Source organism: Alligator mississippiensis, chromosome 7, assembly GCF_030867095.1.
Source record: "Alligator mississippiensis isolate rAllMis1 chromosome 7, rAllMis1, whole genome shotgun sequence".
Taxonomy (NCBI): domain Eukaryota; kingdom Metazoa; phylum Chordata; order Crocodylia; family Alligatoridae; genus Alligator; species Alligator mississippiensis.
This window is the reverse complement of record NC_081830.1, coordinates 2,048,966-2,298,666: the sequence shown is the minus strand read 5'-3', so window position 1 is coordinate 2,298,666 and position 249,701 is coordinate 2,048,966. Positions and strand designations below refer to the sequence as shown.

Here is a 249,701-nt window from a genome sequence, read left to right as displayed (position 1 = left end):
CAGCAGAAATAAGTGAACAATTTCAATAGATTCAGTTTCTATTGCAGAAGACTATTTCACAGCTAAGCGAGGGAGTCCACCGGTGTGTCCATGTGTCTGTTCTTTTGTATTGAACATCCAAAGTGAATTGCTAAAAAGAGAGGCCCACCGTTGCATGCAGTAGTCCCAGACACCCCTTTCTTAGACCGGAGAACTGAGATTAAGGCTGGTGATCTCTGACCACTGTAAACTTTCTCTTACGTAGGTTTTGGTTACGTTGCTTTATCCTGTACCCCAGACTTAATGCTTCTTTGTCTATCTGCATTCGGCTGCTCTCAGTGAGCATGGTGCAAATCCTATGGACTGTTCAGTAGTATGTGGTATAACAGTCCCAGTGCACGTGAGGGTGCATCACATGCTAGATTGATTTTCAGCGATGGATTAAAGTGAACAAGTGCTCTATCAGATGTCACCAGCCTTTTTGCTTCTAGGAAAGCTATCTGGTTCTCATGTGATCCAACCCATTCGCAGCACATGATTTAAAGGACTTAACCGCAGTTGCTAGGTTTGGTACAAATCTACCATAATAATTAATACATCCTAGAAAAGATCTAAAGTGTGTAATATTTTTTGGCTGTGGAGCTTTGAAAACTGCTTTAATCTTCTCTTGAGATTCATGTGGGCCTTGTGCATCAATAGCATGCTCACAATAAGCAATTGACTTTGAAAAATTTGCATTTCCCATGATTTGCTCACAGCCCATATTCTTCTAGATGTTCAAATGCTCTATTTCTCAGATTTTCTCTATCATTTCCACAAGCTACAATTATGTCATCCAAATTACACTGTTCTTGCAATGCCTTGTAACACTTGCTCCATTGGTTGCTGCCATATAGCAGGAACGGAGGCAATAGCAAACATTGATTATACTGGTATTGCCTTTTTGCACAGTTAGGGTAAGATAACCCTTTTAAGCCTCTACTTCCAGCAGCAAGTAAGAGGCTTGCTGTGCAGCAGCCTAATAACACTGTGCAGTAGCAAGCCAGGCACAACCTGTGCTAATATGCTACTGTACAGTCTTATTTTTAGGCTACTGCTCAGTAATCCTTGCTAACAACCCATACACTGGTGCTACTGCGCAGTAGTGCAGGTTACTGTGCATTGAGTTACTACTTAGTTATCTAAGCACTAAACTTAATGTGCAGTAACGATGGCATATTAATGAACATGTAGACATGCCCCTTGTGTGTGTGTTTAACACTGGGGTCTCCTTTACTTTCATTTTAAGTTGTTTTTATATTCAGAATATGAGAGAGGAGATGCTGCAGAGCCTGTATCCAACTCCATTTTAAGGGTTTTCCCACATGGATGATTTATCACCCTTGTTCACATGCTATAGGCCCAGGGTAGCTACTCCATTCTATCTGTATCACTATTACCCTATTACTGGGCATGTCTACACATGCAATTAATGTGAAGCAGTAAACTCTGAAGCTAATTGCTCTGGAATTGCCCCTGGGTGCACTGTTTGAACGTGTGCCCAGGACTGCAGCATGTGGAGCTGGGTCAGAGCAGCCAAGGCTGGCAAGGAGGCCCCAGGAGTCAGCCTGCCAGCCCAGGGCTGCTCCGACCTGACTCAACATGATGCAGGAGGACTGGCTGGGCCCCAAAAGCCCCCACACTGAAGCACCCTCATGCCCCACCCAGCCAGCTGGGGCAGCATTTACACATGTGTTGCTGGGGAGTAAAAAAACTCTGCAGTTTTTACTGCTGTGAGATAGTATTTGTATTTGCATGTACTATCCTGCTGCAGAGTTAATTAGTTTACTCCAGCCTAATAGGGGCACTCTAATTACTCTACTCTGCACTAAATGTCTCATGTAGATGCGCCCACTTATACCTTATTACCTTTTTTTATGTCTTATGGCACTTTCTCCTTTAATTCTCTTGGTACAGCCTACTGCCTGGATATGTCCTTTTTACTACAACTTCAGCAGTAGTAGATTCACAGATTCATAGATGTTAGGGTGAGAAGGGACCTCAATAGATCATCGAGTCCGACCCCCTGCATAGGCAGGAAAGAGTGCTGGGTCTAGATGACCCCAGGAGATGCCTATCTAACCTCCTCTTGAAGACCCCCAGGGTAGGGGAGAGCACCACCTCCTTTGGGAGCCCGTTCCAGACCTTGGCCACTCGAACTGTGAAGAAGTTCTTCCTAATGTCCAATCTAAATCTGCTCTCTGCTAGCTTGTGGCCATTGTTTCTTGTAACCCCCGGGGGCGCCTTGGTGAATAAATACTCACCAATTCCCTTCTGTGCCCCCGTGATGAACTTATAGGCAGCCACAAGGTCGCCTCTCACCCTTCTCTTGCGGAGGCTGAAAAGGTCCAGTATCTCTAGTCTCTCCTCGTAGGGCTTGGTCTGCAGGCCCTTGACCATACGCGTGGCCCTTCTCTGGACCCTCTCCAGGTTATCCGCATCCTTCTTGAAGTGTGGCGCCCAGAATTGCACGCAGTACTCCAACTGCGGTCTGACCAGCGCCCGATAGAGGGGAAGTATCACCTCCTTGGACCTATTCGTCATGCATCTGCTGATGCACGATAAAGTGCCATTGGCTTTTCTGATGGCTTCGTCACACTGCCGGCTCATGTTCATCTTGGAGTCCACTAGGACTCCAACATCCCTCTCCACCTCTGTGCCACCCAGCAGGTCATTCCCTAGGCTGTAGGTGTGCTGGACATTTTTCCTCCCTAGGTGCAGCACTTTGCATTTCTCCTTGTTGAACTGCATCCTGTTGTTTTCTGCCCACTTGTCCAACCTGTCCAGGTCTGCCTGCAGCTGTTCCCTGCCCTCCGGCATGTCCACTTAAACCAGCAAGGACTTGGGATGTGAGACCCTTTCCACACCAATGGCACACAGCAGACTGCTGCCTACTCTGGCTCTCCTATCCCAGCCTGCACTTTGTTGCTGTTCCTCGCCATGCCTTGGGACGCTCTTCCTGCACTTCTTCCCACACACCACTGGCAGGAGCTGCAGCCTCATGCCTGCGCTGCGCAGCCAGCGGAGCTGCACGTAAGGTATGATGCTGTTGCTGGGGTGGGCTAGTCTACTTCCCTTCCTTTTCTGCCTGGAAACCCTGCACTGATCGTGCTCGGGACTGCCTGTCTGCAAGCTGGGGACCTGGAGTGGTTCAAACTTCGCTGAGTGGTGAGACCCCAACTCTCTCTGTCTTTCTCTCTGAGTCCAGGAATCTGACTGTTACTCTCCTACTCCAGGCACAGCTTTCTAAACTGGACTTTGGTCATCAAACTTGAGCTGGACTTCAGGTAATTGAAATTATGTAATACTGTAACTGTTTTATTTGTCTCTCTTGTATGGCTATTGCTACTGGTATCATCATCAATTCATATACCTAGCAATAAATGACTTTTATGGTCAAGCTGGTTGCTATACTCTCTCTCTGAGCCTCACTTACTTGTCCTTCCCCTTGACCTCCCCATTTGCTCTGCACCAATGCTTTTTTTACCTAAACCAAAGATCCCTGTAATGCCCCGTAAATCAAGGGAGTTACTACTAGGAAGACAGATTGGGACGTGCTGAGTTTTGAGGTGCACGAGGGTATCAGCTGAAAGTGCTGATCGGACCCGGCCTGCTCACACGTACTCTGTTAGCATGTGCATGTGGCCCTAACAAATGAGCACACCCCAAAGTGACGGGCAAACCTGCTCACTTTAGACCCGCAGCCTCGTGGTGCTGCCAATGCCCTCTGCACCCCAATGCCCCTCACTCCCTACCCATAGCTACCTGCCCCTCCAATCCTACCAGAGGGACCCCAGCTGTTCCCATCCTGCCTGGGTCAGAGTGCTGTGACTCCAATTAATGCAGGTGGTGGGGGAGCATGTCTGGCCCCTGCATGGGCTGGAGAGAAGAGGAGAGGAGGTTTGTGGCACCCCTGTCCTGGGATAGGGCTGCAGTGCCCTGTGGGCAACCTGGCCACAGCCCCTTCCCTCTTCTTCCCCCCACCTGTCACCTCTGCCCCATTCCCACTGTTTGCACCACCAAGGCAATCCAGGAACAGCTCCTCCCACAGCCCCTCTGCATTGCCCCCCACCCCACACACCTGGGGAGCAACATGCAATGAATCCCACCCAAACTCTGCAAAATGGGATCTCGAGGGCCTGTTGCCACTTCCAGAACTGTTTCAAAGTCCTCTCCCCACCCCACAAATCCTGTCCTTTTGCTGTTGGCTTATGCAGTTGTTTCTCATCATGCATGACTCCCCTCCTTTCCTCACTTGGATAAGCCTATTCATCAGGAGTCTCATGCTCTGCTATCAGGGCATCCCATCTCCCTCCTGTGAACGAGGTTGGGTGTGCAGGCCCCCGCTCTTCACCCAGTGATGCAGCAAGAGATGCTGCCGTTATCCCGCAGCTCCTAGTGAATGTGCCAGAAGAGAAGAGCTCATCTCCGCGAACTTCCCTGACTTGAGCCATGCAAAATTGTCCCCAGGGAAACCCAACCCAGAGCCCTGAGTTTCTTTCCACAGTGCTGCCACTTCACCCAAGGAACAAACTGAGATCATCCTGGGTGGGATCCCTACCCCAGCAAGCCTCAAGTGGATCTAATGGGCCTGGCTTTACTAGTGACCCACTATAAAGTGAACAGGAAGCCACGTGATAGAGTTTCTGCTTTTCTTTTATTTATTTTTCCTAATACTATTGAAGAAATAGTACAGGTCCAAAGCTCCTCCGACACCACGTATAAAGGCAATCTGACTTGGCAAAGCAAAGGGCAGTGCTAGAATCTGGCTCACAAAACACACTAATACAGAGGAGGGTCTAGGCTCTACTGCATGTTGAAGGCCTCTTGGATGCTATCCATAGCTTGGCCTTTGGTGATTTTCAACCACTCTTTGGGGAGATCTGCTGGATTTGCACTGTACTCTTTGGCAAACCTGCGATTGAATGTGGCAAAGATGAACTTCCAGTAGTCAGAGGCAGCGATGCTGGGATCAGGCTGAATGCGCCAGTCAGGGTAGACCTCACGATACGCTTGGTAGGGGTGCCATTCATAGTTGGTGTCCCAGTTTTTGAAACTTGTTGTGGAAACCACATCAGAGGAACACAAAGAATACACCAGGCAGCTTGTGGTTTCAAATCGGTATCTCCCCAATCCTTTAGGCCGATGCACCGATGCAAAATGCTCCTTGTGGTCATTGCCTCCTGCTTCACAGGGGACCTTGCAGAATGGGCACTGCTTCCCACAGCCGAAGACTCGCTTGAAAATTTCATCCTGGGGCTTGAAGTGAAGGCGAGAGAGAGTCCCGTCCACCCTGACACCCTCCCACATGGAGAGCAGGCTCTCTTCAACCTGGGGGAGGAACATCTGTATGTCCCCAGAGAACTGCCCAACGGTGGCCGTGTTCTTGAAGAGGATCACGTCTAAACTGTCCTTTGAGAGGACTAACTCTTTGTCTAGCACTTGGCAGAAGCGGTCCAAGAACTGCGAGATCGTCTGGGGAGCTCGATGCTCAGAGCTTTGCAAAGCTTCCTGGACTTTTTTTATGATTCCATCTAAAATGTCTCTTTGCAGCTCCCCCAAGGCATCGCTCATTTGGTAGCGATTCACCAATTGTATCCAGATCCAGGTTTTGACAAAGCCTTCGTAGTCGCTAATGTACTTCACATAGTTGTCAAAGTTCATCTCCTCCAGGAGCTTCTTCTGCACAGTAAACTGGAAGAAACTCCGGCTGCTGTATTCCAGAGATTGCCCGCTGCTGAGAAAATCGTCCACTATTTCAATCCCAAGTCTTTTCCTCACGTATTCCTCCAAGGCAGGCCTCAGGCACTGGTTACAGAAATCAATGGCCTTTTTTCGACAGGCATCTTTTTCGTAGTAAAGGTCTCGGAAGGTGGAGAAGTACTGTGGCCTCAGCTTCTCCAGGCGATGCTGAGGGTCGTTTTTCTTAATGAAGTCTTCATGCATCTTCTGGAAGGCACCGGCTGCCTCCCCTAATATGTGCAGCTTCAAGTCAACTTCAAAGCTCAGAGTAGTCTTAAGTTTCCTAATGTCCTCTTCCTGCAGCCTTGAATTGATGATCCAAAGAAGCTCGCTGCAATAGTTTTCATCATAATCGCCCTGGGCCTGGACTTTCTGCCTGACATAGTCCCGGCACTCGTCCATCAAAGCCTTGGAGAAGTCTTCAGCTCTGTGCCAGCAATCATGCGTGAAAACCTCACACATGGCTTTGATAAAAGACAAGTCCAGGTGCTCCTTCTTCATCTGGAAGAGCTGGCCCTGGTAGGTGAGCAAGGTTTGGACTTTGTGCAACATCTGGTTGACCATGCTGCCTTTGTTCTGCAGGTCTCTCTGCAGCTGGAAATACATGTCCTCAAGAACGTGGCAGGGCCGTAAGCCCTCCAGAGGCAGCTCCGACAGCGTCGTCCGCCACATTCGCTTGAACTCCTCCTCCAGCTCTTTGGGTGTGAGCTCCCCCTCCCTCTCCTGGCACGCCCTCAAAAGCTTATCCACCTTCCCTTCAATGGTTTTCATGTAGCTGGCTTGCAAGAGATCTATCCTGCTCCTGCCTCTCTGAATGTGAATGGCTTCTTCATACTTCTGCATCGAGTACCTCTCCAGTTCAAGCCGAAGAAACTTGGCGCTCTGGAGAAAATCCTCTCTGTATTTTTCTATGAGATGCAGGCCCTCTGTGCCACTCTCAAAGTAGCCCTGGAGACTCTCCAGGGTCCTCTGCTCCCCTTCATACAGCAGCTGGTAGCCTTCTAAACGCAGCTTCTCCAAGGTGTCCGGACTGTGGTTGTCCAGTGACTGGTTCTGGATGGCTGTTTCTGCTTTCGACACCCAGAGATGGACCTCTTTGCGGAAACCCCACTCCCACTTGGCGTAGTGCACAGACAGATGGTTGTAAGCCTCGGCCACGAGGCTGTTTCTGAAGCTGAAGATGAAATTCTCGTGTTTCACTGCGTTCCACAGGCTCGCTACCCATTGGATGAACTGAGGGATGTCCTTGAGGTGCCCAGGGTGGGAATGGCACCTCAGGTACTCAAACAGGTATTTCTTCAACTCGTATACACTTTCGCTGTATCCCATGTTGACTGGAGCCATGGGAGGGACGCCGTGCCACAGCCCAGGGATGTACCAGTTGTGTTTCTCCGGGTCGTAATCCATGATGTCCGAAAATTTCATCTCCCGGCATTGGTTCTCCATCCTTGCTGCAGCTTTGGTCATCTCGTTCAGCTGCTCCAAGAGGTGTTTCCTGTCCCTCATGTTTTGGTCGTGGGCAGACACGTCGCTGACGTTTTGATGGACAAACTGGCAGTTGGGTTTGATCCCGATCTCCCCCATCCTGAGAAAGGCGTGGACCACGATTTGCAGGATGTCCTTCATCTCGGTGGCGTTCTCCATGGCCATGTTCACGATGGTGATGTCACTCAGCCCGATCACCAAGGTGGCCAGCTCGTTGTCATGTTCAAAGCTATCCTCCAGTTTGGCCAGTTCAGGGGCTTTCAAGCCTTCGGTGTCAATCACCAGGATAAAATCACAGCCCAGCTCCTGCCGGAAGGACTCTGCCACCTTGATGAGCGACATGAAGGCCCCTCGCGTGCATCGGCCGCTGCTCACGGCAAACTGCAGGCCAAACATGGTGTTGAGCAGGGTGGATTTCCCCGTGCTCTGCACCCCCAGCACCGTTAACACGAGCATCCGAGACTTTCCGCCCACCTTGGCCTGCAGCTGATTCAAGACGTCTGTCACCCACTGCAGCGGGATGTTGGAGGCATCTCCATCGATCAGCTCCATGGGGAATCCTTCCAGCATCAGGTCAGCTGCGATGCCAGGCAGATGGATGAACTGCCTTTGAGCAGGCTGCATGTTCCCTTCTTTGACCATCGTACATTCAGCCTCGTAGAACTGCCCCAGCTCCCGCATGAAGTGCTCCACCCCCAAGGAGCTGGCAGAGATTAGTTCATCCAGTTCGGCCAGCTCCCTTGCATCGATTCCCGACGTGCGACATTTCTCTTTGTACTTAGCCCTGAGTCCGGAGAGGTTCCCGCGGGCAATGCCATCCAGGCGAAACTTCAGCCATCTCAGGAAGTGATGCTTCTCCACCGGAGGCAGCTGCCCGATGACGTTGATGAACTTCACCATCCCTCCGGTGAGGTCGCATTGGTTCTGCTGCTCCCGGAGCTTCACCTGCTCGCCCCTCAGACGAGCACGGTAGTCTTCGGGTGGCACGTCCCTCTGCCCTTTCATCCGACACAACTCTTTTTCAACCTTGGCCAGGTTTTTCCACAGCTCCCCTTGCAGCTTCAGCATCTCCCTCTTGTACTCAGCCACGTCCCGTATTTCCACTGTGATCTCATCTACGGACTCCATGGCCCTCCGGCATTCGTAGCCATCCTCATCCACCTGGATCCCCAGCTCCCGGGCAGTCAAGGCTAGGCTCTGGATGCTTGTGATCTTCTGAAAGGAGTCCATGATGCGCGACAAGGTGCCTCCTAGCTTCTTCCCTAGCTCGGCGCTGTTTGTGCCCTTTTCTTTCACCAGAAGCTGTGCTTTGGTCATCTTCAATGCTGGGGCTAATTTATTAAGGAATCCTAGCATCTGTTTGGCTTTCCCACCCTCGTTGTTCAAAACGAAGTAATATTTCGTAGCTGATCCATGCAGAGAAGACAGCAGCTCATATTGGCTCTCATCAATGCTCTCCATCAGCATGAACACAGTGGAGGAGACCTCCGTCAAGAAGCTAAACTGTGGCCAGTGTGACTTAATGTCTCCGCGCAGGTTCATCACTGCGACGGGCTCAGGGAAAAGATCCGAATTCTCCCTTCCCTGCGGGAAATACCAGGAGATCTCAACCAGCCCATCTGCAATTACCCGAGGGATGTTCCCGGACTCCATGTCCCGGTGAACAAAGAAATCGTGGTGCTGCTGGGTGGGGCTGAGCACCTCGTTGAGGAGCTTGGACTTGGAGAGGCTGCAGGGCCCCAGCCGCACGAAGGAAATGACTGGCATCTGGGCAAGCACCAGGCTCTCCTCTCTGAACCCCCTGCTCTTGGCCAGCGAGTGCGGCCTCCACTTCTTCACAATACCCCGCATGGCCCACAACAGGAGGGTGCACTTGGGGGTGTCGAGGGGTGGGAGCAGCAGAGGGAGGGCAAACTGGCACATGGCCATTTTGGACAGGATCTCCTGTTGCAGGAAGCTGTCTGAGCAATGGAGGACGGCGCACAGCACGTCCAAGGGGTGCAGCGAATCTCCGGTGGTGGAGTCCAGCAGGGAAAATATGCCTTCCATGTCACCCTCCTCATCCTCGCTTGTGTCGTCCTCCGATGGATCACGTGCAAGGCTGGTGTTTCTGGCCGTCCCGTTCAGAGCCATGATGTTTCTGAGAAAATGCCACGGTAAATCTTCCAGCCTGTGAGGAGTCCAGTCCTTGAGACTTTCTGCCGTGATTTCCAGGATGTCGTTCAGCTGGAGCTTCTGCTTTTTCAGTTTCTTGAGCCTCAGCATAGACAGGACTCTTTTTAAGGCTCGTCTCCTCCCTGCAGAAGAAAAGCAAGATGTTACCACCTGGGCGATGGAGGTCCTATTCAGAGAGAGTTTAATTTTCACCCTGCCTGAGAGCAAGCCATCCAGGCGTGGTGTTCTCACGTCAGCAGGGTGGGATCTCATGCTTCCCTCTCTCTGTCTGGGACTGAGTTACTACCTACAGCCCCCTGCATTCGCTCAGCCAGCCCTAGGCTAAGATTTCTCTTTGGAAACCAGTGCTGGTTTATGAGTTTCCAAAAGCAACCTTTTTTTACTCCAATGTTTCCCATTTCATTTTCTTAATTCTCATCCGAAACACATCGTTCTCTGGGTCCATGAGTGTTGAACTTAATATGGTCAGAGGGTCAAAGGAATCCATTCCTACATTGCTCTATCAAGTAAATGATTCCCTCTGGGTGCGTCTACATGTGCACACAGTAACCGAAATAACTGTGCAGTACGGGTGCATGTCTACACATGCACGCCCATACTGCACAGTAAATACGGCGACTTACACTTGCCAATTTGAGTGTAAATTTGATACCTGCATTGTGCAGATAGCAAATTGTTCCCAATTAGTTACTGCACAGCAACACGTGTAGACACCTTACTGCGGAGTAACACCGTGTGTGTGGACTGACTTGGGACTAACCTCACAGGACATGTCTACATGTGCATTTATGCTGTCTAAAATTTACTGCGCAGTAAGGGGGAATAGGCCAGTGCCTACATGTGCGGACGTTAAAGTTCATTAATGCTGTGTGTGGATTGACTTGGGACTAACTTTATTCTTGGGACTAACTTTAGTCCCAAGTCAATCCACACACAGCATTAATGCACTTAACGCCCACAAGTGTAGGCACCGGCCTATTCCCTCTTACTGCGCAGTAAGTTTAAGACGGTATAAATGCACATGTAGACATGTCCTGTGAGGCACGTGGTCTCCTTTCTTTCCTATATTTCTGCTTCTATCAATTTAAACCTCTTTGGAATGACACCACAACCAACACAAGAGAACATGTCATTACAGGCGGGGAGGACAACAGCAGACCGTGGGAAACAGCGGTTCTGTCAGCATGCCTCACCAAATTGGGACTACATAGCAACAGTGTGCAACCAGTTCCACTGACATCTTGGGTAGGGGGGAATAAAAATAAATAAATAAATAAAATTTTAAAAAATTGTTTAAAAAATCACACAAATATGGCTGAAAAACTTCCTCTGTTTTATCTTTTTGGAGTGAAATATTTTTATTTTTCCCTTTCAAAACTATTTTTGGTCAATTTCTTTTAAACTGGGGCTTACGCATTCCTCTGCTTCTCGACAAAGTCAAGAAAGTTGACTTGGAAATGCTTCACCTGAGCTGAAATAAAAATCATTTGGTCCATCCAAAAATTTTTTTTTTCTTTCCCTCTGGAATGGCCTTTTGTAGACAATTTTCTATTGTTCAGGTTGCATGAGGACCTCAAGCCGGAAGTGACCTCTTGGGTCTTTGACACCAGTCCCATACTGCGCTCCAAAATGGACCAAGAGCAAATTTCAAATCCTGGAATCCTCTGTTAAAATGGGATTTCTGATCTCTTACCGACCCTACCTATAATTTGTAACGTATTCAGACACTAATACTGGATTTCTGATCTCTTCCCAACCCTACCTATAATTTGTAACGTGTATTCAGACACTAATACTGGATTTCTGATCTCTTACCGACCCTACCTATAATTTGTAACATGTATTCATACATTAATATTGGATTTCTGTTCTCTTACCAACCCCACCTATAATTTGTAACATGTATTCAGACACTAATTCTGGATTTCTGATCTCTTACCGACCCTACCTATAAGTTATAACATGTATTCAGACACTAATACTGGATTTCTGATCTCTTACCGACCCTACCTATAAGTTGTAACATGTATTCAGACACTAATTCTGGATTTCTGTTCTTACCGACCCTACCTGTAAGTTGTAACATGTATTCAGACACTAATACTGGATTTCTGATCTCTTACCGACCCTACCTATAAGTTATAACATGTATTCAGACACTAATGCTGGATTTCTGATCTCTTACCGACCCTACCTATTAGTTGTAACATGTATTCAGACACTAATACTGGATTTCTGATCTCTTACCGACCCTACCTGTAAGTTGTAGCATGTATTCAGACACTAATTCTGGATTTCTGATCTCTTACCGACCCTACCTATAAGTTGTAACATGTATTCAGACACTAATTCTGGATTTCTGTTCTTACCGACCCTACCTGTAAGTTGTAACATGTATTCAGACACTAATACTGGATTTCTGATCTCTTACCGACCCTACCTATAAGTTATAACATGTATTCAGACACTAATGCTGGATTTCTGATCTCTTACCGACCCTACCTATAAGTTGTAACATGTATTCAGACACTAATACTGGACTTCTGATCTCTTACCGACCCTACCTGTAAGTTGTAGCATGTATTCAGACACTAATTCTGGATTTCTGATCTCTTACCAACCCTACCTATAAGTTGTAACATGTATTCAGACACTAATACTGGATCCTCATGGTCCTCTGCAGATTAATGATATGGAAGGAATTGGCAATATGCTGGGAGCTGGAGGCATATGCAGCGTGGAGATCCAGCGACCATTTCCCCACAACCCTAGAGCTGGGGCATTTGGCTTGGAAGAGGAATTAAGAAAGCATTGCCTGGGCTTTACCTGCATTAAGCTTTGCAGAAGATGCTTCTGAAGTCTCTGACTCGGTTCCTTCCATTGATGCGTCATCTCCTGAAGTCTCTGCTCGCCTGGATACATCCGAGCCTGGAGACATAGCAGCTTGGCCCCCCGCTAAGAATCGAGAGGAAAAGAGCAAACTTACCCAGAAGGAGTATGTGATACCAGTGTCCCTGGCACATATCCCACAGCCCCACGTTAGAAGGTTTGAGATTGAGAAAGAAAGCACCAGCCCAAAAAAACCCATCGCAGGGGGTCTACACAACCAATCACTTCTATTGCTCTAACAACAGACAAAGCAGCTATTGCCAGGCCAAACCTGGACGAGCCAGGGCTGGATCTCTCCTAGGGATGCTCTCATTGAGACCCTCACGTCTCTCTTCCTAAACGTCTGTCTGTTCCCCAGCGCCCAGGCTCCTAGCCCTCCCTGCTCTAGCCCACTAGCTTTCATCCTGCTCCCAGCTCTGGGGATCGAACCCGGTGTCCTGGCTCAAAAGGCACCTTGTCTCTAACTCACTAGACCCCACTACTCTTACAGAGCTGAGACAGAGCCCAGGAAGGCTACACAACACAGATATCACACGCGAACCTATCACGGGGAAATCAGGGGGACTACGACAACCTGCTTCTCTAAGAGGTTAATAGGTGCATAAGAGATCTGCAAAGGAAAGCAACCCTCTCCCTCCCCACCAAGTCCATACCAGTCGGTCCATGGGGGAAAATTCCCTCCTAACCCCAATGCAGCATCAGTCTGACCCCGAGCAGACGGGCAAGACCCTCTAGACAGGAGAACTGGCACATTTCAGTCAAAATCCCCAGCAGCCAGCACCCGATGCCTCTGAGGAAGACTTAAAAAAATCAGATACATGTAGCAGAAAGTGGGGGGGAGACATATTCCCTCCCAGCATCATTTGGCAACCAGCAAAGCCCAGAAGCTTGGGTATTCCCCATAGGAATCTATGGCTAGGCCTAGATCATCCCCAACCAGTGCCTGCCCAGTCTCTTCTTGAACACCTCCAATGATGGACATCTTCCCTAGGTATCTATTCCTCTGCCAAAATGTTTGAACAATGTGGTAGCAGACTAGAAAAAGAAAAGTTTCTAACGTTTTCCAGATAGGCTTTGCAGAACCACCCAACTTTCCATGCTCTCATCCTTGCTTTCCTTACCTGGGCAGGATCTCTCTCCAGAACCTATGGACAACCAAAGGTGAAGTAGGTTAGTTTTTGCCCAGACATCCAACTGAAGAGCCCCTCGTCACACTGCCACGCAGCTGAAGTGGGTGTACTCGAGTACCTGATGGCCAGGAAAGGCTGCTTGCAACGCACCCCACTGACACCGAGCTCAGGGTGGTATTCCCTCTCAGCACCATGGCTCTTACTAGCACAGCAGAAATGCTTCCTACCAAGACTGGACACCAGCCAGCCCTCCTGCTTGTAGCCATCACCTATCTAGGCAAAGAACTGGACCTTTTTTTGCATTTAGCCCAATTTCACTGCATGGTAGGAAGTGTTGTGTACCTTCATCATCTCCTGTCTCCCAGGGCCCAGCATCTCCTCTCATCCCAGAGGACACGGCACCTTCTGGAGCCTCCAGGTGGGGTTTCATGGTGACTTTTTGATCCTCTGTATCTACCTTCATAGGAAAGGGACCTACTGGCTTCCCTATGTCATTTTTCTCAATGGACAGCATCCCTTCTGAAGCTGCTTCTTGACTTTTCTCCTCTGATTTCTCCTGCCGGTGTTTTCTCACAAGGACTTCAGTCTTCAAAGCATGGCCATTCCTGGGGGAGGCACCTTTTGGATGGTCGCTCTCATTTCTCTCAAGAGGCAAATCGCTTCCTGCTTCCTCTAGATCACGTCTCTTGGAGGTTAAGACATTTTCTGGGTCTTCCAAGGGAGTGTCCCCCATGGGCAAGGCATCTTCTGGCTTCTCCAGATCATTTCTCACTCCAGGTAGGGCTCCTTCTGGATGCTGGGGCTGCCCCTCCTCTGAGGAGGAGGCCCCAGCCAGATCTTGAGATTTGTCCCTGTGATGCGAGGACCCTACAAGAAAGAAATGTAGGAGATTTGTCCCTGTGATGTGTGCCCCACTAGGGCATTTGTTAAATGAAGGGGAAGGGTCTCCATGGACTTTTCTACCTCCATGGAGAGAGTTTACTATTGCTTGGGTTTAACAGAGGCTAGCAGCAAGAAAAAGAGCTAAAAACATAGGGGATGCTTTGCAGTGAAGAAGGCTACAGGCTGGGGTAAAGGGCTAGGTCCAAAGTCAGCCGGGAGAGAAAGGATGTAGTAGCAGGGTGGTGGGGGCACAAGTCTAGTGAGAGCCCAGGTGTCCTGGCTGTCCTGTTAGATGGGGACATCTCAGCTCTTGCTCTAGCCCACCAGCTCCCCTGCCCTTCCCTGTCCTGGACATCTGGGCTTACCGGGCTGCGGGGGCCAGAGATCAGGGGGCAGGTCTGGAAAAAGGCTTTGCAGGCAATCCAGGAACTGCTGGCAGCTGTCCTCCCCCTTCCTCTGCACCTTCACCAGCAAGCGCCGGACCTTCTCCCGGGGCTCGGCGCAGGTCTCTAGCGCCTCGTACTCCTCCTCCGTGATGATGCCCAGGGCGGCCACCTCATCCAGGAGCAGCTCACTTTCCACAGAGAGATGGGCCAGGAGGGTCGCTCGCCCGCGGTGGATGGCCTCGAAGGCCATGGCTGGGCTGAGCAATCGCAGGGGGGGGAGGCTGTGAGAGAGGGGGATCAAACTGGCCAAGGCCCCTTCTCTGCACCTGGCCCCACATCCACCCCTCACTGATCCCCCACCTCTGCTGTGCCTGGCAATGCCACATTCTCCCCCCTTCCCCCAACCCAGCCCCCATGCCCCCCGCTACATGCCCTCACAAATCCCCATGCCCCTTCCCCCGACAAACTCCTATGCCCTCATGCCCCCCACCACCCCTACACACATCACCCCTACACACTGCCCCATGCCCCCCATAAAGCCCCCCATGCTGCTTGCACCCCATGACCTGCACTAATTCCCCTACACACACTCTGCCCCATGCCCCCCACCAACCCCCCAGCCCCCACCCACCTCCATGCCCCTCCCGCCCCATGCCTCCCACTGTGCCTGCAACCCCCCACACCTCCCCTGTGCCCCCAACAACCCCTGTCCCCTCACCAATCCCCCACCCCCCTGCCACATGCCTCCCCCCATATCCCCAACCCCCCATACCTCCCTTGCTCCCCCATAATACCCCTGCCCTATGCCTCCCACTATATCCCCCAACCTCTCCATGCCCCCCCGCTATCCCACCAACCACCCCAGCCCCATGCCCCAACCCCCACTTCCTCGTGCCCTGCACTGCCCCATGCCTCCCAGCATGCCCCCAGACCCCCCACACCTCCCCTGCTCCCCCACTATGCCCCGCAACACCACACTACCATAAACCCCCCACGCCCCCTGCCCCCTGTCCCCGCACTATGCTCCTCACCCTGGGTCCCTTCTGGCTGCCGCTCCAGAGCTGGGATGAGGAAACGAAAATGAAACCAAAGTACAGGAGCGGCGGGCCCCAAGCCAAACCCTGAACCTTCCCAGGGAGCTGTGCAGGCAGGGGTCAGCTCTGATTTGACTCGCAGAATCCCCCCAACTGCCCAGAAAGGGGCATTTCAAGAGCAAGAATGTGTTCTGTGGGGCTTTGACCTGGGATACAAGTGCCCCTTGGCTACAGATAACACCCTGCTGTAGTTTGTTTCCCCGGTACGGGACCATTTATCCTCCCCTCCCTGCCATCCCCCCTGTACTCGTTCATGGGCAGCGCTCTAGACATGGGGAAAGAGATTCAAGGGGCACATCTACACATGCATTCATTTTAGTGCCTGTGTGATGACAGGTACTAACTTCATGTGCTGTAATCGGTGCTACTGTGCAGTAACATTATCGCTTGCCTGGCACCTGAGTGCCCAAGTACCTCCCCACTATTAACCTGCTGCATTCATCCCCCTTTTCTCTCCCCCTGCCCAGCCTGTCTCTCACCCACTGACTCCTCAATTTACATCTTCACTGTGCCTGTCTCACATGCAGCCCAGCCTCTGGCTCCTTAACTATTCATACCATCCAGGAAAAGCACACACCAACTGCAGAGACGTCCTCAGCCTGACGGAGGGTTTTTAAACCCGAAAGCTTGCTAATTTTTTTTTTTCCCCCAACTATTTAAGTTGGTCTGAAAAAAGATATCAGATTCACACAAATTATCTCCAGGGGTACCATGAAATACAAGAAGACATTGGCTATTTTGAGCTAACTTGCCTCTCGATGGTGGCAAATAGGTGAGAGACAAAGGGAAAGAGCTGTGATCCAACATCGCCAGAGTCTGTTTTTTCCTCCCAGGATTATTTGGCACATCTGCAATCCAACATGTGAGTCTTGGATCAGGTTCTTCAGTCACGTAAGGACTCATCTGTGACTTCCTTATGTACTAGAAGACTGTCATCCTCCTAGGGAGGGACTGCTGTTGACAAGGATGGAAAAGGCTGTAATTGGACTCAGTTAAATTCTGTCTGGGTTTGGGTGGGGAGGTGCACAGCCTGGGACCCAGTGGCAGGGAGTCAGCAGGTAGAGGTCTGCCTGGCTGGAAGGCTGAGAGCAGCTGTATCTAATGATTGCATTGGGGTAAAGCCACAATAAAGCCTTAAAAGCTCCTGGAGCAGAGCAGAAAGGGGAAAGAGTGGAGGCTGCTCAAAGCTGTAGCTCAGATGGTCTAGTTGCACCCCAGGAAATGCTGCCATCCTGAGTCTGCATAATTTTGCGTGTAAAATGTATGACTGCGCATAATTGCATAATATCCAGTAATTCCCCAGTGGGTAGCTGGTGAGTGGGGAGGGGAGCTCCTGCCTGCACAAGAGGGATGTGTGTGGCGGGGGTTTGTGGGTGGGTGTGGGCCCCCTGCCACACACCCCCTACCCCATGGTGCACAGCCCCCACTGCCAGCAGCAGCAGCCAGTGGCGGATCCTCGGGGTGCTGCTGTCCAGGGCAGGCAGAGCCCCCCACACTATGCCCCATGGTATAGGCAACTGGTGCCACCTCAGTCAGGGGGTGCACATGCACCCCTGAGCACCCAACGCGTCACCACCATCCCCACGGGCTCCAAGATGCTTGCCAGCAGGTCAAAATGGGCCGGCTCTGTGCCACCATGTGCAGCCCCCAGGATTCATGGGAGCCACACGCTGTGGGGGGCTCTGCTTGCTGTAGCCAGGAGCCCACAAGGGCCTGCCAGTGGCAGGGGCTGTGCGGGAAGTGGGGGTGTGGTAGGGGAGCCCACACCCACCCACAAACCCCTCACTCACACCCACCAGTGGCAGGGGCTATGCAGGGAGCAGGGGGTGTGGTAAGGGAGCCCACATCCACCCACAAACCCCGCACCCCCACTTCACAACCCCCTGCTCACAACCCTCCTACACCTCCACACCCCCCGACACCTTCACAAACCCGTGCCCACCCCCCCAACACCCACCCCCAACTGTACCCCACCCCCAAGTCCCTGCATAATTTCTAAAGAAGGTTCAAATAGTGTTATATTTAGTTTAATTTGTAAAAGACTAACCAAAATTGTCATGCATTGAGCATCATTCCAGATATTTGTGTGTGCATGTGCATAATTAGCCAGGGTATATCTACTTAGGGCTGGCCCTGCTTGGAGTAGGGTGTTGGACTGGGCTCCCTCACAGCCCCTGGAGCCTGTGCTTGCCAGGGGCAGTGCTGGTCCCGGGCTCAGCTCTTCTGGCCAGTGCTTTCCTCCCGGAGTGTGTCCACACCTCGAAGCCCCCATCCACGGTGCACGGAGGGCAGGGGCAGGTGCAGGACCCCCTGCTCTGGCTGCGGTCCCTGTGGCCCGTGCCCCCTCCCCGATGCCCCTGCAGCGGGCGGAGCTGAGCACAGGATGTGATGCCGCTTCCTGAGCCCGGAGCTCCCTCCCCAGCCTGGCTGCAGGAGGAGCGTAGCTGTGGAGCAGCCCCCGGGCTGCTGGTCAGGAGTGCGGGGCACCGGCAGGGCTCGGGCTGCCGGTCGGGAGTGCGGGGCACCAGCAGGGCTCGGGCTGCCGGTCGGGAGCCAGCAGGGTTGGATGAGAGGTGGAGGATGGGCAGGGGTGGGGGGTCTTGGGGAGAAGGACAGGGGTCAGGCGGGGTCTGCTTCTTCTGGGCAAGTGGTGCCAGGCTGCAGCACAGGATGCTGGTGCCTGTGAAGCTCCTGAAGGTGGGGGGGAAGCAGTGGGCTCATGGGGGGAAGGGGTTGGGTCCTGACTCATGATAACAGTTGTTGTCTCCTCCTCCCATCACTGCTGCAGCCTCTGGGGAGGATGGAGGAGCGGGACCCAGCTGGCCCTGAGCCCATGGCGGGAGCCGAGGTGGCAGGGCAAGCCCCTCATGCTGTGCAGGCAGGGATAGGCGGAGCGTCCCCAAGGTGGGCAGCACGACGGATCAAACAGGGGTGGCTGGAGGAGCCCGTCCGGCATTGGCAGGTAAGTGTGTCTGTGCTGAGGCTCTCTTGTCAAATGTAGCACTGGGGTCAGCCCACCTGGACCGGGGTGTCTGCGCCCAGGGGCTGCGGGAGGTTTGCAGTCACTTGCAGGAGCCCCAGCGCCGCAGCAAGGAGCAGATGCTGGAGCTGGTGGTGCTGGAGCAGTTCCTGGCCATCCTGCCCCAGGAGGTGCAGGGCTCGGAGTGGGGACATGGTGTGGAGACCTGCGCCGAGGCCACGGCCCTGGCTGAAGGGTTTTGGCTGAGGCAGCAGGGGGATGAGATGCTCCAGGATGAGAGCATTTTACCCTGGTCATCAATGCTGCCTCCCCATCTCCGCGTGTCTGGGGATGCTGTCTCCCAGCACCATTTCTTCCAGCTCCCAGTGATGTGGTTGTCTTGTCCCCAGGTCATAGCCTGCAGGCAGCTCAAGGACATGGCCTTGGACACGGATGGGCCTGGGGCATTGCGGGAACCTCTCTGCTCCTGGCTGGGGCAGCTGCAACCCTGCCCTGGGCACACGGTGCTGGAGGAGGCAAGTTGGGGTGAAACCCCAGGGTCCCAGGAGGAGCTGCTTTGTGTCCCCAAAGAGGAGCCCACACCCCGCCAGGAGCCAGGTAATGTGCCAGAGGTCTGGGTCCAGGTCCTGAGGAGCCCCTGGCACTCTTCAGCACCTGGAGTGAGGAGCTGGGAGCAGTGGGAAAATCCAGTATCTCTCTGGGTCTCATAATGCTACTGTGATAAATACTGATGGTTTGAGGCCCAGTTGCCCTTGTTACACCCTTTTTCATACTTCCCTATGAAACCACCGTGCCGAGAATGGGTCGGTGCATGCATCCAGGCAGCGGGGACATTTTTACACATCCAAGCTTCGCAGTGCCGGGCGCTTTGAAAATGAGGAAATGCCATTTAGTTAAAAAATGGCGAAATGCACATCAGCGCGCAGAAAATGGTAGCGGCGTGCTTTGGAACGAAAACACGTAGAGGGTGTTTTAGCTCCAAAGCGCACCACCACCATTTTCTCTGCAGCGATGTGCGTTTCGACGCTTATACAACTGCAAAGGAGGCAGCACAGTGCATGTCAGCTCGTGTGCAGAGCAGAGTCGATTAATCGAGTCTGCTTCGACGCCCTGCATCTCCAGCCCGTCCAGGCACGAAAAGGTATGTGTATAAATGCCCTGGGGTTTCCTGATGGCTTTGTGCTGGGTTGTTGACAGGTAACCCCATTCCTGTGTCCTCCTGCAGATTCCCCCGGCACAGAGGAGACCTGGGACTCATCGGCAGAGGAAAGGTCTTTGCGCTGGTTCCTCAGACACGGCCTTTTGCTAGAGGCAGGTAAGGAGGAGCAATTCTGCTCCACAACGTCAATCCTGATTCATCACCAGGGTCTCCCCCCACTATCCCAGGTTGCATCTCCTGCAGGGAGGGATGTCCACAGCTGCCACTTCAATCAAGGGCAGAGTCACTGAGACTCGCGTCCAGCTTCATGGCCATGGAGGTCTATTAGAAGACCTGCAGGACTTTAACTCTTCCACCGTTCTCCTGTCTCGCTCACAGAGGCCTGGGGCTGACTTAGGCCCACACCAGCTTTGGGGAGGAGCAGGGCTTTGCCTTTGCCAATGGCACAGGAGTGACCCTATATCTTCTCTTCCCCTCTCAGCAGGTGCAGGAACCCTGAGCACAGCCGAGGAGCAGCCTCCTGAGGCAGGGTCTGCCACCCTGGCGCTGCAGAAACCATCCTCAACAAGACCTGGGGAGAGAGGCTTCCTGACATCTAAGCCAAGCCAGATGCCCGAGAGGCAGGGCTGGTGCCCACAGCAGAGAGAGAGCATAGCCACGAGCAAGGTACAGGCTCCCATGGGGTATGAGAGCAGAGCCAGTGTGTGTGTGAGCATGTGCAAGAGCCCAAGTGTGGGTGTTTGGTGTGTGGGCTATTGTGGTGTGGTTTCACACCCCCTACCCCATCTTTTTTCTGACTCAAGTCAGCATTGCCTGATGAAGTTCGCCCCAGGGTACTGGAGCAACTGGCAGAGGAGATCTCAGAGCCCTTGGCAGTCATTTTCATGGTGTCATGAGAAAAGGGCCCGGTCCCGGAGAACTGGGAAAGGCCCAGTGTAGTTCCTCTCTACAGACCAGTTAGCCTCACCTCAATTTCTGGGAAGTTACTGGAGGTAATGGCCTAAGCCAGCATGGGGAGGAGGGAAGGCCGATCACAAGCAGCCGGCATGGCCTGACAAAGAACACATCATGATGAACAAACTTGATTTCCGTCTTTGATGGAGTGATGACTTGGGTGGATAAAGGGAGTCCTGTGGATATGGTGTGGCTGTACTTCAACAAGGCTTTTGACAAGGTCCCACGTGTCCTGCTCATAAACAAATGGAAGACATGTGGGCTAGATGCACCTACTATAAGGTAGACAGATAAGTGGCTCAATAGTCCCGAGCAAATAGGATGGCTAGGGATAGGGATGATCCTGTCTCAGGTAGGGATTTGGACTAGATGACCACTGGAGGTCCCATCAAGCCCAATTTCTCCAGGATTTATGAAGGGTTGGGGGTTAGAGACCTGGAAAGAAAACTTCACCAGCAAACCGCTGCTTCCAAACTGCGGTGGCAAGGAGGGGCTCAGGGGAAGCAGGACCCGATTGCAAGGTACAGATAGCCCCAGGGGCTGGGACTGGAAGCATTGGTCTTGGCAACTGTGGGCTCAGAGGTCCCTGCCTCTGGAAGTGCTGCCTCTAAAAGACAATATTTTAGGACTGTGGTTCCCAGGAAAGAGCTCCTCTGGGCACTCGGTGACACCCAGCCAATGCCAGGGAGCATGGGGTGAGAGTCTCCTCGGCTGACCCCACCTGATCCCTCCCTCTTGACATGCATGCAGGGGCTCTGCACCTAAGTCCAGCCGGGTCGCTCCATCCTTGCCAATGCCATGGTGGTATCATGAGCAGGCACTTTGCTAGGAGCGAGCAGGGCATTGGTTCCCCCGCTTTACCTGTTCAGGTGCTAACTGCTGGAGGAAAACCCGACATTGGATCAACCTGCAGAAAAAAGCTAAATTAACCCCAGTCTTTTGGCAACCAGTATTTGAGCAGGATAAAAGACAAATTCACAGAGTTGCTAATATCTGGAGGACTTCCCACCCCAAGCCCTCAGGTGTGATTTGTGCCCAAGGAAAATGAGCACTCTCACTTGGAGAGCTATAATAGTGTAGTCTCTATGCACGGAGTTGGGATACCACACTCCTCCCTTTCTCCTGCTTTCAGGCTGAGTTTGCCAGCTCTGCCCCATCCCAGACCACTGGGAATCCACATCCCCCTTTTCCGGCGTCACTCCTTTCCCTGTCCTTTGTTTCCACGCCATGGCTGGACACGGCTGGGATGCTGCCGCAGCACTAGATCGTATAGGACATTGGCAGGAGGGTCCCTGTGCAAATCTGGGAGCATTCACAGATCCCTGCCCCAGAGCCAAATGGGAAGGAAAAGGAGACTCCTAATACTAAGCTTCAGGGCCTCAGTGTTTCCTGGGGAGGTGCATGGTGGAGAAAGAGAAATTCGGGCTCCCTCAGCCCATGAGCAGGGCTCTCCCTGTGAGTCTGTGCCCTAAAAACAGCTTCCCCAAGGGAGACTCAGGGCACCTTCACTCTGCCGGTGTCATTAAGGTTGGGCAGCATGCCCAGGGTAAGCACAGCAGGTAATAACAGAGGGAAGAGCTGCACCAAGTACATGGCTGACATGAGCAGCTGTGTTAGTGGAGGCATAGGAAATTCGACAGAGCGAAGCTGGCAAATCTTTGCGGTGCAAAGTGGGAGCCGGGCCGTGGGGGGCTGGAGGAGGCTGGAGCAGCATGGATGATGGTGGGACGCTTGTGATTGCAGCTCTCGGAGGCCTTTGAGGACGTGGCTGTGTACTTCACCTGGAAGGAGTGGGCACTGCTGGAAGCTAGAGATAAGATGCTTTACCGGGACCAGATGCTGAAGAATTACCAAGCCTTGTTTTCCCTGGGTAAAGTTGTATTTCTTGCGTTTTCCCCAGAAACATTTCTCAGTGGGTGCATCTACATGAGATGCTAACTGCTCGGTAGCCTAATAGCACTGCACAGTAGCATGCTGGGCAAAACCAGTTGCAATATGCTACTGTGCAGTAGTATTAGGCTACTGCACCATTAGTGTCTGAAAAAACCCCGTGTGCTGGTGTTAGTGCGCAGGAGTGCCGGTTCCTGTGCATCGATTTAGGGCTTGCTTATGCACGTTTCAAACGTAATGCTCACTAACTGTGCCACATTAATGAATGTGTAGACGCATCCACCATGCATCCCATTTTTCTCCTGGTTTTCCTACAAGCTTATCCGCATGAATTTTGGCTGGTAATTTAAATCCACTTGCTACCCACGCTTCTGTCATTATTCACGCTTCTTCGTTTTGTATTCTCCTGTCCACCTCATTCGATCTAGTTGCTTTCACTGGGGTCTTCCCTCTGGTCCAACTCCTGTTGCTTCTGTATTCAGCAGCTTATTTTCAAGAGGATCTGTTTGCCCTCCTTGTGTGTTCATACCATTTCATTGTGCATAAATATTCTCTTTGGCAATTATTCTAGCCTCCTCGCTCTCTTTCCTATGATATCTGGTCCAAACACTTCACAATCCTAGCATGCACATTTCAGCACTATCGAAATCCTGTGTCTTCTCCTTTGGTTACTACCCAGCGTAAGTTAATGGAGGTCTTAGCAGCCTCACTGCTACAGCACATGGTTTTTCCATTTCCTCAACTTCTCCTCTAGTGACATGTGTCCATGTGGTGGGACACGGGGATATCTAAGGAGTCCCTGTAAGATTCTGCATACGTTCCCTTTAAACATCTTCATCTCCATGGACCACCATCTTCATCTGCATGGACCACAGAGTCCAGGTTCATCATATTTACCTTAAGACTCATGCTTTCAACCTCATTCTGCCATTCCCTAAAGTTGTCCTAAAATCTCTTTTCATAGCCAGCAGTCCCTTGCAAATATATGACCCATGGTGCAGATGGTTTAAGATCTTCTCTGGTAACACCTACCCCTGGAATAGGAAGAAATGAACTGCATGTAGAGCCCTGTTAAAAATTCATTCCCTAAGGAGCTTTATTATAGGTGCTGATCCTGACTTAGATGGTGTGCACATCTTTTGCTAGTCAGGTGCTTTCTTATTCCTCCTCAACCTCCAGCAAAGATACTCCTTAGGGACCTCAGTGGTGACAGAAAGCAGAACAAGGAGCAATGGTCTCAAGCTGCAGGAAGGGAAGTTTAGGTTAGATATTAGGACAAACTTTCTCACTAGGAGGGTGGTAACTGGTACAGGTTACCCAGAGAGGTGGTGGGCTCTCCATCCTTGGAGGTTTTTAAGACCCGGCTAGACAAAGCCTCGTCTGGGATGATGTAGTTGGGGCTGGTCCTGCTTGGAGCAGGGGTTGGCCTAGATGTGACCTCCTAAGGTCCCTTCCAGCCCTCATTTTCCATGATCCTGTGACCTGCTCAGATGCTTTCTTCCAGATCGATCAAGGCCATCTGTAACAACATATTGCTTTCTGTACTTTTCTTGTGCTTTCCCTTTCTAAAAACCAAACTGACTATCACTGATTTGCATGCTTCTGTTGAGTCTGGCTGTACTAACTAACTTTTCCATCAGTTTTGAATGAATGGCTAAGTCACTTGTATTTTCCTGTCACTGGGACTTTGGTAGTTACTCCCTTCTTGTTTAAAGAACAAAAGCATAGTGATATTATACTTAGTCACCATTAAAGTCTTTTATCCTGTGCAATTTCCTTTGTTAACTACAGAGCCCACCATTCCCCTGCATCTCCTAATACATCCACAGGTTGAGTATATTTAACATTTTTGTTTCTTGTTCACCTTTTTCAACGTGCTGACTGGTTTCCCGATTCTCTGTGCCCTGTGAGCTGGAATCTCCTTTGGATGTAATTCTAGGATCAACTTTTTTCTGGGAAGCTGGGTTGAATAATGCCACACTCTGGCCTTTTACATTGTGTAAAAATAAGTTGTCTTCTTCCTTCTTTTGGCCATATCCATAATGCAAACAGGCTATATCATAGATACATATGCATTTATGCAACCTATGTTGGTCTAAGGACATAGGCAGACAAGGAAGAGCACACACCAACTGCTGAAACTTCCTTAGCCTGATGAAGGGTTTTTGAACCCAAAAGCTTGCTTAATAACTATTCTCCAACTATTTGGGTTGGTCTCATAAAAGATATCAAATTCACCCAAGGAACCTTGTCTGTTTATGCAACCTATGCATTATCTCCTGTGACGATCCGCTCATTGAATGAAAAAGCTGCTATAGTTGCCTCTGCATTTGTTATCCTTTTCTATGCAGTGCCAAGCTGAATTACTCTTTCTCCCATATACAGATATTCATTGGCATCAGTCTATCATTGACTTGTCACTTCCAAGACGCATCACTGCAAATCTTGATTGAGAGTAAATCATGTCCATATTTTTTTTGTGCCTGGAATTACACTGCTAAGATAAGCTGTGTCCATCCACGAGTGTGTTCATGTTCTTTCTCTTCAATTCATTATCTTGAAAATATGTAAAAGCTTCCCCTGTCTTCTTTACAAATCGCTGCATCTCTGCACACTTTCCATGGTGCCACTGTGGGTTGGATGCCCTTTATGTACTTCTGCGAGATTGATGTTTTATATTTCATCGGACCATCTTGGATGATAGAGACCATCTTCTATTGAAGGTTTCTGCCTATAGTGGCTTCTCTTCTCTCCTAAATGTCTCCTTCCCTTTTCTTTTGAGTCCCTATTAGAAAGCTTGAGTCTTTTGATTCCTTTTTCCATGTCCCAGTTGGGTCCTGGATGGTGCAATAATCACCCTTTGCACGCTCCCCAATGCAGGATACCGAGGTCCCGCACCGGACTTGATCTGCCGCATCCAGCGAGGGGAGATGGAGCTCTGGGTCAGTGATTTGGAGGAAGCTGGAGAAAGCTCGTTGTCTGAAGACTCGTCCCTGGGTAAGCCTTGAAAATCCCTTCCCCGCTCCACCTGCACCTTGTCGCAGGACCCGGGGGGGGCTGGAAACCTCAACACTTGCCTTGAGCTGCTGCCATAACATAGCTTAGCCAAATGTATGTTGTCCAGGTAGGTGTGCGGGTTCAGCCAGGCCCTTGGTGGCAACGAGGAGGGGATGAGGGCACAAGTTACCTAAGTGTCAGGTCGGAGTCTGGGTCCATGGAGCAACGAGCGTAGGACCAGGCTCCAGGGGAGCTGAGAAGGGAGATCCAAGAGACATAGTCCAGGATATAAGCTGAAGTCATGGGCTAGGGGTCAGAAAATTGATGTGAGGACAGACCCCTTTTTCTTCCCCCAATTAGGGCTGGTTAGCCCTTCCCCGCTTATCACTCTCTTCCAGGGAGGCTGAGCCCAGGTTTCCTGGCAAGATGCTCTCTCATGAAAGGGCTGCCCACCCATAGGGAAGTCACAAAATGCGAGTGGCAAAGCTTAGGCTGCTGCTTTGATTTTAGGCACCGATCTGGCATCCCTGGGGTCCTGTAGGCTTGAATGTCCATCGTCCCTCAGCAATGTAAGAGTTGATACCCCCACCCAAGATGGCCATGCCTCTATAATACCCTTTGGTAGGGCATGATGGGGTTTGAATTGCCCCGTGGCAATTCTGGTCAGCAAGAGCTCTTGGTGGCTATAAAGGAGAGTGCCATAGGGAGGCTTTCACTCTACCCACCGTTGCTAGTCCTGTTGCTTAGTTTGAAGTGGATTTCCTCTCTGTAACAGTCAGGGGAATAAAAGCAGTGTTTTATCATTATCTCAGCTGTGTTAAATGGCTGCCAAGTGCAGGGGGGATTCAAAACTTGGATGCTTGGGGACATATAAACACCTCCTTGGCTGCTTGCAGACATGAAAAAAACCCCAAACAACATAAAGCATGCTTTATGGGAGAAGCAGCGTGTTATTTCAACCCAGCTCTGCAGCGTCTGTATAGATCAGGCGTTTCAGCAGGGCTTTTTGGTGCTTTTATCAAAAGCTGATTCAATCAGCCATCATATAAAAGTACCAAAAAAGCCCCACGAAAGCTCCTGATCTATACAGATGCTGCAGACCTGGGTCAAAGTCCTTCTTCTGGGCATGTGATGGGCTCCACGTGGGAGTGCACCAAATTTAAAGTAAAGCATGTTTTCGGGGGGTGGGAGGGGTTCACATCTGCAAGCAGTCCTTGTTTCCACCAATATTGCCCACCTTCTGCTCCATCTTTGGAGCACAAGTGTTACAAACTGTGAGGCCAGAGACCCACGGTCCATTGGGAATTGGACAACTAGTGCTCACAGAGGAGCCAAGGCCCATCCAGGGTTTGGGGACATCCCAGCACGGAGGAATAGCAGATCTTTCTCTTTGCCAGCTGGGCTGGGACTAATTTCTGGGCTCCTGTCTCCACCCAGCAGATGCTGAGACGCTGGGCAGAGCTGAGCAGCAGCTTTCCGAGGAAGGGCCTGCCACGCTGGAGCTGTTTCCAACCCAAACCCGGCGACTCGCCCAACTTGGACAGAGAACAGCCGAGACCCAAAGGAGCCCTGTGTGCAGGGAGGGACTTCAAGAGCAGGGAGACCGGCAGAGCCACGAGGGCAAGGTTCACCGTGGGCAGGGACTGTATATCTGTGGGGTGTGCGGCGAGAGCTTTGCGGGCAAAGTGGAGCTCAGGGCACACAGGGGAAACCATAGGAGGGAGAAAGCCTACCCCTGCACCGAGTGCGGGAAGAGCTTCCAGCGCAAACATCGTCTCATCAAGCACCAGAGGATACATGCAGGGGACCGTCCCCACCTCTGCCCCGAATGCGGGAAGAGCTTTGTCTCCCCAAGTGACGTCCGAGTCCACCAGCGCGTGCACACAGGGGAGAAGCCTTACTGCTGTGCCCAGTGCAGGAAGAGCTTCACCTGGCCCGTTCACCTCCAGAACCACATGCGCGTGCACACGGGGGAGAAGCCGTTCTCCTGCTCCCAGTGCGGGAAGAGCTTCAGCGACAGCTCCACGCTCACCAGGCACCTGCGCGTGCACACGGGGGAGAAGCCCTTCTCCTGCAGCCAGTGCGGGAAGAGCTTCACCGACAACTCGGCTCGCATAAGGCACCTGCGGGTGCACACGGGGGAGAAACCGTTCTCCTGCACCCAGTGCGGGAAGAGCTTCACTGAGAGCCCAACGCTCACCAAGCACCTGCGCGTGCACACGGGGGAGAAACCGTACTGCTGTGCCCAGTGCGAGAAGTGTTTCAACCAGAGGTGCGCCTTGATCAAGCATCAGCGAACCCACAGGGCAGGACCCTTGCACTGAATGGGAGGCAGCCTCTGCAAACTGGTACGTCATCCTCCCTTTCTTCCCTCCTTCAATGAGGCGTGTCCCGCTGCTCTGAAAACTTGTGGCTGCAGCTGAGACAGGGGAGACGACAGGGAAGAGCTAAGCCAAGGAGCCAAGTGGCAGAGGGGATAAAAGCTAGGGGATGCAAATTGAAAGTTCCCCTGAAAATCAACCTCCTTCCTCGAACCCCCCGGCCCCCAGCTACCACGTGTACAGACAGCAAGGTGACGTCTCCCTAGTCCTTTCTTTGGCATTTTAGGACTTGACTGTGCTCGGTTTTTACTTGCCATGACGATGCTGACTCCCGAGCTGCTCCTGGTGGCCTACCTGCTGGCCTGGCTGTCACACACCCTTGCAACTGGTGTGTCTGCAATGGGCCTTGCTGTAGCCCAGCCTGAGCAGGGCTTTAAGATATGAAGAGGTCATTTAAGGGTGTGTTTTGAGGGACAGAAGGGCTCATGGGGAGAGTGGGTCTTGGGAGGTCCCTTGCTGGAGGTATACCATTTCAGACCCTGGGGAGGGTCTGGGGTGTTGTGGGGCAAGGCGCTCCTGGAGGGTGTAACAGAGAGGAGAGGATCACAGGGAATGGGGGAGGTATGGGAATTAAGAAAAGATGTCCCTTCTTTCGCAACATCTACAGGATTTGCATCTTTGAGGCCCCCCATGCTGATTTTCTGGTCTGTGCCCTCCATCGGGCTTTTCCTGGCTCCAACCTATGAAAAAAACCTGTTCTCTGTACATATCCATTATTGCCTTGGGCAGCGTCAGGAGTTTTGCAGAGAAATCATTCAGTCTCAGTCCCAAACTCAAACTTGCCTGCATCATGAGGACAGTCCAGGTGGGATTCAGTCCTAGAGCTCGGGGTGGGACACCTCGAGATGGGGAACAGCAAAGGGCATCTTATTAAGAAACTGTTTTCCAAGACGTCTGATTACAGATGAGCAAGACATGGCAAATCTCTCTTGTGCAGCATTTTTATTCATTGCTTTTCCATATTCTGAGTTTCCTCTGATTCTGCCCTGACAAATACTGAAAAGGCAAGCGCTGATGTATAAACATATATTTTGTTGTTGTCTTGCTTAAAGAAGAGCCTTTGGGGAGGAGGGGGATGTCCAGAAAGAATAAGCTGCCCCCCCAAAATCTGAAAACTAAATTGAGGAACAAAAATGTGAATAAAAAATAGTAAAGAGGCTTTGATTTTTGTTTTGGTTTGAAAAAAAAATAAAGTCACCCAAGCTGGAGACCATACTGGCCCACTGTGCCTCAAGACAGGGTGGGGGATTAGTCTGGCACCCAAACCCCACCTCCATGGATCCATCCAGACCTTCGCCTCTGGGACGCTCCTGTTTTGGGGCTCCCCCACACCCTCCTCCAGCCTGCTGTGCAGGACCCCAAACTACTGCCAGGGCTCAACAGTGCCCAAAAAGGCGCTCGCCCCATACGGTGCTACAGTAGATCATCCCCACAGACTGCCAAATCCACAGCTGTCTGCACAGGACCCCACATCTCCTCACATGGCTCTGAGCCCACCTGGCCCCACACACGCCACAGTCCACAACCCCAGAGCCGCCCACCTGGGCCATAGCCTACTGCCTTTAGAGCCGTACAACCCCCCAAGGGCCCATATAGGGACTCAGCCCCACTTCCCCGCAGCTTATAACTCCCACATCGCTCCACCTCCCCTGCCCCATGCAAAATGGCACAGACGGCAGCTGTGCAACGTGTACCCCTACCGCAGCCTGGCACTGACCGGCATGGTGGACCTCTCGTACCTGGTGCATCCTCCTGCAAGCCTTCACATCAGCTCCAGCAAGCAGGTAGATCTCAGCCCTCATCCCTTCCTGATCCCCAGCCCTACCATCACCTGGCAGACACCTCCTATAGGACAGGTGTCCATCCCCCACCCACCGCCTGCATGCACGACGCTCCCAATACCCCTCCTGCCACCCAGCAGACGCTCGGCATCCTCCCCATGCCCTGCCCAGCCCTCCCCATCATCCTGGCCATCATTTTAGCTCCAGCCCTTAGCTCTGCTCTCCCCACTTGCCCCCCTGTCACATGTAGCCTTGCTCTAGCCTCAGCCCTGCAGATGCCCCACCTGGAGAGGGAGGGTCCCCATCCCTGGTCTGCCCCAATGCCAGGAGCAGAGCAGCAGTGCCTGTGGATGCTAAGATCTCCTGCTCCCAGCATCACCCCCAGCTTCAGGAGCAGGTCAGGATCTCTTCTGCACAAGAGAGATCTGCCTGCAAACCCACATCCCTCCCAACATGCTCCACCTGGCAGGCCGGTGCCCCTCACTCCTGATCTGCAGCCCCCTGCCCACCCAGCACTGTTGGTGCCCCTCACTCCCGACCCATGCCCCTCACTCCTGACCCAGTAGCCACCCTGGAAGAGGTGGGCTCTTATCCCAACTATGAGACAGTCTAGGTTATGCCCCAACCTGGATGGAGAGCATGCATGGAGCTAGTATAGCAAGCAGAGTTTGTTGAGGGGAGATGCAATAAAATCTTCAGAAATCATGTTGGAAGACGCTTGAAGGCTTGGGCACTAGCTCCACGCTGGAACTTGATGGGGTCAGAGTCTCCCTCCTCTCTAATGTGTTCAGCGTTGTGGGAGAAGCAACACCTGACGTGCCCCCTGTTCTCCTGTGCTATGGGATGGGGGAATGACTTCTGCATTCCTCTACAGCGTTGGGGCGGAGAATGGGAAGGCAACAGGGACAGGTGCTTAGGACCTCCCTGACCTCATCCTTCCCAATGATTGTCCTGCACTTGACTTGTATCCACCCCCATGTCACAAGAGTGTCCTTGGGGAATAGTCCCTGCTTGGAGCAGCCCAGAGTCACCTTCTGGCCCAGCAGATACAGCGCTGGCCCTTGCACCTCACAGACCAGCACAGTTCTTTACAATTTCTCTCATCATGGTGCATGCTTCAATTTTTCCAGCCTTGTTTGTAGGTTTTCCAGCCATGGGAAGGAATGGCATAACCTTCAGCCTGGATACAGGGTGGGGGGGATGTAGGTTGGCAGGGTCTGTTGGATAAGGTGGAGAATGGGCCTTCAGGCATTGAATTAGACCTGTTCTCCTCTGGAAGGTCATCTGTTGGGGCCACATTAGGAGCCCCAAAGACTATGGGTTGCTTTCAGGGATAGGAGCCACGGACACAAATATGGAAATTATAGGAAAAGAGACAGATGATTGGGACCCCGATGACAGGAATAACTTATACCACAAAGGGACTGAATTCCCTAGGCCTCACCTAATGATGTGTATACTGCCCAAGTCAGTGTAAGTCACTATAGTTACTGCCCAGCACAGGCGTGCACATGTAGATACACACCTGTACTGCATGCACAGTCATTTCCAGTTACTGCGCAGTAATCTAGATTACTGTGCAGTAAATGTGCACATGTAGACGCACCCAATGAGGGTCCACAATGATGGGTGCTGGGACCAACGCACCTGGTCTCAGAGTCCAAGGAGATACACCCTGATTAAAAATGAGATGGGGCTGGCTTCCAGGCTTCTCAGGAGACTTGGGTCAGAGCAAGCATAAGGGGCCTGAGATCCATCTGAGGGATATGTCTAGTCTTAGATTGGAGTCAAGTTCTAGGGTGTCTGAGTGCAATAAGGATTATTGTTACTCAGCAGTCTGTTGGCTGACCCACATATTACGAAAAGTTTGACTCTTCAAGTCTGCAACATGGAGGCTTGCTTTGGTGGTCAGACCTGTCTTGGAAATGTAGCAAGAGAAGTCACTAACAACCAGAAAAGACTGGGGAGTTGCCTAAAAGGATGAAGTAGTTAAGAACTATCATGTAGAAAAATATGCAAGAGGGAGAAAGAGTTAGCAGCAAATTCATTTTGTTTGCATGCATTAACCCGGTCAAGGAGTGATATTTGTTTTCAGGTCAAATTAAGGTGCGTGTCCCTGTCGTTTCCTCCCTCTCTAAGTTCACTTCCTCAGCTAAGTGAATAAGGTATCTTTGGGCCCTGCTATACCTTCAAATGAAAGCTGGATAAAAACCAGATATTGAGTTGTTACACATTTTCAAGCACTAACTTTATAGCTGGTTGGCTCTTTTTATAGCTGGATAGTCATTTGACCACGAGAGAATTACTTTGCACGTGTGGCCGGGCTAAATTTATTGCACGAAGTGTGACATTTACTTTGCACATGTGGATTAACCAGTTAATTGCATAATTGATACAATGCGTAGCAGAGGCCTTGGGTTCATACTCCCAACCCAACCTGCATCCGTGGGATTGGAAGACGTGTCCGAGAAAGTTGCAAAATAGGTAGCTGACCTGAGAGAAACCTGAGTCCGCTTGAACCCACTTGTCTCCTTGGTTTTAGCTGTAGCTCCTGAACCCCACCACAGCTTGTTAGGAGAGTCCTGAGAGAGCATGCCCATCCCCAAGGCCATGCAAACCCAGTGCCTGGTCAATGGGAGGTCAAGTGCTGTACCTTTTCCCTATCCCCATGCCTGTGGCTTCTCTGGTGAAGGGTAAGAGCAGAGCCATGGCGAAAGCTCTTGCCGCAGTCAGCGCAGCCGTAGGGCTTCTCCCCGGTGTGGATGCGCCGGTGGGCCATGAGCACCCCTTGCCAGCGGAAGCTTCTCCCGCAGTCCACGCAGCTGTAGGGCTTCTCCCCGGTGTGGATGCGCCGGTGCCGGGTGAGAGCGGAGGCATTAACAAAACTCTTCTCGCACTCAGTGCAGCGGAAGGGCTTCTCCCCCGTGTGCAGGCGCTGGTGGTCAGTGAGGGTCGAGCTCTCTCTGAAGCTCTTCCCGCAGTGAGCACAGAGGTAGGGCTTCTCCCCAGTGTGGACCCGCTGGTGGGCCTGGAGGTGCTGCTGCCGGGAGAAGCTCTTCCCACACTTGCCGCAGTGGTACGACTTCTCCCCGGTGTGGACGCGCTGGTGGGCTTGGAGGTTTTGCTGCCGGGTGAAGCTCTTCCCGCACTGAGCGCAGCCATAGGGCTTCTCCCCCGTGTGCACGCGCTGGTGGGTTTGCAGGTTCTGCTGCTGGGCGAAGCTTTTCCCGCAGTCCGCGCAGTGGAACGGCTTCTCGCCCGTGTGGCTCCTCTGGTGCACGGTGAGGGCAGAGCTGTGGGAGAAACACTTCCCGCAAGCCACGCAGCGATAGGGCTTCTCCCCGGTGTGCAAGCGGCGGTGGAAAGTGAGCCCCAAGGCGTGGCGGAAACTTCTCCCGCACTCCTCGCAGCGGTAAGGCTTCTCGCCGGTGTGGAGGCGCTGGTGGACGGTGAGCGCCCCTTGCTGCCGGAAGCTCCTCCCGCACTCCTCGCAGCGGTAGGGCTTCTCTCCCGTGTGGATGCGCCGGTGGGCGGCAAGCCCCCCGCGGTGGTAGAAGCTCTTCCCACACTCCAGGCAGCTGTACGGCCTCTCCCCCGTGTGGATGCGCTGGTGGGCCGTGAGCCCCCCGCCTTGCTGGAAGCTCTTCCCGCACTCCTGGCAGCAGTACGGCCTCTCTCCGGTGTGGATGCGCCGGTGGACTCGTAGGACGTGCAGGTGGACAAAGCTCTTCCCGCAGTCGGGGCAGAGATACGGGCGCTTCCCGGAGTGCGTTTTTTGGTGGTTGATGAGAGAGGATTGAAGGCAGAAGCTCTTCCCGCAGCTGGTGCAAGGGTGGGCTGTCTCCTGCTTGTGCGATGCCCCGCGTGCTCCCAGCTCTTGTTGGTCCCCGCAGGGCTCACCACACTCCCTGCATTGATACAGATCCTCTGGAGAGGTCTGTCTCTTGGATCCTGCGCTCCATACAGGGCTCTTTTCAGGTCCAGCTGTCCTCTGTCCCCAGTGGGCAGAAGGCTGGTTTATGGCCGGGATATGACACTTCTTTTGGAGTCTGCTGACCCACTGGTAAACCCCCCCTGGGTTGGGTCCCAGGGAGAGCCTGTCCCCTGACCTCCCTGGGGAAGTCCTCAGCAGCTCCAGGTTTGCAGGCCCTTCATTAGGATGAAGCTCCTCAGCTCCATTTAGGGTCCTGGCACCTGCTGGTTGGGGAGAGAAACCCAGAGTTTATATTCTGCTCTGCTGGCAAAGGGAAAATAGTGTTATTCTCCTGTGCTTGGATGAGCCTCAGGGAAAGGCTGGGCTTTGGGGGGAAAAAAAGCTCCTGCTCAGTGTGCCCTGCTAGATTTTCATAGACATTAGGGCTGGAAGGGACCTCGGAAGATCATTGAGTCCAGCCCCCTGCCCAAAGGGCAGGAAGTCAGCTGGGGTCATAGGATCGTTAGTGTCCTAGTGCTAGTGTCCCCTTGTCCGTGAAGTCCAGATCCAGTATCTGGCTCTGTCTCCCAACTCCAGGAGAAGATCTCCATTTCCTTCCCGCTGTAAGGGAAGAGAAGTTGAGTAACTCCACGCTCTAAAGAGCTGCGGGTGAGACCAGAGGCATCTGCTTAAAGGCAAAGACATGGCTTTTTAAGGACTGGTCCATGCCACACCAGTGATGGGGAAGGCAGTACTCATATTTTTCAATCACTCACATTTCCTTATGTGCCCTAGCCTCTGAAATAACCCAGTGGAGCAGTGCAGGGCTCATCTCCAGTGCTTGCTTTCAAGCTCTCAGCTTCTGTCATTTTTAAGAATAGCATCTAGGGATAAATCTGAAGCTGTCTGTCTGGTGAACACTTGGGTTTGGAGAAAATCATCACCATGGGAGTGATAGGATTTGCTAAATAACATCCTCCCAAGGAACCTCTTGCAGTTGGGGAATCAAGTTTATAGGCTGCTGGATTATAAAGAAATGCCAAATGGTTTCAGCCCTCACGCATACCAGCCAATGGCATGCTCTTGTTGCAAACAAAATCAGCAGCATTTTAAATTGTATTAAGAGGAGTGTTGCTTGCAAATCAAGGGAAGTGACTCTGCCACTCTGTTCAGCACAGGTGAGGCCTCACCTGGAGTGCTGTGTCCAATTTTAAGCCCCACAATTTGAGAAAAATGTGGGCAGTTTGGAAAGAATCCAGCACAGGGCAACAAAAATGATTAGGGGTCTGGAAGGCAAGATGTCTGAGGACCGGCTGAATGAACTAGGGTTATTGAGTCTGGAGAAGAGACGATGAAGGGAAGGGCGGGGTTTGATAACAGCCTTCACATATCTGAAGGGTGATTATAGAGAGGCTGGAGATAAGCCCTCTCTCCTGGAAAGAGCAGAGCTCTGCTGCCTACCTGCATGCAGGGAAGTAAGCATAAGGAGCTTCTGTTTGCCATGTGCCCCCACCCCATGGCAGGGGAATCTGCACCAGGATAAAGACCTTTTCCCTGGGCTGCATGCCTTGTTCCCCTTGTCCCCAGAAAACCTTTAGGATTCTGGGGCAAACCATAAGGTATTTATATCCCTTAGAGCATGAACATTGTCAAACCCCACCTGCATCTGGCAGCCAAATACAGCCTCAGATATGCATTGAACATCTCCATTATGCCCATGTTTGGTACAGAGGGTCATTTCACTTCAATTTAAGCAAATGGCACCGGCAGTGAAGGGTGGGAGCCCCAGATCCTCCTATATCCCAACCCTAATTGCTCCCCAGAGCTTCTGCTGACCGTGGCAACTGCCACGAGGGGCTACAAATCCCATCATGCCCAACCACAGGAGGTTAAAGAGCAGGGGTGGGCAAAATGTGGCCCACCAGGCCCGTGGGACCCTAAAAATTTAGAAAATTAATATCTAGTTGCCCCTGGCTGCCTGTCATGCGGCCCTCGGTGGCTTGCCAAACCTCAGTAAGTGGCCCTCTGCCTGAAATAATTGCCTACCCCATTATAGCACCATGGCCATTTTGTGATGGGTATCAACTCTTACATTGCTGAATAAAGATAGAAAGCCCAGGTCCGGGTATCACAAAATGTGCAGGTTCAGGCCTAAAATCTCCCTGGTGACTTCTGGTTCTGGAAAGTACCTGACTTACCTGGAGATGGGTCCTCAGACAATGGGTTTTCTTCAAAGTCCTCCTCATCACAGACCCAGAGCTCCACTTCTCCTCTCTGGATGCGGCAGATTAAGTCCGGGGTGAGACCTCGATGTCCTATTTGGTGAAATGCATTCAGGGTAGTTATGGCTGTTCACTCTCTTCCAATTGGGGTTTGTGAAAGGGATCCAGGAGGCTCAAATAGACTCCTGAAGAGGCTTTAAGGGGAATTAAAAGGTGGATCAAAGAGATGGCATGATAGCCAGAAGCCTTCAGTGGATGATGGCTCTTGTTGCCAAAGTGAAGTGGAAATAGAAATCATTGGAGGGATGCATAAAGGTATCAAACTCACTCACAGCAGTAGGACGGGACAAGGACAGAGGTTCAGAGAACTGCGATGTACTAGGAAAAAAAAAAAAAGACGACAAAAATATTTTGTGTGTTCAAGATACCAAAAAGAAAGGAGAAACAGTGAACCATTTGTGGACAGATACCATTTTTGGTGGTAGGATAATGTTTGTTCTAGACGCGGAAATGGACATAATAGGAGTAAAAGTCTAGAGCAATGATGTCGTTCGTACCATCAGGGCCACGGCTTTAGAAGGAGGCTGTAGTCAAACAGAAAAGTATGACTTGAAACCAATGGGAGATGCAACAGGAGTAGCTCTTCTATCCAATGAAAACATCATCCCAAGTGTGAAACACTAGTTTTTAAATACAGGAGAGGATAAGACACTGTCGCTGGAGGGGTATGCATATGGGGTGGGGGAGCAGGTATGTTCCTACAGCATACAAAAATCCATAGTGTGGTACTGAGCAACACACTATCCAGGAAAACACGATGAGCATCTCCAGAAGTGACGCTCATTCAATAAAACACATGTCATAACTGCTAGGAGTACAGAGGTTAATTGAAATGAAAGGTTGGAAGGTGACACCTTGTGAAAGCATCATGGACCAACACACCGTCCTGCTTGTTCACTTTAATGCTGACTGTCAGCATTAACATGGGGATGGGGTAACAGGGGATCCCTAACCCCTATTATTTCAGTAGTGCAGAGGGAAGTGACAAGCAGCACCATTAAATGAGTAGGAGGCCCAGCTTGCATGCTGCAGACAACAGGATAATTAGCTGTTGGTTAGGCTAATGAGCAGCACCTGGGAGCTGTTGGCAGAGAACCAAATGAGGTGACTGGAAAAGGAAGGGGCCAGGGGCTATATAAGCATAGCTGAGGGCTAGCAAAGACAGCTTGGACCTGATCCCTGCAGAGGAAGGGAGCTCTGCAGAAAGGGCTTTGGAGAGCTAAATGTTTTTTTTTTTCTGTTATGTTGGTTTGAGTTTGTGGTTGTGACTATACGGGTGGATTAGAGGCTATAGGGCATGCTTGGGAGGTAGTCTGCCTTGTGTCTTGTGAAGGCCAAAGGACTGAGACACTGAGGGAGCAGCCCTTTAAGGGCCAAGGGCCCAGAGAGGATGTAGCCCAGTGCTACACATGAGATAATGGGATGATGTCTGTGCAGATGAATGGAATAAGAGTAAGACCCATGAGGCATGGGGGAGGCTAGAAGCCACAACTGGCTCCCCTAAGGGTGATTAGGGCCCATAGGGCACAACTAAGGCCAACAGGGCCATGAACAAGATGCCCTAGAAAAGATGGTGTCATGGCAGGTGCAGTGGCTCACCCCACACATTTTGGGACTAATTCTTAAAGAAGGACTCAAAGATGGGTAGGTGCTTCAAAAGGCTGCCTCTCTGAGATGGGCAAAGATGAAGACCTTGAAAGGCAGAAAGAGCCCTACTCAGGTTAGGGTGCAAGGATTGACGATGAGCAACATGGAACAAAGCACCAAGTCATAGCTACAGTTCTCTCTAAAATATGTTAAACGTCAAGGTATGGTAGGTGAGGCCACTCTTACTGGGTGAGCCAGAGTAGGAGAACAAGCACAGGGTTGGCTGTGGCACCCTGATGGCTCCTTGGTGGAGCATAGCCCCTACAGATGGGGATTGGCACCAAACTGGGGCAACACTCTGCCGATTGTTGGACCCAGCCCTGAGTAGCTCAGGGTCTCCAACCCAGACTGTCTGTAGCTGGATTCAACCATCCTGGACCTGGGGTTGTCCAGGGCCAGGTCTGGCATAGGCTGATATTTAGACCCACCCCAGACAGCCCCCAGCAGGTTCCAGGTCTGGGACAAAATAATCTCCTGCCTGATGTGCAGGGGTGGGTTGGTAGCAGCTTCACAGGAGAGCGATTGGCATAGGGGTTTCATGCCCCAACCCAAACATTGCATCTCCTGCCGTGCACACCTGGAATGGCAGGAGGCACAACATTTGGGTTGTGGTGTAAAACTCCTTTAATCCTTATTACACCGTTGCTTTGGCATCTGCTAGATGCCCAAGGCTTTGCACTGCACCTACGTCTTTCTATCATGGGGATGGGGTAGAAGAATGCATGCTGTTTGCAGACACAGCCAAGCTATATAGATACTTTAGAAGAAGGCTAAGAAAACTTAATGAAAAAGCAGAGTAAACAGGAGGCCAAGAGTCTTTCAAAGTGAATACAGCAAGGGCAGAATCCATATTTTGTGCAGATAGAGATGTAATACTGGAAATTTGGGCCCATGTTCCTTTGAGTCCTTGTTAGGATAGAAACCAAACACTTCTAAGTGAAGAAATGTCATCAGGGGACGAATGGAGGAAATGGAAAAGCCATCACGATGAAGCCTCCTTTAACTCCACTGTCTTGGGCTGGGGAGTAACCAGAAGAGATGAAAGAGGCTTAGGCACCACTGAAATATTCATGCTGGGGTTGGTAAGTGTTTGGCCATGATACACTAAGAAAGAGAATGAGAAGAAACAGTTAATCACGAAATTGTTCTTAGTCAACACTTATGAATAGCAAATTTGGGGCGAGGGGGTGGGAATTCTGGAAAGTCTAAAGGTGATCATTTTGTGCAAAAAACGCTGGTGGTGGAAGGGCCAAGACTTGGACTGAGGGAGTGAGACAAAGATGGAAGTTGGAACAGATAATGAGGAATATGAAACGTAGCAGAGGCTACCATCAATGCCTGAGCAAGGTACAGAAAATGGAGTAAAACCACCAGCTAGCTCAGAAGGACAAAACAGGAGAAGACATTTCAGAGTTCACACAGCTGCACGGAGAAGCAAGGAAAGGAGCTTTACCTAATGAAACAACGGTTTGGTAATTCCTCAGCATCTGGTCCCGATAAAGCACCTTGTCTCCATCGTCCAGCAGTTCCCACTCCTTCTGGGTGAAATACAGAGCCACGTCCTCAAACACCAGCTGGAGCTGCAATCACAAGGCTTGCACACTTAGTCCCTGCAGTTACAGCCTTGTCCAGCCCCCACAACCTTGAGGCGTATGCTACCCTACAATATTTTGTCAGCATAGCTATCCTAGGTAGAAATGAAAACTTACACTTAACTGATACAACTTTTCCAGCACCATGTTTAGGTTGAACTCATCCCTACCAATGGAGGAGTGCATTTGTTGCCTTAGCCATGCCATTCTGGGACAATGTGCAGATAGGTAGTCCTTCTGTTCTCCTATATTAGCTCTACAATAGGGAGCTCTGCTAAGATGGCATAGCTACACCAATGAAGACTCTGTTGTGTAATCAGCTGGGGAAGTGGTTCTCAAAAACTCACAAAGGGTGCATCTACACATGCACTTTAATGCGCATCAGCTTATTTTGATGCACATTAAAGCATCACAAAAAGCAGTGCTCTTTAGTTAATGTGCATTAAAATAGGTTAATGCACATTTTTCTAGTACTTCACAAGGGAGGTACTAGATTTAATGTGAGTTACCTAAAGCACATTCATTGAATGTGTAGATGTACCCAAAAAGAACAGCCTACCCATGACAGATGGCCCAGGAGATTCATCCACCTTCACCCAGACACCTTCCTTTGACCCCAGGCTTTGGAGGGTGATGCCAGGAGTGTCCCTTTGCTTCACACATGGTCCTGGGCTGGGAACTATGAAGATCACAGAAACTCCAGGACTGGCTTCCCACACCCAGAGATCTCCCTATGGATATCTTACCTGAGCCACCATCTCTGCTGTGTTGAGCAGAAGATTGGAAACAAGGGCTGCGTGAAGGGAAGATGTGGATATGTAGTGGCCTAGGAGACTTGAAGAGAGGGTGGGTTCCTTGGAGGAGAGAGATGGGACACAACAACCTAGAAACACAAGAAAGAAGGCATTGTGGCATTCACAGAATCCATAGCTCTAGTCACTTTTTACGTAACAACGTGTCCAGGTTTTCTTTGCACAAGACACTTGCCAGCATTGAAGGGGTCTTCCAGATGCCATCAGGCCAGGGATTAGTTCCTGGATAAACATAAGCCTCCAGCATTGGAAAAAAATGCACAGGAATTGCATGAGATTGAAGTGCGTAGCTTCTTACAAAAGCGACAGTATACAACAAAGCTTGTACATTATCATCTCTGCTATCAAAGGCAGACCCTGGTGTTGAAGAAGTACAGAGCTCCCCAATCGGCCTGTTCCCTCCTCCTGCAACTGCCATGTTCATGCTGTGGCAAGCAGGGAAATACAGGGTGTGTCTACACGAGACACTTACTGCGCATTAATTTAGTACCACTGCACAGTAGCACGTCACAGCCCATACTGTGCTAATAGCTTAGTGCATAGCGTTATTAGGCTAATGTGCAGTAAGCGTCACTAAATAACCGTGCACCGATGCTACTGTGCAGTAACTCTAGTTACTGCACGTTTAGTTAGCACTTTATTTAGTGAGCACTAAACTAAATGCACAGTATCTAAGGCGTGTTCATGAATGTGTAGACGTGCCCACAGTGGTGCTAAGCTACCAATGCTGATGCAGAGGCTCCTGCTGAGCCAGGAGCAGCTTCTGCAACATTAACTTTTGCAGGGGGGCAGGAAAGAAAGAAACATGCAGGTTTGCCTTCTCTTTTCTCTGTCAAAGTTTTATGATGCAGAGGCTGCAATTACTGTATTTCTCCACTTAACAAGTGAACCCCAACTTCCAACAGCTAATGGTGGGGGCATGTGGTATTGAAGCAAACCACAGTACAGTTGCCGCAGTGAGGTTGTTCAATGTTTCTGAAGCAGGTCTAACATGCCCTGTTTGGGCAATACCTGTGCTGAGCTGCACACCGCTGCATGTCTGATACAGTCGAAGGAGGGATTCTTTATTTTTAACTAAAGTGGTTAAAGAGGCAGGGGCAGGACTACAGGAAAGCACAGTTTCATGCTTATCTAGGGATCTCAAAGTAGTCTGGATAAAGGGGTGGTCTCTAAGGTTTTTTGGCCTGATTGTTTCTGTTACCCAAACTATATTTGGAAAATCCATTTCCTTGCATCATTTGCAGTCTCTTACACTGCACAGCTTAGAGTGGGGGTTCACATACCATCTTTCAACTCAGCCGCATGGGAAGTACGTTGTTATATGGGAGGCTGCAAGGTCTCCTGTCTTAGAAGGCCTGTGTAACATGGATGAACTCATCTGTAGCCTTTGATCTTCCAGATGAAGCTTAGAAAAAGAGTTTACCAAAGCCTTTCAAGTGCTCTTTGCTGCACATTTAGGTAGACCAGTTTCCAACCCCCTCCCCATTCTTTGATTGGTGCTGTTGCCTTACTCCAGAGAGGTGAATAATTAGTATTAAAAGGGTCCTCATGTTTTTTGAGTTATCGCATTGAATTTTTAACTCAATTGAATGTATTAATTTTTTTTAATAATTTTTTTTAATAATTTTTTTTTCCAGCTGAAGTAGCTGAAAAAAACCAGCACTTAACATTTCTGATTTAGCATAATTAATTTTACATCCAGAAAGTGAGCCACCTCTACATGTATGGGATACTATTGCTTTTTGGAAAGAAAAGGAGACTTTTAACAAAGCGTACACATCACGTGCATATAAATCTATCTTATGTCTAGCTCCTGCTCCTTCCTTTATTTCTTTTATCCAGGAGTCCTGTTTTAATGTAATAGCCTGTGGGCACATCTACGCATTCATTAATGCCTCTTAGATACTGTGCATTTAGTTAACTACTTCTGTAATTAAGGACTAACTAAATGTGCAGTGCCTAAAGTTACTGTGCATTAGCACCAGCGCACAGTTATTTAGTGACGCTTACTGTGCATAAGCCTAATACCACTGTGCAATAGTATGTCACAGCAAAAACCATGCTAATAGCCTACTGCGCAGTGTTATTAGGCCAATGTGCAGTAAGCGTCTCGTGTAGACACACCCAGTGGTGCCATGACCAGAGTGGGCATCCATACCTAGTTTCTCTCATCAATTTAGACCCATATAAGAGTTCAATTCACTAGGACAGTAGCTCTAGGTCCTCATCTAAAGCAGAGATACAGACTCTAAACATCTCCAAAAGAAGGTTTTCTAGTGCTGTACCCACCTACGCATTTTTTCCGTCATCTATAGAAAGTAAAACATCGTGGGTGTTGTGTTTATTGCACATTACACCGCAAGTTAAGGCTTCTCTTAATATTATCTACAATTTACCTGGTTACAGTCAATCCTGAATGATGTTGGATAATGAAACGACATACCTCTAGCCTATTTGCCAAAGCTTTGGCAAACATTTGTGCATGAACATTTATTAATTAAATTGCTCCATAGGAGGAACAGTTAGATCAAGTCTTTAATGGACATCCTTGCTTCTTTCTATGAGGAAGGAATGCCTGCCTTCCACCTAACTTCGTTTCTTTGACTCTCAATGGTCTTGACCTATCAAGGGACCTCATTAAAATCCCCACCCAAAACACCCCTCCCTAAAGCTATTAAGAGCCCAAATAAAACTGGGAACAGAAAGAGAGCTGACTTTGCTAGAGGGCATACAATACAGGGTAGATATTGTTGCTAATTTTCCTCTTAATTGTCCCTTGCTGATTTTCCTCTGAAAGGCAGGGTAGATATGCATCTTTACAGACTAACTAAATAAGACAGAGAGAGAGAACACAAGCTTATTTTATCAGATGCTGAGAAAGGACATGCAAAAAGCAGAGGGGGAGAGGGAAATTAAAATACAAAAGACAAGGGGGTGGTGGAGAAGAGAGAGAGAGAAAGAGGAAGAATAGGAAGTTGGGGGGGAAGTGCCAGGCAGGCAGACAAGCTTCTTTGGGTAGATGTGATATCTTTTATTAGACCAACTGAGTAGCTGGAAAAAAGTTCTTTGCAAGCTTTCAGGCACAACCACCCTTCATCAGTCATGAGGAGTCTCTCCAAGGAATGAAAGAAGCTAAAACTGTGAAAGGATGCCAGTGAGAATGCAAATAGGTGGAAATTAGGAGAGAGAGAAACAAACATTAGACTTATAGGAACAGAGGTATTTGCTGCGCCCCGTCTAGAAATGAGTCTCTTGTAAGAGAACAATACCAGGCCTATCTTTTCTTATCGCTTAAAAAACCTTCTTCCTTTTCTTTCAGCACTTTAACAGACACATGGAAAGGATATTGTCTGCTCTTCTATGGCCGCATCTGCCCACAATGCTGACTGCACAGTAGCTTGTTATTACTGTGCAGTAGTGTTGCATGGCACGAACTGTGCTGCAACGCTAGTGCAAGGTAGTAACAAGCTACTGCGCACTCAGCATCTCCAAAAACCCCGCTCACTGCCTTTACCTCTAAGTTATTTTTTGGTTTCCTTAATAAAGTATATTACTAATTACTAAGTATTATACTAAGTATATTACCAAGTATGCTTTATTAATAAAGTACATTTACTTAGTTGGTTTCTGTGTATCCTTTTATACATTCCACTCTGAGGTCCCAGGGTGTTTTCCCATTAAGTTCAATGTCTCAAAGATTTTAAGACAGGTTTTTGGGGTAAATATGGGTGCATCTACATGTTCATTAATGTGGCATAGATACCACGCATTTAGTTCAGTGCTTGCTTAATAAAGTACTAACTAAATGCACGGTAACTTGGGTTACTGCGCAGTAGCACAGGTGCATGTTTTTTTTGACAGACAAGGTTCCTTGGGTGAATTTGATATCTTTTATTAGACCAACCCAAATGGTTGGAGAATAGTTATTAAGCAAGCTTTCGGGTTCAAAAACCCTTCGTCAGGCTAAGGACGCTGCAGCAGTTGCTGCGTGCTCTTCCTGGATGGAATGAAAAACATTTACTGCACTTTAGCCTAATAACACTGCAGCTATTAGCATGCTTTTTAGCCTCCGCGTTTCTGCGCAGTGTTATTAGGCTAATGCGCAGTAAGCTTCTCGTGCAGACACACCCAGTGATATATTTTATTAGACAAACTAATAAAAGATACCACATTTCCCCAAAGAACCTTGTTTGTATATGTCCTTAGACCGGCGGGGCTACAACCAACCCCGCTCCCCCCCAAATCAAAGATTTTAAGGCGTTGCTTTTCATCTTTTATCATGTACTGCTGTTCTTGAAGTGTGCAGGTAACTTGGAAAGAAAAGCCCGCTCTGTACCTTACAGTTGCTGCTCTGGGAGAGGCGCAATCGCACTCAAATCCTTCCTTTTTGTGAATGTAGCCTATAAAAAGTCTTGAAAACCTTTGGACTGGATAACCTCCCAGAGCAGGATCAAAGTCTCCTAGGCTGCTTCAGCATCTGCTGCTGTTTGTTCAAACCTGAGCAATCCTCTTATCAAGTCTTTGGGTTGGTTTGAGCTGGGGGGAGAAGGGGTGGGGTGTTGAGAGCTCTGTTTGCAGCTGTTGCCTGTTTCTAGCAGGGAGCGGAGTAAAGGGCTTGCTTTAAATACTCCGCTGCATCTCTCTGCTCCACACTTTCTGGCAGACCTCTTGTTCTTATATTTTCTCAGCAAGCTCTATTCTTTCCACCCCCACCCCCCCACTCCCTCAACATATCTGAATTATAATCAGCATTAATTCTGCAAAACATCAAGTCTGGCACCGTCTTGGTCCCCAGGTTTAAATCCTGCCTCCAAGTCCTTCTCTCTCTTTAAAGCCGGTGAAACCTTGCCTCCAAAGAGGATTGTAGAGATCAGATTGCTGAGATTAACACAGCAACATCCTCCTCCGGGGTCAAACTGTGCTGTTTTGTCTTTCTCCTCCCCTCCTGGGCCTGTTTGGTCCCCCTCCCCACTCCCCGCCGCAGCCATCTTCGGTTCTGCAAGCCCTATCCTCCCTGGGGATCTCCTAGCAAGTTTTTTTGCTATGAGAAGTAGGGAAGGCGCTTTCCACATGGGATCTGCTACATCAGCTCTATGCTCCCTGAATGGATGAATAAGGATTTGGGGGATGTTAAGGGAGGCATGCTGTTTGCATGGGGATGTGCTGCCTGGGAGCCCCAGTTGCACACCCCCAGCTTCTCCAGTGACCAAGGAGGCATGTCTCTTGTCCTGGTCACACATGAACACAAAGGAGCTAGGACTGGGATTCATGCCAGTGGGCTTTCCTTCCAGTTTCCAGGCGGGCTGCCTGCCCGGGAGGCTGTGGTGTGGCTGGCTGGGTTCAGCGGGTGCTGCTGGACAGGGCTCCCTGGCAAAGGCTGGGTCAGGAGCATGGGGCAGACCCCCACCCCATGCTCCCAGCTCTGGTGGGGGCTCTCTCCTATGCCAGCCCAACTCGATTGCATCTCCCGGGGTAGTGGGCTGCTCCTCTCTTTGAAAATCCCCCTTCCCCCAGTCCTCCCTCCACTCACCAGCCAGATGCGGGATGTCCTCCCTGCCCCTGCAGCTGAAGGCAGGGAGCGGTGCTGGGATCAGCTCAGAGCCCAGGGGGAAGTGGAGGCGGGCACAGGAAGCTATTGCATCTCCTCTCACTTCATTTCTCCATCTTCCTAGGACCCTCCTGGGTCCCAGGGGCTGGACTTTTCCTGCTCCCCGGGATGCAGCGGGTCCTGGCGCTGGGAGCTAAGGGAGTCTCGGATGACAAGTCCAGCAGCTGCTGTAGGAGCCAGAAGTGCCTGCCTGCTAGGAACAAAACCCATGTGCAGTGATCATAGAGTCCAGTTCCTCCGCATCCGGAAGAAAGGAGCAGGAGGAGATGCTGGGGGATCATAATAAAGATCGGACAGCCCTGGAATAGGATCAGGCTTCAAGCCACATCCCTGCTGCAGAGCTCTCCCCCTGCTCATGCTGCACCAATGGTGTCTGATGCAGCCCCATGTCCTCCTGGTTCATTATTCAGTGATGCTTTCTGTGCATGAGACTAATCACACTGCACAGTAGTATATTAGCATGATTTATGCTGTGAAAGTGCGCTGCGCTGCGGGTGAGAGGCGGCTCCTTGCTGACCACTCTCCGGTCCCGCCACGAACGCCTCTCCACACCTCTACACCTCCACGCTACTGGACAGTGTTATTAGGCTAATGCACAGTAAGCATCTTGCATACTGAATCATAGAAAATGAGGGCTGGCAGGGACACATGTAGTCCAACTCCCTGTTCAAAGCAGGGCAAGCCCCAGTTAGATCATCCCAGCCAAGGCTTTTTCCAGCCGGGCCTTAAAAACCTCCAAGGATGGAGATGCCACCATCTCGCTGGGTAACTTGTTCCAATGCTTCAATACCCTCTTAGTGCAAAAGTTTTTTCCTAATATCCAACCTAAATCTCCCTTGACCCAAGAAGCTAGTTGATGTGTCCCCAATAACCTCCCTTCTTAAGTGGGGGGCTTACAGAATTCATGATGGGCTGCAGCCCATGAGCTTTTATGGCATATCAAATAGGCCAGAGGGGTTTGCAAGGGTCCTGGGCTGCCAGCCCCTGCTCATCCCAGTCCCCTGGGAATCTCCATGGCCACCGTGCACCCCTCTCCCTTATCTGCAGTCCTGTGCCCTACAGGGTGGGGGTCTGCAACTGCCTGGGAGGGAAAATGTCAGGGAGAGGCCCCTTGTGTTGGCTGGGAGCAGTAAATCCTGGGACTGTAAGTCTGGGACAGCCTGTGGTTTGGTCAATCAGCTTTTAGGGGGGAAACATAACTTTTTTTTTACAATTGTGTTTTCTGCCTCAGTTTCCCCGGTGTTGTTGCACACCATGGTGAGCCTTGGGGAAGAATAGGTTAGTGTTGCCTTGAACTAGTCCTGGGCATGGGGAATTCACCTTCTCATTTGCTAGAGAAAAGGCTGTCAAAGACAAAATAGACCCTTTATATAAACGGATACCAAGAGCACTGCGCAACTCAGGCCCCTGAACCTGGAGTGTCCTGGCTGTCTCTGGCCTTTGGGTGCCCAACAGGGATGCCAAAGAAGCCCAAGCGTGAGATAATCTTGGTAGAAAGACTTCCAGAGAAAGGAAGGGAGAGACAAGCAGGACAAGGGGAGGCTGGGCATGTCTACATGAGACGCTTACTAAGCATTAGCCTAATAACACTGCGTAGTAGCGTGGCGGTTAAAAACTGTGCTAATAGCCCACTGCACAGTGTTTTAGGCTAATGTGCAGTAAGTGTCACAAAAAACCCGTGCGACAGCACTACTGTGCAGTAGCTCTAGTTAGTACTTCATTAAGCAAGTACTAAACTAAATGCACACTAACTAAGGCACATTAAATGAATGTGTAGATGCACCCACTGAGTCTCAAGAGGAGCCTGAGATTGAAGGGAAGTGCTATGCTCTCCAGGCCTGTTTCTTCCAGCCTGGTGCTGCAGCTTGAACTGGGAGTATAAAGCAAGGGGTCTTCATACGGTGTCATTTGGCTGACAGAGGGGATAAATGCCAGGGAAGCGAGTCCAAGCCCCCTTTGAACCATAGAAAATTAGGGTGGGGAAGCTCCAAGCAGGACCAGCCCTAACTAGCTCATGCCAGCCAAGGCTTTGTCTAGCCGGGTCTTAAAAACCTCCAAGGATAGGGAGCCCACAACCTCTCAGGGTAAGCTGTACCCTCCAAGTGAGAAAGTTTTTCCTAATATCCAACCTAAACCTCCCTTGCTGCATCTCAAGACCTTTGCTCCTTGTTCTGTCGTCTGCCCCCATTGAGAGTCTAGCTCTGAAAACAGACATCCTTCCTCATGTCATCCTAATGCAGGCACAAACACTTAGATTGCCCTCAACTATTTTTTCTTCGGACATTTCCGCTGTGATCTGGTTTCTACCTTCCTTGATTATCATGACAACTTCCAAGTCACCTCCGCTGATCAGGTCAGATTTGATTAGCTACTTCATGCAAAAAACTCCTGGGTGGTAACGAGAAAAGTCGTGAATGGAGGAGGATCAGGATTTGCCAGAGAGGATAAAGTAGGTACTCCTCCAATGTGTCTAAGTCACTCTGAACAGCAGCAACTCTGCATTTTCCTGTTCTTCCTTAGGGTTAGGCATTGAGGATCACCCTGGGGAGAAAATGCAATGGTCCCAGGATCAGTAACCGTGCTTGAGAGGAGCTGGCAGGTCTGCTGCATCAGGGGAAGGACAACCTGTGATGGATGGGCTGGGAGAGGTCCTCAGGTCCTTGTAGGGACAGCTGTTGACTGTGGGTAGTATATGGTTGTGCTGTACCTGCGTTGCTGGCTGGGAAGTTGGAAGTTGGAGTTAGGTCCTGGAGACAACCTTGCTGGAGTGACCCACAAAGCCTTGGATGTGAAGTCTCTGAAAAGAAATACATTGCCAACTGACCTTGATCCCCCCACACAAAGCAGCCTTCAAGGAGCAATGGGAGAAGGGGTAACAGGCTTTTGCACAGTCCAGTATCTGAATTCCCCAGTGAAGTTTCCTAACTGGTCACAATGATCCCCTCTCTGGTAGAGGAATGGGCTGAAGGAAGGAGGTGCAAATTGGAGGTGCACTTTTTTTTTTTTCTGGTAAAAATGCTTTTCGTCTTCTCAAAATATCTTTGGTAAAAGTGTGATTGTTCCCAGAAACTGTTACCCCACAGATTATGGAGTGACAATGACACTGGGCACGTCTACATGAGATGCTAACTGCACAGTAGCCTAATAATGCTGTGCAGCAGCATGCAGGGCAACACCCGTGCTAATATGTTACTGCGTACGTAGCATTACTAGGCTACTGCGCAGTAAGCATCACTGAACACCCGTGCACTAGTGCTACTGTGCAGTAGCATGAGTTACTGTGCATTAATTTAGTGTGTGTGTATATGTGTGTATATATATATATACATACACACACACACACACACACATGGATAAACCTAAAGGCAGTGCAATGAATCCCAGTCTCCTTGTATCACTGCTTGACCCGAACCAAACCTCCATCTCCACAGCTGATGTTGCCTGGATGATCCCTTTCCAAGTCTATATATATACATAAAGGCTGGCACGGTGGCTGCAGCTGTAATGGCAGAGGATGGGACATCTCAGGTGGAGGCCTGGACAGTAACCCAGTAGGAGAAACACCAGGGCATGAGCAGGGGATTCAGACTCCCAATAGCCTGGGCACTGCTCTCTTTGGATAATCAGCCTAGGAGCAGGAGAAAAATGGGACTGTGGCATGCACAGAAGTGGCACTCCATGCCATCCATCTCTGAGACCACCAAGGGTAGATCTGCTTGGCACACAGCTGCAAGCTTGCAGGGGGGGGTCATCCAGGCAGCATCAGCTGTGGGGAGGGATGTTTGGGCCCAGTCCAGCACTGATGCAGGGAGACTTGGGGTTTTGCAGGGCTGGATTAACCCTTTAGTGGGCCCTAGGCAAACAAACTTGTGAGCCTTTACTTAATACTGTATATTTAGGTGACCTTTTTCACTCATTAATTATAATTGCTGCTGCGGAGGTAGGTGAGTTTCTTTCGCTTCCCCCCTACCCTTAGCCTATGTGCAGGGTGGACCTGCCTGCACTATGCACAGGGTGGGCATCACTGCCAGGGGACGGCAGCTGCAGGAAAGGGGGCTGCATGCCTGCATGCACCGGCAGGGTGGGCAGGGTGCTGCAAGCACAGTGGGGTGCCCTTGGCTTGAGGCTGGAGCTGGAGGAGGCCCCAGAGAGCCAGAGCCCTGTAGAGCACAGGGCATGGCAGCTGGGGATGGGGATGGGGATGGGGGCTGGCAGGTGGTGGAAGGCGGCGTGGGCCTGGGCAGGGGGTGCAGGGCATGGGTCAGGGCAGGGTGTGCGAGGCCAGCCAAACTGGCTTGGGATGCCTCCAGGTTCACTCTCCTGACTCCTTTGTTCCTGGGGCCTCTGGGCTGGTTTGCCTGCCTGTGGCTTTTGCGTCCCAGCCTCTGCCTCCCTAAACAGCCGCCCCGCCCCCCCCACCTCCTTCTGCACCTTTGCTGGGGCCAGCTGTAGCCCATGGAAAAGCTTGTGCCAGAGCATCCTTTCTTTTGCTCTCTCCATCCCACCTTGATGGTTATCAGGTCTTACATTAGACTTAATCTAGTCATGTAGCAAAGGGAAGAGGGACTCTGGGTTTGTGATCATGAGGACCCTGGAAAAAGCTCATCATCTGGACTGCTTGCTCCCAGATTAGCCACGGCAACATCCCCTCCACCCTTTCTGCTCCTAGAAATGCTGTAAAGCCACAGTGACCGGGGTAGCTTGGCACCTGAAAGCTGCCCTGAGCTCCCACCCCAAGTTGCTGGCCTCGAACGACTTAGCCTGATCCATATTGCCCAAGCAGGTGAGTTTCCACTCTCTGCTATTCAGTGATATGGGGGCAGGTAGGTATTACCTTCTTTGTCCCCTAAACAGGGCTGCAGAGCCAAGAAATTCCCTTTTATCCCATCCACAAGGTCTCCTATCACCCCTCCTCTATGGAGATTGAGCCCCAGGCACCTTGGCAGGGGCCTGTACCCTGGAAGGGGAAACCTACCTGCAGGGAAATTATACAGGGCTGTAGCCAAAGCCAAGCCTGGTATCTCAATGAACGCACAAATCTGGTATCCCTGGGGTGGTGTTGGCTGGAAAATCCATCTTCACTCAGCCATGTAAGATTTTATAACCTTGCTGAAGGTGGCCGTAGTGCTACAAAGCCCTTGGTCATGGCATTTTGAGACCTGTAGTCCCCTGTGGTATTTGGCATAGTCAGCAGAAGCTCTGGGGAGCAATTCGGTTTGGACTATAGGGAGGTGGAGGCTCTCCTACCCGCTGCTGCTGGGTCTTTCTGCTTCATGCGACCTCTTAAGTCCCCTGCACAATGGACACAAGCATTCACTCAATTTGTCAGGCTGCTTGGAGGAGAGGGGGCCAGAATTCAAAGGTTTTTATGTTCCTGGCATTATAAATGCCTTGTGGTTTTCACTAGACTCTCCCTCTTTCTGGTAAATCGATGGGACTCTGAATGTACAAATCCTTTGCTGTGAACAGAGTCAATGCACAGGTTAATCCCAAGACCTTTGTTTTGCAAGAGGTTCCTCTGATGCAGGGACTTATCATCAGCAAAGGTTCATTCCTTTGTCCAGGTCCTTCTCTGCAAGGAGATATATATACTTTTTTTATATACCAAGTAGGGGAACATTAGCATGGCATATTAGCCTGCCCTTTCCACCCATCGCTCAGGGACTTGAAAGCTAGACCTCTTATTTCTGCTGAAGAAAAAAGTGCCAGGCTCTTCCCCTGCTCTAAGGTGCATCCCAGAACAGGGTAAAAGCTATATTTGTCCTTGACCAAAGGGACGGGGACTTATTTCTGGGCTCTCTTCCCTGCCCAACAGGTGCAGGGACACTGAGCGGAGCTGAGGAGCAGCCTCCGGAGGAAGGGCCCGCCAACCCGAAGCAGCTGAGGATGTCCCCAGGGAAAGCAGGAGAGGGGCTGGACTTGGGTGAGGGGCTGCACCCTCCCTGCTGTCATCCTTTCACAGGTATCAGACAACTGACTGGGCCCAAAGGCTGGGCGGTGAGGGTTGATGGGGGCAGAGATGGAGCTTCCCCTTTAGCTGGTATGCTGGAAGGAGTTAGCTCAGGATCTGGCTCTGCTCCTCATCACCTCTCAATTAGGCGAGTTTGGTCACCATGCAGTCCTCAGTGAACCCCTGCAGAGGCAGAGCCCAAGGACCCCCTGCTCCTCCTCCCCACATCACCCCTTGAGCTTAAACCCTCCCTATTACACTTGGAGAGTATCTGTATGGGGATGAGGTTCATTTTTTGACTTTGCACATAGCCTTTCATTGGAGGGGAAATTCAGAAAGTGATCTATAAATATGAAGCATAAATGATCAACTACAACTATGGCAAAGACATGATATATTTTGCTGCATCCTTTTACGTTTTACATTGCTGTTATCGCTGTGTAGATTGTATTCTCCGTATATATCTTTACGGCTTGGGATATGGTTTGGTGAAGGAAAGGTAGGCACTACTAAATCTCTCTTGCTGTTGTGACTCTTGGGCAAGAAGATTTACCACTCCCAGACAAAAGCAGGAGCTGGACCTTGAAGTTGACCTGCAGTGAGGAAAACAGGCTTCTGGAGCCACGGCATGTGAGTGGAACGGCTCAGACACATATACACCTCTGCACACCCCACCTGCACCATACCCCCCCACACACCCCACACCTCAGCTACACCCACACACACCCCACACCCATCCTACACACACTGCACCCCCACCATACTCACACCACGCCATCCCTCCACACACAATATACAAGCAAACCTCACCCCCAGAATGATGACTCCCTGGGCAAGGGGAGGGATTTCCATTGGCAAAAGGCAATGGGGAGAGACTTCCAGTAACAAGATGGCAACCAGGGGGCAGGGCACCTGTCAAGGAGTGGGGCTACCCTCGCAGCCCTCAACACCTCATCAAAACCCATGAAGAGGCCCTCCAGCTGAAATAATTGCCCGCCCCTGCCATAGCACAAATTCCCATTCCTCCCACTTTCTTTGTAGACGCCTCTGACCACATGACAACCCCTCCAACAAAAATCATGATGGGCTTCATGAGATTTATTTTCTTTTTCAAACTGTAACAGTGGCAATTAGGGATAGGAGGGGAAGGGAACTGCTTTCTAAATTGAACTGCTCCATAGGCGGATCTAGAATCTGGAAAAGGGGTGGGGAGCATGATCACCTATAACACAGCACACGTTCTTATCAAGTTAAAAAAACACAAAACTACAAGCTTTACAAATAAGCTACTGACCTAGGGCTGCATTATTCAATTTTAAATTGGAGCAAAAATATATATACATTTACTTCAGTGTGCATTGATTTGCTCTATCACACAAAAAACCATAACCAACCAGGAAAAAAGAATCAAAAGATGTTGTCTCATTTGTCTTGTGGTCATTAGAAAAAATGGATCTCTCTTTTTCAGATTCACAAAACAAACCTAGCCTTCTTGAGCATCTTGACCATGCATCCATTGCTTTGCTGAAAGTTATTTCCACACTCAAGTTCATGCTTTTAGTTACAATTAAAAACAGTGCAGGACTGAAATAGGAGCTACATGGCCAGGAGCAGCTAACAGGCTGCAAAATTGCAGAAGAAAGGCTAGCTTGATTAGCTGAACATCAAGGCCATTGAACAAAGGAAGGAGACTTGTTATGACCTATGGAATGAAGAGTTTAGGAGTCAGGTGGATAATAAAGTTTCATTTAGTCAATTGACTCCATCCTTGCTGCCTGAATAGAAATGCTACTACCACTTCCAGGCAGTTGGTTCTAAATTTTGGGTGGACCAAGAATCAAAGTTGGGGGCAGAGGGTGAGGGATATAAATGCACCAATGCACCCCCCTTCCCCACCCCAGATCCACTCCTGTTCTGTTCTGTTTAGGAAAGATGACAATCAAGAGACTCTCTTTTCCCACCCAGTACAGGTACCTGAGGATCAGATGATATGACAGTGAGGGAAGGGATGAAAAGAAAGAAAAGATCCTGCCTTGAGAAGGTTAATTAAAAATTACCTGATCCTGTTATACCTGCTTTGGGAAAAATGACTTTGGGACTAGCAGGAACCTGGATATTCACAGTGGGCAAGATTGCAAACATGTTGGAGGATACAAGAGCAATTCAGAAGGATCAGGACAGATTGGAAAGTTGAACTGAAGCAAACAGGGTAAAGTTCAGTACTGACAAATGCAAGGTGCTGCAACTTGGGAGGAATCATGGGCGACTGGTGCCACCTTAGTCAAGGGGGGCATGTGCCCCCCCAGCGACCAGGGCGAGGAGGGTCCCCCATGGCCAATCTTGCCAACCAGGAAGCAGCCGCAGCGCTCCTGGAAGTGGCCATGACACTCCCACTGCCCGGCTGGTGCTCATAGGGGGTGTTCCCTTGCCCACTGCCTAAGTGGGGAGCGCAGCCTGTCGGGGGGGCACCAACGCTTTCAGGGGGTCCACAGGCACCCCCATGCACCCTCTATGCATTGCCACTGGGAGGAATAATCAAAAGCACAAATATTTATATGGTGACACCTGGCTGGATGGCAGAACTATGGAAAAGATCACAGGCTCGATACGAATCTGCAGTGTGATGCAGCTGCAGAAAAGACAAACACGGTTTTGGGTTGCATCAATAGGAGCATTAGGTGCAAGACACAGGAGGTGATAGTACCTCTACTTTGTACTGGTTAGGCCTCATCTACAGCATTGGGTACAGTATTTGGGACTCCGTATTTTTAAAAGGATGTGGGGAAGTTAAAGAGGGTCTAGGGGTGGATGACAAACATGGTAATGGGCTTGGAAAACAAGCCACATGGTGAGAGGCTGAAGGAGCTAGGCACGTTCAGGTTGCAGAAAAGGCACTTAAGAGGGGGCAAGATTGCAGTCTGCAAATATCTGAAGGGCTGCCATGAAGGAGAGGGAAAGCACCTTTTCTCTCTTGCTGCAGACAGGAGGATGCAGAACAAGGGTTTGAAGTTGCAGCAAAGTAAATTTAGATTGGATATCCAGAAAAAACGTCTTCACTGTCAGAGCAGGGAGGCAGTGGAACAGATGCCTAGAGAAGTTGTGGACTCTCCGTCACTGGAGGTGTTTAAGAAGAGGTTGGATAAGCATTGATCAGGGGTGATCAAAACGTCGCTATGCCTATGCCCATGGGACAATGGGTATGGGACATATGGGTATGTCCCATGGGACAATGGGTATGGGACATATGGGTATGTCCCATGGGACATATGGTTATGGGACATATGGGTATGTCCCATGCCTCTAGGCTTTGCTGGCTGTCATATGGGGTCAGGAGGGAGTTTTCTCTTCTGCTTCTATATTCTCCTCAGACACTGGGTGTTGGGTGCTGGGGATTTTGACTGGGCTGTGCCAGTGCTCCTGCTGGGACTCAAACCTAGAGGGTCCTGCCCCTGGGCTCAGGGTCAGACCAATTTGGGGTCAGGAATGAATTTTACCCCCTGCTCAGAGTCCTCTGTAGCAGGGCCATGGCCTCTATTTGGGATTATTTAAAGCATATATTAACAACTTTTATAACAGCAGGACATTGGCTGCCATGGTCCCCTGCTTTCCTTGGGGCAGGTTTGGGTGGGATGTCTTGTGTTGGGGCAGGGCTGATTGTGCAGTTTTGCCAGGAGGTTGGAAAATGGGTTGGTCTGGGATGATTTGGATAGGGATGAGCCTGCCTCAGGCAGGGGGGTTGGACAAGACATGACCTCTGGAGGTCCCTTCCCACTCCACTTCTCTATAATGCTATGATTTCCAAAATGCTGAACTTCAGGGAAAAAAAGGCCATTCCACTTTCCACTCCTTTCCGTGAGGACCAGGACCTGCCACCAATTGTCACTCCTGAACCCCCACCCCACTCTAATGCAGCAGATGGGCTCCCGGGCCCTCTCTCCTGGGGTTCCCAGTGTAGGGTTCATCCTGCACACCAGTGCACACGAGTGATGCCCTGAGCGGTGACTGGCTCCTGGTCTCAACTGTTAGAAACAACCTCTAGAGGTTGGTGTTTCCAATGGCAGGGGAAGGGAAAGCAGCTGGGGAATCCCAGCTCTCTGGAAGTCCCCAGTTCTCTGGAAGAGCAGGTGCTGAGAAGGATAAAATCGTGGGCAGCTGCTAAAGAGCCACTAAAACCTGCTGCATGAGGCTCGGGAAACAAGGCCATATCTTGCAAACACCTGAGCACTTCTGAAAGAGAGGTTATTTAGGGAGAAGGACCAGAAGGTTCAGGGGGGACAACAGGGAGCACTGCCCTGCACATTAGTATCATTGCTGCCCAGCAGAAAATCCTGCAAACTGGGGTCCCAGGAACTACAGAGACCCAAACCCACTAGCCTGGTGCCACATTGGAGGATGGAGCCAGGAGGAGACATGAGACAGTCAGACCATGGCTGTGTCACAGGTGATTTTTTTCCCTGCCTTTGGCATGGTGAGGGTGAAGGAAGCCCTCAGAGCAGTCACAGCTATTTCTGCATGTGAGTGAGCTGGTGCTGGGTCAGGTGGGAGAGGCGGGCGAAGCTCTTCCCGCACTCCTTGCAGCCATGAGGCCTTTCCCCCGTGTGCAAGCGCTGGTGCCGGACCAGGTCCGAGCGGTACACAAAGCTCCTCCCGCACGCGCCACACTGGTGCGGACGCTCTCCCGTGTGCACGTGCTGGTGCGTGAGGAGCTCCGAGCGGCAATTGAAGCTCTTCCCGCATTCCCCGCAGCTATACGGCCTTTCCCCCGTGTGCACGCGCTGGTGCCGGATCAGATCAGAGCGGTACACGAAGCTCCTCTCGCAGTCCCCGCAGTGGTGTGGACGTTCCCCCGTGTGCACGCGCTGGTGCCAGAACAGGTCCGAGGGGTAAATGAAGCTCTTCCCGCAATCGGCACAGCTGTGGGGGCGCTCCCCGGAGTGGATCTTCCGGTGTCCGATGAGGCTCTCCAGGCTGCTGAAGCGCTTCCCGCACTCGGCGCACTGGTGCGGCTTTGTCCCCGAGTGGAGGTGCCGGTGCCGGTGCCTGGCCAGGTAGGAGGCTCGGGTGAACGTCTTCCCGCACTGGGTGCACTGGTGCGGTTTTTCCTCCGAGTGGACGAACTGGTGCCGAGCCAGCTGGTAGAGCTCGGCGAAGGCCTTCCCGCACTCAGCGCACTTGTGTGGCTTCACGCCAGCATGGAGGTGCCGGTGGCGGTGCCGGGCCAGGTAGGTGGGCTGGGTGAACGTCTTCCCGCAATCGGCACAGCGGTACACGGGCTCTGCCACCGTGTGCACACGCTGATGTCTGACCAGGTGCGAGTGGGTCACAAAGCGCTTCCCGCACTGGGCACAGTGGTGGGGACGCTCTCCCGAGTGGATCATGCGGTGGGTGACCAAGGACTGAATCCGGCTGAACCTCTTCCCGCACTCCGGGCACTGGTTTGGCTTCTCCTCGGTGCGCGCTGTCTCGGGCAAGGTTGGTGTCTCTGGGAACATCCTCAGCGGCTCCACATTTGCAGATAGTGCCTGATGGGGATGCTCCTCAGCTCTGCTGTCTGTCCCAGCACCCGCTGGGGTGGGAAGAAAACCCAGAATTTAGTCCCCGTTCCAGTAGCACAAGGCAAATGCAGCGGTGCCCCCGTGCTGGGATCGGTCTCAGAACTGGGCTGGACCTCTGCTGCCAGCGTCCTGCATGCTGGGGGTGGGGAGGGAGCAAGGTCAGTCTCCCTTGCTAATGTCCCCCAACTCAGTAGATTTCACATAGGGTTTCCCATGAGTGCTGTCCCTGCCAAGGCCTGTCAAAATGGGGGGAACCACTTTGCTTCCACTCCTCCCAGGGGAGACAAGTGGGGATGCGTCTGCTGGCATTGGATCCAAATGGGGCTGTGGGTGGCACCAGGGGTATCTGCTCCAAGCAAGAATGAGGGTTTCTAAATACCAGGCTTTGCCACAGCACTGGTGGGTGCAGGGGAAGACTGTGCTGAGCGCTCCCCATCAACCCAAGGGCTTTAATATGCTCCAGAGACAGACGCTCGCTCGCAAGGTGACTTGAGCCTCGTCCCAGGGGCTCGCTCTTGAGAGATCGATCTCATCTGCCCTGAGAGTGGTTTAGGGGGGCAAGTCTCAAGCAACCTCACTGGCCATCGGGGACTCGGAGCAGACAGGCCAGCCTGGGCCAAGGACCCCAGCAGCCATACCTGCAGTAAACCCTCAGCTAATGAATTCAGCCCCAATTTAGTAGCAGCAAGTGTCCTGGCTCAGACTGACTGATGCCTCTCTCTTCGGTACCGGCTGAGGCTGTGAGTTTCCAGGTCTGACTTAGTCCACCGTGATAAGCTTTTTGGCTCTCAAGCTCTCTTGTCTTCCTGGTTTCTGACTCTGGTTTTGGGGCTTCTCCTCAGACTTCAGCCCTGGATTTCCCTATAGATCTGTGTCCTGGATCTTGCCCCTTGGCTTCGTTTTGGGTTTCAATTTCGACCTGCGGATTTCCCCCCTGGACTTGGTACCTTAGCTTCTGACTTCCTCGATTCTGGCCCCTGTTTCATTACAGACCCTTCTCCAATTTCTCCCTCCGGATCCGGCAATTAGCCGCGGGGCCCTCAGAGACCCAGTTGCCACAACACACCACCCACGACCCAGTCCCCTAACAGTGGTGAACTTAATCTCGAGTACGTCAGTAAATGTAGGTGTGTGGGGTCTGTTTAGCATCATCCTACTCAGTGCCAGATGTTTTTGTGGTCCAAACATGGGAGAGAGCTTTGCTACCTACCTGTATCCGGAGATGGTTCGGGGCATGGGAGCGAGCCCTCAGAGCCTTCCTCTGCTGACGAGTCGGTCTCCTCCATGCCAGAGGAATCTGTGCCAGAAGAAAGGGGTAACATGCACATGTAGACAGCTTTTCAAGTCCCAAGACAGTCAAGGCTACCCAAAGCAGAGAGGCAGAGGTTCTGGTGCAACATGCTGGCTCTTTATATCCCTTAAGAGTAAGGAAGATTGTAAATCCCATCTGCATGTGGCACCCACCGAACTACTGGTAAAGCACTTCCCTTGGGCACCTGCGAATTATGGAGGAGAGTTCAAGCGCAGACCAAGTGGGAGGCATGGGGAGCGGTGACTGAAAGAGCCTCTTTACAGTATAACTTAATGTCTCCCCAGTGCAGTAGTGTAACTGGGGCCATGACTAGGGCAGCTGTCCCAGGGGCTAGCTGGGGAGGGCAGACGGGAGCTGGAAGACAAGCTATGGCTGTCCTCAGAGGCCAATGAGCTCTGGGTGCTCCACCTAGCTCTGCTCCTCCTCAGGCACAGCTCTCTACCCTGAGCATGACTCCTCTTCCTCTTGGCCCTGGGCCCTGTCTGGACTGGACCCATCACCCTGTACTGGGTTCAGCCCCATGAGCACCTGACTCTACAGGGCTGTTATCTTCAGCCTCCAACTGCTTGGCTTTAGCCCCATGCAGCCCACCCATTCCTATACACCTGCACACTTGGGCATTAGTCTCTTCTCCTGCAGATGCCTCCCAGGCTCCCCACCTATGACCTCCACACCACCGCTGTAGCCACTACCTGAATCTCTGGTAGTATGTCAGGTAATACTCAAATGCAAACCCTTCCTAGGCCTGCCTGGGTCCCAAACACCTCTGCCTCAGCTGCTGGCTCTATGCAGCTTCCCTGGGTACTTGTGTTGCTTGAGTTTCCCTTCTCTAGCAGCACAGGCAAGAAGGAGTTGTGCCTTCAGCCTAAGTCAGAGGCATACTGGGCTCTCTCCTTAAGGAGCCAGGCCTTTAGCATGCTGGGGGTCCACCTGGTCTCCACTACGCTCAGGGGTTGCTCGTCAGTCCCCTACTCAACCTGCTCCAATTCACTGCAGTCTGCCCTCACTCATTTCCATCCTGCCTACCTTTCTGCTGGTGGCCAGGCAGCTAGCTCCCAAGCAGCATCTCTGCTGCATATTAGCACTTGTCTCTGGTTTTCCCTGGCTGCTTATTTGCCTGTAGCTATTTCTACCTGATTGCAGCCCTCCACCGCTGCCTTTCCAGTCTCCGAATAGCAGGGGTTAGCGGACCCTGCAAAAATGCCCGCTCAGGACGGAGTATCAATTCTCATATTGCCCAGTGAAGGTGGAAACCCCAGTCCAAGATACCCCCCCCAGGATATAAAAATCTAACTTAAAATCCATACAGCTGGCAGGCCTTAGCCATGCAACTGCATACCGGCAACCTCCCAAGAGAGGTTCCCAAGGTTGCTAGGGCTCCATCTCCAGAGACAAGGGGAATAGGAGACATTGTTCAAGGGATAAAGTTATATCATGGCCAGAGCCCTTAGTTAGGGGGAGAAGAAGGGAAACATTTAATGTCATTACATCACTGACTGGTGAGGAGTAAAAGCACACACCTGCCTGCACATCATGCAACACGTGTTTGGGGTTGGGATCAGGGGGCAGCAAGTCAGGGGAGGTTGGTAGGTGTGTGGGTCTCCTTGTCATTCTGGGATGGGAGTGGTTCCTAGATTGGGGGGTGGGATGTTCTGATTTACCTGGGGTTGAGCCCATAGACCAGGAGCTTTCTCGAGCATCCTCATCACCACAGACCCAGAGCTCCAGCTCCCCTCTCTGGATGCGGCAGATTAAGTCTGGGGTGGGACCTCGATGTCCTAGTTCAGGAAATGCACAAAAGGACATGATGCTTGGTTAATCCCCACCCTGTGCCCCGTTGGAAGAACCCAAAGGCCTTCAATATCCTCACGGTGCCTGAGGAAAAGGGAAGGTGGGCATTTAGAAGGAAAGGGAAGGAGCCACAAGCAGAAAACTTCAGAAAAGCAGCCCTAGGAGCAGTCAGTGGGCTGAGGCTCAGCTGGTCCTGCTTAGGGGGTTGAGCGTTGCTGACCTAGCTACCTGGCTACAGTGCTATTCTTAAGGGCTGCTTCCAGACATCCTAGGACAAGGCTTGTTCAAAGGAGCCTGATGAAACTCCCTAATTAAGTCTGGTGCATGGACTGCCCCCATCAACCAGGCAATGAGATGGACGTTCACATGGAAACCACACAGAAACCATCACTCACCATAATGTATTTTGAGGGTACAAAACTCACAAACACCCTCCAAACACCCTCCAGCAGCTCATCTTTAGACGCACAATCACCATTTTCTTACTCTTCCTCCGTGTCTCTACTACGAGGATGTGGTCCCCTGTTATATACGACTCTTAGTCAATATTAACGAGATGGTGCGGATGCACTGGGGGAGACAATGGGAAGAGATATCGCTATCCAAAAAAAATTATTGAATGTGGCAGCCCCAGGAGCTGGACCAAGAGGAAGAGCCAAGAGAATGTGGCTCCATCTGAAAAAGGAGAATAGAAAAATTCAAAACCTCACAGAAGCCCTAATGGAGGAAACAGCAGAGGAGAGAAGACAGATTGAAAACACAAGCCAACTCTGTATAAAGACAAGAAGAAAGGAGAGACATCTCAGAGGCCACACAGCTCTGGGGAGAAGGAAGAAACAGAGCGTTACCTAGATTAACAAGGGCTTGGTAATTCCTCAGCATCTGGTCCCGGTAAAGCGCCTTATCTCCATCGTCCAGCAGCGCCCACTCCTTCCGGGTGAAGTACACGGCCACGTCATCAAAGGTCAGCCGGCGCTGCAAATACAACCGTTATACAATCAGCCCATTCTGCTACAGCCTCCCTGGACACCTGAGGCTACACTGCACGCCAAAGCTACCCCAAGTAGGGCTGAAACCTTCCCACCTCTTCTCTGACAGCTGTACCAGCAAAGGGCTTGGCATCAATGCAGCTCTGCTGATAGAGAAGCACGTGTCACCTTATGCCACAGCCTCGGAAAGGCAATGCAGCTCCTCCCGTCAGTGTACGGCATATGCAGATCCCGACACCTCGGATCTGGCATCGTGACCCCGGCAGAGACTCTGCAAAGTAGGTGCCGCGAGTCTGACCCAGGAAAACTGTTCCCACAGCTTTGATTCACTGCAGGGGGACTCTGGGAATTCACCCAAACACCCCTGCAGGGAACTACCTGTGCTGAGTAGTGTTAGGAACCTGCCTTTTCTTCCCATATGGCTCTAGGCTAGGGAGCTTTTAAAGACCAGCATCCTGGGGATTTAATGCCCCACACAAGGGATCTCCCTGCTGATGTCCTACCTGAGTCTGGGCCGCTGCAGCCATGCTTGCCATCTCAGGCACAGGACTGGACATGAAGACCAGCAAGGAACGGGCAAAGGAATTGGACCCTGGTGTACAAGGAGGGAATGCAAACTCCTGATGGCCTGGGCTGGCCGGGATCCTTGGAAGATCAACCTGGAAACAGGAGAAAGACAGGACTCTGTCATTCACGCTCCATCCACAGAAGCAACAGCACCGGTTAGGCAGATTCCCTTGGCACCAGTCGCAGCTGGAGGCTTGAAGAGGGGATCCTCCAGACAGCAGCAGTTCTGGGGATGGGGTCCTGTATCCCCTCAGACATGAGTCCTAGGAAACTGGGACTGGGATTCACATCACTTTGCTGTGGGCCGTGTGAACTGGCTTTGCCTCTAGTGGCCTGGCAGGTGCTCACCCCTAGCCTGTGTATGAGCCTGCCCTGGAGGGACCCGGCTGGGCTCAGTTGCAGAGCTCCCCGCCGCGTGCTCCCTGGTGTTGGCTGGGTGTCACAGAGTACCCCAGTGAGCTTGTTTTGGGCTCTTACAGACTTCAAATGCTCTGCCTGAGCACTCAGAGGTACCCGAGACAGGCCCCTGTTTCACTGACTCTAATCAGGACTTCTAGAGCTGGCATCCCCCACCATCTGCCCTGCCCGCTAGCTCAGCGAGGATATAGTCTCCATCATCAGTGGCTCTTCAGGTCTCTCTGCTTCCCCCGCTTTTTCCCTGTACCACTGGCTCTTGCTAGATTCTGCCCCAGCTGCACTCCCACCCCCAAGTGCAGCTGGTGCCTTGCTCACCTCAAGAGGCCGGTCCTGCCCCTTCTGCAGCTGGTCCAGCTCAGGTGTCAGGGAGCCCCTCTCCCCTAACACCTCTGGGGATGTCCTTTGCAACTCTGGGATTACAGGCCCTTCCTCATAAGGCTGCTCCTCAGCTTTGCTCGGGATCGCTGCATTCGCTGGGTAGGAAAGAGGTGTCACCTGTTAGACCTGGTATTGCTGGCACGGGGAAAGCCCTAATATTTCCCTCTGCCTGAAGCATCCCCAGGTCTCAGCATGTGGCACAAGGGGGAGAAGGAAGAGTCAAAGACCTCCACAGCCACCAGCCAGAGATGCGTCCCAAGATGCAGCCCTGCTCAGAGAGGTGATCACAGCATCATATCAGAACCAGCATAACCATCACTCCCCGGGGGAGAACAGGGGACCTCCCTGCTGTATCAGCATCCATCTTTTAAAGGGAAGGGAAATAAAAGGGTGATATGTTCCTGGGGACATGGGGGCTTCCAGGAGAGCAGGAAAAACTGACCAAGTTTTCTGCTGATGGGTGGTGCCTCATGTATAGAAAGGTCAAAAGCACTGCTCCTTACCTGCACCTGAGGAAGGGTCTTGTCTGGGGCATGAGGCCCAGGAGCTTTCATCTGCTAATGTGTCCCAGGGCTTCTCTGTCTCGGGGGGACCTGCAGCAGGACAGAGACCTGGGGTTCAGCGTGCAAGAACCAGCTGCAAAACACTGGGAAAACCTATCTCCTTCACATCAGCACCATCATATTCTTGGGCACAAAGGATGCACACAGCCATGAAAGAGGGGCCCCTGGAACACAATCCTTGCTTTTAATAAGAAGGCACTATAAGGCCCACGCAAATACTCGGTCTTTTTGCTGGGTGCTATACAGAGAGAGTAGAAAAGACCAGGCTTTCTCAAAGTGGGTGCTGTCCTGTAAAAGAGACCCCAGTCCTGCCCTTCCCCAGCTACGTGGTTGTAAAGACTGGGGCCCTGTCACAGGCCAGGGCAGTGACGTGAGCCTCTCACCCCAAATGCCGGGCAGCTATTAGGCACCGAGTCTCAAATGGTGCCATGCATCTGGCACGATACCTGACTCCGGCTGAAGTGGGGGCTCCTCTTTGGAGATATGAGGCAGCTTGTCTTGGGGCCCTGGAGTTTCACCCCATCCCATCTCCTGCTGCGGCATGTCTACAGGATGGGGCTGAGGCTGCTCGAGACAGGAGTCGAGAGGATCCCACAATGTCCCAGTGGGTGCCATCTTGGCCAAGGCCACATCCTCAACCTTCATGTGCACTGTGACCTGGGGACAAGATAGCCATGTCGCTGGGAGAGATGGGGCTAGGAGGGAAAATCCCCAAACAGACAAAGGTGGGGAGGCAGCATCGATACGGGGGCGAAGCGCTCTCACCTGGAGTGTCTCGTCCTCCGCCTGCCCCAGCTGAAAGCCATCGGCAAGGGTCACGGCCTCGGCGCAGGTCTCCACGCCGTGTCCCCACTCCCAGCTCTGCATCTCCCGGGGCAGGATGGCCAGGAACTGCTCCAGCACCACCAGCTCCAGCATCTGCTCCTTGCTGCGGCGCTGGGGCTCCAGCCAGCGCTGGCACAGCTCCTGCAAGCGGCTGCAAACCTCCTGTGGCCCTGCGGCCGCCTGGTAGTGCAAGCCGCGGAAGCGCCGGCGCCAGGTCTCTGGGGTGGGGACCTCGTCCCCCAGGGCCAGCTCTGGGGACACCATGGCTGGTGCTAGTGCTGGAAAAATGGGGCTCATTGCCGGCACTGGCCTTAGTTTGGCAGCCACGGTGTCTGCCAGGGGAGGCCTGTCCCAAGCTCTCACTCTCCTGCTGCTCATGCTTGGGGCCTGCCGGCCACGTCTTCTCTTTTGGGGCATCTGCAAGGAAAGGAAAGAGCCTGCACGTTATCATGTGATGAGGGAGCCAAGAGCACAACCCTCATTGAAGCCTCGGGGAAATGACAGTCCCCAAGCACCACTGGGGAATCCTAGGACCCATGTGGCTTTCCACCCTCCTCCCAGCAGCCCCGCTCCCACCTTCCTGCACGCGTGTGCAGCTGCCCCGTGCACTGCTATGTCCTGGCAGGACCCTCCATGGCTCTCAGCACCATAGGACCCCATCTAGCCCATCTCCTGAGCCCGCCGCTCCTTGTTCTGACATCCGCCACCGCTGAGAATAGTCCAGCTCCATCCTCTTTGAAACCACCCTGCAGATTTACAATCATAGACTCGGAAAATGAGGACTGGATGGCACCTCGGGAGGTCACCTAGCCTCGCCCCCCCCCCCCCCCCCGCTCCAAGCAGGATCACCCCAACTACATCATCCCAGCCAAGGCTTTGTCTGCCTGGGTTTTCAAAACCTCTGAGGATGGAGGATGGATGGAGGCTGGGGCAGCCTGTTCCAGCACTTGGCCATGATGCCCCTTTACAGGTCCGTGGTGCACCCAGGGCATGAATACTCTTGTTGTTGGTCCCCGCACCTCCAGAAGGACATAGGACAAGCAGAGGAAGCCCAGAGAAGGGCACCAAGGATGAGCGGCACTGCGGGGGGGGCTTCCGCATGAAGAGAGACTAAGGAGGCCGGGTCTGCTCAGCTGGGAAGAAACCCTTGAGCAGAAGGGGGTGCAGGAGAAGTGTTTCTAAAATGCTGAATGGGGAAGAGAAAGCCGGCAGGGATTCATTATTGGCAAGAACAAGGGGCCACAACACGACCCCCTCGGAAGCCACCACAAAGCACTTGTGTCTGCCCCGGCGCGGCGGCGTGAGAGCGGGGCACTCGTGGTCCACGCGGGGATCCAACACAGGCCCGGGGCCGGCGGGGAAAGGGGCATCGGCCTCCCTGGATGCTGGAGGCGGCGAGCCCAGGGCCCACCCGGCTCTGAGCCAGGCCGCGGCGGCTCTTGCCAAGGGCAGGGCAGGGCAGGGCAGCCCGGAGGGGAAGGCAGGAGGCAGCAGAGAGAGGGGTGCACCCCCGGCCCCGCGCGCCCGCCCCGGCACCCCGCACCCGCACCCCCTTCCCGCACACGCACCGGGGCCAGGGCCGGGCAGCACTGGGCGGCGAAAGGCTCGGCCCAGCCCCGCAGCAGCATCACATCCTGCCACAGCTCCGCCCGCAGCGCCCGGGGGACGGGCACGGGCATGCTGAGCACCGCACTGGGACCCCTATACCACGGGGGCAGGGGGTCACATCCAGCCCAGCCCCTGCTCCGAGCAGGACCAGCCGCAGCTGTACAGATGGAGATGCCACCACCATGTCTTGGGGTCGTGCATCACCCCCTCCTAGAGAGAAAGGGTTTCCCCCCTCTCCCCCTAATATCCAACCTACGCCTCCCTTTCTGTGTCCAGGCAATGCGTCCCTCTGCGCTGCCCCGTCCCAGCTGGGCTCAGCCGCGGGTGCTGCCTGGGTGTCACCCGACGGGCTCTTTCTTGCCCCGCCAGTCTTGAATGGGTCCATGGCCTTGCTCGTATAGTCGGGGAGCGCTCCCTGCCCTTGGCCCCGAGCTCCTGCTTCTCCCCAGTCTGGAGGCAGTGCTCTGCATGAAGTCTCTCCATGCTCTCTCCTCCTCTCCCAGCTTCTCCCGAGACTTCCCTGCACCCCAGGCTCCTTCAGGGCTCTGCTTTCACACCCACCTTTCTCACCACCTCGGCCTCCCTTTGCTTTGCGGGGCTGCCTTGGCCCTTCTGCGCTTGGCCCTGTTCAGCTCTCCCCTGATCTTCCTGGGACGTCCCCAGCAGCTCCAGGGTGACAAGCCCAGTCTCAGGGGGCCTGCCCACCCTGGGAAGGGGAAGGGAGTCCACAGCGTACCCCCTGTGCTGCTGGTGCAGGGAGAGCCTGAGGATATCCCCATGCTGGTGCTGCCTGCAGGAGCCTGGGCAGCTTTGTGGTGTGGGAGAAGAGGGGGAAGGAATAGACAAAGTCCTACAGATCTTGCTCACAGACCTCCTCAGCCAGAGCTGGAGGGGAGCCCCGCGTCCAGCACCCTGTCGGAGCTTGCACGGGCATCGCTCCCTGGGGGGAGAGACATGGGGATCCCAGTGCTGGGTCCCATTTCCCGGGGTGGCGGAGGGCACAGATAAGGGCCCTGTGCTCCAGGAGGCATGGGAGGCTTCTGGGGAGCTGCTGAGAGGACAGGAAACACTCAAGTGCTGGTGTATTGATCCCCAGGAAAACCCCATGGCAGGTGGGAGCTCACCCCTCTTGCTGCTGGAAAGGGCCGATCAGAGAGAGCTCGCAGAGGCACGAGAGGGGTGACCGGGCCTCAGTCATTGATTTTTACTCTCGTAGCATGATGAGGTCCAGCCCTGGTAAAGGATCTGGGGGCTTCTCTCCTACCAGAGATGCCCAGGCCAGGACCCGCCAGCCCAATTCTGCACCCCTCACCCAGCCCTGATGCACCCCATCCTCATCCACACAGAGAGGCCTCGTGATCATCCCGCCTGCCCCAACACAGGGCACCGAGAGCAGGCCAGCTTCCAAAATACCCCTCCAAGGGTCCAAGATGCAGCTCGGCAGATCCATCCCCCTGGCCACCCCCATTAAACCTCTCCTAACACAGCATCCCTGCACCCTTCCCTTCCATCGCTTCTGCACCCAGCATTCAGCCCCCTCCCAGCAAGCAGACAGTGCCCACTGTGTCCCCACCCTGCATCCCACCATGGATCGCAGTGTAGCCATCTCCTAGACAGGGCTCGGGGCTGGGGGCAGCCTTGCACCCCAGAGAGCTTCCCAGGGATCCAGACATAGGGGTGGGGTGCTAGGCTCCTGCCCCCATTGCACCCCTCCACACACAGGATGGGTTGTGGGAGAGAACAAAGGGCCATTATCAGGGATGCTGTGGCCCAGGTGAGTGGCAGGGGACTGCATTTGCAGGGCAGAGACCCCCATCCTACCTCTTTTTCAGCAGGATGTGCCCTCCTCATACCTGCCCTGGCCCCACTCAGCACTTGGGCAGTGGGACCCTAGGATCTGCATTTCCCAGGCCTGCCAATGCCCCTCACTTCTGACCTCCAGCTCCTTGCCATCTGGCCAGGCAGCAGCTCCCAACTTTGCACCCACAGCTCCATCTCTTCCCTGGGGCTGGGAAACACCTGGGGCCCTTGCAGACAGTCCTGCCTGCATCTGCCCCTTCCCTCCTGCTGGGGTTGAGCCTCTCATTCCCCTAGGCTTGCAACACGTGTGCTTCATATTGCATTTCACAGCTTCTCAAGACCCATCAGCTGAGGGCACAGGCAGGGTGACATCCTAGGTGGCATCTGGGTGGGTCACTCATCCCCCACCTGTGAGGATGGACAGCCCCAAAGCCAAGCTGCTTTTGCCCCAGGGATCGGTGGGAGAAGTGAACAAGGCAGCTGGCACCTGGAAGGATGCCCGAGTTAGCAGCAGTGGGGTAAGGAACTGTTGTCCCTGTTGAGAGGACACACTATGAATCAGCTGCTGTGCAATTTCTTGATCTGCTGTTTCTGGTATTTATGGAAAACATCACTTGGATCACGCATTTTGGAGGTGGTGGTCGAGGGTGGAGTGTTCCTCACAAAAATAAATGCAACCAAAAAACAAACACTTAAAAAAGTGTTTGTTTTTTCCCCTATTCATTTTAATGAAAATATTGTGGGAACTTTCTGTCAATGGGTTGCTGGTCGCTCAGGCTGCAAAGTCAAAGGAGGCTGCATGGGATGCCGACTGCATCGCTCCAACACCAGGAGACAGGGAGAGAGAAGGCTGTCCAGTCTGCCTGCAATCTGACTGAGGCAGCTATTTAGGTGCCAAGACTCAAACCCTGCCCTGCATCTGGCACATTACCCGACTCCAGCTGATGTGGGACATCAGGCAGCTCGTCCTGGGCCCCTGGGGTTTCACCCCATCCTGTCTGCTCCTGAGGAATGTCCATAGGATAGGGCTGAGGCTGCTCAGGCCAGGGGTCAAGAGCCTCCCACAATACCCCAATGGGCACCATCTTGTCTGAGGCCACGTCCTTGACCTTGGCATGCACTGTGACCTGGGGACAAGACAGCCACATTGCTGGGAGAGATGGGGCTGGGAGGGAACGTCCCCAAACACAGGGAGACGGACATAGCATCATTGTGGGGGTGAAATGCTCTCACCTGAAGCATCTCATTCTCCACCAGGCCCAGTCAAAACACCTCAGCCATGGCCACTGCCCTGCTGCAGGTCTCCATGCTGCACTCCCGCTCCCAGCCCTGCATCTTCTGGGGCAGGATGGCCAGGAACTGCCCCAGCACCACCAGCTCCAGCATCTGCTCCTTGGTGCTGCGCTAGGGCCCCAACCATCGCTGGCAGAGCTCCTGCAGGCGACTACAAACCTCCCATGGCCCCTCAGCCTCCTGGCAGCCCAATTCCTGGAAGCACTGGCGCCGCGTCTCCTGACAAGGGGTTGTCCCATGATGACGGTGACGGCGACGGCTCCAGCAGCCACGTGGGTCCTGGGGCTGGCACAGTCTTAGCAAGGGGACACGGGGCCTGGGTCTCCCGCCACCGCACCTCCCAGTGGTAAGCCAGCCCTTCTCATGGCTCCTGCTTGATCCTTTTGGGTGTCTAGCTGTTCCTAGTCTGGATGACATAAGGCTTGTCCCCTGTCCCTTCAGCTCCTGCCTCAGAATTGGGAGCTGCCAGGTCCTGATCTTCCATCTTCACTAGAGGGTGCACCCATGCTGGCCAGGGAAGGTCAACCACTGGTGCTGGCAGCTCAGCACCCATTTTCCCCACCCCAGGAGGCCTCACCCCAGCCTGGCCTCTCCCTCTGCTAGCGTATGGGGCCTGATGGCAGCATCCGATCTCCTGGGGAAAAGGAAGACATGGATTTTATAGTGTGATGACCACAGCGAAGACCATGTCCCTGCCACCCCACTTCTACTTCATCTCCTGTACGGCCTCTGGCACGTGGCCTTGCACCCCAGCTCATCCCATACCCCTTCCCAGGCCCCCTCAATGGCCACACAATCCCAGAGCCCTGCACCTCCATGTGGGCCACAGTTCACTGCCTCCACAGTCCCCTGCATGGTTCCACAACCATTGCCCCGCTGTGTGCACAGACGTGGTAGAAGCCAAGAGTTCAGCCAGATTTGCAAGGGACTAGGGACATGCTCGGAGGAAAGGGGCAGCGGTGGCTATTGAGTGTGTGAGTGAGGGGCACGGCTTCCGAATCAGAGCTTCCCAGACCTGAAATGCTGGAGGCTGCAAGTGGAGAGAGGAACAGGGGAAAACCCTGCTCGGAGCTAGGTCACTCTGTCTTCCAGCCTCCGCGCTTGACGGCAGCTTCCCTGCCCTGCTCCATGCACAAACCCGGGCCAACGAATTTGCAGCCTCCCCCATGGAAAGTGCAGCCTGCAGCAGCGCAGGTCTGGCGCTTGTGACAGCCTAGCACAACCGTGCCCTTCGGCTGCTCCTGCCCAGCCCAGGACCCTGCCTGTCCTCTCCCCGAACCATCACCTACACCCAACCCAGCTCATGGACCCCCTCCTCCACGCTTGCTGCACCACCAACCAACGCAGCCCCCTCCTTCCTCCCAACTTTCACCCACATCATCTGGAGGGTGACCCGCAACCCCTGCCCCACATTGCTGCCGGTGCCCCTCACTCCCGATCCACAGCCCCACATTGCTGCCAGTGCTCCTCACTCCCGATCCGCAGCCCCCTACTCTGCCGGTGCCCCCACAGTCCCTACCCGCTCCTCCCCTGGGCCTGGCCTGCAGCTGGGGGCACGGGGGTCTGGCCCGGTCCAGTGGGAGGCAGTGGCTCTGCCCTGACTCTTCCCCTGGGCAGAGCCCGCCCCGGGCATGCCAGGGAGGAGGGCTGGAAACCCACGGTCCCTTCCTGTCCCGCCCCTTCCTCCATCCTGGGCTTGGAGCCGATGCCAGCACCCGGTCCCAGCTGAGGCATCGCCCTGGCACAGCGGTGAGTGGGGCCGGGGGGAGGCAGGGGCAGAGCCGGGGCAGCGCAGATCCCCCACCCCCGCTAGCAGGCAGGGGGCTGGAGCTGCCCCAGGCATCCCAGCCGCTGAGCAGGGACAAAAGCCCCAGCCTGGAGCTGCTGCTGCCTGTAGCATCCCCCCCATGCCAGCCTGCAGCTGAGGCTGTGCCCAGGGGATGTGGATACTTTGTTTCACGTCAAAGGAAAGCTGGATACAAAGCAGCTGCAGAGGGCCACACTTGCCAAGCAGTCCCTTTGGGGCCGGCGGGCTCCTTTTGTAGCTGGCTGGCCATTTTTCCAGCGCTCCCGGTACTGGGCCTGTGTGGCCGCTCTGTGCTTATGGCACGATTCGTAATACGTGCAGGTGCCAAGGCAATCTGCGCACTTTGCCCTAGAGCCTGTGCTTCTGGGTGTGGAGGGCAGATGCCACCATGCCATCTTCTTCCTGCTCCCAGGTTGGTTTCCTAAAGCGGCTGCCTGGCCTGAGCTGGGAATCCACTGTCCCTCTTCCTGCCCTGGTGTTTCTCCTGCCAGGTGATTGTCCTGGAGATATCCTGGGTAGATGTGATATCTTGTATTAGACCAACTCAATAGTTGGAAAAAATTGTTCTTTGCCAGCTTTCGGGCACAAATGCCCTTCTGCAGGCATAGGCAGACAAGGTTCTTCAGGTATAGCACATTTGTGCCCAAAACTTGCACAGAACATTTTTTTTCCAACTACTTAGTTGGTTTAATAAAAGATATCACATCTAGCAAAGAATCTTGTCTGCCTACATCCTTAGACCAACACAACCACAACCAACAACTCTTGAGATATCCTGTCCCCTGTACCAGGCACGGGTACAGATAGCCTGTCCCCTGTACCAGACACCCATCAGCCTCCGTCCTCCAAGGCCGAAAGTCTCACCAACATCTTCTTATCCTGGGAGGCTGCCTCACATGCACCCTCCATGGGTGGTCCGAAATCTTCTGCCAGCATTCATTCAGGCCCATTTTTAATCCGTTGTTTGTGGGACTTGGGCCTGTTCTCAAACTCCTGCCACAACCTTGCAGACCCCAAAGGTTCCCTGCAAAGGTGCCTGGGTGACGGTGGATGGTTTCTTGGAGTCACCCCTGCCAGGCTGGCTGGTCTCACTGCCACTCAGTGGCATGGAAATGGTTGGGGTTTCTTTGTTCCACTGTGGGGATGTCCCAGGCTTCTGGGACATGCTGGTTGCCCCCTCCCTGCATTTCTGCTCTGTGTGTCAGGGTGTCTTTAAGCCTCCCTCAGAGGCATTGCGGTGTTATTAGGTTATCTCCAAGCTGGAGATGACAACCAGGCTGTGCCAATGCTCCTGCTGGGACCAAAGTCCTGGCTAGAGGGTCCTGCTAGCATCGGACCAACACCAGACTTGGGGTCAGGAAGGAATTTCCCCCCGTGATCAGACTGGTCCAGACTGGGCAGGTTTGGCCTTCCTCTGTAGCAGGGGCACAGCACCTCTTGAGTGTATATTAACAACCTTTTACAGCGGCAGGATGTTGGCTGTTGTGGTCCCCTGGCTTTACTTGTGGCCGGTACAGGTGTGATGTTTGGGCTGTGTCGGGGGTGACCGTTTCGTGCTGCTCAGAGGTCAGATAATGGGTTTGTCTGAGATAGAACCATAGAAAATAAGGTTGAAGGGAGCTCAGGAGGTCACATCTAGTCCAACCCCCTGCTCAAAGCTGGACCAGCCCCAACTCCATCATCCCAGGCAAGGCTTTGTCTGCCCGGGTCTTCAAAACCTCCAAGGCTGGAAGTTCGTAACCTCTCTAGGTAACCTGTTCCAATATTTTACTGCCCTCCCAGTGAGAAAGCTCTTCCTAACATCCAACCTAAACTTCCCTTGCTGCAACTTGAGCCCATTCATTGCTCCTTGTTCGGTCATCTGTCACCACTGAGAACAGCCCAGCTCCGTCCTCTTTCAAGCCCCCCTTTAGGGAGTTGAAGGCTGCTATTCAATCCCGTCTCAGTTTTCTCTTCCCCAGACTAAATAAGCCCAGTTCCTTAGGCTGTCCTAACAAGTCATGTGTCCCAGTCCCCAAACCCTTCTTGTTGCCATTCACTGGACTCTCTCCATCCTTTCTGTAGTAGGGGACCTAAAACTGGACACTGACCTCCAGATGTGGCCTCCTCAGTGCTGAATAGAGGGGAAGAAACACTGCCCTTGATGTGCTGGATGGCGTGGACAGGGCTGATCCTGCCTCAGGCTGTGTTGGACTAGACGTGACCTCTGCAGGTCCCCTCCAGTCCCCCTTCTCTGGGATTTCTATGACCATCTTGTGGGTATTGGCTAGAATTAGACTTGTCAACCAGAGCCCTTCCAGCACCTGTCTAGAGATGGCAGAGCCAGCAACCCCCAAGCCACAACCTTCTCACCAGACACCAGTAGCCTGTACTGTCCCAAGAGGCATTAACAGGACTGAGACCCTAAATTGTTCCCTCCTCCTCCTTCGGAGAAACTCAAGCTCCCTTACACCCTATGGGATCTTGCCCCATGCCCTCATATTCCCCATCCAGTCCTCACCCACAATCCTACTTGCTCTCAAATTACCTCCACAGCCTATTTGCCTTCCAATTGTCCCTATAGCCTCTCACAACCTCTTTCCAAGCCAGGCCATGCCCTGCTTCAGGAAATAGGGAATTGGGGGAGAAAGAGGGTTTTTTTGTGGGGGGAGAGGGGGCAGGGGTCTGCTGGGGGGCATGAGGTGCACATGGACCAGAGGCTGTGGGAAGGTCTGGTGGGTCTCAAATGATTTTTAAGGGCTCAGTCATGAGATTTTCAGGGACTAGGGTTGAGTCTTGGGGAGTCGGGGGTCACAGGGAAAGCAACCTGGGGAAATGGAGTAGGACTGCCCCTCCCCATAACAATGAACCCTCCAGGGAGATGCTCCTGCACCAGTGACCATTGCACTCAACTTCTCCCCGTCTCCCTAGTTTTAATGCCCCTGGAGATAGTGCACACAACGGGGGTCTTGCCCCACCACCCACAGTCCATGGCTGTATCCTGGTGTGCCATGGACTCTGGCTGGGACCAGAGGGGCTCCACAGAGTGAAGAGCCCCTCAGGTCCCAGCTTATGCCTCTCTGAGTTAGTCTCTAAGGTGCCACCCTTCTGCCTGACTTCAGAGGAACAGGGATAAAATTCTCTCTGGGTCCCAGGGCATGCAGGATCACAGCTTTAATTTGGATTTGAACAGGGGAACAAACTCCAGACCTTATGAAGAAGCAGTCCCTTGTCCCATGCTAAGTACCTGGGAAGTATTGGAATTAACACTTTGCCTAGGCAGAATCAGGGGTAATTGCCTTTAAGTGCCAACATCTGTCCCACCCCTGTTTTGATGCAAATCAAATCTCAGACTAATCAGCTCTGGCTGAAAACCCTCCTCTGTGAGGTCCTGGTTTGCTTTCCCCATAGGTGCTGAGCATCAGGTCCTGTCTGCAGCTCCAGAGACCAGAAGCGTATTGCTACAGCCTGGTGGGTGAGTGGGGGCAAGGGGTAGGAGGGGGGGTCTCTTGGAGAGGGAACCTAGCACCCTGGGGTGTCTGAATGTGTGCCACTGAGCCCAGCATGGCCCACCACCAAGCACAGCCAGTGCTGGGGCAGCCTCATCGTGACCGTGCTGTTTTCTAGGAGTAAGCAGGATGCCAGACTGATACAGGAAAAGTCCGTGCAAGAACAACCTACCTGGGTTTGAAATTCAGCCCAGCCCCAGTCCCTTTGTGCCAGGGTCTGACTGGGTTAAAACCCAGACTGCCCCCATGCTGGTACTGCCTGGGGGACTGCGCTGAGAGAGTCTGTGAAACCAGTGCAGAAGGTTTGAGCTCTTGCTCTTGTGCATGGAGTTTGAATGCCACAGTCTCCTCTTTTTTCCCCCTATCCAGATCAATTCAGCCCAATCTGCTTCCTCCATCCCCCGCTTCACAGGCCATGTAGGAGATCTCATTCCCTTTCCCATTCCCTCTTCAAGATGGCACAGATGGCTTCAGTGTCCAGTCTCGGCAGCCGAAGTCCCATGTATTTAGTGGCAGCAATAAATCCTTGTGAACTCTGGGCCTGTGACACAATCGCGTGATGTGTGACAATATTTCCTAGGTGCACATGGGAGGGTTGCAAACATGCCCCAGTTTCCCAGACCTCTTTTTACATATACTAGGTAAGAATGGGGTCAGCTTGCCCTGGCAAACCTGTGACTCAATTAGGGCAGTGTTTCTCAACCTCTTTTGTACCAGGATCCATTTGCAAACCTTCATGGCCAGGGCCCACTCAGTAAATAGTGTAAGTAGAAAACAGACCCCTGGCCCTGCCAGTGCCCTTCACTTCCAACCCGCTGCCACCAGACCCCAGCTGTCCAGTGTGTGGGGGGGTATAGGGAAGGGGGGGAGGAGTATGGGGCCCTTTGCAAGCTGGAAGTCTGCTAGCCTGCAAGGGGAAACCCATGGTTTCTCATGCCTCTTCTCCTTTAAAGGATATTCTATTTTTTGTTCATGACCCTCTCATATAGTCTTGCGACTCGCTTCTGGGTCGTGATCCATGGGTTGAGAAACTCCGAATTGGGGCTTGTTTTGAAGCTTCTGGGATCCCCTTCCAATGGACTAAAATGTGCATGCGAATAAATGAAGCACTACTGAATTCAGACCTTCCCAGGAGGCAACAGCCTGATGGAGGGACAACGAAAAACATCCTGCATTACCCCTTGCCCCAACTTCTGCCTGACTTCAGGTGGAGGTGCAGAGAGAAAGGCAGGACAAGGAGAGACTGAGGGTGCTTGCAGATGCTAGGCCTGGAGATGTGCTGCCCTGCAGGGCACTGATTCACGCTGTTTCACTTCATGTGCCTGGGGGTTTGATCCATCCCTGTGCCGAGATTTCATCCCACGCCAGAAGCTGAGCTGGAAGATGTTCCTAAGAGAGGGAGCACACGGAGAGGGGTTGGTTGGACCGAACTACTTGGTCTCAGAGTCCAAGTGGCCAGAGCTCAGTGGCTTTTAAAGTGGGGTGTTCAGAGAGCCCATGTTACATTTTGGGAGCTAAGAAAGAGCCCCTGCCACTAATCTCTGCCCCTCAGACTACCGAGGAGGTCTGTAGAGTAAAGCTGAGCAGACACTCCTGGCTCAACCGGGGATTTGACCACCTGTATCTGATTAGGATGAAACCTCAGAGCTGATTCCTATCTGGGGGATCCCCCTCCATGCCCTTGGGTGTGACTTGTGCCATGGGCATCCTGACACCAAAATATAATGAATGCTGTAGTTGCTGTGCATAGAGTTTGAATGCTGCAATCCTCTCTTTTTCCTGTATCCAGGTTGATTTCCCCCACCCCGTGAAGGAATTTGGACTGCTCCTGCCCATCACAGACCATTGGGAATCGGTGATCTCTTTGTCTTCCTTCCCCAGCACTTGATTTCCAATCCTCTGCTGAGATCGTGGAAGATGGCTGCAGCAGCCCTGGCTGAGGTAGGACAGCAGCAAGGACACGTTATCGTGTCAGGCAAGTCAATTCCTTGAAATCCTGGGCCCTTCAAAGCTCTCTGTCCTATAAAAAAAAAAAAAGCAAAGGAAGACCCTTGGGTCGACTTTGCAGGGCTCTGGGTTTCACAGAGGATGTGTCTGGCTGGAGACGCATACACTTCTAGAGCCATCCCTATAGGGAAGGTTGTTCTCCCTGTGAGACTGTTATGGAAACTGCTTCTCCGAGTGAGACTTGGGGCTCATTTGCACCACAGAACCTCTGCTGGTGTAGCAATGTTGGTTTGTCTGCGTTGGCACAGCCTCCTCGTGTAGACACAGCCTATGCCAACAGGAGGAGGAGTTGCACTCCTTCCCTAGATGAAGCCGTCAAAGGCACTTCGTGGTCACTGCATCCCCACCAAGGGCGTTGCTGGAACAGCTGTGGCAGCATAGGGGTAGAAACTTGCCACAAAAGGGGCTGAATATCCAACACTTGTGTCTGCAGCTCCAGAAAGCCTTTGAGGACGTGGCTGTGTACTTCACCCGGAAGGAGTGGGAGCTGCTGGAAGATGAAGACAAGCTGCTTTACCGGGACCAAATGCTGAGGAATTACCAAGCCCTTGTTTTTATGGGTAATACTCAGGGTTTTTTGCTTCTCTTTGGACCTTTGTGAAAAATGTCTCCTCTTCCTCCTCCTTTTCCCATCTTATTCTATGTGAGGTTGGCAGCCAGTTTCAATCTCTTTTCCATGCTGCTCTGTTGTTGCTCAGGGCCTTTGTTCTGTTTTATAATTCCATGTCATCCTTCATCTGATGTATCTTTCTTCTCTGGGCGCTACCTCTTCATCGAACTCCTGGTGCTTTCATAATCAGTAATTCCTTACCAAGATGTTCTCCTCTTTGTACGCTCAACACCTTCTTGTCATTTCTAATGGGTTGGGCATAAATCATCACCAAAGGCTGTTCCTTTGGGGGATGGTTCTCACTTCCTCCTCCTCTTTTCTATCGTAAGTTGTTGAAATATTTCACAATCCTAGCAGGAAGTTTTAGTAGTAGTCTTTAAGCCTTTTCCATCTCTTCTGGTTACTATGCAGCAGAAGTTAAAGAAAGTTTTACCAGCATCTTCTGTTTAAATGCATGGTGCTTCTGTTCCCTTGACTCATCCCCTAGGGACATTTCCTTATAAACAGCGTAGCCCAACTGCTTCTTTCCAAGAGTCAGTAGATGCTTTGGCTCATATTTCTTTATTGCATCCCCACAAACCATAGATTTTGTCTTTGCCACATTTACTTTTGGACCCCTCCCTCTATAGTGACACTGGTTGCTCTCTAAAGCTTCATAGTGCTGAGGTGATGTTGCCATGAAGGTCCAGGAGATATGCGAAAGGGAGGAATCCTTGTGGATGATACAGTTGGTCCAACACAAGGTATGGTTGGTATAAACATAGGCAAGAATTGGGTATCGCAGAAGCCTTCCTCAGGCCTCTGAGGCAGAAACAGATGCAGCTGAGCTAAATAGCAGATGGAACAAAACCTTGCTAAGAAGGGTCCTTATTAGCTGTGAAGTGCAAGGGATAGCCAGTATCAGGAAGATTATAATGGACCATAAAGTCGTTGTCTATGCTAAGTCATAGTATCATAGAAAAATCAGGGTTGGAAGGAACCTCAGAAGGTCACATGTAGTCCATCCCCTGACTCAAAGTAGGACTGTCCCCAACTACATCATCCAACCCAAGGCTTTGTCGAGCTGGGTCATAAACATTGAAGGATGGCAACTCCACAACCTTCCTGGGAAGCCTGTTTCAGTGTTTTACTACCCTCCTAGTGAGAAAAGTCTTCCTAATATCTAACCTTAACTTCCCTTGCTGCAACTTGGGACCATTGCTCCTTGTTCTGTCATCTGCCCCCACTGAGAACAGTCCAGCTCCATCCTCTTTTGAACCCTGCTTCAGGGAGTTGAAGGCTGCTATTAAATCCTCTCTCATTCTCCCCTTATTTCAGCTAAATAAGCCCGGTTTCCTCAGTCTTTCCTTATAATTCATGTCTCCCAGCCCCCTCCACTTGATACCGGCTGCCAACTAGACATAGAGCCATTGATTACTACCCTTGGAGCCCGATGCTCCAGCCATTTTTCTATCCACATTACAGTCCATTCATCCAGCCCGGACTTCCTTAGCTTGCCTGGGAGAATGCTGTTGAAGACCGTATCAAAAGCCTTGCTAAAATCAAGGTACACCGCATCCACGGAGCCAGTCACCTCATCATAGGAGCCAATCAAGTTGGTCAGACATGACTTGCCCCTGGTGAATCCATGCTGGCGGTTCCTAATCGCCCTTTTTCTCTGCCAAGTGCTTAGAAATGGATTTGTTGAGGACCTGCTTCATGATTTTTCCAGGGACTGAAGTGAGTCTGATTGGTCTGTAGTTCCCTGGATCCTCTCTTTTCCCTTTCCAAAATACTGGCACTTACGTTTGCCCTTTTCCAGTCATCCAGGACCTCTCCTGATCACCACGAGTCTTCAAAAATGATGGCCAATTGTCAGGCTGTTTCTCTGGGCAGAAGTTCTGGCCTTTGAAGAGTACAGATTTTTTCAGCACGAGATGGGAAGTGTTGTGATAAGCTCATGATGTTGGTGGTCTGGCTGCTGTTGTGTTGCTGGTACACTGCCTGTGAAGTATACCACTCTGCCTTTCTTCTCATACATCTCATACATCTTCATTTCCCCTGCTTCACTTCTCCCAAAATGCATTTACATCAAGCCTTTGTAACAACCTGGCAGGTTTACTTTACCACCGTAGCCCTAGGTGTCACGAAACAACTCCTGCTTTCCCTATTTCCTCTGTATTCCTTTTCTCTACTGTCTTTTTGGGGACTAGCCCAAAGTTACCAAGTAGGGCTTTGTCTTATGCTACTTTGCTCAAACATGGCAACCCCTTTCACACACTATTTTCCATTTTATCTTTAAACTTGGTCATTATAAAACCTCTGTGCATTGGATGACCATCACTTTTGGAGGAGCTCGCCCTTCGGGGAAACTGTTGACCAATGCCACACTAATAGACTTGCACATTTTCTAAGAACATGTGGTCTCCTCCTCTTGGTCCATCTCCATAACCCCCGTCTCTGGCCTGCATCATAATCTTTGCAGTACTTATCAACCTGCGGATTCATTCTTGCTCCTATGACAATCTTTCCGTTGGCAAGAATAGCTGGGATACTTACATCTATGGTTGATATCAAGTCATCCTTTCTCTGTGTGGCCATACCCTACCTGTGGACCCTGTATTTGGTGGTGGGGCTTACTTTATCAAGTTTGTCATCTATCAGTCGCTGACTACCTATCCAGTAGTATTCACTGAAAATCTTCCCCAAGAATAAAGCCTTTTTTTCTTTTCTATTTCTGTAACTGGAGCTTTCCTGGAACCATAAACTGTTCTTGTCCATATAAGCATTCACCATTTGGTCTCTTGAACATGCAGAAACTTTATCCTTTTCCCTTCTAGTGCAATCCAGATCTATGCATCCTTGCCTGTTTCATGGTGTCTCTCTGATATATTTTTTTTTAAACACCTACCTATACTTAGGAGTGATTTGATTTAGATTTCATACAGCTATCTGGGTGACCGGGTTTCTGCTGGATCCTAAATGTCCACCTTCCCTTTTCCTCAAGGCTCCATTAGGATAGTTGAGTCTATCGGAGCCTTTCCTTAAACCCCAGTTGGGTACTGGATGTTAAGTAACCAACTAAAATGTCCCTTTCTACATTTGCCGAAATAGGACATCGTGGTCCCACGCCAGACTTAATCAGCCGCATCCAGCAAGGGGACGTGGAGCTCTGGGTCTCTGACGGTGAGGATTCAGGAGAGAGCTCGTGGTCCGAGGGCCTATGCCTAGGTGAGTCTTAATGATGCTGCCTCCTTCCTGGTCCTGAGGATGGCTCGTACCCCACACTGACTTAACATGAGCTGTGACCCAAAGGTCCTGTCTTCAACTAGCTTAATCTGATCTGTGCTGTCCAAGCAGGTGCATGTTCCCATTCCCTTGCATCAATAATGTAGGCACAGGCAAATGTTCCCCCCTTTGTCCCCCTGTAACTTGGGATGCTGGGGCAGGAGATGTTGTCAAAGGCCACCTTGTGTCGCAGCACCTGGGTAGGACCTGCGTCACGGAGCATAACTGCTCTTTCCAGAGCATAACTACTCATTGCAGGCCTGGGTTTGCACCTGAAAACCCTCCCCTTCCAGAAGGTTTCCTTAAGGGATGAGGCTTGACGTAATTTGGCGTTTCTTTCCCAGCTTTTAGGGCACCCAATGTCAGAGCTCAGCCCTGTTCTGAGGCACATCCCAGCGCAGGGTCATAACTGGGCTTGCCCTGTTTTCCAGGAGGACAGGGACTGATTTCTACATTGCTTTCTCCATCTAGCAGGTGCTGGGATACCAAGCAGAGCGGAGCAGCGGGCTCCTGAAGAAGGGCTCGCAGCAGCCAAGCCCCAAACTCGCCCTGTGTGCGGGGAAGGACTCGAGGAGCAGAGAGCCCCGAGCAGGCAGGAGGATGGGGTTCGCAGTGGGGAGGCGCTGTATAAATGTGGAGCATGCGGTGAGAGCTTCAAGGACACTGAAGATCTCTGGGTGCACCGGAGGACCCACCGGAGGGAGGCTGCCCACCCCTGCCCCGAGTGCGAGAAGAGCTTCCAGTATAAATCGCTTCTCATCCGGCACCAGAGGACGCACTCAGGGGAGCGCCCCTACCTGTGCCCCGAGTGCGGGAAGAGCTTTGCCCAGCGGTCGCACATCCGCGTGCACCAGCGCCTCCACCGAGGGGAGAAGCCCTATGGCTGCCCCGAGTGTGGGAAGAGCTTCACCCAACAACATCACCTCCAGGACCACCAGCGCGTGCACACAGGGGAGAGGCCCTATCACTGCACAGAGTGTGGGAAGAGCTTCACCCAGCAGCATCACCTGCAAGTGCACCAGCACCTCCACACCGGGGAGAAGCCGTACCACTGCGGGGAATGCGGGAAAAGCTTCCCCCAGCAGCAGGCGCTCTGGATCCACCTGCGCCTGCACATGGGGGAGAAGCCATTCCCCTGCTCCCAGTGTGGGGAGAGCTTCTGCCACCGCTCGGGGCTCATCATCCACCAGAGCATCCACACCGGGGAGAAGCCGTTCCCGTGTGCCGAGTGTGGGAAAAGCTTCACGTGGCGCTCGGGACTGGCTGCCCACCAGCGCATCCACACCGGGGAGAAGCCGTTCCCCTGCCCGCAGTGTGGCAAGAGCTTTTGCAAGCGCTCTCAGCTCACCGTCCATCAGAGGATCCACACCGGGGAGAGACCCTACGGCTGCACCATGTGTGGGAAGTGTTTCTGCACGAGCTCTGCCCTGACCCGGCATCAGCGAACACACAGGGACTGGACCCTTGCAATGAATGAGGGGGAAATGCTGCTAGCCCATGCCTCGTCCTCTCTGAGCGCTGAGGGTGGGGATCCTGTACCTGGTCTCTAATGCATCTGCTCTTCAAAGAGGGGTTTCCTGACTGGGCTGTGGTTGGGCTGGAGGAGCCAACAGGGCTAAGTGATGCAGGTAACCGAGAGGGGGGCATGCCTCCAAAGTCCCCTTGCAAACAGCCATCCAGTCCCAGGTGCAGACACAAACATGCAGCCAGATGCTCCCTTTTTTCTTCCTTGCTCTCCTGGCCTTTTTAGGATATTATCACTCTGTCCTCTGCCTTCCTGGGGTATCTAAAACTGTGTCACTGAGGCAGGCCTTCCCTCACTGGGTCAACTCTGGATGAAGTGCTCACTATGGGGAATGTGCATACACGGGTTGGCAAGACATTCATATTTTTTTTTTTTCAGGCACATCCCTGTCCTCCTGGGATATTCACTCTTTTTTGCTGATTTTTATATTTTAGGACAGGTTTGATGTCAAACAACCCTTGTGGGGGTTGTTTTGTTTTGGGATGTTTGTTTGAAGGGGTGGGGGTGGGAGGGAGGAGTAGAGATTTATGAATTAACCCTTTTTCTACCATGCTAGGGAGGTCTTCCCAATTGCCTAATTGGACAAAGAGTATATGGAGCGACTGTTCCCTTTCCTGTGCAGAGTTGTCCTGGTTCCTAGCTTTGACGTGAGGAGGACTTCCGAACAGGCCCTGAGCCATGTGTCTAGCTCTCCCTGCTCCTAGATAGGAGAAGCATCAGGGGCCGTCGTAGCCTCTGCAGTGTGGCTCTTGCTCAGGTGCTGCAGCTTTGCCCCCGTCTCCTCAGCCCTTGCATCACCCAGCACCATGTGCAGTTTCTATGCTGGGTGAGACTCTCAGGAAATGATGACTTGTTCTTCTGCCCTCTCCCCTGAAGCGATCTTGCCTAAGAGTAGCTACTGCCCCTTCCCCGCTCAGGCTGAGCACCTCTGAGGCGGTGCATGGAGAAGAGGTACGAAATGAAGTAAGCTACTGCTGCAGGCTGGCCTAGGACACCTGCTCCGCTGACTGTCACACTGTGCAAGGATACGTGGACACCTCCGTAGCCCACCTGGGGCTGAGATGACACTGCCTCCCTTGAGTCTTCCATCCTCCGCCTCCCCTGCATTGCCCCACATCTCAGGAATTGGGTTGTTGAGCTACCTGGCTACAGCCATGGGTGCTGTGTGCCTCATTACTCAATGTGGCCATGAAGCAGGAGGGGGTGGCCCTGCCATAGGAGGTCCTGGACAGCACTCTGAGATGTGCAACAGCATGCACACAGACCTAGCCTGGTAGCAAATATGACTGTGGGCTGCTCCGGACGTGCAGACCTTGTGCTGTGATGTGCATTTCTGCTTTAATCTTTGGCTGTGTTTGAATTTCAAGGGGAAAAGGAACAGTGTTAGTGACTGCATACAGGATAAGTAGCATTGTGGGACAAAAGTCCCCTTTCCACCCCTGCTGTACTGCTGAGCACGTCAAGAAAAGTTTTGCAGAATGGCACCTCTGTGCTTTCCTGTCCTCCTTAGGTTTGGGAACTGAGCAAAATTAGAAAGGTCCCTGGACTGGAGATTGGGCTGGAGGGGGGCAGTGGCAGGTCTGTGGGGCCAAGGGAGGGACAGTCTGATGTGTGATTGGAAAGAAGCATGTTTTAATGACTGGTAAATGAGAGGTACGACTTCCAGAGGTCCTGGGGTGCCTAGAGGCACAGAGCCGAGGGTGTGCTGTGTCTCAGCTGTGTTGCTGGCCTTTCAGTGGGAAAGGAGCTGGGTGGAGTTAGTCGTATGAAGTGACCCAAAAGGATTTGGATGCGAATGCTCCGAAAAAAATGAGCTTGCAGACTGACCCGGTCGCTCCCAAGGTTTTGTACCTGTGCCAAACTCGAGCAAAGGGGCCACGGAGTGAATGACCTAAGAATGATTCAAATGCAACCAATTCACTCCCAGCTGCAACACCGATTCAGGCTTTTGCTTGCTATCGCGGTCAAATGGGCTAGTTTGTATTGTTCTCAGCACGGTCACACCTAAAAGCTAGAATGCAACAGCTGCTGCCCTTGTGCATCCGTTCTATTAAAATAGCTCCCAATGGCTACTTGTGCACACCCTCAAGAAGTGTTAACAGGCTCCAGCACACTCCACCATCAAAGGGTATCTTTACACATGCTCTGGGGAGGGGGGTTAATTACAGCAGCTCCTGAGAGACGCTCTTAATTAAAATGCTCACAGCATCTCGTGTAGTCAGCATCCCTGCGTTTCAAAATGGCAGCGGAGGTGCTTTAACTAAAGCTTGTTCAATGAGCTTTAGTGAAAGTGCCCCCAGTACTGCTTTGAAACACAGGGACACTGAATGCACATATGCAAAGGCTGCTGGAACCTTCTAATTAATCTAGTCTGCTAATTAGGAAGTGGGGATCCTGAACAGAAGGTGTCAGAGCATGCATCGGGCACATGCATAAGTGCCCTAAATGCCCAAGACAAGCTCCCTAAGGGGCCACGATGATTCCCTCTTGAGAGTGGGCATGGGGGATGGAAAGAGGTCTTGTGCAAAATCTTAGCAAGGGGTTGAGAAGTTAATGACTTCGAGTGCAAAATTATCCAAATTAAAAGATGTCTGCTGCAGTGCCCGCTATGCCTGCAGCCACTCTGAAACGAAGGGGAATCTCATGCCCCAGCTACTAGTGCTGTGTTCACAATCCAAGTCTCCCAGCCAGGATTAGCCTGGATGCTAGAGGATGCCTCCCCCCAGCAATAAATATCACACCTGAAAGCTTCAGCTCAACCCAATACTAAGTGGAGGAGCATCCCATTCTGGCAGCCCTATGAACTCGAAAAGGAAAGGAAAACTTGGGCGTGTCTACACATTCATTAATGCTCAGTAGCAAAAGTGCATTAAATGTTGTACCTCTAATGTAAGGTATTAAATAAATGCACATTAGGTTGTCCTAATGCACAGTAGTGAAAGCACACGCTTTTTTTAGTGATGCTTAATGTGCAGTAGCCAATTTTTTACTGTGCATTAGTGTATCAGCACATTTTTAATGCACAGTAGAATAAGCTACTATGCATTAAAGCACATGTGTAGACATGCTCACTGAAAAACAGTTTGCGGACACATTTAGGAGGCTATGACAGTGAATGCTCCTGGGACCCTGTTATTCCAAGTTTGAGGTTATTATTGGCTACTCTTTGGATTAGTTTGAAAAAGGGTGTTGGTAAGCAATGCTGGTAAGGTGAAAGTGGGGACCCTGAACAGTCTTTTTATTGATTGTGTTGCCTTGTATTTGTGGAATGAGATTTGTGGTTATGGCAGCATTGTTTTCTTTTTCCCCCCAAAAAACTATTTAAATATGTTTCCAAAAATATACATAACGATGATGAATGCATGCCTTTGACGATTATTTCTAAATTGCTGTGTTTCACAATACTATTTATAGGTCTTTGAACTCTAAAGTTTTAGAAAAAAATCATTTGGTTGGGTTTTCTTGTGTTCATAGTGTAAGGAACAGAAGCAACATGGGACAGCAACTTGTTTTAACTCTTCCAACTCACTTGCTTTTAAGGTTTTTTTTTGACTCCCAGAAATTATTTTGCTTTTAAAAACCATAAGTTGGCAGGTTTCAGCCTTGATTAAGCTTTGGAAAGAACAAGTTTTCTGTTTCTGACTCTCAAGCAGCTTTTCCTGTGACCTAACTTCACCTGATTTTTTTTCCATGGATCCCACAGTCGTATGCCAAGTCCTGGGGGGCAGCTTTCAGATGGGTTGAGGGGCAGAACCAGTAGCTATTAGAGAAGGTTATGGGCATGGGGGGATTTCAGGTCTGCAGTCTGCACCCCATCCTACTCTAGGAGACTCCCTGGGGAAGGAGGTGCCACTTTCCCTTCAAGGTTTAAAAGAAAGATGTTCCAAACTGTCTTCAGTGAAAGATTTTAGACTTCGGGATAAAAGTATATTTTTCCCCGCCCTTCAGAAAATATTCACTTAGGTCACATCTGTTTTGGCCGTCAGTGGGCACATCTACACGTGCACATTTACACTGCACTGTAACCAAAAATGACTGCACGGTACGGCTGCATCTACATGTGCGCACCCGTACTGCGCAGTAACTAAAGCGACTTATGCCGACTTGGGTGTAAACTTGATACCTGCAGGTATCAAATCTCCGCTTGATTAGTGACTGTGCAGTAATGCACGTGTAGATGCCTTACTGCACAGTAACACTGTGCGTGTGGACTGACTGGGGACTAACTCTTGTCTAGAAAGCTCAAAACTGCCGGTGTGTGGGAGGTGAAGTTCTCAGGGACTGGGGGGCTGCCCTCAGCCCCTGCTACAGCCCCTTGCTCTCCAGGGGCCTTGGAGGAGGCTCAGTTTGTCTCTGCATCGTTAGTTTGTCCCAGTAGGAAATTCAGCTCATCTATCTATCTATCTATGAAAGAGTTAAGTTTTTCATATTGCCAAAACTTAGACTTTAACACCAAAAATCATGAGAGTTGGCGACGCTGGACACAACTTCCCCCCCCCCCCCGCGTCCCCCCCCGCAGCCCCTCCTGCAATTCCCTGCACATACCCAGGACCCCACAGCCACATGGCTGCACCACCCAGGGCACACAGACCCCCCTGGGCACCGCCACCCCCAGCACTGCTGGTACCCCTCGTGCCCCCCAGCCCTGCTGGTGCCCCTCACTCCTGACCCACTGCCCACTGCAATGCCCGCCCCATCCCTGGAAGCACAGCTGCTGCAGAATCGGAGGCAGAGCAAGCCCCAGGGGCTGCAGAGGAGGCTCCAGGCCACGGGGACCCCGCACCACCCCTGCCTCTGTGCCCCCTGCCCTGCCGGGCTCGGGGCGGAGCAGGATGTGATGCTGCAGCCGGGGCGGGCCAGGTCCTGCGCTCCCATCCGCAGCCTGAGGTCAGTGAGATGCAGCCCGGAGACTGGCCCTTGCTCCCGCAGGGTGGGTATGTGGGTCAGGAGTGGGGGGGCACCGCTGGCCTGGGGGCAGAGGCTGCAGGTTGGGAGTGAGGGGCACCGCTGGTCTGGGGGCAGAGGCTGCGGGTTGGGAGCGAGGGGCACCGCTGGTCTGGGGGCAGAAGCCGCAGGTCGGTTGTGTTTGGGGCACCAGCAGGGCTGGGGGTCGGGAACGAGGGGCACTGGTTGGGGTGGGGGCTGCGGATGGGGAGTGAGGGTCCCCAGCAAAGCAGGTGCCAAGGCTGGGTTGGGGGCTGCAGAGCGGGCATCCTTCCATGTGCCAGGATAGGGGAGGTGATGGCTCCTAAGGACATCAGTGCCTTTGGGGGAGTTTCTTGGGCAGAGCAGGAGTGCAGCCAAGGCCTGTGTGGACAAACCAATTGGGGCTGACGGGAGGCCCTGGCCAGCTGCGAGCCACGTGGGTTCCCGCGAGGATGTGGCAGTGGACTTGAGGCTGCCCACGGAGCCGGGGGAGGGTGTGAGGGGTCTTCTGGAGAGTTGTGGGGCTGGCAGGACCAGCGCAAGGGCAGCTTCCTGCATCAGGGCTGGCCCATGAGTTGTGGTCCTGGCTCCCCAGTTGCCTGCTAACATCTGTGTTGCCTCCTTTCCCACCGGCCAGATGCTGCTGACAGCCCCCCGTGTGACAGCAGGGTAGTAGGAGCTGGGGCTGGGCCTCCCCTGGCAGAGGAAATGACTGCTGAGCTAATGCCAGCTCCAGATCTGGGAGCCCCCTGTCCAGCCCTGATGGACCCAGAGCTGCCCATGGGGGACGAGGTCCCCACCCCGGAGATGTGGCGCCAGCGCTTCCGGTGCTTCCGCTACCAGGAGGCCGTGGGACCGCGGGAGGTTCACAGCCGTCTGCGGGAGCTGTGTCGGGGCTGGCTGGAGCCCCAGCACCGCACCAAGGAGCAGATCCTGGAGCTGGTGGTGCTGGAGCAGTTCCTGGCCATCCTGCCCCAGGAGACGCGGAGCTGGGAGTGGGGACACGGCGTGCAGGCTGTGACCATGGCTGAGTGGTTTCAACTGGGGTCAGCGGAGGACGAGACCCTCCAGGTGAGAGCATTTCACCCTGCTCATCGATGCTGCCTCCCCGTCTCCACGTGCTGGAAGGGATGGCTGCATCTCCTTGTGTTTGGGGGAGCCTCAATCCCACCCCATCTCTCCCAAGGGACTTGTTTGTCTTGTCCCCAGGTCACAGTGTGCGTGAAGGTCAAGGACACGGCCTCAGACAAGATGGGAAGTGCTGGGGCACTGTGGGAACCTCTCGGCTCCCAGCCACAAGAGTCACAGCCGCCTCCTGAGCACCTGCTCCTGGAGAAGCCGGGATGCGGTGAAACTCCAGGGCCTGATGTCCCAAAAGACAAGCCCCCACCTGGGTGGGAATCAGGTGATGTGGCAGGGGCCTCGGTCTTGGTGCTCGAGTGGCTGCCCAGCACTCAGGCTGAATCTCTGTCCCTGCCCAAATCTGTATAACCACAGCCACGCTCTCTACTAGCGGGCAGCAGTCCGGATGAGGGACCCTGGCCATTTTTTATCACATGTCTGCTGCATCTAGCAGAAAAACCCTGCATCTTGTTTGCATTTGTATTGCCACCAAGAGAAGCGTCACGGGAGGGGGAAATGCCAGCCCGACCCCAGTGCAGCATCGGTCCGAGCGCGAGCAGAGGATTCAAGGTGGGGAAATAGGAGCTATGTGAGCAGGAGAGCTGCAGAAGAAAGGCTCGCTGGATGAGCTGAATGCTAAGACCTTTAAAAAGGTCCTTTAAAAAGGAGGCAGCCAGCGGTACCTGTGCCGGCTCTGACTTGATGCTCTGATCACCACTCTGAATCCCTGGGACTTGTCTCCAACTTTTTGGCTGGGGAGGTCTATTAAAAGCTGTGGGACTTGGACTCATCCTTCTTACTCTTCTTCCACACGTTGGGAGAAGGTGCTTGCCAGCATGGGAATAACAGCGGGTTTCCTTCCCCACCCAACAGGTGCAGCAACCCTAAGCAAGGTGGAGGAGCAATGTCCTGAGGAAGGGCCTGCAAACCTGGAGCTGCTGGCAGTGTCCCCAGGGAGACTGGGGGAGAGGGGATCCCTGACACCTGAGCCTGGCCAGCTGCAGAAGAGACAGGGCAGGCCTCCAAAACAGGAGGTGAGCCAGGCACTAGCTGCAGTTGGAGATGTGAGTGCAGCTGGGAGGAGACAGGAGTTTGCGGGCGTGGGGAGACTCGAAGATGCATTGGTGTCTGAGGCTGCATCCCCCCTGAGCCAGGCGTGAAGCCTCTGGCAGAGCAGGAGCTTGCTCCTAGGGTGCCTGGTCAGAGTCAGCAGAGCTAGGACTTCCTACTCCTAGAAACGCTGCCTCGAAAAACCGGTCCAACACAACATTGTCAGATTGTGCACAGCATGACAGCCCCTCTGGGTGCTCTGTGACCCCCAGGCAGCGCCAAAAGGCAATGGTTGGTGATCGCTGCAGCTGAGCCCAGCAAGTTCCCTCTGTGCATCCAGGGCTGGGAAGCACAAATGCCCTTGCTGAGGTAGAAATTCAGCAGAGAGGTATCCCGTGTTGCATGGGGACAGGCCATTCCAGCTTTCAGGGCTCCCCAAACTTGCCCTCATCATGACCCCACTTATGGCCCTATTTTCTCAGCATGACCCCTCATTCCCAACCCACAGCCCCCCATGGCTCCATCTGCTGCTGATGCAACCCCATTTGGGATCTTGACCCTCGGTTTAGGAATTGCTGCTCTAGGCCCTGCTTAGCTCCCGACTCCAGAAGCCACGTGGGAAGGAGAGGCAGATTTCCAGCCTCAGCATACAAGGCCCTGGAGTTTCCTAGGGAGGTGCCTGGTGGAGGAGGATCAATTCCTCCAGTCAGGGGGTTGTCCCTGTGAGTCACGGCTATGAGAAAAGCTTTTCCAGGGCAGACTCTGCATGCCCTGCATGACGGTCTCTCTGCTGGTGAAGCACCCTATGCCATGAGAGAGAGTAGCTGCCCCAAGGGCTAAAGCCCACCCATGAGCTCCTCTGCCTGCGGAGCAGAGCTGTGTCCCCCTTGCACGTCAGCTGTGCAATGGGAAATGTTGCATCCCACCCTGGCATGGGGAAGGGTGCCCATCTTTGTAGGACGGAGCATGGGTCAGGGCTGTGGGGGTCCGATGGTGTTACCCTTGTGTTTGCAGCTCCCGGAGGCCTTTGAGGACGTGGCCGTGCACTTCACCCGGGCGGAGTGGGAGCTGCTGGACGATGGAGACAAGGGGCTGTACTGGGACCAGATGCTGAGGAATTACCAAGCCCTCGTTTCCCTGGGTAAAGCTCTGGGTCTTGCTTCTCCCTGGTGTGGGTTGAGCTCAGATGTGTTGCAGCCTTCTCCCTTTTTTCCTCGCAGTTTTGTCCTTATCAACTTTTAGCTGGTTGTTTAAATCCACTTCCTCCCAACTGCTTTATCAGCACTCAGGCTTTTCCTGTTTCATATGGATATCTCCTTTACTGGATCCAGCTGCCTTTGCTTGGCCATGCCCATTTTTCCAGCTCCTGCTGTGGTGCTTCTGTATTCAGATATGTCTTTGCAAAATGATCTCCCTTTGCCTTCCCATCATGTTCATATCGTGCCTAATTCGTTGTGCACACAAATTCACCAATGGCTCTTGCCTATTGTGTCCTGGCCAAACATTTAACTAGTCCAGCTTCAGCATTTCAGTGCTTTCTCCTCCTCCAGCTATCAGCCAACTGAAGTGAATGGAGGTGTTGCCACAACCTGCTGCTGCTGCAATACCGAGCTTTTACATTTCCTCCGCTCATTCTCTCGTGTCGTGAGTCTCGGCCTTTTTAAATGCAAGGCACACCTTGGACAAGGCTCTCTCTTAGTTATCACCTGTTTTTTGACTGCAGAAAAATATTACAGCAATTCTCCTGCTGGAACGAACTCTGAAAGCAAGGGGCAATCGTAAAATAAAACGAATAGGTAGTGAGTGTAGAACTTCCTTCTTATTTTCTGTTGTTTTATTTTTCATGCAGCATGTAGTTAAAGGTGGAGCTCATTGCCGCAAGATGTTGCGGACACTGATACTTTAGCCAGATTCAACCAGGGAGTTGACTTGAAGGAAAAGGGCATCTGCAGCTATTGAGTAAGAGAGTAAGAGAGTGAATCCAAAGTTCCCGGACCTGAAATGCCAGAGGTTGCAATTGGGAGACAACCCTGGTCATTATATTTCAGTCTACCTTTCAGCATCCGCTCTGTGCCAGGATGCGACACAGGAGCCTGGGCAAGAAAGATCTATAGTTTGACCCAATACATTGCAGTTCTTACGCCCTGCCCTTCTCAGCGGAGAAACCATCCGCCAGCAGAAAGCTTTTCTTCTGCTGTAGAGAGCCCAGAAAGATCACAGCAGGGCCAAACATTGTTAACACCATGAATTCCCATTGAAAGATCGCTTGTGAATTATGCATACGCACCTAAGGGTGCTAAGACCCTGACTGAAAATCACTGCTGTGATGGCATGCACGCCTGCAATGGAGCCAAGGTACTTCTAACAAAGCATCATTGCACGTTTCGACCCATATTCCTCTCTCAAATCTCCTTCTCCCCAGCTTCTGGCTTCACTGTATTTATTTGGGACCCATGATCAAGCCCAGACAGCCATTCTTTAAAATTTTCTGGTCCTCCTAAAATCTCTCTGTGTGTCAGGAAGTCACCTGCAAACTTCATGAAACCCATAGCATTGGCCATGTACATTGGTGCCTGCCAACTCATAAAAAGAAGTCAGCTCAGTGCAGAGCCCTCATTGAAACCCAAAATTCACTTCCAAAGGACCTTTATTTCCCACGCTTGTTCTGACTGGTGTCATGACCCTGCTTAAACATTTTTTTCTGGATCTACAAAAAACAAGCATAGCGGCTTATTCTTCTTTAAAGTGGCTGAGGATTTCTTTCACGCTGCTTTCTGAACACCGAACTAATGATCGTTCATGTGTGCTCCTCTCCAGTGTGGTTGTAATGACATTTTCCTTCATTTTTGACTACTGGTTAAGTCATTTTTCTCCCTCATACAGGTTTTCCTTGTTGTCAACCTGTCATTGACTCTTTACTTCCAGGACGCAACCCTGTGAACCGTCAATGAGAATAAACCCATTTCCACTTGTCTGCGTGGAATTATGCATAGGATAAATGATGTCTGTTCAGGAGCGTGTTTGGTCTCTCTCTTTTCCATTAGGTATCCTGAACATATAGAAAAGCTTCCTCTTTCTTCTTCATTAGTACATCACAGACCACTGCATGTCTACACATGTTCTGTGATGCTACTACGACATGCATGTCCTGTGCATACTCCTGAATGATTCATGCCTTATTTCATGTGATCATTTTTTCACCGAGTTGGGTGACAGGAGCCATCATCTCCTGAAGGTCTTTTGGACCTTAAATGTTCACCTTACGTTCACCCTTGAGTTCCTATTAGGCTGGTTGAGTCTATTGGGTCTGCTCCCCAAATCCCACGCAGGGACTGGCTGGAGGGTCACCAAACTTCACCCTTTCCTCACTTCCCCCAACAGGATATCAAGGTGCCACCCCAGACTTGATCTGCCGCATCCAGCGAGGGGAGGTGGAGCTCTGGGTGGGTGAAGATGAGGAACCTGGAGAAACCTCATGGTCTGAAGGCCTGTCCCCAGGTGAGTCTTGGCGCTCCCCTGCCCCTCACAAACTCAATGCCACTCAGTCCCCACAGTGACAGAGAGAGCTGGAAACCTGAAAATCAGCCCTGACCTTCTTCCACAAGGTCTTGACCCCAAATGGCTCAGCCTGGTACAGCTGTGTGTCCCACTTTGCACCATCTGTGATGTGGGGACAAGCAACTGTTCTCTTCTCCCCTGATTAGGGCTCTTGGGACATGAAAACCCCCTTCATCCCTTCAGCAATGACTCCCCTCTCCTTTCTCTCTGAAGACTGAGCCCCAGACCCCTGGCTAAGGGGCTCTCATGCAGAAGAAAGGGAGTTGCACAATGCTTGGGCCAATTGTTTCAATTGTATGCACAAATCAGGTACTTGTAGGCTTCAATGTCCCTCTTCACTCAATGGTGTGAAAGCTGATCCTCCAGTGCAAGGTGGCTTTACCTCCACAATGCCGTCTGGTTGGAAATGCTACAAGGCAGCTATCCGAGCTGGCAGTCATGCCAGGTTGTAGGCAGCCAGGTCTGGGAGAAACTCGAGTCCTGGGGGGCAGCAGCTGGGGTCAGGAGGAGCGTACCCAGTCCAAATGTTGGGAAGCCCTGATGCCAGAAGACAGGAGATTCATCCAAAGGGCCAGTTTGGAGACCTGGAGGGCTGATCCGGGTGCAGAGGGATGAGCCTTGCGTCGAGTAGCCAAGAGGTCCGGCTGGGTGTCGGGTTGAAGAGGAGGCCAGGTTGGGAAGCTGAAAGATCAGGCAGACTGTGGGGTCTGAGGATGAGCCGAGGCAGGGAGCAGAGGCATCAATCAGAGACACGAGCCAGGGTCGCCTGGATACTTTCTTTTCCGAGTCAGGGGTTTATACTGGAAGCGGGGAAAGGCCAGTTGACTCTGGCCGGCCGCTGTGGTGGCATGGAGTGGGCAGGTGGCTAGGCCCAGATGGAGGGCACTGGCCACCTGCATCCAGCTGGTATGTTTAGCTGGGGAGGTGGCAGCCTGGGATGAGCACGCTGTGTTTGAGACCATGGTCTGACATCTGCAGAAGCGTTGGCTAGTGCAGGCAGGAGCTCTGCTGCCTGCTGATCTGCTCCTATTGCTGAGGTTAACTTCAAGCTCCCCTCCATAACTTTCAGGAGCATGAAGGCAGCACTTAAGACCTCACGTTGTAGGGACGGTCTTCCAGTTGTAGGGGTCATTCACAAGCTTTTGTGCTTGGCCGGGTGTAAACACCTCAGCGTGTCCCCCAGGACTCCTGCTTTCTGCTCCACCTTGCAGCACAAGCATTAAAAGCTATCCTGTGGCCCAGACTCCTCTTTCTCATAGAGTTACTAGGATCCAGCCATACACTTGGGAACAACCCAGGACAGGGAAATAGCACTGGTTTCTCTTTGCCAGTGGGACAGGGACTAATTTCTGCGCTCCCTTCTCCACTCAGCAGATCCTGGGACACTAAGCAGAGCTGAGCATCAGTCTCCTGCCAACCTGAAGCTGTTTCCAGCTAGAAACCAGCTCCCCACCCAACAGGGACAGATAACAGCGGAGACCCACAGGAGCCCTGCATGCACAGAAGGATTTGAAGGGCTGAGAGACCTGAAGAGCCCCAAGGGCAGGGTTCAGAGTGGGCATGGGTCCTATATATGCGGAGAGTGTGGCAAGAGCTTTGGGGACCTCCAGGAACTTGGAGCTCACAGGGGACCCCTGGGAAGGGAGAAGGACTACCCCTGCGCCGAGAGCTGGAGCAGCTTCCAAGAAAAAGACCATCTCATCCAGCAACAGAGAACAGAGCCAGGACAGAACTCCTGTCTCTTCCCCGAGTGCAGGCAGAGCTGCATCTCCCTGAGCGACCTCCAAATCCACCAGCGCATGCATGTGGGGGACAAGCCGTACCGCTGCAATGAATGCAGCAAGAGCTTCACCAGGCGGTATCATCTCCAGGTGCACACGCGCGTGCACACGGGGGAAAAGCCATTCTCGTGCCCCCAGTGTGGCAAGAGCTTCACCAAGAACTCCGCGCTGACAAAACACTGGCGCGTGCACACGGGGGAGAAGCCGTTCTCCTGCCGGCAGTGCGGGAAGAGCTTCAGCGACAACTCGACGCTCACGGGCCACCTGCGCGTGCACACGGGGGAGAAGCCCTTCTCCTGCTCCCAGTGCGGGAGGAGCTTCACCAAGAGCTCCACGCTCACAAGGCATCTCCTGGTGCACACGGGGGAGAAAAGGTTTTCCTGCAGCCAGTGCGGGAGGAGTTTCACCCACAACTCGACGCTTACCAAGCACCTGCGCATGCACACGGGGGAGAAGCCGTACGGCTGCGGGGAGTGCGGGAAGCGTTTCCGGCAGAGCGCCGGCTTGACGAAGCACCAGCGAACCCACCAAGACAAGACCAGGGGACAGCTTCTTCCATCCTCCCTTTGCAATGGAGAGGGGAGCCCCACACCTGGATGTTAATGCCCCCTATTCCTCCTCTTGTTCAATAAGGGGGTTTTCCCCACTGGTGGCTGTAGCTTGCACAGAGAAGACAACAGCACCAATGAAGACAAGGTGCATAGAAGATAAAAGCCTGAACTTAGATATCCTGCTTTGGATCCCAGTCCCAGGCTACCACACGTATGCACAGCAAGGTGACCCTTGCTACTCTTGTCTCTGGCATTAGGACATTACCATTGTGCTCTGTTCTGTACCTTCCTCGATTGTCTTATCAAGTTGCATATCAACAGAGCAGGGCTACTGGGTCTGGACCAGGTTGGACAAGACACTTGATACAGGACAAGGGGAATATCAATAAATCATAGATTCATAGAAAATAAGGATTGGATGGGACCTCCGGAGGTCATCGTTCAACTGGAATCTCCGTCCTTGGAAGTTTTTAAGACCCGACTAGACAAAGCCTTGGTTGGGATGACGTAGCTGGGGCTGGTCCTGCTTTGAGTAGGGGGTTGGACTAGATGTGACCTCCTGAGATCTAGTCCAAACCCCTGCTCAAAGCAGGACTATCCACAACTATCCGCTCTTCTTCATCACTTTGTCTCAAACAACTCCTGCCCACCACCGCCATCCTTGCTGTTGACTGCTTTGCTTGTTGCCTGCCAAGATAGCCCGTTCCTCCCCTGGGTCGAACAGCATATATGTGGATGTGAAAACCAGGAGGAATAAGCAAGATGAGCTGGAAGCTGCAGCCTGTGAAAGTAACTGTGATCATATTGGTATCACAAAGACCTGGTGGGACAGCTCTTGTGGCTGAAATGTCAGCAATGGGTTTCATCTACACGTTCATTAGTGCGCTTTAGGTACTTGTGCCCAAAATCTTGCAATTAAAGAATTTATTTTGCAGAAACCTGGTTGGTTTAATAAAAGATTTTGCCTCTACCACAAGTTCTGATTCCATAGATCCTGTGCATTTAGTTTAGTATTCGCTTAATAAAGTACTAACTAAATGCACAGTACCTAGAGTTCCTGCTCAGTAGTGCCGGCACAGCTATTTAGTGATGCTTATTGCACGTTAGCCTAATAACACTGCACAGTAGGCTATTAGCACGGTTTGAGCTGTGACATGCTACTGCACAGTGTTATTAGGCTAATTGTCTTGTGTAGACATGATGACTGAGAGTTAATGCTTTGTTTCAGAAGGATGGGGTTGGGAGAAGAGGTGGTGGAGTTGCCTTGCACATCGAAAGCACATCCAAGAAGACAGCAAAACAAAATACATATGGGTGGCGATGAAAGGGGAATGATGCAGCATTGATATAATGGGGGGGATTTATTCTAGGCCAGCAGGAGGAGGTGAATGAGGTACTCTTCAAACAGGTGACATAAGATGTATCCAAACCCTGCCTGTTAGACATTATATGCAGCCTTCTTCTTGTTGCTCACCCCAGAGCTGGCTGCATCTTCACTCCAGGGTAAGGGATGCAATGAAGCTGTAAGGAATCGTCAGCGAGCTCTGGTGGTTGGAGCAGGGTGAGCTGGGGACACCTGGCTTCTCTGGGAGGGGAGTGGGGAGTTGTGGGTGGGAGGGGGCTGGATACCTCAGGTCTCTGGTCCATCAGCTAATCCCCATCCTGCAATGTCCGGCCGTGTAATCGGTGGTGACCCTGGCAGGTCAGAGTCTGGCACAAGGACTGCCACATCTGTGGGGTCCCCCATCAGTGAGTCACAATGACTGCCCACTGCTGGGACATCTACCTACCGCTTTCACCTACATGCTAGGTACCGTATGGGCTAAGATTGGGGCTGCACCAGGTAGTGTACAGACCCCCCACTTGGTAACTTCTCTGATCACCATGCAGGAAAAAAACACAGCTTCCCCAGCATTTTAACCTGTCCCTCTGGACCTTGAATCACCCGGGCAGTGCTTCCACACTGAGCCCCCTGCCCAGAGGGCAGCGGAGCCTGCTCACCTTCCCTGTTTCCACCACTGCCCTGGAGAAGTTGCCTGTGATGACAGCTGCCCCCATCAATCAGGGAAAAGGCTAGAGGTGAAGGAAAGAAATGGGGTTAGGAGTATCATGAGGGTAAGGGTTTTGGTAGGGGTGGGGAGAGGATTAGAGATAGGGCTCGGTACAGGTAAGGATTATGTTCTGGTTGGGGGTATCATTGCCTATCCTTTATTAGGTTGCCTGCCCCCTCCTTGCAGAGGGGTCAGCTTGCTCTGGCCTCAGCCCTGCAGCATCCAGTCCTTCCTGCACAGCATTTTGGGCCCTGATCCTGATCTCTGAAGCCCCTTGCTCCCCCAAGCCATGCCAGTGCCCCTCACTCCCAAGCCACGGTCCCCTGCCCCCACCCAGCCCTTGCTGTGATACCCCTCACTCCTGACCCACACCCCTCTGCCCTCCCAGTCCTGTCCATGCCCCTCATCCTGACCCACAGACCCCCACCCCCCTGCCCTACCAGTGCCTCTCACTCCTGACCTACATCCCCTTGCCCCCAGCCCCCAGGGGCTGCTCCAGAAGACAAGTCCCCTGGCCCAGGTGCAGCATAACGTCATGTTTGCAACTTTGCCTTCTGCATCCCAGAAATGCCCTCAGCCTGCAGTGAGTCAGAGGGCCAGGGAGAATCACCAGGAGAAGGCGGCTTTAAGGCAGGGCAGGGAGCAGCAGCAAAGTATGACCTGGGCCAAGGGCATGCAGATGCTTTGTAACATCAAAAGTCTGCACTTACACTAAAGCTGGATGCAAACCAGCTACAAAGTTGTTACACATTTTCCCACAGGAACTTTGTAGCGGGTTGGCTGTTTTTGTACCTGGATGGCCATTTTTATGGCACGATCAAGACTTGTTACCTGCAGCCAAGCTACATTATGGAGCAATTCATCAGCCACCTGTGTAACCATTACTTTGCACTCATGGCTAGTCTTACCAGTACTCTGCATGTGTGGGCAGTCTAAATGTATTGCATGATTCAGCCGTCAAATGCAAAATATATGTAATGTGTAGAAGGGGCCAGAAACTGATGTGAGCTCATGGGCCAGTGAATGGAGTGCGAGTGCCAGAGTCCCCTCTTTCTCTTGCTTTCAGGTTAGTTTTCCAAGGAGCTGGAACAGCCCAGATACTCAAGGGTCTTCCCTTCCTCCTGGCCCCAGAGAGAGAGTTATAAGACTGAATGGTTTTTTAAATGCCCATGTTGTTCCAATTTAAAATATCAAAAGTGAAGTCCGGTGAAATGGTTAGAATAATTTATTTGGGGAAAAAAACTAGTTACGGGGTGCAGTCAAGCCACCCCCTGGAGCAATGCATGCATAAAGCAAAGATGATGCTTCAATAGGTTTTTTCCAAGCTTGTTGGGTTGCAGTGGGGATATAGCCTTGGAGGCTGTTTCAAGACCCAGCCTGTTCCCTGCACCATTTGAGGGTAGGCCTGGACAACCACGTGGCCCCTTTGTGTGGGTGAGCCTAGAGGGTGCAGCACTGGGGCAATGGGGTGCACTCCTGGATTTCCCCCCGCCCGTGATAAAAATCCACTATTGTCTCCTCTCCTGCAGGCGTGGGCACCATGCAGCCAACAAGTATGCAAAAGCAGGTATCAAATTTGGGCACAAATAGCTGAAGCACATTAATGCACGTGTCGATGCATTAAGGCACATTAATGCTGTGTATGGACTGACTTGGCACTAACTTGAGTCTCACATCAGTCTGCACACATGGCGTGAATGAGCTTTAAGGCATGCATGTGTAGACATGAGCCTAAATTGCATTAAGCTAATGCGCATTAAATTTAGGTGCGCCCAAATGCAGGTGTAGACACGCCCTGGGAATAAGGAACCGGGAATAATGAACCACCTTCAGGCTCATCCATAACACTCCTAAATAATTTCTCCTCTTCTCTCCCCTCCGAGAGCCCCCGCCCCCTTGCTCCAAAACCCCCCTTGTTACAAATGTAAGGAGCAGGGGAGGTGGCTGCGGCCATGCAGAGGGTTCAGGGGCTCCAGGCCAGGCCTGGGTGCTGCTTGGTCCATCTCGGAGGGGGGGTTGGGAGCAAGGGCTCAGGCTCTGTAGCACGGTGGCAGCGAGGCAGTTAATCTCTGCAATGCTGGGAGGAAGTGGTGGAGCAGGGGCGGAGGCACACAAGACCTTCCTGCGCCTTCCATGGCAGCAGGGCTGCTGGTAAGGAGCAGCCCAAGGTGGGACAGGGCTGCACCTGGCTGCAAGGAGCAAGTGCAGGGGCTGCAGGTTGGGAGCGCGGGGCACCGGCGGAGCTGGCGAGGCCGGGGACTGCGGGTTGGGAATGAGGGGCACCCCCTGGGCTGGGGAGCGTGGGTTGCTGCAGGCATAGCGGGGGGGTGTCTGGAGTTAGGGGTGCCCCTGGGGAGCCAGAGCCCTGTAGGATGCAGGAGGTCCTGCCTGCCTTGGGGGATGGGATGGGGATGGGGGCTGAGGCCAGACTGTGGGGCTGCAGGTGGTGGAAGGCGGTGTGGGTCTGGGGTAGCGGGGGTGCTGCATGGGGCAGGGTGTGCAGGGCTGGACAAGCCGGGGTCTCGGCAAGGACGCGGGATGCTGACTCCTTTGTTCCCTGGGCCTCTCGGCGGGTCAGGCAGAGCCTCCCTCCCCTTCCCCTTCCCCTTCCCCTTCCCCTTCCCCCTCTCCCTCCAGCCTTTGTGTCCCAGCCTCTGCCTCCCTATGCAGGCTCGCCACCTCCTTTCAGGCCTTTGCTGCAGCCAGCCCTAGCCCACTGATGAGCTTGTGCCACAGCATCCCTTTTGCATCCACCCACTCTCTCCATCCCACCCGCCACGGCCCGCATGTCCTCTGCTGCGGCCAGCTCCAGCTCAGGGAAGCTGACGCTACACTTCTGTCTGGTTTAGTCTGTAAGGTGGAAATGTGCCCTGCCTCAGGCTGGGCTGAGAGTCAGGAGGGGTCCGTGTGGATGGTAAGGGGGTCGTGGGGGCCCGTGTGGATGGTAAGGGGGTCATGGGGGTCTATGTGTCCTGGGTGGGAGCTTGGGGGAATGATGGGCTGTATTGCACAAGGGAATGGCATCAGCTCCTGAACCTGCTGTTAACAGACCCTGCCAAAGCTAGAGGACATAAAAGCATCTGGTTTCATATCAACAGAGGACAGAGTAGCAGAAAACCAGCGTGTCCTCGATGATGGCCACCTAAGGCAACAGAGCAATGGAAAGGGCAGCACTGGGCTAGACACTGTTACACCCAGATGTCTCTGGGGGCTTTGATTTTCTCCAGATAAGGACAAGAAAAGCCAAAGCAAGTTCCTCTGAGCCCGTTGATCGGGGTGTTATCCATCAGGCAATATTACCCAGAGCAGCAGAGAATACACAGACATACTCACTACCGGTGGTGAGGTCTCAGGCCTCTCAAAATACGTCCTCAGGGTCTGAGGCAAAACCCAGACTGCCACCTCTCTCCTTTTCTACAGCTCAGGTTCAGATTTATGTATCCCTGCTCCCTTTCCTTTGAGAGAAGGATCCCTTGGCCGGTTCTGCAGGGAGCTGGGAAATGCATCCTGGTCTGTGACCGCTCTTCTTTGCTTGCTTAGCATCGGGTGTGAACATGAGCATAAGTCTGCAAGCTTACAAACAACAGCTTTTTTGCAACGATTCAGTTGGTCTAATAAAAGATATCGCCTCCACCCAAAGAGTTCATCACCTTTAGCATTAGCCTGCCCTGGCCTAGGCATCTCAGGCCCCTTGAAACTGCCCTTACATGGCTTCTCTCACATGCTAAACCTGGTGATTCAGACTGAACGTCTTCTGAGATCAGAAGACCTGGGAGGAGGGAGGTAGTGACCCACCCAGCACAGCCAAAAGGAGTTGGGGGTGTTCAGGATTACCTGATAACAGCCATTTCTTCAGTGAGACGAAGCTCAAAAAGGACTCCTACAGAAAGTGGAAACGAGGGGCAAATAAAGAGTCGTGAGGACAGGCAGGGAGGAAGGCTGAGGCACAATTTGAGATGCAGCTGGCAAGGGACATAAAAGGCAGTAAAAAGGGATTCTGTTCGGCCTCTTGCGGTCTAGGAACAAGTGTAGGGAGTATCTGAAGTCCCCGATGACGGAGGATGCTTGCCTGTAGCATCTGGGGGCATCCGAACCCCAAGACCTTTGGGCTTGAGCCTGCACGTAGGATGCCTGCCAAAGGATTTAGGAGCATCTGAAGTCCCAGGGTGATGGGTCTGGGATGGAGGATGCTCGCCGGTTGTAGCGTCAGACGTGATGGTTGGAACAATTGAATTCTGCTTGCTCAAATGAGATGATTTTTGGCATGACTGAGTTCTGCTCAATTGATACGATTGGGAACTGATTTGGCTAATTCGATCTGGAAAACAAAATATATTAAGAAAACAAAAAAGGGAGGTGGGGGGGGGGGGTTCTGCAGGAATGGCAAGAAGAAGAGGAAGACCAAAGATGTCATAGGTCACTTGGGGAATGGGGACTGCAATCTAGTCACAGACAGTTCAAAGGCAAATTATAGCATTTAATACCTTTTATACTTCTTTTTGCACATCTAGGGGCAGAGGTAGAGGGCAGTAGGCAGCAGAGAGGAGACAAAGCCTAGAGTACTGGCTGCTGTTTGGAGGCACGGGGATGGGAGTGCTCCTGGCCGGCCTCCTGCCTGCTGTCAGGCCACTTGGGTCAGTCTGACCTCGGTATCTGGAAAGATTATGGAGTGATCCTGCCTGGCCTCCTGCCTGCTGTGGCTGTTGGGGTTCAGGCTGCTCAGGCCGGGTGCTCTCGGAGGCCGTTGCTTGCAACCAGACTCCTGGAGCTTAGGTGTGATGCAGAAAGATCCAAATCAAGTCAGCAGGCTCAGATGGGATGCACCCAAGGGTACTCGCTGGAAAGAATTGGCCGAGGGAATTTGAGAGCCATTGGCTATCATCTTTGACAACTCATTAAAGTTGGGTGAGGTCCCAAAGGATGGGAAAAGGGCAAATATATTGCTCATCTTTAAGAAAGGGAAGGAGGATCTGGGAAACTATAGACCAGTCAGCCTGACCTCAGTAACTGGAAAGATCATAGAGCACATCTTCAAGGAATCCACTGTGAAGCACCTAGAGGAGAACAAGGTGATCAGGGAAAGTCAACATTTATTCACTCAGACCCAGACACAGGCATGGATGAACTGGGTGCTGGACAGAAAGGGGACCTGAAAATGAAAAAAAAAAAATTAAAATTGCAAAAAAGAAGTTTTAATATTGCAGATATGTGGGAGTGGCAATGCTATCAATTGAGAATGAACTATTTAAAGACATTGATACCAAAGATAAAGATTCCTGCAAGAAAAAAATCATCTCTGGTAAAGGGGGGCCTGATACTAAAAGTTCACCCGAGGCCACCAGCGCTTTAGGTTCGGCACTATTCACCAAGAGCAAGTCATGCCTGACCCATCTGATTTCTTTTTATGACTGTGTCTGTGGGTGAGAGGAGAGCAGTGGACATGGTATGCCAGGACTTTAGCAAGACTTTTGCTGCTCTCTCCCACAATACTCTCTTTAGCAAGCTAAGAAAATACAAACTGGATGAAAGCATTGTAATGTCCATACAGAGCTGGTTGGATCATCATGCTCTTCAAGTAGGCCTCAATAGCTCCATGTCTAGCTGGAAGGAGGAATCAAATGGGATTCCCTGGGAGTCTATACTGGGTCAGGAATTGTTTAACATCTGCATTAATGATTCAGAGGATGGGTTCGAGTGCACGCTTTTCAAATTTGTAGGTGATTCCAAGTTGGGCAGAAGTGTGCACACTGTGGAGGGCAGGGCTAGGATCCAGAACGACCTGCACAGCCTGGATAAATGGTCTTCAATCAATCAGATGAGATTCAGTAATAATTGCATGCACAAATACAGACTGGGAAATGACTGGCTTGGTTGCAGTTGTGCAGAGAAGGACCTGGGAGTTATGGGGTATCGTAAGCATAAGATGAGCCGACAGTGCACTCTTGTTGCAAAAAAGCCAACAGCATCCTGGGTTGTATTAACTTGCAGATCAGAGGAAGTGATTCTCCCAGTCTATTCAGCATAGGCGAGGCTTCACCTGGAGTATTGCGTCCAGTTTTGGACACCACACTTCAAAATGGTCATGAACAGTTTGGAAACTGGCCAGTGCAGGGGAACCAAAATCATCAGGGGCCTGGGAAATGAGACTTATGAGGAACGGCTGAATAACTAGGGTGATTTAGCCAGGAGAAGAGAAGCCTTGGGTGGGATTTGATAACAGTCTTCAAATAACTGAAGGGTGATTATAGAGAAGCTGGAGATGGGCTTTTCCCTGTGAGTGTAAGGGCCAGGACGAGGAGCAATGACTTCAGGCTGCAGCAGGAGAAATTTAGGCTGGAGCTAGGAGGAACTTTCTGATGATGAGGGCGGTCAAGCACCGAAACAGGCTACCTGGAGAAGTGGTGGCATCTCCATCCTTGGAAGTTTTCAAGAGCAGGGTACACTTGGCCGGGATGGTTTAATCAGGGAAGATACTACCGTGAGCAAAGGGCTGGAGTAGATGCCTAGATACCTCCCAGCCCTACTTTCCTCCGATCCTCTGATCGTGTGACCTGGCACTGACTTGTGTGTGACCTGGCACTGACGTGTGTGTGTGTTGGGGAGGGGGCTTCATGTAACTCAGGCAGGGTGTTCATGGTAGAGCCCAAGGACCCTCACCGGGGCTGCTTCCCGTGACCAACAAAGCCGTGTTTTGGGATCCAGCCTCCTGCCAGTGCCGCATTGCAAGACAGGGAGGGACAATTGCAAAGCCATTTTTATGGGTGAGAAGCAGGTGGGCCATGATCCTGGCTCCTCCATCACACTTTAAAAGCCAAATCTCTGCTTTCCCACAGACGGCCCCAGAGACACGGTGCTGCCAACAGGCTCCGTGCACGAGCGGTGGGAGAGCGAGAGTCCAGGCCCCCGAGCTTCACCAGCACGCAGGATGGCAGCCAAGCTAGGTCCAGCACCGGCCCTGAGCCTCCTGTTGCCGGCACTGGTGCAGCCCTCGGTGAAGATGGAGGAACAGGACTCAGCAGGTCCACCAGAGCCTGTGGCAGGAGCTGAAGGGGCTGGGAACGTCCCTCGTGTCATTGAGGCTGGGACTGCTCAGGAGACCGTGAGCTGGGAGGAGCTGCAACAGGTCAAGCAAGAGCCACAGGAGGAACCAGCCCACCACGGGGAGGGACAGTGGCAGGAAGGGATGCAGCATCTTCCTGCCAAGGTTGGGATGGACACAGTGACCCTGCAGCTGCCAGAGCTGGCCCCCGGAAGCGAGGTCCCCACCCCGGAGATGTGGCGCCGGCGCTTCCGGGGCTTTTGCTACCAGGCGGCCGAGGGGCCGCGGGAGGCGTGCAGCCGCCTGCGGGAGCTGTGCCGGCGCTGGCTGGAGCCCCAGCGCTGCAGCAAGGAGCAGATGCTGGAGCTGGTGGTGCTGGAGCAGTTCCTGGCCATCCTGCCCCGGGAGATGCAGAGCTGGGAGTGGGGACTTGGTGTGGAGACCTGCGCCGAGGCGGTGGCCCTGGCCGAGGGGTTTCAGCTGGGGCACGCGGAGGATGAGAAGCTCCAGGTGAGAGCATTTTACCCCCCAGCATCAATACTGCTGCTCCCATCTCCAAACCGGGTGATGTTCAAATTCACCCCCATTTCTCCCGGTTCCAGCTCCCCAGTAACTTTCTTGCCTTGTCCCCAGGTCACAGTGTGTGTAAAGGTTGAAGACGTGTCCTCGGATAAGATGGCACCCACTGGGGCATTGTGGGAACCTCTTGATTCCTGGCCACAGCAGCCACAGCCCAATCCTGCTCACATGCCCCAGGAGGAGGCAGGATGGGGTGAAACCCCAGGGGTCCAGGATGAGCTGCCTCATGTCCCCAAAGAGGAGCCCCTGCCCCATGAGGAGTCAGGTAACGAGCTGGATTTTGGGCAGTATGTACCTAAAGGACCCATAGTAGCTTTGGGTAGAGCTACTATGGGGCCCTAACGTTGGTGCCCGTGCCTGTTGAGCACCAGGAGTGAGGGATTCACATCTCTCGCTGCGAGTTTGTGGGTTGACAGGGCCCTGATCTTGCATTGGGCATTTCTGGTGTGACAGAAGCAAGCACCTTCTTGCTTGCCTAAGCCCCTGTCCCTTGCTTGGCCTCATAGCGCTGCCAAAGTAAAAATCAATGATCGAGTCCTAGTTGCTCCTCTTATGCCCGCTGTGAGTTCTCTGTGCCCAAGACTTGGCCGATGCAAGTGTCATGGACATGGCTTTTCCCAGCCACTTTTGACTCGTTCATGTACCGTTAAGCCCAGGCCTGTCTCTTGCCGCAGGTTTCTCCAACACAGAGGAGACCTGGGACTCATCCGCAGATGAGAGCTCCATGGGTTGGTTCCCCAGACAAGACCCTTCCCCAGGAGCAGGTAAGAAGCAGCAGTTCTGACCTTTCCAGCAGCAGGAGGCATCGTACATCCACAGAAAACTCCCCCCGAGTGGGTGCGTCTACATGTGCTGTTCCACGTCTAAACTTAATGCACATTATGCTAATGTGCATTAAAGCAATTTAGGTGCGTGTCTACACATGCACGCACTAAGGTGCACTAAGATTAGTCCCAAGTCAACGGACATACCCCGCGTTAATGTGCATTAGCGCGTCTACATGTTCGCTGATGCTTTATGCAGGTATCAAATTTAAGCTCAAACAGCCTAAAATCACCCTTTTAAGGTGTATTAAAGGTGTGTACTTGCACCCTTAATGCACCTCAAATGGGCTAGTGCACATTAAATGTGCATGTGTAGATACACCTAGTGTTTTGTTAAGGAATGAGGCTCCAGCAGATTGGCTTTTCCTCTTCTCCTGATGACCCTCCTAGAAAACTTTTTATTGCCCTGGAGAGGTGGTTCTGGATTTTCTCTGCCCCCTCCCTTTAAAATGTGGAGCCTGACCCTGCGCCGGGGTCCCCTATTGGAATTTGATTGACAATGTCAGTAATTCAGCTAACGGGCCTTTATTAAACCCAAATGCCAAGAGCAGTTAAGCCGTTACTTTAAATGAATGCTCTAAAATACTATCTCTGTGTTAGATCACAGTGTTATAGCCTGACTTAATAACTGTGCCCACACAGTTACAAGTGCTTGATCAAAATATCCATAACTGGTTTCGCAAAAGAGTTTCTGGCTGCCCCATGCTGGCACCTAGCTCATCCTAGCAAAATACCTGTCTCTCCTACCTTCATTTCCTCCACCCCCTGAATCTCAGTACTTCATTTCTCATATAATATAGAGTCCTGTCTCTCTCTGCTTAAACCTTGGTTTTCTGGAAGATGGTTGTGCATGTACTTGGTGATAAAACATCCCATTACCTAATGCACAATATTGCTGTACTTCAGAATTTCTTGCACCTTCATTTCTTCCCATCAAGAGCGATGCTCTGCACTTGTAACATGATGTTGTACTCATTGAGGCTCATCTCTGACTTCATGGACAAGAAAAGAGCTGTGGGATTTGACTTGTCCTTCTCTCTCCTCTCTCACATGCTGTGGCCTGGGGCTGTTTTAGGTGCATGCCGTCACCTGAAAAGAGCAGTGCTTTCTCTTTATCCCCCATGCTATTCTCAAATCTGTGGATTCTCTTGCCCTTCCCCACACCCAGCAGGTGCTGGGGCCCTGAGTAAAGCCTGAAGAAGGGCCTGCAAGCCAGAGATGTTGAAGATGTCCCCAGAGAGATAAGGGCAGAGACCTGAGCAGGGCCAATTTGAAGGGAGGCCCAAAAAACAAAGGGAGAACATGCCAGTGAACAAGACAGTGGCTCTTGCTGGGTGTAGGGGTGCAGCTGGGGCAGTAGTCCAAGAGGAGCCAGGGGTGCAAGGAAGAATTAGAAGAGCTGAGAAACCTGAAGAGCAGCAAGACGAGTCTTCATTTGAGAGAGATGTGTTCAAATTGAGCTGGTGGAGAGGCCCTGGGAGTGGGGAATGGGGCAAGAAGCTCACCGCTGTAAACAAATAACCATGGAAGCCAAGCCTGTAAAGCCAAGGCTTCCCACCTCTCTAAGCAATGCCTTAGTTGCCTCTAAGGCATGCTCCTATACATGTTTTCAGACTGAGGGGCCCAAGAAAGATCCTTTCTGGGTACTCTATGACACGCAGCCAGCCCCAGGGAGCATGGGGCAGGGGTCTCTGCAGCTGAGCCCAGCCAGGTGGCCCCCGAAGCAGCTAGCTTTGGTGAGAACAGATGGTGTCTGTACCGAATCCCAGCAGGGCTCCTCCAACCCAGCCAGTGCTGGACAGCCTCATGGACAGGCAGTTTTCCAGGAGTGAGCAGCGTGCCTGACTGCTGGCGGATAAGCCTATGTAGGAACAACCCCCCAGCAAGTGAAACGCATCTTGGTCCTAGTCTCCTTTCACCGGCATCTACCCAAGACATCCCCAGGACTGATATGTTCTGGCCTGGAGGGTGCCCCTACATCCCCAGATGTGTAATCTGTGCTGAAGTGGATCACAGCACTTGGATTCATAGTGTTGTCTCTGTCAATGGACCATCAGCTCCTTTCTTTTCCTGTTTCCAGACTGATTTTTTGCACTGAATCCCACCTCATCCCAGGCCACTGGGAATCCACATTCCCCCTTCTTGCCCCACCTTTCATTTCTACTCCACTGGCAGATACATCAGGGATGGCTGCAGCAGCCCCTGCTCAGGTGGGACACCAGCAGAAAGGTTCCCATGTTGTCCTGGGGCGGTAAGTCCCCCTCCTTGACTCTAGGCCCTTCCGAGCTCCATGGGAAATAAAGGGAGACTCCTGACACCACCTTGCAAGGCCCTGGAGTTCCTAGGCATGTGTCTGGTGGAGAAGGATAATTCTTGGGGTGCCCTTTCCCAGGCAGGGGTCCTCCCTGTGAGTCACAGCCATGAAAACAGCTTCCCCAGGCTGCCTACACTACTCTGCTGGTGTAGTTATGATGGCAGCATCCTCATTGCAGATGCAGGTGAACATTTACTGCTCAGTAACCAAAATTACTGCACAGTATGGGTGGTATCTACACGTGCATGCCCGTACCATGCAGTAAATACGGCTACTTCTGCTGACTTGGTCATAAATGTGATAGCTGCATCACGCAGGTATCAAATTTACACCCAGTTAATTACTGCACAGTCCACACACAGCGTTAATGTGCTTTAATGCCTGCACGTGTAGAGACCATCCTATTCCTGATTACTGCGCTGTAATTTATTGTGCAGCAAATTTAAGCTGGCATCAATGCACCTGTAGTCCTGCCCAGAATATATGAGCAGGTGCAGCTGCCTGAGCTCTCAGCTGGCATGGCCTAAAGTGGGCAAACATCCTGTTCGCTCAGCAGAACGGTGTCCGTGCCACTCTCTTTGCTGGTCTTCTTCAGTCTTAGCTTCATGAACTTTTGGCTGGTGGTTTATATGCCCCTCCCAGTGTTTCTCACTGATCTGGCTCCTCAATTTTTAAAATTTGTACATCCTTTATTTCTTTCAGATGATTTCACTCAGGTCTTCCGCTTGGTCTGTCTCGTGGTGCTTCCAGATTCAGCATCAATAGTGCGATATTGCATGCAATATTGTGATATCTCTCTTTGCCCTGCCAGCATGTCCATACTCTCCCCCAGTGCCTTATTCATATTCACCAAGGGCGGTTGCGTAGCACATTCGTCTTATGCCTTGTTACCTTTTCAATCATTTTTTGTGAAGTGTTTGCACATTTCAGCACAGACTTTTCAATGCTAATGCCCTTTAATCGAAGACTTATCAGCATCTACTGTTTCAACCCATAGCTTTTCTAGTTCCTCAAGTCATCCTGTAATGACAGTTCAACACAGGATGGAAACCAGATACTAGTAGCTACATTTTTATCTCATCGTTTCCTATGCATTCTTGATAGGATGTGCTTTCTCTCCCGTGACAAAAGTTTGATTGCCCCCCATCTGTCATTGCTTCTCTTCACTTACAAAGTTTATCACTGCTAACTCTCATTGAGAATAAACCCATTTATCAGTATTTTGTCCTAATAATGATATTGATTGGTGTGTTCACAATCTATCTTTTCAATCTGATAGCTCGATATAATATATAAAAGATTTTTCTTCTTTCCGGTACATCACAGATCATTGTATCTCTGTCCACCTTCCACGGTGCTCCTGTTAATTTTATGCCTTTTTTATATCCCGGAGTGCTTGAGGCTTTTATATTTTATAGGAAGATCCTTCTACTTACCTGGTGTTGCAGGTGTCTGTCTCTAGGGCCTTCTGTTTCATCTTTGCTTCATCTTCCCTTTTCCTTCAAGGGCCCCGTAAAAGCTTGAGTCTATTGGCTCTGTTCACCCAAGTTCCAGCTGGGTATTGGATTGACAGTAAGCAAACCTAACCAGACTTTATGCAGTCCCCCAGAGTATCAAGGTGTCACACTAGGATGAATCTTTTTGCATATAGCAAGGGGAACTGGAGCTCTTGGTTTCTGATAAGGACCCAAGAGAAAACTCATGGTCTTGAGAACCGATTCCCAGATTAGCCATGGTAATGTCCTCTGTGCCCTCTCTCTCTTCTCAGAGATGTTCAAAAGCCATCCCATGTGCAAAGTCTCTTATTGTCCCGGAGATTAAACCCCAGGCACCTTGGCAGGGGTCCTCAGCCCTGGAGGGGGAAGCCTGCCTGCAGGGAAGTTATACAGTCTCCTGAATGTCACAAGCCATAGGATTTGAAAAGTCCATCTGAAGGTTAATACCAAGGACTTTATCACACTGTGGGTGCGTCTACATGTGAGCATTTACTGCGCAGTAACTGAAATGACTGTGCAATACATGTCCACATATGCACACCCATACTTCACAATAAATATGGTGATTTATGCTGAGTTGAGCATAAATTTGATACCTGCATCAAGCAGGTATCATATTTATGCCCAATTAGTTACTGCACAGTAATGCACATGTAGACACTCTAATGTGCAGTAACACTGTGTATGGACTGACTTGGGACCAACTTTAGTAGCATGGCACACTGGCCTGCCCCTTCCACCCATCACTCAGGGACTTGAAAGCTAGACCTCTTATTTCTGCTGAAGGAAAAAAGTGCCAGGCTCCTCTCCTGCTCTAAGGTGCATCCCAGAACAGGGCAAAAGCTGTATTTGTCCTTGACCAAAGGGACGGGGACTTATTTCTGGGCTCTCTTCCTTGCCCAGCAGGTGCAGGGACACTGAGCGGAGCTGAGGAGCAGCCTCCGGAGGAAGGGCCCGCCAACCCGAAGCAGCTGAAGACGTCCCCAGGGAAAGCAGGAGCGAAGGCCCTGCCTGGTGGAGCACGCGCCGGGGAGGAGCCGCACCTTTGCGCCGACTGCGGAAAGAGCTTCGCCTGCCTCTCAAAACTGGCCGCCCACCGCAAGATCCACTCCAGGGAGCGCCCCCACCACTGCCCCGACTGCGGGAAGAGCTTTGTGTTCCTCTCCATCCTGGCCAAGCACCGCACCGTGCACACGGGGGACCGGCCGCACCGCTGCGGAGAGTGCGGGAAGACCTTCAAACACTCTTCCAGCCTTTTCCTCCACCGGCGCGTGCACTCGGGAGTGCGGCCACACCAGTGCGGCGAATGCGGGAAGAGCTTCGCCCACTCCTGCAGCTTGGCCCGGCACCAGCACGTCCACTCGGGGGAGAAGCCACATCGGTGCGGAGAGTGCGGGAAGTGCTTTGCTCAACCCGGCCACCTCACCCAGCACCGGCACATCCACTCGGGGGAGAAGCCGCACAGCTGCGGGGAGTGCGGGAAGAGCTTCGTGCGCCGCGGAGACCTGGTCCAGCACCAGCGCGTGCACACGGGGGAGAAGCCGTACCTGTGCACCAAGTGCGGGAAGAGCTTCAGCAGCCTCGGGTACCTGGCTACCCACCGCAAGATCCACTCCGGGGAGCGTCCCCACCGCTGCGAGGAGTGCGGCAAGACCTTCGTGACCCGCTCCAACCTCACCACGCACCAGCGCGTGCACACCGGGGAGAGGCCCTACTGCTGCCCAGACTGCGGGAAAAGCTTCACCCTCTCCTACAACCTGGCCCAGCACCGGCGCATCCACACTGGGGAGAGGCCGTACCTGTGCACCCACTGCGGCAAGAGCTTCCAGCGCCAGGTGCATCTGACCCGGCACTGGCGCCTCCTCATGCAGGAGCAGTCGTAGTCATGTCCACGGTGCTGGAAGGGTTTGGGAGCACCTCCGTCAGCGGCTGGACTTGGGTGAAGGGCCAGTCCTCTCTACCAGGGGTGGGCAGAGATTCACCCTGCTCTCATCCATCAGCAGGCATCTCAGGACCCACTAGGCCCAAAGGCCAGACTGTGAGGTTTGATAGGGGCGGAAAGGGAGCTGATATGCTGGAGGGAGTTATATCAGGACCTGGCTCTACTACTCATCACCTCTCGAAAAAGGGAGCCCAGGGAGGCAGAGCTGTGGGGAACAGGTAGGACTTCAAAAAGAGGTCTAACACACAACACAGTGAGGTCTGATTGAACTCCCCAATGAACGCCACGGGTCTCCTGGCTCCATCCTCTGTGGCAGTACTGGGAGGATGAGCGTGTCCTTCTCGTAGGTCCCAGTGTCCCTACTGGGAAGCTCGTGAGGTACAGTGATATTTCTGGCCAGGAAAGTGTTACCTATCTTCTACCCTGAACCTTGCCAGCCTATATCCTATATTTATAAATGGCTTATTCTAATTTTCTAATAAATGTTTGCTGATTGGTTTTATTTACTTTTTGTTTTTCCACTGAAACTTTTGGGACTGGGCTGAACCGGATCGCTTGTGGCCCTGGAAAGGGCCAGTTACTTGGCATTTGTTTCCTTCGGAAAGCAGAAGCATCATGGGATGCTGCTTCCCACCAATCCTGTTGTCTCTTCACCTCCGCTTACGGTTTTTACTGAAAAGGCTGCTTTGATTTACAACTTGTTTCATAAACTGAACAAAAATATATATATATCCCGTATAGCAAAACTATGTCTAAAACAGTTTGTTTCTTTAATCATTACTATTCAGTACGTTTCAGCTGGAGCTATGATACAGTGTGTTTAGATGATCTGATTTAGCTATCTTCTTGCATATTATCTCCTTTCAAGCCTTGTTCTCTATTTAATTGGCTCGTACTGGTCTGGCTGGCATCTTGATTGCTGCTTTTATTTTGCTGGCCAAGCTGGTTGTCACATCTGCAAAGGTTGGGAGAACTCAGAAACAGGCTTTGGGGCCTTTTGCTTTAGCTGCTATTCTGCAGCTTGTCCTAGGCCTCTTGAAAATGGCCAGGGTCCCATTTCCAGCGGAGTGGACGGACAGCAGTCTTCAATAGCCAGGCTTTGAATTCAGGCCTTCTGGGGATACAGGTGAGCTTCCCTGGTCTGTCACCGTGCTCCCTGGCACCATCCTCCATGGTTAGGGTATCAGTTCCTTTGACAGGCGTTCACTACTGCACACACAACTCTGCCACTTGGAAATTCAGGGCACAACAGGCACTTTCCAAACATGCAGTGCACAGTTCCCATCCCTCTCCCTCCTTCTGTGGCCACCTCCAACTAGAAGGACAAGATCGCTCTCTGTTGCCAGCCTTGGCCATTTTCAAGAGGCCTAGGACAAGCTGCAGAATAGCAGCTAAAGCAAAAGGCCCCAAAGTACATTTTTATTTTTGTGCACATACATTGGATCTGTTTTGCAGTTGGACCCTTTCTCACCCCTTGTAGCTGTCCTGTGGCTCTCTTACCCTTTCCCAGAGTTGAGTTGCTTCTTCCAGGCCTTTCCCCTTAGGAGCATTGACTCCTTAGTCTTCAGACAAAGAGGATGCTATGTTTGAAAAGTAAATGTACCAATGTGTTTTTTCAGGGATTTGAGCAGGAGGGGAAAGCGGCACATATAGGCAGGCAAATCCACACAGATCCCTATTAGGTGGAAAAGAATCAGGCCCTGAGTGGTGGGCAGCTAGCATCACTTGCTCCAGATAGAAAGGGGAAATAGCTGCTTCTCTCCCCAAGCAGAACTGGAATCAGGTATTTTAATGCCTGGTGCAGGTCATGTGCAGAGCCCCCACCATGTGCTACTGAGTAACATAGTTTTTAATGTATTATTTGCGGGGGTTTTTTGTATGATATAATATGGGACTACCTTGAGTACAAAACGTGAGCAAAATGACACTACACCCAAACAGAACAAAGCTTGGTAAGTACTATTTCAAGATATCAAGAAAAGTGAAACATCACATGAAGAAACATGGTATCTGTCTATCATGTATGTCAGCACTGAGCAGGTACGGTGTGGCAGGGCACATGCAGTGCCTGCCACTTTAAGGTTTCTAGTTAGCAGTGGGGCAGCCCGCAGGTGGGTGCTAGCCTCATCAAGGCTAGCACATGACCCTAGGAGGACCCTGGGATTGGCTGAGGGGGTGGAGTCATCTGCCTTTTAACCAGGCCCTCAGCTGCAGAAGTAATAGTCTGAGTTCAGCTGGTAAGGAGGTAACATCTGGTTGAGCTGCTCCTGGAGCACCTTGGAGGTAAGGGTAGGATCTCTGGGGATGGTTTGGAGGCTCCTGGTCCTGTCTATGATTGGAAATTGCATCCTGCTGGGGAAGGGTTGGCTGGTGGGAGTCCCCAAGAGATACCAGGCCAGCTACCTCCCTGGTGAATGTAAGTGGCCCAGTTGAGGGTGACAAAGATGAGTGACCCTAGTGAGGAGCAGAATCACTGAGTTGTGATAATATGGATATGATAATAGGTAAAGACCAGATGTGACAATAGAGAATTGCTGGATGTGAGAATATAGATGCTAGGCCTAGAAACATCAGCAAGGCATGGGACATGGGTAGATCCAGAGATGGTAAGGGGCTGGAAGGGACTCTGCAGATCAGCAGGTCCAGCCCTTCCTCTTCTAGGTAGGAAGATGACTGGGGGTAGGTGACCCCAGCGAGACGACTGTCTAGTATCCTCTTGAAAACCTCCAGGGTAGGCCTGAGCCTGTTGAAATTAGCATTTTTGAAGTCCAGGACTTCAGTCCTGTTGGTTGATCTGTTTTAACCTTGAGGCAGACAGTGAACCTGGTTGAACTCATGGTTGAAGGTAGCCTGGGCGACAGCAGTGTTCAAGCCACGCACCAGGTCACTTCTGTTGGCCAAGTCTAGGAGAGCGGTACCTCTGGCTGGCCCTTGCACTGCCTGGGGCAGGAAGAGCTCCTTCTTCAGTGTTAAGAAGCTAAATGACCAGTCCGACCTAGCAGTGTGTTCCTCCCAGTCTGTCTGGGTAACTGAATTCACTCGGATCCAGCTCCTCCCCTTGGTGTGGTGGCTTGCAATAAATGCCCATGCTTACGTCCCTCTGGCTTGGCCCAGAGGATTTCAAGCAGCTTATCTTTGGAGCCAACATCAGCCTCCAGAGAGGTGTAGCTCTCTATGCGAGAGAGCAGTACCTCTCCGTAGCAAGAAATACAGGTGAAGTAAAAAATGAGGATATGGGGCTACACTGAAGTCTGGGTAGCCCAGCCTTCCCCACTTCCGGGTGCCGGAAAACTAGTCCCCTTCCTATTGAGCACTGGAGGATCCAAGGATTTGGAGCACCCCTGAGGAGGAGCTGCTTGTGGGGATGGTACCCATTCATGGGGTGACCTGTTGGAGGAGCAGAGATGCCTGGAGGGGAAGACTGAGTGGTGTCTGAGCCTGGCCATCTGCAAGTGGCTCTCTTTGCTGCCCAGCCAGTGCTCCTAGGCTTGCCACCTTCAGTAGCAAGGCGCTTCAGCCTGCCCCAGCCTCTAGCTAGCATAGCTCCTGTGGTGTGGCCTGTGTCTGGGGGCCGTTACCAGCTCCATCGCCTCCCTGTGCCCAGAGCTGCTGCAAAGATGTGAGAAAGAGACGCTGTGCATCCCACACAGCTGAACTGGGCTGGCTCCTGTAGCCAGATGGGGCAGGGCAAGGTCTCTAGGTTAGTCTGATGTATGGAAGGGGACAAAGGTGGCTGGTTACCTATCCCTTAAAGGTGCTTGCTGACCCACATCTTGAGTAGAGAAGCATCAGACAGGGGTGAGCCCAGGTCCCAGAGGAGGACCTAGGGTGGAGATGTACCATGTCTCCTTGCCATTGGCAAAGCTAGGCAAGAACAAACCAGCCCTTTGTCTCCCTGGAGCTCTGTGGTGGCAGGGCACCAGGCATGAGGCTAGGACAAAGTCTGCACAACTTCTACCTATGCTCGCCCACTGGGGAAAATTGGGTCAGTGGTGCTTTTCTTTCTTTCTTCCAGTAGCAGCTACATACTCCATGCCCTTGCACACTGCATACAGTCATGCACAGGGGGAGTGAAACTGGGTGTGCTACTTGTCAACATGATGCATTGAAAAGATGCCTGGTAAGAGACTTCCCTGTATGCAAAGCATCACAAACTTCCTACAACAGCTCTACATCAAACCAAGTCCCTGCCTTCTTGTTGTTTTAGGATTAAATTGGCAGGTTTGCTGTTGTGACAAAACGTTACTTCCATATGTGAGTATGGGCTTCTGGTGCCAGTGCACCATTTACACTGGCCTTGCCATGGTCCTAGTAAGTAACTGAGAATGTGGGAAAATCCAGCTTGGACCATGCTGGTAAGGCCAAATCCTCATTTTCACATGTGTTCACAGCCATGTCAGACTCCAGCTTAGAGGGGACTATTGCACTCGACCAGTAGCTGCTCCCTTTTAGTTTCTCAATTGCTTGAGACTCCCATTACCCAAAGATCTGCTGATCAAAGTGAACCTGAAGGATTTTACCCTTCAGAGGGCAGTGCCCCATAGCATCCCCAGTAACCCCAGCCCTGAACTGGAAGAAGTGGGGAGCTGAGCTGAGTGAAGCCACGATGGCTAGAGTAACAAGCACCAGGAGAGGGTCCATCATCTGAGGTGGAAAAGGTTATGAGGCAGCCTGTCTTGGGAGCTCCCTGCCAGTCCCAGCTGTGATGACACAAGGGACTTTTTTTGCTACTTCAGCTCCCACGTTGCAGTCAGGGCCATTTGTGTCCTGCTCCACCATCATCACCGAAGGCTGCAGCCGGTCTGGAAATGGGAGACCCCAAGCAGGCATTGACCTCAGCTCAGCAGCCATCTCCTCTGCCAGAGGACCCAGCTTGGGGCCCTATGCCAACTTGCTCCTGCATGAAACATAATGATTTTATCAGGGGATGGAAGAGCCGGGACTATACCACAGTGCCCCAGCTCCATGCCCAGAGGGGTGCTGCGGTTGTGTCCCACTCCCCTGCCTTGACATAACTATCCATCCCTTTTCTTCTACCCGCTGCCTACAGCACTTGCATGACCCCCCAGCCCAGCTCCCATAATGCTGCAGGAAGCAGGCCCCTGGGCTCAGCCCCAGCACAAGCGGGTGCAGCTCCTGCAGGGAGTGTCTGACCCAGAAGCAGGCAGGGGCATCGCCGCTAACATATGCATGTGCAGTGGGCACAGGCCCCCCTGTCCCCCAAGCCCTGCCAATGCCCGACCTGCATCCCGCTCGCTCCTCCTCCCGCCAGGCCTGGTGTGCAGCTAGGGGAGGGAGAACGGAAGGAACTGGCTGGATTTCGAGGCAGCATCACGTCCTGCTGCAGCTCCGCCCTGGCCCTGGCCCTGCCAGCCCCCCAAGAGGGAGACTGGCAGGGAAAGGTGGCTTCAGGCCAGGGGTAGCACAGCCCCCCTTTCCCCACGGCTGGCACCAGGGAGCCCCTCAGCTCCATCCTTTCCCAGGCCAAGTGGGGGGGAGATGCAGGCCACGCCGGACACAGGGGAGACCAGGGGCACTGGGGGCACCGGTCCTGGACAGACTCCAGCTGGTAGCCTCCTAGATGGGTTAGGTGGCCGAGCCATGCCTCACCTGTTTTTAGAAACAATGCAGCGCTGCAAAGCGTTGGCTCCAGCACCCCGCACCGCCGGGCATCTCTGGGTCTGCCGGGGCACATAGGGAGGGTCTCTGCTGCTAGCCCCCAGCCCAGGGCCGGTGGGGGAAGCAGTGCCAGCCCCACATCCCTGCCCTGGGGAGGGGAAAAGACGCCCCCCAGAGCTGAGCGCACAGCAGCCATCTGGAAGAGGCCTCCGCGGAGCAGGGTGGTGCCGGCGTCAGCCCCCTGCTCCTCCTCCAAGCGAGCCCGAGCATCCCCCACGCCGCGCCGCGCCGCGCCGCTCCTCCGGGGCTCCGGCCTCAGTTTCCCGTGCTGCAGCCGCAACCCATTGCCCCGCAGCCCCGCGGTGCCCGGGGGAGGAGCGAGGCAAGCGGCCGCGGCGCTTTTCCTGTCCCGCCTCTTCCTCCGCGGTGCAGCGCCCGCACCCGCAGCCGGGAAGGTAGGAGCGGGGCCGGGAGACGGGCTTTGCACGGGCTGGGGCTTCTCACCTAGCATGCTAGCTAGGACACCCGGGTGGGAAGGGACCGCACCAGGACCAGCCCCAGCGCAACCCCCCTCCTAGGGAGGAGCATTGTCCCTAATCCCCAAACTCAACCTCCCTTCTTGCAGCTTGAGCCCATTGCTCCGCGTTGTGCCGCTGAGAACAGCCCAGCTTCGTCCTCCTTGCAACCCCCGCTTCAGGTTGGGACTGGTAGACTTGCAAAAAAAATGAGAAAATCGTGCTTCATGATGCAAAGAAAGCCAGTAGGGGGTTGTTATTGAGGAGGGGATTGATACGAATGGCAAATGGGGGTTTATTATGCACCGGTTTCTGAATCCGGCCTTCCTAAACCTGAAATGTTGGAGAGGAGCAAGGCCCGCGGGGTGGGACCCAGGCCACTGTCCCTTCCAAGATAAGTGATGTGACACAGGCCCCTCGGGACAGCGGGCCAAACCCCGCCAAGTAAAGCTATAAAAGGGGGCAGTAAGGGCACATCACTGATCGCTTGGGGCAGCTACAAGACGAGCACCGAGACACTGGGCACTGGTGGTGCGACCCAGTCAATGGGTGCATCTCCATGAGACACTTACTAATAACACTGCAGTAACGTACAGGGCAAACCCCACGCAAATACGCTGCTGCGCAGTGGGGTTAGGCTACACCAAAAAACCATGCCCAGCAGCAAGCACAAATTCCCATGCATTGAATTAGTGCTTGGTTAAGCAAGCACTCGCCTTAATGCGCCGTAAGTAATGCTTATTAATGAACGTGTCGGTGCTCCCCGTGCCCCCGGATTATGTTCCCTTTGAGTTTCCAGGAAGAACCAAATGGGATGGTTCTGCCTTTAGCAACAGGTTGAGGTGAAACTTTTGGGTGCGACGCTGATTCTTTGGGGCTGTTTTCTAATGTCCGGTTTCAACCCCACCAGGGTACCTGGTACCCAGTCACGCTCTTTTTGGGAGGGGTGTAAAAGCATCAACTGGACGCACTGCTGCCATCAGCTTGGCAGGAGCCACCGCTGCCCTGTACGCAGTGGCTGTGTTTGCTGCTAAGCCACTGCTGAACACACACATTTGCTGCCAGGAACAATGAATGCAAATGCAATGGTAGGAGGGTTGTATTTGGGAGCTGTGTTGGTCTGAGACAAAATAAAATGCAAAACTCAAACTCTTGGTTCAGAGGTGATACCTTTTATTAGACCAACTAAGAAATCGCAAAAAAAATTGGTTTTTTTAATCTTTTCTTTGCAAGCTTTTGGGCGCACACATCCTTCTTCAGACTGAGGGCAAATTTAAAGATGGTAAAAGTCCCCATAGGTAGAAAATAATAGAAAATAGGTTGATTTTTCTATCTATGGGGACTTTTACAATTGTAGGAGGGTGGCATTTCATGCATCCCTTGCACACAGTAGAGAAGAGGCCTTCTCTGCCCTCATCCACAGTGAGCGCTGAGAAATTCAGAAGGCAGATGAGATTCTTTAGGTAAATGTGGTATCTTTTATAAAATAAACTAAATAATTGGAAAAAATTGTTCTTTGCAAGCTTTTGGGTACAAACCCCCTTCTTCAGACACAGGTGTTTGTGCCCAATAGCTTGCAAAGAACAATTTATTTTCCAACTATTTAGCTGGTCTCATAAAAGATACCACTTTTACCCAAAGAACCTTTTTCTGCCTATGCCCTTAGACCAGCTTCAACCAAGAACCCTAGAGAAATACAGAAAAAAAGTTAGAGAACGCAGAATCACTGGTTTCTATTGACTTGAAGTTTGTTGTAATAGCTTGGCAGATAATGCTGGCAGCGCATTAATGAAATAGCTTTTCCTCCCCTCCCGGCAGCATTTTAATGTCAAGTGAAGTCCCGATTTATTTTTCTTTAACAAAGCTGTTTAAACTGCTTCACAAAATGTGCAGATCACGATGAAATGACTTCTGCTAAATGTTCTTGATGAGCGTATCTAAATGGCTCCGCTTCCTAGTACTGGTGAGCGCTACTTAAATGGTAGCAGCAGGGTAATGATGGAGGCATGATGGTTCGAAAATTAGAGGTAAGGATTTCCTAGGGTGATCTCTATTAGCGGACCAGCTTTGTAGTTGGGATAAAGTTAGCCACGTTTTCGAATGCTTGACATGCTTCATCGGGTCATCAAAAGCTTGTCTAACTTTATCCCAAATATATAGCGGATCCAAAAATAAGACCTCGCCCTAAGAGACCTGGCAAAGAATGTCTTGCATTGGAAAAGCTTGTTTAACTTTATCCTAACTACAGAGTTGGTCCGATCAAAGGTAAACACTAAGAAATCCTCGCTATTTAAGTTAGTTTGAGCCCTGGGGGGGGTGAATCAATGTTTTTTCTTGTGTTTGTAGTCTGGGCAAATTTTCCCCACCACCCTTGCAGTCTAGGGCTGTATTTACCGCCTCTCCCATGCCCCAACTACGATGGTAAACAGCTATTTTTAAGATGTGCACTTGGCTTCAGAAAAGCTTGTGCTCTCTGTCTCTCTCTCTCTATACCACTACAAACAAGAGAAAGCAATGGTTCACTGCCCAGGGCTCAAATCTATTTATATAGCAAGGATTTCTTAGGGTTTTTTTCTTTGATTGGACCACCTCTGTAGTTGGGGTAAATTTAAACAAGCTTTCCAGTGCAAGGCATTCTTCATCAGGTCTCTTAGGGTGAGATGATTTTTGGGGGAGACTATATATTTGGGTTAGAGTTGGACACGCTTTTGATGACCCGATGAAGCATTCAAAAGCTCGTCTAACTTTATCCCAACTATGTAGTTGGCCCGGTAAAAAAGATCACCCTAAGACATCCTTGCCTACAATTTCTGGACCATCATGCCTACACCACATCATCATTTTTATGCTACCCTGTAAATATATATATGTATACATAGATACAGAGATATCTATCTATCTTTATCTCTCTCTATAGCTGTCTCTGTTTCTCTATCTCTCTATATATCTATCTATCTGCATTGATCTGTCTCTCTCTCTGCCACCTTGCTCTGGGGAAGAGGTGGGGAAGCAGTTGAAAAACAACTCCCATACTCAGGATCTTTAAATTTGCAGGCTTGAAAACAAGCCGGAAATGTGAGGGGCTGGGGTTTTATTTAATGTTTCTTTGGAAGATGGGTAAGGAGGTATCCCCTGCCAGGCGAGCTGCCCCACAAGCCCTTGTCCCAGCCAGTTCCATGTATTGCGGGGAGCAGGGGAGGATGAAATGGATAAAGCTCAAAATCGGATGATCTTTGAGGTCCTTTCCATTTTATCTTCAGCAGAAGAGATATTTTCACCAAGCTCCTTGCTGTGTGTGGGGATCATATCGAAACCCCCAAAATAGTTGCAGCATGGTAGTCACCCCCAACACTCCCCCACCAGCTAGAGCTTCACCCCATAAGGGGAAGAGGGCACAGCAGCCTTGGGCTCGGTCCTACTTTAATGCAAAGACACTCAACCCCAGGTAGGATCAACGGTTGCCAAACCCCAGTCGGACTCAACCCGCACGCCGTCGGTCAGATCTAGCCCCCGTCACTGTGTCATGGGACCCGAAAAAGGTTGAGCACCCCTGCTTTAATGCCTTGAGTCTGTGATGGGGCAGGTTGTTTCTCGGGTCTTTGGGGGAATTCTCTCTTGCTGGACCAACTACAGAATTGGGATCGAGTCAGACAAGCTTTCTAGCCCAAGACATCTCTCTTAGGGTGATCCTTTTTATTGGACCAACTAGATGGTTGGGATCAAGTCAGATGAGCTTTCCAGTGTAAGCGCTGCTTCCTCAGGTCTGGTAGGGTGAGACCTTTTGGGATCTTCATGGGGTCTCTGGTCACAAGAGCCAGACCCAGCGTGGAGAAAACACAGCAGAGGGGAAGGAGTGAGAGGAATTATCCGGGGGAGCAGAACACAATTTGCAGAAGAAAAGTAGCAGAGTATTGGGAAATCGAGGCCTAGACAAAGGGAGCTGGGTCATTCTCACCTTTCAGCAGAAAGACTCATGCATTCGATAAGCTGTGACGCGCCGTGAACCCGATACTGGTGTTTAGTCCTTATTTCTTCGCGTGCAGCCGGCTGATGAATTTTTGTTTCCGGAAACGGAGCAGTTGTTTCTGGGAGAAACGTGCTAATTGCACACTAGGACTAGGATATGGGATTTTCTTGTGGGTTGCTTAGCACACTGCTAGCAGACCTGATGGGCTCGTCTTCACGCAACTCCTCTGTTCCCCAGAGTTGGACTTTGGCTTGTCTCCTCAGGAGATCATCAAGTCCCAGAATCAAGAAGAGGGGTAAAGATACCCAGGGTCAGGTGAGGAGAGGGGTAAAAGCAGAAGCACTTTCCTGTCCCTTTTTTTTTAGGCTCTGAGTCAACTGCAAGCTCCAAGAAGGAGGACATCTCTCTGCCTGGTTGGTGAGTGGGGATGAAGGCTCGGGGAGCAGGAAATTTGCAGCAAGAGACTTCCATTTGGAGGGAGAGGTGGCAGAGAAGGCAGACAATTGCTGCCTGGATGGGAGACTAATTGGGGTGGTGCAGGAGAGAGATCCAGCCAGCACTGGGGAGCAAAAGGGGGTCTGTGCCTCTGATCTCATGAGGATCCCCCCAACCCAGCCAGGATCAGGACAGCCTCGTGAGCATTCATTTTACTTGGAGTAAGCGTATGCCTGACTCTCGACAGCCAGCGGGCAATAACCCACCATCCAGTGAACTATATCCCAGTTCCAGTCCCTTTGCACTGCCGTACGATCGAGATGAAAGACAAGTCCACGGGGATTGCTGCAGAAGCCGGTTGTGTGGAGCTAGAGCTTCAAGGGGAAAATGGTACAATCTGCAAGTATCACCAATCCATCTTCACCTCCAAAAAACACTTCCCCCACCTCTTTGTTGAGTGGGCTCCATCAGAAAAGCTGCTTTCACAAGGTCATCCATCTCGACAGCTCACTGGGGCTGCAGAAGTGAGGATTGCAAGTGGCAGGGAGGAGAGAAGGTAGAGGAAGGTGGGACTGGGGGGAGGGTTGAAAGCCAGATATAAAGACACAGTAAAACCCGCAATTGCTATAACTCTGCACAGAGGCGCACACATAAGTCAATGTGACTTGGAGGGGAAAAGGCAAAGCAAGCCTTCCCCTCCCTCCAACAGCTGGACACCAAAGCAGCAGCCCTTCCAGTCCTTTTCCTGCTGGACCTTCACAGCATCTGGCTAAGCAAGCTGTTTGCTCACAAAAGCGTAGGCATCTCTGCTTTAGTCGGTCTATGAGGTGCAGATCATCCCTGCCTTTTGGCTCCCTTCTGACTTGCATGGCTTAGTAGGCTGTTTTGACCTGTGATTTGCAACTGGGGTGCATCCAGATCCTTTGAAGGGTGTTGCAAAGTGCAAGGGGATAAGCAGACACCGTTCTTTGGGTAAATGTGGTATTTTTTATTAGACCAACTAAATATTTGGAGAAAAATCATTCTTTGCAAGCTTTTGGGCACAAGCACCTTTCTTCAGGCATGGGAAGATAATGTGAGCAGCTAAGGTAGGCTCAGGCTTGTCCCTGCCCAGACCCTGTGTAAGGGGGTCAGCACCGTATTATTATAAATTAGTTTTTGAAATTGGGATTCAGACATTAGTATAATATTATATAAATTAGTTTCAGAAACTTTCAATTCATGCAAGTTATGGAGGGGCCCCTTGCATGCCTGGAGGACTGCTTGTAGTCCAACACGGTAGAGAACCACTGTTATAGATAAAGCGCGCAGAGGCAGGCTCTATCTGGGCAGGCTCATAATTGCATCGTTTCTCAGGGTGTAACAAAGGTGTTCAAGGCTTGTCACAATCTACGTGAAGGAAAAGGAAGGTGGTTGCACATCTCTTGGAACTGCAGCTATAGGATACAAATGGGGGTTTCCTTTAAACATGCCTTCGCATGTCAACACCAGCCATACATGAGAGAAGAGTAAAAGCAAGACCTTAAAATACTTGAGCAACTGAACCGAGCAAAAAACTTGCTGGAACCTCTGGCTGAGCTGGATGCAGGCAGCGAGGAGCAACACTGTGCTGCCAAATGGCAAAGCATTAGTGGAGGATTTGAGCTGCACTGAAGACAACTCAGATGAGAGAGATGCAACGAAAAAGGAAAGGGATGTATTGCAGAAAAACAAGAAGAAGATAAAAATAGGAATGTGGGAACTCAGATGCTATGTAAAATTTGGCACAAAACAGCATGTTTTGAGGCTAAAAGTAAAAGGGCAGGGGATGGGGGGAGGAGTATAAATATAGCGTGTCATATTAGTGATCTGCACTGGTATAAAAATAGTGGAAAGAAGAAGGGAATTGGAAACCCTCAGGGAAGGATTTCACTGCTCAGGTTGGGAGGGGTTCACCATCCCCGTCCAGTTGAGGGTTAGGTTGAATCTCCACATTTTGAAAAAGGAGACAGCAGCAAAGGGTAGAAATGAAGCAACATTCAGGCATCCAGATATGAGTGAGAAATTAGTCTGGGTAAATAATAAGGGGTGGGGGGTGGGGAGGTTCATGAAGTTAATTTTAGAGCTCGTTTTAAATGAGCTCTAAAATGTCTATGAAATAAATGCATAAAAGGATACATGGGGACTGCAAATGCAACATAGGGATATCAAATATACCAAAGTTATAACCTAGATAGTCTTCCTTTTTGTTTTTTTAGTTTAAACTGTATTCAGTGTTTGCATGGGTGAGGGTACATTGCTTATGAGAGTATTGGCAGGGAGTGGGTGATGGAGTGGACTTGTAGCCTACCAAATGAATGAAAAGGATGCAAACTGCGAAGGAACAGGTGAGCTGAGCAAATAATTTCTCTAAACTTTGCAGACCTGAATGGCCCTGTTAAAAGGAGGAGAGTTTTTCATAAGAAGAGGTAGGCCTTGTGCTTTTACAAGAGACCCAGCTGCACACTGGGCACCTCGGGGCAGGATGGTTGCAACCACCACATTGTTCCCCAAGACGGTCAAATAGGAAAGAGGGGCATATTGTCTTAACCTTGAGGATGACAGATGGAGATGATGATCAGAGGACAGCTAAGAGAAAAATTAACCATGGTGCACCCCCAGCAGAGGATCTTTATGTATTCGTGGAGGGGAAAGTTATTTTGGGTAGCAGTCTCTCAAGGATTGTATGGCCCTCTTTTCTTCCCCTATAAAAGCAACTCCTGTTTTGTACGTGCAAAGGCATCTTTAAAAGGCAAACCTCTGCATTTGCTTTTCCGAGAGATGCTGTCCTTTCACGCCGTTCCTTCCTTCTTGTCAGTGACAAGTCCTGAAAGACCCTCTTTCCTCCTTAAAAAAATGTTTTCCAGGCCTGTAGCTTCAGCTTGATCATCAGGTATAATATGAATTGCGATATAGCAAATCTTAAGTCTTCTGAGGAACTGGAGCTGGAATGGGGAAAAAAAACCCCATATACTTTTACATTGCAGAAAAATTCAGTGCAGAGACCTGTCTCAGGATCTAAAATTAATTGTGATACATCAGAAATGGTAGGTATTTCTGAGAAACGTGAGCTGGAATATGAAAAACTTGAGTGTATAGAGTTTTCTACCTAAGGGGACTTTTACTATCTTTAATTTCCCCTCAACTTGAAGAAAGGTGTGTGTGCCCAAAAGCTTGAAAAGCAAGGGTTGTTGGTTGTTTTTTTTTTTTGCTGTTTTCTAGTTGGTCTGATAAAAGGTATCACCTTTGAACCAAGAATTTTAGTTTTGTCTTCCTCTAGTTGGCTAAAAATTCAGTGAGAGACCTGGGCATTAACTGAAGAGAAAAGCACAAGGGCCTCTTGAAGGTTAATTATTTATCTGTTGGGTCTACAATAGCAGTGTCCCTCCAAGGATGGGTGGAGCGTGGAGGACCAACATTGCTAGCATGGGCAGACCAAACCCTCATGACAATGAATGTACTCCCCAAGTTTTTCTTTTCATTCCAGCATTCATCTAAATGTGCACCAGGGAGTACTTGAAAGGCTTGGCCAGCTGTTCTCCTGCACTTCATCTGGAAAAATAAGATAAGGGTAAGTGCATCTCTATTACACAAGCCTGTTAAGATGGGAGGTCTTGCAGCATGCAGTATAATGGCCTATTTTCATGCAGCTCAGCTGGAGGATGTTATGAGCTGGTGGGTGAAACCTTATTCAAACCTGTAGATTGCTATACAAAGTGAATGGTTCAAGGGAATGGATGTAGAGTAAGAGACCAGTTTAGGCCAAAACCCCTTGAAGACCACCTTGGGATCATGAATCATTGCTTTCTTCCAGCCCCTGCTCCTGAGCAACTTGGTAAAAATACAGAGCTCCTCCCTAGAAGTTATTAGACATGCAGCTCTGTATAGGTCAGGGTGGGGATTACCCAGTTAGGGCAACTCTTTTTGGAGGGAGGATATAAGGTATCATCAAGCAATTTGTGATGACGGCTGCGGCAAGCGCGTCTTTTCTTCAGTACCTTCAAATTGCAAATGTTTTAATTACCCATAAAGGTTGAAAAGCTCGCATTACACCACCTACCCCTTCTGAATAACTGGCATATGCGAGCTCAAGAGTGAAAGGTTAATTTCTAAAATCTATGCCATTTAAATGGAGAAGGGGATGGAGAGGAAGACTTCTGGAGGGAAAGAGACCTGGGGAAGGAAAGTAACCTAGAACAATAGAAAGAAATAGGGGAGTGGGGTTATTCATCTGCCTTCTGTTTTCCCGAGGAAAACTTACAGATGACATGTTTCAACTATGATCCTCCGCTCATTTTTCGAGTAGTGATGCATCAGGTTGGAGAAGCTGCAGAGAAAAAGGCTGCTTTTTCCATATATGATGGTTGTGCCCAGAGTTTCAAATATTCTGGCGGGCAAGTAACCAGAAATATGACTTGTTGTAGGTGGTACTAACCCTTTGGATCGCCTGGTGGGCCTAAAGACTGCCTCGCGAAAGGAAGATTGCTTTGTGCAGAATGAAATCTGTCCTTCTTCCTGTTAGCCCCTAGACAACGTGTTGCTCAAATGTAGAAGGAATTGCTTTCCCCTCCTCTTCTTCCCATGCAAAAAATACAACATGCTAAAATCTAGTGGTTTTAGTGCAGCACCCTGGTGAACATCATCTTTCCCTTTCAAAGGATCTATATTACCGGTGGTTCTCCCAAGGTGTTTACAGGTTTGACGATACATGTCCTTTATTACTGTGATGCTAGAGAAACAGTCGCATCAGAGTAGTTTATTAGCAACCAACTGGGATAGATTTAGAAATGCAGCTTTAATCCCTGATCTACACAGAGGACAAAAGCTCACCAGCCAGTAAGCCAGTCTCCAGTTGCATTCTTTGATGAAGGGATATTATTGAATATTATTTTATATATATATATATATATGTATATATAAAAATCATCATATTGATTTTAGGTGATGTGATAAATTAGAGGCCGTGCTCTCTACTACCTCGGGGGGTCTTCAAGAGGGGGCTGGACAGATATTTGGCTGGGGTGATATGACCGCGGCACTCAATCCTGCCTGGAGCAGGGGATCGGACCTGGTGATGTTTCCGACCCTAAGCACTACGAAACTATAAGAATTGTAGAAAATGAGGGTTGGAAGGGACCTCAGGAGGTCATTTGGTCCAGCCCCCTGCTCAAAGCAGGACCATCCCCAAATATCCCCAATTATAAGAGCTGTTGTAAATGATGTCCCTTGTAAGCATCTAGTAACTTCAGCCTCGTGCCATTCCTGTATCTTCCCCTTGTTAGAGCTTTTTTTCTAGAGTTCCTGAACAAAAATAAATAAATTCATTAATCATGCCACGGTGATTATATCTGGAGGATCCCTTTCCTGCTTGCAAGTGCGAGTTGCGTAAAGGAAATGTGGACACTTCACTACACGACAGATTGAAGTTAAGAGTTACGGATTCTGCGAATGTAGTTTGAATGTCACAATCATTTCTTTCTCGTACGTCCAGGTTGATTTCTAGCAACTTGGGCTAAGCCACTGGGAATCCGCATTCCCTCTTTACCCAGCCCTTCGTTTCTAATCCTCTGGTCAACGCAGGAGAGATGGCAGCTAAGGTAGGACATCAGCAGGGAGATCTCCATGTGTTGTGTGAGCAAAGTGAGTGCCTGGGGATTCTGGACCAGCATGGTCCAGGGCTGTGTGCGGAGCTAAGGGAGCTTCTGGCACCACCCTACAAGGCCCTAGAGGTCAAGGGCAGGAGGTGGATGAATTCCCTGGATCACCCCTGCTAGACATATTGTTCTCCTTGTGACTTGCAGGTATGGAAACCACTTCCCAAAGTTTGGGACTGATTGCACAACTAAGTTTCCACTGATGTTGCTATGCTAGCTTGGTTGCCCTATGGGTGACATAGCATATGCCAACAGAAGGAGTAGCTTCATGGGTTTTTTTTCCCCAGGAGGACATGGCTAAGGCAACAAACGCACTCCTCTGTTGGCAGGGTTGAGTCCCTGCCAAAAGCTGTACTCGGATAGGGGTGACAGCAAAGGGGCAGGGAGTTTTGCATCCCAACCTAGAGTACTTGTGCTAGCAAAGTGCTGTAGGGTGGTGTAAGCCTCAAGGTTGTGGCTGGATGAGGCTGAGTGTGAACCCTTGTGATGGCAGCTCCAGGTGGTGTTTGAGGATGTGGCGCTGTACTTCACGCGGAAGGAGTGGGCGCTGCTGGAAGATGGAGACAAAGCGCTTTATCGGGAGCAGATGCTGAGGAATTACCAAGCCCTCGTTTCATTAGGTAAAGCTCCTTTCCCTGCTTCTCCCCCCCGGGCTGTGTGAACTCTGAAATGTCTCCTCCTAGCTTATCCTTCTGCAGAGTTGGCAGGTGGTTTAAATCCACTTTCTGTGTACTGCTCTGTCATTGATCTTGGTCTTCGTTACCAGTAATATTTTCCTAGCCTCCCTCTAACCTTCTCCAGCTGACTTCCTTGGCTTGTTTCTTGCTCCAAGTCCTGCATCTTCCACATATAGCATTTTCTTCCCAAGATGACCGACTGCCTTTGGTCTCCCAATCTATTGAGGTCTCTTCCGACCCTAACATCTATGAATCTATGAATGCCCACAGGATGCCAAACATGCCATTCATAATTGGTCGCTGGGAACTGTGACTTGTGACATTTGTTCTTACTTCATCTTGCCTCTTGTATCTTGTCCAAAGACTTACCAAACCCAGCATGCATGCTTCAGTGGCCTCTGATCCTTTCCCATCTCCTTTGATTACTCCTCAGCCCAAGTCAGTGGAGCTCTTATCAGACTCTCGTACTTCTTCACCTAGTTGTTCCAGTTCCTCCACTCATCCCCTAATGATATCCCTTTATGCAAGATGGAAACCAAATGTTTCTTATAAAGAGTCACTGACATTTTGGCTCTTGTTCTATTGTTATATCTCCAGCTGCACAAACTATGGATTCTGCCTTTGCTGCGTTGACTTTGAGACTCTTGGTATCCTGCTTACTCTTCTGTTCCATGACTTTCTTCTTCACTTATTTGAAGCCTGTTATAAGATCCCTCCTCAGTCTTCTCTTCTCCAGACTAAATAATACCAATTCTTTCATCTTTACGGCATAAGTTATCTTCCCAATGCTCTAATCATGTTGGTCCCTTTCTTATAGGACACTTTTCAATCTGTCCATACCTTTCTTGAAGCGTGGGACACAAAACTGGACACAATACTCCAGGTGAGGTCCTCGCAGTACTGAGTAGAGTGGAAGAATCGTAGAAAATTGGGGTGGAAAGGGACCTCAGGAGGTCAAATCTAGTCCAACCCCCTTCTCCAAGCAGGACCAGCCCCAATTAGATAATCCTAGCCAAGGCTTTGTCTAGCTGGATCTTAAAAACCTCCAAGGATGAAGAGTCCACCACCTCTCTGGGTGACCTGTTTCAGTGTTTTACTACACTTCCTAATATCTAACTTACGCTTCCCAGACTGCAACTCGAGACTGTTGCACCTTGTTCTGTCATCTCTCACCACTAAAAATGGTCCAGCTCCATCCTCTTTCGAACTCTCCTTCAGGGAGTTGAGGGCTGCTATTAAATCCCCTATCAGTCTCCTTGTCTCTAGACTAAATAAGCCCAGTTCCCTCAACCTGTCTTTATAAGTCATATGTACCCAGTCACTTCCCTTGATTTGCAAGTGACGCTCTGGTGAATACAACCCGGGATGCTGTTGGCTTGTTTGTCAACAGGAGCACACTGTTGGTGCATATTCAGCTTATGGTCTGCTGTAACACCCAGGTTCTTCTCTGCCGTACTGTGGCCTTGCCGGTTGTTCCTCAGTCTGTATTTGTGCATGTGGTTATTCTGCCCCAGGTGCGGGACTTTGCACTTGTCCCTGTTGAATCTCGTCTCACTGATTTGCAGACTATTTCTCCCATCAGTTCAGGTCGTTCTGAATCCTCCTGAGTGTCCACAGTTCCACCCAACTTGGTGTCCTCCACAAATGGAGCAATTGTGCACTTCGATCCCACTGTCCAATTCACTAATGAACAGATTAGACAATACCAGATCTGGGGCAAGACCCCTGGGGAACCCAGCTTGACCCCTGGGGAACCCAACTTGGTACCTCCTCCCAGCTAGACTTTAAGCCATTGATGACTACTCGTTGAGCACAATGATCCAACCAGTTATACATCCACCTTGCGGTTCTTGTGTCTAGTCTGCATTTCCTTAGCTTGCTGATGAGAATGTTGTGGGAAACAGTGTCCAAAGCATTGCTAAAATCAAGGTATATCACATCCATTGCTCTTCCCTCATCCACAAAGTCTGTCCCCCTACCATAGAAGGAAATCAAGAAGCAGGTCAAGCATGACTTGCTCTTAGTGAATCTGTGGTGATTGTTCTTGATCACCTTGTTCCCAAGATGTCTTGAAGACCAGGTCTGTGATCCTTCCAGGTGTTGAGGTGAGGCTGACTGTTTGCGGTTTCCTGGATCCTCCCTCTTCTCCGTCTTAAAGATGGGCACTATATCTGCCCTTTTCCGGTCATCCAGGACCTCACCCAATCTTCATGAGTTCTCAAAGAGGATTGCCCATGGCTCTGAGATGACCTCAGCCAATTCTTTCAGTATCCTAAGGTGCATCCAGTCTGTCCCTGCCAACATGAAAGCATCTAGCTTCTCTAAGTGATCTCTAACCTGATCTTCCACTACTCTGGGCTGTCTGTCTCCTTCCCTATCTTAGCTGCCATGATCTGGTAGCTGCCCCTATTTGGGAAAACCGAAGTGAAATGGGCATTAAATATTTCAGCCTCCTCTGCATCATCCATAACTAGATTGCCCCCTAAATTCTCTAAGAGACCTATTGTTTCTCTGGTCTTCCTCTTCCTTTTGATGGATGTAGAGAATCCCTTTTTATTGTTTTTAATGACGCTTGCCAGATGCATCTCCACTCACGCCTGGCCTTCCTAATCATCTCCCTGTGGGTTCATACAATATTATTATATTATAGGTCACCATTCATCTGGAAACATCTCTACTCTTTTCTAAGTCATGGGCAGTAACCATTGTTCACCATCCTCTCCTAATACTTAAGTCAGGCACATTGGCCTGTTCTGTTCCCATTTTTTCCATTTACCTGGTCCTACCCGGTGTCTGGCTCCCCACGATAAGGAGGGCAAAGGCAGTGGAGGGGACAGACAGAGTTTGTGGTGCCTGGGTCAGGACTGGAGCCAGAGTTGCAGCAACCACATACCCACCCAGCCTCGTACTTGGATCCAAGACAAGAAGCCTTCCTCTCCCCCCATATTGAACATGGGGGGAATCTCATCTTAGCTTCAAGTAAATATGTTATTATGAAATCTTACTTTATTAACCAGCCACCACTTTTGAGATGCTCATATCTTATTCTGGAACAGGACCGATGTCACGTGGATTTTTGCATGCTCCAAGAACATATTCCCTCCCTTTTCTTTTCTCTTTTGTCCATATAGACTAACACCCGTGGACTGTCACTCTGCAGGTGTCTCACACTGCAGAAGTTACCCACCTGTGTGTTCATATCCACTCTTATCCTGATCATTTAAATGAGTGGGAGAACTGTTGGAGTTGTATCTATTATTCTCATGATAGTCCCCTTTTCTTTTTGACCATAGCCTACTTCTGGAGCGTTTGCCATGACAATATGAATAATTTTCCTATGTACTCTAAAGTGTCACTGGGCACGTCTACACATTCATGAATGTGCCTTAGATATTTTGCATTTAGTTTAGTACTTCCTTAATAAAGCACTAACTAAATGCTCAGTACTTAGAGTTACTGCACAGTAGCGCCAGCGCATGGTTATTTAGTGACGCTTACTGCGCTTTAACCTAATAACACCGCGCAGCAGGCCAGGGGTGTTCAACCTTTTTTAATAAGTGTACCCCTGGTGACCCCCTTTTCCATAAGTGTACCCCCGGGGAGGGGAGAGTGGTGAGCGGCCAGACGTTGTGCGGTGGGGAAAGCAGTGGCAGTGCCACGTCTGTTGTGCGGCCTTGCTCTGGCCTTGTCCCAGCCCTGTTTCTGTAAGGCAGCAGCACAGGGTAGCAGCGCTCTGTCCCTGCCCACCCCCATGTACCCCCTGGGACCCTTCAGAGTACCCCCAAGAGTATGCATACCCCTGGTTGACCACCCCTGCAGTCGGCTAGTAGCATGTTTTTTGCCGTGACACGCTACTGCGTAGTGTTATTACTCCAATGCGCAGCAAGCGTTGCATGGCTCATGTAGACGTGCCCACTGTCACCTATCTGTTTCCCTCCAAGAGTCGTTATACTTTCCCTGACAATGAACCCATTTATTTTTCTGTAATTAATGTTATCCTGATGACCTAGAATATATCCATCCATAAACCTGTTTATTCTCTCTCTTTTCCATGTGGGATTTGAATACACAGTCTTTTTTGGGACATGACAGCTTTCTGAACCTTTGCCCATGTTTCATAGTGCCACTGTGAGTTTTTTTATAACCTTTATGTACTTCTTAGTGGTTGATGCTTTACCTTTTTATATGACCATCTTTCCATAGACTTGGGTGAAAAGGGCCATCGTCTTTCATCCTAAACAGACAGCTTTCCATTTTCCCTCAAAGGCCCATTAGAAAATTTCAGTCTATTGGAACGATTTCATAAATCTCAATTGGGCACCGGGCAGAGAATAAAGAGCCATAACTATCATTAATGCACTTTGCTGAATAGGACATCGAGGTCCCACGCCGGACTTAATCTGCCGCATCCAGCGAGGGGAAGTGGAGCTCAGTGTCCATGACCATGAGGACTCTGGAGAAAGTGCACTGTCTGAAGGCTCGTTCCCAGGTGAGTGGTATAACTACCCCGCACCCCCATCCCGCACCCCTCAGAAATGGCTGATCTGAGAGTGACAGGAAGAATTGCGAACCTCCAACCCTTCCCTGGGCTGCTGCCGCAAGGGACTGACCTTGCATGGCTCATGTTGATCTGAGATGGTCCTGCAAGTCTGTTTTCCCACAGTTCAATCATACATTCAATAGTTCCCTTCTCCCTACCTTGCATTTCATATCTCCCTTCTCTCTGGAGCTTCCTTCTTCCCCTTCCACGTCTATCTGCCATGTAGGGAAGTTTTCAGGGAAGTCTTAATCATTGTCAGGACTGTGATCTAGAAGTTAGACCTAAACCTACAGTTTTGGGAGTAATGGGGCCAGGGCTTTCTTCGCTGCCCTCGCTCAGCCTTGTAAAGTCGATGCCCAAGTTGAGGGTGGCCATACCACTCGAACCTCCTGTGGCAAAGCGCAATGGATTTACCATCCCTCGTGGCAGTTACCGGGGCTGGCAAACACTTTGGGGAACAATTAGTGTATCTGGACTGCTTGTATCCTCTGCTGCTGGTGGCTCGTACTTAGTGTGAATGTGATTAACCTCAGGCATAAAGGAACTGAAGCAAAAGGCAGCTAATGAGGAAAAAAAAAAAGCAACAGCTTTTCTGTAGCATCTGATGAATTAAGAAATGAAAGCTTTCGCAGCTCTGATATAGTTAGTCCAAACTTATCAGGCCCCATGTGGCTGCTGGAGTAGTACGGGGCCTGTCCCACATGGACACTACATCCAGCCGGTGGTGGACAGGCCAGGTGAAGAATACATACCAGACTTGGTCAGCACTGTGGTCTAGACAATAGGGCCACAGGCCATATTTTTCACCTCAGAGCTACCTTTCTTACTGCTTGACTTCAGACTGGCAAGGATTTCTTAGGGTGATCTCTTTTTATCAGACCATCTATGTAGTTGGGATAAAGTTAGACAGGTTTTCCAATGTAAGACCTTTCTTCTTCAGGAGGAAGGATGTCTTGCATTGGACAAGCACATCTAATTAAAGCGATCGCACTAAGAAATCCTTGCCGCGCGTCATTTCTGGACTGTCATGGTTACGACATCACTCTTAGACTACTGTGACTTTAGACTAACACCACTAACTGCCTCTCTCTGACCCAGGGAAGTGTTCAGTCAATAGACTCCCAGAGAAGTGGGGCTGGAAGGGACCTCCAGAGGTCACATCTAGTCCAAACCCCCTGCCTGGGGAAGGATCACCCCTATCCAAATACCTATCCATAGCCTAAACTTTTCGTACAACTCCCATTGATCCTGACACAGCACAAGACGTTGTACCCAAACCTTCCACAGATAAAGTCAGAGAGACGGCAGCATTTATTATTTTCCCTCAAATATTTCTGAAGCCTGTGCATAGTTCCTTTACCATTATGGGATCATAGAGAAGAGCTCTATTCCCTTTCTATAAGCATTGTTTGTTATTTTGAGTCCCTAATTGCTTAACACGGGGGTGGGCAACTATTTGGGCTGGAGGGCCACTTAGGGACCTTTGGTGAGCTGTTGTGGGCCAAGCCCATCCCATCCCCCAGCTGCATGCCAGGGATTCAGAGAAGCAGCCACAGGCCAGACAGAATCACAATGGACCATATTTTCAGCCCAGGGCCTGGATTTTACCTACCCCTGGCTTAACACCAGATACGTTGGTGGGTGATAGAAACATGGAAGGGTGGGGTAGATATGTTCCTTTCTCGACTAGCTAAATAACCTATATAAAGTTTCACTTTATCCTGTATAGCCTATATAAAGGTTCACCCAAAGTCACTTCATCAAATGCTGTGAAAGGACAGTGTAAAGCAGAGCATAAAGTGCAGCGAACGATTGGAGAACAGCGGGGTGCGTCTACACGAGACGCTTACTGCGCATTAACACTGCGCAGTAGCATAGCAGTTAAAAACCCTGCTAATAGCCTACTGCACAGTGTTATTAGGCTAATGTGCCGTAAGCGTCACTAAAAAAACCATGTGCCGGCGGTACTACACAATAACTAGTTACTGTGCATTTGATTAGTACTTCATTAAGAAAGTACTAAACTATATGTGCAGTATGTAAGGCATATTAATGAACATGTAGATGTGCCCAGTAGGTTGGAAAGCAGGATAACAAGGGGAAAGGGGGACGAGGGATGCTGTGAGAGGCATACGTAGGGGGGAGAAAACGGGTTCAGAAAAACTAATCCAAGTAATGAGGTATGAATCCCTATTCCCTGGGGAGTGTCCAGGGAGGCTGGAGACGGGCTTTTGTTTCTTTTTGCACCTGATGTCATTCAGTCTTGCACATAGACATTATCCTGTCTATCCAAGATAGACACCAGATGGACACGGTATGCAGGCGATGGCAAACGTGACGCTGGTAGAGCTGCTGGTGCATGAACCTCAGATATTGGATTCCTTGTTAGTAGGTCCAGCGATAATAAGGTAGTCTGTATTGATGTGGGGACATAGCAGGCATTTGGGCACTATTGCAAGGCCCAGTGCCTTGCTGAGGATGGGAGTTCATTAGTCTGTTGTTTGAGAGACGTTGTTTCAGGTCGGGGATCTGTCTGTAAGCTGGGGAGAAATGTGGATTTATAAAGCCTAAAGCATGTCGCATGGTACACAATGACAAGCCTAATCCCTGTGTTTTGGGTTCTGCAAGAAGTTTCCTAACCTTGCAGATACTTTGTGAAACTCCTTGCCCCTCTCGCCATGGCTCCAGGGAGCCGATTAGGGACTGCTTCGGGACTCTTGTTGCTCCAGCTGAGCCTCAAGCTAACCATGAGTGCTCACAGCCTCATGACCGAGCAAGCCAAGCCTCCTTTGTGCCCCACGCAGTGGTGAAGGGCTACCAAGGGAGACCTGCCCATGATCTGGAGCAAGAACCTGACCCAACACAGCCAGACATGACCTGACCCATGGCTGCACCAGTTCCTTCCTCTGCTGCTGCCTACAATGGGTCTACTAATGGGAGCCTGGAGGAGGTGACAGACCTCACTACACCATCATTTTTCCTCCATTTTTTTTCTGAATGCCTGTCTCCAGCTTCCAGCAAGAAAGCAAGGATAGTTCATGCTAGGATCTCACACCTGTCTATATCCTAAAACAGGGGGGAAATATTTCTTCCTGGTCCCACAGGGCAACCAGCAAAACTCAGAAAGAAGCATGGGAAAGGGGCTGCGGGGAGGGAAAGAAATGCTTCCCATTTTTCCATTACTTGGGGACAGCAAGCATCGCTCCATGCATTACACCCTCTCACGGGACAGCCAGCACTCCTCTTTCTGTATCCTCTCCCCTCCATGAAATGATCCCACCTGCTTTAATCTCATTGCATAACTAAGCTGGTTATAGAGCTTTCCTTCGCTCTCCTCTCCAATATCCACCTGCTCTGGGTTGCAGAGCTTTTCTCATGATCTCCCAGGGATCTGTTGGAGAGCTCCTGGGCTTCCAGCTGTTCTTTACGGAGACCTCCTGGCATTGTCTACTCCTAGATCATCCCTCACCAAGACTTACACCACCTCTTCTGGGAAACCTCCAGTGGTGGAGTGATGGGGAAGATGGACCGCTGGTCTGACCCAATCTGGCACTTCTGTTCTTATGACGCAGGTGCGATGTCAGAACCAGATCCTTCCATCTTCGCCACCTACAGCCGGGCTGCTAACTGGACCCACGAGGAGATGAAGGACCTTCTCACCATTTGGGGCCGGGAGGAGAACCAGCAGGCCCTCCGCAAGAGCCACCGCAACAAGGAGGTCTTCCAGCAGATTGCCGTGGAGATGACCGCCTGTGGCCACCACCGGGACTGGGAGCAGTGCCGCACCAAAACGAAGTGGATGAAGTCCTGCTATAAGAAGGTCCGGGACAAGAACCGGAGCTGCGGGGGCACCAGGTACACCATGTCCTTTTACAGGGAGCTGGCCCACATCCTCAAGGATGACTGTGGCGTGCATACCAGCAGCACCTTTGGCCCTCGGCCGTTAAAGAGGGTCAGAGAACAGAAGAGTCCCCCTGTAGATCAGGAGGGCCTGGGAGACCTTGCTACAGATGGGGCATGGTGGGTGCCAGAAGATGAATCGATGTCCCAAGAGCTGCTTGTAAGCCAGGTCCCAGACACAGAGGAACGGGACACAGGGGACACCATAACTGAGCCACAGGATGTGAACAACAGTGGCACGCCATCAAGGTGGCAGACATCTCTGGAAATGGTCTCTGTCCCCATGCCACCCTTGATCCCAGAAGACTGCAGTGACACTGCCGAACCAGTAACCCTCTTTCCCACGCGTGTGCCAAGGATGGCCCATGCGCCTATCTTGATGGGTGCCTCACAGCCTGTGCCACCAACCCAGCTCTCCACACCCAAACCTCCAAGTCCCAGTGGCAAGAGGGCTGTACCCAACTGCCAGGCCATGGCAGATGCTGGTAAGTCTTCACACTCTGCTGCGGGCACATGCCAGTGCCACGGGGTAGAGGAGCACCCACAGGCACATCATAGTCATAGAGTGATACAGAGCTAGGGCTGAAAAGGATCTCCAGAGGCCATCTAGTCTGACCCCTTACTCAGAGCAGGACCATCCCCAACTATCCAAACCATCCCATACGTGGGAGGGATGGGAGCCATCCCATTTCTAGACAAGCACTGTTTGCATCCCCTAACGCATTTCCTTCCACGTTTCCTGCTATTTTGTCCCCATGTAATTCCTAACTCACTTCTTGAACAGTGCAGAAGTTTCTGCTCCTGGCCCACCCCAGTTAGACTAGACCAGGTAATGTTGGCTGCTCCAGGCAGTAAGCTCCTGTCTTCCCTGCTACTTATCTCCCAACCCCAGAACCACGTCTCACTGCAAACCTTCCCTTGACCCTCACCCTCATCCCCACTCCCCAGCCACCTGAAGCCATGTCCCGCTGGGTCTGGGTGCAGTACCACTCCAGAGCAAAGCAGATAAAGTCCTGCTGTAAGAAGGTCCAGGACAAGAACCAGAGCTCTGGTGCCTACCATACCCCTTTACAGGGAGCTGGCCTGCATCCTCAAGGGTGACAGTGGTGTGAAGTCCACAAACACCTCTTCCCTGGAGCTGCCGGCAGCATACCACATGGTGTGCAGCACAACCGTGGTGTGCTAGGCGTGCATCACAACCTAGGGGAAAGTGGGGACAAGGAGAGGAAGGTGCCTTTGCTTTTATGTATCTTCTTCCCAGTCTGTAGACTTGGGGACTGAACCCTTAATGCTCCCCTGAGGGACTGGTCCCAGTTAGAGTCCAGTGCTGGGAAGCAGGGGGTGGTCTGTGAAGCTGTGCCAAGCAGGTCAGCTAAGAGTGAGCAGTGTGCCTGACTGCTAGAGGCAAAGGCAGTGTGGCAGCAACTCACAAGAAAGTGCAATCCTTTCCAGTCCCGGTCCCCTTGCACCGTGTCTGACTGAGACACGCTCAGTGCCGATGCTATCTGGAGGGTCCCCCTCCATGCTGTGCCCCAGGTACACTAGTGCAAGGCACCTCCCTGAACACACAGCGAGGTAGGAAGAATGCAGGAGACGGCTGACCCCGTTTCCAACCTCAGCTGCTTGTGTGCCCAGTCTTTCACCCCATCCAAATGCCCCTTCCCCAAGCTTTCTCCAGATCAAGGAGAGCCTTTCCTTCCTCCTCAGGGTTATGGACAGGCATAATGTTTCCATCAGGAAGACTGCTGCTCTTAGCAAGAGAAAGCATGAATGTATAGGCATTCATCTGATTGCTCATGGAGGAAACCTGGCACATGGTGGGAAAGTCTTGCCACTTCCAAGCAGCCAGCTCCCACCTCTGCAAGTCTTGCTTAGGGAAGAACAAATGCCGGTCCTCCAGCATCCCTTCTCCCCATCATCCCCACAACTCCAGGGAGCTGGCTTTTTACCCAGGCCTATCTTCAATACGCTGTCTAAGCATGCAGCTAACCAGGCCCCCCTTGCAGCCTGATAGCCAAGCAAGCCAGGCCCCCTCAGCTTCCCCACCCTGTGCTGAAAGACTGCACAGAGGGACAGTTTTGCAAGGCAGTAGTTTGCCTTGTGTCTCACCCATGGCACGAACCAAACCACCCACCAAGTGGCTAGGGAATTGTTATTCATCAAGCCCTAGACTACTACGACTAGGGAGCAGCCACTGATATTGCCAGGAGATAGCTTAAAATTGAAAAAAAAATGAAGTAATTACTCATGCAGCATCTTATTGACTCGTTGGACTCGCAGGAGAATAGCCAGGTTGGAAAAGGGACCGTATGGTTTCATTGGTGATGGATCAATGAATAAATGTTGTATAGAGCTGTTGGAGATGTATCTTCAGGCATTTCTCAGCCCATGATGGTGTATGTCAGGGAGGGGATAGATCACTTCAGTTATACCCAGTTCCCCTGCTGCCTCCTGAAAACATCCACTACTGTTGCTGAGGACCCTGCCACACATGCAAACTACAGCTGGATAGAAACCAGCTATAGAGATGTTACACATTTTTCAACCACTAATTTTGTAGATAGTTGGCTCTTTTTATAGGCGGCTAATCATATTTACGGTGTGATAATTACTTTGCATGTGTGGCTGGTCTAAAATGATGGTGCGATTAACGAGTTAATGGAGTGATAATTACTTTGCATGTGTGACCAGCTGAAATTTATTGCAAGATTGACAACTTAGTAACATAATATATGTAATGCGTGGCAGAGGATACTGGGCAATACGGGCCATTGGTCTGATCTGTATATGTTACTATGACACAGGCACAATGTTGGAACCAGCTCCTTCCCTCTCTACCACTTCCAGCCGGTCTGCTAACTGGACACATGAGGAGATGAAGGACCTTCTGGCCATCTGGGGCAAGGAGCAGAACCAGCAAGCTCTCCGCAAGACCCACCAAAACAAGGAGGTCTTCCAGTGGATCGCTGCAGAGATGACCGCCTGTGGCCACAACCGGGACTGGGTGCAATGCCGCTCCAAAACGAAGTGGATGAAGTCCTGCTATAAGAAGGTCCGGGACAAGAACCGGAGCTGCGGGGGCACCAGGTACACCATGTCCTTTTACAAGGAGCTGGCCCGCATCCTCAAGGATGATGGTGGTGTGCAGGCCACAAACACCTTTGATGCCAGTTGGGCAAGGACAGGCATAGAGAAGCATGTTCTCCTGCAAAAGCAGGAGCAGAAAGACTTCGGAGACCCTGCAGCATCTGGGGTGTGGCTGGAGCCGGAGGAAAAATCAACGTCCCAGGGACTGTCCATAAAGCCGGACCCCGACGAAGAGGAGGAGAACGCAGCGGGCAGCTCCGCTGACACCTTTGCCAAGCCGCAGGGCGTGGATGACGATGCCCCAGAGTCCATACCACAGATAGCCCTGGAAGTGGTCCCTACACCAGAGGACAGCGGCAAACCTGGAAGTCCAGACACATCCTTTCCCTCTTCTGTGCCAAGGGTGCTCTGGGCCTTTTCTTTGACAGACACCTCGCAGCCCACATCGCCAAGCCAGCTCCATGCACCCACACTTCCTGGCACTTGTGGTGAAGGGGGTGCATCCAACCCCCAAGTTGTTACTGATACTGGTAAGGTGATGCACCCTGGTGTGGGCTAAGGCTAGTGCCATGAGGGTGGAGGGGCACTCCCAGGCACGTGCTGCACGTGGGGGTCTCCTCCTCACAGGTTTCCTGGAAAAGTTTTGACTTGGAAGCAGAAATGTGTGGTAGGTTTTGCTAACAGGCAGCTCACAGTCTGCATTGCAAGAGGGTCAGTTCCCCACTGTGTTTCTCACTGAATCTCTTGCTATTTCTCCCATGCCTGCACAGACAGACTCATAGGTGTCTGTGCCACTGTGCCTACCTTATCCTCACCAAAACCACTGGCCCAGCACACTGTGCATCGTGCAAAACCACTGTCCCAGTGTACCCAATTGGGTTTCACCCAATTTAGAGGCACCTGCCCAAGGTATTAAGGTACTTCAGACCTCCCGATGGAGAGAAGCTAGTGCTGCCCTGGGTGAATGCACCTCCAAGGACAGCATCTCTTGTTTGAGGCTTCTCAAGCAAAATCTAAATCTCCCCTCACCTGCCAGCCTCCTCTCCCATCTCCCAGGCAAGAGGAATTGCAGGAATACCTGCACCCAAGGGCAAGAAATATCAAGGCTGCTAGCTCTTCCCCCATGCCGGCATTGCAGCCCCAGACTGAGAAAGTTTCAAGAGGGATCATAGAAAATGAGAGTTGAAGGGACCTCAGGAGGGCACATCTAGTCCAACCCCCTGCTCCAAACAGGACCAGCCCCAACTACATCATCCCAGCCAAGGCTTTGTCTAGCTGGGTCTTAAAAACTTAAAACCTCCAAGAATAGAGATGCCACCACCTGTCTGGGTAGCCTGTTCCAGGACTTTACTACCCTCTTCTTGGGAAGGTTTTCCTAATATTGAACCTAAACTTCCCTTGCTGCCACTTGAACCCATTGCTGCTTGTTGTGTCAGCTGTCATCCCTGAGAACAGCCCAGCTCCATCCTCTTTCAAACCCCACTTCAGGGAGTTGAAGGCTGCTATTAAATCCCCCTTCTCCCCGCAGTCTTCTCTTCTCCAGACTAAATAAGCCCAATTCCCGCAGTCGCTCCTCATCAGTCCTGTTTCCCAGGCTCCTCACCATTTGTGTTGCCGTCTGCTGGACTCTCTCCAATTTATCCACGTTCTTTCTGTAGTGAGGAGCCCAAAACTGGACGCGGTACTCCAGATGTGGCCTCACCAGTGCTGAACAGAGGGGAAGAATTGCTTCCCTTGATCTGCTGGCAATGCTCCTACCAGTTCAGCCCAGGATACTGTTAGCCTGCTTCATAACAAGGGCACACTGTTAGCTCACATTCAGCTTCTTTGTCCCCTGTCACCCCCAGGTCCTTTTCTGCAGAGCTGCTGCCCAGCTCGTCCGCCCCCAGCCTGCACCAGTGCATGGGATTGATCTGTCCTATATGCAGGACTTGGCACTTGTCTTAATTGAATCTTGTGAGATTTCTTTTGGTCCAGTCCTCCAATTTGGTTAGGAAGGCAGAGGAAAAGCAGAAGTCTGGTGCAGTCCCTGTCACTGCTGCTACCTCATTTGGTCCATCGCCAGGGATGGATCTAGGGTTTCTCAAGTAGAAACAGCAACTTGTGCTGCAGGGGTGGATGCACCCCTACCTCGCAGCCTCGACTGCCCCCTCAGCAGCCTCCAGGGACTTTTAAGGTAACTAAACCAAGTGAAAATCCCCCTCCTTCCCTTCTCCTCTCTCCTGTCCCACCTGCCACTGCTGCCTGGCCAGCTGTACGGGAAGCACCACAGCTATTCCTGCCTACCCTAGCCGGACTGTATGGTAGCTGGGCTCATCTGGGGGCTGGCCTTATCTGGGGACAGGAACAGCACAACAGCAGGGCAGGAGAGTAGCTCCCTCCCTTCCTCGAGGGAAACCAGACCATCCCCAGTGCCTCTTTCTGAGCCCACCACCATGCAGTCGGCTTGGGGCAGGCAGGAACAACTCTGGTGCTTGTCCGATCCCCGGGACAGTGGGGAAAGCCACGGTGGTGGGCAGGGGAGGGGGATTTTCACCTCCTTTAAAGGATTTTAAAAGTTCCTGGAGATTCCCATGGTGTGGTCCGATGCATGAAGAGGGTGCAGCTGTGCCACCGTCTCCACCCCCAGCTCCAGAGCCCATCACTCAACCATGGAAAATCCTTCCCTCTCTCTCCATCTTTTCACTTGTAAGAAGTCACAAGAAAAACCTTCCATACTGAGCATGTCTACATGTGTATTTAAGCATGCCTGAATTTAATGTGCATTATCTTAATGTGCATTAAATGAGTTTAGGCAGGCATCTACACATGCAGGCATTTAAAGTGCATTAATGCTGTGTGTGTGTAGACTGACTTGGGACTAAAGTTCATCCCAAGTCAGTCCACACACACAGTTAACAGACTCTAATGCATCTACACGTGCGTTAGTACAACTGCTGAAACCTCCTTAGCCTGACGAAGGGTTTTTGAACCCGAAAGCTTGCTTAATAACTATTCTCCAACCATTTGGGTTGGTCTAATAAAAGATATCAAATTCACCCAAGGAACCTTTTCTGCCTTAGTACACTTGAATTATTCTTTCCTAAAGTTGATACCTGCATTTTCAGGTATCAAATTTAGGTGTGATTAGCTCAAAAACGTTATTTTTAAAGTGCATTAAGAGCATGCACATGTAGGTGTGCGCCCTAATGCTCCTTAAATTTATGCTAATGCACCTTAAAGTGTCTCATGTAGATGTGTCCAGTGTGTGTAGGCAAGATTGTAGAATCACAGAAAAGTGGGCTTGGAAGGGACCTCCAGAGGTCACATCTAGTCCAGCCCCCTGTCCTGAGGCAGGATCAGCCCTATCCAAACTATCCTATAGTACAATGGACAATTGGACAGTGATGTCCATTGTCCAGCCTCTTAGCAAAACTACACAGTGAACCCTGACACAACACACGACATCACACCTGAAACTGCCCCAAGTAAAACAGGGGACCCTTTAAAAGTTAATTCCCAGCACAGTCCACCCACTCTCCCCAAGCTGGGCTGCAGCCAGCACCCAATGCCTCAGAGGGAGGTTTAAAAACACCCTGACACGTGGAGCACAGAGGGCAGAAGGGGGCAACCAGCAAAGCCCCAAAGCCTGGGAAAAATCCCCATAGTACAACATAGATATCACTATGTCTAGATCAGTGGTTTTCAACCTTTTTTCATTTGCCAAGCCCTTAAAGATTTTGAATGGAGGTGCAGACCCCCTTGGAAATGTCCAGTGGAGGTGCAGACCCCTTTGAACTGTAAGTGGGTATTCACATACTTTTGATTGATCATAGTCCTCTTTTGGGGACCCCTTAGACGTGGTCTGCAGACCCCCAAGGGTCTGTGGTCCACAGGTTGAAAATCATCAGCCTGCATCATCCCCAACCAGTGGCTGTCCAGCCTTTCTTGAACACCTCCGGGGATGGAGAGTCCGCAACTTCTCTGGGTGCCTATTCCACTGCCCCCCTGCTCTGAGAGTGAAGAAGTGTTTGGATATATCCAGTGTAAACTTGCTTTGCTTCATCCTCCTCTCTGCAGCAAGAGAGAAAAAGTGCTTCCCCTCTTCTTTATGGCAGCCTTTCAGGTATTTAAAACCTTCTCCAGCAGTCAGCAGGTGGCAGCTTGATGGGAGAGTGGGAAGGATGAGAAGAAAGCTTTGGGGTTGGTGGCACAGCTTAGCTCCGTGCTTGGCTGGAGCAGCAGAGCCCAACCTAAATGACCTAACTGGCTCTGTGGAGCCTTATTGGGTGGGCAAGAAGCAGTGCATTCTGGGAAGCTGGAGGCCAGCATGGCAGCTACTCACCTATAGGGAAAGTGTGTCTACACATGCATGTACTCCGGCTTAAATTTACTGTGCACTAAGCGGGAATAGGCCGACGCCTATATGTGCAGGTGTTAAAGCAGATTAATGCTGTGTGTGGACTGCGCAGTAAGGCGTCTACACATGCATTACTACACAGTAACTAATAGGGCAAAAATTTGATGCCTGCATAATGCAGGCATCAAATTTCCGCTCAAGTCAGTGTAAGTCGCTATATTTAGTGCACAGCATGGGCTTGCACGTGTGTGCTTGTACTGCACGTGAATTTTGGTTGCTGCACAGTAACTGCACATGTGTAGATGCACCCAGAAATAATCGGGCATTTGTTTTGCTCTGGAAAAACTTTTGAGCAAGTGAGACCTTCCTTTGCAGCCCAGAGCTAACTGTGCCTCTTCACAGCCTGCTGGCCAGGCAGGCCAAGCCCCCTGATCTTCCCCATCCTGCATTTCAAACTAAATCACTGACTAAGTGAATAGGGCACAGTTGTATGACAGAGGATAGATTGCTCTAGATATACCCTGTTCATATGCTCCCCCTCTAAAGCATCTACTGCTGCCACTATATGGAGAGGATAGTGGGAGAGAGGGACCATTGGTATGACCCAGTCTGATGCTTTTATGTTCTCACGACTCAGGTATGGTGTCCGAACCAGCTCCATCCCCCTCCACCACCTACATTCGGTCCTATAACTGGACACAGGCAGAGAGAAGGGACCTCCTGGCCATCTGGGGCAGAGAGGAGAACCAGCAGGCCCTCCGCAAGAGCCACCGCAACAAGAAGGTCTTCCAGAGGATCGCTGCGGAGATGACAGTCCGGGGCCACAACCGAGACTGGGAACAGTGTCGCTCCAAAACCAAGTGGATGAAGTCCTGCTATAAGAAGGTACAGGACAAGAACCGGAGCTGTGGGGGCACTGGGCACACCATGCCCTTTTACAGGGAGCTGGCCCGCATCCTCAAGGGTGATCAGTCTGGCAACACCTTTGGCCCCAGGTGCCCGAGGATGGGCACAGAACAGCCAGCTGCTTCCAAAGAGCAGGAAGCCCCAAGGCATCCTGCTGCAGCTGGGACGCCATTAAAGCTGGAGGAAGATTCAATCTCCCAGGAGCTGCTCATCAGCCAGGTTATTGATACCAAACAAGACGGCGGGAACAACTCCACTGACACGGTGGCTGAGGCACAGGATGTGGATGACAACTCCGCTTTGTCAAGGTCCTGGACAGCCCCAGGAATGGTCCCTGCCCCACCACTGCCCTCAAACCTGGAAGATGATAGCAAATCTGGTGACCCCAAGACCCCCTTTCCCATGTCCGTGCCTGGCGTGCTCTGCACTCCTTCCTCGACAGGTGCCTCGCAGGCTGTGCCACCGGGCTGGCTCCCCACACCCGCTTCCCCCAGCCCCGGGAGTGAGAGGATTGCGCCCGATTCGCAGGCCATGGTGGACACTGGTAAGTCTCCCTATTCTACTGCAGGCCTAATGCCACTGCCGTGGGGAGAGGGTCCTATTCCACAACTAGGCAGGCATTGCTTGGTGATAATACCGCACCTCCTTCCCACCTCACTCTGTGTCTTATCCCACAAGACTGTTCCAAACTATGATGTTTGGGTGGGAGGTGCAAATTAGCCATGCCTTTGGAGAATTGAAGGACATCGGCCATGGTGATCAGTGTTGTGCATTCACTGGTGCTCCCCTGCAACTTTCCAAGACAATTTAGAGCCGCTCCCCATCCATCTGCGGCCCCATCCCAGCTGCCTGGCTAATCTCAGCTGCCTAAGAGCCACTTAGGGAGTTTTGGTCAGCTGGTGTATGGTGGGGGTGCGTGCAACATCTCACCAAAACTTCCTGTGTGGCCTGTGGGCCCCAATAATTGTCCATCTCTGATTTAGAGGCACCTACCCCAGATAATGGGGAACTTCACTCATGAGTTATTGCTGTAAGGAAACGCACCTTCTAGGGAGGCATCCAATTATTGGCTTGCTCAAAGCAATCCTCCACACCCCGCAACCCATGTTCCTCCAGATGCCTCACCTGGGCAGCAGGAGTTGTGGGAATGATGGTGGTCAAAGGCAAGAGAAAGCAACACCATTACCTCCCCTCCACCCTGGGATGCCAGCCCCACATGCAGACGGTTACCTGGGGAAGTTGGAGAAGGAAGAGTCTGGAACAGGACCAGGCCATAGGTGTGCCGTAATATCTTCAGATGGCCGCGCGTCTCCTGCCCCACTCTGGTTCTTGTGGCTGCTCCATTCTCCATCTTGCCTACCATGCCGTGGTGGATCTTATAATACATAAGGAGGTTGCCCCAAAGTCCCAGAATGAGCCTCAGTCCTTCAACCATCTAGTGCTCCACATGCCCAGCTGGCACCAGTCTCACCCCTCCAGCACTAAATCGTGGCCCTATCTGCACCTTAGGGCACAAACTGCCTTAGGAGCAATAATCATGGCCGCCTGCCACCCCCATAGTCATGCCCATGCCTTGCAGGTGTCACTGGGCACATCTACCCAAGACACTACAGCACAGTGTTATTAGGCTACTGCCCAGGAAGCGACACAAAAAAACCTGTACCAGCGCTACTGCACAGTAATTGTAGTTATTGTACATTTAGTTAGTACTTAATTAAGCAACAACTACTTCATCTGCATAGTCATTAATGCACAATAACTACCGTACATTAAACACTGAAGTAGTTGCATGGTAGGAAACCAAACACGTATCCCTCCTACCAAAACCCAGTACCCCCACCACTGCAAATTACACTCACAAGCAAGAGAAACAGTTGCAGCAGGCTTTCAGGTGGGGTTAACAGCTGTTGCTAGAAGCCCAATGTGGATCTCTGTGATCTGTGGGTGGTTGGTCAGGTCCTCATCAGGCTGGGCCAGATCTGGTCCTTGCTCCAGTCAAAGGGTGTGTCTATGCATTTATTAATGCGCCTTAGATACTGAGCGTTTCATTTCATACTTGCTTAATAAAGTACTAACTAAATGTGCAATAACTAGAGTTAACTGTGCAGTAGCACCAATGCATGGTTATTTAGTGACGCTTACTGTGCATTAGCCTAATAACACTGAGCAGTAGGCTATTAGCCCCGTTTATGCTGTGACACATTACTGCGCAGTGTTATTCGGCTAATATGCAGTTAGCATCTCATGTAGATGTAATGAAAAGGCAGAGCAAACCACTTTGTGGAGAGCCTGTGCATGAGGCATGTAAAGGGCTTGGCTGGCCTGGCCATGAGATGTGGTGAGCTCTGGGTTTGGCTAGAGCATAAAGTCTGGCATAAGTTGGAGTCAAGGTAGGGGGTGTTTGGGGACTGTATGGTGACGTTTTATGCAAGGAGAGCTGCACGGGAGATTGTTCTGCCATGACAAACTCATGCAAATGAGATCTTCTGGTTTGAAAATGGATGATCTTTCCCATCCATCTGCCATTTTTCATCTGTGAGAGACTGCATGCATGCTCTCCATTTCTAGGGAGAGGTCAGAGATTTTCATGCCAGGAGTGTAAAACCTCTATCTTGGGGTGTAGGTTGTAGCCATGTTGGTCTAAGGACAAAGGCAGACAAGATTCTTTGGGTGAATCTGAGATCTTTAAATATTTAAGTTGGTCTAATAAAAGATATCAGATTCACCCGAGGAACCTTGCAAACCTCTATGTGCAAACCTCTCGACCCCAGCGAGAGGCAGAAAGGTTAACCAGACCAAAGAGAGCCTTCCCCTATCCTTTAAGGGGCTTGGGAACATTTCTAGCAGAAGAAATCCCACTCTACCAGGAGAAAATGTGAGGTGACAGGCCTTCACGGGATTTCTCATGGAGGAAGCATGGTGGATCTGTGAAAAAGCTCTATCACTTCAAATTGGGAACATCTCGCCTCTGTGAGAGTATCTCATGTCACAGTGAATGATTGTCATGTTGCTGCTTCTGTGCAGTCCTCCAGCATCCCAGTATGCCTTATCACCGCCCCCCCCGTTCTAGGAAGCGTATTTGTGACTCACCTGCAACTTGACTGCTCCATCAGAGCACAGAGCTACCGTGGCCCTGTCAAAGCTTGAGGGCCAGGCAAGCCAAGCCCCTCACCTTCCCACCCTGTCCTGGAAGGCTGCACGAAGAGAGGCAGCGATCTGCCCTTTGTCTCGCCCACAGCGGGAACAAACCATTGACCAAGTGAATTCAAGTCCCAGACTATTAGGACTAGGACTGTTAGCACCCAGTGGGCACGTCTACACGAGACGCTTACTACGCATTAGCCTAATATCATGGCACAGTAGCATGGTGGTTAAATACCATGCTAATAGCCGACTGTGCCACGTTATTAGGCAAATGCACAGTAAGCATCACTAAATAACTGTGTGCTGGCGCTGCACAGTAACTCGAGTTACTGTGCATTAAGTTAGTTCTTTATTAAGCAAGTACTAAAGTAAATGCGCAGTATCTAAGGCGCATTAATGAATGTGTAGACGTTCCCACTGATATTGCCAGGCAAAAGGTTTACATTGAAAAAGAGAAAGTAATCATTCATGTGACATGGTTTCGACTTAATGGACGTGGTGGTTCAGGAGACAGAGGCAGAGAGAATAGCCAGGGTGAAAAAGGGCCAAGACAAATTCCTGAGTGATTGATCTAGTATTGGCTTTTCAACACAATAGTCGGGGATGGATCCTCTGCCAGCTCAACCGATGATGATGGATGCTGGGGAGGGTATGAGAGGGGATGGATCACACTAGATGTACCTTCTTCATTTGCTGTCCCTCCACAGCATCAACTGCTACCAGTGGGGAAAGAGGATATTGGGGGAGAGGGATCATTGGTCTGACCCAATCAAGCACTTCTTTTATGACACAGGCACGATGTTGGAACTAGCTCCTTCGCCCTCCACCACCTACAGCCGGTCTGCCAACTGGACAGAGGCAGAGACAAAGGACCTCTTGGCCATCTGGGGCAAGGAGGAGCACCAGCAAGCCCTCCGCAAGAGCCACCGCAACAAGGAGGTCTTCCAGCAGATTGCTGCAGAGATGACCACGCGAGGCCATAACCGGGACTGGCAGCTGTGCCGCTCCAAAATAAAATGGATGCAGTGCTGCTATAAGAAGGTCTGGGACAAGAACCGGAGTGGCAGGGGCACCGAATGCACCATGCCCTTTTACAGGGAGTTGGCCCACATCCTCAAGGAGGATGGTGTGTGTTACAGAAACACCTTTGCCTCCAGAGGTGCGAGTTTGGGTGCTGAACAGCAAGCTGCCACTGAGGAAGAGGGAGGCCCAAAAGACTCTGGTGCAGCCAAGACGTGGCTGAAGCTGGAAGAGGAATCGATGCCCCAGAAACTCTTGGTGAACCAGGTCCAAGATGCAGAGGAACAGGATGGAGCTGGGATCTCCAACGACACCATAACTGAGGCGCAGGACGTGATGGATGAGACTGCACCATCAAAGTCACAGCTGATCTCAGAAATCGTCTGTTTCTCCCCACTGCCCTCAACCCCGAATGATCACGGTGATACTGCTGACCTGGAGACACCCTTTCCCATTTGTGCGCCAAAGATGCTCCGTTCTTCTTCCTCAAGGGACACTTCACAGCCCATGCAGACAAGCCAGCTCCCCGCACCCATGCCTCCTAGTCTCAGCGGCAAGAAGACTGCGCCCAATTCCCAGAGCACCACAGACACTGGTAAGTCTCCACCCTTTACTGCAGGCCCATGCCAGTGCCATAGCAATAAAACAATACCCACAAGGTTGCCCAGAGGATGTGGCCATAGCACTTCTAGGCAGGCAGTGCTTGGTCATAACACTGCAGCTCATGCTCCCCATCCCAAGGGCACCATGTCAGGCTTAACTGGGGTGTAGAAGAGTGGTAGCACAGGACCTGCTGTGTTGAGATGTCATGCGGTGACAACAAGATGGGTCCCTCAACACGTTTCCCATGACATCCCCTGCCATTTTTTTCTGTGGCTGTAGAGGCTGACTCGTGGATTCATCCGACCGTCCCTCTGTCCTGCATGTCCCCTCAAAACCCAAGTTCATTATGGGGTACACTGGTGGGTGCAAATGAAGCCATGCCTTTGGGGACAAAGTGTAGTGGCTGTGGTGATCATTGCTATGCACGAACTCCCTGGTGCTCCCCTGAAATTATCCAAGGTAGTTCAGCCCCAGATAGTGGCTCACGTCACACTTTCTCCCTGTGGGGCTCTAATATGTTGTTGCCCTGCATTCATGCACCTCTCAGGGGAGCATCTCCTGTTGCTGGCTTGCCAAAAACAAACCCCTGCTCCCCAATCCCACCCCACCGCCAGAATCCTTGCTCATCTGCAAGGCAGCAGGAGTTGTTGGGATGACCAAGGGCAATAGAAAACAATGACTTCACCTTCTTCCTCTAAAAACTTTCTGAGCTTGGGGTGGGAATCCCAGGGTCGGGAAGTTGGAAACAAAAAGTCAGGGGCATTCCTCTGCTGTACCTACTGTCAGGCAGGGGGTTGGACTGCGTGACCTCTGGAGGTCCATTCCAGCCCAGCTTCTCTATGACTCTACTACTTCATTCATTCAATACCAGGATCCAAATTGCCCCCCTACCTCAGAACCCGTCTGTCCCTTCCAGCACCAAAGCAAGTCCAGTACCACTCCACTCACTCCCTAATCCCTTTTGCTTGGTCTGGGGGCGCTGCTTCTGAAAGGTGATTCCTGGAGAAGATGAGAGGAAAGCATGGGTGGAAGCTCCTAGACATCCACCACTTAAGTGAAAATGCACACACCGTCCCCCTCGGCAGCCCAGCTCCTGCCCCCTGACACTGCAAAGCGCAGTCACGGGGAAGGGAAACAGTCACGGGGGCGAGGGGATTATGCAGTCTTTGCTAAAAGTCCTGGGGTGGGACTCTCTGGTGCACACTTGTTCAGCTGGCGGGTCTGGCCAGGTTGGGTTGGGATCTTCCCCAGGTCAGAGGTAGACCCTCGGCAAGTTTCTGGGCGTGCTGGTTGGATAGGGCTGACCCTGCCTCAGGCAGGGGGTTGGTCTAGATGGGACTCTGAAGGTCCCTTGCAGCCCCGCTTCTCTATGATCCTAGGATTGAACATGCCTTGTAAGAGGCTTGGCTTGCTCGGCCAGGACGGGTCATGGTTAACTCCATGCTGGCCTTAAGCAGTGGAACTGGGTGTGAGTCACTAACCAGACCCCTGCAGCCATTGGGAGGGCCAGGCACGGAGTAATGCATGCTGGGAAGTTGAAGGACTGTAGGGTGCCTTCTCATTCAAGGAAAACCATGCAGGTATGTGTTCTGCCATGCAAAACTCAGGCAAGTTAGATCTTCCAGCGTGGAACTGGGCCAGGGGACTTGTTCCCATTTTCACCCCTTAGAGAGTAAAATGAGACCTTACATATCTAGTGGGACAAATGCCCACCCATCAGGAGAAAATGCAGGGGTCTGGGCATTCATGGGGTCCCGCATAAAGGAACGTGGCACATCCATGAGAAAGGTCTCCCGATCAGGAAGCGCTCGCCTCCCCAGGAGTTTCTGATAGCACAATGTATGCCTGTACACTTCCTGCTCGTGTGGCTTTGTACAACATCCAGGTATGCTTGGTCTTCTCCCCATCATCCCCCTGGCTCCAGGGAGCCAGTTTATGAATAAATCCCCAATTCTGCATTTAAAAAAGTAGCCCAAAATCCACATTTTTCTATGCTGTTTCATTTTAATCATGGAAAAATGTGGATTTGGGGTTACTCTTTCAATCCCAAAATGCGGGGGGCATAAATCGGAGAAAACCAGGATCCCTGTTTATGACTCAGACCCATCTAGTGCTTCATTTGAGCACAGAGCTAAGCATGATGCCTCACAGCCTAGCCGCTGGTCAAGCCAAGCCCCTTCAACTTCCCCAGCCTATGCTGAAGGGCTGCACAGAGAGGGAGGTTTTTTTCCCCATGTCTTACCCAGAGCAGGAAGCAAACAACTGACTAAGTGACTAGGCAATGGTTATTCACCAAATCCCAGATGAGGAGACCCACAGTGCACCCACTGCACTTAGCAGGAGACAGGTTTAAAACAAAGATTAGCAAGTATTGGATTCAAGAGGTGGTGGAAGCTCCATCCTTGGAGGTTTTGAAGATCCAGCTAGACAAAGCCTTGGCTGGGATGATGTGGTGGGGGTTGGTCCTGCTTTGAGCAGGGGTTTGGACTAGATTCGACCTCCTGAGGTCCCTTCCAACCCTCCTTTTCTATGATTGTGTGATTTTTATTGTATTATGGAGTGCACCATTAACTTCTGGAGCTCCTTATGGCAGAGTGAATGGCTGCTTGCAAAAGGGGACGAGGCAGTTTCTAGGGGGATAGCTTTGAATCAGAACAGTCTGGGATGGATCCTTTGCCACCTCTCAACCAATGATGGTGGATGCTTGGGAGGGTACGAGAGGGGACAGAGCGCTCTAGATATACCCTGTTCATCTGCTCTTCCTCTAAAGCATCCACATTGGCCAAGAGAAAGGATCCTGGGGGAGATGGACTATTGATCTGACCCTCTCTGGCGCTTCTTATGTTCTTCTGACACAGGCTCAATATCAGAACCAGCTCCTTCCCCCTCTGCCACCTACAGCCGGTCTGCTAATTGGACTCATGAGGAAACGAAGGACCTCCTGGCCATCTGGGGCAAGGAGGAGAACCAGCAGGCCCTCTGCAAGAGCCACCGCAACAAGGAGGTCTTCCAGCGGATCGCCGCGGAGATGACCGTGCGGGGTCATCACCGGGACTGGGAGCAGTGCCGCACCAAAACGAAGTGGATGCAGCACTGCTATAAGAAGGTCCGGGACAGGAACCGGAGCTGTGGGGGCACCCGATATACCATGCCCTTTTACAAGGAGCTGGCCCGCATCCTCAAGGGTGTCCGTTCAGGGAAGACCTTTGACCCTTTTTGGTTGAGGGTGGGCACAGCTCTGGAAACTGCCCCTGAAGAGCATGCAGGGCAGGAGGGCTTGGGAGAGCCTGCTGCAGCCAGGACGTGGTGGGAGCTTGACGAGGAATCGCTGTCCCAGGAACTCTTTACAAACCAGGTGCAAGAAACGGGGGAAGAGGAGATGGAGGAGAGCTCCAGCGACAGCACAGTCAAGCCACCGGATGAGGGTGATGATGCTGCACCATCACAGTCACAGCTGACCTCAGAAATGGTTTCTTCCCCGACACTGCCCTCAACCCTGGATGATCCTAGTGAAATTGCTGATGTGGAGATGTCCTTTCCCATCCGTGGGCCTAAGATGCTCCATTCTCCTTCCTCAAGGGACACTTTGCAGCCCGTGCTACCAAGCCAGCTTCCCGCGCTCGCGACTCCTGGTCTCACCAGCAAGAGGAATGCGACCAGTTCCCAGACCACCGTGGACACTGGTAAGTCTCCATCTTCTACCGCAGGTACATGCCAGTCCCCTGGTGACTGAACAACACCCGTGAGGTTGCCCCAGGGCTGTGGCTGTAGCCGTTCCCTGAGGACTGCAGGGTTGAGTGATGATAAACGGGTCCACCGCCATGTTTCCTTGTGCCCCACTACTATTTCTCCTATGCCTATAAGGGTCATCTCATGCATGTCCACCCTGCCATTTCCCTGCCCCACACCTCCCCCAAAGATGGTTTCACAGCATAGTACGCTGGGTGGTGGCACACCATCAAGCCATGCCCTTGGGGATGAAGCGCAGTGGCCGTGGTGATACTGGCTGTGCATCTGCTCCCCAGTGCTCCTCTGGGTTTTCCAAGGCAGTTTACAGGCAGCTGCCCCAGATAGTGGTGCACGTCACATCTCCTCCCTATGGACCTCGAATGCTAGCTGCCTCCTCGGTTAATGCCACTGAGGGCCACATCGTCTTGCAAAAGAAAACTTCTGCCCCCCTAACCCCACCCCACCGCCAGACTCCTCACCCATCTGCAGTGCAACAGGAGTTGTGGGAATGACTGCAGCCAAGGACCTGAGACACCAGGGCCATTACCTCCTACCCTGACCCAGGGACTCCAGCCCAGAAAGTTTCTAGAGGAAAAAGTGTCAAGGGCATTACCCCGCAGCTGCTGTTGTGCCCGGTTTTCTACCCCATATCTTCTCCATTCCCCAACATGGGCCAGATGGCACAGATTATGACAGGAGGTGGTAGAGGCAGATTTGAACAGCCAGCTTCAAAAAGGGACAAATCTATTTCCTGAGTGATAGATCCATTAATAACTTTTTAAACAGCACAGGCAGGGATGTCAGCTCTGGATTAAGGGTGGATGCTGGGGAGGATACGAGAGGGGATAGACTGTTTTACATATACCATGTTCATCTGCTGTCAGAGAGGGGATACTGGGGAAGATGACCCAATCTGGCACTTCTTTTCTTCTTCTGACACAGGCACGCAGTCAGAGCCTGCTTCTTCCCCCTCCACCACCTACAGCCGGTCTGCTAATTGGACGCATGAGGAGACGAGGGACCTCCTGGCCATCTGGGGCAAGGAGGAGAACCAGCAGGCCCTCCGCAAGAGCCACCGCAACAAGGAGGTCTTCCAGCGGATCGCCGCAGAGATGACCGTGCATGGCCACCACCGGGACTGGGAGCAGTGCCGCACCAAAACGAAGTGGATGCAGCACTGCTATAAGAAGGTCCGGGACAAGAACCGGAGCGGCGGGGGCCCCCGATATACCATGCCCTTTTACGGGGAGTTGGTCCGCATCCTCAGTGGCGACCGCGGCGTGCATTCCAGCAACACCTTCGCCACTAGGTGCGTGAAGATGCACACAGGCCTGGAAGCTGCCCCCAAAGAGCAGGATGGCTTCGGGGACCCTGCTGCAGCCAGCACGTGGTGGGAGCCAGAGGAGGAATCGATGTCTCAGGAGCTGTTCGCCAGCCATTTCCTAGATTCGGAGGAGCAGGACAACTCTACCGATACCGTGGTAGAGACGCGAGATGTGGACAATGATGCTGCGCTGTCGAGGTCGTCGATGGCTTCGGGAATGGTCCCTGTCCCTCCGCTGCTGTCAACCCCAGAGGATCACAGCAAAGCTGGTGACCCAGGGTCCCCCTTTTCCCCATCTGTGACGAGGTTGCTTTGGGCTCCTTCACCTGGCACCGTGCAGCCCGTGTCACCAAGCCAGCTCTGCACACCCAGGGTCCCCTCACCACTGGGTCTAGGAGGCGTATCTGACCCCCTGGCCAGCACGGACACGGGTAAGGCTCCACGCTTATCTGCAGACACATTATCATGCCAGTGGGATAGAGGAATACCCATGGGCATGCCCATCTGAGCAGGGCCAATACCCCTGCTAGACGGGCACTGCTTGCTCCTGACACTGTAGCCCCATCTCCTCGGGACACCAGGCCTGGCTTCGACTTGAGTGCTGTTGAGTGGGGTGGGTGGCGCTAGCAGATGGCTGAAGTATCAGGTGGTGGCAACAGGTTGAGTCCTTCCTCACCCCTTCCACCAGATCCTCCTCCCCCCCATTTCTCCTGTACCTATAAGGTCCAACTCATGGGTGGCCATCCAACCTGCCCCTTCCCCCACACTGCCCCTAAGTCTTAATCCAGAAAACTGATCCAGAATATGCTGTCCTGATTGGGAGAGTGAATGAACCGTGTCCTCAAGGGAACAGAGTACAGCAGCCACGGTGAAGATTCCTGTGCATTTACTCCCTGGTGTTCCCCTGGCATCCAAGGACACATATAGGCATCTAATGGGGCACTTTGTAATAAATAAATGCCCTGCTAGAGTGGTATCCTCTAACTAGGTTGCTAAGAAGAAATCTCTGCTCCTTACAACCTCATCCCAATGCCAGACCCATCTGCCAGGCAACAGAAGTTGTGGGAAAGACTTTCACCAAGGGCAAGAGAAGGGGTGGGTTGGCTTCCTCAGTAGCATTGGGGTCGGCTGTAGCCAAAGCTAAAGATTTTGACTGGACTGTGCCAGTGCTCCTACTGAGACAAAAAGCTGGATGTCCCTGGATAGACACTCTGACCCCCTGGCCAGTGCAGACAGACAGGGAGGGTCAGGCAGCCACGCTTTTCAGGTGGCCGGGGCATGCTCACCACCACCACACACTTCCTTGGCAGTGGTGCAACCTGGGGCCCATGCAGCCCATTGCTGCCCACCCTCTTGACAGCGCATGTGCAGTTGGGCAAAAGCATTATGGACAGACAGACACAGACTCAGCCTTTTATTATATTAGAATTATATTTGGGAAGGGATTTTACCGCTGGTCAGATTGGTACAGACTGTGCAGGTCTGCTTTCCTCCATAGCTGGGAACATGGCCCTGCTCTTGGATCTCTTGGGTGTATTTTAATAGCCCGTGCAGCAGTAGGATGTTCACCACCATTGTTCCCCCTGCTTTCCCTGTGGCACCCTAGGGTGCTATGCTTGGTGGTTTGGTAATGGGCACCTGTGTAGTTTAGTAAGAAGTTAGAAAAGGACTTGCTCAAGATGTTTGAGAGAGGCATGATCCTGTCTCAGGCAGGGGAATGAACTATGTGACCTCCTACGGTCCCTTCCAGATATTTTTCTGTGATTCCAGGACCCAATCCAAGCACGGAGGTAACTACGCCCAGTGCAGTCCAAGGGCCAGCCAGGCCAAGCCCCCGGTGCTGAAGGGCTGTCTCCCTTTGTCACTTGCCTCATTTGCCTTCTGTTGCAAGACCTGCACAGCTAGGAAATCCTGCACTTACCTGATGCCGCATCAGGTGGATGACTGGATCTTAATATTTGTAAGGGAAGTCTGCTCTGCATCTCACCCACAGCAAGAACCAAACCGAACACTCGACAGCCTAAGTGAGCAGGGATCTGTTGTTCAGACTATGAGAACTAGGGGGCACCCACTGAAATGAGCAGGAAACCAGTATAAATTGAAAGGGAGGAAGTCATTATTCATGCAGCATGTAGTCGACATTTGGAGTCAATTATGATAGCAGGTGCCAGAGGCAGATTGAACGGCCGGTTCAAAAAGGGACGAGACAGTTTCCTGGCTGATGTATCCATTAATAGCTTTTTTAAACTGAACAGTCAAGGGATGTATCCTCTGCCACCTCCATGTTAATGATTGTCGGTGTCAGGGACCATAGGCGATGAGTTGGAGGGGCATGTGCCCCCCCCCCCAGATTTCTGCACCAACAGCGGGGCATGGGACCACAGCCTGGCCAGAGCTAGGGCCTGGCAGCAGTAGCACTGTGGTTTCTGCATCAACAGCAGGATATGGGGCTGCAGCCCAGCTCGACCAATGCCTGGCAGCAGAGTTGTGCCCTCCCCACTTTCAGCACTTACACCTCGCCTATGCCAGGGAGGGTATAAGTGGGGATAGATTGCTCTATACACTGTTGATCTGCTCTCCCTCCAAAGCATCCACTGCTGCCACTGTTGGAGAGAGGATACTGGGGGAGATGGACCGTTGATCTGACCCAGCCTGGCACTTTTCTTCTCATGACACAGGTACAATGTCAGAACCAGCTCCATCCCCCTCCACCACCTACAGCCGGTCTGCTAACTGGACGCATGAGGAGACAAAGGACCTCCTGGACATCTGGGGCCGGGAGGAGAACCAGCAAGCCCTGCGCAAGAGCCACCGCAACAAGGAGGTCTTCCAGCAGATCGCCGCGGAGATGACCGCCCGGGGCCACCACCGGGACTGGGAGCAGTGCCGCACCAAAACGAAGTGGATGCAGCACTGCTATAAGAAGGACTGCAGCGGTGGGGCCACCGGGCACACCATGCCCTTCCACAGGGAGCTGGCCGACATCCTCGGTGAGGACCGCGGCGTGCATTCCAGCAACACCTTTGCCACCAGGTGTCGGAAGACAGGCCCGGCGCTGGAAGCTGCCCCCAAAGAGCAGGATGGCCTAGGGGACCCCACTGCAGCCACTGCATGGTGGGAGCTAGAGGAGGAATCGATGTCCCATGATCTGCTCCTGAACCAGGTCCAAGACGCAGAAGAGCAGAGCCCTGGGGAGAACTCTAATGACACACTAGTTGAGCGACAAGACCTAGATGATGACGCTACACCATCCAAATCACAAATTTCTCCAAAAATGGCCCCTTTCCCCTCGCGACCCTCAACCCCGGAAGATCACAGCCTCGTTCCCAACCTGGAGACCTCCTTCCCCACATATGTACCAAAAATGCTGCATTCTCATTCCCTGATGGGCACCTCTCAGCCCATGCCACCAGGCCAGCTCCCCCCATCAATACTTCCTGGTCCTCGTGGTGAGAGGACTGCACCCAGCTCTCAGGCCACCACAGACATTGGTAAGCCTCCACATGCTAATGCAGGCTCATGCCAGCACCACAGCAATAAAACAACATGTGCAAATTGTCCTCTGGCACTTCTAGATCGGCACTGCATGGTCATATAATACTGATGCCCACCCCAGCAGGTTTTGACTCGGGGGTAGAGGGGTGGGAGGGGTGATGCTGTCAGGAGGATCAGGGCCTGCTGTGCTCACGGGTTGGGTGGTGACCATACAGTGGGTTCCCCAGCACATTGATGGACCCATCACCCAGGAATAGGTAGGGGGCAACTCACCTGTGTTCATCCAGCAGTGCCCTCACCCCACATCTCTGCTCTAAAGTTGGTTAAATAATATGGTGTGCTGCCTGGGGGCAGGATTAAGCCATGCTTTTGAGGACAAAGCCCAGGGGTCATGGTGACAATTGCTGTGCATTCACTCTCTGATGCTCCCCTAGCATTTTCCAGTCAAATTACAGGCACCAGCCCCAGGTAACGGAGCACTTCACACCTCCTCACGAAGTTCATGCCTCCCTTATCGCGTCTCTGAGGATGGCATCTTCTGTTACTGTCTTGCCAAGAACAAACCTCCCCCCATGGACCAGACTCCTCACCCATTTTGCAAGGCAACAGGAGTTGTAGGAATGATTGCAGCCAAGGGCATGAGAAACCAGGGCCATTACCTCCTACCCAGCCCCAAGCCCAGAAAGTTTCAAGAGGAAGTCAGGGGGGAAAATAAGTCGGGGCATTTCCCCCCACCCCCACAGCTGCTTTTATACCCTGTTTTCTCCCCCAAATTATCCAAATCCCCATTCCCCAACAGGAACCAGGCTGTTTCCCCAGTCCCAGGAGCCTTTCCCTTCCCTTCAGGGGGTAAGGGCAGGCATTATTCTTCTAGGGGAAGAAATGCCACTTTATCTGGCAATTCTGTCACTTTGAAACAGCAAGAGATCACTTGGGTTTGAGTTTTCCTTGGCAAAATGAATAGCTATACATTTCCTGCTTGTAGGCAGCCCTCTATTATCTCAGCCTGCTCTGCTGGCTGTACCCAATTTCCTGGGTGATGGATCCGTGGATAGCTGTTAAATGGATGTCTCTGGATTTTCTCAACCAACAATGATGGATGCTGGGGAGGGTATAATAGCTATACCCTATTCATCTGCTCTCCCTCTAAAGCATTCATGCTGCCACTGTCAGAGAGAGGATCCTGGGGGAGAGGGACCATTGATCTGACCCGCTCTGGCATTTCTTATGTTTTTATAACACAGGCACAATGTTGGAACCAGCTCCGTCCCCCTCCACCATTTACAGCCGGTCTGCTAACTGGACGCAGGTGGAGACGAGGGACCTCCTGGCCATCTGGGGCAGGGAGGAGAACCAACAAGCCCTGCGCAAGAGCCACCGCAACAAGGAGGTCTTCCAGCAGATTGCCCTGGAAATGACCGCCCGGGGCCACCACCGGGACTGGGAGCAGTGCCGCACCAAAACAAAGTGGATGCAGCACTGCTATAAGAAGGTCCGGGACAGGAACCGGAGCGGCGGGGGCTCCCGATATACCATGCCCTTTTACAGGGAGTTGGCCCGCATCCTCAGTGACAGCCGTGCTGTGCATACCAGCAATAACTTGGATGCCCGATGGGCGAGAACAGATGCAGAACAGCAGACTATGCCAAAGAGCAGGAGGAGCCGGAGAGCCTCAGGGACCCCACTGCTGCCGGGGCATTGCAGGAGCCGGAGGAGGAACCGATGTTCCAAACCTGTTCGTGAATCGGGTCCCAGACACTTCAGACCCCCTCACTGATGGGTTAGTTGTGCACCTTTCTTGGGCATCCCAACCTAGTTTCTGTGTGGCGTTCTGCAATCCCAGCACTCGATCGAGGTGGCCAGGTAGTGATGGCAGATGATCTAGTTGGGGATGGTCCTGCTTTGAGCAGTGGGTTGTACTAGATTACCTGAGGTCCCTTCCAACCTTCATTTTCTATGAGTTTATATTGCTGTTCCTGCTCCGGGTGGAAAGAGGATGTAGGATGGGAAGATCATCCAGTGTTCACCCACCAATGCAAGGCAAGTGTGGTGGTGGTGGAAGGTCACGGCATGGGTGTGCCCAAGGTTGGCGGGGGGATCCTACCACCAGGTCCCCACCAGGCAAGAGCCACGTTCATCAGCTCCAGGTCTTCAGGAACGAGGTGGCTGCACATGCAAGTTGAGGTAGCTTTTAAGCATTTGCCTCCCATTCAAAGGGATGCCTAGCTTCTCCCCCGACCCCTGTGAGCTGGTGATTCCCTTCCAAGACCCGCAGTCATCTTGCAGAAGCTAGAAGGTTGTTCTTGGATGCCCCTTGTCCATGTAGACAGCTCCTGCTGGCGATGCAGTGAGACTCCCGCAAGGAGAAGGAACAAGCTGGCAGTCCCTGTGTTCACCTGGGAGGAGATGGGTCATGGAGAAGTTCACGTCCATGCCCCGTTCTGTCAGGAGGCAGCCCTCCCTTGAAGGTAGCAGTGTCATGGGGAGTCTGAGGATGTTCCTAGGGGAACTGACCATGCAAAGAGCTGGGGGGGCACAACCTGGCTTGGTTCCTGGGCCATGGCAGGATCAGAGGGAGGTCCCAGACATACTCTTCCAAGCTCCTGATGGTGCAAGGAGAGTGTCAGGATGAAACTTGTGGGCTTATTCCCCATCTTATCAGGAAAGGTGGTTGCATTTCACAAAGGCTGCCTGTTTGCTTCCTTCTGCTTCTAGCCTGCACCCCTGTAGCTGGGAGGAGAGCCAGCTCTCGGCGTGACCGTCCTCCACGGCCAGGCCGGCAGGCTGCGGCACAGCTGGCATGCGAGAGGTGCTGAGGACAAGATGCCAAAGTAAAGAGGAGATGATGGAGTCTCTGGTACTCTTCCGTAAGCGCCACACACCTGGCACCCATTAGCAGAGGCCTCTGTTTTGGGAGCTGTGGTGAGGGGACACGGCCAATACAAGGAAGGTGGATGCTGCCTCAAGTTATCAACCCACTTTGGGGAGCCCGAGGCTGAAGATGCACTTATAACAGGGTGCCATGTAGCTTCTCGGGGGACAAGCTGAAAGCCCAGAGGGTCGTTGGTACCTTCCTCCAGGGCCACAGGATCTAACCCCACCATTTTCTTGAGACCTCCACCCCACTCTCCCAGGAGGCATGCACCTGGATCCAACCTCAGGCCAGCAACAGAGGGGTGGCAGGGTGGCTACCCAGCCTCCTGCAGAAAGGAATAAGGGCAGCCCATCAGTGCCGCTGGAGGCAGGAGGGGGCAGGATGGAGATCCCGATGCCATGACTGAGGGGCATGGAGTGGTGGCCAGCACAGGCGAGGGTTTTCTGGAGCCAGGCAACTGGGGACAAATGGAAAAGATGTGGTCCAGGGTGTATGTGGCCATGATCTCCCCTGAGGGCAGAGAACAACAGGGCTATTAAGACGGCAGTGCTCGGGGAGCATGGGGCTGCCATCATGTCAAACCTTCAGGGCCTGAGTGAACCCAGAGCCCCGTCTCTTCCCCTCTAACACACCTGGCCCCTACAAGAGAGCAGGAGACCCCCCCTGCACCCAACGTGCAAGGCTTCTGCCCCAGTCCTAGGCAAAAGCAGCCCCTCCATCCTCCTGGAAGATCCCAAGGACAGGGCAGTTGTGCTGGGAGGTTCATGACATGGCATGGATCTGGCCACCCATACAGCTGTCTGAGGCAGGCTGTGATACCCCTGCCCTCCATCCATAGTGCAGCTTCCAGGGATGCATGGAGGGCTCAGGGATCAAGACATGGGGTATCTCCCCTCTTCTCCATCCACAGTCGCTGTTGAAGCTATTGCCTGGTTGGCACGTTCATCAGTTCCCTGCTATCCAGGTGCAACCCCAGCCCTGTGGCCAGAAGCCTCTTCAAAAACCAAACAGCACAAACACGCAAGATGCCCTGCTGGGAAAATGCTTACGGTTTTCATGGTTCAATAAAAGAAACTAGATTTTTGTTAAAAAAAAACATGGAAATTGAGTCCTGAGATGTCCCTGTCTTCTCTTCTTGGTGCGGCTTGGTGCTCTCTCCCAGACCCATGAGCAGATCTAGGATGCAAAGGGGGTTGTAGACAGCGAGGTGCCTCATCACATCTGGAACAACATCTGTTTTTCTTCAGTTTAAACTCGAAACTTTATTAAAATGCTAGGGGTTTAGGGATGTGTGATTCAGTTTAAGTTGGAAGCAAAACAAGTAGGACTTCCTGGAGCTGGCTTGGTTCAGTATCTTCATCAACAGCATGGAAAATAGCATGGAGCACACCCTCAGCAAGTTTGCAGATGACACCAAGGTGTGGGGGAGCAGTAGATATGCGGGAGGGTAGGGCTAGGATGCAGAGAGTCCCTAGACAAATTGGAGGATTGAACCAAAAGAAATCCCATGAAGTTCATTAAGGACAAGTGCAAAGTCCCATACGCTGGTACAGGCTGGGGATTGGCTGGCTAAGCAGCAGCTCTGCAGAAAAGGACCTGGGGTTACAGCGGACAAAAAGCTGAATTGAAGCCAGCAGTGTGCCCTTGTTGCAAAGAAAGCTAACGGCATCCTGGGCTGCATTGGTACGAGCACTGCCAGCAGATCAAAGGAATTGATTCTTCCCCTTCATTCGGCACTGGGGAGGCCACATCTGGAGCCCTGTGTCCAGTTGTGGGCCCCTCACTACAGAAAGGATGGGGCCAAATTGGAGAGAGTCCATTGGAGGGCAACGAAAATAGGGGGCTGGAACACATGACTTCCAAGGAGAGGCTGAGGGAACTGGGTTTATTTAGTCTGAGGGGGGATTGAACAGCAGCCTTCACCTCCCTGTAGGGAGGCTGCAAAGAGGATGGAGCTGGGCTGTTCTCAGTGGGGGCAGATGGCAGAGCAAGGAGCAATGGGCTCAGGTTGCAGCAAGGGAAGTTGAGGTTAGTTATTAGGAAGACCTTTTTCAGTAGGAGGGCGGTAAAGCTCTGGCACAGGTTGCCAAGAGGGGTGGTGGACTCTCCATCTTTGGAGATTTTGTCAGTTTAAAAAGGGCCCGCCGATGGCTTAGCTGCAGTTTGTCCCCGACTCTGGAGGGAGACGCACAGGTGGAAGCCTGTTGTGCCCCCATTGAGCCCAGGGACCCCCAGGACCCCCCAGTGGGACTCTGACCCGGACCTCCAGCACAGCCAGAGGTAGGTGGGGCCCACAGCAGGGAGGGAGGGACCCCGACCCAGTTAACTGCGGGGCAGCTGAGTCAGAGCTGAGGAGGGACACGTGCCCCCCCCATCCCCTCAGCTCCTACTTGGCCCAGCCCCCAGGGAGCTGCACAATCAGTCCCGCCAGCATGTGAGATGGGCAGGGTGGGGCACTTGCCTGTCCCTTCTTCCATGGGGCAGGGACCCCCCCTCCCCCCCAGCCCCTAGAGCAGCGCTGCGCCATCGGAGAGCCCTTCTGCGCGTGTGTGCAGTTTAAAAAGGACCCGCAGATGGCTTAGCCGCAGTTTGTCCCCGGCTCCGGAGGGAGACGCACAGGCAGAAGGCTGTTGCGCCCCCGTTGAGCCCAGGGACCCCCCAGGTGGGCAAGACCTCACACTTGGAGCTTGAGGGGATTGTGCATAAGATTGTGCCACGGTTGCTTACAACAGCAGGGGAGTGGACACAATGAAGATGGCCCCTGACAGCTGGACTGTTCCTATACAGTTCACTTGTGAAACTTGTTGGGGCAGAGAATAGCCAGGATCAAAATGGAAGATATTCTTGTGAGGACGGATGTTTTGGGAGCTATTCAGTGGACATGTCTACATGGGCAGTTACACTGGCTTAGTTACTGTGCAGTAAGTGGGAATAGGCTGGCATCCACATGTGCAGGTGTTAAAACACATTAGCACTGTGTGTAGACTGACTTGGGATTAAAGTTAGTCCCAAGTCAGCCCACGCACAGTGTTACCGCACAGTAAGGCATCTACGCATGCGTTGCTGCACAGTAACTGGGTGTAAATTTGATGCAGGTATCAAATTTATGCCCAAATCGGCATAAGTTGCCATATTTACTGAATAGTATGGGTGTGCATGTGTGGACGCACCCCCATACTGTGCAGCAATTTTGGCTACTGCACAGTAAATGCACACGTGTAGACATGCCCAGTACAAGTCAGGTATGTCTCCTCTGACATCCCCAAACCAATGCTGACTGGTGCTGGAAAGGGTATAACGGGATGGATCACCTTAGCCATGCCCCATTCATACCGCCTCTCTATAAAGCAGCTACTGCTTGCCTCTGTCAGAGACTATGTATTGCAGTAGATGGGTCTGACCAAACGTGGCATTTGCATTCTTATGATGGTGTGTGATGGGCTGCGAGCAAGGCCAGGAGGGCTGCAGCTGGGCAGGCAGCAGGGTTGAAAGGAAGGCTTGGGGAAAAGGCACCTCAGAGGAATTGGAGTTGATTTTGGCTCAACCTGTTTGCAAAGCAGACTGCTGGCTGGGAGGAGTCTTGCCTCAAGGCACAGATGGGGAGTTAGGAGGCTGTGGAAGATGCTTTGCACAAGTTTTGAGTATTTTATTATTTTGCGGTGCCCAATCTGGGCCAATAGTTCTGTGCAACTGCTTAGGGGGCAGCACAGCCTGGGGGACCACTAGAGAGGTCCCAGGGATGCTAAATGGGTCAGGAGGCAAAGGCCGATCTCCTGGGGCTGGCCAGCTCCACCAGGGCATCGGGGTCTACTGTGGGCAGGGGATGGAAAGGAGAGGAGGAGTGAGCTGGGCAAGGGTGAAGGGACACACAAAGAAAAAAGGAGGAAAGCCGGTGCTGAGGAAGCACCCCAGGTTTCTGCCCCACAATGCAAGCAGGGGCAGGATGCAGAAGGAGGCGGTGGTGAGTGTGGGGGAAGGATTAATCCTTGGGAGATCCCGGGTGGTGGGAGGCAGAGCTACGACAGGCTTACAGGTGAGACGACCAGGGAGCCACAGTCGGGGTGTGGAGATCTGTATTGTTCACAGGAAACATAGAAAACACCCGTGATTTAAAAAAAAATTAAATAAACGTCTTTCCGGTACATAGCGTTGTTCTGGTGGCTGTTGTCTCTGCCTTAGTGATTCCCAACAGCCTCAGATATCATCCTCCGAGAGGGTGAGAAACAAAACGGTGTCCCCTGAGCCACCTCCAGAGTCTCTTGGAAATAACAGGCATGTTCATCGGCCATTTCATGGAGCCATGCTGTGTTCCTCACCTTGCACACTGCCTTCAGTGGGGGTAGCTTCGCAACTACTGCCACGCCAGGCAGATAGGGCGACGAGAAGGGCAGCAAAGAACTGGAGGTCAACACTGGGCACGGGCAGAGAATGAGATGCCCCGATAGGCACAGGCCCCCCACCCTGGCTGCACAATGTCAGCACTGCAAGCTCTCTCCTCTTTAGGGCCTCAGCACTCAAATGTCAGCACATGTGACTCTGGGTAAGTTTTTCTACCAGGAGAACAAACCTGGGAGAACTCTCCCATATTATCTGAATGTGTGTACACGGCATCAGCACCTCGAGACCCATCAGTGAGCCACGGTCGAGATCATCCTTGAATCGAGAAACAACTGTGGACTGCAGGAACACCTGAACCCTTCCTATGCTGACAGAAGTGTTACAGTTGTCCCTGTGTGTGGACGCGCCAATGCCGGGTAGGAGGAGCAGGTGAAACCTTTCCCACATGCTCCACACCAATGGGTCTTCTCCCTTGAGTGGATGAGCTGGTGCAGAGTCAGGTAAGAGAGGCAGGTGAAGCCCTTCCCGCATCCCGGGCACTGGTATCACTTCTCCCCGGAGAGGATGGGCTGGTGCTGGGCGAGCTGGGAGGGGTGGCTGAAGCCATGTTCTCCCTTTGTGTTGGTGCAGCCTCTTGCACACTTGATCCTGCTCAGGTCTTCAGGCGTCCTTCCTAACTAATTGCCTTGGGAGGTCCAAGTTGGCCGACGTTTCCACCAAAGGCTGCTCCTCCTCTCTGTTCAGCATCCAGACCCCTGCCGAGTGGAGAAAGGAGCCCGGCAATGAGTTCCCACCTTGCAAACACTGCTGTTCCCCAGTGCTGGGATGGGACTCATGGCAAAGTGGGGCCTTGATACTTGTTTCCTTCAGGGCAAAATCTTGTTCACCCACCCAGCATCAGGACCCCAAGTGCTGGGTACAACAGGTAGGTCGGTGTGCCACTCTTGCGTTTCCCTGCTTGGTGCGTTTCAAAACCAGTTTCTTCATGTTTCAGACCCCTCTGGGGGAGACCTGTGAGACTTTTGTATTGGGATAGGATATAAAGAGCTCTTTGTCACGGGGAGTATTGGCTGGAAGGAAGAAATGTGACTCTCTAGGGACCACTTCACATCACAGCACTGCTGGGTCCAGGGGAAGATGGTGTGAGCAGCAGGACAGAAATCTAGGGCCAAAATTAATTGGGGAAAACACCTGCCCCAGCCTGTTCTTGGGCACTGAGGACTCCCACCAGGCACAAGAGTGGGGATGGGGAAGTAAAGTGAAGACTGAGACCAGCAGCGTGACAAAGCCCAACCAGGATAAAGGATCTTTCATCTGCCTGCTGCCCCCACAGCAGGATGGGAGCTTTGTTGGACCATAGCTGTGCAATGGGCACAAGGGGCACGGCCTCTGAGTCAGACCTTCCCGGACCTAACATGCCAGAGGCTGCAAGGGAGAGAGAAGCAGGGGCAAGCACCCTGCTCAGACCTCTACCTCTTCAGCACGGTACCTGAGCCCTGCAATGGCCAGAGTTTGTCTTTGGGGACATGACGTGGCTCATTCAGGAGCCCTGGGGCTTCACCCCATCCTGCCTCCTCCTGGGGCAGGTGCTCAGGATCCAGCTGCAGCTGCTCCGGCCAGGAGTTGAGGGTCCCGTAATGCCCCAGCACTTGCCATCTTGTCCGAGGCCACGTCTTGGACCTTCACGCGCACTGTGACCTGGGGACAAGACAACCACAGTCTCTGGGAGCTAGGAGAGATGGGAGTGGGAGGGAACATCCCCAGACACATGGAGACGGGGAGGCAGCATTGATGTCGGGGGGGGGAAACGCTGTCACCTGAAGTGCCTCGTCCTCCACTGGCCCCAGCTCAAACCCCCCAGCCAGGGCCACCGCCTCGGCGCAGGTTTCCACGCTGTGCCCCCACTCCCAGCTCTGCATCTCCTGGGGCAGGATGGCCAGGAACTGCTCCAGCACCACCAGCTCCAGCATCTGCTCCTTGCTGCGGTGCTGCGGCTCCAGCCAGCCCCGGCACAGCTCCCGCAGGCGGCTGCACACCTCCTGCGGCCCCTCGGCCACCTGGTAGAGGAAGCCCCAGAAGCACCGGTGCCAAGTCTCCAGGATGGAGTGCTCATTGCCTGGAGCTGGTGCCTGTGCTGGAAAGGGGGGGCTTGGAGCTGGTGCTGACCCTGGCTTGGCAGCTGCTCACCCGTGGGGCCTCTGCAGGAAAGAGACCGCGTGGATTTGATCACGCGATGGGAGAGCCAGGACCCCCGGCACTGCTGTGCCCCTGTCCCTGCTACACCTGGCACCAGCAGACCCCCGCCTTGACTCCCTGCCCACCCTCCCCAAGCCCCTCACTCCTGGCTCGCACTGCCGATGCCCCCCACTCCGGCCCCGTGATGCACTTCACTCCCAACCTGCAGCTCCCCTGCCCTCCCCCATCTCTGCCCAACCCTCACTCCCAACCCACAGCCCCTCACTCTCTGCAGCCAGCCACTCCCGGCTCTGTATTGGCACTCCCCTTCCCTGCAGCCACTTCCCCTACCACCCCTCCTTGCTCTGGGGGAAGGAGCCCCATTGCACACACCCGAGCCCCATTGCATGCACCTGCCAGGCCCAGCTCCGAGTGCAGCAGCTGCCCAGACCAGGGGCTGCACTGGGGTCCTGCTCCTCCTGCTGCTGGTGCCCGAACTGGAGCTGGGAGGTGGGAGAGGCCTCATGCATGCAGCAGCAACCTCATATCCTGCTGCAGCTCCACCCTCGCTTCCTCCCCGCTGTCCCTACGCTGGGTCTAGGTCTAGAAAGAACAGAAGGAGGCTCCTAGCTCCTTCCTGGGCTCAGCCAGCAGCACCTGGGCCTGTCAGCAACTGCGCACCAAACAGACCGGACTGCATCTCCCGGGCCAAAAGCATCGCCTGGCCAGGTGGGGAGTGAAGCTAGCAGGGGAGAAGGGCAGGGAGAGGTGGCTCCAGGGCAGGAAGAGGAACAGCAACAAAAGAGCAGACCAGCTGGCGTAGTATAGAGTTGGGTTTTTTTGGACCTTTTTTTGTATTTCAGGTCAAATTAGCCAAATCCCTTCTAAATCCTCTTGATAAACCGCAACCGTATGTGGCATTGCAGCCAGCAAGTATCCTCCCCCGCTAGACTTTCCAGCCTGGGGCTTCAGATACTCCCAAATGCAGGGTTTGAATTACAGGGGAGCCCCCCCTCCCCGTAGTTCATTGCACAGGGGTGCACCCTCTGCTACACAGTGCCATTCACATCTATCTCTTGGGTACCAGACCAGTGCAGCGACTCCACTTGATCTTAACCCATAAGAGGATGGGGTAGGACAGACTTTGCTTTCCCTGCAGCCAGTGCCGGGGAGCACATGCAGCGAGCACCCCAACCCGGGCACTGCCAGGGCAGCCTTCGGGCAGGTATGTGCAGGTGGGGGCACAGCTGCCGGAGGGCTGCAGGGAAAGGGACTTTTTAGAAATAATGTGATTATTTGATTTTTATTTTTTAATTCAGGGATTTTTTTTAAGCTCCCAGCTCTAAAGGATCCAGCCATAGGAGGGAGGGCTAGTGGGGGCGGGAGCAGGAAGAGGAGGGACGGGAAGGGCCGCGCAGCCTCGCTCCTCCTGCCGCCTGCGGGGACCAGCCGTGCAGGTCGGGCTGAACAGCCAGCCATGGGGGGCTGTGGGTTGGGAGTGAGGGACCCCAGCAGCACGTGGGGCTGGGGGTGCTCAGGGCCTGGCCCAGACCCCGTGTTGGGGCAGGACCCCCGTGGCCCCTTGCTGCAGGCCAAGCCAGGGGCCCCCTCACACGATAACACCCTTCTTGCAGGCAGCCAGGAGCCCTGACACCCAGCGAGTGCAAGCCCAGAGGAGATGGCTGCAGAGCTGGAGCCAGCGCCAGCCACGGGCTTCCCCTTCCCGGTGCCGATGGAGGAGCAGGACCCAGCAGGGAAAGTGCCTCCCGTCGTGCAAGCCGGGACCGGCGGGTCATCCCCGAGGCGAGCAGCGCCGCAGCAGGTGAAGCAGGAGCCGCCGGAGGAGCCGGTCCAGCGCTGGGAGATCCAGTGGCAGGAGGTGATGCAGGCCTCCGACGCCAAGCTGCCCTCGGCCACCCCCAGCCCGGAGATGTGGCGCCGGCGCTTCCGCGGCTTCCGCTACCAGGAGGGCGAGGGGCCGCGGGAGGTGTGCAGCCGTCTGCGGGAGCTGTGCCAGCGCTGGCTGGAGCCCCAGCACCGCAGCAAGGAGCAGATGCTGGAGCTGGTGGTGCTGGAGCAGTTCCTGGCCATCCTGCCCCAGGAGATGCAGAGCCAGGAGTGGGGGCGCGGCGTGGAGACCTGCGCCGAGGCCGTGACCCTGGCCGAGGGGTTTCAGTTGCAGCAGCCGGAGGACGAGACCTTCCACGTGAGAGCGTTTAACCTTCGCCGTCTGTTCTGGCAGGGGATTTTGGGCTGCTGGGACCAAAGCCAAAGGGTCCTGGCTAGAGGGTCTTGCACCTCCGCTCCGGGTCAGACTGCTAAATTTGGGGTCAGGAAGGGATTTCCCCCCCCCCCCAGTCCAGTTGGTGTGGACTGCATGGGGGTTTGCCTTCCTCTGCAGCAACTGGGATCTCTGGAGCACTTATTAACCTTTGCAGCAGCAGGACCTTGGCTGCCATGGTCCTCCCGCTTTCCCTGTGGGAGGTTTGGGTGCGATGTCTGTACCGTGTCATGTCTTATATGATGGGCACGTCTGGGATAGTTTGGACAGGGGTGATGCTGCTTCAGGCAGGGGTTGGACTCGACGTGACCTCCATAGTTGCACGCTTTAATGACCGCATCGGAGAACTGATTCTGCGATGCTGTTATGAAAGGGTGGAGCTCGTTGCCATCACATCTGTTGGGAGCTGAGAGTAGCCAGGTGCAACGAGGGATGCATTCGTGGAGAAGCTATTGAGCATGGGTGTGAGAGCCACAGCCTCCAAATCAGACCTTCCTAGCCCCTAAATGCTGAAGGCTGCAAGTTAGAGAGAAACAAGGGGGGAAACCCCTGGTCAGACCCAGTTCTCTCTCCCTGTTAGCATCTGCTCTGTGCCCCAGTGGGACATACGAGGCTGGGCAAGACCAACTTAGGGTCTGAGCCAGTCAGTGGCAGATCTGGGGTCTTGCCACCCCGCTCTCCAGGCATCTGGGGATATTCACTCCCACCTCGTCTTTCCCGGGTCCTGCCTCCCCTGTGACATATATTCCTTGTCCCCAGGTCACAGTTCGTGTGAAGGTTGAGGAGGTGGCCTCGGACATCATGACACCCACGGGGGCATTGCAAGAACCTCTCGACTCCTGGGTGGTGCAGCCACAGCCTCACCCTGCTCACGTGTCCCAGGAGGAGGCAGGACAGGGCGAATCCCCAGAGCCCCAGGAGGAGCTGCCTCATGTCCCCAAAGAGGAGCCTGCACCCCACCAGGAGCCAGGTAATGTGCCAGATGCAGGACAGGCCCCCATAACGTGACTGAGCGGCGTTGATCTTGGTGTCTGCCTGGTCGTTGAGCCTCTGGAGTGAGGAGCTTGAACCTCTCGTGGCTCCTGGAAGCCGTCTTGGTAGAGATGGGTTGCTGCAAGTCTTGGGGGAGAATGGATTTTCTCTGTGGCTTTTGGCTGGTTTCTGTTCACCTAATCCCCAGCCTTTGCCCTGACTCAGATTCCCCCGACACAGAGGAGACCTGGGACTCATCGGCCGATGAAAGCTCCACCAGCTGGTTCACCAAGCGAGACCCGTCCCCGGGAGCAGGTAAGGAGCAGCGGTTCTGCACTTCCCAGCACCAAGAGGCACTGTCTCAGCTGAAAACTAGTTCCTGCTTGATGGGGATTAATGCTCCAACACATTGGCTTGTCCTCTCATCTCTGCTCTGAAAAAAGCAGTCTTGCTGATCTGACCAGCCCTGGCAGCTGGGGTCTCGGACCCTCCAGGAAACATCCAAATGACCAAGATTATCCCACAGCTGCTTCCTCAGTGACATACAACAAGACCCCACTGCATTACTGTGCACTAGTGCCAGTACACGGGTTTTGAGTGGTGTTTTGCCATAGCGTATTAGCATGGTTTTTGCCTGGCACACTCCTGCGCAGTGTTATTAGGCTACTGCACAGTTAGCATCTTGTGTAGATGCGCCCATGGAGACTAAACACCATAGGAGTCCATCTGATTTGGGAGAATATCCCTGCATGCTGCAGGGTACTCTTGAGACATGATTTACCAGTTAATTGCATCAAAGAAAGGCATGGCAAAACAAGGAATACGCCATCACATTTTTACAGTAAATGTGTCATAATTCTGTGTCTGGTTCCTATGCCTCATCAGACCCCATCACACCTTCCCTTACCTGTCTGCTTGGGCTATGGTGGACCCCAAAAGCAACTTGGTTTTGGGGTTCATTCATGACATGCCTAGAAGCCCTGATCACAAAGCTGAGCCTATTGCTCTTAACTTTCCCCTTCCCTTAAATTGTGAACTTTGAATCAGCACCGTTGTCACCTGTGTGTCTCGTGGGAGCAGTGTCCACACAGGCTCTGACATGCTGCTGTACTTATAGCTCTGAGCAGAGAAAGTCACTGGGGCTCATCTCTCCTGAATACAGACAACCAGGAGCATGGGGACTGGAAGACCTGGTCTCACTGTCGGTGCAGCCAGGACTCCCTGCCTCTGGGAGTGATGCCTTTGCTGCCTCCAAGGGGTACTCCTATACGAGCCCCTCCGGGTACTCTCTGACACCCAGCCAGCACCGGGGAGCACAGGGCATGATAGAAGCCAAGTGCTTCTAACAAGGAGGCACTCCAAGTGTCCATATTTCTTTCCATCTTTGTCTCTGCAGACCACAGATTTTGGTTTCACCATCTTTACTTTGAGACCTGGGCTCTCAGACTTGCTCTTTTCTTTCCTTGTTCTTCTAAAAATGTCGGGGTACACTGGGTACCCTTTGCAAGCATCAAGGCTGATCGTAAGGAAATCTGGGACATTTGGGACACCTGGGAAACTGCCGCCCGTCGCACTCTCACAAGTTGGCAGGAACGGGGTGGCGCTTAGGGCAGCCCAATGGGCCTGCATGCCCACCTACAAGGCACTCTGTGCCCCTGCGTTTCCAGGACTCCCATTATAATTCACAACAGGCACGCGGGTGGGACTGGCCTCTGAAATCCAGAGCTGTCCCAGTTAAACCGGGACATATGGTCACCCTACTTATGACCCACAGTACAGATCATTGAGGTTGTCTTTTTCCAGTGACATCAGTCAATGTGACTGTCCTCCTGGCCTCATAACCTTGGAGTGCCTGCCAGGCTGCGTGATCAAGAGGGTTTATTGATGCACCATAACCATCCATCTAGTATCTTGTGTAGGGTTTTGGTTTTACCTTAAGCCCAGTAACCACTCTTCCCCTCCATCTCCTCCTTCGTCAGGACCTTCCAGAGGTTGGGGATCTGACCCTGCTATTTACCTTTAGTTTTTGCCGTGTACTTACCCATCTCTTGGTTTCCTCTGCACTGCTAGGTATCATTTCAGCCCCATTTACAGTGGCAATGGATGCAAATGTTCCCTGAGAAATTCTCCTTTCAATGAAGTCCCAAAATACGTCTCAGGCATGCAAAAGTTGTTTCTGATCACATGTTGGTCCTCCTTGCCTGTCACTAATAGCATTGGGTATCTCGCTGGCACATCATTACCCAAGTCATTTAATTTATTTATGCATCGTGCACTGAAACCAGTTTAACGCTGTCCTCTCTGCTGCTTCTCTGGCTACTGCCCGTTATACAGCTCTTGCCATTAAATGACCCGTTCCAAATCTCTTTAATGCCACTTAGTGAAGTCTTCTCCCTTTTCTTCAATACCTCGCTGAGCCTCCATACCACCTGCAGCCCCCTCCCCACCAGGTTTCTCACCTGGTTTTCCTTAGGAGAGTTGGTTTCAGAGTGTAAGTACAGCAGTTAAACCCACAATCCTCCAATTTTTCCCTGTGAGAACATCATGGGATACCAGATCAAAGGCCTTTTGGAGGTCTAGGTATACAATGTCGACCTCCTCTCTCTTATCCAGGTGGCGAGTTACCTGGTCCCGTAGCCCTGCTCCGCCTGTTGTCACATACTCCATCAGCCTTCATTTTTCTTACATCCCCTTCCTATAAATGTTGAGTATTAACAATGAAAATATTTTTTTGTCGGTCTGTGAGTGTGAAAATCGATGGTTATCACCGTTTACAGATAAATATCGAATCCTGCCAAGCCTAGGTTTATCCAAACATGTATCCATGTCAAGCTTTTTCTTATTATAAGCAGACTCTTGGTTGACTTTCTCTGGCTTTCTGTTAGATACTTCCTTCCCTTTTTATGTAAAATAAATAAATAAATAAATAAAATTACATCATCATTATAATTATATAAAAATAATAATATAATATAATATAATATAATATAATATAATATAATATAATATAATATAATATTGTCAGCAAGTGTGACACTGTGTTAGGCTGCCTTGGTTTCAGTCTTTCACTTTGGTTATATTTTTGTATCGAGTCATTGTGCCACGTGCTTGTATTAAATGGCCATCTCTTCTGGATGTGATTCTAAAATTTTTCTTTTTCCGGGGAACCGTACGGCTCGATACCAAGTTATGGGCTTTTGTGTGCTGTAAAAACATGTCTCTTCCTCCCTCCCTTCTTTTGTGTGTATTCGTAACTCCCATAGACTCTCATACGCACCGCCGTATTTACCGACCAGCATTTACGTTCACATCTGCTCCTGCAACGGTCCCTCCTTTTGGAGGAAAAGGTTGCTGTAGCTGCATATTTACAGTTCTTGCCCAATCGTCCTTTCCTGTGCCCTTTTGATAGGAACTTTCTTTCTTTTGATAGGAACTTCTTCTTCTTCGATAGGCGTCCTTTCTTTCCCATAAAATGTCATAGTCATCCATGATCCATCTGTCATTGACTCTTGACTTCCAACAGTACTCCTGGCAAAGCCTCCCTGAGAATAAACCCATTGCCATTTCTGTGCGGGGAATTACCCCCTGCAAACCCAAGTTGGGCACTGGAAGGAGAGGAACCTGTCTTAACCATCCTGTTGTCTGCATCCACAGAGTATCGAGGTCTCACCCCAGACTTAATTTGCCGCATCCAGCGAGGGGAGGCAGAGCTCTGGGTCTGTGAAGATGAGGACCGTGGAGAAAGCTCAGGGTCCGAGGGCCCGTCCGCAGGTGAGTCCTGGCACTCGCTCCCCCACCATCTCTCCGCTCACATAGACACGCTCAGTATCAAGAGCGATGGGGGAAGTGGAGCCCTGCCAACGTACCCTGAGCTCCTGCCACAAGGTGCTGACTTCATTCACTCAGTGGTGTTCAACCTTTTGGCCCTGCGGTTGCAAAGTAAGCATGACATCAGTATCCAGGGGGTACTAAATGACTCCCTGGGATGGGTGGGATTCAACCACTTCCAAGGTCCGGAGGTTATCAACACCTCATGGTTTGCATGGGAGTTTCCCTCTTTCTGGTCCTAAGTGTCGCTACCCCTAGGACCCCTGCTCACACCACGGAGTCCTATGACCCAGAAGTGCTATGGCATAGACCGGCAGGTCCAGCCTGTGGCTTTGTGTCATTTGGCCCGTAGCCTCCCCATGGCTCTTGAAATTTGATGCTGGGAGTGATGGCAGCAGTCCCCTATTGCCAAATTTCTGGACATGGGGAGACTTAGACGATGAATGCTGGATCAGGCACCTGATCCTGGGAGGAGGTGGCGCTGGGCTTCACAGCCTTATCCTGGTGTAGGGGCTGGGAGGGGAAAAAACCAGGCCCCCAGGGATCGATCCCAATGGAAAGAACCAGTGCCAGGCCCCCAGGGACCAATTCCCATTGGAAGTGGCAGACCCTATCCTGGCATGTGGACCCACTCCGCCAGCCTTCGGTGTAGACCAGTCCTTAGCGATCCTCTTTCTTTCAAGCCACTAGTTTCAGCCCTTAGAGCAGGGGTGTCAAACTCATCTGGCTCTGTGAGCTGGGTGAGCATAGCTGGGTCTGTCTGTGTGCTGGATCTGGGCCCTTGTGTCCTGAGAAGGGTTTACCAAATACTAAATGGGGAAATGAAAGTCAATAAGGATTCATTATGGACTGTCAGTAGACAAAAACCAGCATGCAATTAGCAGGTAGTAAGTTTAAAAGTAACACATCTAAGTTCTTTTTCACCCAGCGTGGAATTGAAATGTGGGGCTCGTTGCCACCACACGTGGTGGAAGCTGAGAGTTTGGCCAGATTCACCAAGGGACTGGACGTGTCCTTGGAGGAAAGGGGCATCAGTAGCTATTGAGCATGGGGCTTAGGGATATAGCCTGTGAATCACAACTTCCTAGACTTGAAGGCTGCAAGTCAGAGAGGATCGGTGGAGAAAACCCTGCTCAGGCCCAATTCTCCCTCCCTTTTGGCATCTACTTTCATGCCACGCTGTGACACAGGAGCTGGGCAAGATGGACCCACAGTCTCCCCTGGTCAGTGGCAATTCTTATCTAGCACCCCATGCCTAGCCCCCACGGTGCATGCCATGTGCACTGACCCAAGGTCCTGGAGTTTAGGCCTCTTTTTATTCCTTTTAAGAAAACACAAGAGCTAAAGCCCAGCCCTGCTCTGGGGATCATCCCAGCCCAGAGGGAATAGCCATGTTGGCCTCTGCCGGTAGTACAGGGACTTATTTTCAGCTTGTCTTCCCTACCCAGCAGGTGCGTGGACGCTGATTCGAGCTGCGGAGCAGCCTCCTGAGGAAGTGCCGGCCAACCTGGAGCTGCTGCGGACATTTCCAGGGAGACTGGGGGAGAAGGGTCCTCTGAGACCTGAGCCGGGCCGGCTGCAAAAGAGGCTGCATGGACCGCAGAAGCAGAGGAAGAACGTGACGGCAGGCGGGAGGGAGAGCGAAACCAGGGCAGAGCCCAAGAGGAGCCAGGGGTGCAGGGAGGAGCTGCGGGACGCGAAGAGAGGCAAGACGAAGCTTCACCAGAGAGTGAGGCGGCCTCCAAAGCGGCCCACGCGGGAACAGGAGCTGGCCGCCAAGCGCCAGGAGAAAGCCCACCCCTGCCCGGAGTGTGGGAAGGTCTTTGAGTTCCCATCTCACCTAGCCTTGCACAAGAGGGTGCACACTGGGGAGAAGCCCCACCAGTGCCCCGAGTGTGGGAAAAGCTTCAACCACCCCTACCACCTGGCTCAGCACCGGCGCATCCACTCGGGGGACATGCCCTACCGGTGCGCCCAGTGCGGAAAGGGCTTCATCTGCCCCTCCTACCTGACCCGGCATCAGCGTGTCCATGCCCAGGAGGACGTGTGACGCTGCTGCCAGCGTGGGAAGGCTTTGGGGGCTGCTCCAGCCAGGAAGAGCTCGACCCCCACGTCGTCCCTCGCCAGCCACCGCAGGAAGAAAGGGAGCTCCCCCTTCCTCTGGCATGCTGTGGGAAGCTAGTGTAAGCGTGACTGCTCCCATCGCCCCTCCGACAAGGGGAGCGAGGTCAGGATCCAGCCCAGGATCAGGCCCCAGCGAGGCAGAGCTGTGGTGAGCAGGGAGGCTCTTAGGGAGGGGTCCGCACTGATGCTTAGACCCCCCCCCCTCGTCCGCACGTTGACGCTGAGGCCCATCCCTACCTCATCCAACACCTAGAGCATCCCTAGTGAGCCCATGTCACTCTTCCTCCCCGCTGGATGGATGCTTAGCGAGAGTCAGGCCCCTCCTGGCTCCATCATCTGCGGTGGGACCAGAGGAACGGGTCTGTCTCGCTCCCAGGTCCCGGGCTGCGAGGCTCTCGGTGTGCAGCACTAATGGGATTGATGCCGGGGGAAGCCTTCCTTGCTGTCCACCTTGAAGCCCCTGCCTGCCACTTTCTTTACCTGCCCATCACCCTTGAAGCTCCTGCCAGGGGGTGTTTGCCAGCTTCTACCCTGTCAGACCCTCGGGGTGCAGTTCAGCTGGTTTTGCTCCTGCGGATCTGCTCCCCCCAAGCCCTTTCTGCTCCCAGCATCCCGTTCTGCATCATCGGTACTCTCATAACAGGGGATCCCTCGGCAGGCGCGAGGGATTTCCCAGCCCCTTCCCTACTCCCTCCCCTAGGACGGCTGAGATGCAGGGGCAGTTCAGGACAACGAGGAGCATGAGCTGGGCAAGGACCAAATCCTTTTGGGGGCAACCTCAGGCAGTGGGCCCCTGAGTGCTGCTGCCGGGGTACGAGTGGAGGTGTCAGGGGCACAAGTGACACTGCCTGGAAGGGGTGCCAGCATGCCAGCAGCCTCTAGCCGACTCAGAGCATGTTGGGATCTCCTGCAGCAAGCCGCGAGATCTCTCTCAGCTCTTGCCTCCAGGATTTGCCCATCGCAGCTCATTGCAGAGTGGAATCGTGCATCGCAGCAGGGTCTTCCTTTTCCTGCCGTCACATATTTTCCTCCTGCTTGTACTGCTGGACAATGCACACAGGGGCACCCGATTCTCTGCCCGTGCCCGGCGTTGACTCCCAGTTCTTCGCTGCCTTTCTTGTCACTGTCTTTGACTAGTGTAACTCTAGCTGAATAGATGCCCCAGCTGAAGGCAGTGTCCGAGGGGAAGAGCGTGGCATGGATTCGTCAAATGGATGACGGACGTTATTCCCAAGAGGCTCTGGAGGTGGCTCAGGGGACTCGGTTTTGTTTCTCACCCTCTCAGAGGCTGTTGTAAATCGTTGCGGCAGGGACAGAAGCCACCAGAACAACACGGTATGTGCCGGAAAGACGTTTATTTAATTTTTTTTTGAAATCACGGGTGTTTTCTACGTTTCCTGTGCACAATACAGTTCTCCGCACCCCGACTGCGGCTCCCTCGTCGTCTCGCCTGTGAGCCCGTGTCGTAGCTCTGCGCAGCGTCCTGATCACCCAGCTCTGCCTCCCACCACCTGGGATCTCCCGAGGATTGATCCTTCCCCCACACTCACCTCCTCCTCCTGCATCCTGCCCCTGCTTGCATCGCCGGGCAGAAACCTGGGGTGCTTCCTCAGCACTGGCTTTCCTCCTTTTTCCCTTGTGTGTCCCCTCACCCTTGCCCAGCTCGCTCCTCTCCTTCACATCCCCTGCAGACCCCGACACCTGTGGTGCATTTGGCCAGCCCTGGGTGTTCAGCCTTTGCCCATTTGCCCATTTAGCACCCCTGGGACCTCCCTAAGCGATTCCCCAGGCTGTGCTGCCTCTGAAGCAGTTGCACAGAGCATTGGCCCAAATGGGGTCCCTGCAAAATAATAAATACTTGACACTTGCCCAAAGTGTCTTCCGCAGCCTCCTAACCTGTGCCTCGTGGCAAGACTCCTACCAGCCAGTGGTCTGCCTTGCAAAAAAGCTGAGTTAAAATCAACTCCAATCCCTTTGCGGTGCCTTTTTTCCAAGCCTTCCCTTCAACCCTGCTGCCTGCCCCAGCTCCAGACCCCCTGGGCTTGCTCACAGCTCTCTTAAGGGAGCTCCTCTGGCCGTCACTGAGGACCAGAGTGCTTTTGCCTTCCCTGAAGCTGGGTTTATATAGCTCCAGGGCCTGCCCCTTTTGGCCATAATAGTCCTGGTTTCACAGGGGTCTCTCCTTATCCTTCCTTTTTTTCCCATAATGGGGCTGGAAGCCTGCAATTACACCACTGTCATAAGCATGAGTGCCACATGGTCCATCTCTCCCAGTATTCACTGGTTTGCGGTGGCAGATCCTTTACAGGGAGGAGGTTTGAATGGGGCATGTCTAGAGCGATCCATCACTGCCCATACCCTCCCTAGCATCTGCCAGCATTAGTGTAGGGATGTCTGCTTTGACAGCCTCCTGCAGCAACAAGGGCCCGTCTACACACGATGCTTTAATGAATCAAAACTCGTGGAAGAGGGGATATCTTTTATTAGGCGAACTAGATATTTGCAAGCAAATTATTGTATTTATCTGCAAGCTTTCGGGCAAACTCACCCTTCATTAGAGTGCAATTCAGCAGAGATTGTAAAAATTCTCCTAAGTAGAAAAGTCATATTTAATTAAATAAAATACAAGATATCACCTCTTCCACAAGTTTTGATTCCTTTTGCCTGTGGACCAATACAGCTACAACCTGGATGCCTGACACTTCAACGCGCATTGACCAGAGTTAATGCAGTAATGGGGTGCACGTCTACGTGTGTGCATCCTTAATGCACATTAAAAATGGAGAATTTAGGCTATTTGTGCCTAAATTTGATACCTTCAAATGCAGGTATCAAATTTAGGCATGAATAAAAGTGCATTAATATGTGTCTATGCGTTAAAGTGCATTTTTAATGTTGTGTGTGCGGACTGACCTGGGACTAACTTTAGTCCCAGATCAGTCCACACACAGCGTTAATGTGCTTTAACACCTGCACATGTAGATGCCCTCCTAAACCCGCTTAGTGCACATTAAATTTAGGTGCATTTAAATGCACATGTAGACACCTCCATAGGACCACACAACTAGCAGGTGCCTTGTGGATCATTGCATCCAGCCTGCTGCTGTTACAGGCATCCAGGCTTATAGTTTAATTCATCAACCCATCAAGCTCCCTTTCCAGCCTGTACGATCTCACCTCACCCTGCCTCCTGCTCCTGGGAGGCTGTTTCAGAAGGGCTTTCCATGGCTTAGCTTTCAGCCAAAAGTCACTTATTGCCAATATTTAATCACTTGTTCTCGAGCTAACCCCCTCCCTGAGCTTTGAAATCTTTCCCTTCCTGCTGTATTTATGGAGAGCAATCGCACCAGCTCGTAGCCTTCACTTTGTTGGCCTACACCAGCTGGGACTCCCTTAGTCTCCATTTCCCTGATCGTTTCCTAACCCCTCCATGTGCCTATGACAGCTTGAATTAACCTTCCCTGAACAGAGTCAATGCTCACAAGTTGGGAAATGCCCATGCCTCCTCTTTCCCCCTATTGCAGTTTTTTTCTTTAAAAAAAAAAATAAACTTTTACAATTTTTAAGCAACCCTCCTGATTGTCTGGGGGGAGGCCTGGTTGGAGGTGTCCAGAGGACGATGGAGAGGAAGGGGACTTGGTGTTGCATGTCTTGAAGATGCCTGTTGCCCATTGGGTTTCCAAGGGACTGAGAAGCCTCGTGAGCCATGGGCGTGGGTGAGAGGGGTGTATGTTAGACTTAAATCCCAATCAGCCTTTACCGAGGGGAGCTTGGTGGCAGACCAGTGAAGGTCACCTGCTGGGACCCCAAAGCCATGAATTTGAAGCCAAGCTGCCCTTGGTTGGGGAGGCTGGATGCGAGGCTGGCCACATCCCTCCTTTGATCGCTGTTGGCTGTAGCTACTGATAGGCCTTAACCATGCTGCACACCAGGCTTTGTTGGCTTTTGCAGACTTTTGACTGCACTCAGGGATCCTACTCACCCTGTCCAGACCCAGGGCTTTTGCCAAGTGGAGGTCACGGGGGGGGTACCCCTCCACAGCCTGGGATGACAAGTGAAGACCGGGACAACAAGAACTAAGGGCTAGATCCGATTCCACCTGGGAGAGGCCTGAAGGGATTTAGGTGCATAAATGCAATCCGAATGTCCTCTGCTTGATCCCCTAGCAAATGGCTGATCCCAGAAAGTGCCTGCCTTGTTCTTAAACTCGCTGCCTTTTTTGTCTCCAGGCTCTTCACAGCACCTCCCACTGCTTCAAGTATAGCCTCATGCTTGGCCAGTAGATACATGCCCATGCTCTTTGCAGATGTGCCTGTATCCAGGTGTGGCTTAGACTAAGCAGACTACAAAAGCAGGCTGATAAAGGGTCGTTGTTTTCCAGCCTAACTCTCTGTCCTGGCCCTGAGACAGGAGTCCTGGGGAGCTGAGCCAAACCTAGCTGAGATGCCCATTGAGCGCAGCAGGGATTAAATGAAGGGATGGCCCTAATTAGACTTTTGGCATCCCCCTACTTGTCTAGGAAAGAGAGAGCATGTTTTGGAAGACAAATGTTCGCAGGTCAGGGGTTCCTCACCCTGCTTCATGTGGAGGGTGGTTTCCCCCGGTATAGGGCTGTGTTTCCGTCCCCCTCCAGATGTTACCTGGGGCTTGGGAAGGACCATGCTTCCCTTGGAGGAAGGGAGTGGGCTGGAAAATGATTCCCATCCTGAGGATGTGAAACTCTTCTGGCTGCAAAAGGACCGGGGAAGTGAGGGGAAGGGGTTTCCTATCAAATATCCTTGGAGGAAGTGGGGGAAAATAGTCCATCCAGGCTCTCTGGATAACATCAAGACCTGCCTGCCGGGCAGTGACACATATAGCCAAAGGGGAGAGGATGGAAGGGGCTCACTGTTTAGGTTTGATGTTGAGAAGCAAGGTCCTTCTCCATTTCTCTTCAACACAGAGGAAATTATTTTCCACCCATCCTTACTGCCCTGCTGGCGAATCATCCTTGTGAGAAAGGGTGCAAGATGATCCAACCAGCCCTCCACCCATAGCTATCAACTCAGCCCTGTGTGTGTGTGTGTGTGTGTGTGTGTGTGTGTGTGTGTGTGTGTGTGTTGAGGAGGGGGGAGGCTTGAGAGTCCCGAGCTGACCTAGACTTGCAGGGACTTTAATCATAAAAAATGAGGGTTGGACTCAAAAAGTAAAAAGGGGAAGAAAAAAGAGATTTGTCTAGATAGGCGTGTGCTGGTCTGTTTGGGGGTGCTATATGCCAGCACATAGCCCACCAAGAGGACCGGGACCTTGCCACCAGCTCTATATGTAGCCTCCTAAGTCTCATTGTCATCCAAGTGTGATGTTTGTGAAACCCATCTCCCACTCGTCATTTGACCTGCTGCTCCACGGGCAGGACTTGGTTCTCATCTGTTGTGGACTTCCTCTTGGTATTTGTAGTCCCCTCTAGTCCATCCTGCAGGTGACTTTTTGGCCGACTGGTGGTTGAGAGCTTGTGGGCTAGACTATTAGCCAGTCCCTGAGAGAAAGCATTGCAATGGTCCAACAGAGCCAGATAAGGATATGCACTTTTCATTCATTTTTTGGCCCTCTTGCCAGCTGATTCTGCTTTCCTGTTGCTTTGCGGATACCCTTGGGAAAGATACCTTGTACTCATTTTCCCATTTTGTGCCCAGTCTTCCCAATTCCTCTGCTGTGTATTGTGGACCATTGCCTGTACATAAGGTAGTTGATATGCCATGCCTTAACTTTTGGATTACTGTTCTTCTCCGACTGTCCTCTCCCAAAAACTGGAGTGATAATCCACTGTGACTATATAGCGGGTGCATCTACATGTTCATTAATGCACTGTAGTTACTGTGCATGTAGTTTAGTACCTGCCTAATACAGTATATAGTTACTGTACAGTAGCATTGGTGCATGGTTATTTAGTGACACTTACTGCAGATTAGCCTAATACCACTGCCCGGTAGGCTATTAGCATGGCTTTTGACCGCTGCACTACTGTGCAGTGTTATTAGACTAATGTGCAGTAAGTGTCTCATGTAGACATGCCCAGTTTTTATCATTTAACACAAATAGGTCTGTGCCAACCTTTTCCCAAGATAGGTTTGGGATCTCATGGGACTACAGCAGCTTTTTCTGCTTGTTTCCATGCTCTTTACACACTTCACACTGCTTCGTGCATGTCCTCATGCCCGGCCAGTAGACACACTCCCATGCTGGTTGCGGATGTGACTCTATTTCCATGTGTAAAATGTATTCTTTCCATGATATCCTATTTTATACTTGCAAGTATTATTGCTCTGTCACCTTTAATCCCAACTCGCACATACTCTCTCTAGGGAATGACTTGGGGCACTTGTTCCTTGCAATCTGGCCAACTCTGGCATACAATTTGTATGATACTGGGCATGTCTACATGAGATGCTTACTGCACATTGGCCTAATAACACTGCGCAGCAGCATGCCGGGGCAAAAACTGTGCTAATAGCCCACTGCGCAGTGTTATTAGGCTAATGAGCAGTAAGTGTCACTAAATAACCGTGCGCTGATGCAACTGCACAGTAACTCTAGGTACTGCACATTTACTTAGTGCTTTATTAAGGTAGTAAGTTAAATGTGCCGTATCTAAGGTGCATGAATTAACGTGTAGACACACCCAATCTCTAGCCAGTCATCTAATTCTGCACTCTTGTATGGCTTGGAAATTCCTTTTGGAGATAGGGAGGTATTGTCCTGTGTTGAGAGATGCGGTCTCTTATTCTACAGAGCCACATTTGGTCCACTCGTAGGCCCGGTCACTAGCTGGCCTTGATGCTCACGTCACAGCACTGAAATCTCAACAGCATGAATTGCAGTCACATTTGTGCCATCAGGAGTGTCGTCTTCATAATGCTTCCCAGTGGCTTGTGATCAGACTGCACATCCACCTTCTGTGCAAGGGTGAACTGGGGAAATGGCTTCATTGCAAAAAGCACAACCAGGAGGTCCATTCCTATGTGAGCAAGACCCTCTTTCTGTACATGGCTGCACCTGGCTAGTAAATGCTATGGGTCACTGGTTCTGTATTAATGCTGCTCCCATGCTGAAAAAGATAGTTAGCCATCCATAGATGGCTAATAGACCCATCCACATCTATGGATCGCTGGACTCCCTTCACATTTTGTGGTCTGGGCATCTTCTTAATGGCTCTCAGTTTCTCAGGGAGTCCTTCCAAGGTCAGAAGGTGTCCAATGTACGGGACCTCAGTTTTCTTCAGCTTCAACTTATCTAATTTGAACTCAGGGCCCTGACATGCATTTCAAATTAAAGCTGGGTAGAAACCAGCTTGACAATCGTTACATACTTTCAAGCACTAACTTGGGATCTGGTTGGCTCTTTTTATAGCTGGATGGATATTTTATGGTATGATAATTACTTTGCATGTGCAGCTGGGGTAAATGTATTGCCCGATTAAGCAGCTAATTGTGTTGCATATGTAACATGTGGCAGGGACCTTAGTATTCTGCTCCCTCCACCTGTTTAAGAGCTGACAGCACTTAGCATTATGGTCATGGGTAGCCTTTTCCTCGCTAAGTCCTTCCCCCACCAAGGATATCAACTACAATCCCAATTACTCAAAGTCCATCTAGTTGCATTACTGACTCAGTTTGCATCAGAACACCTCTGGGGCAGGACTTATCCCCACGGGCACTCGTACTCAGTGCTATCTGCCTACGTGCACTGCTAAAGTTGTCACATGCCTTGGAGGCTCATCTAGCTTGATATGTCAGAATCCATTCTTTACATTGCACATCGTGAACACTTTTGCCCTTGGTAGTTCAGACAGTACTGAGCAATGGATAGGGACTTTTTTTCCCCCAAATCCCTGTTAAGAGGTTTTGGATCTGTACAGATCCTCGGTTTGCCCGATGGTTTTCTTACCCCTGCCAAGTTGCTGATGCAGGCAATGCTAATTCCCAGTGGGTTAATAATGCCCCTTCTTTTTTAGGCTTATTTAGCTCCTCTTTGAATGGCTCGTGGTGCTCTGCATTTCGGGAGTCATATAGACTGGACTTGTGGGTCTAGTTTGAGCTTGAGCTTACCTTCTATGTAGCCATCTCCCTCAAAGACATCTGTTAAAACACCCGACAAGGACCAAGTCACACTTCCTCCCTCCTGTCTCATGTGGAGGATATTTAGGTGTTGCACTGAAGCCAGATCCATGGCTGGCACTGCTTGACTGCCTAATATGTTCAGTGTCAAGGGGTACTGCTCCCTATTCCATGGATTTTTTCTTTTATTGACAGTCTGCATTTCCCCACTGGTTGTAGAGTTGTTTTATCATGCGTGGCCAGGACCTGTTTTCATTCTTTCAATCTGATATCACCGCTGAGCAGTTGTGCAGGAATTACACTGCAGCTGGCTCTGGAAGCAAGCTGGAAGCTGACCGGTTGCTGCTGCACTAGCATCATTGCAAGTATGGCAGGCCGTTGCACAGATCAGTGGTTTTCAAACTTCCTAAAGCCAACAGGACCCTTTTGTATCACTTCTCTAGCCATGCAACCCCTACCCCGGGCTCCATGGGCTGTAGGAGCTGATGCAGAGCCAGGCAGCTTGGCTTTTCCACAGCCTCATGGGGATAAATGGCAAAGAAGTGGAAACACTTCTACTGGAAAGGCCCAATCCCCGAGCAGCTGATCAGAGAAGCATAGAAGAGATGATCTGAACGGGACTTTGGGATATAGTACAGGTTCTCTCGCTGAACACAGGATTATCCTTCTGCAAGCCATCCCGTACAGGTGCTTATCTAACTTCTAAAATTACACCAAGAAACCACACAAAGGCACCCAAAGAAGGTAATGAAAGCTTTTGAGGAGCACTGTGATACCAGAAAAATAGACTTTTTTACCCAAAGAACCTTGTCTACCTATGTCTTTAAACCAACACAGCGACAACCAACAACCTAAAAGAGGCTGTTTTAGCTGGGTTTTTTTTTTTCAACTGGGAATTAGTTTCCAGAAGGAGGAATAGGAAATTATATTACTGAAAACAGTGGCATCCCCAAGTCATTTTGGGTATAGATACAACAGGCGGGATAATTTGTGGGGCATTTCATGGTAAGCTCAGGGAGAGATTGCCAAGAGAGGCTACACTAACTTTGCAAAAGTTCCTCCAAGTATCAAGAGTAGATGAGTGGTCTACAGACCGGTTCTGGTGCACAACAAGTGCATGGGGTCAGCTGAAAGGCATTACGGAGACTGAACAAAAGATAGACCAACTGAGAAAGCAGCTCCCATTGTGCAAGGTTTATACTAGTTTCTCCCTCTCCCTCTCCCACTTGCAGCCTCCAATATTTCCAGTCTAGGAAGGTTTGATTCAGAGGCCGTGTCCCTTACTCCCATGCTCAACTGCGACTGCTGCCCCTTTCCTCCAAGCACGTGTCCAATCCCTTGGTGGCTCTCGGTTTCCACCACACCTGGTGGCAATGATTTCCACACTTGAATGACACGCTGGGTGAAACAAGGACTTCCTTGTGTTCATTTTAAACTTACTGCCTATTGCTTTTATGTCTTGATCCCTCATTCTTGAATGGGGAGAGAGAGTAAATAATAAAATCCCTGTTGACTTTCTCTTCCCCACTGGCTCTTCTGTAAGCCCTTCTCCTCTTCCTGCTCCAGCATCACTTTTCTAAATTGAACAGGCCTGGCCTCTTTCGGCTTTCACCCCACCCTTAAACTTCCTGCGCAGAGCTCCCGGCAGTAGTAAAGGGAAACCATCTGGCCTGTAGCAGCTGGGTCTTTATGAAGTCGATGGCTGGCAGCCACGTCCCACAGTGAGCCAGTATGAGCTAACAGTGCTTTTTAAGACCCTGCTAAACAAAGCCCTAGTTTAGGATTGTCCTGCTTTGAGCAGGGGGTTGGTCTACACAACCTTTGAGGTCCCTTCTAACCCTCATTTTCTATGAATCTATGATTTTTCTGTCCTGCACCTCTGTTCACAGCTCTTTTTTCTTTGCGTGAGCACAGGGAAGCTTACAGGTCCCACCTTCCAGGCCGACCCCGCAACTCCTGTCCCAACCCATGGGTTTGTACACCTCGCAGCCTCAGCTCTCATAATCCCCCACTCTGAGCTCTGGCTGAATACCCACCTCCTTCTCTTTCCACACTTTGCCCTGAGATGCCCAGGATGGAGACCAAGAAATGGGGCCTGAGGAGACAAAGCAGGGACCTTTTGGGGGTCTTGAAGGAAGGAGAGCAATGTGTGAGCGTGTTGGGATCAGGGATAGGATGGGGGCCTTGTGGTCAGGAAGAAAATGGGAAGGATGTGGAGGCGCAGTGGTAAAACTATAGGTGATCAAGAGAGCCGCGGGAGAGGGGAAGTGTTTACAAGACACAACTTTAGGATGGTGAGTTTTAAGGGTTAACCCAAGCTGTACAGTTGGTCTCACCGCAGGTGGTTACTGCTGATTGTCGCTTTGGAGTACAAAGACATGGCAGCCGTGTGGGTCTAAGGGCATAGGCAGATAAGGCTTTTTGGGTAAATGCGATATCTTTTATTAGAGCAAGTAAACAGTTGGAAAATTGTTTGTGCCTGAAAGCTTGCAAAAAAAACCAAACACCCTTCTTCAGGGGCAGGGAGAGTCTGCTGGTGTTTTGTGTTCTCCAGGGTGCAACAGAAGGCGACGTTCAAAATGCAGGTCTGTGCAAATGCAAACCACTGATCTGTGCAACGGTCTGCCATATTTGCAATGATGGCAGTGAGGCTCAGAGACCATGGGAAACACTGGGTAGGTACCTTCCCCTCTCCGCCTGACCTGTCTCACACCTATAGTCTCCCATGGCCTCTGCTCCTCACTACCACACATTTGCATTTGCACAGACCTGCATTTTGCATCTTGGCCTCTATCCCATTCGGGAGAGCACAAAACACCAGCAGACTCCCCCTATGCCTAAAGCAGGGTGTTTGTGCCTGAAAGCTGGCAAAGAGCAATTTTTCCGACTATTTAGTTGGTGTAATACAAGATATCGCATTTACCCAAAGAACCTCGTCTGCCCAAGACGTGTCAGTCGCATTCAGCAGTATTGCACAATGCACCAATATAATGAAGCAATCTAGAAATAATCATCGTGTGTTTTCGTGCTTAAAAGCAATTAATTGACTTTTAGGAATCTGTTTTCTGAAACAGGTTTTTAAAACTATTTTGTAAAAAGAAGAAGAAATCTAGCTGAGCTGGATCTTTTTTCACGTTAAAAACAAGGTAACTTGGCATGTTCATCCCAGTTTATGGCATGGGGTTGGGGGCAAGTTGGTCTTTTTTTCTTATGTCACCAGTGGGACAGACCCTATGTCAGGGGGTGATAGGCAGGGGGTCAGCTCCCAGCTCCTTTCACAGCTCTCTGCCTGGAGGTGGAAAGGGCTCAAAAGGGTTACAAAGCTGCTCCAACTTTAAACCTGGGTGTTTAAAGGTTGAAGTTTTGCAGCATGTTGACTATCCCCAGTTCCTTTACACACCAGTCATAGGCATCAACTGCTGGCATCTGCTCCAAAGGGCTTCAAATGCGTCCACACCATCCGTTTGCCACCACACCCGTGCTGGCTTATCTCCCCAGGCAGCTCCATCCCCATCCTCCTCGTCCTGGGCCCAGTGCCAATGAGGGAGGCCTAAAAAACCCCTGGCAGGCAAGGTTCTTTGGATAAATGTGATATCTTTTATTAGCCCAACTGTAAAAGAGATCACATTTACCCAAAAAACCTTGTGCCTATGTCCTTAGATGAACATGGCTACAACCAAGAGCCCTAAAACCCCCTGGTGCATACAGCAGCAGAAGGGGAAGGGATTCCCTCCCAGTCCCATGTATCACTCAGCAAAGCCCAAAAGCCTTAGAGACAATTTGGGGGAGTGGATGCAATGCCAGCCTAGCAATCCTGAGGGCACACACCCCTTTGGGGCTATTTCAGCTAGAGAAATAAAGGTCCACCAGGACAGCAGCTGGTGTAGTCTAGTAGCTATACATGAAGGAAGCTGCCAAGCTGCTCCAAGTTCAACATCCCATCCCATCCCAGCTGCAAGTTGGAGCCTGGGTTTAGCTCACACCTAACAATTAAAATGCACCAGCTGCTGTTGAAACCCCGACAAACACACAAGTGGCCATGCTGCACCCCTAAGGTGTGCCCAGGTGTTTCCCTATGATGCTTTCCCTTTTTCCTCCAGGGGAAGGAGGTGTCAAGTGAGAGCAAAAGGTTTGGGTTTAAAGAGAAGTAGACGGTTTGGCTTTGGGAAATATCTTGGTGTAAAATGTCCAGTTCTTTTTCAGAAGCAAAAAGCAAACTGGCTCATTAAAAGGATATATCCCCCTCCCCCCCCACTCTTAATCAGCAAACAGGCTCATTAAAAGTATATATTCCCCCCACACACACACACGCACACACCTCCCTCCTCTATTTTTCTTCTCAGTAAAATAGCTGGAGCCATTGGTTCAGGATTTCTGTTTGCCAAGGACCCTTCTACCAACCAACAAAGCTGTTCATTAAAGGAGTTTCTCTTTCAGTGTTTATGTCAGAAACATTTTGAAGAGAATTTGGAAAATTAACAGGCAGCTTTCAAAATTCAGCACGAGGCCCATTCAGCACATTTTTGCCCAGTTGCAGCCCCAAGTTTTGGGTGGAGTGGTTCTCCCTTTGCTATTCCCTTTCCAGACATGTCCTGCCCCAGAGCTCGAGGAGTGAACCCTGTTTTCTCCTCTTATTGCAGACCCGTTTGGCTCGAGGTGGACTATCCACAAGAGACAAGGTGAATGATGCAGGAGGTGAATGATGCCAAGTCAAGAGGAAGCAGAAAGAGGACATGCTTGCCAGATCATCGAGGTGGTCAGGAAGAGCCTCGGATGAAAGGCACAGACTGGTGAAAGGTCTCTGATGAAAGGCAGTATGTGGAGAAACCTCCAAGATGAGACCAACCTCACTTCCATGCTGAAAAAAGGGAAGCTTTTCATAGACATTACAGAGAAGCAGAGAGCTCCAGACATCACATCTGGTCCAACCCCCTGCCTGACGCAGGATCCGCCCTGTCCAAGCCATAATCTCAACTCTACATAAGATGACCGTCAATCCTGCAACACCGCAGACATCACACCTGCACCCGCCACAGGTAAAGCAATGTCCTGCTGCTGTAACAGGCTGTTAATATATGCTCAAGAGATCCCAGGTTGAAGCTGTGCCCTACTACGGAGACAGGCAAAACCCCCCAGTCCATACCCATCTGACCAGGGGGTAAAATTCATTCCTGACTCCAAATCTGGCATCGGTAGAGGGGCAAGACCCTCTAGCCAGGACCCACCAGCTTTGGTCCCAGCAGGAGCACTGGCACAGCCCAGTCCCCATCCCCCTTCTAGGCTGGGCCCAACACCCAATGCCTCTGGGGGAGGCTTAAAACCCCCTGGCACATGGAGCAGAAAGGGGTGTGGGGGCAACCAGCAAAGCCCAGAAGCCTGAGACATCCCCATGGTAGACTCTAGGCATTGCTATGTCTAGAGCATCCCTGATCAATGCTTATCCAACCTCTTCCTGAACCCCTCCAGTGATGGGGGGTCCATAACTTCCCTGGGTGCCTATCCACTGCCTCACTCTTCTCTGTGTCCCTTTCCTTCCTTATGAGCCTCTGTGAACCCTATAGCCCTCCACTAGGAACCCATGGCTTTTTCCATGACTGCAAACCACTTTCCCCACACCTTCCACAGTGACACCCCCAAAGACCCCCTCCCCAAGTACAGTGACCCTGACAGAGTACCCCACCTTCTCAGGACCCCCTCAGCCACACTCTTGCCATTAGCCCCCAAAGATACATCCTGCTTGATGGTGTAACTCATGAAATAGGTGTTCCTAGAGCAACAGGCTGAAAAATGTGGGAGGTAGGATACGTGCCAGGGGTAGTGCCACTTAAATTTGAATGATCGAGCTCTATTCCACCCAGAAATTTGGAACCAGTTTGGTTAACTTGACCTGAGATATGAATTAAAAAAAAAAAAATTAAAGATGCCTGCTAAATGTAAGAAAAGAAGAACTGCCATTTACTGGGGCAGCCCCTGGGTTCATCTTGCCCTGTATGGTGTGTCAGGCGGCAGCAGAGAGTGGATGCTGAAAGGGCGAGTGACCTTGGTCTGCCCAGGGTGTTTTCCTCCACTTCCTCTCTCACTAGCAGCCTCCAGCATCGTGCAGGTGTCAAATTTATGCCCAAATAGTTACTGCGCAGTAACACACGTGTAGATGCCTTACTGTGCAGTAACACTGTGTGTGTGTGTGTGTGTGTGTGTGTGTGTGTGTGTGGACCGACTTGGAACTAACGTTAGTCCCAAGCATTACTGTGCTTTAACTACTGCACATGTAGATGTAGACACCGGCCCAAACTTACATGTGCATTTACTGCAGATTAAATTTATTGTGCAGTAACTTAGTAAGTAAATGTGCCTGGTTTCCTTCTAACATGTTTGCCTTTTTTGACACCTGCTGAGCACTGAGCTTCTTGAAGCTTGCTCCCATTTGGCCACCCATACCAGCTGGAGCTGCTTACCAAGACCAGACAGAAGTTCAGCCAAAAGTGCCAGGCTTTGCAAGGCCTGCATAGCATCAGCCTACTCCAGCCACAGGATGCCTATGTTTTCTCCCCGCTTTGGGAGTGCATCTCAAAGGGTGCGGGAGACAGTTGCTAACATGTTCCTTATCACAGGCTGCACCTGCCCCAGTCCATTGGCAGCTGTTTTCCCTTGATACTGGTGGCTCAGCCCACCCTGCAGAGTGGGGACACCTACAGAGGGACAGGGGCTGCCAGTTGAAGCCTTGCAGCCCGCCAAGCTGACACGCATCGCCATGACTCTGATTCTCCTCACCCTGCTTTACCTCCTTGGGGCCTCCTGTGAGTAGCTCTGGCTAGGGCCCCTGCCCTGGGGAGCAGGGGGGATCTCTTGAGAAGGGCAGGGAGACCGCTAGATGGGTCTTCCTAATAGGCACCCCATGCCTCTCTCATAGCAGGCACCCCTGCCCATTCCCAGGAGGTGGGAGGTCGACGAAGGGACGTAGATAGGGACCCCTCTTATCCCCTATCTCCAGTTGGGGTAAGACCCACCCCCCAGGGGGAAACTACTTGTCTCCTCCCTTGATTCCTCCTCTACCCAAAGTTTAAAACCAACTGCTTGACAGTGGTGGCAGCAGTGAAAGCAGCATTTGAATTCACGGCTCATTCAAACCTAGCCAATTCTTTCTATACTCCTTCTTCCACCGGTGTTAATGACTCTCCCTCCTTAATAATAATCAGCCCACAAATCAAGCTAGCCTTTCTTCTGCAATTTGGCTGTCTGTGTTAGCTGCTCCATGGGCAGATCTAGGAATTTGAAAGGTTAGATGGTGTGGTGCACCATCCCAGAGAATGCAGTGTACATTTTTCCCCATGTAAAAAGAAACTAGAAGCTTTACTAACATGCCTGGGGGGCTGAGGGCTGTATTATCCCATTTAAGATCAAAGCAAAAATAAATATAAAGGCATGAGAATTTGGTTGTAGCTGTGCTGGTCTAATAAAAGGTATCACATCTACCCAAAGAACCTTGCCTGCCTGACCTTAGACCAACTGAGTAGCTGGAAAAAAGTTATTTGCAAGCTTTCAGGTGCAATCCCCTGCTTCAGGCACAGCGAGTTTTTGCTGTTCTCAGACTCAAGGAATGAAAGAAGCTAGAAGTGTGACAGGAGGTCAGTGAGAATGTGAATAGGTGGAAATGAAGCAAGCAAAAGGTAGAGAAGAGAAGGGAGGGGGCAAAGGAGGAGGGGAAAAGCCAAATGTAAGTCAGGGAGACTCTACTGTAGTAGTTTTCCAAAGTAGAAGAAAGGCTGTCCATGAAAAAGCAAATAGCTGGAAATGTATGAGAATGCAGCTCCTCTTTCACAGCCCTGCAGCCAGGGATACATTCAAACAGACAGCCAAATTGCAGAAGAAAGGATAGCCTGATTGGTAGACATCAAGACCATTAAACATTAGAGACGGTCATTAGCTTCATGGAATGAAGATTTCTGAAGAAATTAGTTAGGTTTTAATTTCCAATTTCTCAGCTCTATAGGAATGAGTTAAAACACAAAGAGTCTGCAAAGTCATATTTGTTTTTGGCTCATTCTTAAAATGAATGACATAGCCATAGGCCCCTGGCATATGAGTAAAGCCTCTAGTGCCTTTTTCCCCTGGAGAAAAATGTGTGGTGTTTTATGGGATGATGCACCACACCAGCTATACCCCCCTTTTTAAAATCCTAAATCTGCCCGTGGAAACCTTTCCCTCCCCAAAGCTGCATGAGGAACAGGGGCATTGGAGGAGGAGACCCCCCATAAGTACTGAGAGGAAACCCCTATGCTCAGAGCAGAAGAAGGGCTTGGAGGGTAGTGGGGGGCTTTGCTGACACTTGACTCCCCTGAGTAGCATGCTGACACTTCCCTTCTTCCCTGGGCCTGGCGCAGCGGGGAAGCTGGCAGTGGAAACGGACCCATCGCCCATAACAGCGAAGGCAGGGGATGATGTGGCGCTCAAGTGTGTGTTCAAGGTGGTGTCGCCACCCGTGGACCTGTCCCAGCTGGTGGTGCAGTGGTTCTACCATGGGGGGCCGCTGGTGGAGTTCGATGAGGAGGTGACATCCACGCGGCCCGGTGCCACCCTCAGCCTGGAGGGGCTCCGCTATGGGAATGCCTCCCTGCTACTCAGCAAAGTCAGCAGCCGAGACACTGGCAACTACCGCTGCTACATCACCTATGCCCCGGATGTCCGTATCAAGCAGGTTGCCCTTAAAGTGGAAGGTATGGATGAATGGGTGGGGCTGCCTCCACCTGTGATCCACCCCCCACCCCCTCTGCAACTAAAGAGGCCCTGGGGCTAATGTTCCTGCCCCAAATCACCCCCAGGCTGGGGCTAGTGATACCCCAAACTACCCCCTAGGAGGTGCAAAGTAATTATCATGCCATAAAAGTGGCCAGCCAGCTACAAAAATGGTGCTTGGAAATGTTTAACAACTTTAGAGCTAGTTTCTATCCAGTTTTAAACTGGGTGGTAGGAGTTCCCTTGGAGATCAGAAAGGAACATGACCCTGTCATTTGGTGGGGGGGGGGGAAGGGAAGAGTTACCTTCCTTTGCAACTGGGAAAGGAGCATGGGCTTCCACCTGGGGTGGGCATGGGAGGGGAGATTTGAATTAGCTGCATCTAGGCCTTATATCAGCAGGGCCCTTGGTCCCCTAACCTGACCTGTAGCAGTTTTGGGGGGTGTTGGATGTCTCCAACCTTGGGCCTGGTAGTCATTGGTGAGCAGAAGTAGGTTAGCCAAAACCAAGGGTGGATCCATGGGGTTACTGTTGCAGCCCTAACCCTTTTATTCTTACTTCACCCCAACTTTACAACCAACTGCCTGGGAGGGGCAGCAATACTTCTATTCTTTTCAGGCTGAGGGAGTCCATTGACTGTGGCTCATCGTCATCTCCCCAATCTCACTCCACAGGTGTTAATGACCCTCTCTCTTTCGTAATGACCTTGAGGTTCCACTGATCAAACTCTCTTTTCTTCTGCAACGTTGCTGCCTAGGAGCCACATCTGGCACTGTTTCTTCTGTTCCATAGCCCTACAGACTGTGGTTTCCACTATATCTAAAAACCTTCACTCAGTGTAGTATTATTAACTGAGATGTAGAAATGACAGAGCAAAGTATTGGCAATAATGTGAAGATGCCACAAATGACCCCATTTTTGTTTCATACGTCTGAATAGTCCATGTACATTTAACTATAAGGTCTCATGCCTAATAGCACAATATCCTTAGATTATTTTGACTAATTTTCCCTAGTTCTGGGTGTGAGGCTTTTATCAGTTTATATATATAGTCTAGCAAACATTGCAGTTGTTGTGTCGGTCTTCAAAAACTTAGTGGTACAGCGGATACACCCTGTTGTAGTCAGCACTCGAGCCCACCATGCTCTTTGATCCCTATTAGGAGCTGCTGTATGGCCAAAGCTCCTTTCTTCTAGTACCAAACCCCTCTGGCAGGGCTGGGAGTAGGGGGCATGCCCAGGGTGATGCTTGTTCTTGTTCTTGCCCACAGACCCCACGCAGCTCCCTTCAGAGCCGAAGGGTGCCTGCCCCTCCACTGTGGATGCGCAGCTGCTGCAGAAGATGGACCGCATCATCCATGCCCTGGAGCAGATTGTTGGCAAGCTGGACCACCCCGGGCCACCTAGCTAGCACTGAGCCTAGCATGGAGACCTCCCGCACCCAGGGTGGAGGGGGGAGAGGCTGATGGGAAGGTAGTCCAGGCATCAGCTCAAATGGATGGGGAGAAGGAGATCACAGGGACAGGGAGCTAGGCATAGGGGCAGGGGGCTGTGCTATGCAGGGAGACAAAGGGTTGGAATTTGAGGGGGAACAAAGCAATGCTGGAGGCATAATGGGGGCAGAGCATGCAGGGGCTTAGCTAGCAACTGGCTGGGGGTGTGTGGAAGGAGGCAGCTTACAGTAAAGAGGGTTGGCATCTTAACTGTTAATGCTTTACATCTAATAAAAAGTGTGTAATGGTATAAAGGTAGTCTGCATCTGGTCTGTACTTGGGGTATAGGTACCCCAGTTTGGAGAAGGGATGGGGCAGAGATGGTTTGGTTAGGGGAGACCCCTCTCCATGGGAGGGAGGCTGTAGGGTTGGGTATCCCCCCCACAGCAAACAAGCCCTGTATGTAGCACTCGGGCCACTAATGTGGCTCAGCTACCCCCGTCCTCACCCCTTTTGCTCATGAGACTGCCTTTAGTGAACAGCCAAGGCACCTGGAGAGAGGTAAAATAAAAACCCCCACGCACCTGACAGCTGGAGCCGGAGCTAGAGAGAAAAGCAAGGGGAAAAGTTCCTGAATCCAGGGACTAACCAGAATCCAGAAGCACACTGAGACCTCAATATTTCTCAAGACAGTGATCCTCTCTGTGGTCTGAATTAGGTAGCCACTTACTCTAGTATCATAGAAAACCAGGGTTGGATGGCACCTTAGGAGGTCACAGCTAGTCCAACCCCTGCTCACAGCAGGACCAGCTGCAACGTAGTGCTGAATATCAATCTCTTCCCATCTGATGAGGTTAATCTGGACTGGGGAGGAAGTCAGCTCAGGTGGCCCCGTGAGTGGGATCTAGACCCTCATTGCACAGACAGAAGTTACAGAAGACACTATGTTTTGAAGAGGCTTAAAATCTGACCCCTCGTGCAATGAGGGATCAGATTTTCACCCGATCAGCCATTTTTGAAGGAGTTTGCAGCCATGTACTTGTGTTTGTCCATGGCTATAAACCACTTTGTGGCCAGATGGAGTGAAAATTGTCACTTGTGTGCCCTCAGGAAGCAGTCTCTCAGCATGACTTCGGACCCCAGGCAGTGAATAGCATCACCACCCCCTCCTCTGCTGCCAATCTAGAAGGAAATTCCAGTTCAGGCAGCTCTGCACAAGCTTTTATCATAAAAAAAAAAAAAAAGATCCTCTACAGCAAAAAACAATTGGAAGAGAGACACGAACACTAAGTCCATTTCCTCCCTGTCATTTTTATTGCCATCATACTCAAAGGCAGAGAACAGAGCCCCCAAACCTTCTGACCAAGATGAGGATTCCCAAAGTAGCGAGGGCTAGGAATAAAGCAGTGCCCAACAAGGCAGGCCCCAGCATGTGTTCTTGTGTTTCTTCATCACCTGAGAGGGGAAACTGGGGGTTAGGACAAGATGGGAGGGTGCTAGTAGCTGTAGCCAACACTCAATACTGAAGTAGAAAACACCTGCTTCTCTAGCAATAGGGGAGGGAGAATTCCTTCATAGATCCAGGCAGCAACCATAAAAAAAAAAAGTCAAGACATCTGGGAAGAGACAGGCATCCTCCTTACTGCCCCATCATCTGGCAGCAGCAAGCACATCCCCACATACCCCACCCCAGCTAGAACCCGTGGTCCTAGTGCCTGGCAGGTGTTAATAGACTCTAGGGCTCCTGGTTGGGAAGCGAGAGAAAGTGGGAACTATTGCTCTTGCCAGGCCTGTGCAATGTGAGGGAGGAGGTGAAGCAGAGGGGGATGCTGTATTGCCAACCCTGGGGAGTATTTTTAGGCTCTCAAAATCTGAGAGAGCAAGGGGCTGGAAAGTTTTGCAGATTTTCATGCCACTTCCTTACCTTGTGCTGCCATTAGTGCAGCCTCCATTCGGTTTTCCAGGATATCATCAGTAGGTTCTCCATCTCTCTCCAGAAGGTGATGGAGATCAGAGAACACCTCTGCTTGAAATGCAATTTCGGGGCTCTTATCTGTGCAATGAGCAGGAAAAAACTCCCATGATTCTGTGGGCACAGGCGCACCTAATACTATGCATAATCTAAAACATGAAATGACCAGTTGGACAACCAAGGTTAAAGCCATCTGGAATGGCTCAAACATGTCCCTGGAAGAAAGCAATCCAGTACTATTTTGAACCAGTTCAGTCTTGGGGTGTGGGTACACCATGTGTTCATTCAATGGGCTTGGTCAGTCCTCCAAGCATCCATGGTGCATCACTCCTTGTCCCTCCATCCCTTCTGCTAGAACTGGCCATTCTGGTACGTGGCCCGAACTCTATTGCTCCTTTTGTTGGTATTTTTTATCCGCAAGTGCCTTTGCACCATGCAACCAACCAAAGCAACATGGCTACCAACCAACTATGTCTTCACTCCTCTATTTGAGCACGGTACATCAGCATGCCTGCCCAGCCCCTGGGAACCCCAAACCATGGGTGCAAGCACTCCCTCCCATCAACTCGGATACTGCAAGGCAGGCTGGGCCGAGGTCTTGCTCCCACCTCCTGGTGATTGGAGCAGGTCAGTTGGCACCAAGATGCAGCTGCCTCTGGGGTGGGTTATGGTGATAAGTTGGGGTGCTTGATCTCACCCACTGGCAGGGCAACAAAACAGAATTGACACAAGCCTACCTGTTGTGGTCTTGGTGGCTTCCTCAGTGCCATCACCAGACATCTCCTCTGCATTAGACTGTCCATGCAGGGTGTATGCTGTCGAGACTGTTATTGGAGCAGGTTCTGTGGCAGCACAGGGTAATACACCAGTGTTACAACCCACTGGGAACGTCTACACGTGCTTTTAAGCGTGCCTAAAGCTTAATGCATATTAAGCTAATGTGAATTAAGACAATTTGTGAGTGCATTTACACATGCACAGGCACGTTAATGTGGTGTGTGGACCCACTTGGGACTAGAGTTAGTCCCAGGTCAATGAACACACATACCACATTAAACACATCTACACATTTGCTAATGGGACTTGACTATTAATGCATAAGTGTGATACCCGCTTTATGCCAATATCAATTTTAGGTGGGGTTAGCTTAAAGTTGCCCTGTAAGAGGTGCATTAAAGGGTGCACACATGTAGATGTGCACAGTTAATGCAGTTTAAGTTGGAGCAATGCACATGTGTAGACATGCCCACTGTATTCCAACACCTATCGTTCTAGGTGCCCTATGGCTTAGATGCCCTACAAATCCAGGATCCACACCCCTCACACTGACTGAGGTCTCTGGAGGGGAGAAAACAACATGGCTAAGAAGATGACTTCAGGGATCACACCACAGCAGCACAGCTCAGACATCCTAGCCGAGGGTTTGACCATGGACAGATCTTGGCTTTTGACGGGGGGCGGGGTGCAGGTGGAGTGTATCATCCCATACAAAACTACACACTTTTCTCCCCAGCTGAAGAGAAACTAGAAACTGTAGTAATAGGTTAGAGGCCAAGTCTAAAAGGGTTATTCAGTTTAAGACCAAAACAAAAACTAACAACAATTGGTGGGGGGGGAAAGAAAGTGCACTACTTACTAGATTATACTTAATCTTAAAAATTGCTTCTCGGCCTTTTGCCCAAGTTTAAAACAAACACCGAAAAAAAATCTACCACCCAAAAACAAGTACTAGGGAAACAGTTAAAATAAATCAAGAAATATTGTGCCATTATTTCTGCAGTCCTTATACAGTCAAGTGTACATGCCTTATTCAGATTGATAAAACAGTCTTCTTGAACTTTTTGACGGTACCTCCAATGCTTCACTAAATCAGTCATTTCTTCACCCAAAGTAATATTACTACACCTGAGTGAAGGGGTTTTTTTTTCCTTTTTTTAATATCCAACTAAAGAGATACACACTGCAGGGCTATGAGAGGAAACATTGCTAGACATGGCTAACACAAACAAACTTGCAGAAATGATTTGCTTGACTAGTGAAACCTCAAAACTATTAAAAAGGAGAGGGGTGTTAACACCTGTGGAGTGGAGAGATTAGCAGGAAACTGGACCATTTGGGAGTTCAGGATTGATGGAGTTTTTTTTAAAAAAGGAAAAAAAAAGCAACGTAAGCAATGGAAAAAGCAGTTCAGCATCCAGAAAGGAGTACAATCACAAGACCAGGGTCTGTAGGTATGAGATGCGGAAAGCCAAAGAGGCAGGCATGGAGATCAAGTTGGCACCCAAAATAGAAGGACAACAGTACCTCTTATATAGTTATATAGAGAGCAAGGGGGAAAAACAGAAAAAGTCAAGCTCCAACCTCCTGCCCATGGGAGGGGACCAGACTTGATGATCTTCCAGGTCCCTTCCAGTCCTTTGATTCCATGACAATGAGCCATGAAGGCAATGGATCCCCCAGCCTGAAGAGAACTGGAGTGCTTCTGCCCTTCCCAGGCTGTTTGTTTTAAAAGTTGGGGTAGAGTAGGAATAAGAGAGGAGTTAGGGGGTGCAACTGTACCACTGCATGCCCTGGATCAGCCTTTGGGGCAGCCTGCAGAAGAAACTGTAAAGACAACTACCAGGCCCAATGCCAGAGAGACATCCAAAACCCCCAAGCCTAGCAAGTCACATTAGGGGCTTAAGGGTGCTCCTGATGCAAGGCCAGGATGGGACCAATTCAAACCCCCCACTCCACCAGTGGAGGCCCATGCTACTTCCCCAGCTGCAATGTAAGGTGAACCCCCACCGAAAACTATGGGGTCAAGTTCCTTTCTGATCCTCAAGCGAAGTCATGCAACCCAGATAACCCCAAGGGCCCTGCCTCACAAATTAAAGCTGGATAGAAACCAGCTGTAAAAATGATTAGACATTTCAAAGCAGGGGTATAGATTGTAGTTATGTTGGTCCAAGGCAAGGGTGGGCAAAATGCAGCTCACCAGGCCATTCTATCCAGCCTGCAGGGAAAATTTATTTTAGAAAAATTAATATTTATCTGCCCCTGGCTGCCCATCATGTGGCCCTCAATGGCTTGCCACAACTCAGTAAGTGGCCTTCCACCTGAAATAAAATTGCCTGCTCCTGGAAGGACATATGCAAACAAGGTTACTTGTCCCTGGCAGCTTGTAAAGAAGAATTTTTCCAACTACTTGAGTTGGTCTAGTAAAAGACATCACATTTCAAAGCACTCACTTTGTAGCTAGATGTCCATTTTTATGGAGTGATAAATTTTGCACATGTCTGGTTAAATTTATCAAACAATTAAGCCATGAATTGAGCAATATGCTGTGTGGCAGGGGTCTTAAGTGAGAGAACCAGGGTTTTCCCATTCCCACGAAAGGCAGCAGTGAATACTAGGTAGAAACTCCCTGCCACAGCAATTCTCTTACCCGTGCTTGGTTCTTCTGGAAGGTCAGCAGATCCCTCGCCTGCCTGAAGGAACAGGGCGCTGGTTGACATAACAGCTCTTGATGGGGTCACTAGCAGCAGCCCTGATATTGCGAAGAAGGACAGAAGTCAACAAGGGGGTTCAGTTCATGGCTAGAGTTTGCAATAAGTGACCGAAAACATCCCTGGGGACCCCAGGTTTCTCCCCACTGTGCTGCCACTTGCTGCAAGGAATACACCAAGGCTGCCCTAGGATAACTTCTTAAGCAAGCCTCAGCTCTAATGCCCTTGTAGCAGACCCTGACCTTGCAGCAAGGGAAATCTCAGCCAGCCCCAGGTGTCCACCCTATCACTTCCAGTAAGAAACCCTACATGTTCCTTTCCATGGGAGTGGGTCAGTCTGGAATATCACCAAGAAGTCACTTTCCGCAAGCAAATTGGTTAGAAGACTGAGAAGCAAAAAAGAATTAGTTGCAAAGAAGAAAAAAAAAAAAAAGAAGAAGTCACACCAGCAAAGTTGACCATAGGTTTAGAAAGAAGTGGGCCATGGGACCAGTAGCCAGACAGAAGAGGAGGGGAGCCCCCCTACCTTCAGCTATTATTTCCTCCACTTCACCAGGTCCTTCAGCAAGATCCCTGGAGCTTCCATCTCCATCCCCAGTTTGGAGGAGGAGGGGGCCGATAATGGCACGGACTTGGCTTCCTGGGAGCTCTGTCGGTGGAACTGCAATGAGAAAAAAAGATCCCCAAGTCTGTTAGGTAAGCCTCATCCCACTTGGACCTCCATGGCACAGTGGGCCAAAAGATGCCTACCGTAGTCATGGAGGTAGCAGACAGTCAGTCAGTCACAGAGTCCAGGTAGATTTAGCCCAGCCAAGGTCAGTCCAAAAGAGGGATATTTCTGGGAAGCCTGTCCCAGCACTGAACCCTACCTCCAAGGAGGGAAATAGTTCTCCTAGTGTCCATCATCTGTTGCCCCTTTGAGTCCCATCCCCTGTGGTTGCAGAGTATCATCCATCTTATCCTATCCTCTGCTCCCCTTCCAGAACCAGGGGGAGGCCAGCCAGGCCTCTTGGCTGTCCTTTGGGTCCTGGTCTTCTAGTGTTCAGGTTTTGCACCCTTTGTTTGGACGTTAGAAGACTGGGATCCAAATGTTTCATCCTCTTATCTCAGTCTTCTCCAGGCATCAGCAGACATCTTCCTTAGTGTGCCCCCACCGCTCCCCAAACTGGAGCAGGGGAGACCAAACCAGTGCAGATGAGGAATGCAAAGAGGCTGTGGGGACTAGGAATATGAAGCTGAAGAGGCCTCCTGGACCATTCAGTTTACACCTGGAGTCATAACCCAAATCCCACCCTCCCCCCCCCAAAACCATCACCCCAAAACTGACCCACTGCACTCCTCTGGTCATCCGGGGCTGCAGGCCAGTGCCTGGAGCCTAACTCATCCGCGTCTCCTCTGGACAGCAGGCAGGTTCCAGCTTCACAGCATCTGCAGATCTCAGGGTGACCTTCGACTGGGATCCAGCTAAGAGGGAGCAGAGAAAGACAACGATTTAGCTCACCAGACTTGATCCACCATCCAGATCCAGCAGACCTTAGTTCGTGGCTTTGTGTGCCTCAATTAGTGCACTAGTTGGATGGCAAGCCCCATTTTAGTGAGGAGGAACAGGGTGTGATATGTGAATGGATATGGTCTCTTCCAAGCAGACCCAAGATTTATACCTTCCCAGAAAAGGGTGAAATTGGAAAGAAATTGAGCCCTTATTACTTTAATAAGGTAGAAAAACAACCCCCCCCCCCAAACAAACAAGTGGCTTGCTGGAAAAAAGTGAGCTTTAACAAGATCACATCAAGGGGACAGAGGTTTCATCCTCCTCCTACCCAACCAACCCACCTACCTCCTGCTGGCCTTGTTGAAGGAACAAGCCTTGTTCCAAGGGTCTGGTGCCCGGACAGCTTCCATCACCTTCATATGGCAGGAGATGTAGATCTATCAATCAAAGGAGAAAGAAGACTTGGATCCGTCACATCCATGCCCAACACCCGTTTCCTACCCAGATGTGCCTCTGATGACCTCCATGGTTTCTGGGAGGCCAAGAACTACTCAACTTGGATTAACAGCAATGTTCATATTGGACTACAATGGTTCATGGATGGAGAAGTAGTCATGGATGAGGGCTGGAAGGCACCTGCAGAGGTCACCTAGCCTGATCCTCTGCCTGAGGCAGGATCAACCCTGTAAGGTGAGGCCAGAGACAGACAAGGGACAGGGTGCAAATCAGCACCCTTTGATTCCTTCTCCACCCAAACCAGCTGCTCAGCATTGGAGCAAGTCAAATTGACTTAATATGCTCTTTATATAAAGAATGGACTTGATTTCTGCCAATTGCTTTTCACTCTACAGATGCTCATGGGCCTCTTCTCCTTTGTAAAATAGACCTCCTCTTCTACTCAAGATACCATATTTCCCAACACATCACGTTCTGCAGCCCCTGAAATAAAACCCATGCTCTCTTTTGAGAAGGCATCATAAAAAGATAAAATGAAGACTCCTTTAAACCAATGGTTTGGAGCTGGTTTCCTCCTGTAAGTGCCATATACAAATTTTTGATCAATAGTTTGCAGGAAGGGTCTGGAGTGAGAAGATGCATGTGGTATAATTTCATATATTTTTGCAAACATCTAGCTGGTCTAATAAGAGATAGCACCTTTTGCCTACAGTCATCACCTGAACACCTGACCCCGGTAGAAAAGAAACTTCATCTGGCAGAGGAGAAGTTAGAGATGGTACAAGCTCTCCCACGTAGAAAAGCCCAGTTGTGGACTTTGTCAAGTTTTAGCAAGGCTTCTAAAAACCTTCCAGCAGGCTAGAGAAAAAAAATCTTCCTTAAGCCTTCGAAATCAAGTTTTACAGAAGCTCCATCCTTGGAGGTGAAGATGCCAGTAGACAGAGCCTTGTCTGGGATGATGTAGTTGGGGCTGGTCCTGCTTGGAGCAGTAGGTTGGACTAGATGTGAACTCCTGAGGTCCCTTCCAGCCCTCATCTTCTAAGAGGAGAGTTGATTTTTGGGGACATTCAGTGAGCACGAGCGGGTAAAACTGGATTTTTATGCTCTGTTCCCAGGCCCAACTTCCAAAGCTTGCTAGAGACTTGAGGCACGTGCATTTTTGGCAGACTCGAAGTGCAATTCGAACCCTGCTTATGGAGGTCTAATTGGTGCGAAACCACTGACCTGGTTGGAGGCAGCTTCTTCCGACCAGGGGACCCAGGTGTCCTGGGTCCCTCTCACCCAGGAAATTCACCCTTTGCGTGCTGGATGGGAGAAGCAGCAATACCTGGCCAAACCCTTGCTCTGCATTACTCACCGAGTCTCCCGTGTCCCCGGCAAAGCGGAAGGCATCTAGAGTGAAGCGCAGGACATCCGGACGTGGCCGTGGGGCCAGGAAGGCTGAGGAGGCCCCGTCCAAGCGGCCATCAACCAGGCACCTGGAGGTAAAAGCCAAGATTAGGGGGAAGGCTTCTCCACTTGACCCCACTCCTTTCCCCAGAGCTGGGAATGACCCAGGTGCCCGACTCCCACTTCTAGCCAAACCACCCGCCTAGCCCCACACTCCCCTACCCCGACTCTTCGCAGAGCTGGGAGAAAACCCCAGCATAGGAGCTCCTAAGTCTCTTGGGAGGGTCCAACTCTCACCCGTTGTGGGCAACGAGTGTGTGACGAGGACCTGAAGTCCCGTCCCCACGGGCCGTGGCCTCGCAGGCATCGACGAGGACTCGTAGGGGGCCGTGATTCTTCGCATGGAGCTCGGCTTGCAAGTGCAGGATGTCCCCCAACCGAAGGAGCTTGGAGGCCCGCTCCCCATGCCAGTCATCTGTGGAGATTATCAAATCAGCATCACCCTGGGGGAAGAAAACCCAGGTGTCTGGGGCTCCCAGGCCCCCTCCCTCCCCATGAGCTGCAGAAGGAGGGATGGGAGCCCCCAAAAGTTGGTGGGGAGCAGATCTCAACCTCCCCATCAACTACTCCACAGACCCCACCCCCACAGCCCTCCAATACCCCCACACCATGAAATGGCTCTCCCACCCCCCCAGGGCCTCCACCCTAAGGACCCCACACATCCAGGCACCCTATTGGGGGACCCCCAACTCCCAAAGAGACCCCCCTAGACACCTCCATAGCCCCCTAGAGCCCTATACAGATCCCCTGACAACCCCATACATCCATAGACACACCATTTAGGGATCCCCGACTCCCAAAGGGACCACCCTGTAGACACCTCCATGCCTCCCACAGTTCCCCAAGCATCCCCCGCAACCTACCATCCATCAAGCGGAGGCTGAACCCCAGCTGGGCATGCCCCAATGCTGACCCCGCAAAGGGCAGCCAAGTGGGCTGGATGGCCTTGCCCCCAACATGGCCCTGCCTGCAAGAAGGAAGACACATCACAGGGAGGCAGATGCATATGGAAGAGGGCCAAGGCAAGGCCTGGAGCGTGGCAGATGCCCACAGCTCCTACCTGGGGTAGCGGCACTCAATGGGCACAACCAGGGGCCGACTCCGCATCACAGGGGCAGGGGCAGGGTGGTAGACAAGGCTGGTCTTGTAGATGAGGCTATCCGAAGTCACCTGGGGAGAAGGGAAGTCATGGAGGGGGGAGTCTCTAATCCCAAAGACCCGCACTGTTCTCATCCACCAGCCCCCAGCCCCCTCTCCGACCAGGGAGGGGACCCAGGTGTCCGAGCTCCCGGCCCTGCCCGCTCTTCTCTTACCTCCAAGGTGCTGCCGCAGTCATGCAACTCCACCTCGAAGCGCACCACGGCCCCCAGCCCCGTGGGGGAACAGCCCCCCAGCCCCAGCTCCATGGGGCGCACAGGTCTTCCCCGGCCCAAGAGGTCTGGAGACACCGATACCACCATGTGCCCCGGTCCGCAATGCACTGTTACCGGGGCACGTGGAGGAGCAGGAGCCCCATAGCTACGGGGCCAAACCAGGAGCGGCCACAAACCCAACCAAACCTCCAGCATCTCTTCTTTATCTTCCTGCTCCCTGGGGCTCTTATATATCCCCTTGGCTCCACCCCCAACCCCAAAGTAGCCCCGCCCCCAGCTGGCCGTCAGCCCATGGTATGGGATGAAGTCTCTCCACTGGGTTTGGGGCTGGCTGGCCTAATGGATGGAGACCTATAGGGGAGCTGCGTGGCCATGGGGATCCTTAGGGGGCATTGAGGGGTCAAGGTCAGGTGGACCTCAGTGGGGAGGGGCCTGGGGGGTGACCCTAATGCCACCCAGGGCAGGGAGAGGAACCAGGGGGCTGGGGTCTGCTGCATGTGGCAGGGAGGAGTGGGGGGCTCCCAGCAGGAAGGCCCTGCCTCAGGTGCAAGGGAGACCCCCATGCCCAGCTGCTGGGGGAGAACCCAGGGTCCTTGGGAGCTGGAAGCCCGCACACCTGCTAGGAGGGAGAGGGGTGAGTCACAGTCCTCCGCTGTAGACCACCCTCCCCTCCAGGGGTTACACTCTTCAGTGCCTCAGTTTACCCAGCCATCAACTAGCCCTTCACCCACCCCTTGGAGTGGAGAGAAAGATTAGACTAGGGAGTGTGGTCACCTGGGTTCCCTGGGAGGGGAATGTGGGGTACTGGTTAGAGTGGGGGGTGTGCTGGGAGCCTGGATGCCTAGGCTCTCTGGGAGGGCAGTGCTGGGTAGTGGTTAGAGCAACAGGCTGAGTGCCTGAGCTCTCTGGGAGATGACAACAGGGTCCTGTTTGGATCAGGGGGAATGGGAGCCCAGACTCCTAGGTTTTCTGGGAGGGCAGTGGGGGGTAGTGGTTAGAGCACAGGGGGCTGGGAGCTGGGACACCTGGGTTCTCTGGCAGGGGAGTGGGGGTGGGTAGTGGTTAGAGCAAGTGGGGCTGGGATCCTGGATGCCTGGGTTCTCTGGGAGGGGGGTGGGGGTAGTGGTTACAGCATGGGGGGCTGGGAGCTGGGACACTGGGGTTCTCTGGGAGGGGAGTGGGGGTAGTGGTTAGAGCACGGGGGCTGGGAGCTGGGACACGGGTGCTTTCAGAAGGCAGTGCGGGATAGTGGTTAAAGCAGAGGAGGCTGGGAGCTGGAACACTTGGGTTCTGTGGGAGGGGAGTGGGGGGTAGTGGTTAGAGCATGGGTGGCTGGGAGCTGGGACACCTGGGTGCTTTGGGAGGGGAGTGGGCAGTAGTGATTAGAGTAGGGGGGGCTGGGAGCTGGGACACTTAGCTGCTTCCGGAGGGCAGTGCGGGATAGTGGTTAGAGCAGAGGGGGCTGGGAGCTGGGACACCTGGGTTCTGTGGGAGGGCAGTGGGGGGTAGTGGTTAGAGCAGAGGGGCTGGGAGCTGGGACACCTGGGTGCTTTGGGAGGGGAGTGGGTGGTAGTGGTTAGAGCACAGGGCCCTGAGAGCTGGTACACCTGGGTGCTTTGGGAGGGGAGTGGGTGGTAGTGGTTAGAGCACAGGGCCCTGAGAGCTGGTACACCTGGGTGCTTTGGGAGGGGAGTGGGGGGTCATGGTTAGAGCACGGGGGGTTGGGAGCTGGGACACCTGGGTGCTTCGGGAGGGGAGTGGGGGGTAGTGGTTAGAGCACAGGGGGTTGGGAGCTGGGACATCTGGGTGCTTTGGGAGGGGAGTGGGCGGTAGTGGTTAGAGCACAGGGGGTTCAGAGCTGGGACATCTGGGTGCTTTGGGAGGGGAGTGGGGAGTAGTGGTTAGAGCACAGGGGGCTGGGAGCTGGGACACCTGGGTGCTTTGGGAGGGCAGTGCGGGGTAGTGGTTAGAGCGTGGGGGGCTGGGACACCTGGGTGCTTTGGGAGGGGAGTGGGGGGTAGTGGTTAGAGCACGGAGGGCTGGGAGCTTGGACACCTGGGTGCTTTGGGAGGGGAGTGGGGGGTAGTGGTTAGAGCACAGGGGGCTGGGAGCTGAGACACCTGCGTTCTGTGGGAGGGCAGTGGGGGGTAGTGGTTAAAGCATGAGGGGGCCGGGATCTGGGACACCTGGGTGCTTTGGGAGGGCAGCAGGGGGTAGTGGTTAGAGCACAGGGGGCTGGGAGCTGGGACACCTGGGTGCTTTGGGAGGGGAGTGGGGGGTAGTGGTAAGAGCACGGGGGGCTGGGAGCTGGGACACCTGGGTGCTTTGGGAGGGCAGTGGGGGTGGGTAGTGGTTAGAGCAAGTGGGGCTGGGATCCTGGATGCCTGGGTTCTCTGGGAGGGGGGTGGGGGTAGTGGTTACAGCATGGGGGGCTGGGAGCTGGGACACTGGGGTTCTCTGGGAGGGGAGTGGGGGGAGTGGTTAGAGCACAGGGGGCTGGGAGCTGGGACACGGGTGCTTTCGGAGGGCAGTGCGGGATAGTGGTTAAAGCAGAGGAGGCTGGGAGCTGGAACACTTGGGTTCTGTGGGAGAGGAGTGGGGGGTAGTGGTTAGAGCATGGGTGGCTGGGAGCTGGGACACCTGGGTGCTTTGGGAGGGGAGTGGGCAGTAGTGATTAGAGTAGGGGGGGCTGGGAGCTGGGACACTTAGCTGCTTCCGGAGGGCAGTGCGGGATAGTGGTTAGAGCAGAGGGGGCTGGGAGCTGGGACACCTGGGTTCTGTGGGAGGGCAGTGGGGGGTAGTAGTTTGAGCAGAGGGGCTGGGAGCAGGGACACCTGGGTGCTTTGGGAGGGGAGTGGGCGGTAGTGGTTAGAGCACAGGGCCCTGAGAGCTGGTACACCTGGGTGCTTTGGGAGGGGAGTGGGGGGTCATGGTTAGAGCACGGGGGGGCTGGGAGCTGGGACACCTGGGTGCTTTGGGAGGGCAGTGCGGGGTAGTGGTTAGAGCATGGGGGGCTGGGACACCTGGGTGCTTTGGGAGGGGAGTGGGGGGTAGTGGTTAGAGCACGGAGGGCTGGGAGCTTGGACACCTGGGTGCTTTGGGAGGGGAGTGGGGGGTAGTGGTTAGAGCACAGGGGGCTGGGAGCTGGGACACCTGGGTGCTTTGGGAGGGGAGTGGGGGGTAGTGGTTAGAGCACGGAGGGCTGGGAGCTTGGACACCTGGGTGCTTTGGGAGGGGAGTGGGGGGTAGTGGTTAGAGCACAGGGCCCTGGGAGCTGGGACACCTGGGTGCTTTGGGAGGGCAGTGCGGGGTAGTGGTTAGAGCATGGGGGGCTGGGACACCTGGGTGCTTTGGGAGGGGAGTGGGGGGTAGTGGTTAGAGCACGGAGGGCTGGGAGCTTGGACACCTGGGTGCTTTGGGAGGGGAGTGGGGGATAGTGGTTAGAGCACAGGGGGCTGGGAGCTGAGACACCTGCGTTCTGTGGGAGGGCAGTGGGGGGTAGTGGTTAAAGCATGGGGGGGCCGGGAGCTGGGACACCTGGGTGCTTTGGGAGGGCAGCAGGGGGTAGTGGTTAGAGCACAGGGGGCTGGGAGCTTGGACACCTGGGTGCTTTGGGAGGGCAGTGTGGGGTAGTGGTTAGAGCACAGAGGGCTGGGAGCTGGGACACCTGGGTTCTCTGGGAGGGGAGTGGGGGGTAGTGGTTAGAGCAGGGAGCCTGGATGCCTGTGTTGCCTTGGAGGTGAGTGCTGGCTAGTGGTTGGAGCACAGGGAGCTGGGAACCTGGGTGCCTGGGTTCTCTGGGAGGGGAGTGGGGGTAGTGGTTAGAGCACGGAGGGCTGGGAGCTTGGACACCTGGGTTCTTTGAGAGGTGAGTGCGGGGTAGGGTTTAAAGCAGGGAGCCTGATTGCCTGGGTTGCCTTGGTGGTGAGTGCTGGCTAGTGGTTAGAGCAAGCGGGGCTGGGATCCTGGATGCCTGGGTTCTGTGGGAGGGGAGTGGGGGGTAGTGGTTAGAGAAGGGAGCCCACAGATTTATGCCTCTGTGAGGGGCAGCAGAGTAGTGTTTAGGGCAGGGGGCTGGTAGTCTGGACACCTGGGTTTCCTGGGAGGGCAGTGCTGTGTAATGGCTGGAGCAGGGGGAGCTGGGGGCCTGGATGTCTGGGTTACCTGGCAGGGGAGTGGGGGATAGTGGTTAGAGCAGAGATCCTGGAGGCCTGTTTTTGCGGGGGAGGGTAGTGGGGAGTTGTGGTTACACCATGGGGCTGGGAGCCTTGTGTTGTCTTGGACAGGAGTGGTGACTAGTGGTTAGAGCAGGGTGAGCTGGGAGCCCGGATGCCTGAGTTTTCTGGGAGGGGTGTAGGCAGGGAGTCTTTACCCATGGGTTGTCTGGGTGGGGAAGCTGAGTAGTGGTTAGAGCAATGTGGGTGGCCCCCGGACTCCTGGGTTCCCTGGGCAGGGAGTAGTTGGGAGTGGTTAGAGCAGGGCAGTGGGGGCTGGGAGCTCAAAGCCTCTGGGTGCTCTGGGAGTGCAGTGCGGTGTAGTGGTTAGAGTAGGGGTGATGAGCCCTGGGCTCTTCGCTGCCTTGAACAGCAGTGCCTGTAAGTGGTTAGAGCAGGGGGAGCCGGGAGCCCAGACACCTGTGTTCATTGCCTCCCTGGGTCATTTCCAAGTGCCCAAGGTGGTTTCCAGACTGGCCTTCAGGATTCCCCCCCCCCCCCCGCCATTCCCAGAGTGGCTCTGTGCCTCAGTTTCCCAGCCATAACGCTCCCACCACCCCCCCCCCGCCCCAGGACATACCACATTCCAGCCCACCAGGGGTTCCACATGCCCCCATCATGCCAGATCCTGCCCAGATCCTTCGAGCCATAATCAGGCTCTGCCCGGACCCCCAAACAGGGTCTCAGAGCCCCGTGCAGCTGCTCTGGCCTCGACATGCAACCCCTCCCCACCCCAAGACTCCCCGAGGCCCAAAGACCTGTGGCTGCATCAGGTCATGAACGGGTTCATTCCAAGGGGGAGATGTGGGGGGACCCCAAAGACCCCCCCAGGCTGGCTCTGGGCCCCAGGGGTTGGTACAGGGGGTGGGAGCTAGGACACCTAGGTTCTCTGGGTGGGGAGTGGGGGGGGTAGTGGATAGAGCATGGGGCTGGGAGCCTATGAGCCTGGGGTGTCTGGGATAGAAGTTGGGGGTAGTGGTTGGTGGGGGGGGAGGGTGCCTGGATGTATGGGTTCCCTGCGAGGGGAGTTGGAACTAGTGGTTAGAGCAGATGGGGTTGGGAGCTTGGACACCTGGGTTCTTTTCAAAGTAAGTGGTGGGTAGTGGTTAGAGCCAAGAGCCCAGATGCCTGGGTCTCTGGGAGGAGAGTGATAAGTAGTGGTTAGAGCAGGTCTGCTAGACCCCTGGGCTCTCCAGAAGAGCCCCATTGGGTAGTGGTCACCTGGGTTCTCTGGGAGGGGAGTGATGGGTAGTGGTTAGAGCAGGATTGGTAGGCATCTAGACTCCTGGCTTCTGTGGGATGGGAGTAAGGGTTAGTGGTTACAACAGGGAGCCCGGACCCTTGGGTTTCTCAGGAGGGGAGCGCTGGGTGGTGCTTAGAGATGGGGGGCTGGGATCCCGGATTCCTGGGCTCTCTTGGAGGGGAGTTGAGGGTAGTGGTTAGAGCAGAGAGAGCTGGGGATCTCTGCGAGTGGTTAGAGCAGGGTGGGGGGGTGCCCAGACACCTGGGTTCTCGTAGAGGGGAGTGGCGGGTAGTGGTTAGGGGAGAGGGCGCCGGGAACCTGGATGCCTAGGTTGTCTGAGCAGGGAGTGCTGGGTAGTGGTCAGAGCAGGGTGCTGGTGACCTGGAGACCTTGGTTTTTTGTGAGGGGATTGGGTGGTAGTGGTTAGAGCAGGGATCCCGGATGCCTGGGTTCTCTTGGGTGGCAGTGCGGTATAGTGGTTAGAGCAGGGGGGCTGGGAACCCGAACTACTTGGTTCCCTGATGGGGAGTTGGAGGTAATGGTTAAAGGTAGCGGGGGGGAGCCCAGATCCCTGGTTTCTTGGGGAGGGGGGTGGGATTAACGCTTAGAGCCGGGAATCCGGACACCTGGGTACCCTGGGAGGGGAGTAGGAAATAGTGGTAAGAGCAGTTGGGGTTGGGCACTCAGCTGCCAGGGTTCTTCTGGGAGCGGGGCGTAGTGGTTAGAGCAGGGAGCCCAGACACCTGGGTTCTCTGGGAGGGGAATGATGGGTAGTGGTTAGAGCAGGGTGGGGCTGGGTCCCTGGACACACAGGTTCCCTGGGAGAGCTGTTGGTGGTAGTGGTTAGAGCAGGGGGCCCAGACGCCAGGGTCTCTCAGAGGGGAGTGAGAAGTAGTGGTTAGAGCAGGTTGGCAGGACACCTGGGTTGTCCAGAAGGCAGTGCTGGATAGTGGTCACAGCAGGGTGGGCAGTCGCCCTGTTGCTTGGGTAGTTCCCAGGCCCGCCAGCCCCTCGCCCGTGCTTGAACCCCCTGCTCCACCAAGCTAGGTGCTAGCCGCCCCACTGGTGGATCGGGGCAGGCGGCTGGGTCCTGCCCCTCCTCTGCAGCTCTTTCCCAGCCCCCTGCCCCTGATTAGGAAGCCAGGGCAGGAGCTCCCTGCTGCTGGGGAGGGGGACATTGTCCTTGCCCCAGCAGCAGGCAGTGCCCCAGGGGCAGGAAACAACTGCCTCCTGGCCTGGTTCTCCCTGCCAGCCCCTGAGCTAACACCCTGGGGATGCCTGGAGCTCCCACTGGTGGTGGCAGGGGCCCATTGCAGGGCTGCAGGGAATAATAGAATTACTTTATATGATATTTTTGTCATATAAAGTAATTATAATATGTCGCAGAGCACTAACGTGCCTGCTCCTTTAAGGGCAGAAACTGCCTAGCCAGAGGGCCCTAGCAGCCAAGCCAAGCCCCCACAGGTGCAGGTTGCCATGGCAGCAGGCTAATGAAGGAATTAGCCTGCACCTGCACCCCATCAGCTGAGGGGAAGAAGGCAGGGACCTGGGCACATATAAGCCTCAGGGCTGGGGCGGGGGCTGGTTAGTGTTGTGGTAGCAGCCAGGGGGGAAGGAGTGCATGCTGACAGGCTCTGGGGAGCTGATTGGTTGCCTGTTCTGCTGCTGGTAAGATGAATGGGCTCTAGGAGCTCCTCAAGTACCTGGGGCTAGGAGGCACGCTTTAATGAGGGAGGGATGGGCTCTCTTAAAGGTGCAGAGGGTGGCTTCCAGGGTCATTGTTCTTGTTCGGTTCTAGCCCAGGGACTAATTTTGTTGTTGCTGAACTTGGTGGACTGGGCTGAGGGTACGGGGGAGGAGGAGGCCTCATTGGAGTACACTGTCGTGCGGAGAGCCCAGTGCTAGAGGGTGCCCAGACAGAGGCCAAGGGCCCAGTGACGGCAGGAGGCTGAGCTAGCCTAAGGCTTTAGAGGGACAGTATTTGAATACCACTTGTGAGGCATGCGGTGGGGGTAAAGGGGTGGTTTTTGAGCCACACACCTAGCCCATAAGGCTTGGGGTGTCCCACAAGGCACTCATTTGCAGTGGGACGCAGCAAGGGGTTGAAGAACCCACCGTGTCTAGGGGGTTATCAATTGAGAACAAGCTATTTAAAAACATTGATACCATAGCTGTGATGAAGACTCTTGCAACAAAAACAAAAAAATCACTCTGGTGAAGGACAGCCTGATACTAAAAGTTCACCGGGGGCTGCCATGAGTCTGAACATGGCACTGGCTGTTCATGATTTACAGCTTTCTGCCTCTACTGCTTACCCCTACCCTCAGTAACAGGGCTTGGCCCCTGTTACAACCACCTTCGTACTTCACCCAGACAACAATGTGGCGTACTCCTGGGTGAGGTCCCGAGTGTATCCGGCCCTCTTTCACCAGAGATAATGACTTTTTGTTGTTGTTGTGAAGTTCTTTATCGCATCTGTGGTATCAGTGTTTTTTAAATAGCTTGTTCTCAATGGATAATAATGCAAGGCCTATATATGCAAAACATGAAAACTGCTTTTTTTGCAATTATACTTTTTCTTTTCCTTTTTGGGCCCTATTCCTGTTTGGGTCTTGGACAGCAGTCGAATTTGCCCATGCCTGTGTCTAGGTCTGTGAACAGCTGGTAGGTAATTAGATAATGGCCTGCTGAAGTGCCCCCAGCGCCGTAGATGGAGGAACCAGGAGCTATACAAGTCCTGCCCTTGAGCTAGAGGGGACAATTTGATCTGGGCAAAGCTGGAGGATGGAGATCACAGATAAGCACTCTGTAAAGCACTGTAAGAAATTGGAGACAGACCCTGGCTGTGCTAATTGAAGGAGATCCCTGTGCATGAGGCTTAGAAGCAGTACCAGAAACTGGAGGGGGATAGGTGCAGAAGGGCCCAAGCTGGGAGAAGCCAGCACAGTTAAGTTGAAGCCTGGGGAGAGGGTGACCAACAGCACTCCAGGAGCAACTGGTTGTGTTCAGCACTATGCTCGCTGTTTTGGCTGCAAGCCATGGAAGGGGCTGAAGGGGAGGAAAGAAGGCCACTGAAGATGCCCTGTAGCTTATAGCAGGAGTGTCAAGATGATGGGGACCAGGCTGCCAGAGCCTTGAGAGATGGGGAAGAGGCACAGGAGTCCTGAGAGAGGATGTGGAGTAGGGAGACCAGGACCATCCTATGGGTCTCCAGAGGTAACCTCCCAGAGTAAAACAGTAACACCAAAGGTGCAGCAGGCAAGGACGAAGCACGGTACTTGGGGATACTGGAGTGCAGTGAACAGGAGTAGAGTGACGCCATTCCCACCTCGATCCCAGTAGTCCTGTTATTGCTGTAATCGTGGGTGCTGAGTATGTGGGGGCCTAGGCCCTGGCCTCCCTCAGGAAGAAAGCGGTCACCTGAAACGCATAAAACTTTCCACATGTCCAACCCCACCCTGGGGCAAAAATTAAAATTGGCATCTATGGCTCTAATCCTTCCGGGATTATACAAGAAGCAAGATTGTGTTTGGTGGTATTTATTGATTGATTGGACCAGCTGAATACTTTGGGGGAACATCTAGTTGAGCTTTGAGGTGTGCCATATCCTTTCCTTGGGTCTGGCACGCAAGCAAGTTCTGAATGCAAGAGGCATTCACAGGTCTTGGGATGGACCAGGATTTATGCCTCACCCCAAGTGTGACAAACAGTGTCAGGCAGGATTAAAAGAGAATAATAACTCTTTTATTAATTAAGAGTTAATGAAAGAATAATAACTCTCCACACTGGGTCAGACTAATGGGAGACTGGGCATGATAGGCCATCTCTGACAGCAGCTCATGGAGCTGCCCATGCTGTGTGCCCTGTGCCTGCTCTAGGAGGTCGAGGCTGCCTTGCCAGACGCTGCTCTCACCTACGTGGACCAGGTACTGCACAAGGGCATTCCCAGCCTCCTGGGAACTCATCATGGGTGGGGGGGGCCCTGCACTGGCAGCCCTATGATGCTTCTTGCCCCACCATCTTAGCAGGCTGAGAGATACTAAATTGGTTTGCTTTTGATCCACCCACGGCTGCCAGCTCTACGTGCTTGTGCTCTGCACTATCCTCCCCAGACCATGAGCAGTGGGACACCCCGATCGAGGGCAGGGGCAAGGGTCCCTGGTGCATGAATCTGAGCTCTACCTCAGCTGGCAGCTCCTGCATGGAGCCATTGCCATGGGCGTGTATCTGGTGAGGTTCACAGATACCCCTGACACCTGCCTGTCTTGCAGGCAGAAAGAGACCTGGACACAAGCCTAACTGGAGTGCGCCAGGCTGCAGCCCCTGCACCACCTCCTGCTGAGGCTCTGGCTGCACTTCTCCCCACACCTTTTAATTCATGCACTCCCCATCCATGGCCCCACTAAGCCCTGGGACTGTCTGGTCACCATCCTCCTGGCCCTGGCTAAGCTGGCTGTATATCCTATCAAGAAGGAGGCTCTGGCCAGGAGGACCCTTGTGGACTTCTGGGCTGCTTTCCTTTACCTGGTTTGATCCCATGTCTAGGCACAGTATTATCAGGCAATGTCCACTGGCTCTTTGGACTCATTTGAGGGCCAGTGGAAGCTGTCTGGTGTGCTCTGCTTGGTGTTCCCCATTGGCACATTAGTTTTAAGCCTCTGATTGTCACTCCCACCCGTTATATCTTTAGCTGTCTCCAGAAATCGGTCATCATCTGCCTATTGGCCTCTATTTCTAAGGGAGCCTTAGAGCATTTCCTTGTGGAAACTGGCCCACAATCCCTGGGCAATGAATAGGCCTAGCTCTGACATCAGCGCATGGAGCTGCGCACACTGCATGTGCCCTTCCCCTACTCCACGAGGTCAAGGCTACCTGGCTGGACACTCCTCTCACCTACATTGATGAGGAGGACCTGTATCAGGGCAATCATGACCCACTAGTACCCCCAACCCTCTGAAGCTCAGCATGGGGCCTTACCTTGGCAGGCCCCATAGCACTTCCCACCCCACCATCATAGTAGGCTTGGGGGTACCAAGCCAGCCCAATTTCAAGCCTCCCGCCGTCACCAGCTCTACACACTCGTGTTCTGCACAATCTACCATCCCATTCTCATGTCCTGCCTGGACAAGTGGGACACCCTAAGCAAAGGCAGAGGTGAGAGTCCTTGGTGAACAAATCCATATTCCACTTTGATCTCACGAGTAACTGGGGTTCAAGTGGGTGCTGTCCGGTGTGCTCTGCTCAGTGTCTCCCCTTGGCTTTCTAGTTATAAACCTTGGACCCTCATTCCTGTCCCTGTTTTTTATCATTTACCCCAAGCAATTAGTTACCACTTTCCTAGTAGCTTCTCTTCCTGAGCAGGGCATATAGTTTTACTTGGAATAATAGAAAATGAGGGTTGGAAGGGAGCTGAGGGGGTCATGTCTAGTCCAACCCCTTGCTCCAAGCAGGACCAGCCTCAACTATTTCATCCCAGCTAAGGTTTTGTCTAGCCAGGTCTTAAAAACCTCCAAGGATGGAGAGTCCACATCCTCTCTAGGTAACTCGTTTCAGTGCTTCACTACTCTCCTAGTGAGTTTTTCCTAATATCCAACCTAAACCTCCCTTGCTGCAACTTGAGCCCATTGTTCCTTGTCCTGCCATCTGCCCCTACTGGGAACAGTCCAGCTCCATCCTCTTTCAAACCCCCATTCAGGTAGCTGAAAGCTGCTATTAAATCCTCCCTCAGTCTTCTCTTCTCCAGACTAAATAAACCCAGCTTCCTCAGCCTCTTCTCACAAGTCATGTGTCCCAGCCCTGAAACCATTTTCACTGGGATGGTTGGGGTCTCCTGCTTCATCCCCCTCCGTAGCACACGCAGCTCCCCTTCCTCGCCAGGGTCCCTTCTCCCAAGACTCTCTCTCATTCTCAATCTCCCACCCCCATCACTACTTTGTCTCCCCTTGAGTATCCCCATCCTGCAGACTCCATGATGCCTCCATAATCCATTCACAACCTCCTGACCCAAGTGCATTTCAGCCTCCAGTGCATCTAACCCCACAAGCACGCTCGCAGCCCACCCTTCTTCTCCACTCCTTCTCCCACATCCCTAATGCCCTTCGCTGCACTCTTCCCATAGCCAGCTTATTCTGGGTGGCAAAGGGGTCAGGGACAGTTGCAATTCTGGAAGTTTTCCCACACACTAGGCCTGGTGCACAGGGCTGAAGTAGTCATTACAGCCTTGCCCCAAATGAGCACTTGGCAGGATGCTTGTGGTGTGTCTTGACAGGGGGTTATGGTGCACATCACAGGGGCCACATCTTGCACACTAAGGTGCATTAATGGAAGTGTATTTAGTTTAGTACTTCCTTAATGAAGTACTAACTAAATGTACAGTAACTATAGTTACTGCACAGTAGCACCGGCGCACAGTTTTTTAGTGACGATTACTGCGCATTAGCCTAATAACACTGCACAGTAGGTCATTAGCATGGGTTTTGACCACTATGCTACTGCACAGTGTTATTAGGCTAATGCACAGTAAGTATCTCATGTGCACGTGCCCAGGGGTCCTGAATGGGGTGAAGAAGACCTGGTGAGGGGGTATTGTATTTGCGTCAGCTGAAGTTTTGCCGGGACTATTGCACCCCAGACAGTGTGAAGTCAGGGTCTTGTGGTGATAAGAACAGGGGAGGTCCTAGTGGGTGCAGGAATTGGGATGATTTGAGGATATGGGATTCAGGGAAAGCCTCCCCCTTTCACCACCTTCAGCAGATTTGCCTTTCTGAGTTGTTTTCCCTGATGCTTTTCTGGTCTGTGCCCTCGCTCTGAAACACTCCCACCCCCACATACATGCATGTACATTCATCACACACACACACACACACACACACACACACACACGGACATGGGGAACATTTTTTCTCCCTCTACTTTTTCCTAAGCTAATGTCAGGAGGATCTTACGAAGAATTCACCTTGATCTTAGTCACAAATTTAATTTTATCCCCATTCAGAGGACAATCCAGGTGGGATTCGGTTCCAGAGCTCAGGTGTGGGTAGATCGAGGATTTTGAAAAGGTGGGGTGCTGGTTCAGATGGTGAGGAACATCATCATGTATAAACACAACTCTCATATTTCTCCAGTTTAAAAAGAAGCTAGAAACTTTGCTAATGTACTAGGACGGGGGTAAGCAACCCCCAGCATGGGTGCCAGAGCGTGGCATTTGAAGGCATTTTGCTTGGCATGTGCTCCTCGGGACGAACAGCAGGGAAGGGGCCAGGGCTGCAATCCCACAGCAAGGATTGGGCCCTTATGACTTCCCAGGCATTCACCCTCTTAAAAGTCGAGGTTGCCCAAAAACGTTGCTGACCCCAGAACTAGGAGTTATGGACTATGTTATTCTATCGAAGATTGAAGCAGAAACCTATATAACTTGGTTAGCATGTGCATTAAGTTGCTTTATTAAGCGTAAAAAAACCCCAAGTAGCTAAATAATAATCAAAAGACAGTTTCATTACTCCTGCAGTCATTAAAATGCTGCATCTGTCTTAGTCGGATTCATAAAACAAAATCCAGCCTTCTCGAGCGTCTGGACAACGCGTCCAGCACTTCGCTGACCGTGACTTCCACGCTGGAGTTAATATTCAACATGGCCAGTGCGTTGAGACGCTCCTCGCCCATTCTTGAACGAAACCAAGTTTTAATCCTCCAGAGACTAGACAAGCTTCTTTCCACCGTAGCTGTAGATACAGGAAGCGTGCACAGGATCTTGAGTAAAATATGCATGTTTGGATACCATTTCTTGCTGCAGCTTGCTAGACTCTCAATGGCTGTGCTCGGCAGCTCTTTTTTCCCCACGCCCTCCCACTTCTTCTTCCACATTTGAAATTCCCCCTGCACAACGCTCCAGCTATCCAGCAGATCTTCATCGTACATCTCCAAAACACGACTAAGTTTCTCGGAGGGATGCTGGCTCGAAAACTGAGGGATGAGGATGCTCAGCTCTGTCACCGCATTGCCGTGCAGCGTAAATCTCTGTGTCAGTTCTCGAGTCATGGAGTCCAGAAACGGGACGTAGTTGTTCATTCGAAAGTAGTCCTCAACACTGCCGCACGGGACGCCGCATCGGTGTCGTGGCCAGGATAAAGTTACTTCAATGTCGTGCTTTGTTGCAACGGACTGGGCTTTGCGAAACAATTCGGTGAACTCCTTGTTGGCGCTAGAGCTTTTATCCTTAAACATCCCCACCGCGACTTTCACTTGGTTGTAGCATTCGACGATGTCGGCGTTCACCTTCTGAAGTTCCTTGGACAGAGGAAGGGTGATTCCTAACAGCGACTCAGCGATCATCAGGTTGATGATGAATTCGAAGTCGCATATGTCTTTGCTGTGCCTGTCTGCTTTGTCGCGGATAGCTTTGTCACGGTCCGTCTGCATCACTTCCAGCGCGGCAATAACGGCATCGTAGAGCTCGGAGAACACCGCGATGCTCTCGTGCCGCTCCACCCACCCAGAGGCGCAGGCGCTTTGCAAGCATTTGTAACCACTCTCCGGACACACAGAAGCGATGGCGTCGGACAGGTATTTCATTCGCTTGGACGATTCCTCAAAGAAATTAATGACTTCGTTCAGAGTACTTAAGGTATTTTCTATTCCACACACCGTGCACGATTTTGCGATGGCAAGATTCAGAGCATGAGACACCGAATGACTGTACACCGCGGCTGGAAAATCAGATTTGATGTGAGCCTGTACGCCGTTTACCCGGCCAGACGTACTGGTAGCTCCACCATAACTTTGCCCCCGCAATTTTGTCAAGTCTAGACCACATTTTGTTAAGAAATCCAAAAGAGTTGTTGCTAAACTGGCACCGGTCAGGTCATAAACGGGCAAAAAGCCCAGGAAAACTTCACAAACGATGAGCGGTTCTTCTCTGACGTAGCGCACGCAAACGGACATTTGTTCCGTATTGGAAATGTCCGTGGTTTCATCGGCCAGCACGGTAAAAAATCCCGACTCATTGATTTCATTGACCAGTTTGCTCCTGATGATGATGGCGCTTTTCTGAATAATTTCGTTCTGAATGGTTTTGCTGGTGTACTTTGCATTTTTGGGCGCCTTTACTAAGTGTTCGTGCAGGGTTACGTCACCAGCTTGACAACGGGAGCGCAGAAGCGACTGGAAAATACCTTCGGATTTACCCTCGTTGTTCATATCTAATTCGCCGTCGTCGTGCTTCCCTCGAAGAGGCAGACCTTTTTTCCCTGCAAACAATACAGTCTCAATGATGGGCACTAGTTTCTTCCGGTTTGCTTCCACTTGGGCACACCTCCCATTGCTCAGCGCAGGCATGAGGCTCTTATCTTTGTTTTCATAGCACGTGGTGAACATCTGCGCTTTCAAACAGGCAGTTTGGTGAGACCTTTTGGCAGCGTGATTCCTGAACTCTGCCGTGGCTTTCTTCCAGTTCGAGTACGGCACAGAGATGAACACAGACGGTTTTTTCCCTCCTCCGGGGACGGGGGCAAACAGCATGCACGTGCGGCAAAAGACGCCTGCACACTTGCCGCTGTAAGACATGAACGGATAGTATTTCAGCCACAAATAATTAAATGGTCGCGGGCTGTCCTCTGAGTCCTTATACACGGGGAACTCGTAGCTCGCGTTAGGGGTCCAAGGTTGAGTAAGCAGCTTGTACTTCATATCGTCGTTTAAAGTGAGCCGGCAGTCTACGTAACTCCCAACGTCGTACTCGCTGCAAGTTTCTGGACTAGATCCATCTGCCTGTCCATGTGGCGTGGGTTGTGACTCGCGGTGTGTAGCAGCGGATTGGAAATCTGCTAGTCGCCATGTTTCCGCTCCGGATCCCAGGGAGCTGTGGCTTCCAATGGCTGGCGTGCATTTTTTCTTAGCGAAGGGATTGAAGTCAGCCTGGCTCTTTCTTTTTTTCTCCATTTCAGCCGAAACGATCAGGCTCTTTTTAGCCGGAGCCCTAGCGGCAGCAGGGAAAGGCGCCTGATCCTTCTCTGCCTCGCTAACAGCTGCACCGAGGCAGGAAGCTCGCTATAAAATTAAAAATAGATTACATGAATGAGTTTAGCGGCTATTTTCTGTTTTTAAGTTTAAACTCAATAAGTTCTCCAAGGTAAGGGACTGCAGCAAGAAAGCATTTCTCCCCCGAAAGGGGCTGCAGCAAGCATTTCTCTACCGAGCATAGTGGAAGGGGGCTGGGGCACCTTAAATATTAAGCCAGTGCTGGCTATGGAGGGGGAGTGGGATCCTGCCTTCCTGCCTGCCCAGGAGGGTTAGCTGTGCATGCAGACATCCCCTTTCTCCCCCAAATTAACCCCTTGCACACACACCTTTGCAGGGGGCGCGTGATCTTCACCTCCCCTTCCCAGGAAAATACAGACCTTTATCCATATACCGCCAGCAAAGGAAGTGGAGGGGAGAGGAGGAGGGACTGATAACATGTCAGCCCAAGAGGAATTAACTCTTTCCGGGAGACGGAGAGCTAGGACAGGATTTAAGGGAGCCAGGAGCAAGCTCCACCCAATGCAGTGGCTATGGGGAGGTGAAGAGCAGAGGGGATTGATCTTTCTCATTTCCTAAGAAGGTGTCGCCTCGAGCCCTGTGCAAACCTGGCTCTTGGACCTACATCAAGCAGCAAAAAAGCATCATGTTCTGGGGTGGTGCACTGCATTGGGTGGGCCCCAGGGCCTGGGATGGGGCATGTAGGGCGAGTGCCCCACAGACATATAGGCTGTACCAGCTGAAGCTAATCCCCCTATAACGATCTCCTCCTGACCCCCTAGTCCCCAGCTCACCCTCTTACCTGTTTGCTCCTCACCCTCTGCCTCCTCCTGCAAAGACCAGGATTTGCACCCCAGTCCCACAATGCACTGGGTATGGCTCCCTCCACCTCAAGAGAAAGGGCAAGCAGTTGACATGAAGCTACAAGCAGAGGAGGATAAAAATGTACATATAATGTACACCAGGCAGGCATAAGCTGTGCTGGGAGGCGGGCTGTGATGAGGGCTGCAACCACCCAAATTTCACTGTAGCCCCCTCCCAGTGTTGCTGCTACCTGCCCTGAGAGCAGCCACCACGCACAGGGAAGAACCCGGTGCTGCCCTGGCCTCAGCCCCAGCCCACAGCTGCAGCCCGTCCTGCCTCCCCTACACAGATCCAGGGCACATGCCCCCTCCATGCCCTCCCAGGGTGCACACAGCAGCGGGAGCTGCCCCAAACTTCCCCGGCAGCTGCACAAAGTTGGGCCCGAGCAGCCTGGCCCATGCAGCCAATCGCCGCCCCTCCACTCAGCAGCAGATGTTCAGTTGGCCAAAAGTGTTACGGGCGGACAGACAGACATGCAGACACACAGACAAACCGATTACGTCACTTATTATACTAGAATACACACGTGCGTACGTGCACTTTATAAGAGCAAATGATACAAACACACATGCCCACGTACACTATAAACTCAACAAACTGGGCAAATAATCATCCAAATAACTTGTTTTATTTGTCCTGTAATCGTTAGAATTGTACGTCTCTCTCATTCAGATTGAGAAAACAAAATCTAGCCTTCCTCAGCATCCTGAGAGCGCATCCAACACTTCCCTGGAATTCATGTCCGTGGGCAGAGAGATTTTACAGGGCAGAGAGATGTAGGTAACCATGCTAGTCTGAAATCAGGTAGAAGACAGGGCAGATTTGCACCCTATAGACCTAGATACCCATGTATCTTTAGCTATATAGAAAGAGAGAGAGCATGGGCATGTGGGGCACAGACCCTAAATCAGACCTTTCAGACCTGAAGTGCTGGAGGCTCCAGGAGGGAGAGGAGCAGCGGAGAAAACCCTGGTTAGACCTAGTCTAACCCACCTTCCCTTCCAGACTCCGCTCTCTGCCACTGTGGCACAGGCCTCGACGTACCAGTCTGTGACATGGGCCAAAGCCCAGCAAGTAGAGCTATATTTGACCGAGTCCAGGAAGCCAGTGCACACACCATGGGACATAAGCCTGTTTGACACACAAAGGGGTCATAGGCCTCAGGCCCATAGAGCAACTTTTAGCACTGTATGTACACCCACACCCACACACACATACACACACAGAATTTATAACATCGAAAATGATATGCATATATATACATACATATACCCCGCCACATAAATATAATTTATATATATGTATAAGTGTATATGTGTGTGTATGTAGGTATATTTATAAGTATATATGTGTGTGTGTGTGTGTGTGTGTGTGTGTGTATCTATATCTATATTTATATATCTATATACATATATAGATATATATAGGCAAGGTTCTTAGAGTGATATCTTTTATTAGACCAACTGAGTAGCTGGAAAAAAAGTTTTAGGTTACTCAGTTGGTCTAATAAAAGATATCACTCTAAGAACTTGTCTGCCTATGTCCTTAGACCAGCACAGCTGCAACCAAAAACCCAGTATACATATATGTAGCACAAGCTTTGGTGGGCTGAAGCCACTTCAGATCCTTTGGCAGCATCCAAGGAGATGAGCTTCTCCTACAAAACCTATGGGAGAGGTACACACACATATATATGCACATGCTTACCCAGACACGCACACACATGCATGCACAGATGGGCATACAGGTATGCACATGTAGCTATGTGGACACAAACACATGCACGCACAGGCATGTGCAGGCACAGGTGCACAAAGAGACACACAAGCACACCCATAGACGCACACACAGGCACAGAGACCAACCACACACATGCGCACACACACAAGGCACAAAGACTACAGGCACACAGGAACAGGCTCACACAAATGCAGCCACACACACACACACACACAGGCACAGAGACTACTGACACATAGGCATGCAGGCAGTGTGGGGGGGGACACGATGGGGGTGGTCCTGGCAGCAGCAGTGGTAACCCTTTGCTGCCTGATCCCCCCCCACCCCACCCCCTTCCCTCCTGGCTTCAGAGCAGGAAGTCATGGGGGTGGGGGGAAGGGGGGCACTGCCTCCCCTCCCCCCTGCCTCTTACCAGCACCTTCAGCCTCTTCTCAGCCACTGTGTCTCCATCCCACAATGCACTGGGATGCCCCCCCCCTCCCAGAGCAGGGAGCAAAGGGGAGGGGGGGGACTGATGACTGCAGACCCCCCCCCCCCAATCTTCCCCCAGGGAGTGTCCATAGGCTCCTTGGACTCATTTGTGGGTTGGTGTCCCCCCTTGGCACTTTTGTCATGAACCTCTGACCTCCACTTCTGTCCCTGCTTTCATTATTATTTGTCCCAAGGAATCAACCATCACCTTTCCTGTAGCTTCCCCGCCTGAGGCATGCCAATAAATTAGCTGCTGCACTTTGAGCCATGCTCCTTAAGTTGATAAATAGGTGGCCTCCATCCCCACTTCCCTCCCCGCCCCACAGGAAATGCAGCATAGAAATTAAATTAAATTATACTGCATTAAATGAAATTAAATTTAGGGCCTAGACAGATGTAACACTTTTCACTCAATCTTGCCCTTGAAAGCACTCTATAGCCATGACCAAACACAAGTGCATGGCAGCAACATGCTTGAAAAGGACCCAATCCAGCAGAAATCTGCATGAGGAATCAGATAAAGCTGTTTCAAAGCAGAGCACCTTCTGTAACTTGTGTCTGTGCTGTTAGTGAGCCAACAGGAGCAGGAAACAGGGCAGCTTGCAAGCAGTTTGCTGGGAGCAAGGCCCCACCAGGTCTGGCTCTGGGAAAGGTTGGCAAGCCAGGGCTGCGGCGTGTTCAGCTAGCTGAGGGTGTGTGTGTTGAGCACTTGGGAGTGGTGCTAGCTCCCAAACAGGGAAGAATTGGTGGGGAATGTAGTAGCAGATGGCATCTTGGGCAGCAGCGACCGTGGGATGATTGAGTTCAGGATCCTGAGGAAAGGAAGGATGGGGAGCAGAGGAAGGACCCTGCACTTCCAAAAAGCAGACTTTGACTTCCTCAGGGAACTGGTGGGCAGGATCCCCTGGGAAGCCAGTCTGAAGGGGAGAGGGGTCCAGGAGAGCTGGCTGGACTTCCAAAAAGCCATCCCGATCTGCAGGAGGACTAGCAAGTATGACAGAAGACCAACTTGGCTTAGCAGGGAACTCTTCAGTAAACTAAATCACAAAAAGGGAGGTTACAAGAGGTGAAAACTTGGACAAACAACAAGGGAGGAGTATAAGAGCCTTGCTCAGGCATGCAGGGATGAAGTCAGCAATGCCAAAGCGTGTTTGGAGTTGCAGCTAGCAAGGGATGTGAGGGGGAACAAGAAGGGTTTCTATAAGTATGTGGGTAGCAAGAGGAGGATCAGGGAAAGTGTGGGTTCCTTACTGAACGGGGGAGGCAACCTTGGGACGGAGGGTGCAGAAAAGGCTGAAGTGCTCGATGCCTTTTTTGTTTCGGCCTTCACAGACAAGGTCAGATACCAGACTACTGCACAGGGCAACACAACTGGGGAGGAGGTGAGCAGCCAACAGTGCTGAAAGCACAGGCTAGGGACTATTTAGAAAAGCTGGACATGTACAACTCCTTGGGGTTGGATGGGATGCACCCCAGGGTGCTGAGGGAGTCGACTGATATGATTGCAGAGCCTCTGGCCATCATCTTTGAAAACTTATGTTGATCCGGAGAGGTCCCAGATGATTGGAAAAGGGCAAATACAGTGCCCATCTTTAAGAAAGGGAAGAGCGGGGATCCAGGGAACTACAGACCAGTCAGCCTTGCCTCAGTCCCTGGAAAATCCTGGAGCAGATCCTCAAGGAATCCATTTCTAAGCACTTGCAATGAAGTGCTTAGAAATGCAGCCCAGGATGCTGTTAGCCTTCTTGGCAACAAGGGCACACTGCTGGCTCATATTTAGGTTATCCACTGCAACCCTCAGGTCCTTTTCTACAGAGCTGCTGCCCAGGCAGTCACCCCCAGCCTGTCCCAATGCAGGGGATTGCTCCATCCTAAGTGTGGGATTTTGCACTTGTCCTTGTTGAACCTCATGAGATTTCTTTTGGCCCAATCCTCCAATTTGTCCAGGTCTCTCTGGATCCTAGCCCTACCCTGCTGTGTCTCTACTACTCCCCCCAGCTTGGTGTCACCTGCAGACTTGCTGAGGGTGTGCTCTATGCCATCTTTCAGGTCGCTACTGGTGGAAGATGTTGAACAAAACGGACCCCTGGGGCGCTGCACTTGATACCAGCTGCCAGCTAGACATGGAGCCATTGATTACTACCCTCTGAGCCCAATTCTTCAGCCATTTTTCCATCCACCTTGTAGCCCATTCATCCAGCCCGGACTTCCTTAGCTTGCTTGCAAGAACATTGTGGGAGACGGCATCAAAAGCCTTGCTAAAATCAAGGTACGCCACATCCACTGGTCTCCCCGCATCCACAGAGACAGGCATCTCATCACAGGAGGCAATCAGGTTGGTGAGGCAAGACTTGCCCCTATTGAATCCATGCTGACGCTTCCTAATCACCTTCTCCATCCTTGCTGGGGGGTGGGGACCAGACCTGGGCACAGGATGCCAGGTGCCGACGCAGGGGCAGCACTGCTGGGCTCAGCTGCTCGTGCTGCCTGGTGCCAGCTGGGGCAAGGGGGAGGTCTGTGCTGCCCAGCCCCGCCAGGCTCTGCCCTTGCTCTGCGGCTGCTGCTCCCTCTCCCTGCACCCCCTCCAGGCTGCAGCTGCAGCCGGGTGCCAGCCGGGCCGGGGCGGAGCTGCCGCAGGACGTGATGCTGGGGCTAAATCCAGCCCCTTCCGTCCTCCCTCTCCCAGCTGGGGCAGGCCTGGTGGGAGGAGGAGCAAGAGGGCTGCAGGTCAGGAGTGAGGGGCACCGGCAGGGATGGGGGGCTGCAGGTCAGGAGTGAAAGGCACTGACAGTACATGGGGGCCGTGGGGTTTGGGGGGTACTTGGGGGTCCGACTCACTTCCTATGCTCTGTGTCGGGGCAGGACACCCGTGGCCCCTCGGTGTGGGCCAGGCCAGGGGCTGTGGGGCTGGCCTCGGCGGTGTGCCTCTGCAGCGGTGGATCATGGTCACACAATAACACCCGCTGTCTCCTTCCCGCAGGCAGCCAGGAGCCCGGACACCCAGAAGAGATGGCTGCAGAGCTGCAGCCGGCGTCAGCCGCGGGCTTCCCCTTCCCGGCACCGGTGACGATGGAGGAGCAGGACCCGGCTGGCCCTGAGTCCAGGGCAGGAGCCGAGGGGGAAAGGATAGTCCCTTGTGCTGTCTGGACAGGGACAGGCAGAGCGTCCCCGAGGTGGGCAACACCACAGTGGGTGAAGCAGGAGCGGCTGGAGGAGCCCGTCCGGCACTGGCAGGTGAGTGCCTCTGTGCTGAGCCTGTGGTGTCAAACGTGTCTCTGGGCTCAGTCCCCCTGGCCTGGGGCTTCTGGTCCAGGTGGCCACAGGGCCAGGGGAGGTGTGCAGCCGCCTGCAGGAGCTGTGCCAGTGCTGGCTGCAGCCCCAGCGCCGCGGCAAGGGGCAGACGCTGGAGCTGGTGGTGCTGGAGCAAGCCCTGCCCTGGGAGATGCAGAGCTGGGAGTGAGGGTACGGCATGGAGACCTGCACCGAGGCGGTGGCCCTGGCCAAGGGGTTTCAACTGGGGCTTTTCACGCTCCAGGTGAAAGGGTCTCACCCCCATCAATGCTGATACCCTGTCTCCGCATGTTTGCTTCCCCGTCTCTCCCAGCTCCCAGCAGCGGTGGTGCCCACAGCAGAGAGAGATCGTGGCCCTGAGCAAGGCACAGGCTGCAGTGGGGTGTGGACGTGGAGCCAGGGTAAAGCCTGGCAAGAGTTGGGGGTGCAGGGAAGAGCTGGGGATGCAAGAGGAAGCTTCACCAGCGAGAGAGGCTGCATCCGAAGCAGGGAGGGCCTGATGGGAAGCAGGAGCTCACTGCTAAGTACAGATCACCTGAGATACTGGGGCTGGAAGTGCCGGTGTCAGCATCTGTGGGTCCAGTGCAGCCTCAGCTTCCTCGAAGGGGTGCTTCAAGAGAGCATTTAAGACTGGGGATGTCAGGGGAGAGACCTCACGGCACTAGTTGGCAACCAGGCAGCACAAGGGAGCAGGAGGTGGGGGTCTCTTCAGCTGACCCCACCAGGTTCGTCCTGAGAAGCTGCTCCTAAGCCCAGCAGGCTCCTTCCAGCCCAGCCAGTGCCAGGGCAGGGTCATGAGCTGGGAGCTTGCTCAGAGTGAGCCGTGTTCCTGACCCCCTGGAGGAAAATCCAGGGTCCCACGCCACGGCTGGACACAAGAGGGATGGCTGCAGCAGCCCCAGATCAAGTAGGACATCAGCAGGGAGGTTCCCTGTGTTTTGTGGGGCAGTAAATCTCCTGGGATTTGCAGTCTGCAGAGCACTCCACCCCAAAGCCTCATCAGGGGTGGGGGAAAAAAATGACTCCTGGCATCACCAGCACCTAGTGTTTCTTGGGTGGTGCCTGGTGGAGACGGGTAAATCCTAGGATCTCCCTTGCAGGCAAGGTGCTCTCCCTGCCAGTCTCTGCTGTAAAAACAGCTTCCCCAGGGGAGACTCGGGGCACCTGGACCGCGGCCTCTGCTGGCATCGTTACAATGGCAGTGCCCTCCTGTAGACGCAGCGTATACTGGCAGAGGGAATAGCTGCACCGACTCCCTGCTAAAGCAGACAATCACACGCTTCTCTGTCCGTAGAGCCGCATCCACACCAGACCCTTCCCTGTGTCCGCTGAGGAGTCAGACTCAGGTTGGTGGAGGCTGGAGCCGGAGATGCTGATGGTGTGATGTTTGTGACTGCAGCTCCGGGAGGCCTTCGAGGACGTGGCTGTGTACTTCACGCCGGAGGAGTGGCAGCTGCTGGAAGCTGGAGACAAGGGGCTGTACCTGGACCAGATGCTGAGGAATTACCAAGCCCTCGTTTCCCTGGGTAAGGCTCTGGTTTTTGCTTCCTCCCTAGAGCTGTGCAAGATCAGAAATGTCCCCTTCTTCTATGCAATAATTTATCCTCAGTCTGGAATGAGTGACTATGTCGTTTTTATTCTCCTGTCATTGAAACTTGGGCAAGTGCTCCCTTTCCGTTTGAAGGAGAAAGGTGACGTTATATTTAGTCAACTTTCATTTTGAATCTGGTATCTCGTACAGTTGTCTTCATTAAGTGCAAAACCACCATTCCCCTTCCTCTCCTAATGCTTCAGGCACTTCCACAGGTTGAGTATATGAACATACTGGGAGTGTCTACATGTGCATTTACTGCACAAGAAGTTACTGCGCAGTAAGCAGCTGTTAAATTGGCATCTACACATGTAGGTGTTAGTGCGCAGTAATGCTGCGTGCGCTCCGACTTGGGAGTAGGAACAAGGGGTCCAGTTCTACATGGCTACCTTCTCTGCATCCCAAAGTGAATCTGCATTAAATGCTTTCTGTAGTATAAAGCTGCTGGTCAACCTTGCTAAAAAGCCTGGGCTTTCTGTTTATGTTAACATTGACCATTTCTTCCTCTCTCTGATATTCTCTTTCTTTATTTAATCTTTGCGAATAGTCCAAAGTCAGCAGGTATGATAATGTGTGGACCCATGTTGCTCTCACAAGGTATCAGCCTTTGAGTTTGGCTATGACTCTACTTTTAGTGATCCGGCAACCTATTTTTATTGAATGGAGGTGATTTTATCATCGTACTTTTGCTTGGAAACTGGGTTGCCTGGTGCCATCCTGTGGGCTTTTTCATTCTGCAAAAATGTGTCGTCTTCCTTCTTTTATCTATCTCCCTAATGCAAATGCACTGTATCCTAAGTACATACATCTCTGTATCACCTCACCCATCGGATGAAAAGACCACTAAGGTTGCCTCTCCAGCTGTTATAGCATCATCGTTTCCCACGCAGTGCCCAAATTAATTATTTTCTCTCCCAAACACAACCTTTCATTGTCATCGGTGTGTCATTGACTCTTCACTTCCAAGACCCACCCCTGCAAACCTTTATTTATTGAGAATAAATCCATTTCTATTTTTTTTCACTTGGATTTACCCTAATAAAATGAGCTGGATGTATTCTCATGACTATGTTCACTGTCTCTCGCTTCAAATCAAATTCGTATCTGGAAAATCTATAAAAACATCCTTTTTTCCTCCTGGCGTATCACAGACCACTGCATCTCTGCCCACCTTCTTTGGTGAGTTTTTTCAGGGATTGTTGCTTTATATTTCATTTGACCATCTTTTCCCTTACTTGGGTGACAGAGGGCATGATCGAATAAAGGTTTCTGCCTGTAGTGTCTTCTCTTTTGTCTTCAACGTTGTAATGCGGATTCAAAGGAAAGGAGAGGAGGACATTTCAGTCCACTGAATCCATTCTCCGAATTTGAATCGGGCACTGCATGGTGGAATAACCTGAATAGATACAGAGCTCCCACACTAGTTTACATGTCCTTCTTGCTAAGTGTCCTCCTTTCAGTCGCCCTTAGAGTATCTGAGTCCATTGGATCCTTTCTCCAAGTCCAAACTGGGTCCTGGATGATGAAATAACCATCCTCTCTACCCTCCCCGACACAGGATACCGAGGTCCCACACCAGCCTTAATCTGCCGCATCCAGCGAAGGGAGATGGAGCTCTGGGCCTGTGATGATGAGGAAGGTGGAGAAAGCTCGCTGTCTGCGGACATGTCCCTCGGTGAGTCTTGGGCATCCCTGCCCAGCTCAGACCTTGTGACTACCCCGTGGGAACTGGAAACCTGAACACTTGCCTTGAGCGGGTGCCACAAAGTCCTGACATCACACAGCTCGGCCAGATCTGTGTTGTCCGGGCAGTTGTGCGTCCAGGCAGGTGTGTGTACCCACTCCTTGCATTTGAGTGATGCAGGGACAGAGAAGTGATCCCTTATTCTACCCCTACTTAGGGCCCTCTACATGGGAAATCTGCCTTCAGCCCTTCAGATCCCTGTCTCTGGAGGCATGTTGGCAAGGGTTTGTCATGGAAGGGAGGGCCTGCCCATAGTGAAGTCTCTCTCTTTCATATGCCATTTTAGGGTTACAACATTCATTGATTAATATCTAAATTTGATAACCATTCAACTGCTTAAGGGGTAGCTGCCTGGATTGATTTTTAAATTGCCATTACTTGATCTTATTGGGCAGGCATTCATTCACAGCGTTGCACCATGTGGAAAATTGCACCGCAATCGCTCCCTTTGATTTTTCCATTTATGGAGTAGGCATCCACATTTTCCATGAAGTGTCTGGATGAGATTCAGGGAGGGCCAAATAACCGAGTAATGAAATGCTAGGGACAAAGCCAACCTGCTGTCTTGTTTTCACAAACAAATCTGGTAGCCCTGTGGTACCATGAGGTTAAATTTCCTCCTTTCCTCAGCAATGCAAGTAATGCAACCCAGCTCCACTATACCTGTATCCACCGCTCTGGCAGGGCATGATCTTGTTTGAATTGCCCCATGGTGGCCATCGGAGATGGCAGAAACCCTCCGGGGGTTATTAAAGATTGGGCTGTAGAGAGGCTGGTGCTCCCTGCTGCTACTGGTCCTGTTGCTTAGTCTGAACCGGAAGTCTCCTGCCCTCTGTAGCAGGCAGGAGAATAAAGGCAGCGTTCAAATAATCTCTCCAGGTGCATGAAATGCCTACTAGGTGCAACTGGGATTCACAAGCTTTCAGGCCTGGAGGGATACAAGCACCTCCTTGTTTCCACCACGTTGTGCTCCGCAAGTGGGGCACACGGGGTACAAGCCGTGAAACCATAAAGAATTGGACCCCTTGTTCTTACAAAGTAACTGAGACCCCGCCGTACTCTGTGGCACATCCTAGCATGGGGAATAGCAGATCTTTCCCTTTGCCAGCTGGACAGGGACTAATTTGGGGGCTCCTGTCTCTACCCAGCAGATGCCGAGACACTGGGCAGAGCTGAGGAAGGTCCTGCCACGCTGAAGCTGCAGCAGGCTGGAAACCAGCTCCACACCCAACCGGGACACAGAAGAGTAGAGACCCAAAGGAGCAGGGATGGATGTGAAGGGCAGAGAGACCTGAAGAGCCACAAAGGCATGGTTCCCGTGGGGCAGGGGCTGCATATATGTGGAAAGCCTGGGGACAAACAGGAACTTGGGGCCCACCGGGGAACCCACTGGCGGGAGACTGCCCACACGTGTGCTGTGCACGAGGATAACTTCCACCATACGTGCCCTCTCCTCGGGCACCAGGGAATTGACTCCGGGGATCACCCACGCCTCTGCCCGGAGTGTGGGAAGAGCTTTGGCACCCTGAGCGACCTCCGAGTGCACCAAGGTGTGCACGTGAGGGAGCCGCTGTACCGCTGTGCCGAGTGCAAGAAGAGCTTCACCAAGTGGGATCACCTCCAAAGCCACACGTGCATGCACGTGGGGGAGACGGCGTTCCCCTTCCCACACTGCGGGAAGAGCTTCGCCAAGAGCCCCCCGCTCGTGCAACGTCAGTGCATGCACCTGGAGGAGAAGCCATTCGCCTGCAGCCAGTGCGGGAAGAGCTTCGCCAAGAGCTCCACGCTCACGCAGCACCTGCGCAGGCACATGGGGGAGAAGCCGTTCTCGTGCCCGCAGTGTGGGAAGGGCTTCATCAAGAGGTCCGACCTCACCAATCACCTGCGCGTGCACACGGGGGAGAGGCCCTTCTCCTGCAGACAGTGCGGGAAGAGCTTCACCCACAGCTTCCACCTCACCAATCACCTGCGCGTCCACACAGGGGAAAAGCCATTTTCCTGCAGCCAGTGCGGGAAGAGCTTCACGCAGAGCTCCCAACTCACCACGCACGTGCGCGTGCACACGGGGGAAAAGCCCTTCTCTTGCCCCCAGTGCGAGAAGAGCTTCAGCAACAGATCGACGCTCACGAGTCACCTGCGTGTGCACACGGGGGAAAAGCCGTTCTCCTGCCTGCAGTGTGGGAAGACCTTCACCAAGAGCTCCACGCTCACGCAGCACCTGCGCGTGCACACAGGGGAAAAGCCGTTCTCCTGCAGCCAGTGTGGAAAGAGCTTCACGCAGAGCTCCAATCTCATGCGGCACCAGCGCATGCACACGGGCGAGAAGCCCTTCTCCTGCAGCCAGTGCGGGAAGAGATTCACCGAGAGCTGCAAGCTCACAAACCACCTGCGCGTGCACACTGGCGAGAAGCCTTTCACCTGCGGCCAGTGCGGGAAGAGCTTCACCAAGAACTCCACGCTCACGCAGCACCGACACGTGCACACGGGGGAGAAGCCCTTCTCCTGCAGCCAGTGCGGGAAGAGCTTTGTACAGAGCTCCATGCTCATGCAACACCTGCGTGTGCACACGGGGGAGAAGCTGCTCTGTGCCCACTGCGGGAAGGGCTTCATTAAGCAGTCCAATCTCAACAAACACCAGCGCGTGCACATGGGGTAGAAGCTATTTTCTTGCACCCCGCTTCTGTCACTGGCACGTGCACAAGGGCAAAAAGCCGTGCCACTGTGCCCAGCGACAGAAGTGTTTCTGGCAGAGATCTACCCTGAGCAAGTGCAAGGAAACCCATGGTTTTTACCGTCCTTGATTATCTTGTCTCGTCCTATGTCCCCTGCTCCTGCAGGAGAACCGGTTTGGATGAGATACTCAATAAATGAAATATCCCCAAATCGGGTCTCAGCTGCTTTGTCCTAGGGCGCTCCCAAGCCTCCTCTGCGGTTCACTGCTGTGCTTGTTACATGCCAGGACAGGTCTGCCTAGCAAATCTTACCTTTTTTGGGGGGGAAATAGAAAAAAAGTTGGATATTCAGGAATTAACTGTCTCACCAGCCTAAGGAGACCGAGCCTCTGGGTCTGTTCCACCATAACCCCACCAAAACCCCCTTGCCCCTCACATTGCTGGTTCCTTTTCAGCAGAAGGGCTTAAAAAAAATCCAGATAATTTTCTGAAGGTGACAATGGTCCCTCCACAGTAGGGTGGATGAAGGGCAGTAAGCACAGCCCCAAATTGGGAGGGATACTTGGGGAGGGCTTCAACGTAGACTAGGCTGGCATGACTCAGTGCATTTAATATCTGTCTCTGTGCCTGGGGGATCTCCCAGCATCAGAGTCTGCAAATCTGCACTCGCGCTCTCCAAGTGCTCCTAAAGGAGCCGGCATGGACAGAGGCCAGATGCCAAATCAGGGCCGTGGCTTCCCCTCCCCAGTACAGCTGATCTCATCTGCCCCCTTGCTCTGAGCATCTCTCCCCTTAACTCCCCAGTACTCCCAGTCCAGAGCCAGCCTGCTCTGAGCATCTCTCCCCTTAACTCCCCAGTACTCCCAGTCCAGAGCCAGTCTGCTTGGCAAGGGTACAAGTAGCTGGGCTGAAAAGTAGCTTCGATGCAGGGTGGCAAGAGATGTCACCTTTGTACCACCATAAATGTTTTTATGGAGGCATAAAGTGAAAGCAAATAGATGCCCGCACCTTCTGCCTCAACACAACTGCTCACATTTGTGGCCACAGCAGAAGGCAATAAAAAACAAGGGCTTCTTTAATGCTGCCCACGTCTGTTTGCTTATAAGCTCAGGCAGCGTGAATCTGCCCGGGCTGCCCAGCCTCCCCTGGGCAAGGCTTGCTCATGTTTGAGGGGCGGCAAGCACTTGGGAGTGCCGGTGGGCCATCAAAGGTCTGCCAATGACTAACAAGGTCTATTATGCTGGCATAGTTAAGGCCCCCCAGTTTCTAGGCAATGGGACAGGTAGCACCCCTCCTGGCCAACTTTCGGTCCCCAGCCTGAAAGGCCTGGTTCCCACTTACAGTGCGGCAGACTGAGAGCAGCCTTTGATAGACCTTCCCCAAGGATGCCATCCTGCAGTGTTTTGCATTTCAGTTTCTTTGACCCATGCACCCTCACCTACGCCCACCACCCTTTGAAAATTCACTGAGCATGGGGCACTGTCCAAAGGCATGGCAAAAAGCCCCATCCCCTCCCTCCGTCTGTGGCCACCTCCAGTGCAGAGACAAACCAGACAGCCCATCAAAAGCACTGAGAGTCATTCAAGTCACAAGATTTATTTCCTTTACAAAAAACCTTTGCAAGATAGGGCAAGTGGACTTGTCAGGACTAGTGGAAAAGGGATGAAGGAAAGACTGTGCTTGATGATGGGTAATTCACTTCTTCGGGTAGCCCCTGTTGCAGAATCGCTCAGTCGAATAACTTTGGGAGTAGCAAAGGGACCTTGATGGCAATAGTACAGCGTGCCACATGTCACTCAGTCTCTCTCACACTCTTCACAGGACAGGCAACACTTGCTAGGGCAGCTACCTCCTTCACCCCAACAACCTGCCTTTCATCCATGCCCTCTGCCCAGAGGTTCCTTCCAAAAGCCCCCAGGCCAGGGTCCTGGCTGCACAGCAATGCCCCCGGTGCAACTGGCTCCTGCTCCCAATCACTGGAAACAACCCTTGGATCTCAGTGGTTTCACTGGAAGGGGAAGGAGCTAGGAAATCGGAGTCCTTGGTCCCTGAAAGGGGCTCCGTTCCCCAGTCCATTAGTACGTCATGGAGAACAGGTAACGCCTATAGGAATACCATGTTTAGTTTGGGGCATTACGAGCAGAGAAGGCTTTAGAAACAACGGGGCAGGGGAAAGCAGGATGAGGGGAGCAGCAGGCACCCAGGCATCATGATACATCATTGTGGAGAGACTGAAGGACAAAACCTGCAGAATTGGGCTCAGGGGGAGGCAGCAACATGGGCATGAGCTTGTTTGCAAAATAGGTTATATGAGGTGGGAATCAGGGTGGAGAGCAGGGATGATTTCCCAGCCGTAAGTGTCCATATTCTTGCAATCCAAAAGCCTGACATACCAGGAACCCGGGACCCAGGAGAGACAACCCAAAGTCTCCAAAGCCCACCCTGCTTGCAGGCAGAGGCTGTGTATATGCATTTAATGAATGTGGCCTGTTGTCATGGTAGAAAAACTGACTCGGAGCCAGGTGTAGAGACCCTTGAATGCTGAGGTCCTAAATAGTGAATAGCTTGTAGTGCTGACACTGCAGCCAGGGCAAAGGGGTTGGGACTGTGCACCCCTCTCAGTATACTCTGCAGCTCTCTTAGTCTGCCTGGCAACAGATCATTGGTGTGAGTAGGGGGTGCATGTGAGTGAACGTCAGTGCATGCCCTGCAAAAAGTGCCGCTGATACTGCCGGTAGTGCCTGCAGGTGGTCACCGCTCACTGCCACCCCCCTCGCCACCATCGGCTTCTGCGGATGGTGACCAACAGCTGGTTGGCACTTGCCATCCCCCTGTCCCCGCTGCTGACAATGCTGTGCCACCTGTGGGAGCTCACCACTCGCCGCCACCATGCTCCCACTGCCGACAGTGCTGGCGCTGCCTGCGGGAGCTCTCCGTGCCCCCCTGTCCCCCCTGGCCTCTGAGGGCACACGGTGGTCATGCAACAGATGGCAATAGTGCATAGGGCAGCCCTGATAAGCTAACCCAGACTGCCCATGGTCAGCCTGTACAGACATTTGCTCTCCCAGGAGCAATTCTCCTGGGATTGATTTAACCCAGGTAATTTTGCTCCTGGAGCCACCATATTTGCCCTGGGAGGAAAATCCTGAACATTTGTACACTCACGCCGTCTTCTGGGAGAGCAGAGACTCTTGAAGGAGAAACTGAATGTCTGTGCATGGCCAGAGATTTAACCCTGGTTGTTCCCAGGTCATTTTTCCCCTGGAGTGCCCATTTTTACTCTGGGATAAAATATCTGAACATGCATAGTTTCTCTTTGAAGAGCAGTGGGTCTCCTAAGAGAAATGATGTCCATACGAGGCCAGAGTCACAGCTGCTCCTGTGGCTGGATGCGTGGATGTCAGGCCAGGTGCTCCTGGCCTCCGAAGCCCTTCTGGCTGTCAGGACAGCTGAGCGAATTCTCCCCCAAGTGGAGGCGCCGGTGCTTGGCCAGGTGGGAAGCCTGGTTGAAGCTCTTCCCGCAGTCGGGGCACTGGTAGGGCTTCTCGCCTGTGTGGATGCGCTGATGCCGAGCCAAACTGGAGCGGCTGCTGAAGCTCTTCCCGCAGTGGTCACAGCGGTGTGGCCCTTCCCCGGCGTGCACGTGCCGATGCCGCGCCAGATCTGAGGGGCAGATAAAGCTCTGGCCACACTTGGCACAGCCGTATGGGTGCTCCCCGGAGTGGAGGCGCCGGTGCCGGGCCAGGTGCTGTGGGCGCCCAAAGCCCTTGCCACAGTCAGGGCAGCGGTGGGACTTCTCCCCTGAGTGGATGCGCCGGTGCTGGGCCAGGTTGGAGGAGCGGTTGAAGCGCTTGCCACACTCTGGACAGCGGTAGGGCTTCTCACCTGTATGGATAAGCCGGTGCCGGGCCAGGCGGGAGCGGTCACCAAAGGTCTTCCCACAGTCCCCGCAGCGATGCAGGTGCTGCCCGGAGAGGAGGTGCAGGTGCTGGGCCACGAAGGTCTTCTCGCACTCAGTGCAGACAGGCAGCACCTCTCCCAGGTGGAGTTTGCTGGGGGTGGCCGGGTGAGCAGAGCACTTCCCGTGCTCGGGAAGCACACGTGCTCTCTCGTGTAAGGCCAAGTGCAACAGGCACTCCAAAAACTTCCCGTGCTGGGCTCGCTCTCCGTGCTGGATAGCAAGTTGCTGCTTTCCCCAGAGGTCCCCCACCCCAGGTTCGCTCGGCTGTAACTTCTCTTGCAAGTGAAGCTTCATCTCCGGGACCTTCAGCTCCTCCACGCCTTCTCCAAACCTCTGGCTCTCTCCAAGCTCTGCCCTCATACTGCTGTGGTAGACATCTGGAGAGGGTTCCTGGCTCACGGCCATGTTGGCCCTCTGCTCTTCAGGTGTGGCCTGCCTTTCCTGCAACTGGCCTCGCTCAGGTTTCAAGAAGAGCCTGTCCCCGGATTGCCCTGTGGAAGTCTTCAGAAGCTCCAGGGTTTCCTCAAGAGGCTGCTCCTCTTCCCCGCTGAGCTCCCCAGCACCTGGGAAAGGGAACCTGGATATTAGTCCCTGTCCTGCTGGGGAAAAGTGGCTATTCTCCTAGGCTAGGATGAGCCTCAGAGCAGGGCTCGGCCTTAGCCCCTGAGCACCCTGTGAGAATGAAGTTCACTTCCTAGGCATCCCAGTCTTGGGGATGCAAGGGAGGTGTGGTGTGCCATGCTACCTTGCCTTTAGGCAATCAACTTTGAATCCATTTTCTGTCCTAGCTCTGAACCCATCTGACCGGGGAGAACTGTGGTGCTTTAGACCCACCTGGATGAGCTGGTCTTGTCTGCACACACCAGAAGGGAGGGTAATAAGAGCCATGGATGACGGGAGATTTCATGCTCCCACAGCACCCATGAGGCGCAGTTGCCTGTCCCCATATTACTGAATTGCAAGGAGTGGAAAGGAAACCTGCCTGGACAACACACGAGAGGGGAAGCCCCTTGGGGCAGCAGTTCAAATTAGGTTCACAGGCTTCCAGCTCCTGAGTGGGAGGCAGGGCAGAGGCACTGATAAGACTCACCTGGGGATGAGCCCTTGGACCACGAGTTTTCTCCGCAGTCCTCATCATCCCAGACCCAGAGATCCACCTCCCCTCGCTGGATGCGGCAGATTAAGTCTGGCATAGGACCTTGATAGCCTGTTGGAAGACGTGCAGAAAGGGTGGGGATTTTTGGTGATTCTCCCTCCATTGCCAAGCTGGGATGTGCGGGAGGGAGCCAATGGACTCAAGCCTTCTACTGGGGGCTCGGAGAAATAGGGAAGGCGGATGTTTGGGATGAAAAGAAAAGCACTACAGGCAGAAACCCTAACAGATGATGGTCTGTGTCCTCCAGGTAAGCAGAAGGATCGTCATATGTCATGGGCGGCATCAACAACGCAGAAGTATATAAAGGAGGTAAATCTCACAGTAGCACCATGGAAAACGGGCAGAGGTGCAGTGATATGTGACACACCGGAAAGAAAGCCATTAGTATTATATTATACACACATACACACACATACATACAAACCCACACCCATGTATATATACACCCCCCTACACAAACACATACACACACACACATATATAATATATATATATACACCTATATGCACACACATATATAGATATATATACACACACACAGAGATAGATAGATAGATAGATAGATAGATAGATACCCCTACACCCACACACACACATATATGCACCCCTACACACACACACACATATATATAGATATATATACATACATACACACAGATAGATAGATAGATAGATAGATAGATAGATAGATACCCCTACACCCACACACACACATATATGCACCCCTACACACACACACACACACATATATATAGATATATATACATACATACACACAGATAGATAGATAGATAGATAGATAGATAGATAGATAGATAGATACCCCTACACCCACACACACACATATATGCACCCCTACACACACACACACATATATATAGATATATATACATACATACACACAGATAGATAGATAGATAGATAGATAGATAGATAGATAGATACCCCTACACCCACACACACATATATACATATATATAGATATATATACATACACACACACAGATAGATAGATAGATAGATAGATAGATAGATAGATAGATAGATAGATAGATAGATAGATAGATAGATAGATACCCCTACACCCACACACACACATATACACCCCTACACACACACACAGATTCACCTCTATACACACACACACACATATATGCTGTTGCTAAAATGTTATAAACAGTGCATTGGAGATAGTGCAGAGATGCTGGGAGGGCAAAAGGAGATCATCCTGCAAAGAAATTGCTGCACATGGAAGCACCAGAGGTTAGACCAAGAGGAAGACCTAAGCAAAGTAATGTATGAAAACACGAGAGACCTGGGCAATGAGAAAACAGTGGGAGAAAGTGGATTGAAATCACCATCCCAAACTTCGTAACAATGAGACTGTAAAAGAACAAGGAGAGGAAGGGGACATTGCCAAGCTCACACAGCTCCAGGGAGAAGCAAGAAAGAGAAGGTTACCCAGGGAAATGAGGGCTTGGTAATTCCTCAGCATCTGGTCCCGGTAAAGCCCCTTGTCTCCATCTTCCAACCGTTCCCACTCCTTCCGCGTGAAATACACAGCCACATCCTCAAAGGCCTCCCGGAGCTGCGGTCACAAGGATTACACACTTAGCCCTATCCAGCCCCCACAGCCCTGAGCCTTACACTGCACTAAAAAGGGTTGCCAGCTCAGCTCTGCCAGGTAGGGATGCAACACTCTCCGGTATTCAGCTGACATGGGATGTAGATACATCTCGGAGGACAGAAGAGTCCATTTGTCTGCTTTAGACCATCTCATCCAAAGAGACGGCACAGCTACCTTCTCCACTGGCACAGGCTACTTCACTGCAAGAGCCTCTCTACTGCAGGCACCCTGTGTGTCCCCTGGAGAAGTTGGCTTCACGGCAGTAACTCATAAGGAAACCCCCCTGCCTGGAAGAGGGGAACACAGAGATTTATCCTTCTCCACCAGACACAACCCCAGGGACCTTGCAGGGTGGTGTCAGGAGTCTCCCTTTGCTTCCCATGTAGCTCTGGAGGCCCTAGAGTCTAGGGGGAGGATTTACTATCCCCATACAACACAGGGGACCTCTTGGCAGACGTCCTACCTAAGCAGGTACTGCTGCAGCCTTCCCTGACGTGCTGGACGGAGAAGTGGAAAAAGGGGAGGACTAGAGACAGAGATAGGGAACATGAATTTCTAATGGCTTGGGATAGGGTTGGGATTCAGTGCAGAAAAAATCAGCTTGAAAACAGAAAAATGAGATAACCGCAGCAATCCAGCTCCACTCCCAGAAACTGCAGCATGACAGTTCCTGGAGTAAGAAAACATCTGGATTTCACAAGGCACAAAGCACAGCTCTGGGCCTGGAGGGGATCCTTCAGCTGAGATGCTCACAGCCAATGCTCAAACACCACTGGCAAGGGGACTGGGGCTAGGGTTCATTTCATTGTCTTATGGGTTGTGCAAACACCGGTATTCCCTGTATCCGTCATCCATACCAGGTTGAGGCCTGGTCGGGGTGTGAGTGCTGCAAATGTGGTGTCGTGCTATGTTCCCATGCACAGCTTCAGGCTGTGCCACGTGGGCACAACTGGAGCAGCTGGCACGGTTTATACCTGACCCCAAGTCCCCGGCATGTAGCTGGGTCAGGCAAGAGCCGCTCCAGCTGTGCCCGTGTGGTCCAGAGCAAGGACAGCGCGGCACAGACCTGGCCTGGCCGTGTGCTGGGGACTCGAGGTGGAGAAGGAGGTGCAACGAGCTCCTGAGCTTTCCCCAGAGTCCCTCCCTGATGGCATGGTGGCACGCAGCCTCTATCATTAGGAAAGCTTCCTCTTGTGACTTGTTAGGTCTCTCTGATCCCCAAATCCTTTTCCACACCCCTGGCTCCTCATGGGCTCTGTCTCCAACTATAGCTGGGCCCTTACTCACCTCCATGCTCTCCCTCTGCTTTGCAGGCCTGCCCTGCCCCTTCTGCAGCAGGCTGGGCTCAGGTGTCGGGAAGCCCCTCTCCCCCAGTCTCCCTGGGGATGTTGGCAGCAGCTCCAGGCTTGCAGGCCCTTCCTCAGGAGGCTGCTTCTCAGCTTTCCTCAGGGTCACTGCACCTGCTGGGAGGGGTAGAAAATCCACAGGTTGCACCCGGTGCCGCTGGCCCAGGGAAAGCCCTGCTACCCTGCCAGGCTAGTACATGCTTAAGCCAGCTCTGCATGTGGGAGAGCAGAGAGAAGGCAACCCATGTCCCACAGCTCTGGCTAATAGACCTCCACAGCCATAAAGGGGGAGATGTAGCCCCAGCGACTCAGCGTGGCAAGTGCAGCACCATGGTGGAAGAACAGAAGTACGGTGCTGGGTCACACCAGTGGTCCCCATAGCCCAGCAGTGGCAAAAATGGATACTATAGCATAACACAGGTGGGGCTATCTTATGCCTTGACATAATGAATTAGCTATTTTGTGTATCTCTGGGTGCATCTACATGAGACACTACTGCGCAGTAGTGTTGGGGGGCACTAACCGTGACGTGACGCTACTGCGCAGTAGTGTTGGGGGACACGAACCGTGACATCGCTACTGCGCAGTAGTGTTGGGGGCACTAACTGTGACATGATGCTACTGCGCAGTAGTGTTGGGGGGCACTAACCGTGACATGACGCTACTGTGCAGTAGTGTTGGGGGACACGAACCGTGACATCGCTACTGCGCAGTAGTGTTGGGGGGCACTAACCGTGACGTGACGCTACTGCGCAGTAGTGTTGGGGGGCACTAACTGTGACATGATGCTACTGCGCAGTAGTGTTGGGGGGCACTAACCGTGACGTAACACTACTGCGCAGTAGCATTGGGGGCAGGAGTGTTGTGCAGTAGCTCATTGCTGCTATGCAGTAGCATCCGGAAAAACCATGCAGGGACGTTACTGCGCAGTAACACAGGGACGGTACTCCGCAGTCATTTAGTAGTTGGTGGTGCAAGTACTAAATGACGGCGCAGTAACAACTGCGCAGTCCACCGCTCGTGTAGATGCAGCTTCTGAAGACAGACGTGTGTGACCTATTTGTAACCCGTCAGTCAGCGAGCAGTGAGAGGAAGTGGTTTCATAACCCAGACTCCAGCAAAAGGTCTGAGGCCACTTCCCGAGACAGCAAGATGCATACAGCACATCAGCGAGCGAAATGATTGGATGCTGGTACAGTACCGCAGGAAACCAGACATGCATTCGTAGAATTTAGACGGCATTGTGAAACGCGACTGGGTCATTCAGAGGTGATTAGTTCACTCTCAAAACCACAGTAGCCCGCCCTCAATGAATATAAATGCCTTTTCCCTGTTCCTTTGTTCGGCACCTTTCATAGTTTTACAGACCTCTTATATATCCCCCCTTAGCCTTCTTCTTCCCAAACTGGAGAGGCCGAGCCTTCCCAGTCTTTCCTGACATGGCTGCTGCTCCAGGCCTCTCATCATTTTGGTTGCCCTTTTCTATTTCTACTCCATCCTTTTGGAGACGTGGGCACAGCTGCAGACAGGGCTCAAGATGTGGGCGCACCATGGATTTGTGTATAATGGCATAGGGATGCTCTCCATTTGTCTTTCAATGCCTTTCTTAATGATGCCCAGCATATTTGGGCATCATTAAAAAAGGCATTGAAAAGGAAAATGGCCTCGTTTTTGGTTGCTGCTGTACATGGAGAAGATGTTTTCAGAGTTACCCACCATGACTCTGAGATCTCTTTCCTGAGATGTAACAGCTAGCTCAAGAGCCAGCACCGAGTCTGTCCACTTGAGGTTATTTTACCCTAGGTGCATTACCTTGCACTTGTCAACAGCAAATTTCATTTGCCATTTTTTTGCCCACTCACTTAACTTGGTGAGATCTTTCTGCAGCTCCTCCCCATCAGCCTGGGAGTTGATTACACAGAATAATGTGGTATCATCTGCAACTTGGAGATGTCACTGTGCACCAACATTTCCAGATCATCGGTTGAACAAAACAGGACCTAGCACAGATCCCTGGCAGCACCCTGCTTGTGACCTTCCTCCATCCTGCAAAGTGAGCGTTTGGCTCTACCCTGCGTTCCCTATCTTTTAACCAGCTCTCAATCCACAAAAAAGGCTTTCCTCTAATCCCAGGGCAACATTTAGGAGGGAAAAAAAAGCCTTTGGCGAGGGATCTTGTTGAAAGCTTGTAGAAAATCCAACTATATTATCCCAATTGGATCCCACATGTCCACGAGCTTCAAAGAAATCCAGCAGATTGGTGAGGCAGGATTTATTTCCCTTTATGAAAAACGTGGGCTTTTCCCCAGCACATCCTATTTGCCCACACGACAGCTGATTTTATTCTCTATAATAAATCCTACCCATTTGCTGAGGATGGAAGTGAAACTCACTGGTCTGTTGGTCCCTAGCTTGCCTCCGGAGCCTTTACTGAAGGTGGGTGTTGTGTTAGCAACCCCTCAGCCCTCCGACACAGGGCATTTGCAACTGCAATTTCACCACGGAGGTCCTTCCGAGCTCTTGGGTGAACGCCATCTGATCCTGGTGACTTATTGGTATTTAGTGTATCAATTTGTGCTAAAACTTCCTCTGTGGTGACAGCAACGTGGCACTTAGACACGTTGTCCTAGCTCAGCAACCTGCTGCTGTTTGGCATGTGAGATGTGTGGACTTAACCTCGCCAGCATCCGCAGGTCTGCTTCTGGCTCCCCTGCTTTCTTCTTCAAGGCAGTATGCGTGATAGCCCACTCTGCGGTTGTGTCAACCCCACCCACATGCTCTTCTGAACCCATCGGTTTTCCCAGTTTTTTGGATTAAAGACTGCTCTCCAACTTTGTAAATTTTTACTGGCAGCAGCCTGGCTCTGGTCTGGTTTAGGAGGAGCCTGTCTTTTCGGTACAGATCCCTCTGGTTCTCAAAGGTTAATCTGTTCCTTTTAAACCTAAACCTCTCATCCCTGCACCGTCCTGGACGGAGAATCTGGACTCTGCGGGTCTCTCTGGCCTTGCACGTGGAATAGGGAGCATTTCAGAGCACACTACTGAAGAGATCCTGCACTTTAACCTCCTGCCTAGCAGCCTAAATTTAGCTTGCAAAACCTCTCTTCTATGCTCCCCTATGTCACTGGTCTCCATATGGACCAGTGCCTACTACCAGCTGTTGTGGGGGTCCTCTAGCTTTGCCACCAGCAGGCAAGCCACCATGCAGTCCTCCTGGACATCACACACCCAGCTATTTATGTGCCTAGTGATCAAATCCACCTGCTTCCTTCTATCTTATGGACTCCCCTCTGTCAGAGGAGTATCCTCCATACAAGAGGACATTAGGACATGATCTGGAAGGTGGGTCCTAAGTATGGGATCATTTCGCTCCATTCCAGCTCGATGCCTTCCAGCCTCGAGGCTCTTCTCCTCTTCTGTCACTTGGGGGTTGCTATAACAGAGGTGGGACTGATCTATAACATCCCTGAAAGCCTATAAAGCTCTCTTCCCCCCAGCTCCACCACCTTCACCTCAAGAAAATGCACTTGGTCTCTCAGAGCCAGCAGCTCCTGGCCCCGGGTGCACGCACGCAAAGCCTAACCCAGGGCGGGTAATCAGACCAGGTGCACTCAGGGCAATAAACTGGATAGGATCCACCCTGCCGCTGGGCTTTTCCCTGTCTTTTAAGTGGTAGAAACTCATTGTGCTCCCTTAGGGAGGCTTTATTTAGGGGCTCCCTTAGATTAGAAACCTTGAATATAGGCATTGATTTGACTCTGCATTAATTGCAGCTAAATATTAAACAAGGGATGGAAGGATGCCTATTAAAAAGCATGGATGCCTTTTAAAAAGTTTGGGCAGAAACATGGCTCCTTACCTGCTTCTGGAGAAGGGTGTTGTCTAGGGAGCAAGGCCAAGGAGCTTTCATCTGCTGAGCAGTCCCCGGTCTCTTCAGTGCCGAGGGCACCTGGAGCAAATCCTGCTGAACGGGAACCAGCCAAAAAGTCGCCGGGGAAACCTGCGCTGGCCCGTTCTCGAGCACAGAGGTCACGAGAGGCGTGATCGGACCACAACCGCTGATTGTGACCGTGGTACAGGGCCCAGCCAGGAGAAAGGATCTTTCTGTTGGGTGCTGCACACATGCAGTGAGAACGATCAGGGCCCTGAAATGAGCTCCTGCCCCATAACAGAGATCAGAGCCCTGTCCCAGCCCAGCCACGTGGTTATAAATGCTGCAGCCTTGTCGTGGGCAGGGTAGAGATTCGAGCCTCCTGCCCCAAATGCTGAAGGGTAACTCAGGCACCAGACCCAGGCCGGCAGCCAGCATCTTACCTGACTCCTGCTGAGCTGGGAGCTCGTCTCTGGGGCCATGCAGCAGCTCCTTTGGGGGCCCTGGGGTTTTACCCCATCCAGCCTCCTCCTGGGCCATGTGCTCAGGATGCAGATGTGGCTGCTCCGGCCAGGAGTCAAGAGCTTCCCACAATGCCTCCGTGGGCGTCATCTTGTCCGAGGCTGCATCCTCGACCTTCACACGCACCGTGACCTGGGGACAAAATGACCGTGTCGCTGGGAGAAATGGGGGTGGGAGGAAACATCCCCAGACACACGGAGACGAGAAGGCAGCATTGAAGTGGGGGCAAAGCGCTCTCACCTGGATCTCCTTGTCCTCCGCCTGCTCCAGCTGAAACCCCTCGGCCAGGGCCACCGCCTCGGCGCAGGTCTCCACATCGCGCCCCCACGCCCAGCTCTGCATCTCCCGGGGCAGGACAGCCAGGAACTGCTCCAGCACCACCAGCTCCAGCATCTGCTCCTTGCTGAGACGCTGGGGCTCCAGCCAGCCCCGGCACAGCTCCCGCAGGCGGCTGCACACCTCCCGCGGCCCCGCAGCCGCCTGGTAGTGGAAGCCGCGGAAGCGCCGTCGCCACGTCTCCGGCGTGGGGAGCTCATTGTCCAGAGCCAGCTCCGAGGCCGGGGCCGGGGCCAGTGCTGGGAACAGGGAGCTCAGAGCGGGCTCCGGCCCTGGCTCAGCAGCCATGGTCTCTGTCGCGGGAGTTTTTGCCCCAGCCGTCACTCTCCTGCCACTCACGTGCAAGGCCTGTCAGCAGTGTCCGTCTCCTGGGGCATCTGCAGGAAGATGAGATGAATCTCTCCTGTGACGGGTGAAGTGGGACTACAGCCCGGACTGACGGCGCCGGGGAGCTCCCCTGACTCCACCGCAGCTCAGGCCCCACCTGCCCCGAGGTGCAGCCAACCCCACTCCCTGATGGACCCTCCTGGCCCCCAGCCCGCATGCTCCAGGGTCTCAATAAGGCCCCTGCCCTACAGCGACAGGCCTCGCCTGACCCCACAACCCCCCGCACTGACCTGCCTATGGGTCCACACCTCGTCTCCACCACCCACACCGTTCCCCCGTGCCCCACCGGTTCGGCAGCTGGGTGTAGGGATGTAAATAGTGCAGCTCAGCCCCGCGGTGCCCTACCCCTGCCCAGCACTGACACGGCACCCACCGCTGCCTGCCCTGCCAGACCCTCAGCCCCTTCCCCCCAGCCCTGCCGCTGCCCCTCACTCCTGACCCACAGCCCCGGCCGCGCTCACCCCCATCCCCGGGCCCGCAGCTGGGATCCCGGCTGCAGAGCTCCCCCCTCCTGCTCCCGCTGCTCCTTCCTCCTTCTTCCGGGGCGGGAGCTCCCCGGCTGGGTCCTGCCCAGGCCCCAGCCCCTTCGTCTGCTGGGGATGCAAAGCAGGGGAAAGACCCCTGCCCTCCCATCCCAGGGAAAACCATTGTTCCTTATCCTGTGCTTCCCCTTCCAGCCGCCCCCTTCCCCCAGGCTGCCCTCCCCATCATATCAAAGAACCTGGGAAATGTCTGCCCAGGCTGCATCACAGCAGAAAAGAACCAGTGGCTTGCAGCAGACAGCAGCCAGGAGCCCACAGGGTAGTCTTCTTGCAAAAAAAATATTTTTTTTTAAAGCCTGGGTTGCATTAACAGGCGTCTCACTTGCAAATCAAAGCCACTCTCCCCCTGCCTGAAGACAGGTGTTTGTGCCCAAAAACTTGCAAAAGAACAATTTCGCCAACTTGTTAACCTAAGAAAATATATCGCATCTCCCCAAAGAGCCTTGTCTGCTGCTTGCAAATCCAGCGAGTCTTCCAGGCTATGCAGCACTGGTGAGGACTCCCCTGGAGTCCAGATTCTGGTTTTGGGCCCTGCAATTGAAGAAAGATGTGGCCAGGTTGGAAAAACAGAGCAACAAAAATTATTGGTGCCCGTGGTGAGAGACAGTGAAAAGGACCAGGGTGATTTAGTCAGGAGGGGAGGAGATGGACTTGGGATTTGCATACACTTCAAATACCTGAATGGAGAGGAAATAGCTTTTATTAGACCAACTAGTTGCAACAACAAAAAAAAAATCTTTATTTTCTTTCTTTCTTTTTTTTTTTTTTTTTGCAATTATCTAGTTGGTCTAATAAGAGATATCGTCTCTGCCACATGTTCTGATTCCTTTTGTCTCTCGACCACTACTGCTACAGCCTGGATACCTGATTGGAGGGGATGGAGACAAGCTTCACTGGCTGGAGTGGAGCGATGCCCCAGATGAGGGAGATTAGGAAGAAGCTTCTGCCTCTGAAGGTGTCAAGCACGGGTACAGGCGGCCAAGAAAAGTTGTGGGATCAACATATTGGGATGCTTTCAAGAGCAGGTTGGACACACACTTGGCTGGCAGGGTTCAATTAAGACGTTAATACACTAGATGAATTTCTCACATCCCTTCAGGATTTACTTTCCTGGGATCAACCCCCCGGACCGCCAGGCTGGGTCCCATCTGCAGACGTCCTGTCACTAACCACAAGCCACTTACATAAACTTAGACCTAACCCTAAACCTAACCCTAACCCTGGACCTGGACCCAAAAGGGCTCACCCGATATCCACACCCACATCATCACAGTCTCCAGCTTGACACACAACCCCTGCCCATGGGGTTATTTTTCGGACCCATTCATGATGGGTCCACAGCCTCCTGCAAGGGGTGACGAAGAGGTAGGAGCAAAGGAGTGAGTTGTGAGTGGAGACTAACTGGGATGTGGGTCTTTCCTCACCCTGCAATGGAGTGACCCTCAAGATTCAAAGGAAAGGACTCATTTGGGAGAGTTTTCCAACTCCACTTGCTCCCAGGATGCCTGGTTTCTCTCCTGACTTGTGGAAGGGGAGAGGAAGGGAGTCAGGTGGGTTAGACATGGAGCCAGGACTCCCAGGTTTTCTCTCCAGCTCTGGGGGAGGACTGGGATATGGGACAGAGCAGGGTGGCAGGGCTGGGTTTCATCCCCAGTTTGAGGGGAGAGGTGGGGGCAAGGTTTTTGCCCCCACTCACCTGTTTTTGGGGGTGGAAATTCATCAGGAAGGATTTGCCACCAGGCTGGACACCTCGCCTGGTTCAGCCTTACAGTCTGCACTGGGTTGGAGGCAGGGTTGTGGTTCAGGGTCACTGACCCCTCCTGAAAGGGAAGCTGGGACTGGAACGGGGAATTGTGGCCTGACAATTCCCTCCCCCCTGCAAATTGGGGCTGGGACCCCTAGAGGGAAAAGGCCCCCATTCCCTGAGGCAGCCAGTGTCCCCCCCCAGAGCTTGTATCAAGACTCCTGGAGGGGGAAAACACCCTGCCCCCTTCCCCAGCCTGGTCCATGTGGTGTCACTGGCTCCATCTCATCCCATGGGACCTCCCTGATTTTCTCTCCCAGGCTCCTGAGCTGGTGTCTGGCACTGCCCCAGCCCTGGCACTTATCCGCTGGCGCTCAGGACACCTGGTTGCCTGAACGAAGGCACCATCCCAATGTCGAGGGAGGCAGTTGTGGCAGAAGTTGTGCCCAAACTCCAAGGACACCCGGTCATTCAGCATCCGCAGGCAGATGGAGCAAGGCAAGTCCTCCCAGAGTCATTTCTTCCCCCTGGCTCCTCCAGGCCTGGGTGAGAGCTGGTTTGGGGCCCATAGCCCAGCCCGCAGGGCTGTTATGGAGAAGGTTGCTCTCGACTTCAGTGGTCACCCCCAGCACTGGGCAAGGGGGACCTGGAAACGTCCAGACCCGAACCTGCTGTGCATTATTGGTGTTTCCCATTATGCAACTGGGCAAGGGACTGGTTTCTGATTGGTCAGTATCACTTCCTGCAGGTTTTAAGGTAAAAATAGATGACCTTCGTGTCCCACCCGTGGGACCCACACATCCCACTGCTTGAGAAATACTGGTGTAGGGCACCATCACACCATGATAAGACTGGGACACCCTCCTCAAAATCCAGGTACGTCCTATAGACAGGAGCTTATTATGTATGAAGAAATACAGCACCGCGGGTGCTGGGTCTGACACGGGAGTGCTCAAAATCCAGCCACGTACTATAAAAGGGAGCGTATCACAGGTGAAGAAATATGGTACCGGGGCGCCTTATAGACAGGAGTGTGTTTAGACCAAGAAATACGGTACGGTGGCTCTACACTCACAAGTGAGGACACGGGGTCCCCACAATGCAGGTGTGTCCTGTAAACGTGAATCTTATAGGCAAAGAAATACGGTACCGGGGCTCTGCCCTCAAAAGAGAGGCATTTCTTCTAAATGGGGTGCGTGATATAGGTAAAGAAATACGGTACAGGACTTTGCTCCCTGCTTCCTGTATCTCATGGATATGAACCCTCTCTGCTCCCGCCCCCTGACCGTGATGTCACTTCCATGCAAGCCGGGCTGGAAGCGGTGCCTATGACCCACTTAATAAAACAATTTCCGTTTCCACTTCTTTAGAAGACCGTGACTCTATGCTCCCCCTGCAGCTCTTCTGGTGGCTCTGGAGGACTACAACTCTATGATCCCCCTCCTGCCACTCTGGTGAAGGACTCAGTGGTCCTTCCGCCTCCACTCTGGTAGCTGTGGAGGACCAGAACTCTGTAGGCACGCCTTAACCC

The 249,701-nt window shown here is 52.1% G+C and overlaps 11 protein-coding genes and 3 long non-coding RNA genes across 35 annotated transcripts; 6 read left to right on the top strand and 8 right to left on the bottom strand.

The window, feature by feature from the left end:
* Nucleotides 1-4,656: 4,656 nt before the first annotated feature.
* On the bottom strand, nt 4,657-15,790 carry LOC102568476 (interferon-induced very large GTPase 1). Of its 2 annotated transcripts, XM_019496311.2 has the most exons (6): nt 15,739-15,790; nt 14,687-14,964; nt 13,782-14,306; nt 13,431-13,454; nt 12,247-12,375; nt 4,657-9,542 (listed from the first exon to the last, which is right to left on the bottom strand). In XM_019496311.2, exons 2-6 carry the CDS (start codon nt 14,955-14,957, stop codon nt 4,825-4,827), a joined length of 5,667 nt encoding a protein of 1,888 aa, XP_019351856.1. In that variant the 5' UTR covers nt 14,958-14,964; nt 15,739-15,790; the 3' UTR covers nt 4,657-4,824. The 2 variants fall into 2 exon arrangements, with proteins under 2 accessions (XP_019351856.1, XP_059587382.1); XM_059731399.1 differs by lacking the exon at nt 13,431-13,454.
* Nucleotides 15,791-18,203: 2,413 nt separating this feature from the next.
* LOC106737613 (zinc finger protein 684) lies at nt 18,204-29,319 on the top strand. 5 transcript variants are annotated; one of them, XM_059731438.1, is made up of 9 exons: nt 18,204-18,346; nt 18,590-18,763; nt 19,171-19,378; nt 19,791-19,922; nt 20,007-20,096; nt 20,422-20,606; nt 22,638-22,764; nt 25,665-25,781; nt 27,219-29,319. In XM_059731438.1, exons 2-9 carry the CDS (start codon nt 18,602-18,604, stop codon nt 28,103-28,105), a joined length of 1,908 nt encoding a protein of 635 aa, XP_059587421.1. In that variant the 5' UTR covers nt 18,204-18,346; nt 18,590-18,601; the 3' UTR covers nt 28,106-29,319. The 5 variants fall into 5 exon arrangements, with proteins under 5 accessions (XP_059587421.1, XP_019351870.2, XP_019351869.2 ...); XM_019496325.2 differs by having other exon boundaries at nt 18,204-18,374; XM_019496324.2 differs by lacking the exon at nt 18,204-18,346 and adding an exon at nt 18,426-18,498.
* A 2,926-nt stretch (nt 29,320-32,245) lies between these two features.
* Nucleotides 32,246-65,859, bottom strand: LOC109285389 (zinc finger protein 420). Its single transcript, XM_059731595.1, has 12 exons — nt 65,713-65,859; nt 64,085-64,561; nt 63,766-63,976; nt 63,260-63,349; nt 62,694-62,851; nt 61,898-62,053; nt 61,254-61,380; nt 60,276-60,392; nt 58,513-58,599; nt 56,367-57,313; nt 48,105-48,108; nt 32,246-33,642 (listed from the first exon to the last, which is right to left on the bottom strand). The coding sequence occupies exons 1-12, from the start codon at nt 65,821-65,823 to the stop codon at nt 32,573-32,575; spliced, it is 3,555 nt and encodes a 1,184-aa protein (XP_059587578.1). The 5' UTR covers nt 65,824-65,859; the 3' UTR covers nt 32,246-32,572.
* Nucleotides 65,860-68,135: 2,276 nt separating this feature from the next.
* On the bottom strand, nt 68,136-70,477 carry LOC132251628 (uncharacterized). The gene is made up of 2 exons (XR_009463619.1): nt 70,365-70,477; nt 68,136-69,479 (listed from the first exon to the last, which is right to left on the bottom strand). It is a non-coding gene; the product is annotated as an uncharacterized LOC132251628 (long non-coding RNA).
* Nucleotides 70,478-70,519: 42 nt separating this feature from the next.
* On the top strand, nt 70,520-84,908 carry LOC132251585 (zinc finger protein 501-like). 4 transcript variants are annotated; one of them, XM_059731486.1, is made up of 6 exons: nt 70,520-70,594; nt 74,043-74,102; nt 75,930-76,081; nt 76,581-76,707; nt 79,851-79,967; nt 80,496-84,908. In XM_059731486.1, exons 3-6 carry the CDS (start codon nt 76,058-76,060, stop codon nt 81,572-81,574), a joined length of 1,347 nt encoding a protein of 448 aa, XP_059587469.1. In that variant the 5' UTR covers nt 70,520-70,594; nt 74,043-74,102; nt 75,930-76,057; the 3' UTR covers nt 81,575-84,908. The 4 variants fall into 4 exon arrangements, with proteins under 4 accessions (XP_059587469.1, XP_059587471.1, XP_059587467.1 ...); XM_059731488.1 differs by having other exon boundaries at nt 74,043-74,106; nt 80,499-84,908; XM_059731484.1 differs by having other exon boundaries at nt 74,043-74,106.
* A 1,499-nt stretch (nt 84,909-86,407) lies between these two features.
* On the top strand, nt 86,408-111,284 carry LOC102569172 (uncharacterized). Its single transcript, XM_059731306.1, has 12 exons — nt 86,408-86,479; nt 87,113-87,546; nt 87,685-87,880; nt 88,471-88,661; nt 89,662-89,788; nt 92,029-92,145; nt 93,577-94,587; nt 98,656-98,805; nt 103,422-104,137; nt 104,261-104,471; nt 104,881-104,970; nt 109,744-111,284. The coding sequence occupies exons 1-12, from the start codon at nt 86,446-86,448 to the stop codon at nt 110,721-110,723; spliced, it is 4,257 nt and encodes a 1,418-aa protein (XP_059587289.1). The 5' UTR covers nt 86,408-86,445; the 3' UTR covers nt 110,724-111,284.
* Nucleotides 111,285-111,529: 245 nt separating this feature from the next.
* Nucleotides 111,530-116,482, bottom strand: LOC109285395 (uncharacterized). The gene is made up of 2 exons (XR_002093135.2): nt 116,393-116,482; nt 111,530-115,679 (listed from the first exon to the last, which is right to left on the bottom strand). It is a non-coding gene; the product is annotated as an uncharacterized LOC109285395 (long non-coding RNA).
* A 290-nt stretch (nt 116,483-116,772) lies between these two features.
* On the top strand, nt 116,773-161,737 carry LOC102575310 (uncharacterized). Of its 5 annotated transcripts, XM_059731395.1 has the most exons (15): nt 116,773-116,856; nt 121,249-121,300; nt 124,824-124,907; nt 126,828-126,933; nt 127,484-127,610; nt 132,040-132,156; nt 135,780-136,592; nt 138,912-139,724; nt 144,171-144,983; nt 148,377-149,198; nt 152,065-152,889; nt 153,878-154,690; nt 156,938-157,750; nt 158,999-159,534; nt 160,470-161,737. In XM_059731395.1, exons 4-14 carry the CDS (start codon nt 126,922-126,924, stop codon nt 159,529-159,531), a joined length of 6,501 nt encoding a protein of 2,166 aa, XP_059587378.1. In that variant the 5' UTR covers nt 116,773-116,856; nt 121,249-121,300; nt 124,824-124,907; nt 126,828-126,921; the 3' UTR covers nt 159,532-159,534; nt 160,470-161,737. The 5 variants fall into 5 exon arrangements, with proteins under 5 accessions (XP_059587378.1, XP_019351849.2, XP_059587380.1 ...); XM_019496304.2 differs by having other exon boundaries at nt 158,999-161,737; XM_059731397.1 differs by lacking the exon at nt 135,780-136,592 and having other exon boundaries at nt 158,999-161,737.
* Nucleotides 161,738-164,685: 2,948 nt separating this feature from the next.
* Nucleotides 164,686-167,655, bottom strand: LOC109285394 (uncharacterized). Its single transcript, XR_002093134.2, has 3 exons — nt 167,556-167,655; nt 166,457-167,165; nt 164,686-165,722 (listed from the first exon to the last, which is right to left on the bottom strand). It is a non-coding gene; the product is annotated as an uncharacterized LOC109285394 (long non-coding RNA).
* Nucleotides 167,656-167,748: 93 nt separating this feature from the next.
* Nucleotides 167,749-191,188, top strand: LOC106737625 (zinc finger and SCAN domain-containing protein 29). Of its 5 annotated transcripts, XR_002093133.2 has the most exons (8): nt 167,750-167,871; nt 168,777-169,348; nt 170,183-170,393; nt 170,621-170,710; nt 174,050-174,166; nt 175,672-177,682; nt 189,081-189,476; nt 191,052-191,188. XR_002093133.2 is itself a non-coding variant. In XM_019496331.2 (6 exons), exons 2-6 carry the CDS (start codon nt 168,821-168,823, stop codon nt 176,271-176,273), a joined length of 1,548 nt encoding a protein of 515 aa, XP_019351876.1. In that variant the 5' UTR covers nt 167,749-167,871; nt 168,781-168,820; the 3' UTR covers nt 176,274-179,913. The 5 variants fall into 5 exon arrangements, 4 of the variants coding, with proteins under 4 accessions (XP_019351876.1, XP_019351877.1, XP_059587446.1 ...); XM_019496331.2 differs by lacking the exons at nt 189,081-189,476; nt 191,052-191,188 and having other exon boundaries at nt 167,749-167,871; nt 168,781-169,348; nt 175,672-179,913; XM_019496332.2 differs by lacking the exons at nt 189,081-189,476; nt 191,052-191,188 and having other exon boundaries at nt 167,749-167,871; nt 175,675-179,913.
* Nucleotides 191,189-195,901: 4,713 nt separating this feature from the next.
* LOC102574840 (zona pellucida sperm-binding protein 3) lies at nt 195,902-205,050 on the bottom strand. The gene is made up of 12 exons (XM_014605614.3): nt 204,776-205,050; nt 204,523-204,632; nt 204,326-204,429; nt 203,700-203,877; nt 203,371-203,491; nt 201,903-201,994; nt 201,393-201,529; nt 200,592-200,726; nt 200,005-200,106; nt 197,315-197,419; nt 196,530-196,658; nt 195,902-196,060 (listed from the first exon to the last, which is right to left on the bottom strand). The coding sequence occupies exons 1-12, from the start codon at nt 205,028-205,030 to the stop codon at nt 195,933-195,935; spliced, it is 1,596 nt and encodes a 531-aa protein (XP_014461100.2). The 5' UTR covers nt 205,031-205,050; the 3' UTR covers nt 195,902-195,932.
* Nucleotides 205,051-211,868: 6,818 nt separating this feature from the next.
* LOC102572841 (zinc finger protein OZF) lies at nt 211,869-232,890 on the top strand. 5 transcript variants are annotated; one of them, XM_059731440.1, is made up of 6 exons: nt 211,869-211,960; nt 225,431-225,716; nt 226,362-226,615; nt 228,072-228,198; nt 229,822-229,938; nt 231,159-232,890. In XM_059731440.1, the coding sequence occupies exons 3-6, from the start codon at nt 226,391-226,393 to the stop codon at nt 232,661-232,663; spliced, it is 1,974 nt and encodes a 657-aa protein (XP_059587423.1). In that variant the 5' UTR covers nt 211,869-211,960; nt 225,431-225,716; nt 226,362-226,390; the 3' UTR covers nt 232,664-232,890. The 5 variants fall into 5 exon arrangements, with proteins under 5 accessions (XP_059587423.1, XP_059587422.1, XP_006261390.2 ...); XM_059731439.1 differs by having other exon boundaries at nt 231,156-232,890; XM_006261328.4 differs by lacking the exons at nt 211,869-211,960; nt 225,431-225,716 and adding an exon at nt 226,053-226,108 and having other exon boundaries at nt 231,156-232,890.
* Nucleotides 217,711-221,131, bottom strand: LOC102573716 (52 kDa repressor of the inhibitor of the protein kinase). Its single transcript, XM_014605607.3, has 2 exons — nt 221,109-221,131; nt 217,711-220,336 (listed from the first exon to the last, which is right to left on the bottom strand). Exon 2 carries the CDS (start codon nt 220,226-220,228, stop codon nt 217,832-217,834), a length of 2,397 nt encoding a protein of 798 aa, XP_014461093.3. The 5' UTR covers nt 220,229-220,336; nt 221,109-221,131; the 3' UTR covers nt 217,711-217,831.
* Nucleotides 232,891-234,250: 1,360 nt separating the features above from the next.
* LOC109285392 (zinc finger protein 383) lies at nt 234,251-246,441 on the bottom strand. Of its 2 annotated transcripts, none has more exons than XM_019496320.2 (8): nt 246,346-246,441; nt 245,402-245,874; nt 245,083-245,293; nt 244,628-244,882; nt 240,711-240,886; nt 239,258-239,384; nt 237,731-237,847; nt 234,251-237,203 (listed from the first exon to the last, which is right to left on the bottom strand). In XM_019496320.2, exons 2-8 carry the CDS (start codon nt 245,783-245,785, stop codon nt 236,080-236,082), a joined length of 2,394 nt encoding a protein of 797 aa, XP_019351865.2. In that variant the 5' UTR covers nt 245,786-245,874; nt 246,346-246,441; the 3' UTR covers nt 234,251-236,079. The 2 variants fall into 2 exon arrangements, with proteins under 2 accessions (XP_019351865.2, XP_019351866.2); XM_019496321.2 differs by having other exon boundaries at nt 244,628-244,729.
* Nucleotides 246,442-249,701: the final 3,260 nt, after the last annotated feature.

Excerpts from the sequence above, each read along its gene's own strand:
- LOC102568476 (XM_019496311.2), bottom strand. The coding sequence starts at position 14,957 with ATGGCCTTCGAGGCCATCCACCGCGGGCGAGCGACCCTCCTGGCCCAT. Across the intron at positions 14,307-14,686 it reads TCTCTGGCCCCCGCAGCCCG|GGTCCTCGCATCACAGGGAC; the intron begins GTAAGCCCAGAT and ends TCTTTCTTGTAG. Across the intron at positions 12,376-13,430 it reads TGGAGAGAGATCCTGCCCAG|CGGGGGGCCAAGCTGCTATG; the intron begins GTAAGGAAAGCA and ends CTCGATTCTTAG.
- LOC106737613 (XM_019496323.2), top strand. The coding sequence starts at position 18,521 with ATGGGGGGAAGGGGTTGGGTCCTGACTCATGATAACAGTTGTTGTCTC. Across the intron at positions 18,764-19,170 it reads AGCCCGTCCGGCATTGGCAG|GTCATAGCCTGCAGGCAGCT; the intron begins GTAAGTGTGTCT and ends TCTTGTCCCCAG. Across the intron at positions 20,607-22,637 it reads AGAGCATAGCCACGAGCAAG|CTCTCGGAGGCCTTTGAGGA; the intron begins GTACAGGCTCCC and ends TTGTGATTGCAG.
- LOC109285389 (XM_059731595.1), bottom strand. The coding sequence starts at position 65,823 with ATGCCCGTGCCCGTCCCCCGGGCGCTGCGGGCGGAGCTGTGGCAGGAT. Across the intron at positions 62,852-63,259 it reads AGACCCTTCCTCAGGTGCAG|CGAATGCAGCGATCCCGAGC; the intron begins GTAAGGAGCAGT and ends TTTCCTACCCAG. Across the intron at positions 58,600-60,275 it reads GTCTATGGGCTCAACCCCAG|ATTCCTCTGGCATGGAGGAG; the intron begins GTAAATCAGAAC and ends CTTCTGGCACAG.
- LOC132251585 (XM_059731486.1), top strand. The coding sequence starts at position 76,058 with ATGGCTGCAGCAGCCCTGGCTGAG. Across the intron at positions 76,708-79,850 it reads CCAAGCCCTTGTTTTTATGG|GACATCGTGGTCCCACGCCA; the intron begins GTAATACTCAGG and ends TTGCCGAAATAG. Across the intron at positions 79,968-80,495 it reads GTCCGAGGGCCTATGCCTAG|CAGGTGCTGGGATACCAAGC; the intron begins GTGAGTCTTAAT and ends TTCTCCATCTAG.
- LOC102569172 (XM_059731306.1), top strand. The coding sequence starts at position 86,446 with ATGCAGCCCGGAGACTGGCCCTTGCTCCCGCAGG. Across the intron at positions 98,806-103,421 it reads AGCAAGTGCAGGGGCTGCAG|ACGGCCCCAGAGACACGGTG; the intron begins GTTGGGAGCGCG and ends GCTTTCCCACAG. Across the intron at positions 104,971-109,743 it reads AGACCCTTCCCCAGGAGCAG|CAGGTGCAGGGACACTGAGC; the intron begins GTAAGAAGCAGC and ends TTCCTTGCCCAG.
- LOC102575310 (XM_059731395.1), top strand. Across the intron at positions 144,984-148,376 it reads GCAGGCCATGGTGGACACTG|GCACGATGTTGGAACTAGCT; the intron begins GTAAGTCTCCCT and ends TTTATGACACAG. Across the intron at positions 149,199-152,064 it reads CCAGAGCACCACAGACACTG|GCTCAATATCAGAACCAGCT; the intron begins GTAAGTCTCCAC and ends CTTCTGACACAG.
- LOC106737625 (XM_019496331.2), top strand. The coding sequence starts at position 168,821 with ATGGCTGCAGAGCTGGAGCCAGCGCCAGCCACGGGCTTCCCCTTCCCG. Across the intron at positions 169,349-170,182 it reads CGGAGGACGAGACCTTCCAC|GTCACAGTTCGTGTGAAGGT; the intron begins GTGAGAGCGTTT and ends CCTTGTCCCCAG. Across the intron at positions 170,711-174,049 it reads AGACCCGTCCCCGGGAGCAG|AGTATCGAGGTCTCACCCCA; the intron begins GTAAGGAGCAGC and ends CTGCATCCACAG.
- LOC102574840 (XM_014605614.3), bottom strand. The coding sequence starts at position 205,030 with ATGCTGGAGGTTTGGTTGGGTTTGTGGCCGCTCCTGGTTTGGCCCCGT. Across the intron at positions 203,492-203,699 it reads ACACTCGTTGCCCACAACGG|GTGCCTGGTTGATGGCCGCT; the intron begins GTGAGAGTTGGA and ends TTTTACCTCCAG. Across the intron at positions 197,420-200,004 it reads TCCAGAAGAACCAAGCACGG|AACCTGCTCCAATAACAGTC; the intron begins GTAAGAGAATTG and ends GTGCTGCCACAG.
- LOC102573716 (XM_014605607.3), bottom strand. The coding sequence starts at position 220,228 with ATGGAGAAAAAAAGAAAGAGCCAGGCTGACTTCAATCCCTTCGCTAAG.
- LOC102572841 (XM_059731439.1), top strand. The coding sequence starts at position 226,391 with ATGGCTGCAGAGCTGCAGCCGGCGTCAGCCGCGGGCTTCCCCTTCCCG. Across the intron at positions 226,616-228,071 it reads AGCCCGTCCGGCACTGGCAG|CTCCGGGAGGCCTTCGAGGA; the intron begins GTGAGTGCCTCT and ends TTGTGACTGCAG. Across the intron at positions 229,939-231,155 it reads GTCTGCGGACATGTCCCTCG|CAGATGCCGAGACACTGGGC; the intron begins GTGAGTCTTGGG and ends GTCTCTACCCAG.
- LOC109285392 (XM_019496320.2), bottom strand. The coding sequence starts at position 245,785 with ATGGCTGCTGAGCCAGGGCCGGAGCCCGCTCTGAGCTCCCTGTTCCCA. Across the intron at positions 245,294-245,401 it reads CGGAGGACAAGGAGATCCAG|GTCACGGTGCGTGTGAAGGT; the intron begins GTGAGAGCGCTT and ends TTTTGTCCCCAG. Across the intron at positions 240,887-244,627 it reads ACACCCTTCTCCAGAAGCAG|CAGGTGCAGTGACCCTGAGG; the intron begins GTAAGGAGCCAT and ends TACCCCTCCCAG.